The 282,781-nt window shown below is 40.5% G+C and overlaps 5 protein-coding genes and 3 long non-coding RNA genes across 10 annotated transcripts; all 8 read left to right on the forward strand.

Annotated features, from left to right (window-relative positions):
- Window positions 1-55,728: 55,728 nt before the first annotated feature.
- On the forward strand, window positions 55,729-112,845 carry dph6 (diphthamine biosynthesis 6). Of its 2 annotated transcripts, XM_018663688.2 has the most exons (15): window positions 55,729-55,867; window positions 56,172-56,263; window positions 57,183-57,367; window positions 70,518-70,591; window positions 71,571-71,689; window positions 79,099-79,160; window positions 79,572-79,666; window positions 79,800-79,893; window positions 81,838-81,988; window positions 82,442-82,567; window positions 84,013-84,142; window positions 84,294-84,468; window positions 101,730-101,978; window positions 107,045-107,432; window positions 111,435-112,845. In XM_018663688.2, the coding sequence occupies exons 1-15, from the start codon at window positions 55,845-55,847 to the stop codon at window positions 111,551-111,553; spliced, it is 2,082 nt and encodes a 693-aa protein (XP_018519204.1). In that variant the 5' UTR covers window positions 55,729-55,844; the 3' UTR covers window positions 111,554-112,845. The 2 variants fall into 2 exon arrangements, with proteins under 2 accessions (XP_018519204.1, XP_050934121.1); XM_051078164.1 differs by lacking the exon at window positions 56,172-56,263.
- Window positions 112,846-115,356: 2,511 nt separating this feature from the next.
- Window positions 115,357-119,032, forward strand: LOC108875087 (zinc finger protein 770). Its single transcript, XM_018663761.2, has 2 exons — window positions 115,357-115,464; window positions 115,644-119,032. Exon 2 carries the CDS (start codon window positions 115,705-115,707, stop codon window positions 118,273-118,275), a length of 2,571 nt encoding a protein of 856 aa, XP_018519277.1. The 5' UTR covers window positions 115,357-115,464; window positions 115,644-115,704; the 3' UTR covers window positions 118,276-119,032.
- Window positions 119,033-119,534: 502 nt separating this feature from the next.
- Window positions 119,535-170,334, forward strand: aqr (aquarius intron-binding spliceosomal factor). The gene is given in 40 exon segments (XM_018663628.2): window positions 119,535-119,649; window positions 120,081-120,185; window positions 120,390-120,446; window positions 120,661-120,701; window positions 120,828-120,863; window positions 120,965-121,085; window positions 121,272-121,412; window positions 122,261-122,329; window positions 122,484-122,584; window positions 122,694-122,770; window positions 123,717-123,781; window positions 126,101-126,217; window positions 126,327-126,440; window positions 126,593-126,610; window positions 126,612-126,697; window positions 129,470-129,572; window positions 131,600-131,720; window positions 132,248-132,389; window positions 133,155-133,333; window positions 134,354-134,521; window positions 136,395-136,564; window positions 137,614-137,855; window positions 138,031-138,046; window positions 138,048-138,181; window positions 138,917-138,986; window positions 140,358-140,468; window positions 141,040-141,149; window positions 144,331-144,466; window positions 146,262-146,306; window positions 146,309-146,473; window positions 148,800-148,937; window positions 149,034-149,105; window positions 150,031-150,218; window positions 150,362-150,533; window positions 154,176-154,346; window positions 159,709-159,794; window positions 164,086-164,260; window positions 165,615-165,725; window positions 166,348-168,188; window positions 169,696-170,334. Coding segments are annotated over 38 exon segments (4,404 nt in total). The 5' UTR covers window positions 119,535-119,649; window positions 120,081-120,110; the 3' UTR covers window positions 166,609-168,188; window positions 169,696-170,334.
- Window positions 170,335-172,681: 2,347 nt separating this feature from the next.
- Window positions 172,682-192,840, forward strand: LOC127143626 (uncharacterized). Its single transcript, XR_007815199.1, has 5 exons — window positions 172,682-172,949; window positions 173,750-174,195; window positions 174,733-175,178; window positions 175,748-176,193; window positions 192,408-192,840. It is a non-coding gene; the product is annotated as an uncharacterized LOC127143626 (long non-coding RNA).
- On the forward strand, window positions 180,121-180,644 carry LOC127143628 (uncharacterized). Its single transcript, XR_007815201.1, has 2 exons — window positions 180,121-180,397; window positions 180,436-180,644. It is a non-coding gene; the product is annotated as an uncharacterized LOC127143628 (long non-coding RNA).
- LOC127143627 (uncharacterized) lies at window positions 183,630-185,517 on the forward strand. The gene is made up of 2 exons (XR_007815200.1): window positions 183,630-183,764; window positions 185,309-185,517. It is a non-coding gene; the product is annotated as an uncharacterized LOC127143627 (long non-coding RNA).
- Window positions 192,841-202,204: 9,364 nt separating the features above from the next.
- On the forward strand, window positions 202,205-205,568 carry LOC108875000 (actin alpha cardiac muscle 1). 2 transcript variants are annotated; one of them, XM_018663636.2, is made up of 7 exons: window positions 202,205-202,354; window positions 202,851-202,989; window positions 203,262-203,586; window positions 203,669-203,830; window positions 203,948-204,139; window positions 204,963-205,144; window positions 205,226-205,568. In XM_018663636.2, exons 2-7 carry the CDS (start codon window positions 202,861-202,863, stop codon window positions 205,367-205,369), a joined length of 1,134 nt encoding a protein of 377 aa, XP_018519152.1. In that variant the 5' UTR covers window positions 202,205-202,354; window positions 202,851-202,860; the 3' UTR covers window positions 205,370-205,568. The 2 variants fall into 2 exon arrangements, with proteins under 2 accessions (XP_018519152.1, XP_050934216.1); XM_051078259.1 differs by lacking the exon at window positions 202,205-202,354 and adding an exon at window positions 202,442-202,445.
- Window positions 205,569-205,722: 154 nt separating this feature from the next.
- LOC108875001 (gap junction delta-2 protein) lies at window positions 205,723-209,983 on the forward strand. Its single transcript, XM_018663637.2, has 2 exons — window positions 205,723-207,393; window positions 208,134-209,983. The coding sequence occupies exons 1-2, from the start codon at window positions 207,323-207,325 to the stop codon at window positions 208,975-208,977; spliced, it is 915 nt and encodes a 304-aa protein (XP_018519153.1). The 5' UTR covers window positions 205,723-207,322; the 3' UTR covers window positions 208,978-209,983.
- Window positions 209,984-282,781: the final 72,798 nt, after the last annotated feature.

Below are 282,781 nucleotides of genomic sequence, written 5' to 3' on the forward strand. Positions count from 1 at the left end.
TTCCATGCCCCAGTGCTCTGGAGGCCAGAGCCTGATTACTGCGCTGGGATCCAGCCGCAGAGCGTTTTCATTAGGGAGAGGGCCAAGATCATCCAGGAAGGTTCCGGCCCATTAATACATTTGAAACGGCGAATGAAAGGGGGGGCTGTCAGGGGATTTGAAAGGGGGACTGTGGGTTATTTTGAAAGGGGAGAGCCCTGTGGAACGACCATGAGAGCCTTAGTGAATAAATACCCTGTGGATCATCTTAACCTCATTCTACTTTTTTTTCTCTGTCCTCTCCCTAAGATCTGCAGCCAATTTTCCTGCAATTTAGGATAAATTGTTTGTGAAATCCATGTCGATCCTACCACTGGGAATCCATTCACAAAAGATAGAGAAAGGAGGACTTGGCTGGACGGATAACTGCAGTGAGAATGGGAACAATGTATGGAGAATCTGGTTAATCATCTGCTTCCTGCTTGAGACTTATGCTTTTCATACAGACAAATCATAACATGCCGTAGAAACAGATTTTGCATTCACACTCGAAGTAGCTTTGAGTGATCAAAGTAACTTCATTCACGTGATACCTTACAATGTGACACTGACAGATGTTTGCACAAAGCCTTGATACTTTTGATATGTGTTTTGAGGTCTGGGGAGTGGGGTCAGTACAAGCTTACATACGCAGGAACTGAATTTCCCAAGGTTTGTGTTACCTAACATGTTGTCTGCTCACACACCTTCATCTGCCTGTACTAGAAAATACAAGAACAGCAGATTGGTCTAATTATAACGGAGGTTACCTGCTCATCTTCCCTCTCTTTGGTAAACATGATATTACTCCAGCTAGTGGTTGCACCACTGTAGGTGTTTATTACTAATAACCATATCAAGTTGTCACTGCTGGAGGAAAAGAAATCTCTTCAGGTCAGCTTCCAAACTAGTTAATATTTTGTCCTGTGAAATAACTACTATTGATTTTTCATCATCTCTTATTAATGCAGTCTGGTGCCCCAGCAAAAGTTAATCATATATTACACCGCTCTATAATTTCCATGTTAACTTAAAAGTACATCTCAATTCAAGGTCTTCTAAACCTGATGGCTATATTTCAGAGGTCTGCTGTGATGCCTCTCCCAGCTGGGTGTTTAATGTGAGTTGTTTTAGACTTGAAATAAAATTGTAACAGCTCTCACCAACCAGGGAAATTGCAGTCAATGTGTTTCTGCTCTGATTGGGGCTTTTTGATTAATTCGGTATATTAATATGAACAATATGACCTTGTGTGCTCCACTGGCCCAGCACACACCTCAGACAGTGACCCTGCCAAAAACACAAAAGGCAGACTGGGCTCGCCAACCCAGTGCAAAGTGAGCTGTTAAAGCCTGACGTGTGTTTTGTCATTGAAGCACGACAGGGAAGAGGCTGACGGTAAGCACTGAGCAGTGCTCAGGGAGCAGTGGGGGTAAAAAGGCTCTGTGACTTGGCAGCAAGGATTGCAGTCTGTGCCAGCACAGCTGTCCGGCAGGCGTCTCATTCAGCGCTGCTCCCAACGTGAAAGCGACGACCGATCTATCACTACAGCAGCCGGGCACACAAGGACACAAAGGTGTAAACCCAGCCTGCAGAGGAGACGGGCCCAGCAGCACGCTGACAGAGTGCAAGAGCTTTACACATCATAATCTGTCCTCGTAGACTTGCATGTGCTAAAATGATTTTAATTGGCTTGTCTATCCACACAGGAAACTAACAGAATATTTTGACGTCTTCATTATATTCATGGGTCAGTTTTGCAATTACATTGCGATCTTTGGAAGGATTCCCAACAGCGCAGTCATTGTAGCCCTTCCATACAAAGTACGCCTTGTTTACTCAGCCCTTGTAAGGACATCTACACATGCTATCTAACAATGGAAAAGCCAGGGCAAAACTCGAATCACTTAAAGTTTTGAAGTATGTAATTCAGTCAACTGTTAATAACTCACAGGGCGCCAGGCCTTGAGGAATCTCTTTTGTGAGGAAGACAATGGTGAGAGAGGAGGCTTTATGAGCAGGCGTTTCTCTCGTGTGCCAGGTTTTTGTTTACGCTTTCATTATATCTCTACTATATTATCTGATGCCTACATCCTGAGTCCAATCTCGCGGTTGGGTTTTAATCTCCTGACGCACTCAGCTCACTCGCCTCGCTGTCCTGTGCCACACAGGGAATCGGGAGAGGGGTTATATTACAGCACATGAATCAAGGCAAAATGAAATGCACTCCAGACGCTTTCAGATGGTTTTAATTTATGGCAGAGGCCTGCGGATACAAAAAAATGCATTAAATGTAATCTGATCACTTTATTCGATGCTGAATTTATGAGCAGTTGGACTCTGTCTGGCTGAGTGACTGATTTTAAAAATAGACCCTGTGATAGATTACAGATCTTTAACCCTAAAATATGTTGATAATAGTACTTGAAATAATAAGAATTATAATTCTTATTTGTACATAGTCTCTCAAGTAAAAGGGAAAGTATTCCAGAAACAACAATCTATGTAAAAGTAAGAAGAAACTTGACGCAGTAGTTACAGTATTATCTCCAGATAAATGCTTGTGCTTTAAATTAGGTAAAGGATTTCTTTAATTCACTAAGCAAATGTGTGACCTTGCAAAAAATAAGATAAAAGCAGTTCAGAGATACTAACAATCAGTCACTTGAGTAACATGTTTGATTTTTCCAGTGCCAGTTCAGCAGGGATTGACTTTCCCCATCTCTTCTGTTGTGGTCTGTGTTCCATTGATGTCTCAATTGTAAAAATCATCTCTCATTCTGTGTCCTCGGAGATGAAATCAATTTATGAGAGCTGGATATCTGTCGTTGGACCAAATCCATTACGGTCAATCCAACCCGGCAGGGCATTTGGCTTGCACATTAAGAGGTCCACAGGCATTTACAGAGAAGTGAGGAGACGCATCAAGTTTTAATGCTCAAAGCCACAGAAACCAATGAAGGATTAGTCTGACTCATTACTTGACATTAATGCCTTGTGGCATTAAAAGAGAAGAGCAAAATGCTGTCGAACAAATATTTTTTTCTGCAAAATACAAGTGATCTGAGGTTGTTTTTAATCTTTTGCTCTGTTGAGCAGATAATGCATGGCCACAAGCAAGAACATTAGCATACAATCACACCATTTGTTCCAGCTTGTGTGTGTGGATGCAAAGACTTAGGAAGTGCATCCATCAGCAATTTCAGGCCCCCACGCTGAAAAACAAAATTGCCTCTTCCTTCCTTCAACTTTGACCCCTGTGCAACCAGTGACACCTGGTAAGCGAGGAAGTGAACGGAGAAGGATGTGTCTCCTTCAAATGTACTGAGTATATGGGAAACCACAAGACGTGAGCCATCATGGTGTTCTCAGCCTTGGACAGAGTGTCTTTCGTATGGAGAGATGTTGATGCTCTTTCGACAGCAGCTTGTGAACATGTGTGTGAGGAGATTCACCCCCCCCTCCACTGTGAAATCAAGATCAACTTCAAGTTTGGCGCTAATGCAGCTCCCTGCTCTCTCTTTTTGCTCCATGGTTACACTCCATGGTCCATACTGATATATCTCAACAACCATTGAATGGATTGCCATGAAACTTCCCATGAAAGATACCTGCTTGAACGCACCTACATGGCTATAGACTCATGGTCTTGTTTGAGTGCGCTGTCATGTTTTCTCAAAATTTCTTTCCTCCACCCTTAAGATCCACTTTGAGTGAAACTCCATGTAATTCACTGTTCTCAAGAGAAATCACTTCATTTTTCTAACCAGACTTATGATTTGTTAACTGACACAGTTACCATAAGTAGAATATTAGTCAATGCACTCAGCATTTGCAATATGCTGTGGTTCAGTCTATCAGCACTACTGTTTTGTGGTTTGCGTTTCTGATTACAAATCATCAACAAATGACCCTTATTTTGACTATTTTAAAACATTCTAATCTTTTCCTTCATTATATTGCTTGAATGACACTTAACTTTTAACAACCTCCTTCATCTTCACCATAGATCTCAAACTAAAAGTTAGGGCAAAACAACCAAATGAAAAACAGTTCAGCTTTTACGGTTTACATCTGAAACCACAGTGGGGGGAAAAGTGCATATCTGCAAATCTTTCTTCAAAGATGATGCACAAAGACTGAAAATAAAGCCCCAAGAATGAGGCAATAATTGTAAGGGATGCTTGTGATAAATCTTTTCACTCTGTTGTTTCTCCAGCTGTGCAGCACCTATCTCGGAGTAATTGCTACAATTGTACTCTCAAACTGGAATTACAAAAGGCCTGTCTGAATGTAAACAAAATCTTTAGCAAACAGCAGAGCCACAGCAGAGGAAAATCACAGGCAGCCATGTTTTGACAAGTGCATGATGAGTGTCCACACACTTGTGCGCTCGTTTACAATTAGATAAGCTAACTCCTACCCACAATCCCTTTCAGAGCCTGCCACCCTGAGTCTCTTTCTGCCTGACTGCTCACATAAGCTCCTCTTTTAATGTCAAGTTCTGAGCTCAGTTTTGCAAACTTTCTTCACTTAAACAAAGAGAGACTACTATTGTATTCCATCTCTTTGCTTTCTCCACTGCAAGTGTTGAAATAGTTACAAGGACTTGGTGGTTGGTTCTGTAAAGATAGTGTTAAAAAAAAAAAAGACTTTTGGATCTTGAAGAAATTATTCACGGCTGTAGTTCAGAGGAGCGCTCATATGATGGGCTGTGACAAGTGTACCGCTCTAAGCACGTCCCTGCCAGCCTGGAACTCAGTGCTGCATGCCTTCCACAGACACCATTAGTGCTCTGAACTGGGAGAATAGCTCGTCATCACACTCTCACAGAGGAACAGAGGAACCGTGGTAACATTTCTGAGATTTGGCGGCAGTGAAGTTTGTTTTGAAGGCTCGCCAAAGTGAAACATATGATCTGAAATTTGAGGGGTTTTTTTGCTTTTAGTCTGGAGTATCATGTCAAGAGCTTCTCAGTGTTATTCTGCGATTTGTAGCTGAGGGAGCAGATAAACACTTTTCATGTCTGGTGGTTGTTTTGTATCAAGATTACGTCTAACAGTCACATAAATCTTCGTTTTTGTTTTCATTTGAATGAATTGCAATAAATGTTATTTTAATAATAATTCATATACAAAAATGTCAGTCAGTGTGTTGATTCCATAAAGCAATTCTAACTTATTTTTGAGACATATTTAAGAAGGAACTGGAAAAAATAAAAATAGACAGAAAATTCTTTCAAAATGGCTTCAAGACGCTGTGGTGTTTTGTCTGTAATTGCCCTGTCCTCTGTTTTGAGGTCCAGACAAGAAGGGTTTATGCATTCAGAGACAATAACAAAGGAGCTTCGCTTTAGGCCGAGCATGAGGACAATGACATGTCACCCTTGTACACACACATCTGAAGAAAGTGATGGGACTGGGGCCATCCCAGACTACCATAACGACCCCTGCACTTTCCTCTCATGCATGTATTGAGATATGTGAGCCTTTGTACCTTTGGTCTATTATCTGTCTCTGACTAGGCCTCCAGCTAAACAGATGAGCCGGGGAGTCGAAGTTGCGTGCGGCCGCAGACCTAGTGCCGTCTGATGGGGAGAGAGAGGGTTCAAACAAACCAAGCCTGTGAATTAAGGAGTAAAGCTTGCTCAGAGCATTGTATAAATTAGCCTGGTTACATATGCACAGGCCTCCTCGTGCCCGGAGGTCATACACCAACCTAAAGACAATGGTGACATCACTTAGACAACGGAATTATCACAGAAACATAACCATAGAGGATGTGTTTTTATTTATTCATGTGTTACTTATTTTTTATTTTTTATCCAATGTAGTGGAAATTCCCCCAACAACATCTATGTCCGAGTTTTTCTTCTTTTCCTCTCCCGCCTATCTGCTTGCACCTCGTCAGACACAAACTCACCTTTATCACTAAATGAGAGGGAATGGCTGCCTTCTCCTGACAGGTTATTATTGATCCTTTTCAATGTGCTGTCAAAGTTAGATCTGCCAAATTGCGGGGTTGGTCTTAGCATGTTGTCCATCCATCCAAGAGCTGTGAGCTCTGTGAGGCAGGTCACCAGCTGACCAGTCAAACATCTGTCTTAAAGGGCATTTCAATTCTGACAGTGACAGCATTAGACGAGAGCAGCCAGGGTCAGAAACAAAACAAGTCTGTCTGTCAGGACTGTAACAAGAGTGTGGAATCTTGTCTGCCCCTGATTGCTCCCTCAGCAACGCAGAGTTTTTAACCCTGAAAAGATTCCCTGAAAAATTTCTGTGAAAATGATGCACTGCACTGGTTTGTAATAGGTGTCAATCTCTAAATGTCAGCAGTGAGTACTGAAAATCAATAAATGTATGGTTAGTAGCAGAAGCATTGCAATCTATCAGAGGTCTAAACATACTGTAGCCGATGATCATGTTAAAAGAATAGTTTGACATATCCGCCTTCTTGGCAAGAGTACACTCAAACATTTGCAGAAATGCTGATTCAAATTTGTTGTTTTTAAAATGAAGAATATGAGATTAAATTCAGCTGGAGAAAGGAGACGGTTAGCTTAGCTTAGCAGAAAGACAGGAAGCGGGAATATGTTGTTATCCTCAGGGTGCTAAGCAACCAGTGGAGACTGCAGGAAGCCATTGTGCCCATTGTGTCTTTGAGATGACATGTAGGCTTCATGTCTTTCTTTAATTTTAAACATAATGTATGAATTTATAGTGTTAGCACTTTGTCTCACAATATTTTAACAGCTGTCAATAAATTATGTTGCATTTTCCAGATAAATAAATATAAAGATAACCATCAGTGCCATTAGAACTTTATGTACTGTATCATCATTACAATAGCTTTACCATTAGATTAACAGGAAATATTGTACCTTTAGAAAGAGCACTGTAAATAATACAAGCCACACATAGCACAGTACTATGACTTAAATAAGGAGATGTTAATGGTGACGCCTGAAGTGTTCCATGTTTTGGCTGTTGCTGTGCATGTAAGTGTGACCTATTGTTTATGAGAGGGACTTATCAGAAGACGAGTTTCAGACGAGCCTCCTGTGTTGTCTGCCCAGGCAGAACCTAGTGAACCGGTGAACCTGCAAACCTTGAAATGCAGATCTGAGGCCTGCTGAGGAGTGATGACAGCTGTCATAGCTCTGTGATAAAGTCAAACAAAAGAGGGAGGGAGAGGGGGAGAAAAAAGAGAAGAAGCAGCAACTTCAACACTTTTGTGCTGAAGACACAAGAGGATTTTTTTGGTTGTGGGTGGGGGGGGAATAGGGCGCAGAATTTTGCTACTCAGCATAAAATGTGTCGGATTGAGAAATAAATAAAGGCTGTGAGTGACCACTTGAAACACTGCTGCGCTGCAGGGGATTCTGCTTCCTTTGTTTAGATGCTAATATGCTGCTGTGATAGCAATATAGAATGAAGGGGTCCTCCTCTGCCTTTGATACACATTATCCCTCTGCATCTTTTTTTACTAGCCTGGCACAACAAGAATAGTATCCCTTGGAGAGTAAATGAGGGCCTTTTGTTGCAGGCTGACCTGCAGGCACTGAGCAGCCATTAACATAAGCATATGGGTAATATCTAACATTGCTGCCTTCTGCTTTTGTGTACAAGAAATAATGATGCCTCAATAATATGGCTTTGTTGTATGTACAGTATTGTGCACTTCTCTGGGGGATAACAGCATGGCCTTAGATGGTCAAAGAATGTTTCCAATGCAGGTTTCAGTCTCTTCATATATTCATATTTAATGTAATGCTAAGATTATTTTCAGCACATTATCTGCTGCACAGGCTCAGACTGTCTCATAAGTGACCTGGCCGTGTCCTCAGTTTTCTGTGTAAAATGAGCCTGCCTGCCACACACAGGGTCACTGCACTGGATCACTTTGCGAGCTGCTATGTTGAGGGTGTGTGGGCAAACTTAAGTGAGACCCCGAGCAGGAAATGGACAGGAGGGGATCAAAATGAGTGATGGAGAGACAGAGTTCGACTGGGAAAAAAGGAAAACACCAAACTAAGAGCGAGGACCTTCTCAAGTTTCATTTTAATAGCACAGGGCCATTTTTCTCCCTTTACGCTAAGCACAGGCCTGGCCATTAGGGCCTCTCTGTAGAATGTGTAAACCTCCTGCTATTAAAACCACAATTTGCACTGTCAGCTCCTATGAGCCAAATCTATGACCACACTGCAACCCCTCCCCCCTCTGCACGACTCAGACCCCCTTTTTTCCCCTTTTGTAACAACTTTCAGGCCACAATAACCATCATCAGTTAAAGGCGGCGGGTCCATTACACTTCCCCTGTTCACACAGCCTTGCATTAAGCTAATATTATCTATTCCCAGAGTGGCCCAGCCCTTCACACACCCCATCAATTATTAATCTCCCAGCTCACAGCTAATGTTTGGTCTGAATTATTTAAACCTATCTTCATTTATCAATAAACATAAATGTTAAACAAAGAATGCTGATGAGCATGAATTACACTGTAAAAAAGTTTATGAGATTATTTGGATGGGAGGTGATTTATAGATGTGATATTCACCGGTAATGTTTCAGAGGAAGGACAGAGGATTGTAAAGGCAGGGAGAAAGAAAGAGAAAGAGAGGGAGGGAGGTATGAGAAGCATTCTCACACCAGGGCTGGTCATTTTGTTTATGGTCAATACTGTCAGCACTTTAGCAGTCAAAGAGAAAACACCATTTTTAAACCACATTTCAAAATGTAACTTGGTTTTCATCTTGGCTGTTGCTTTTTTTTTAATGAATGGATTCTTTTGCACATAAGTGAATCCAAATCTGTGCCCCAGATATTTGCTGCTGTTGAAAGCTCTTACATATTAGTCCAGTCCTCCCCGGGGTGCCATTACTGGTCAATACCCCTGCAGTGAGAACAAAATGAAGCAGCGCCTCTGAGATGTCCAACCTGTTAAAAGGAGAAATGAGCAGACATGAACACAACTTCTCTGTCGGGTCTTGCTCTGAAAGAGAGGCCCATGCTGCTGCAGCCTTTTTGACTAATGAAGGAAAACAGGCGGACGTCACAGTTCTCCCTAAGCAAACATATTTGGATATTATGGATGACCTGTGGAAGCAGGAATAATACAAGTCCTGAAGGAGTGTGAAGGAACTCAGCTCAGGGCCTGGCTGCCTGGCAGGCGGATGTCACCTAAGACGTCCATGCAACCTTCACTGTGGGATGCTGGGAATTCTTGCCATCGTGCCCCGCAGCGGAGAGGATGGCTTGGAAGATACGAGGGGATAAATAATGCCTTTGCATATGTATCGGTATAGAATTTATGTTAGACAAAGAAAGAGTGGTCCGGGTATACATGTGCTCGGGGAGGATGTTGGTATAGAGTGGGTGGGATTAGTTCACCTCCAAAATACCCAAGACTCTCATATCCAATCCACCTGTTATTATTCAAACAGTCTGAATGAACAGATTACGTTTCACAGAGCACAAAGAATGGCAGTCTGCAATCACAGAGATATGGGAAAGAGCAGCCACACATTTATAGTGACACCCAGGGGTATATTTCTTCATGTGATTTTAGATCACTCGCTGACATTTTCCTACCGTCGTAGTCCAAATGCGATGCCCCCCGCACAGAGCCTCACCACACCACCTAAATCCCCACCCTCCCCACCTCCATGCCGCCGTCTCCTGTGTTGGGTAAACAAGGCGGAACCCTCGTCAGCGTGGTTAAGCTGGCGGCTCGTGACAGAACGCTGAATGAGTGATTTAAGGTTTCAAGTGAGCAGCTTTCACAGTTAATTAACCTGCTGATGGCTGTGCATGTGTGGAGAGGAGCGAGGGATACAGGGGAGGAAACCGTCTTCAGTTGCTTTGCCGTTTCAGGTTGAGACAGCCATGAGCATTACTGTGACACGAGGGCCAGAGTCTTCCAGCGGAGCGCTCGCTCATTTGTTTCGGCAGAAGCTGCTGGTTCTGCAGGTTTGGCCTCGTCCTCTTTCCTCACCTTCAAACATTAGAGAGGGGTTTGAGCAGGAACACGGCTCTCAACTCTAAGCCTTTAGGGTATGGATGGGAGAGGAAAAATGATATGTGTACACGATTCTCAAACCACTGCACTGTTTGGCCTGCTGGAATGGTGGACCGCTTGCTAAAGTTTGAAGACATTTCAAGTTAAATCCCATGCTTGATTATTATTCAGCATTTTTACATTTGGATATGATTTCACCATTTTCACCTTAAAGTCTCGCTTAAAGACGCTCAGGCCAGGAGAAATTTCCAAGTCCTAAATCGGTAATTACGGAAGCCCTTAGCAGCTCACTCAGGAAGACGTGCTACCACTGGGATGGCTAAATACCAGCGACTACTTCACCCCTGTGAAATTTTCAGGAAGTTGGCTGTTAAGCTGCATTTAAATATGAGCTAATCACTCCCACTGTAAATTTCCTAAACACTTGCCATTCACACTGGGAGGTCAGGGACTTTGGGGGTATATGTGTGCTTGATTTGCTCTAGGCCAATTGGAGAAAAACACACACACACATTTTGAACGTGGAACATTAACAGTCATCAATGCTCTTGCACTCTCACCAGGTTTCTTCAGAAACTTGATATCTGGCACGCTGAAAGCTGTGTCTTCACCTGTTAGCAGAACACCCACCCATCTCCGGGGTCACTGTGTGTTTTTCTCTGGTTTGCCACCCAGGCAGGAATGCATAGCAATGGGAGGATAGTATGTGTGTGTGTGTGATTCATATCCTGATAATTACAGTGTGTGTCCTCTCATTTTTAGCAGCTGACTATTCAAACAGATGCTGTGGAGATATGCCCTGACAGAAATGTACTTGTTTCTTTAGATGTCCTATGCAATTTAACCGAGGCATACATTTTAGAGAAGATGAGTGCAATATTTTAATTGCATTTTACGACACAATGCTTGTAAATTTAATCTTTATTTCCATCAACAATTTATTTTAAATTTCACTATAGCCAATTAATCTGAATGTAAATGGATACTGCACCAACAATCTACATAAATGGAGTAATTGTCCTCCAAGATGGAGCTTTCGCATATTCATCTGTGTGGCAGTAATGTAAAATCTTGGCTAATTTACATCATCCTTGAGGCAGTGCAGCAAAACAATTTCCCAGTGAGGGCAAAAGCATTGACAAAACCAAATAAGAACATGTAAGTCATTATTGACTCTTAGCCTTTTTTAACTACTCTCATAAGGACACTATAATTGTCTACCCATGTATATGAGTAGCTCCAGGTTGTTTCAGATTGCTCTTTGATGAGTTCATGTATGTAGCCTCAGTAAATTGTACAATCATAGTTTGTGTTGATATGGATTGTAGGGTAATCAGGAGAGCATTTAACAACTGATTTGTCCTTTCTATTTCCTTGTTTAAGGTTTTTTTTTAAAAATCAGTTAAGTCTACTAAGTGATTTAACAAAGTGAAAATCAGACATTTTACATGAATAGGAGTAAAACAATATCAAGTTCAAACTTAAAACCACAGAATTTTTTAAAATCACAGTTATGTATCCAAGCTTATAGAACTAATTCTGTGCATCTGTGCGTTTGAAAAGTATCACTGTTGTATTACCCTCATTGTATAAATGACTATAAAACAAAATATTATACTTATTTATAATATACTGTGCATATAATATTGTTACTATGTTCTTGGGCTCACAATGAAAGTCATGACATTTACAAATTCAGCATTCTCTTGTAATATTCATTTCTGAACTCAGAATAACACACTTCTTAAAGTGCTGAAATGCTGAGTGAATAATATGTGTATGCATCCAAGTATGCTTTTTTCTTTTCTAAAGGGAAATGGGAATGTAGAGTCGAATGCTACACCACTGATCTATGGGACTCAGTGATGCAGCCCTCTCCCAAGGCACTCTGGGATGCATTTAGGACATGCATGGAGAAAACAATGGCGGGTGTATTACCAGAAAAGATAAATCTATCTCATTAATCCCTTATTCTCCCAGGCTGGGAGGCACATCTAAGGGAACATGCAGAAGCAGTATTGTACACTAGGATCTTTCACACAGATGGGCAGAGAAGAGGAAAGGAAGGGAGGAGGGGCCACAGTGTCAATCTGTGCATCATTAGACAGTGCAGCGATGGCGAGAGGAAGAGAGGGATTACCGAGATGTGGCTTTCACAACAAAATGATCAATGATGCCTCTGTCTTGTCATATAAAACACACTGTATGCCTTTTTCCATGAAGTCATGCAGTAAAATTAATTCACTTTTTTAGAACCAAAAATTGAAACAACAAATATTTTTAATAATAGTTTGCGGTGATTTAGTTATTTTAACATCCTTGCCATTTTACATACTATGTATTCAATCTAAAGTTCAGGTATAGTATTTATTGACGTGTTGGAAATCTCCCTGTCAGTGGTTTTCTAGCCCACAATTCCCTTGTACCCTTACTCCACTGCATGTTCAAATTACCACCAGTAAATTCGATTGATTCCAGTCAAAAATGACATTGATTTTTGCCCATGTGAAATGGCCAGGGAGTCCATAAAACAGATAAAGAGGTCATAACCATTTTACCAGCCTGTAGAATCCCACAGAAAGATTTAAGGGGTCATGAAGGTCTGATGGTTAAAAATGAGACTTGTAGAGCATCCCACAAAAGGACAACGAAATGTACCAAGAATGCTGCATCACAGAAAGCTCCATCTATAAATTAGTAAGTGTTGATTACTGATGGCTTTGAAACCAGATGTTTATAGAGGGTATTTGCCTTTTGTGTAGAAAGGCCTTGAATTTATACCAAGACCATAAAGTTGCATTTGAAGATTTACATGGCCACATTTATTTCTTTTAATGATGTTACAAAGAACACAAATGGAAGTAGACTTGCCAAGCTGAAACCTAAGTTGATTGCAAATTCAATTAGGCAAATTCCTTTGCTAATTTCAGAGGTGGGTTGATATCTGATACACCTGAAGCTGGGAGATTTTCCTATGGATAAGAACTCTAAATGAAAAGCCTTCGGTTTGAATGGTAGTGTGTGATTGAATAGCTCCACTGTGCAGCCAACTGACGTTTTCCATAGTTACTAGAACCAATGTTTTGTAGGAAGAATATGAGCTATTTGCGTATAAATATATATACCAATCAATATCTTTCCAAGTTTCATTACACTCATATAACTGCTTAACAATTTGCAAAGTGTATATTGTAGTGTGTATATTCAGTCAGTTGTTTCCATTCACTTTGCCACACTATGAAAATCAACTTGTAGACTTTAAACCTGCAAGGGGAAAACTGGTAATATATATTGTTTTATTCTTGTCAAAGTGACTGTATTGCTGAGCAGTAATTTAATTAATAGTGTGTAGACATTTGAAGTCTACCACTGACCTTGGTGCCTTGCTCCAGGGCACTTCAGTGGCGGCTAACAGGAGACCAGCAAATATTATTGATTGACTTCCTGTCCAACTTTATTTTGCCTGTATAGGGATTACACTCCCATGTTTTTTGAGTGCATCGCTAACTTTCAGACTTTAGATGAATGTGTTTGAGCTCTGTGAACACACCAGTGGGTTGATAGCCAGTGCCTTTATTGCTGACAGGTAAAGCAGTATTACTAATTTATCTCTCACCTTTCCCTAGTCTGGACTAAGAGCTGAAGAGGCCATGTCTGGGGGGCCAAGCTAGATTTCAGTCCTGTCAACCTTTCATTTCACCTGTCAGAGCAGTGACGGACGCACAAGTGCTTGTTTGCCCTTCCTGACGTCTTCAGCCACATTGGCCGTGACAGGCTGCATGGAGGAAATAGACGGAGTCCACCTTTCAAGGACCCCTCATGTCTTCATGGTATAGCTGTTCTTTATGTGAGATTTGAGGAAGCAAGCAAGCCCCTCTTCCTTGTCTTCTTCCTCCTGAGACATAATTTACTCCTATAAAGAAGAAGGGGAGAGAAAGTGTGACGGGTGGAGATGGTTTTGAGAGCTTAGGATGGGCATTGTGGGCTTTAAGGTCAAATCATGAAAACACCCATCCATCAAAAGAAAGATGAGATGTTCAATCCAAGTCAGGCAAACAGAAAACCAAATCCAAAAACTGCACTCAACGCCATTTTCATACAACCCTCCAAATCAGTAAATGATAGTTGGTGTTCTGGTGAGAATGTTGAGTGCTTTTTGTCAATCCTCCAGATCACCCAGACCCTTCAGGAAGTAGCATATGGTCTCCTGAAATAAGTGAAATCTAATCCTGTAACAAATTTGTTCATTGCAAAATGTAGACTGAAATATATGATTATCACTTGGACATTACTGGTGCTCACAGATACAGACGCCTTAAAAAAAAAAAAAAAAAAGCTTGTGTCTTTTTCGGTGCTGATTTCAAAACTACAACCATTCCACTCAGATGTAGACGTTCAGCTCAGCCAAATCCACATAACGACATCAGATTATACCTCTCAAACCCATGAAAATAAATATGTCTTTCTGCAGCCTTGGCTTTGAGGTTTGTGAGGCTGGAGGGCCGCTGCTTTTTGGACATGCATGAAAGGTTTTGTCTTTATTTCACTGATCTATCTGGAAGTAGTGAGACTTCCTCTCTGTAAACCACTGAGGTTTTAATGATAGATTTGTAGAACACGGAGAAGACAGCTCAGCTGGACTCATGGCAACACAGTTACAGTCCCATGTGGTGAGCTCTGAAACAGAGTTCTAATCTTAAGCTAAGTGGACACCAACATCACCGGATCAGCTCCAAATAAAGACCCTTTAAATGTATTTGATTCATGCAGTCAGTGTCTCCCAGTGGTAACCAGTAACTAAGTCCTCCAAGAAACTAAGTACATTTATTCAAGTGCTGTACTTAAGTACAATTTTGGGATAGTACATGATAATTAGTGATGTCATATAAGAGATGCTGTATCCCTTTTCTTTTGCAGCCATGCATTACATTTAATTAACCTGAAAAGTACATAAATAAATGTAGTTAACTACTAATTTGGTCCCTCTGACTGATATATTATTATATGTGACATCATGAGATGATTAATACTGAAGCATAAGTGTTTGAGCAGCATGTTACTGTTGTGGCTGCTGGAGGTGGAGCTGGTTTGAACTACTTTATGTAAAGTCTTATTTACAGGGACACCAGATAAATCTGAGGGATTGTGAAATGATTAATGGAAGAGGAAAGAAGGATAAACAAAGTTCTGGTACACAAATCTGTTTTCAGTTTTCAGACTTTTTTCTCTAATCTTTGAATTTTGGTGAGATATTTGATCATTTGAACATTTATTGAAATGAAACCATGTGAGAGGTTTAGAGGGAGAATTCACTGTTTAGGAGCTGTTAGCAACTCTCAGACATCTGAAATGTGACCCTAACAGCACACTGCTTTTTGTAAGACGTCAGAGGCCAAAAAGGCTGGAAACCACTGGTTTAATCTTAAACAGTGTGTTGGCTGTTATATTATCCATTGTGTAAAATCTTCATCTTCAAAATAACTTGTGACTAAAGCTGTCAAATAAATGCAGTGAAGAATAAAGTTCAATAGTTCCATCTGAAATGTAGTGGAGTGAAAGTACAAAGTAGCATAAAAGGAAAAGTAAAGTACCTCCAAACTGTGCTTAAGTTCAGTATTTGAGTAAATGTACTTAGTTACTTTCCACTACCACATCTTGGTGCAAACTAACTGAATACATTTGCTGAAGTTCTTCCACGTTAGTTTATTCTACTACATGTGTCTGATAGCCTAGTTACTATTTACTTTGCTGGCTCTTGTTACATAGAAACATGGTGCATTTTCTATATGCGAAACTATTCAGTCAGGATGCAGCAGTTTTACTTGTAACAGAGTATTTTTACACTTTGATATCACTGTTTTTACAAAAGTAAAGGATTTAAGAAGTTCTTCCCACTATTGTCTAAACTGCCATGTGTCATCCAAAAAATTGTACTTTTATGAAGAGAATGTACCTGACAAGATGAACTTAATCTACATTATCTTAAAGAGCATTGAATTATCCATGCATACGTTGAATCTGATGTTGAATATTCTTTGTATGTAAAATATAGAGATGAATCAAATGACAGGGGATCGTTTGTTGCCTGTGATGTGTCCATTGGCAGAAATGAGCGCTGGCTGAGGGGTGGAGTCCATGTCTCTCCCTCTCTGTCAGCCGGTGAGGAACCCTGCACCAGCGAACTTTAGAATGAGCCTTTGTTTTGGTCGACTTCTCCTCCTCTTGCTCCCCTGTCATCCTTTGATCATGCCAGGCTTCGTGCTCTCTTCCTCACTCTCTGTCTACCCTCATGGGTCTGGGTGGGAGAGAAGACGCGTTCGGGGCCGCGCCAGGAGAGAGACAAAAGGATCCCATTCACTTCGTCCGTTTTCCCCCCGCAGGGCCATTCCTACCCTCGCCACCCCCCACCCCCCCTCAAGATCCTCAGTCAGGTGACAGTGGGTAAGAAAACACTCCTGGTTTTTCCCAGATACAAGGAGATTAGTCTCCCTCTATGCACTGTCAGTGGTGCTCCTCTAACCAAGACTAAGGGTCAGCACCTGTGGATATCACGCCATGCAGCTGTAGAGGGATGTCAAAATATGCCAATCCAGCTATCTAGATTTAGCCATTTTTGGAATGAAGAAAATTTCTAGGGTGTTATTGTTGCATTTAGAGGTCCTTAGCCCATAATCACTGACAGCTAAACCACCCAGCTGCCTGTCATGTCTGTATTGTGTGAATAATTCACTTAAACAGTGGCTCAAATGTTATGGCATGGATGATTTTTAACCACTGCAAACCTGTTTAAAAAGTTAGCGTTTCTACTCATCCAAGTAAACTCCACACCCCTACTCCATGTCTTTCTTTTACTCGTCTTTTTTTATTTTAGGCGGCTTATTGATTTTTGTATTTGCCCTGGTCATGTCCATACATCTTTTCCTCTCTCGTCATCTCCTCCCAGGCCTTCTGTAATACCTCGGTCCAAACACAGGAAGTGTCACTTCTCTGCTATGCATTTGGTGCTGCTGCCCAGCTTTAAATGCCCCCAAACTCTGTCAATAATATTGATGTAATCCACAGGCATTTTTGAGTGATCCCGCTGTCACTGGGACATAATGACAGGCAGTGGAGGCCTGATTGGATCTGCACTACAGCGAGGTCGGCCGGCGCGCAGCCAACACAGCCAGGCATTGATAAAGTGTCACAGACTTCAGTGCTTTGATTAGCCCTTCGACTAATGCCATGCTAAGCAGAAACATTACTCTGCCCCCGCTAGCTATACAGCTAGAGGAGGGGAGGGCTGGCTGAGGGAAAGGGAGAAAATATACTCTACAGGGAAATTAACCAATGCGGATGAAATGGTGTACCAAGGAAATTCTTGGATAAATTAACAACGCAATTACATTACATGACACACTGCAAGATGGATGAGGAAAACTTGGCTGGTATTATGTTCTGTTTTCCAAATTGCAATTTATTTGAGGGCTCTAATGGATGCCGTATTAAAACATCTTGGGCTGCGGTCAGATTTCATTGTGTGTCACCCAGACGTGATTGATGACCCTCTCTTCCACGCCCCTCGACCCCCCCATCCCCATCCCCACCACCACCACCCCCACCCCCACCCATGTCCTCTCCTGCAACCCTTCACTTCACCCTCCTACGTTTTCCCTCTCCATTGCTGCATTCTCTGCACATTTGCCAGGAAATTTAAACATTAGCAACATTTATATGGATCCAGGAGTATGCAATTGATTTTCTTATCACTTAATTTCCTTGCTTGCTCCTGCAACAGGACGATAAATTCTGTGCTACTTGCTCCAATGAGAACCGTAGTCCATCTCCTCTCTCGATCTCTCCCTTTCTCTTGTCCCATAGTAAAATTCTATCAATAATGCCATTTCCCTGGAATCCCTACCCTCTCATCATCTCCCTCTGATCTTCCTCTGCCTTTTCATGTGCTTTTGTTCCAGTTGCAATGATAGCTCCAGCTATTCTTGAAATGAAAATATAATCGAAAGTATTTTTATTGCTGTAGCAAATGCATTAGGGTGTAAGGGACATCTGGAAATCATCCACAGCGAGCTTGCTCAGTTATGGCAATATCATAGTGACTTTATTTTACCATTCATAATTACTCACAGGACAGTGAAAGACCACATGCTATCTGCTTTGAACTTGGGTGGAACAGGGTTTGCCCAGATTGACCCGAACAAACGTGAAGCAACCCGATCCTTGATACACTTTTCCCCTTTCAATCATGCACCCCCCCACACACCCCGACCCCTCCTCCCTTACCTTTCTCTCTCCCTCTGAGGTGAGTGGAGTCCTTCCGGGAAGGGAAAGGTTAATAACATTCAGAATAAATCAGCGAGCAGCACATCCCCTGGATGACATCAGCGAGTGCTCCTCCAACCCACAGGGCCATAAACAGCTTTGTTTTTTTTTCAGGTTTGTTTCAGATGTGAGCAAACGGATAAATAATGAATGAGCCGCACTGACGGGACACATATTTCACTTAGCGGAAATGGCTTTAATGCAGTCGGCCTGTATTACACTCCCAATCACTGAGAAGCCGAGAAGCTGCATGGGGGGAAAAGGATGTTCAAACAAAATTCAAAGAGCGTTGAAGTCAGGTGCATCTCCAATGTAAATGACCTAGTTTTCAACAAAACTCCTGAACCAGCTCCTCACCTGCTGTAGCCTGTGCAAAAATATGTCGCATAGAGAGATCTGGAGTTGGAAATTTGTACACATTAATTTGGAGTGATTAGTTGTTTTCATGCAACATAATCTTAGAAAAACAAGGAAATGCAAATGATATTCTGATTTAAGAAAACCATCTGGCAAATGACATAATATTGACTGCTTTTTTCATTTTTCCGTTTCTCTTACTCTTTCCTGTCAAATCATTTCCCATACCACAAAGCCCTATGGCTTATACATTCCCAGCATATAAATTAAATGATTATTTTTACTTTTCGAGAGGGACATAATATTGTATGCAGCCCCATGAATTTCCACTTAATGGACTTTGATTTCTGGTATGCAAAATGTCTGAGACGTAACTGCACAATCTTATACTAATTCACTATTTATTTACGTATTCCCAACTGAAGTATTTGCTTTGTGGTTTTGGGGAAATTCAGCGTGACTTTCCCTTTTCCCAGGTCTTGCTGGTTAAAAACAAAAGTGAGCCTGAAGAGTTTTTTTCTTTTTCTTTTTGGCCATCGCTTGGCTTTTAGAGGGTTTGTCTAAACAAAGTTTGGGGTTTGTAAATAGCAAAGGTTATCTGGCCATCGAGGCCTCCAGATGGCGGCTGAGCCAGACCACCTGCTATGGAAATGCCTTTGCTGTGAGGACTGGGTGGAAATATTCAGACCCTCTCTCCCTGTGTCTCTCTCCCATACATACACACACATACACACACACACACATACACACACACCTTTATGGTTAACATGGTCGGAGCAACGCTGAGAAGAAGCCCTCTGCTCATGTTCCCCCTCTGAGCGCCGCTGCTCTCAACTCCCTCTCTCATGCCCCCTCCCTCTCCTGACCCCCCATCACTCTCCCCAGACTTTACCCTCAGAACAAAACAGCTGGACAGGGGAGGGCTTTCCTGCAGGTCCAGACCTATCATGTAAAAAGATGACATATCTTTTGAAGAAACTGGGCAAAAGGGAGAAGAGGCAGTTTCTGGAGAGAAAACATAAACAAAGGTGTTTTAATATGATGGTCGCCAGTGGCACACAAAGACGAGTGGAGGAGGGCAAAAGAAAAATTGCTTACAATACAAACCCTTTGAATGACAGCCTGGAGACCTAAAGCGTGAAACATAAACCTTGTTTTTTGAGTCTGAATGCAGAAGAATGGATTTTGTGTTTGTCTCATTTTTTCTCTGCTGGAGCCACGATCCAAGTGAACACATGTTTACTTTTTTGTTTCTTTAAATGGTATTTTTAATACTATATAATCCAGTTAAGGTCTCTTTGTTTCATAGCTGAACATCTTCAGTAAATAAGTAGAAAATATTTGGTGCGGTGTGTATCTTTGTGTGTCTCTCATATACATAGCCCCTTCCTCATTGTTTTAAGGAGAACACTCCTCTGATACCATATCACCCAACTGTCTGTTCTGACACTCGACTTTGATCGATAGAGATTCAGCATTGTGGTTGAACACACGCCCCCTTCCCCACAACCAGTTAAGAGGTCATGAAAAGCACCATTGTACATCAAAACAACCAACACACTCGCTGCCACATCATCCAACATGACACATGTGAGTCAACACTGACCACAACAATGGCTCAACCCCTTTGATCGTAAAATGCCTGAGTGTTTATTTACATCGGGGGAAACCTCCTCGCCTGTCCGTCAGTTGTGTGCAGCGCGTCGGGATCTTTGAAGTCATCCGGGGGCACAGCGGCAATGCAGCATCCTGCCCTGGGGTGCTTGAGAGAGGCGGCCATATTGGCAGCACTTGTTGTTGGAGACACATGGGCAAAATCAGACGCAGAGTGTTTGATCAGGAAGAGTTTTTCGGGCCTTAATGGCAGAGGAGCAGATGAGCATGCAGCTGCGCTGTGGTTTTTTTTTTTTTTTTTTGATTGGTCTGCTGCAAAGTGCGGTACAGAGATATTTGAATTCAAAGTGTTTCAGATCAGAACCATCCTTTGCCTGTCATAAAGATGCGAGTTAATCCACAGTATTGTTGACTTTATTAGTGATAATAGGCCGAGACTGGAAAATGCAGGAAATGTGGGGGAAAGATGCGTGCACGCTTTGCTGACAGCCATTTTCTCATGAACAAAAGGGCAAAAAAACACAATTACACCTCATGGACACCCACATAGACACACACACACATGCACTTTTTGCATTGCAAACTCTTCCACAGATATGCATATAGGCGCCAACCCCACACCCTCCAACCCCAGCCCCCTGCTTTATCCCACAGTGTTAATTAAAGCTGAAAGGTTACAAAAGGTGGGAGCCAATAACAAGGCTACATATTACATTTAAGTTGCTTCTTTTCCTTACACCCTCTCAATAATTCATGCTATCAGAGTGTCTACAAGGAAGTGAGGCTTCTCTTCCTCCCAGGAAGCCTCAGACAAGGATCATCTGTCTGCTGGACTCATTGTAAGTAAGGAAGTGTGGGCAACAATACATACCAAGCCAGCCCCAGCCTCATAAATAAATATGGTGATTGTTAATGGGGTTTAAAATTACTCTTCCTCTGCTCCCCAGCCGACTACTAGTGTGACCACTGTGGCATACAAGCGCGTGGAGGCTACATGTCCCTCCAGATAGAATGTCTGGCACCATTGATACCACAAAATGGCCACAATGCCTCCACTTCCACTTCGCCCTTGTCGTCTTTCTTATCTCCAGACGCATCGTCCTCCTCACCTATCCCTTGTTTCAAGGTGGACGTTTTTTTTTCCCCCACACCTTTTCTCTAGTTTCAAGGTGGCGGTTTTACACCAATGGATAACAATTTTTTTTTTTCCCCATACTTTCAATGTTTGCTTGTATCCAGAGCTGCTTTTCATTTTTATGCTCCTGAGTGTTTACTGATTTCTATCAGTGTTTGAATGTCATTACACCTGCGGCCACCGAGGCTATCGTTCTTGAGGTGTATTTTGTTTATCTCCTTACTGAATTGATTTCACTCTGTTCAAGCATATGCATTCAGCAGACTGATAGCCCTACTTGACTCGTGTAAGGAAATACTGCTCAGGCATGTAAAGATATAGAATTATCCTGTGTGTTGACTCCGTACCTTTTAAAAATATCCCACTCTTGTAGATGCTGTTATGACTTTTATAGAAATGTTTTTATAATTGAAATATAATACAAGCACAGCCTTCCATTTCCACCCACTTGCACTTGAAAATATATTTTTCTTCTAATACTGAGAGAGTGCAGAACATGCTCTCTAATAGAAATGTAAACTGTCTGCGGTCCATGTTTATACTAGCATTGATAAACATCATGAATTCAGGCAGCATCTGGTCTTAAGGACAGTGTTTATTTTTCTACTGTATAAGAGAGATGATATATTTTCTCCAGATTCCTTTGGATCTGTTTTTCTTTATTTCTGCTTGTTCATGTTCATTTCCCGATCTAATGAATCGTTTGGATCATACACTAAAAATTTACTGAGCAGGTTTTGTGAATTGTTACATTAATGGTTTATTATTGTCATTATTATTATTATTATCATTATTATTATTATTACATGTATATCTCAGTTTTACTGAGGTGAAGATCTTGTTTCTGCTGTTTCTTCCACCATAGTGTGGTGTAGTGTTTCTTGGTGCTCCAGCTCGATTGCATGCCTGTATCTCCCCCTCCAGGACAACTCGCATTATGGTCCCATTCTCCCTCAGCATTAAGACAGAAGAAAGCAGCAGTTGGGAGAGCACCACATCTCCATCTCCACCCTCAGATTCTGAAATCTGTCATTCAAATCACCAGAGGAAAAAAATAAAATAAAATAAAATATCCAGCAGCCAAATGATGCTCTGTTCTGTGACAAAATAGTTCTAGGAGGGACTCAGGCAATTTGCCTGAATTCTGTTATTCCCAGCCCCATTCTCATCTGTGTTCCCTACTCCCCAGCGCCAGCCTGAGCTGATAACAAGTGAGTGCACTCCCTAGAATGATGGATGGGCCTTAGCCACGGGCTTGTCAGGAGAGGGTGCAGGGCCATATGGAAGTGGCATATGGAAGCTCATAGTAGAAGATGGGGCAAAAGGAGGGGAGTGACAGAGATATACATTAAAGACACTGCTTTGCTCTTAAAAATGCAAGGTTCATCAGTTTAGTGGGGAATATCAGTCAGTAGCGCTTCCTTCCGTGGGACTAGAGGCAGACAAACACAGGCAGATGCGGGAGGTTGTGCTTTTGTGATTGCAGCAAATTTCCTTTTTGATTCCTCTTTAAGTTATGGCGACAGTAATCATTTGCAGTTGCAGACCAGAAAGCTGTGGGAAGAAATGGAAGATTTTTTTTTTCTTTTTTTTTAAAGAATTCCAGTGGACTTCAGCAGAAAACAACTAATATAAGACTTCTGTTTTATATTCGGAGCATTTTCGTATTGATTCAGTGTTGTGTTGTTGTCAGTCACATTTAATTTCCACTTTAATTCAGAGGGATGCCTGCACACAAGTTCACCCATGCATCCTGTGAACAAGCATTAATTATGTCTTCAGATCAAGCCATGATCAGTCTATTTTTACCTTTCTAGCTTTGTCTGTGTGCATGTGTGCGTGCCTGTGTGCATGTGTATCAGGCAAGGATATGTGTGTATGTGTGTGTGTGTGTCTCTGTCTGTCTGTCTTTCTTAGTGCCCTGTGGAGTGTCTGTGGGCCCTGAGGAACTCTGTTTGATTGTTTAAAGCCCTTCTTAATTGGCGCTTTGTCTGTGCACTCCTAAATGAGGCGGGACACCCACGGTGGGGGTTCCCGTAGAGACCGTGGGCCGTTTGACAGCCCCCACGGTGGGGCCTGTCCCACAACCCCTCAAACTGCCAGCCGCATGACAGCGGCCCATGCTGCACCACCCTGGCCAATTAAAACTCAGCTGTCAGGACCAGACACTGTACCAACACTGGGTGACTGAGTGTGACTGTGAGATAGCAGAAAGAGAGAGAGAGCGAGGGAGTGTGTATGTGTGTGTGTGTGTGTGTGTTGGGGGTGTTCATGTGCTCTTGCAATCATTAGCTGATGAATAGACCCCCTCTCTCCTTTACCATCTCTGCATTAGTTTGTAAACACTACGTATTCACGCCACTGTCATAAGGTGTACATATAAGCTCTGTATGCTTTAAAATATCCACCCCTGGTTAGGATGTCCACATTGTGAGTGTTTATGTGTGTGTGAAAGGTGTGTGGAAGTTTCTGAATTGAAGTGCTCAGCAGATAAGCTGCATTGGGTTACATGCAGACAGATTTGTAATTCGGGAGTAATCACTTAGGACAAGCCCTTACACCATTTTATCTGGTCATGACTCTAGGCCAAAGTCAATACTCATAGTATAGTAATGAGTAGGGGCTAACTGAGCACGTTTTATTAAAGCTCCGAGGAGTGAATCTGATGCCAACCTGCTTCCCCTTGAAAATATCTCATTCTCTTTCTTTCACACATTTTCTTCTCTTTCTGCTCCTCTGTCTCTCTCTCTCTCTCGTTCTCTGTCCACCTGCAGCAGCTATCAGACCTTAGGCCTTCTGTTCATAGGTGGTAACAGCACCTCATCCATTGCTTTTGTTGTCTAACAAACGTAAACAAATCCCTTCCAAACAGGATAAGGGGAATTATTGGCACCAGGTAGGATCTTGCACAAACCGAACGGTTTCTTTCACAAATGCCAAAACATCCAGCGAAATCTCTGCAATGTGTTTGGTTAAAAAAAAGAATGAAAAGAAACAAAACTCATATGTTATGTTGAAGACATAAAATCACTTCAAAACAGGTATTATGTGAGGAGATTATTCTGGAATGACAAAAGTGAGTTAAACCCCCCCCCTTTGGCAGGATCCAGATTTGTAATCCGAGATTCTAGCATTGGGCATAGATTCAGTTTAATCCCTGCTGAAGGCAAAATACAGTTATTGGAAACTTCTCACCTCGTCATAACCATGTTCAAGCATCACATAAAAGCTCACCTCAGCAATATAAAATCCTCAGCATTCTTTTCAACAAAGGGGATCGTCTTACCTTATGGTCTTCTTATTGAATCCTCTGCCTCTCTGTGGTAGATATGCTATATGTAGTGAACAATGTAACATTGTTGAGAAGGTGCACCAGCACTCTACCCTTGGGCTAGTCTGTGAAGGCGTATGATTTGATTGACAGACAGTTTCTATGGGGCTAAGTAATAAAGTCAGAGTCAGAAACAGTGCAGCTGTATATCCACCTTTCACCTGCAGTGTGGCTGAGTAAAAATACAAGATATTCTTTTTCAGTTTTGCTTGTGAGGTAAAAATGCTCCCTTCCTGATGAAAAGTAAAAAGTTAAGTTCTGATAAATAAATACAGATGAAGTAGAGCAGCATTAAAACAGACATGGACCCTTTGCAATTTTTTCTTTTGCAGCCAAAAGGAATAAAACCTTTGAAGTGGTCAAGGTAAAATATGGCAAGTAAAAGTGGACCAATCATAATGTCCACCTGTGGAAAACCTAACCTTTTTACTTCCTTCATTAGAGATATCGACATAGATTGCGCTTGACTACAAACGTGGTAATGACATGCACATGGAAAAATACACACACACACACACACACACACAAAAACACACAGATGCACTCATCTCATCCTCTGTGTCCTGCATCTGGAAGTTGCTCCATGAAAAGTGGCTTCTTCCTGCTCTCACTGGAAACATTTTCCAACCAGTAAAAGGCTTCTTCTGGGAGCTGGCCCACATCCAGGAACACTCAGGCTTCACAGCTGTCTTACAGCGTTTAAATGCAGCATATGGTACACAAGTACCATTGTTTCACCACTAAACACCCTGTTTTTTTCATCAAGGAAGAAAGGCCATTTAATGTCAGTTTCACTTGGAGAGAAGAAAGAAGTTTTGAAAATGAAAACTAGGCTGTGAGAAAGAGTGGTGCAGGTTTTTTTTTAGGTTATTTTCTCAGACCATCACTAATTTTGGCAGTGATGACATTTTGATTCTCAGCCTGTGAGTTTGTGAAACAACACCATCTGTGTGCTTTCCTCTAATTAGGGTAATAGCCACAAATATTACTGCAACAGTTCCTCATGACAAGCTGTTACATGCCAATGTGTGAAGACTTTTCTGGGTTTGATAGGCACAAGTTAGCGATTGCACTGATGTAACTGAACAGCACTGCTGCATTTTAATAACAATCAGGAGACCTCGTATTTATCTCATTTGGCATAGTTCCCGTGTGATACATCACATATTGTGCTTATCTTTTATGTGCGTTTTTCAAACATTATCTGCATATTTATAATTTTCTGTGTTTTCAGTGTGCAGTTTTATAAGGTCACGTCTTATGAAATGGAAAAAGACAGTACATGTTATCATGTTTTCTAAAAACAATAAGACCTTTGTGCTGCATGTGATGAGAGCACGACTGCAATTACCGAGCTTCACCTGCTGTGCAACACGCTTCACATTACCTCAAAAACAATATCATATTCATCATCAAAACCTGACAAAACATGTCATTTTAGGACACACGATACACCACATTATCTTCTCAATCTCCTTACTTCATTTTCTTTGGTACCATTTGAACCCAAAATCTGACATTAACAAATGGAAGTTAATTTGCCTCCCTCAGAACACGTTATAATCAGTCTAAAGGTTAATGTTTCTGCTAATTTATAAATGCAGGATTGCTGTCAGCATGAGGGGGAAATGGTTTTGAAAGGCCTGACATTGTAAATTAAGCCTGTCAGATCGTCTCTCTGTGCCGGCGGATCAGAAGATGCCGCAGTCTATGATGTCAGACAGGCAGGCAAACAGCCCTGGGGGACAGACCTTGCTCCCTCACTTCCAAACACCGGAACGCCGGGAATTATGGGGTTTTGGAAAGGTAGCTTGGCGAACAGGCGGGAAGGCGGGGGGTCCTCACCTTTAGGGCCCGCGCACAGTGGTCGAAACTGCATGTGATGTTGATGGCTGATGAGATTTTAGCTAATTTAGGGAGACTCACAGGGGAGGATCATTGGAATGAAGATGTCATGCTTTGCCAATGCAGTGCATTGTGGGAGCATGGCAGCCAGACTCTCCGACCATGTGTCTGTGATTAAATTTGTACTGTACAGCTATTTTTCCCCTTGTCTTTTTTACCACTCCAAGAGAGAAAGGAAAATAAGCTCCATCTATTGGCATTCTTGCTGTACAGATTAACTGGATAGTTAAAGTTAGTAATGAATGGCATGTGTGGAGTGGAAGTCACTTTCGGTCTTATTCAGACATGGTCAATAATTCTGGGTCAAACCAGCTATTCATAAATCCATTCATAGCTTTGTGTGGAAAGTCCTCTGTGAGTTTTTAACTACTAGCTAGCCTTAGCAAGTAAAGATTTTAATCATGTGTAATGTGTTAGCTTCGCAGCAGTAACACCTGGTGTTTACTGGGTGCAAATGCTGAGTTACAACTAATCACTCTGTAAGAACTAATGTGTGTGGTGTGCTCCATTTAACTTAAGTGACATGAAGTATCTGCTTAGCAAACACACACGTTATAACTAGGCTAAGTTTCAAAGAGCTGGTGCAACTGGAACTGATCAAAGTATAGTTTGTGCTAGATGAGTCGCTCTTCCATTTTCTTCTAGTTTGTCCTTGCTCCCTTTTATATTCCCATAAATGTTGGATTGCTAAATTTGCCTGTAAGGAAGAAAACTCTGCAATGCCAAGTTCACATCAACTATCTTCCCTCTGGAATTGCTCCATTCATGCTAAGTGTTACAGACCCTTGTGGGATGGAAAGAATTACAGCCCTATAGCAGAGCCTATAAGCCAGTCAGACATTGGGGGGTTGTTACAGGGGTACGGGGGGGAAACAGGCAAGCTCTGACAAGCACCAATCTAGTCCTGCTGGTGAGATGATGAGGCCAAGAAGTAAGATAAAGATTATGTCAAACCTGTGGTAGAACCCCCCCACCCCCCTCGAAAAAAAATTTTTTTTGATCCAGGCAAATTTCTTCCTCAGTGGGAGGAAATGGCAACCGACAGATTAGACATCTTCTACTGTAATCTGTATAAAGCTTTGAAATATATGTCGGCTGCAGGCCAAATTTTTTTTCTCTCTCTATCTCCTGCTCTCTGTCATCCCATCACAACCACACACATGCACATGCAGACACACACATACACACAAGTAAAATGACCATAAAAGTTACTATAGCTGCAGATAGAGAGAGACTCCTGGACGTACTGGACTCTTGTCCATCATGAGCATCTGTAGCAGTTGCGTGTGTGCGTGCATGCGTGTGTGTATGTGTGTGTGTGTGGGTGTGTGTGTGTGTGTGTCTCCTGTGCAAAAATGTTCACCCTCTCCTCTACATTGGCCATCATTACTGCAGCCTGTCAGGACCCAGTCTAATGGTGTCTCACCTGACAGCTTCACAACCTTGCACCAAACAAGCAACATAGGGGCAGGAGGGGGAGGGGGTGGTGTGGGGGGGCTGGGAGGATGGAAAATAAGAAACTAGAAGAAAATGCAGTCAATAGAAAACCCATACTATTTTTCAGTGTGACAAAGTTTCATATTTATTGACAAGATGAGATATTTTCAGTAGTTTGTAGGCCAGTGCACTCAACATGTTCTACATATTTTATATCTATATCTATATATGGAATGATATATCTATATATATCTATATCTATAGATATATATATGCAGAAGATTTATTTGATGAGGACAAATATTGCTGAACCATGTGAATAGGGAACAATTCTCCAGGTTTTCCACCGTCTGTGTACCATAGTGTATCTGTCCAGTCTGTACCTTCCCCACTCCTCTGCTCTTGTTCAGAGACAGAGGAGTAGAAGAATGTGCAGGTGTGTTGGATATCTTTTTGCCTCATCATCAATTTTTCTAGTTTCAGTCTGGAAAAAGGAGCATGTTGAGAAATAGGAAATTTGTTTGGTTGGCTAAACTATCAATAACGGCAATCAATGCAGTTGTGTTCACTACAACATGACTTTTTTATTCTAGCAAGGTGTGCTGTGTACGTTAGCAGCAGAAATAGATCTCATTTGGCCCTCTTTCTTTGCCATCATTAGTGGAGGACAGAGTTTTTTTTTCTTTTTTTTCTTTTCCTGGAGCCTGTACATGTCTGGTTATGTCTTTGAGTTGACATTCCACACTGTCTGTATGTCCCTGGGCTGTGATGACCCCATGCTGGGGCTCCAGGGCCCCGCCAGAAGGGCCTGAGGTGCTTCACCAGGGTGACTTATAGCTGCTCTGATGGAACACTCACACACATGCAGACGCACAGAAACACTAATTCACACTAGTACGTCGGGCTCATGTATGCAGACACACACATAAATGCATCCATTTTCCACTCGGCTGAGAAAGCGAGACTATGCATTTTGTTGCTGGAGTATTTAAAAATCATTAAAAAAAAATTTCATATTCTGTTCTGTGAACTATTTTGTTACTGTAAGCACTCCTTTTTTTTAACAAATTGAAAAAGACTTAGATTTCAAACTGTAATCATCACAACCTGAAACAACAGGAGGGACATAAAGTGGCAAGCTCCAGTTCTTAATGGCATACTCCCTTAATAAATCACTCTCCACACAATAGCAAGAACACACTCGTGCATACACACACCTGGCTGCCCCTTTACTCACTATATTCTTGCTGCTCCATAGCCCCACCCAGTGTAGAACATGAAGTGCACGACAGTGCTCTCTTGGACATGAGGATTTAATAGGTGACCCTGGGCTGCATGCTGGGTCCCCCCGCTGCCTGGGCTCATCCAGCCGTAAAATGAGGCACAGGCAGGACCTGGCTGGTAATGAGAACTGGCATTTTGCTCAGGATAACCTCGGGAAAATCGCTTCTATAAATACCTTCTATAAATAAAAGTGTACCTTGGCCCAAGACTGTGTAAGGGGCTTTCTCTGAAAAGGTCATCTATTGCCCCGACTCTGCCACGACTCACTATGTTCTTGTTTTCTTCCTCTCCCATACCTCTCCCTCTGTGTCCTGGACCTCTGCCTCTTTTTTCTTTCTTCCTCTTATTTTATAAGGTCTTTGTGTTTTAACTGCAGAGAATACGGTGCGTTATCATTCATGTCATGTGACCCTTGAAGGGCCCCTTCATTCTTCTCATGTGTATCCTCTCCTCTAATGATTCTGTGTATCCTTGACCTTGGTCGGGCTAGAACATACATCCAGGAGTGAGAGAGAAAAAGAAGGAGAGAGAGACACAGATTCAGCATGTAAAAGAAAAAGTTAGATCAAAAAGTAGTGAATAAACTCAGCAAATTTGCTAACATGTAGGAGGAACAGGTTTTGAGGTTAGATGCATTGGCCCTGCGTTAATTACCCCCTTAAAGGCGTTTGTGCGTGTGTGTGTGTATACGCGTGTGCATGCGTCGACACCATGGCCATGTCTCATTCGTCAGTGCCTCATGTAATCTGTCAGCCTGAAGTGTTCTCTGTTACCCACATAAGAATCTGTGTCACATTCCTCCATATACAAAAGTGCTGTGTGTATAATCTGCTAAATAGAGACTGTCCTCCTGAGAAAAAGACTGAATCAGTTGTTTCAGCAATGTTATGTTCAATGTTGGTCATTCGTTATGTTCTGGTGACAAAGTCCTGGAGTGACCGAAGTAATTATGGCGCGAGTTAAGGAAAAAGTGAGGTTATGTTATTATAGAGTGACAAAACCTTCAGGGTCAACAAAATGTCTGACTTTGACATAGTACACCACCTTGTTTCGCATTTCCAGGAGTCAAAGTTGTTGTTTTTTCTTTTAAACCATAACCGTGATTCCCTACCTTTAACCGCATGCTTATTATGGTAACCAAGTATTCATTTTCACCCAAACCATGATGTTTCCTAAAACATAACAGTTATTTTTTATCCTAAACCTCACCAAATCATAACCACAGCACTGTCAAAATTATAAAACAAACTTATTTCTCAATTGTGTAGCAGTTTTCAAGGCACAGACAATTGGTGTTGTCCATCTGGTAATTGATATTAAGTGCGTATGGTTACCGTCCAGTGAATTATGTGTCTCCAAGTTCAGATTAAGTAGTCTTTTATGGGTTGAGAAAATGTTCCTACTTCTGAAACTCAATAAATTGTTAAGGGGCCCATTGAAGTACTTGAAAAATGTATTGTCAGAAAGTTAGAAAACAGCCCAGCTTTTCTCAGATCATGAAAAGTTGATGACTTAAAGATATCGTACGTTGTTTTCACAAGACTGAGACAATATACAGAAATCTATTTTAGTACAGGTGAGACTGAAAATGAAACTGCAGTGTGACAGTCTCAGCGCCTGTTGCAAGAATCCATTAAATGAGCTGACAGATTAAATAAAAGTCCCTTTATTCACTCCTCATCTCCTCCCTCTTTCTCTGTGGGAGTTTTCATGACACAGAAAGGAACCAAGGACTCTCTGCGCAGGCCAGGCCGCTACTTAAACTTCATTTAGCCCCCATTTTTACTGCCTGTGGGCAACTTAAACTGATTAGCCTCGACCCTGCTAGGACTGAATGACCTCCCACCGCATCCAATACCACTTATTGATCAATATTCATATTGATCTGGGCCCCCCATTGCTGGATCAAGGGCGAACGTTTCTATTGATTTGACCAGATTAGAGAAGACAAAAGGTTGCTAAATCAGTTTAGATGCAACCTGCCAACAGGATATGACAGCAAGCTGCATGGGGATTTCCAGCCAGGATTAGATTTGATGAGTGTTAACTGTGGAATTGATATAGCTGCGGGACTGTACCGATCGGTAGCTAATCAAGTAACACAGTATGTTAATGCAGTCATGCTTGCCCTTTAAATGCATGAGGCTATACCAATCGATTTATCTGGCTAACCCTAGCTTTAGATCAAATGCAGATACAGTCATTTATAAGTTACAGCTGGTTTTGATGATGGCACAGAAGGAGGTAACCAGTGCAGTGAAATATTTATTTTAATCCGTTTCAGAAACGTAACCCCAGATACATATCTTTAGCAGCTGTGGCTCGGGTTGTCCACTAATCTCAGGGATGGCAGCGCTACCTCTGGCTCTTCCCATGTCAAAGTGTCCTTGAGCACGATACCTGATGGTTAGGCCGACTGTCTTATGCGTTAGTATGCTGCCATCAATGTGTGTGTGTGAATGGGCGAATGAGAGGCATATTGTAAAGTGCTTTGGATAAATGTGCTAAATGAATTCTCCCTCTATACACAGTGCACGGGTCACTTTTCATACACGACATCAATACCTCATTAATTCCAAATCAAAATGAATAAACCCTCATTTTACAGTAGTTTGAGTTGAGTATAAATTCATTAAATCATTACTATTATTAATCATTATTTACAATGGTCAATATTGTAGTGCTATGATAACAGTAATATTACTTTCAAATATCTCTTCCATGTTTTTCCTTTCCAAGAAACAAAAAGTGAAAACTCTAAATTCCACTTTGGTGACATGAACTGGGTTTATTGGGACATGTGGCATCAGCAGCTAACAACAACTGCCTTAAGTGTGATCTCTGTGTTTATTTACGGTAATTACACTGAGGAATCACAATTTACTTTATAGGATGTAAAAAGCTGCATCTAATGGCAATTAAAATTATTTATAGTAGTTAAGGAGACATTGCCTGTGTCATCCTGTCGGCTGACTGCAGGTCCGGCTCCAAAGACTACACTGACGTTGTTTGTTCTTCACCACAGGAAGAGACAGCAGAGAATACAAGCTGTTACACCACTGCAAACAACACACTCACATATGCATTCACATACTGTGTGTGTGTGTATGTGTGTGTGTGTTGTTGCATGCACACCATATCCTTTATTAAGCCCTGGGAAAACATGCTTCCATCCCTATTAAATATTGATGTCCTGAGTGGAATAAAATGAGTGAATAAGTCATGAAACACTGACAACACAACACTCAAAGAAACAGAGAGCATGTGGACATTTGCAGTGTGTGATGTGTGAATGTTACCACAGAGAGTAAGAGTGAAAAGAAGAGAGAGATACAATGAAGAAGAGGAAGGGATTGTATGGTAACATCAGTGGTGGTCTTTCCAAATGAAAAACGTATTTAGGAAGTGGGAAACCAGAAGTAGAGGTGGCTATTCCATTTAGGGCTTTGAGGATAACTGACACTGAATGGACCCCACTTTGTTCCTTTAAAGTGGTTCAGGAGCACTATATGCTAATGGAAAGCTAGGTTTACTAAAATACAGATGATTTATCCATACCTTTGCCTTGGCTAGCCGTTTGTATGAATTGGCAGCTTCACATTGGACAAATAATCCCTAGTGGACCTTTTCTTTTTGAGAGCTAAACGACAGTAATTGAAGGATCGAGGTTCATTGGCTGGCATTGGCTCTAACAGCTGAAGAAATGGCTACCTCCCTTCCGCTGTCCCCGGTGGTCTCATTTTGCGGACATCACTTTTTTGGGTCAGCGAGTTAATCCCAAAAATATGTCCTGCCAGAACCTTGCCATTTATCTATGTGGGTATTCTGTGTCAAGCTCAGCATGGCTAATTCTCTCTGGGACTCCCCTCTGCTATGGAAGACAGACCTGACTGGCAAACTCGCACATTATCGCCACAGTCATCTGATCCGCCTCTTCTCTTCTACTCCCCTCATTCTTCAACTGGAGAGATCTCTCTGTGTAAAGTGCCAAAGAGACAGCTGGTTAGGCATAAATGACAATGAAGACTTCGTGTGTTCGCAGGACTACAAATATAGCTTAACAAATATAGCTTTAATGTAATTAGAGAAACCATTACACAACCCGGATTGTTGCCTAAGGCCAGACATTGGATCTTCAAGGACCTTTACATGGTATCAGCACTGAAACCATTCCAGTCTTCATCAGTTGGATTAATCATACAGTATGCCATAATGTTTTGGCACCTTCTCACTTGCCCATGACCACTTCCAATTTAACCTTTTTTTTCAACTCTTTTTGACATTGAAAAGAAAACTTACCATCAAGCTGAAATCCATTTAAGTTGTTCATACAAAGTCTAAACACACTTACAGAATGTCCTCCCACGCACCCCCAAACACAACGTGTATTTTTTCACATCAGGCCTTTCAGGACGAAAGAATTCATAGGCCTGTCAAGTGCCATACAGGGGTTGAATGTGGTCATTTATAAGAAGCCAAGCAGAGCACAAAAAATAAAAGCAGCAGCAGAAGCCATTTTGGTGCTGTCAGAGGGTTTTGTGGCTCTAAAAGGCTGTGGTGATGTGCTCTGACACTCGGGGTCTTGTATGGTGCTTTTAAGAGCTCTGCGTGGGCACACTCTGCATCACACACTGCCGAGCAAGACAAAAACATACCTGTCACTAGCAAACACCAGTGCTGCACTTAAAGAGATTCCTGGCTGATTTCATGCCAGCAGAGGTCTTGAGGTGACTTTGTGACATTTTTGTTGTACAGTAAAGATTTTTTTTTCAGCTGCTGGACATTGAAGCTATAGTTCTTCCTAAGTTTGTTTTTATAGTTCCTCTGAAGAAAGAGTGAATTGGACTGGTCACTTTACATTATTGCCTCTGCTAGTGTGAATACTGATTGGTCAAAAATAGTAACCTTTTCTTACTTAGTACATTATTGCCTCTGAAAAATCTTCACTTCTTTTTATTTGGCACAATATCAAATTTTAGTGAAGTTCACTTCTTGCTCAAATGAACTGTCCTTCATTTAAATCCATTGCCTTACAGGAAGGTCACTAGTGTGCAAAACAAACAACATAGAGGACAAAGGAGAGACAATCCTCCATTATGCCCCCCCCTTACTTCCTTTACCCTCCCTTGCTTTCTCTTTCCCTTCATCCCCTGCTACCTTTATTTGCTGCCCTATTAACAACTGTTACTGCAGCTTTAATTACGCCCCTGTGATCTCCAAGAGTGGCGGGCACGTGTCATCTCCTTCCCAGGGGAGCCTGGGTAATTACCAGCATCCATCCAAGGGCCATTGCTCCTGTTCCTCGGTCGCCGTGGCGATAATCACACTGCCGCCGCTAACATCTGTTCCTTGGGCAAGAAGTCCAAGTGGCCTAAGCCTGTCACGCCGTGCCTTCCTGTGTCAGGCTTGACCTCTGACCCCACCCATGGCTCCGCAGGGCTAATTTGTTTACTTTCGGAGACAAGAAGGGACAGACCAAAATCCCACCAGAATGCAAAAGCTTCTAGGTTTGAACATGGATATTCTGTACATGTTAATATACTCTGCTGTGTGTGCTGTATGTCTGATCATTGCTCTCGTTTCTTTGCTATTCCCACTCATATACAGCATAAAGGCTTGGAGTTAATTCTTCTAATCTGCAGTTTTGCCCTGCCCTGTACGAAGTAGCATTTTCACCCTACATATTTTGGCCGTTTAATTCTGAATCAACTTCAGAACTCTCAATTGTCTGCCTCCAAACAAAGACACAGCATGTAATTTGTAAATGTAGCATAGAAAGGTTTATGAATGGAATCAATCACAGAGTTTTTTGTTATCTTGGAGCTCTTATGACCTTTTCTCCTATTTCCTATTTGTTAGTCAATAAGATAAATATAAACCATTCAACAGTATGTAGAATTCTTAGTCAGTAAAAACATTTGTTCCAGTTTGAACTACAGTATATCAATCTCAGCTACTAAATTCAATCTGAAATTTTATTTATACTCCATTGATTGTATCATCTAGGTCTTTGTATGAGTCCCATACAGACTGTAGAGAGGCTGGGTTTATAGCAGATCTGTCTGATGGGAATATTTGCCCAAACAGGACTGAGATTTCACAGCAGAGCAGGAACTTGTCCAGTTCCATATTCCTCTTATAAGCAGCACTCTGCAATTCTTGGCCAAGTTTTCATGGGAATAGAACGGCACGGTTATAGAGCTGGAGTCAGAATTAGGGAGCAATCAGCATACAAATCCTCTGAGACTATAAAGCCATTTCCCTCTTTCTCACTGATGAGACCCAGCAGCGAGTTTTGCCCCACTCGCAAACTTTTCCCATAATGAGAGCACTTAGACGTCTCTGACCACACTTACACACAAGAAAAAGAGAGGGGATTAAGTGCGGGCACGGTAGATGAAGGGATAGGTAGCTGCTCTAAATAAAGATATATTGCATATTTGCAGCAGATGAGGTGGCAGAATATAAAGAAGCGTGGAGGCTTAAATAATGAAAAGCTTTCTGATCAAAGGGACAGGAAAAGAGATGTATTTAAGCAGGTCAGAATCTTTAAAAGCTGTTTTATTTATGCGTTTTTTAAAAGAAAGTCATAGTCAATATTTGGCAGCTGTGACATTAACGAGCAACGTATTATAAGGGAGGGGGATTCATAAATATGCATAAAGATATTAGTGGGGTGTTAACAGTAAGCACCTGTCTACTTAACCGTGACAGGAACTCTGTGAGTGACTTTACAGAGACCCCCCCCCCCTCCTCCTCACGGAGCCACATGTGTCCTTCTTTACTTAACGTCACCTCTCCCTGCCAGTGACAGTACAGCTGACAACCCACACTTGGAAAAAAAAAAGAACATGTTTTCAGAGATGTCAACCTGCGATGGTGAAAGCTCAAGGTTAGAGTTGCTCGTTCACTCGTTGCTGCACATCCGCCAGCCTGCCTGCCTGCCTGCCTGCCTGCCTGCTCTTCCTTTGCGCTCTATGAATATTGGCTATCCACATTGTGAAATTAATAATGCATTTTCATATTTTTTTCTCTCTCCCCCCCCCCCCCCTCCCCATCTCAAGATGTGGAGAATAGCATAGCATCTGTCAAGGCGGCTCCCAAATCCAAACCGCCGAAAGTCAAAGGGTTATGCATCTTTTTTTTCTGTTTTTTTTTTTTGTTTGTTTTGTTTTTTTTCTGTTTTGTCAACGAAAAGTGAGAAGCTGTCAGGGGTATTAAATTTGACAGGGAGTGCTCCTTTACAGTTTGCATGTGCACAATTATGTTGGAAGTTTTATTAGAGCAGGTTAATCATCAGTCTTTGTCCCTTCTAATATAAAATGTGCAGGTTGTTAAATATCATTTCTCCCAGTCAGCTAAAATATAGTAAAACATTTCACATGCAAGTTTCTGCTTTAACACAAAATCATGTTACTGCATCAATTACTACATCAGCAACAAAAAGACAAAGAAAAATCTAATGCAAAATCTGAATTCTTTACAAAATAAAAAACTGAATCTTGCATATTACATAGCATCAGAAAGTGTACTGAATTCTTCATTAGGTCAATCCAGCTTCATCACATCCCACACCTGGTTTTTATACTGATGTTTTCCAACTCTTGTATACTGTGTGTCAGTGTGTCTTAGATTTAGATTTTAATCTGAACTCTTAATCACATTGTCATTACACTCTGCTCATCATTATCTTTACACTGATTCAATGCATATTAAAAGGTAAAGTATCTAATTAGCTGTCTAGCTATACAGTACATGCCAGTCACTGTGTAGTCAACCCAATTGTTCTTTCTCCATTCCTCAAAGTCACACCAGAGTGGCTGCGTCCTCTGTTGACGGAGGAGGAAAAGCAATAGAATGACGAGAGAGTGAGAAAAAAGAGGGTGAAAGAGAGACAGAGACAAGGAGAGAGGAGGAAAAAGTGATGGCCATCTGGGATGACTCGACATCTATGTCTGGGATTGCTGAGTGTACGGCGTGCATCTCTAACTGTCACACGCCGTAGGATGCCAGGCTCAGACAGATGCAGGACAAAAGGTGCTGTTGTTTACTGCTATGTTCCTTCTCTCCTGCCTTCCCTTCATCCTCCCATCCTCTGTTTGCCTCTACGGGAGACAGGCCCCCCTCCCTGCTTCAGTCGGGCAGGGCGCTGCGTGGCTGATCATAATGTGATGGCAGAGGAAAGAAATAAATAAATAAAAGAGGGCGGGTGGAATTGTAGAGATTGAGGGCTGTGGTGGGTCAGAACCCAACAAGCTGTGCTGGGAGGCTGTGCTCTCCCTTTCTCCTCTCTCTTCTACTTTTTCTCCCAGCACCAGGTGGTGCATTGCCTGTTTCCACCTGCTCACCTGAAATGCCACTCTGCCTCTCTGACATCACAGCATGTCATGCAGAATACTTACCAATGCAGGGCAAAGATGCAGAGTGTGTGGAGGACAAAGAGGTTGGTAAACAGGCATCTTAACTGCCACCTGCCCTTGTTGCCCACAGTTGACTTCTGCTCCCTCTGTGCCTTTAAAATATCTTTGATGACTTCAATTGCAGTTACGGACTCTGTACATGATAGTAAACCCTATAAATTACCTTTGATTTTCAGCATACAGTGTTATATTTATTTCTTAATTTTGTGCTTTTCTCTGGCCTTTTATAACAAGGGCTCTTCTCCACATGGTTCATCAAAATACATACCCTCAGCCTTACTGAGACTGTACTTGTTCTCCCCTTCCTCTCTCCCATCCGCTATGTTTAGTTCTTTCCTGTGTTTTGTGCTCTTAAAGACAGAGAGAGTTGGGCCTCCCGACGCCACGTGGGACCTCAGAGAGCCAACCTTCTCAGACTTCTGGCTAACCTTCATGTTCGATCAATAACTCTCTATAGAGGCTCCATCTTTGGAGTTTGTTTGTTTCTGTTCTCCTGCTTGCCATACTGCTTACATCACAGCTAAAGATGATGAAATTGATCAAGCCTGATGCTTTTAACCCCTACATGAACTAGAGAATTTCAAAAAGGGGAGCAGATGAGACTGCTGGTTTTGAACTGGTGAAAAAAAGAAAAGCATTTCATTGTCTTCCTTCAGCTAAACGTGGCTGTTAACTGTGTGTGTTTTTACTACAGCAAACTATTAACAATCACAGCCATGCTATATTTTCCCTCTCATAAAATCTTGAATAATGTGTCTTCAGTTGTGTTGCCTGGAGTTCTAATTAACTCTTAATGCAAGTAGGAAGGTTCTCCCCTCGCCGCCAGCTATTTGATACCCAACAAAAAAATACCTCGAGCCTGGAAGATGGATGGGCCTTGCTGCTCTGTCAGAGGTCAATGATTTCCCTTCCCATGTCAGCTGAGAAGTAAACACCAGGACACAGGCAGCTATTTCAGCTCAATGTCTGGGCCCGTGAGTTCTGCTGTGAAGCTCAAGATCCCTATCTCTGAGAGAAGAAAGAACGCCTGCCTTCCTCCTGCTCTCTACGCCTCCACCCCTCTCCTCCCCTCCCCAGCCCACACCACCCCGTCCTCTGTCCTCTTACCTTCATTACGCATTTTTTGTTTATGCTTGGGCGCAACTGTGGCTGCTCCTGATGGTTTGAGGTCAGGCGTGACTGGCCACGGGTTACTCTAAATAAATACACACGGACTAGCCAGGAAAGAGCGGGTAGGCTGTGCTTGCCGCCAAATCACCCTTGATTAATCAGCTGGCAGATTCGGGGTGACTTTTCGTGTACACTCCCCACCACTGACCCCCCCCCCCCCCAAAACCCCACGGAAGGTGATGGAATCGGGGCGGCACAGACGGGGCAACCCAGGCAGCTAAGCAGATGGAGCATTTGCCACACAGTCTTGCCTCTGCAACAAACATAACATATCTAACAAACACTCACATATACAGACTTAAAGACATGAACAGATGCACAAATATGATTGCTCACAGAGCCTTCCCACAGTCCCTCTGACCAACTTACTTCAGCTTGTGGTCTCATACTAAAGTGACAGCAAGTCCTGTTTTCGAGACTGCAGCAGAGGAACACATGGCCTGTTGTCACACACTGTGGAGCCAGCTAAGTGAATAAAAACAGCATAATTACTGTGTGGATGGTAAAAAAAAATAGTAATAATGATAGCACTTTTCAAAACTCAAGTTGCTTCACACAGGGCAGCAAATTAAATACAATATCAAGTTACATCGTGCCACAAGACAGCAGCAAAATAAACCAAAATCATGACATAAAAGACAAAACATAGACCTACTTCAGTGATGTAAAGTAGAAGAAATGATAAAATCAGGATTTAAACTGAATACGAAGACAAATAAAATAAAATAAACTCAACTGCAAAAGGTCTGTCCCCTTTAGTTTTCAACTCAATGTCTCCATAACAGATATAAGACCTCTGCCTGAGGATCTCAAATTACATACTTGCACATATCATATGGTACTAAAGGTCATTAATGTAACTGGAAGAAAGGCTTTGAAGAGCCTTAAAGTAATCAATGACATCTTAAAATCAGAAGTGGCAGAATATGAATTACTTGCCTCTCAGCATTTAGTCCCCAAGTACAAGTTTTGCCTATCACATGCATTTTTGTGAGGTTGAATTTGAGATGGATAATTATGTGGTGGTTCCACTACAGCACAATAGCTGCGCTGCAGACACAGCTTGGCTGAGGCCTCCAGTTAATCTTTGATTTGAACCATCAGTATAAACAAAAGCTTTAGACACAGCAGGCTATAGAGGCTGATTCCATCACTCTCCATAGCTCTGTGTCCACCTCTTATTTTGTCTCCTCACACTTCACCCCTTCTACCCATCCCATCAAATTTGCCTCACAGTGCAAGAGCGCACCCCAACCAGCACCAACATCTCCCCCCAACCCCTACCTTGGCTGCCATCATTAGGGGTGGTGCTGTTCCCTCACCTGTCAGCTCCACTCGACCATGGATCAGTAGAGCCTCAGCTGGACCATGCAGACCCCTGTCACTAACCCTGACCCTTCCCTCTCTTCCCGGCTCCATATCACCCCTCTAGGCGCCCCCTTCTGCGTGCCCCGGCCTTGAGGCTCATGCAGCCGCTGACCCAGCATCTAGCCCGTTTTCCCCCCTGCTCCTGCTGCAGTTCAAGCTCTCAGCCCTGACTCTAGACCTAGCCCCCTGGCCCCTGTGCCTCTGTTGCCCCCGGCATGGATGGACCTATCCTCGGGCAAGGTGTGGCCCCATGTGGCACGCCTGTCCAGAATACAGGTTATCAGCTCTGATCGCCGCAATAGACTTCTACCCAAACCTGCTGCCCTGAGGGGATGGAGAGATGGAGAAACATAGAGAAGAAGAGAGAGAGAGTGAGAGTAGATTGAGCAAAAGAGGGAGTTGATGAGTGAGGGGAGGAGGAGTATAGAAAAAGAGAAAAAGAAAGGAGGTAGGGATGAGGATGGAGTTTAGCCTGGAGGCAGGGATGAGGCAATGAGTACCCCTCAAAAACAAGCAGGCAGTTGGAGACCACCACAGGCACTTCTACAGAGGGAGAACATGGGGCTTTCAGGTGTGTGTCAAACACTAAGCAGCATGCTCTCTGTTCTCTGGTTCCTCTCCACAGCGACAGGCTTTAGCCACCCCGTGGACATCCTCTGGAAAACACAAACCAGACAGCTGAACTGCTGTTGTGATGGCTGTTTGATTCTGTAAGCTCCTCTTTGTCTTTATCTTATTTTCATTTTTTCTTTTCTTATCCCTGTCACTTTTCTTGTCTTCTTTTTATCCCTCTGTCATCTTTTCTTAGTGTTTTCAGTTTGTTTTTCCAGTTATTCTAAATTAACTTGAATGGATCTCTTTATGTGGTGCCATATCGCTCCCAGTCCAACAGATTTCATATCTGTTGCTGGACACAGAGTAAAACCAAACCATATGCCACCAATTGCTGCAAATTAGCCTGGATCCAGATTATCAGCACTAAAAAACCTGTCCGAGTTTGAAGCGTCATTAATTCTCCAGCCGTTTTGTTTTCGCAATGAGATTGCCAAGCACTCAGTGAGGGTTGGTTTGTTATTGTGGTTGCAGACATTGTAATCAGGCCTCAATAATCACACTTCCAGAAGCGGAATGCCGCCTGGGGCCCACGCCAACAGGCTCTAATGTGGGGCGCTGTGGGCCGCTAGCCTGCAGACACACAGGGCTGGCAGATGGAGGCTGCCATTAAACATGGACAATCAGAGAACACAATCATTGAGCAATACGTTGTGCACAGAGAGGAAGACAGTAGAAGATTTACAGGCTTATTGTAGATTTAGTGTCATTACAGTAACCTTCATGATCCTTGATTGTGGTTGATGGCATTTATGAGACTGAACATATGCAAGTTAGTAATGAAAGGACTTAATGGTACAAATAAGTTTTAATAGGTGATTTTCAAGGATGACAGTGATCCAGCCTGTCTCAACTCCTAATGCAGTGAATCAGATTCAAATGTCGGGGGTTTGGCAGTAAAATCTTTGTCCCAGACTTTCAAACTGGCAGAGGATCAAAGGTGCTCTGGCCAAAAAAGTCAGCAGTGTCTCCATAAAATGATTACTAGTAGGATGTTGCAGGATAAGATCTGGATCTTTTGTGATCTGTGCAGCATTTTAAGTAAACAATTTTTTTTAAAAAAAACCAAAAAACTAATTTTTAAATACAGCCATGATGTTGTCTCTTAAAGGCCAACATACTCTGGAATTTATCTTGAATTCATTGAAGTCTGGACTTAGCATAAGCACAGAAAGTTTTCTGGCAAGCTTCATTGTAGTTTCATTGTATACTGACTGTACATTATTCAAATAAAGTTGGTTTAAACTGACAGATATAACTGGGTGTCATCTGCATAGCAATGGAAGGTAATAGCATGTTGGGAGATAGGGCAGCCACTTAACTGTATTTGCAGTGACAATTAGAATATATAAAAATCTGAGAAATTTGTTTAGTGGAACACCTCCACACCCTCTCTTGTTTTCTCTGTTCCCCTTTCCTTGTCTCTGTGTCTCCATCCGTCATTTTCTCTCACTCTTCCCTTTAGCTCTCTCTCTCCCTATCTTCAGTCATATATCCTCTCTCTGTGTTCCAGGACTCCTCGTTCCAGGAGTCCTGGAACATGACTACAAGTGTTTCCTGTTTTACTTCCTGTCTGAAGAGGTGTTGGTGGTGGCGGGGGTAGTAATATAAGACACTCTGTACTGAGAAAGCTCTGCCATCACGCCATATATCTCACTGTGACTCATTTATTACATCTGCCTATGCTAATGGAAGAAACACCACAGTGAACAAACAAAGAGGACATGTCAGTCACAGCACAGGGCCGTGGAACCAGAGAGGATGTAATGAGGCCACCAGTTAAGTGACACCTGAGTGAACCTGACATTGTATGTACAACCTCTACTGGATCAGACCATCAGCACTTTCTAATCAGACTTTCAATTTCAAAAAGAGCACCTCTGTAAACTGTAAATCTTTCTCAGGGGAGCTCCAGGCTTTTGTGTTTCCTTTTCTCTAATTGTCCTGTGTCTCTGGATCATAAATCTCTCAGGGAAGAGCCATTAGCAAAAATGGCTGGCAGGGACTCAGGCCACAGGGACATTGCAGGTCTGCTCACTCCGAGAGGATGTCCAGATACTGACTCGAGACACAAGTGCATGCAGTTGCAGTCCACTCACCAGGGTCAGATGACAGCATGTCTGGTTTGGCAGCCTCGCTTTTCATGTCAGTGACTAACCTGCCCATGTTTGGGATTTCTGTGGTTAGAATGGTTTCCTTCCCAATTCTCAGAAGAATTGAATTTTCACATAATATGCTTCCTGAATGTCATTGTGTTTGGTGTTGTATGCTAACTGCTGCAAATAGTTTATGATGTGATCTGTTTCCTGAGCTCATTTTCTTGACGCAGTGTGTCTCAACACAGTAGGTACCACACATGACAGTACAATGCAGACAAAAACAATGACATCAAACAAGGTCTGACTGAAGTCTCTAATGACTAGCAGGTCTTTATAATTTTTTTTTTTTTTTTTTTTTTTTTTGCCATGTAAGCAGTGCTGTGAGTTGCGTATTTCATGTGTTTAGGGCTTAACCCAGGGTGACGGTCAGTTCTGGGAAAACAACACGGAAAAGACTTCTCACAATCAAATATCCTGTTTTAAGTGTTTGGGGGGAGTTTGTGTAAATAGGACTCAGTCAGGGCAACAGTAAAATGATTTCCTGTTACAAGCACAGTGGTTTGCTGACGAACATCAAGAGCGACACGGCAGGAATTGGCATCACGTAACACAGACATGGAAGCAACATGGAAGAAATTGCAAGGCATTTTTGAGCACACCACATGTGACAAATTTGCATTATTCCCATGTGGTAGGATTTTTGTCTCTGTGGTGCTGTACAGCATGTGTCATTCTCTGAAGAGGAAAAAATTATCTACTTTAAAGAAATGTCTTTCTCTAAATTTTCCCATGCCTTTAAATAGATATGAGTGATTCCCTTCCATCTCTGAAGTGGACAGTAACATTATCTTTAATATGGTAATCAGTGCTGAAAAACCATCTTTGTGCCTTGACTTTAAGACTGTAGAATAAGTGTGGGGAATTTATGACTAATCTATATAAGCATACCTTATTATTACTATAAATCATCTGAGAGCCGAGGAATGGAGGTATAAATGACCTTAACCATTTCATTAAATCTAATTAAATTGAATTGACATTAAAAGTCATCATTTCTGGCTCTTTTTTCATAAGTACAGATTGGATATGAGCCATGCTGGATCTCCTCTGTGTTAAACACATACTGAGTACAGTATTACAGAGTTAATGGGACAGATAATTGACAGTGAACCATAGGAGGTTAATAATAGATGCTTAATTGACTCCTATCAATTTGTTACACTGAACATCACTGTCTAAGATCTCATTCATCCAGAGAGCAGGCATATTCCCAGCAATGGCCATATTTCCTGTTTTACGATCAGCACTTTTGGGATACACAAAGACAATGAAGTGCTGTGTGAACGAGAACAGTGCAAGAAAAAACAACTCAACACAGATAAGAAGGAAAAGAAAACAATACACACACTAAATTAATAAAGGACAAATGCATTTTCCATGCTATAAAATATATAGTCACCTCACAAATAAACACATTGAGATTTAGATATGAACTTTGTATCTCTTCAACTTCACTAATGTATCAACCATTTAAAATATATATTTAAAAAATGTTGTCACATGTACAAGTTATAGACTTTAAATTTGAATGTGAAATGTTTGTGTTTGTGTCTTACTTATTTTTTGCCACTTCCAGACATTACACTATATGTTATGTACTTGATAGTTTACCCTTGTTGTCATAAAAACAACACACACTGTACAAGTATGTTGTCTAAAAAGAAGAGATCATAGGTATAAGGTTGTTGGAAATCTGTAGGTAAATTGCTGCAATCACATAAGACAAAGTGCTTAAACATTGTGTAGTCAGAGGCTTTTAATTAGCAAAATTCTTAAAATAAATTATTATTAGAAATATTTTTGATATAAGGCTGCATAGTTGTATTTATTGTATTTGACATACTTGAGGCATTCATTTGGACTGGCTACAGTTCATTTAGCAAAGCACAGCTCACAATAATCTACCGTGTACTCTACTGTATTATCTGTTCTGTTAGTGCATACAAGATGTACTCTGGACAAGCTGACATGTTCAAAGCAAGTATGTACGAGAAGTGTTTCCCACTGGAGCATGAATTTGTCCATCAACACTGAGGAAGTGAGAGTTTATTTTTTCTGACGCCACTCGACAGAATATGGTGGACCTGGCTCTTCAGTGTGAATGGTGAATATGACAGGTCAGCTACTGTCCCAGGCCCTCTAAGCCTCTCCTGACTCTCTGGAAGACCTCCGCTGTTTATACATATCTGTTTCACCTTTTTCCTCCTAAACAATTAGCGCGCAGGCCGAGAGGAAACCCGTCCTGTGAGAGTTCCACATTCCAGCCAGTGCAGGCCAGCTGTAGGACATTATGGACATGTGCATGGGCAGGGTAAATGTGGATAAACACTTTTCTAGCAATACAGTGTATAACACATCCTCACTCATTAATAGTGAAAACTGTTTGGAAAAGAAGACAACACAATAATATCTGATGAATTTTCCTCTGTTGCACAATGAAGTTGAAACAATTAAATAGTAAATATTCTGGTCTTCTCCCTCTTTCTGTCACTTTAACTCATGGTAATTTTATGCACTGGAGACTCATCGACTCATAATTTGAATGAATGTAAATAGTGTGCATTGGAACACAGGGTTGGCAGTGTGCCATGCATCACTCAGAGGACTTAAACAGTTTGAGAGCAGACTGATAGATGAACCTCGCTGGAGATATGTGGCTGGATGGAGAAGGGAAGGTGCTGGAAGGTTGAGAATATTAATCATGGCAATTATTGAAAGTGTTTTTCGCTGACATCATCTTGCAGACCCATATATCAGCCAGGAGCAGCGTGCTTATGACTTAGTGATACAGGCTGAGTGGAGGACATTGAGCTGTAAAAATTAGCAAGTTACACAGAGTGAAAAATGAAGCCATCAGAGAGCCATAAGCAGCCAACATTTGTTATTCCAAAGAATTCATTTCAGGAAGTAGGCTTTGTGGATGTTATTGTTTGTATCGTCGTTGTCTTTACAGTGAAATGCATTCCTTAACAGATTTACATCTATTGTGTTGGTATACTGTGAAATCGTAGCTGTGTAGGAAATAACTGGGAATAACAGAAGAAACAACGTCTGAATACTATTTCATTTCCACAGGAAACAAAAGAAGTACTTACATAAATTGATCATGTCAAAGATTCACACGCAAGTAATCTAAAAATGTTACAAGTGTGTGTGTGTGTGTGTAGACATTGGTATTCTCTTTGTTCTGCAGCAGGAAGAGGCCGATACCAGGCTCTTGAATCAGTGCTTTCAGGGCCGGAAGAGACTTCCTTACGTGGAAGTGAGCCACAGTACAGTGTTCACAGGCTTCCATGGCTCATAGCTGTTTTCTGTAAAACATTTTATCTTTTACTTCTGCGTCTTTTATTATGTGTTCATCACTGAGTTTCATTACAATGTCATAAGATCTAAAGAAAGATCTTATGACATTGTAATGAAAGTTAGTATCTGAAAACGAGAACCTCTTTAAAAAAGGGGGCGGGGGGTTGAGTCCCTGAGCGACATCAAAGAAAGCATTAATGTGCATTTCATTCTTCTATCTGTCTTCATTCAGCTGTTTGACTGCAATGAAAGAATCACACACTTCTTTTTATGTGACACTTATTTATACACTGTACCACTCTTTCGTCATGCTCTGTGTAAGCTTGTGTGGCACTCCTTCCCTCCCTAAATTTAAGATGTTGTAAACACACCGCAGCCTCTCCCCTCTTTTGGGTCCTTGGGTCTCTTACGTCTCTCCTGCTGCTCACAGCTGCATCAGCTCCTCTGGGCAACCGCCCAATTGGCTGGGAGTCTGCTGCCCTGACCCTGAACCCTGAATATGAGGGGTTAGCCAAGGGCCAGTGCAGAGGCTGAGGGGTGGGTGTGGTGGCGGAGGTCAGGAATGGGGGGTGGGGGGTGGGGGAGGTGGAGAGGGGGGCGGTAGAGACAGCTATTAAACACAACAGAGGAAGGCCCATCAGGATGTGTCTTTTATAGCTGGCTGGTACTTGAAGGCATCAAACCCCACTCCCACAGATGAGAGGCAGGCTAGCAGATGAATCCTGTAAGGCTGGAAATGATGGGGTCAGGGTTTTTACAAGGTCAGGATGAGGTTAGTGGAAGGTCAGGGACTCAGTAATCTCCTTTTCAGTCTGGGACATTGGAAGTGTGTTAACTCACACCAGTCTGTCACACCAGTGCACTCACACAGGAGGTCTTAACACAACTTAAAGCCCTAGATGATTTTTCACTCTCTTGCTGAGAGTTTGAAGTAAGACACTGATACCATTTTCATGTCTATATGGTAAATATAAAGCCACATCCAAATGCCAGTTAGCTTAGCTTAGCATAAAGACTGGAAAGAGGGTAACAGATTGGCTCTGTCCTCCTACCAGCACTTTGGTTTTTGTGCAGATTAAACAAATGCTAGTTAGTGAGCTTTAGGGGTGCTTAGGCTTAGGCTGCCAAGAAGCACTGATTCCATGAGCTTTATTGTCAGAAAATCAGACCTAACATACAAACTATAAACAAACAAGGAAGTTGTGAAAAGGAACATGTAATTTTGGTCATTTTTTAGTAAAAGAATTGTTGGTTGGCAGCTGATGTTCAAGCTGGAGCTGTCATTTACACACCATCTGGGAAAGTCTTCAAAACAGTCCCTGCTCACAGTTGCAATGTCATATAATGATGATATGTTGACTGAGACTGTTGATTTTCATACCACAGTGAAATGTATGGAGCTAAATGGCTGACTGCAGGCATGCATTAAAAATGATTGGTTCTAAAGGAAATTTTGGAACTCATGGACTATTTTTTTGGTTGTTTTTTTTTTTTTTTAAAGTAACCAACATTTTGTGTTCTCATACAGCTGAAAATCAGAATCCATGCATCGCTATCATCATCTACATCACCCTCCATATGACCCCGTCCCGCTGACACCTCCTGCCCCCCTCATAGCCCTCCGACCCTCCAGCCCTCCAACCTCTCCAGCCTAACACCGTCTCGTTCCTTGTTTCATTTTCATTACAGCCCTCCTGCGGGGACTTGAACTTGTCGCCCTGCCTGAACTGGGGTGACAGCTCACTAAATCACTGCCTTTTAGTGGTGCTGCCCCCTTTTTTATACACTTTAATCACCAGACTCCAGTAACCAGGAATATTGGGCCCAGTGTATGGAATTCTCCTCATAAAAGAAAAGGCAGAGGCCACTGATGTGCTTCTCATGGCAGAATCGCTGCTAGAATTCATCTTGGTCTTGCGGAGACAGTGGTGGTGGGGAATTGATGGAGGCGGAGGGGGGGCTCCTTCTTAAGGGTGACAATCAATCGCTCAGGATCAACAGGTTTTAGGCTATAAACTTGAGGTCATCTCCCATCTAGCCGACAGTTTCTCATCTGGCGATGCCGGCGTTAATGCTGGTGGGAGGCCTTGGATTTTGTTTGTTATTTATGGTTAGTCACAGGTTTAGAAATGGTTCTGAATGATCTGAGGCTATCTTTCACACAGGGCCTGTCACTGCTTTAAAATGGTTAACCCCCTGTGTACACACTATGGCTGGGAAGTGTAGAGAAAAAGAGGCAATACAAACTGGTAAGGTGGAAAGAAATAGGTTTTGTTTTAAGGAACTTTTGTAAACAGAGACATTTTAATGTATAAATTGGTCCGGTCTCGAATGCTTATTTCCTCTATGCCTCTGCTTGTCATCTACACATATAGAATATCTGCCTTGATCAATCCCTTTTTCTCAATGCTCATCCCTCCACTGTCCTCCTCCTCCTCCTCCTCTCCCTGTATTTCATCTCCAACCCAGCATTAATCCTTATCCTCCCTAAGGAAACCCACTTCGTGCAGCAGCGAGGGTATTTAGAGCCAGTGTTGACATTGGACAGCACGTTAGACAAATATCCCCAACTCAAAACCACAAGACAAATGGCAGACCCAAGTTCGCTGTATTCTGGCAGTGAGTTTGCTGGTCTGGCTTAGCCGCGGCCAGCTATTCAGCACAGGTGACGTCTTACTGCGAGGAAAAAAAAAAGCTGACCGCTAAGGAGGGTAGGTGGACAGATGAAAGAAAACATGGGGGCAGATGAAAAAAAGGGAGAGATGGATAGAAAATGGAAGGAGAGAAGAAAGACATGATTAATGTTGAAAATGATGGAAACTCAACTGTAGTCAAAAATGGGTTTTAGGATGGTGTTATCACATAATAAGTGAAAAAAGCACTAACTGCGTAGCATTAATACTTTATCTGTGGTACAAATTATTTGGTAATGATTATATCTGATCTTCAAATGTAAGGGAAAAAAGTCTCCAGAGACTATAATATGTGGATGGTTTCGGAAAACCAGCAACTCCCACAGACAACCAGGTGGTGGCTTTGATTATGGGTACACATTACATCATCCCAAGGTGGAAACAAACACATGTACCCACACACAGACAGCACTCTCATGCAGACAGGGCCCTGTGACCGTGACAAGCTATTCGCAGACACTCAACACATAACCACACACATACACACAGACAGCACACTGCACCACACACACACACACACACACACACACACACACACACACACACACACACACACACATACTCTTCAGAGATATGGGGCCCGTTTTGACAACCGCCAAGTTGACTTGGCATTGGTCGGACTGGAGTGATCCAAGAAAAGCAAAGCGGACCCACGAGAGGGCTGGGGCTTTTGTGTTTGTGGAGTGTCACACTTCATCACGAGGGAAACCCATAACAGGCCCAGGAAGACCTTTGAAGCTATGGGAGGGGTGTGTGGGAATCGCCTCTGTGGCTACCTCTGATGTCAACTCCAATATTCTGATTGCAGGCTATTTCCTGGATTAGGATTGTGTTTGTCGGCTGAGAGGGAAACTGTCTGAGGATTGTATATCAGAGAGCAGATGAGCTAATTACAACATCCCACCAGACAATTTACAGATTAAAATGTATTTCACCAACGCTGGTCACTGTAATACTTAGTCAGCTCAGTTACTTTATTTATTTACCAGTCACTACCAGCAAAGCCAAAATTTAGAGGGAAATAATAGTGTTTGCTTTATATATTAGTCTGAGGATTTTATTTAAGAAATATACGCATAGGTTTAAGGCTTGTAATGATGGTTTGACCAAAGAAGGTATATGAATGATTTTCTTTTTTTAGTTTTTATTATTGGATTTGGGCTGCATTTTTGCAACAAGGCAAAAATGTCCAGCGGTTTGGATTACTGAGAGCAAAGTGTCTCTGTAAACCATTAGGCTAAAGATCCTGTATGTAGAACAGTGTTTGGCAGTTGGGTCAGGTGATAGCAGTGCGTGCAGTTTGCTTTGGCTGCTTCGTAATGAGTGGAATGGTGGCGTACTTTAATGGACCACATCCTTTTGGCTGGAGCTTCACAGGGCTCAACCACTGAAGCCATAATTTGATTCTAGGATGCTAGAAGCAGGGCAAGACAATTTCAAATCAAGGAGAAATATTCAGGAAATTACATTTGTACTTAAGGATGGTTAGCTGGTTTGTGCGTTGGAAAGTTCTTTTTCCTGTAGTGCTGGAAAGGTCAGAGAGTGATTTTTTATTCATTCTGAAATGCTGATTCATGCAAAAAGATCCTCTTCTGAGACAGATCAACAATGATTAAATGTAGAGCTTTAATGTGGAGGTCAGTCCACAGTTTAGGATGATACACAATATAGGATTCATGATTTAATATATTTACAGTATTTTTACATTATTTAATTTGAATGTAAGCAAACTATTACCGTAAAAATAACTTCTACTTTAATCACTGTTGAGCCATAAAAAGATGTGTTTTCAAGGTCATCACTTTGTAGTCATGCTAGCAGCATGGCTCTATGGATAGCAGTGTTTGCCTGTCAGTGTGTGTCTGGTGGTAGGTTGGTCTACCACTTCTTCTGGTCCAGACTGAAATATCTTAACAACTACAGGATACATTGCCATGAAATTATGTACAGACATTCATGGCCTCCAGAGGATGAATCCTCCTGACACTGGTGACTTTCCCTCCAGATCCACCAGCAGGTTGACATTTCTGGCTTTTAGTGAGTTGTCTTGACAACTATTGGATGGATTCAGGATGAATTAAAGTAATTTTCCTCCTGGCTTTTGATCTAGTGCCACCATTAGGAAAAAAAATTGTCCTATACTTTAGTTTATGTCCAAATACCTGTAAAATTAATGACATTTTGCTGACATTAGCAGTTAGCTCTAAACACTAATATGCCCCAAGTACAGGTTCACAGAGGTGTTGGCATAGTTAGACTTGGTTTGATACCAGTTTTTCACAAATCCCAATTTATTGCTTTTAAATTATTGTGAGCTAAAACAATGCAGATGCTCCAGAGGCACAATTTATTGTTTGGTTTAGTTGAAATTTTATCATACATTTTTTAAATTTTATTTTTCATTATGCATATCGTCATATTTTAGTGACATGAAATATTGTAACACTTAATTAAATGCATGCCAAATCAATTCAGGTTGGATCAGAATATGAGATTGTAAATACAATTAGCACTGAATCAGCAGCACTCTGAAATGAATCTGAAAGGCACTTCTCTGAGCAGAGATATTTATTATTTTGAAGACCAAATAATAGTTATCAGCAAAATGATCTCAGGGCTTTTACAAAAGAGCAGCAGCTTATGAGGCAAAACATTTTTCATCCATTTTAATGCTTTATGTAGTTTAGAAGCCAAATGGAAACGGGGTAAAAGCCAGATTTTCATCGAGGGATTTAGACAGAAAAAAAACAAAAAAAAAACTCAATTACTGTTTGCAGACTGGGGCTGTTGTTAAGGACGGTGCCATGATCAAACACAATTTGGATCAAACCACGACTTTATTTCACATTCTCTCACATTTCCAATCAAGGAGCGATTAACCTCAGACATTAATGAGCCTACTAATCCATTTGGGCCCCTCGTGATAACAGTTAATTGTCTGTAAAAATGTGTACAGATCCCCGTTTGGGTTGTTTACTAACTGATTTGGATGTGGTTAGGCCCTAAAGAGGTATCATTATGTTGATAGTTCTTTGGAAAATGAGCCCCTGATGGAGGCAACACCAGAGTGGAGTAGAGTTAAGAATACACAGGACTGCTTTAAACCGTGGCTCACTTGAGTGCAAATTTATCACTATCTTAAGATAACATTTGGCTGTCATCTGCCCTCATTAAACTTCATTTATAATTAGAGTATTCTGTTTTGCTCAGTGCACCATTTTTTGCATAAACCTCAGACATTTGGATAGACTTTGATTCACACTGTAAGGTCCAGGAAAAAAAAAAGTGTGGAAACAGGGCGACAGGATGTTCCAGGCAAACGGCTTAATTTGGCACTGCGTCCTCGGCGTCCTCTGCTTCATGTTTGTGGCTTAGTTGAAATTTAAATCCAAATTACAGTAAAATTCAAATCCAATTTGTGTTCTGCATAAAGTCAGAATAAGAGCTGTATATTGGCTTGAGTTGTAGCAGAAAGTTCTTTCTGACAGCAGTTACTAATGTTCAGTTAAATGAGAGGAAATTGGTGTTACTGTGACAAGGTTTGCTGCTTATGTTCTTCTGAATTTTATGTCATTGCAGGGCGCTCACAGAATTAAATCTTATGATATTGTGTGCCTAAATTAATATTATTCAGCCTCTATCTAATGGAAAATCAATCCCAAGTATGTTCAGACAGAATTGTTGTAGTTTGAGTAAGTTTGCAACTGTCTGTCATTATATGGTTTTGGACAATTTAAAACCAGGTGTGGGGCTGTAATATATCATTGTGAAGGACAGACTATGACATTTGTATGTACCATTATAGTGAATATGTTTCGTAGATAAAATACTTTTTAAACTTCACGTGATGCATGTAATAAGTTTGAACTACATGTCAATTTTACATCAAATGTTGCACTATGAAAAGATAACTACAGTATAACACAATAGAATAATACCCAGTATTAATGAGTGATAACTTGTTATTAAAACACCCAATTGCTGTACTCAGAACTCAAAACTCTACTGACAAACTGTACAACCTACCTCTCATTAAGTTGAACATTTATTGGCGAGATTATTTCACCATCTGTGCCATTACACATTCAAACATTACAACATTTTCAACCGACAAAATATTCTTTAAATTATGCCTGCCTACTGTGGCATGTCTAATCAATAAAAGGAAGTAAGGCTTTTATTCTTATTGATATATTTATTCTGGACATGTTACCAGGAGATGTTTTACAGAGCCACAATCCACCACTCCTGCTCAGGATGAAGTATACATGATACACTGTGCTATAGTGCAGCATATGTACTTGCTTTGTCATGTTGTTGAAGGGACCAGAAGTGTGTATGTGTGTTTGTATTCTGGCCACTCAGCGTGCAACCTTGGCTGGCCCACTTTGACACTCAATTTATCGTCTTGTGATTTGAGGCCTTAGTTTCTCATTACACCCAAAGTTTTTGTGTCCTTGTGCGACAAAAATTAGTTTGTGTGTCTGTGTAAATCACCTGTCATATGCACATGCTCCTTTAAGAAAAGGCCAAGGGTGTCATTTGATTCCTGCTGCCTTGCTTTCATATTTATGCGTCTCATATTCACGTCCATTGGCTGTGTCTCAGTTGGGCTATCCATCAACACTTTTTATCCCCATCGTACCAACAATATGGACATAAAACGCTCTTTTACGTCAGCAAAATGCTGCCACAAATAAAACCGGAACAACACACCTCTTTATTTGTCAGGGTAATAAACTACATAAATTAAAACTGATAAGTGACAAAAATTTGCATTAGTCATATCCTATGGGCCAGGCTTTAATGGAAATTACCAGAGGCAGTGAAGCTGTATTATAAAGTATTACCCACAAAATTGGAAAAACATAGGTGATACATTAATGAGTTTACAAAACTGAAGGACAACCAGACCCAGGGGGATGTGTCCTGCTCTCACCAAGACTAAGCCATTTTTCAAACCTACATGTCAAAGAAACATTTTTGAAAACTGTATCACTCATCTTGTCAAATGAAATGTCCAACATGTTGTGAAATATTCATTTTACAAATTTATTTGTAGTTGTTGTTCATCGTCATGCTGCTTGTATTGTATTTTAGTTCACCTGCCCAGGGACTGAGGATGAATATTACCTGTCAAGTTATATCTCAATAAAATACATCAGCCTTCGACGTAAATTTATATTTTTATTGTAGCCACATTAAATAATAATAGAATAATTGTTCATGTTAAATAAACAAGAGTAGAATACTGTAAGTGGCGAAAGAAGGAAACAATCAAGCAAAGGAACAAGGAAAGAAAATAAATACACTAAACTCAAAACATCACATTGTTTATTTACTAATCTTTTTGTAAAAATTTGTAATAATATGCACTAAATCAAGAGCACACTCACACATTAGTGAATATAATCTATGTTCTCAGTCTGTACTGCCTGTATCACCACAGAAATTATGTTCATCTGCAGGTTGTAGATTTTGTAATATATTCAGGAAGTATAAAACAAAAACAAAACCAAAAACAAAAAAGGGAATGTAGTTAAAAGCAACGGGATGAAGAGACGTCTCTCTCAATTTTGTACTCTCAAACAAAATCAGTTGCCTTTGGCCTGCTTAGGGGTAGAAGGTGAGGGAAGCACACAAAAGCTGTGCAATTATTCTGCTCTGGCACAACAACAGAGAGCAAAAGGAGCATCAAAGGCTTTCCTCTGAGCAAAATAGGGCTCCCTCAGAGGAAAAGTGCAACCTGTGTGTGAATACCACTGCATGGACTTTTGGTCCTCTCTTGAGACACAAGAGGCAAAGGATGTGTGTCAGTGTCAGTTTTAGAGTTACTGTGCGTATAGCCACTTTAATTATATTACAGTAAAGTATACATCAGCAAAACTGTAGACAGTATTTTTCAAGATTTACTTTTCTTTAAATATGGTGAGTTTATGAAAGCAATGTGAATGAATGCGAAACTCCTGTTTTGACCATTAAATTTGCCATTAAATTTAGGAAGTGTCCAAAAACCACATATAACTTTTTAAAAAATTTAAAAAATCATCACATAGGAAATAGAGGCTTTCACATGTGATGTGTTCACATCTAACATGTAAAATAATTCCCACATGTAATTAACGTGAAATTTGTTTCATATGTGATAAAAATTTACATGGCTTTTTTTTTTGTAGAAATAAAAAATGATTTCCCCACATGTCAACTGGGCCTGCCTGCATAGTTGTTTGTGTGTTCTGCTGAGAGAAACATTTTATTCATTTATTTTTGCTATTATTATTACTTATTGTTATTTATTTACTTATTTTAAATTATGTATATTTTTCAATTATTTGTTTTACACACTCTTTCATAGCACATCCTACAATAAAGTAATGTCAACATCATATATTGTCTTTTTTATTTAAATATTTTGAATCATCTTAGTTACATTGTTAACTCTGAACAAACTGCACGATCAGCTACTGTCCTTAATTATGACCATACCTTGTTAGGCCAAACCTAGATTTGGATTGGAACTGATTTTCTGTCAGGCATATTCGAGGGCGTCTTGGTGGAGAGAAAGGGTCCTTTAGCAACCCGGAAGCGCAGCTCTCACATGTTGTTGTATACATGCACCTGGCTGCTAAGTTACCCCATTGTGCACTATTGTAACTAATTCTTTTGGTGTCATTAGACTCTTGAGCCAAAAATAAGAAGATGAAAGTGGTCGCGTTGATCAGGTAAACGCGCTTCTTTGCTGTAAATGTCTCACAGATCTGTCACTGGTGTTTTTTGTTAGCATAGCAGTTATTGAATCTCAGATGTGTTGCTGTGAACAAACGCTAGATAACTTGTTCCTGTTAGAATAGAACACCTTTATCCTACTGGTGCAGCTACAGACAGATCCTTCATCGCTGAATATTAATGCTGCTGCGCCGCATCCCCAGATCGCTGCCTGTAGACCCCCTGATAACATATAGCTCTGCATCTTAATGATTCAAAACACAGCTTTACCCATTGCCTATTTCTCATGCTGTGTTCCAGTGGGGGCAAAGACAGCTGCTACAACATGATGCAGTGTGTTGCTGCTGGGCACCGGATCGTAGCTCTGGCCAACCTGCGTCCTGCTCACACAGGTGAGGAAGATGCGCTGCTGGGGTTTAGCTGTGTTCTGCAGGGGTTGGTTGGGCTATATGGGCCAGCCAGCTGCACTTCTGCAGACCAAGAGACAAAGAGCTGTGCATGATAAAGACACTGCGGAAAATGTATGTGTTTTATGTATGAACTGTAGGAAGCATGCTAGATATGCAGGCATGCTACAAGACTTCAGCTGGGCTGAAAAATAAATTAAAAACCCAAGATATCTGTTTTTCATGATGTTCCTGTATACACTGAATAAAAATATCCATATAATTAAATATGTAAAAATACACTGGCATTTTAAAAACTTTTATATATGAGATAAGTTTCACTTTGAACTATTTTTCTATGCAGGAAAAGCCTGTTCACACTCACACACTTGATGGTGTTCACACCCAGAAGCTGCCTCTTACAACCCCAGGGTCATCTATTGGCCACTGAGCAGCTCCACCGAATTAGGGTTTAAGGGTCTTGCTCAGGGGTGTCGCAAGTGGTGGTAATGAGGAAGGGGCAAGTGCTGCTCATTCACTTTACCCACCCAGATTTATTCTACCAGTCTAAGGGACTGGACCAGTTACTTCAGAGTTACTAGTCACTATCGCTAAAATAGTGAATGTTATACTTCTGTTCATCTATGGCTCTAGCCTAATGTCGTCTAGACAGTTTTCCCATTGTATTGCAACCACATCTAATGAGTAATCAATTTATCAAGAAAATTTTCTTCAGATTGAACAGTAATGAACATAATCAGCTGTTGTAGCTCTAATCTAATATGAACCTGTGGATGTTTTAACCTTAATTAAAGCATTCCAACATTACATCATGTGAATTTCAGTAAACTTATCATCTCTTTTTTTCAGACATGATTAAAGCCTCGTCATCAGACACTTAAATGTCTTTTCTTCTGTGCTGCAGATGAGTTGGACAGTTACATGTACCAGACAGTGGGCCACCAGGCCATAGAGCTGTATGCTGAAGCCATGGATCTGCCTTTGTACAGACGGACCATCCAGGGCTCCAGCCTGGACACCAGCAGAAACTACAGTAAGACAGAAGGGGATGAGGTGGAGGACCTGTATGAGCTGCTGTGCCTTGTCAAGGTAGGGCCTCACTGTCCCCACCATTAGTGAGAGATACAGTAAATGATGTTATTATCCCAGCAGTGTGTCTGTCAGCAGAGTATATGCTGCCTGGCATTTGGGTTTCAAAAACTGTTGATAAGTGTAGCTCAGCTTTGTAACAGTTGATTAACCTTATTTGTATGTTACACACAGAAGTAACAAAGCAGCAGGAGCACTGTTGTCCTGATTTCTGCCACCTGTTAAACTGAAGCCCAGTATTTACTTGTGCTTTAGCCTTGGTTCACTTTAATGGCTCTTTAGAGAAATATCTCTCTCTCTCTGTATCCATAAAAAGCCTATATAAAAACTAGACCTATCAAAATTTATCTCTTAAGATGTAATGTATCAGTGACTGTGTTCAAGTGTCTTCACCCACTATTTATTTACCTGGCTCTTTGCCATTTTGTCATGGGTTGATACAGAACAATCAGGCTGAATGATGCATCTCTAAATTATGTGTCACAAACAAACACAATATGTTCTTTAAACTGGATAATTTGTAGGAATATCTTAGTTTCTCATTCCACCAGAAACACTGCATTCAGTAAACTGAATTAGATATTTCTAAATTTTGAATATTTCTTTGACATGCATACCCTATATAACTGATATTTTATATCTGAAGGGATAGATTTTGAGTGGGCTATTTTTATTTTATTTTATGTTTTTTTTCTACAGCAACTTAAAAGATATGCACATCAATATTCAATTATATAAGTATAAGTATAAGTATAATAAGTACAAACCTACATACAAATATGTACCTCTCAGAAAAACTCAGAGAGACATGAACAAATGACATTAATTACCTTCTAGAATTAAAAAAAATACTTATTTTAAATGTCATATTAGAAGCATGATATGTTATTAATAAAATACTGCGTATTTGGAGTAGTATTGCAATACAGCATAATTATGTGAGCTCACTACTGCAATGCTTCATTGAGCGCATACAAAAGTAGCCATCGTTTTGACTCCTGGCCACCACTGACATATGCTTGACTGCTTTTTAGTGAACAAGCTCTCAGAGCACTACTAAACTTCTCATCTCGGCTAAGGTTCATGACATATGTCACACTGTTGAGATGTTTTACAAGTCATTCTCTATGGATTCATAGTCACTTAGTAGCCCATCAACACTGTCTCAAAGAGGCTCTGCTTGTCTGGCTTCATCTGGCCTGCTTTACACTAACAGTCCTTAGCACCTATTTTAAAGTGCAACCAAGCTGCTCGGGAGATTAAAAAGCCATGTTAGTGCTTTTAGTCTGTCTTATTTAGTATGTCTTCATTCCACTTTCAAAGTGGAGTAAGTTTTCTTTTTTATCTTACTCTGGGAAAATAGTGTGCCCGTTGTATCAGTTTATCAAAGTTTTATGTGTGAAGTTGGATTGAGGTGCCCTTCAACAACTGGCTTCACAGGAAAAATTATATTCTTTTTTTTATCTCACTTGACAGAAGATCAGATGCAAAAATTAATCACCAAATGAATATTTAATCAAATACCACTTTTGCCAGGACACTGCGAAAATATTCATTTGATGCCAAATTATGTATGAGACCTTGGTGGTCTGATGTGGTGCAGGGTGGCTGACTGACAGGTTTGAGACAACTGCGTATATGTTTAACACACCGCTGGCACTGCCTGCCTACCTGACCGCCTGCAGCCATGAGCAATCTACCTGGACGCGCACTTTAACAGCAGCAACAGCTCTCCCTGCTGTCAGTGCAAACAGGGTGTGGGGATTGATCTGTGTAACAATTTTTTCCCCTTCTGCACAATCTCTCATTTTAGCTTGCAGCATCAAAATTTTAGGGCTTCTTATGGGATGTTGGATGGGAGTTTGTTGTTGAGGTGGGAGTTAGGCTTGATGTGGTGCGTGGTTCTTCCTGTAGGTCTGTGTGAAGACATGTTCATCCGGAGCAGAGGGCTGCTCCAGGGTCCCTGCGTGTCTGCACACCGCTTCAGTGGCCAGTCAGCCTGCCTCGGGGCATTTCGCGCCCTCTGCCTGACTTTCTTTGTTGTCTTCTTTATAAATCGCCAGCTTTACACAAGCAGCTACATGAGACGGCTCTTGTTTGCGTGTTTTCTTGTGAGTACGAGTGTTTCGAAGGGTCCAATTTATGGTTTTGGGACTCTCATAAGTATTCACAGTCAAATAGCGGACGTGTCTCTGGTACGTGATGCAATATGCCATCTCTGCCTGTGGTCAGGGCTCTAATTGCAAAGGGCTGCTAATTTCCCATTTCCAGGGCTTCTCTGGTCTGACCTCACCAGTCAGACGGGCCATAGATCATGGCAGTTGTACTCCCATGGGGCCCTCTCGGGCTAGCAGACCTCCAGTCGTTTACCCTTCTCACCGTCATCAACAGACCTGCACCATAAACAACGGGCTTCCTCTCTCGCTCACTAAGTGATGTCAACCATAGGAATAAAACTTTCTTATCTCAAATTTCAAGTTGCTACTCTCTGTTTTTTTTTTTCCAGCATTCTCACTAATCTATAGGTTCACTGTCTGACTGAAGGGTAGTAAACTCACTGAAATCAATGAAGTCCCTGTATTTAGAAAGTCACACAATCCACACAATCAACCATCATCAGAAAATCACAGGATCTCAAATCTCCTCTTAAAATGTCACAGATCATCGGCACATTCAGTTATGTTCATCAGATGTGCCTACTTTATTATTTTATGTTTATATTAAAATGTTTTTTTCTCACCATAAAGTTTGTGGTGTTGTTGATTAGTGAAGAAAATGATAGAGGGGGGAGAAAGGGAGAAAAACACTTCTTTTGATAATGAGCTGTTAAATCACCCTCACTGAAAAAGAACAGTTTTTGCATGAAAAAATGTGTTCTGTTTGGAAAGTGTGATATTTTGAAAGATTCTTTCTAGCAGTTTGAATTAATTAGAAGTTACAAGATTATATTTGGCAAATGACACTTGAGCATAGATGAAAGATTTTTTTTTCTCAGATCCGGAGTTGATGAGTTTTAAGTGGAATATTCTTCCCTCTTCCTCCTCCTCCTCCTCTTTTGCAACGCTGGCAACACACTCATAGCATGAGCCAACAGTGCCATCTACAGACCATGCCCAGAAGCTGAAATAAACCAAAGATACTCTCCACACTTTGGCTCTTCAAGAATGAATGTTTGGAGCCATTCAGAAGAATCAAAGGAAGAGATCATATTCTTCAGAACCATTGTTAATAGAGGGGGGAAAAAACCCAATTATAATAGAAAAAATGAGCCGTCCATCCCCAGGTAGTAGGGATAATGGCAGAATGACAATGTGGCCCTATCCTCGGCCCCTTTGCTCTCATCACTGGCTGTGTATGGCAGTGTGTCTTTGAAGTGTGTAACCTGATAGACATGCAAGTCATAGCATCCCATCCTGCTAGGTGCTGATCTTTGAACCCGCTCTTTGAGTGGGAGAAATAACAGTCAGCGGTGGGGGGGAATCTTTCAGTTTTGAACATCTATGGCTGTGAGGGTATATTTTCATAGAATAGATGATGTTGTTGCGTCCTCTGCCAGGCTTTGAAGGGAAAGTTAAAAAAAAATGCAGATTGTGGTAGGTAAATATACTCTCTTTCTAATATCTTTCCCCCTGTTCTACACATACTGTAGGTTTTTTGTCCATATTTCATGTGTGTAGTTAGTCTGCTCTCCTCTGCTGTGATCTGCTCTGATGTGTGATACAGATCAGCAGTGTCAGTCACCCCTGGCTGTAACGCCAGTCCCCCCGAAGGCCTGCAAAACTCCTCATATTAGTCATATCACATCCCTCAAGTCCTTTATCCTCTTCTCTGTGCTCTGTGACCTGACACAGTGGCTCTTTATGCCCCGTGACCCTGCTTGTGTGTGTGTGCGTGCGCATGCACGCTTGTGTGTTCAAGGTCAGGTCAAACCGGGCCTCTGTTACATGATAACAGGTCTATCGCTGTTCTCCTTACACACCTCTGCCTCACCTCTTTCTTTTTTGACCCAGTTCGCCTTCTTTCAACACTTTACGGTGGGGAAAAGTGCTCTCACCGCTCTCATCTGTACACTCTTTTCCTATCTGCCAAACCCACTGTATACTGCTATTTTCTAAGATGGTTTTTGGCAGATAGAGCATTTTACAACACAAAGATGTTGGACCTTGAAAGCAGCACAACCTATATGAATGGTGGTGAGTTTTAGAAAGCTGCAACTGGAGCTTCAATTGCTTGATGTAGTAATAAATACAATGTAAAAAGATAGTGACTCTATTCCTGCAACTCTGCAACCTTTGAGCTGATGAATAAAGACAAAGACATTTAAGCTCATTAGAGTGATGAGGAACAATAGATGATATCTATGCACACGTTCCTTTCTGCCAGCTCTAATTAGCAGCACTGTGACATCTCTGTCGTACTCAGACCCAGCTCTCAGAACGATGGAAATGTTACTTTCAAATCTAATTTCCTATCTTGTAATGCAATCGACTTTGCAGAAACACTGTTTTTTTTTGTTTTTTTTTTTTTTTTGATAGCTGATACCGTGGGTCAGTTAACACCCAAATTCCTCCCTCCTTCCCTCTCTCTTTTTTTTTTTTTTATCAAACCAGTATTCTTTTTTTTTTTTTCCTGGAGTTGTCTGGGACAGTCTTGGAGGAGTGCACTGAGACCTTTGGCCTTTGTAGATGAAACATTCTTTTCTGTTGGTGTGTGTTAAAACACCTTGTTTTTAGTGAGATAATCCTTCTTAAATGTACACATGCCCCCCTCCTGACGTTTATTGCACATACACATACACACACTCCCTCCGCAATCATCCTCAGTCTCTACGGCCGCTCTACTATCGACATCAGCAGACAAGAGTGGGGCCCTGTGAGATCGCGGATCCAGCCTGTCCACAAGTCCAAACATTCTTTTTTTTAATTCTTCCCTCTCCCTTGCTTGCTCCTTCTATCTTTCTTCTTGCTGGTATCTTTGTCTCCATTGTGTTGTTGTCGCACTTTCATCCGGACCCTTCAGAAGCCTGGCACTGCGTTGTTGCGAGTTGCCCTGATGGAGGTGTATCCTGCTGCGAGGAAAGGAGGGAGAGGGACTGAGGGAGAGGAGAAAGAAAGGAGCAGAGAGGAGGAGGAGGAGGAGGACGGCAGGCTGACTGGCTGGCTGGCTGGTAGGCAGGCAGAGGAATCTTCAGTCGAACCAGGAGCTCTGTGGTATTGATTAGGGAGCTGAGGTGTTGTGAGACAAGTCGTTGAGGAGGGGTGCGAACTATGAAGGAAAGGAGAGGAAGGGTGGGGGGGGGGGGTCAAAATCAAACACGCAGCCCTTCTCTGATTACCGGCATGGTGCTGCATTAGGCTTACATCGGGGGCTCAACAGGAAAATGGATTTCTTTAAAAAGCTGCTTAATACATAAATCATGACCTCTGGGGTCACAGCAAGGGTTTAGGAGATCCGATCAATAACAAAGCTAATGCAAGCTTGTTGTAGCTGGTTTGTGGTGCAGAGAGACCTCTAAATGGTGTTATTGGAAGTAGCTTACAAGCAGTCTAAGACCGATGGATAATCACTTTGTAGAAAGTTTGTTTTATTATATTTTCAGCCTGAGTTCAGAGTGCCTGACTTAAATATATATTTCAGCATGAGCTAGTATAGATTCCTTCATACAGCTGTCTCTCTGTGTCGCCTCTCTATGTGATAGCCATTGTTATCTTTTCCTTTGGTCTGAGACTGCTTGTATTTATGTTGGTCGACACAGTGGCAGTGGGGTTGAGATTGCAGGCTTGTTTTGCACATGAGGAAGGATAGCATTAGTGCTGAGATAATGGCGCTCTGTATTGTTCGCTGGCCGTGTGGAAGTGGTGGGACAGGATCTATTAGACGCAGGCCCATTTCCCTCCAACTGACTCTAACAGTCCCCGCAAACATTAGATAAAGAGCCTAGCCTCAAGCCTTTGTAATTTGTTTGTATTTTTCTGCTTAATGTACTTTGCTCAATCTTGTTTAGCGATGATGGAAGCTGATAGCCTTATCTCGCCTTGCCAAGGGCATGAGCCACTACCACTGCTTGGTTGAACATTGTTCCAATGAAGAACGTGTATGTGTTTATGGTCTATTTTTCGGATTTTATTTTGATACTGGATGAACTGCAGATGTATCTAGAGGTTATTTGCATTTGAGCTATTGGTTAATATGTTCTATTATGCACTGATGTAAATAAACCGTTATGGTTTGTTTCTCTCTTTTGTTTTATTGTTCATATTAAAAATTAAGACAAATCTGTGATCATGTTCTAGCCCTGGCTGACCAAATGTGATTTGTTTTCTCATTTTTGTCATTGTGTGTTTTGTCATTTTTTCCAAATGCATTTGGATTTCATTTTCAAAACAGCTGCTACTTTTGATCATCAGAGATCAGTTTTTACTTGTTCACTGTCACCCTCAATGAAAATATCTTTTTTTCAGCCTGTTTCTTTCTCTTTTTTTCACAAAAAAAGCCACATTTTAAATTAATCTGAAAATGTTTAATACTTACTTGCTTCAGTTCTCCATTTGGATTCTAGCCAGTTATTTTTTTTTTAAACTCTGCAGCCATGTAAAAGTGTGAAGGATGATCGAGCCATTTAAGGAAAACAAAAGTCAAGGAGGGGGTTGGTCTCGTAATAAAACCTTTTAAACTCAAAAGTATCAACAGCTAGTCAGACCCAATACTGTCTGCCTCGGAGCAGACAGCTGAGGAATACTGCGAAGTCTTTCAACTCCCTGCCATTCATCTACTCCAAAATTAAGAGGGCTTTTATGTTTTGTTTTGTGAACCATTCCCCACAAGAAATATTTGTGGCAGGCCTCATCACCTCCCGCAGCTAAAGTCATAACCAGCCGTAGAAAAACACTGTCTGGAGTCTGGAGAGTGGGTTAAACCAGCATCACTGCTATATTTTCTTCTGGTGTGTCTCAAGGGAGGGAAAAGGGGGTGTGTGATGTGTGTGTGTGTGTGTGTGTGTGGGGGGGGGGGGGGGGGGTGACCATGATGTCTGTTGGAGCTATGGAGGATAGAGGACAGGAGAGCCAAGATGCCAAGAGCCTGGAACCTGACCTCACCAGAAAAACATTTACATTTTGGAGTGTGTGTGTGTGTGTGTGTTTGTGAGCCACTGCACAACTATGTGCATGTGTATCCATGGACATTCGTACATGTGCACGCTGTACACCCTGTGGACTAGGTGGTTGTTACGGACCATGAAAAGCAACTGACATAGTTTACCTCTCTGTGGCATGAGACTCCCTCTTTGATTCTGTCCTTTTCGCTTTTTGGAAGCAGTTTCCTGTCTCAGACACTCAAACACTCTTACTTCAGCCAAGTGGGAATGTTTTCTGTGACAGAGCTGGGATTATGACTTTGTTTTATGCCCTACAGAAAGCTGTTACAGATGCTTATTTATTGGAACACCTTATCCTTTTTAACGGCGAGAGGCGAGGAGACCTTGAGTGTTTGGAGGAAGTTACATGATTTCCTGTCATCCAAAAAAAATTTTTTTAATCCCAAAACAGTTTGTTGTCTGAGAGTAGACGCACAGAGTGACAATTTGTTTAATGTAGAAACAACCATTAAAATATTGAATTTTTTAAGAGCCAGTAATAACTAAACTTGTTCGCTTGAATTACAAGTATTCATGGACATACAGTACATCGATAAATGACCTTATGTCTCCCTGCTGCTTCCCAGCATTTAGTTTTCCATGCGTGTTGATATGGAAAGCCTCCTTGTCCTTGGCCTGCTGAAACTAGGGCTTTGTGCTTGCTTTGGCCAAGGCCCTCTCCCTCCCTGCCTGACGACTGGCTGGGCCTGTGTTTACGTAACCATATATATCTGAGAGGAAACTCGTGAAACGTTAATCTCTCTACTTTTTAACCCTGATGAATTTCTACATTTTCCAGCTGTGCGGCATGGCATATTTATGCTCAGGCTCTATCGCTGAAAACAGCTCTGTCATTGTAAATGAATCACTATCCAAGACTAAAGAGTATGTGTGTGTGTGTGTGTGTGTGTGTGTGTGTGTGTGTGTGTGTGTGTGTGTGTAAACTTCAGGCTAGGAAACTGTACAAATACAAACCCAGCCATGAAAAGCTGCACCAGTGCCTTCGTGGATAGAGTCTGCAGCTTCTTTTTCATTCCTCTCTGGACTCGAATCGGCACATGCACGAGCCTGTCACTTGTCACATTTCTCTGGGTTGACGAGCGCCGCTCACTCATCGCGTTGATGAGACAATGTCCCATGTCACATCCTCTGTTGGCTCGGTCACACCTGCATCGTGGCCTCAGCTGAGGGCAATAATTTCCCCTATTCTGCTTCCTCCCTGCCCTTCTTGTAACTCCGGCACGCATCATCTCTGGAACCGGGTCGGGGGCATTTAGGTTTATGAGCAGCTGGCTTTGTGAGTAGTTTGTTTTTCTTATTCCTCCGCTCCTGTATGGTTGAAGACTGACACGTGGTGAGTCATCTCGCCTGCCCATCCACAAGCACAAAGGAAGAGCCCGTCTTTCAACAGCTGCTTCAAACAGACAGCCCCACCAATTTACCAAGGGGAATGTCTCTGAAAGCCTTTTAGAAAGAGGTTTTGGCCGATGTTTGTTTTACAAAGACATTCGCTAAGCCTACATGTCCATTTGTTGCTTTATTTTGATGGATCAGACATTGTACATAGTGTTTTGGCGTCAGTGTACATATAAGCAGTATATAATCTTGTAAGAATTGGGTGTAACTTATAACTTTATAATTGGTGTGTACCCTGTAGCTTGTGCACACCTCTTCCACATCCTATCACTCCTTTACCAACTCTGGGAGTCACCTTGGAGTATAACTGTCTCTACAGAATGATAATGAGAATGCTGATTTAAAACAAATAAGCAGTGTCTCCTCCTACTAAGCTCATACTAAGCTTCCTGTCAGTTTGGCATGTCTGAGTTGTCAGAACAGCCCAACATGCCCCAGGACTGTGTCTGCATTACATTAAACACAATCACTTGACCCTAGCTGGCCCTATCCCGTGTACCACATCTACTTGAGCTGCTTCAACAAGGTCCAACCCGCCCCCTCTGTGTTCCCACCATGTAGAGAAACAGGGGAGAACAATCCCATTACATTACAACAGGGCCCAGAGCTGATCTAATGGAGAGAACATTAAAACCATGTCGCGTCCAGTCACTTACTTGATGGAAGTGAGGGATCATGAGGAGGAGAGATGGAGAGGAGGAAGGACTGTTGGAGAGAAGGGGGAAGGAGTAGGAGGCTGCGGGGTTAGAAGTAGTGTCACTATGACGGTGCGGATGCAGCGATGGAGAGTATGCTGATGGTACTCCGATGCCCTTGAGCAAACTGTCATTCAAGCCACTTAAATTAATTTCTCCACCTTGTCTTCTTCCCCGCCTCCCCACCATCACACACAAGCATACGACACGCAGGAGGCTGTAACATAATAGAACGCACACGTCAACAACTTTGGACTCGATAAAAAGAGGATTTTGTGATGGAAATAAGTGGCCTTGTGTCTTTAATAGTCAAGATCTGCCAGCTCTGGCTTCCGAGTTGTCAGAAAAGGCTGAAGCAGGCATTTTGGAAACCCACCATTTTGCAAAATGGTGCTTTGTATTGTTAGGGTGTATAATTAAGATCTCATTGTGACAGCCATTGAGGGAGCTAATGAGGGTTCTGATGTATTCCATATGAATATGAATATTGAATTTTTAATATTTTATGGTTTTCTAATTGCCTTGGTTGCTGTTAATGGCTTTGACTGTTGAATATTACCCAGACTGAATGTGTGGCATGCGTAAGTACCTTTTCAAGCTGAGAGCTGATAAAATAGCTGCATTCTTATGCAGAATTTTTTGCTTTATGATTGTCGTGTATTGTATGTGTCTTTGGGGCAGATACATATCTTGACTGAAGGCATGTCTGTGACTGTGAATACATTTGAACCACTCTTTTACTCCCTTACCAAGATGAATGTATATATAATTACAAAGTATATCACATACACTACCTTGATATAGAGTTTAATGGCCGTGTCGTTTTTTTGTAGAGCATGTCTGCTGGCCTTAATCTTCCCCACAGCTGACATCTTAATAACTCAGCCCTCTCCATCCATTTCCACAGGAGACATCCGGATGTGGGGGAAGGATTAGTTTAATGAATTTGACAATTAGTAACAGAAGTTAATGACTGCATGGGGCTAAGTACCCTGATGGACATGGCTGGGGGGACTGAGGGCTTCCATTGCTCTGGGCCATAGATCCTCATTAATAGCTTTTCTGCCTGCAGGAGAGGACAGGGGAAGCCAGGCCAGGCCTTTGTTTAGTCTGCTTCTGACGGGGCTACAAGGGAGTTGCACTGTTGCACAACGCCACGCCAGAATTAGTCCCGCTCTGGGCATGAGTTAATACAGGGCCTGAGGTCCTGGATAAGGTGAAGGTTCCTTTAATGAACTAGGGTCATTAAATGTTGAAAAAAGAAAAGTGACGCAGAATCAGGACAGGGAGGGAGCTCGGATCTTGTGCCAACAGTCATGAAGAAAGAAAAGTGGTTTGTGGGTCACAGGAGTCCAGATGACCTCTGCCTTGATTTATCATTATGTTAGCTTCTTACCCGGATCCCACCTCTAATGTAGTCAAAACATCGTTTAGCCAGATAGCTCTCATAAAGATTTTATTATTATTTATTATTATACTGTGCTTCATGAGCTACCTTGTCGCTTTGTCAGGTATTCCCACCATAAACCATTTTGATAAATTTTTCAGCTACCATAAAATCAAAGTTTGTATTTTTTATGGCATCATGAATACACATGGAACAATTCCCATAATATCCGTCAATTCAGATTTATACATACATATACCCATGCTTCACAATAATTCATCCTACCTTTCCCACAGAGGATGAGAAAGTATGTCTAGAATTTGTAAAATCACATCCAGAGCAGCATTAGCTGCCCCCTCATTCCTGCCTGTCTCATGGTGATAGCTATAATAGCGACAAAAACATAACTGCATCCAAAAATAATCATTTTCCAAAGCTATTTGCCAAAAGGTCTCATAGCTAGAGCCTCCACTGAAAACAAGAAGATGTGTGAGAAATTCTGTGTTGTGTTGTGTTATCGTTAGTGGCGAGCATGCCTGGGTAGTATACGGCTGCATGACGTCATGTAATGAGAGTCAGTGGAAGGAGAAGCCATTTAATTGGCTGAGACTGAATTGAACCTCACAGGCCCAAGTACCTACGACAGCCTGCCTCCGGAGAGAGAGGAGGCAGAGGGAGACGGAGAGACAAAAACACAAGACGAGGATGTTTTTCGCTGTTGCTCTGACGCTCTCTGATTCTGTCAGGCTAAGTCTGGTCCTGTCAAGTTTAAAGCCAAGGGACCAAATTGGTGTTGATGTAGCACACTCCTCCAACACTCTCATTCCTATCTCTATTTCTCTTTCTCTCTGTCTTTCCTTATCCCAGTCTTTACCCCCTAATTTGCCTCTTTAGGAAGTGACAATTGTATTTAGGGAAAAGGTTATCATTGTATTAGAATAGAGTGCTGGCCCTGAGGCTTACCTAGAATTACATGACACTGCCTGCAGCCCCCTTCGGTCTGCGCTGGGCTGAAATGTTATCAGTCTGACTTAATTACTGTCACTGGGCAGCGGAATTGACTGTAATGTATATTCCACTGTTGGACATGTTGGAGAGATATTTAAACTTGAGTACTGAATCCCAAGTTCTTAGGATCTCTTTGGTATTTAACTTTAGGTCAAAGGGTTAAATTCTAGCTGCGTATTTGTCTCTGTGTGTTTAGCTTTATACTTCACATCCTTTGCTGCACCGTAAACACCACACACATACATGCACGCAGCCACACACACAGAGAGCACATCCTTTATCTGATTAGCTGGCACGCCTATGTAGAGCTCTGTGTGTGTGTGTGTGTGTGTGTGTGGTGTGTGTGTGTGTGTGTGGGGCACAGCGCGTCGCAGCTCAGCGTCAGGCCCCAGGCAGGGCATGGATTTCATTTAGGAAAGTATCAAAGGTTTACACGCTGTTCGCTTTAATCAGCATGTTTATCAGGCAGAGAAAAATTGCAGGAAGGGACCACAGGGAGAAGGAGGGGTGGGGGGTGGGGGGTGGGGGGTTATCTTAAGGACCAGTAGCCAGGGAAATTGATAATGGCTACAAGGTAATTTACTGGAGACTTGTGCATCCCTCCACTGCTTCTACCCTTGCCTCTCATTCTAATTACAGCCCATGTAATGTTCTAATGAATCTGCAGGTGTGTGTCTGTAGGGGAGGGGCATGGAGGTGGAGGGGAGGCTTATGTATGCATGTGGGTGAGTGTACATCTTATGCTTGCACGTGCGCGCGTGCGTGTGTGTTTGTTTGTGTGTGTGTCACTCTGGATCAAGCCTGTTTTCGTGAGAGAAGATTGAACACATCTCAAGGCTGTGTCAGTATCTCTCGAGTGCATAGTTGTCTCACTGTTTCTGAAATATGAATATGATATGAAAAGCAATTAGATTAGCCCTCAGCAATATTAAAGATACATGCCACTCACAGGCACAATGCTCCGCTGATACTTCAAGTTGTCACCGCGCTTTTCCCCCATCTTCCCCCTCGCTGGGCGTGGAGAGGATGGAAGCCACGGCCAGACGCACTCATCTCCCCTGCTCACGCTAGACTGCTGATAAGGTCCAGGAACCGACTTTAGTGGTGCCGGTGCCTCCAGTCACACACACACACACAGACACACACACTTGCATGTATGCATAAACACTCACGTTCACTCACAGAGCCATGTACGCAAATGTCCAGGGGATATGGGTTGGACCATGAAGGCCTTGATACGACCAGAGTGTAAACATCCCCACAGGACTGTGATCCAATGAAAGGAAGAGCCGCCAGGAATCTGCTTTCTTTGTCTGATTCAGTTTGTGTATGTTAACATGGTGGTTTTGTTCAGATAACACTTTGGGTTACCACTGCAGGTTGAGCAAGGAGTATTTGCCCCCACGGGACAGTGACATCATATTACCATTACAATGAAAGTTGCACATACTGTATAACGGAAAAGGCAAGAAATCTCTGAGGTTAAGTTTCCTCCATTCCCCCCGACAGGAAAAGGAGGGTGTCGAGGCAGTGTCTGTAGGGGCCATTCTCTCAGATTACCAGAGGGTCCGTGTGGAAAATGTGTAAGTCAAACACACGCGCACATTTACGATCTAGAACACACTTTCTATCTTAAAGTGCACACACACTTGCTGCATCTAGGGTGCAGAACACGCACACTCTGTGGTCCACTGAAGGGAAAGAGTACATCCTCTGTAGTCTACCTCGTTGTGTGTTCCAAACTTGGACCGAGTTTTGTTTAAACACATACACACGCACATATACACACTGAGTTTTGTTTATGCCATTTTATTTAGACTAGCTTTGATTTTTATGGTGTGGCTCTGTTTTTATGTAGCAATGATTTCAAGAAAAAGGAATGAAACTGATTGGTTTCATAATTGGCACAATTGTGTTAATATATATAAGAAAAACACACTTTCCCGTTAGGGGTAAAACACAACAGTCTTATTCACAGTAATATGAGATGGTTTCCTTGTGACACAGATACCCATATGTCTTCCTTGTTGTTGGTCTTGTTTTATTCTTTCCCTCATTGTTGTTTTGGCTCTCTCTCCTCTCTCTTTGTTCTCTCTTGTTCTAAATTTACACAAACTGGACACATGGCCCCACAAAAGCTCCCTTCTTATTAACAAATCCTGCTGTCAGTCAACTATTGTTTCCCCTTATACACGCTAGATCCATACACATAAACATCTCAGGCATTTCTTGAGTAGTAGACATTTGTGTGTAGACATTTTGGCTCCAGTTACCTGCTGTGGATGTGTGTGCAAGTTTATGCGACAGACAAGCCCCAGCTTAAGATGGAGTTTTTTTTGTGTTTGTCTCCTCCTTGAATAAAGCCACTGGCAGTGGTGGCAGGTGGGAACATGTGCTGTGGGCCTATCAGGGTGGCAGCCTTCCTGCAAGTGGAGAAGGTGCCCGGCCTAGTTGGCTTTGAAGTTCTTCTGGAGCTGGCAGAAGTTCAATATTAACCACTTTGCATCTCCTTCTGTTTCTACAACCTACCGCTCTCCCTTTTCCCTTTCACCTGTTCCCCAGATGTTTGCGGCTAGGTTTGCAGCCCCTGGCCTACCTGTGGCGCCGAGACCAAGAGTCCCTGCTCTCCGAGATGATATCATCTGACCTCCATGCTATCCTCATCAAAGTCGCCGCCTTCGGTGAGTTTGTGTCTCACTCTTTTGTGTCTTGGCCAGCTGGTGAGCAGTCTGATGTTCCCTCCCTTCTGTTCACCCTTTGTTTTTACTCTCTTTTTACTATTTCTGAAGGTGCCATGTTGGTTAAGTAGCATTTGGCACACGGATTGAAAGGACAGAACTGGGAATAGGAGGAGGAGAGAGGGAGGTGGAACCAGAGAGAAAAAGAGAGACAAGCAGAGTAATGCCCTAATCATTAATCTGTGGCTTAGCAGCGGTGTTGAGACTTGTGCCAGCGGCGAAGGTATTGAAGCAGAGAACAATATGAAAAGATAAGAAGCGCAGAGGGAGGAGGTGTGAGGGAAGTGCGCAGTGGTATTGGGTAGGTGGGTGGAGGGAGGGAGGAGGGAGAGTTGGCAGTTGAGGAATAATCACAGGTGATTGCCCCTCACATTAATGCAACCTGTCAATAAGTGACGCATGTCGCCATTGTGTGTGAGAAACACTGCATTCTCTGCTTATGCATAGCTCAGAATACATGGTCCGTGAAGTGAAGATTAAAATCTGGTATCTCTCATTTACGTTTTTTCAACTGCTTCAGCATTGAGGGAAGAGGTTAATGTGGTGTCACCTGCTCTCTGCCTGCCTGTTTTGGAGCCTGAGGATAGGAAGATCGGATTACTGCATAACAGCAGAGACTAAAAAAAGTTTTCTTTTTTTTTTCCTCTGGTACATGATGTTAAGATCCCTACCTGTATCTACTTGACAGTGCAGCCCGATCTCCTTTGACGGTGCCAGTGATAAATGATAATTACGGCTACAAATGGTTCTTTTTACTCTCAAACTATTCATGGTGATAGATCATCACATAGACATTGTTTACGTGCTGTTAAGTGCTTGTTGTCACCTTTGGTAGCAATCAATCGAAAAGGGGTCCACGGCTGACTGATGACCCGCAGAGCTGAGCAGTGCGTTCAGGATAATTCTGCATATCTTTCAACACTGCTCAAATAACCTCTCATGGAATGCACTTGTCAAGCCATTTATCTTTCGTACTTTATTTGCCGGACCCATTGCTCATTTTTAATGACCTCATGATAGAGGACTTTTTGGTAATAAATAATATGACTTGTCACATGCCCGTCAGGGAGAGCTGATGTCAGAATCCATGTTTCCCGTATTTTTTTCTTCCTCTGTGGGATTATAATTACTGTTTACTAGTTAAAATTTATTTTTATTTCCATCTGTAACCAGTCTGCATTTAATATTAATTGATCAATCATAATGCCAAATTACTCCTCTGGAATAACACACTTGTCGAGAAAACACCACACCTTAAAGACCTCAGTCACCCTATAGCCTCCGTCAAGCTTTCTACTCTAAACACAACTTTGTCCAAAAGCAAATTCTCAGCATTTTTTGGAAGATTATAATTAGAAAGGAAAATCACCTCAGGTGCCTTTGAGTGTGTGCCTTGGCCTTCCCCTCTGTAGATGTTTGTGCGAGTATGTGTGCATGTGTGTGTTTTGGCTACAGGTAAAAAGAAAAGATCTTATCAGCCCTGACTCCTCACCTGTCCCAAGGCAGTGGTAATTAGAAAGGAGAGAGCTGAATAGGGGTGCAAGCGCCCAAGGCATTTTAGACAGCACTCATATAATTGCAGCTTTGGTGGAAGCAGTTCTGAGCAGTGAGGTGTGCTGTTTAGGGCAGATTGGGTGACAGAAGGGCGTACCTGGTGGCCTTTGGTGTTGTGTGTATATATATGTGTGTGTGTGAGAGAGAGAGAGTATGTGTGAGAGTATAAGAAAGAGATTTAAAGGGATTTACTTGTGCAGACCTCATGCAGAGAAAAAAAAAACAACTTTCATAGGGGCAAAGGTTAAGTCCGCATCCGATTTGACAGGCAAAACAGCTTATGATATTCTGCGGTAGTATAAAATGGGTTTTGGTGGGCTGTGAATAGAAGGAAGTCATTCAAGATTAATTTTCCTTCATTAGGTACTCAGAAAGACAGGTGGAAATTAGCGGTGAATGGATAAAGAAAAAAAAAACTTTCTTTCTTAAGGGGGGATATATTCCTTGATGACAAATCCCTGTAAGTGAAAAGACAGCTGTCCAAATGCGGGATGATCCTCTAAGTGAATTCTCTGCAAGTGTTCATTTGCGTGCTGATGGCAGACTAAAACCACAAAAGAGAGAAAGAAGATTTTTAGTCTTTGAAGATGCCAAATTGCATGTAGTGAAGTTAGTTCAACTATATGAGTCAAAGCCTATGAATGTCAGAAAAAACCTTTAATTAGCCAAAAACAAAAAAGCATTTCTCTCAAAAGGGAAATGCATGTTTTTGTTGGGGAGCTGTCTCCTTATAATGCAACATCTCTTGAGCTAACCATGATAATTGGCAATTCCACAAGATAGAATTAAATATTCATGTAATTAGTTAATTGATTGATTAGTGCAGGTGTATATGAGGGCACAGGTTCAGCAGTTAATTGGTCCTCAGCTCCAGAGATAATTGGCATGTGTGAAATCAAGGTCTGTACACCGGAAAACCTTTTATCACTGCATGATCTTTTACCCTTCATACGAGCACAGCCTTTGTGCTGTGAGGAAGGGGAATTTATGTCATAAATTTGCTTTCACTGATCACCTCAACCACTTAAAGACATTGAATATAATTTAATACATACTCAAAGGACAATTAATGTTAAAGACATTGTATAAATTTTACTCACAATTGTTTCAGTGTGGAGGGCAGTGAATGGGCCATTCAGATAGAATTTTTTCTCTGTGTTATCATAAAGACACTAAAGAAATGCAACATACAACCTGCGTTTTTTCAATTGCTTATCATATATTAAGGAAAATTTGAGCTGTAGTACCAATCCATATTGATATGGCAAATGTTTTTAAAGAAATTATACGAGGCAACAATACAAGAAGACATGTTTACAAGATTAGAGCATGATGCACAGGATTCAGACTCTATCAGACACTGTATTATCTGTACCTGCAAAAACACTAGATACAATTTGCTCCTGGAATTAAGTGCACTGTCCTCAAACCCAGGCCAAATTAAGTTTTAGTCATTTCAGTTACTCAGTTCATATTATCTATTGTTGACTTCGTACTGTACCACAGTAAAGCACTGAAGCGTCACTTACACATTTAAACACTGCTAACAGTCAACCTCAGTTGCTTTCTGCTCAGTCAGTTCAGAAACTTGTAAAAGGCAAATAATATTACAGTCAGGTTGTCAAACAAAGAAAAACTTAATTTAATCCTTCAGTCAGTTGGAGGTATGTTTGCTTGATTAAAAAAATATTGAAAAATCACAATTGATTTTGTCTAAAATCCAAATATATTCAGTTTATTATCGCATACTATAAAGAAAAGCTGTCGGTGCTCACAATGGTGAAGCTGTGGCTTGAAAAAAGATTAGATTACTCACTAATCAAAACAGATGCCAATTTATTTCTGTCAGTCAACTGATTAATAGATCAATAGTTTTAGCTATGATGTCACTGAATCCATTGTTCTCTCAGTACTTTTTTTATTACTTAATTTCTTGAAGACACTTTTGGCCTTTATGATGACTTGAAATGAGGAAACAGAGAGAGGAGGAGAGGATGACCTACAACAAAACTGCAATTACATGGTCAGTACTTTAAAAGCCTCATTGCTCTTACCGCTCGCTTTTTTAATGAAAGTTAATAACATTTGCGGTCCCACAGTAAGAAAACATACACAAAAGGACACCTCATGAAGTTAAGTAGACAACAATTTAACCTATGTTTTAGTATGATGGCCAGCAGTTGTTTGTTTTTTTTAAAAAACACCTGCCACACATCAGACCTTTGTGTAAATTCACCAAAACTGATTGAGGTAAATTTTGTCCAGTTTAATGTGGTTGCAAGAACCTTCAGTTTCTTCCTTTTGATTTGTTGGACTGAAAAGATTTCATCTTGATGTGATCGTTACACAATTCACACTGCCTATTATTCTGTTCACAGACACTGAATTTCAGATAAGAGCCTGACAAATTTCATATATAACCTTAATCTTATCATCCTTTGTACGGTGCCGCCTCCCTCTCCCTCTTTCTTCCTCTCCGTCCTGTATTTCTCTGTCTCTCTCCTCTGAAGATTAGGTGATAGTGAACAGCCATTGTTTTGGCGCGGGGGTCTTTGAGAGCGTTGTTTAAAGGCTGATGCAGCTCACCTACTAGGGAGGAGATGCTTATTTCATCCATTTAAAGGCTAAAATGTTACACATCATGAATCCAATTTTCTCTGCCTTTTCTCTCTGAAGGCAGGGATTAAAGCCGAGCTGTCAGCTGGCACGCCAGATCTTAAGACAACCCGCGGATGTCTGCGATACTGCGCTCAGCTCAGCTCAGACAGTATCTACAATCTCCTGGCTTTTAATTTAGCATTAGACTCAGTAAGCAAAAATCACAAGTGGTTTCAATTAAATAGGTAACTCAGTGCTGTGGGTTTGCATGAATCAACCTCTTCAAGGTGGGAAAAGGCCAATCATGATCGTTAAAAAGAATTAGTGCAAAAGTGTGCTCTGGAAATAATTGCCATTGACTTCTTTCAGGGTAGAAGTGAGAGTAGCATTTTCTGAGAGAGAGGAGAGAGAGAATATGTTTTTTTTTTTTTTTTATCTGAGAACTTTGCCTTTTGGTCCAAGAAGTGAATTTAAAAAGTGAATTTTTAAGCACAATCAAAGGGTTTCCCAGATTTCACTTGTTATTGCAAACTTTCTGCTATATGGTTAACTTGTATTGTGTCGTATAATGCTGTGCATTTTTCTAAGGATAACTTTTTACAGTTTTTCATACCTCAGTATAAAACTAACTTGATTGTCCAAATGGCTCCTGGTTTCTTAGTAAACTTTTTATTCCTCACTAATTTCAGCCCCTTAAATGTCGACAAGGTTTTTTAAAAAAATGCTCTCCCTCATTACTGGACTCCCTGGTTTTAAAGTTCACTGAATTTAATTGGAGTTTTATAGGATAATACGAGGTAAAAAGCCCTCTTAAAGGAGAGCCATTCCTCTCAGTCTCTCTTAGGGAAGCTCCTCTCTCTCCAAAGAGCGGTCTTGCTGTCTCTGTCGGTAGACTAATGGCAGCTTCTAGTGGGCTTATTTGGGTTTAATGTGGCATAATGAGGTTAGGTAATTGGGTTTAGGTCAAGTTGTAAAACAGGTTCAGAGGAGACAGAGATGTGAAGATCATGTAAATGAGTGGTGTTAGATCGCTGAAGGCTCACACCGGTGGCTACTCAAAAGACTTCTCAAAGTGCGTATTCTACAAACGCAAGCTCACTCCACCTATCCTCATTTCCAAATGGTTCCAGTAACCTTAAGTCAGTCAGGAACATCAATTAAGAAAACACTCATACAAGTGCTAAGTGGTCTTGGGAGGAATGCGTCCACATTAATGCCATCTTGGTATCATATTATCACTCACTCCTGTCTTCCTCAATTTCCATCGTCCTCTTCCCTCCTTGTAAATATCAAATCATGTATCATATATTATTTAAGAGCAGGGAAGTTAATGAACATATTAAAAAACGTGGCATCCCCTCAGCAATTTGGAGCCAATTATTAAAATTTGTTAAAAGGCATGACTAATTAAAGAGGATATTTAAATGGGATTGAATTTTAATGCTCTTTTTTCCTCCCTCCTTATTACCTTTGTGGCAGGGTTAAGATGAGAGGATGTTGAGATTAGATATTCTCACACTAATTAAGACCACAGATCCCCTGGGTAGAGAATAAGGGCCTGCCTCATTCTCTCCCCTCCTACACTCCCCTCCCTTCCTCCACCGTGGCCCTTCGTCTCTCTTCCCCCAGTAGCGCCGGACCGCCAGGGCCCGGAGGAGAGACACAGCTGGGATTAAGATGAACTCAGGATGGGATGCGACGTCCTTCCTTCACGTCTCCTCTCCCTTCCCCTCTCGTCTCCCATCCGTTGCTCCCCATGGGGCCCCACGGATGACACATTAACCTTTGAGGCTGTCAGGCCATGAGAAAAGAGAGATTCTCACATTACGATTAACTTTGTTCCTTTAATTAAACACATGCACGTGCCGATGAACAGGATCATGCGATGCCTCGGAACAGAGGAGCTATATTAGATTTTCTGAGAAATTATTAGGGACAATTCAACAAATTTTTTTTTATTGCGATGGCATTACTGTCACAACTACACATCACTCTGTATAGGTCATCAGTAACTTGTTAATGATCATGTCAAATAATTAATAGACAGTCACAGAAAGAGAAAATGGAAAATGTTGAAGAATAGAGCAATCCACTGCCAGTGACCATTAAGATGTACTTCTTACTTTTAAGAGTCACGTCTTTTACAATAAATATGGTGGAAGGAACATATAACTACATGGTTTGGAACTTCCTAAAATTTAGCATTTTACATTCATGTCCTGTTATGTTATTATTGTTCCATTCATTGTAGAAAGCACCTGGTACTCTGGCCTTTTTTTTTTTTTTTCCTTTTGTAAAGAATGTACAGTAGGAAAACGTAGGCTGCACTTTCTTTGTGAGAGGAGTTGTTTACAGGGTGAGATGGAGTTCAGCGCAGTGCCATCAGGAACAGGTGCCTGGCAGACAAAATCAGGGTTTAGTGTCACAGAAGTAAAATCCTCAGACGCTCAATAAGCTCAGTAAAGTGTTCACTGTTTAAGTGCACCCATTATTCCTGATAATATGTATATAATCCCAAATAAGACTGATCAAAGTTGTAATCTTTCATTGAGGCTTTGGTATAGATTTGGATATCTTGTTAAAAGGGCAGGGGGTTATGGCGTAAGTCTGTTTTTATTTTTTCTCAGAGTGTGTTTGTTTGGTTGGTTACTTGTCTGGGGAGTGAGTGCCTGTGAGCTCGTGTTTTAGGAGTGTGCCACCACTGGGTAGGCATACAAAGCTCTCCTCCATCCTTCTCTTCCCCTCCTTCTTTTCTCTCCCATGCCTGTGAGTCACTTCCATGCACCATTTCAGGGGAAGGGGAGGGAAAAGGCAAATAAACAAGATCTCTTTCCAGAGTTTATGTTCTCAAAGGGGGAACTAGATGAAGGGGGCGGCGGGCGAGCGGGGGGTGTGTGGGGGGTCTGCGGCCAGCAATTGAAAACTGTTGCCCTTACCCGGAGAGATCTGTGTACACTACTTGCAAAGTCAAACAAATAGATCCAGGGTGCAGGTTTACGTGTGTGTTTGTGCGACTGCCCGTAAACCTCCCCGCCTGTCATCTTTAATCACTGTTCTCTGTTCCTGATCAGACCTCTCTCTCTCTCTCTTTCTCTCTCTCTCTCTCTCTCTCTCTCTCTGTTTCCATACGTGTGTCTGTGTGCGATGGTGTTTTGTGTGTGTATTTCTGTCTTTGTGCATATTTCTCACGTTGGTGCCAGGCCTGGATCCAGAGAAGCACTTAGGAAAACCTCTGGCTGACATGGAGCCCTATCTGAAACAGGTCACTCTGCCGCCTTGTTAAACTCTTGACTGCAGCACTTCCATGCATTTCTGTGTGTGTATCATTTGCATACTGTCAGGTTACCTTATGTTCATGTTCAAAGTCGTCCAAAGTCTTAAAACATCTTGAAGTGCTTAATCTAAATTCAAAGCTCAATACTACAGTGAAATATATTTTCTTTCACTTTAATTTTTAGTTTCAGAATGACTGTATCCTCAGTGTGCTACTTTTAGTGATTTATTGTAAGAAAATCACAGTCAACCACATTCTGGCTTTACCACAGTGTTGCAATTGGATTTGGTATTTTTCTCTTGAACTGGAGTCAGAAAGGTCTAATTGACTTGACTTGACTTTATTGTGTTTGAATGAAAAGCATGAATTTGAATAAATTGTTCTGTTTTCATCGATTAGCTCTCCCAGAAATATGGAGTCCATATTTGTGGAGAAGGAGGTGAATATGAAACCTTCACCCTCGATTGTCCTCTCTTCAAAAAGAAGATTGTTATGTGAGTAATGCACTGGAAACTCACAAGTATTTGTCTTAGTTACACTTTTTTTACGTGGCTGCATTGACTTTGGAAAGGTTTTTTTTTTTTTTTTGCCATCAATAACATGAACGTTTTTTGTGTGTTGGTGCAGTGATGCAGCAGAGACAGTGATCCACTCAGCAGATGCCTTTGCTCCAGTTGGTTACTTGCGCTTCACCAAGATGCACACCGAGAACAAAGACAACGTGAGTCAAACTTCTGAAAGAATCCACGAGTGCAACTTGTTTCACAAATAAGATCGATGCCGTTCAATGCGGAATCAATAATCTCACAACAAAAGTTTGAGTCGCTCTCGGGTTGATTACTTTAAAACCACTCTAAGGGCAAAACAAATACAAGAACAAAACCCTTTGGTGTTTGATAACTTTGTCGAGGAGGAGAGAAACACAGCACTGTAGGGCAGGGTTCAGATCAACCTCCAGAGGGCCAATCTCTCTCTCCCCGCACTCTCTCGCTCTCGGTCTCTCCCTTCATCCCTCGCACTCTCTCCTCTAGCCCCACATGGCCTACTTTGACGTCTGCAATATTCACTGCAGCCCGAAACTAGGCCCAGCTTAATAAACATGTCTGCTCACATTAAGGCGCTTTGCATTCAGGTAGCTTGCTTAGCGGACACAGGCGGGGGGGCTGCAGAGAGGCGGTAGGAAATGGCTTTTGGTATATTAGAAGGAGCTGAATGAGGCTTCACAGACTGGAGGGGTGACACTTTGAAACATTTTACTTTCCTTGCAAAAGCAGAAAACTTGACCATGGCTAAATCATTAAAAATGCTGTTACGGATTGACATTGACCTCATTTATTTATGTGTACTTTTAATTACTCTTGTTCAAATTGTCTGGTTTAATAAGACACCTACTGGCTGATGAATGTTCCTGGCAACAGGAAGTGCTGCTCGTGTGCTGCTGTATTTGTTGCAGCAAGTTTAAGGGGTTGCACTGAGGGATGGCGCTTGCCTGTAGATCAACATGTCCTCCGGGGTAAAGCGTGTGATTTGCACGTGTGTTTCTTTGCACATCGCACGATAATGTGTTTCATATTTGTATATGTGCAAGAGAGTGTGTGTTCCTGTTTGTAGCCTCGTTTGTGTGTATGTGTGCGTCTGCATGTTGGGTGGGGGCTGGTACTGTTGTGGACAAAAAAACATACCCCCATCCCACAACCTCCGTGACCCTGCAGCCTCACTCCCTACAGCTATATATTTTTTCTTCTTCACTCCCCACGCTGCCGCTCCCACCCCCATTGTACAAACACACACACACACACACACACATGCTCCCACAGCCCCCCCTAGGTTTCTGGGGGAAGAGCAGGGAGATCCAGGGTCTGCAAGGGGTGGGGAAGGCAGGGGCTGGGAGGTGGGGGGTGGGGGTGGCGGGGTGCAGGCAACCAGGGGAGAACCTGCCCTGGTTCAGCCTTCTGAAGCTCTTCTCGTCAGGGTGACAGATCTGCGGTGACACCAGCACTAGAGGAAACTGCACCGTGCTCAGGGGGTGGGGATGGACCACCATCATTTGCCCTCCGTTAATGCTAGTCAAGCTATTTTTCATGCTGGCCAGGAGAGAGGGGCTGAAGTATAATTAATTTGATTATCATATGGCCTAATGCAGTTGACAGCAGATGAGGGGGTGAATGAGTGTTGGGTGGGTGGGGGAGTGGGGGGGGTTGTTGAGAAAATATGAAATATGTATTTAAATGTGTGATGCCCCAGCAGGATTTGGCAGGTAATATGTGTGCCTTAGAGAATGGTAATGATTTGTTATTTAAAGAAGTAGCAGAGTGTAGTATAAGTAGGAAGAAGAAAAAAAAAACCTGGTGAAATCCAAAACATGTCTCACCCATCCAGTCATGAGTTTTGACTGACAGCCAGCGTGATTGAATCTACAGTATCAGAAAACACCACTCCCTGTTCGCCTGAACCACGAATATGTTAGCATGTTGTTTCATATTCATTCACCTTGAAGTTATGTGTGCCTGGGCCCTTGTCATGAAAGACTGACACGCGCAGCCCGCTTGGTGGGGTATTTGAAAAGGTTGGCTAATTATACAGCGTTTTGTCTGTCTATGCAAAAGGCTCAGTGCTCTTTGGTGGGCGTTTGGCCTGATGTATTCCCTGTGGTGCTTTATTGCAGGATGTGGTGGCGGGAGCTTTGCCCCATGGTAGTTGTCCTTGCCAGAGCGCCATTGACAAGATGACTGAGGAGGTGGAATATGCTGATCAAGCTGAAGACAACCAGCAAGAATTTACATCAAATTGTGACCTTAGTTGTCAGCAGGGCCACGGTGAGATTCATTTATTGTGAGACATGCGTGCATGAGCTTGTGTTTTGTGTGTGTGTGTGTGCGTGTGCACGTGCACGTGCGCACAAGCACATATGGGTGTGTCAGATGATATCTGTGTGTGGCTAGCGCTCCCTGAATCTGTGTCATGCGGCCAGCATCATGATGCTGGTGTTTTTGAGTGACTGTTTGACAAGAGCTGTCATTTCAGAAGTGTATTTGTGACAGTCTCTGAATTCGTTTCTCCTTTGATATAAACCACCTATGCATGAGTTCCCCCTCATACAGTATCCGTCCTGGTTATAAATGAAGGCAGATATGGTATGACATACTTATTTTATATGTCCTGAAATCAAGCATTATAAATGTTGGACTAGCCATTTGTGGTGCTGACTGCGTGTAATTCTAAACCTGTTAACCCTCTTCCTCATCATTTTATCGCATCTCCTCTTGCAGATCTCCATCCATCCTGCTCACCTAGGAGCTCTAGAGGCTATCAGTGGATCTCTGGCATCAGCGGCCTTCAGAGCCAGGACCCTGGAATCCAGGGCCAGACTTCGGCAGCTTTCGTACAACTGCAAAGTAAGGGAAAGTGCGAGACAGAGAAAGCACAAGAGAGTGAAGACTTATGAAGAACACGGTGTACTAGAACTGTGGACAGACTTTTAGATATCTACATTCAGGAAAAAACACAAGGATCTACTAGAAAATTCTTTTTTGCCTGTCATAAATCGCAGAAGCAAAAGGCACACAGAACGGCACACACAAATAAACTAACCTTTAATATGTCATGTTTTCTTTGATGAAATAAAAATTCCATCTTTGATATGATCAAGGGGAGATGATACAGAATTTCTTTGTCCAGGGGTGATTTAAGCAGCTCAGTATAACAGACTCTGCAGGGCTGTAGTGTACTACTTTAGCCCTAAAAAAAACAATGGAGAGAATCATATGGGGAAAACTTCTTTGTCCCTTGGGTGCCTTTCTTTCTCCTTGCTGTGTTAGCTAAACGCACACACGGAGGTGTAGCAGAGCTTGAAAAGTCGTTGCCTATTCAAAAGTGCTTGTCAACCCAGCAGGCAAAAACCCTGTGTGTCAGAGGCTCCATCCGTCATGAGAATGGGATAGTGAGTCGGCCACCAAACAAGGACAGGCATTTTAAATTAACTCAAACCAGGCCTCTCTTTAAACACACACGCAATGAAGTCATGTTGGGTGGGTTATCGTTTTTGCCCTGCAGAAGTTTAAAAGTGCACGCTTTTACAGTGTATCTCAGTCTTTTTTTTCCCCTCTCTTTCTCCTTTTTGATGGAGAAAGAGGAGCAAAAGATGAAAAGCATATTTAATGTTTATCGTGGTGCTCGGCTGAACAGCCTTCACAGTGCAGAGACAATATTAAACAAGTTAATATTTAATGAACAACCTCTTTGTATGGGGGCGAAGTAGTCTGAGACGCTGGTGTTGGCAAAGGAAAAACAAACTTGAAGCTCTTTCAGATGATTGTAGGGAGAACAGCTTTGCTTTGAGCCCTTGCGCCTGCGTTCGCATCCAAAGCCTACGATGTGCACACATACTGTGTCAGACTGTTCTTTATAAGAAGGGACAAACACCATTATCACTTTAAAGTGAATTTCAGTGTCAGAAAGAAAAACATCCATTAAACTATCCACCACTTAACTACAATGGTGATAACGTACAAATGGCTGTTTGAACTGATTTGCTATATTTGTAGGTACAGCAGCCTGGCAGCTTCAACTGAACTCTGACAACATGGTCCCAAATTGCTACTGAATATACACCTTAAAGCATATATCTGTCCACGAACTTAGACTGGAGTATTTGTTCAATGGCAACCTTATGAATTATAGTGGAAGTGGATAAAGGTTGCTGTTTTGTCAAAATAAGAGGTACAAAAAGAGAACTTTGGTTTTAGGTCAAACATCTATGTAAATGCAGGTATGGTTATATTATTGTAATTAATGGTATATTGTATGCTGTATTCATATATAATGTGTTGCCTGTGTCCAGGTGAGTTGGACAGCAGGGCCTGGAAGATGAAGGACATTATCTTGGTTCACCTGTATGTGAGCAGTATGGAAGACTTTGGTCCACTCAACACTGTGTATAAGAAACACTTTGGCATAAACCCTCCCGCCAGGTAAAGGTGTAAACACACATTTAGGCTTTTCTCTGTGTCTGTCTCCTCTGTTACAGAAAGGCTTAAAAGTATTTGCTTTGACAGGATTTTTATTCTTAATTTGAGTCATTATTACAGCTTTCATTCCACATTCGCCCTCTTTTTCTTGTAGGGTGTGCGTCCAGGCTCCTCTGCCTGCTGGTCAGCGGCTGCAGATGGACTGTCTGCTCCATGACTGGTCTGAGCCCCTGAAGGAAGGCTGCTTCCACCAGAAGGAAGCCCTGCATGTCCAGAGTCTGTCCCACTGGGCCCCAGCCAACATCGGGCCCTACAGCCAGGCCCTCAGGGTAAGACTCTTAAGTACCACAACAAGGAGAGGTGGTGGGTATGGTGTTGACAGGTTGAATTTGATGGCAGCCAGAAAGGAAAATATCATGCTTAAACAAGCCTAATTTTTCACGTAGAGCTGCAACTAACAATAATCTCCATCATCAGTTAATCTGTCAGTTGGTTTTGGGGTTAACTGATCCATGCTTTAGTCTATACAATGGTTTAATAGTAATTTTCTGTTGACAATCAATCATTCAGTTGACTAGTCAGCTCAGCTTTGCTGTCTTGTTAAAGAATATCCTTTTAAATTATGTGAATTCTCAGTAGTTTAATATATTGTTATCAGTTTATTCTAATCCTCATGTACCTGCTTTGGCTACTGATTGTAAAAGATAGTGAAACATCTTCTAATCTCTTGATCCTTGTCTGAGTGGGGCAAAGCAGAAAAACAAGGAAGATTATTTTCTTTTGTGTCATTGTAAAGAAAGCAAAGTATCACCCTGGGAGGGCAAATAATGGATTAATGGAGGAATACTGAGGATTAATATGATGAATGATAAATCTCTGGTGATTCTTATGACACTTTGTTGTGCTTGACTCTCACAAAGCAACTGAACTATCCCAGATTATGTGCCTTGTGCGTGTCTCATTTTTTGCATAGATGCATGCATGCAGATGCATGTGATTGTTGTTTTGTGCAATTGTTTGTTCTCATTACTACTTTTATGTGTACATGTAAATATGTATCCCCATTACGGTGGGCAGTATGTATCCATTTTTGCACTTGTTTGTAAAGCTACGAATCGAACTTCTTTCATATTGTTTCAAAACCAGAAAGAATGTTGAATTCAAAGGCAGAGCAGAGGAAGTGTGGGCCGTGGTTGCACGGTTGGCTTGGTGTTTTGTTTACCCAGTGTGTATTATATGGGATTACACTTGTCAAGGTACTGTCAACAAGGATAGTGTCCATCTCCTCCACGCTGTCCTTGATCCTGCAGCCAAATCCGTCTATGAGTGAGAACATGTGTGGATTAGCCATTCGTTTTGAGCCTGACGGCATATCTCACCAGTGTGTCACTGAAGCTCAGAGGAGCTTGTGCAGTTTGGATTCCTAAGATGTAACCTACAGAGTCAGGTTTGCTTTTAACATGCCAGCAGTGTTTGATTTCCTCAATGGAGTCTCATTGAGACATGAAATTGAAGTCAGCTGTGGGCATGTGCTATTGCATCTGGAACACGGTCTAATCTCTCATCCCCCTAATGATCTTTCATATCCAAAGCAGTTTGAGAAAACAATGAGAGGAGTTTGCTTGCTCAGAGCTTCATATGACCCCTGCGTCGTCTCTCAGTGTGTCTGCTCCTCCTCCACGCTACGATGACTTAATTTGATCAAAAATGTATTAACAACTCTTCAGTACAGCTAGAGATTTTTACATATTGATACAATTACCCCCTTGCTGTGAGCAAGCACGCAGCACCACCCCTCCTCTCACCAGCACCACGTTGACTCCATCTTAATGACAATTTTCCCTGGTGACTGTTGCCGTGTGACACCATGGCGACAGGGCTCTGGCAACAACAGAGACTGAAAAGCTGCCGTCTGAGACCAAATAACCTGAAGCCCTCCACATTGCTGTCTGTGGAAAAGAATTAGTAATTAGAAGAAGGATCCAGCTATACGCGGGTGTTAGAAAGGGGGGGGTTGAACTTGAAACGATTAAAGGATGAATTTTTGTTCTTAATTATGTTCAGATAATATAATCATTTTTGTGCAGCAGAGGTGTTTTTGTGATGAGGCATTGAGTAACGACTTAATGCAGGAAGTAAATATCAAATGATAGTGCCCTTTGATTGTTATTCTGGTTAATTGTTTACTCTCTTTTTTGTTAATCAGACAAAACCTAGTTCTTCTTTGGTACACGCATGGTTAATATGGCTATAAATCAATCAATGTCCAGCTCTGTTGAGACCAGTATATTCATTTTGACGAGTATCCAGTGGTTTGAGAGAGAGCACATGGCTACTGACAGAACATGGCACTCTGGCCCTGCAGGATTCGACCACAGTAGGATCTCCACAATGAAGGGTAGTACTGGTGGATGGTAGAGAGGAATGGCATTACGGACTGGCATGTGATGGATGCTGGATCTTCAGACTCCATCCATCTCTTCATCGTCTGTCCGGCTTGTCATGTCTCTCAGCTTCAGCTCTCGGGAATGGCAAGCTGACTGAATGTCGACTTGGCCTGGCAGACTGACAGATTCAGATCTGACTTGATTTAAAGAATTAGTTAACCTTTATAGTGTCAAAGCAGGGGGCCTCTTGGTGTATTTTATGTTAATGCATAATATAGTGGTCGTTTAGGTAAAAGCCGCAAGCTATAAAGACAAAAGCAGTGATTTAATTTACGCTTTGTTGTTACATCGTTTCATATCATTCCATATCTGATTGACATGTGTTCAGAAGCTGCATTCACCATAGTATGAATTCCTTGTCGTGTAATAAGTTGTTGTTGAGTCTGGTACTATCAAAGTTCCTGCCACTAATTGTCTTGTTTTGCTGTCTTATTTCTCAGAGATCTAATGTAAATTCAGCTTTCATTTGTTTTAGACACAATTTGCATAATCTAATTAAGATATAAGAAATGTCACTCTTTTATTACATCAATCAATTCATTAAAAACAAAAGATGCTCTCAGACATCTCATTTTTGTTTCAGAAATATCAAAACAAATTCTCCCATTACAACAAAAGCCAAGTAATGGTGTGCTTTTAAAAGAAATAAAAGTTATTACTGCGTTTTCTGTCAGATGGAGCTTTTAAACAATTCTGTTGCATTAGCATAATAGCAAGGGGGAAAAAAGAGCATGGGCCTGTTTCTATAGCCAGCAATGTTCCACTTTTATACACAGAAATCCATTTGTACTAATAACAGACGATTACACTTATGAGTCGCCAGATGGAAAAAATTGACCTATCATCTACTGAAGTCAGAGTTAACAACCAGAGTCTCAAACTTTTTTCCCACATCTATTTAAATGAATGCTGCCTGTTCTTTCACATTCCCTTTGGATCTGCATTTACAGACACAAACACAATAACCAAACCAGGTTTGAATAGAGAGACAGATCAGTTGAATGGCTGTTAAACATCTCCTCTTTCTTGTTAAGGTAAGTGGCTCACCCCTGGGATATTTGCTGGGAAATTATACTCACTGATCAGATTCTGTGGGCTGTGTTTGGGGAGCTGCCTGCGCTAGCCTCAGGTTGCTGGTGAACACTAACCCCTTGCCTCATTCCCCTAATTGTGAGTGACAGTCAATATTGCGGAAAGACCATCTTGCACAAGCCCGGCGATAGGATTTGCATTGGATTTTGAAAATTGTCAAAGTGGACTGTGAGGCATCAGGAGGGAAGTGGATCTGACGTTGCCAATTAACGTCAAAGGGAGGAGTGTACTGAGGCGGGTGTGAGAATTTGAATAATCTCCTTATAGGAGTCTAAATGTCTAAAAACAATGAGTTGAACTTTGTCTGACCCTCTTGATGAAGAGCACAGAGGTCAGGGTGAGACATAGTAAAGCTGGGCCACCCATGTAACGCTGAAGAGAGGGAAGTTTCTTCCGCTCATTTGAAGCCTCTTTTTGATTTGGTTTATTTCAACGAACAGGGTATATACATTATCAAAGATTATTTTTGAGGCATTTGCAATCCAAAAATCCCCTAGCTAAATTGAAACATAAAAGTTGTAGTCACACTGTATGCACCTTAGACTGCTATAACAGGCAGTAACAACCAACAAAATATATGTGTTTGAAAGCATCATCCTTCATCTATATTTTAAAATCTACATTCAGATATATCACAGTATTTTCCATTAGAAATGTTGTGGGAGAACAAATAGCACATGATGAGTTTATGAAGATAGCAGGCTGACCAGTATGGCTCTTTATGGTGAATAATCAAAGGGTTGACAGCTAAATACGAGCTAGCTTGGCGGGTGAGAAAGCAAAAAATTTTAGTGATGAATAGCAGAAATTAAGCTAAGTGCTTTAGTTTTATGGTTTGTTGTTCTCACCCAGAATGTTTCACTACTATAAAAGAGCCAACTTGCACAATTCAGCATCCCCCACCCCAAACCACATCAAACACCCCCCCTTTCACCTCCCTAAACTTCCTCAACCTACATCTAGAGAATACATCTACCTCAATTACCACAGAAGAGTAATTAGCCAAAAAAGTGTGTGTGTGTGTGTGTGTGCATCTGCGTTCGGGGAGGTATTCATGCAGCACGAACAGATTAATTAGGACATTTAACTTCATTTCTAATACAACAAAATTAATCCCATAAAATATGAGGGATCTCGGAGGAGGTGCCTGTCAGCATCTGACGCCTCTCCCCTGTTTGCCATAATCTATTAAAACCTTGCTTTTATCTCACCTCTCCCCTGTCATACTTTATGGATTTTTTCATAAACACGGCCCATACTTCATAAATGTCTCAATTTTCTAGTCTATTAACATTACTTCAAAAGCGCTTGATAAAAGAGGAGGGCATGCGTGAAATAATGCACCAATAATACGAAACGCTGTAGGCTAGAACAGTAGGGGCGGCTCTCTAGCGTGCACACTCAGACAATGCAAGGGATGTTATCAAGTTTAATAAAAGAACAAATGATCACTTCCAACCAAGGAGGAAGGGGAGATGAGGCACCGAGGAAGGGGTGGGGCCAGGAGGAGAACGGTTGTTGAGTAATTGAGTCGATGAAAAATGAGGTCTTGAAGGCTCAGTGGTTTGAGCAGTCATGAGATTGAAGGCTACTCAAAACTATCATGTTCTTCAGCACGTGTAGTTACTTGCTCCTAGTTGCAGTGGAGGATGTTAACACGGATTTGTTTTTAGAATAGGCTGGCTGTTTCCTCTCCTGAATGCCTGAATTCTGTGCAATGAGTCGAACCTTTTGTCTGGTGAGAGTCAGAAAGGTTTTGACTGACAGTCAAGCTTCACCTCAGAGCTTTTCCCCAGCAAGCATTGATTCAGTTCCTGTCTCCAAAGATCACCCGGAGTCTGTCTCTGTAGGCTTTACTCATCCTACCCAAACACTGGGGTCAACTGTCTTTACTTGAACTGGACACATACGAAACACGCTGATCAAGCCCAGTAAGACCTTACCACAATGGCATGTCGGCTGTATGCCCCGAGGCCAGGTCTTACACACACAGACACACACATACACCTGTGTGCTCTTTGTGATGGGCCCTGGCTGTATGACAAGGTAAACTGGTTGGGTCATTAAAATGAGTCATAGGTGACTCACTATAACACACTCATGAGTGACAGGACAGGTATATAGCATTCAAAGCACAGTCAGTGACATGCAAATAGATAAAGATGTATGCAAAGACAAACAAAATAGGCAGTTGAGTGCACTCATTATCTCACACCAGTAGATTTATATTTAAACGTTTGTTGACACATATTTGCTTGAGTGCAGGCCTGTGTGCTCATGACATGTATGCATACACATCAATACAGTTTTATATGCAAATATGAGAACAAGACATCCCTCCATCTCCTATAATACACCTCCACATGTCTGCATTGATACATGGTCATAGCTTTGTCCTGAGACAGTGCTAGAGCTATTGGACAGGGGCAGGGCACTTATGCCTCATGTATGTGAAGGGGCAAATCAGACCACCTTTTTAATCTGATGAGGGGGCAGTTTTATGGGAAGTGGTAGATGGCAGCAGAGGTAATTATCCTCCCTGATCCCACGCGCCCCACTTCCCCCCTTTCTCTCCTGCCATGACCGCACACACAAGGCTGACCTGCCACGGCAGTAGTCATTTTCAGGAGTCAGTGCGTTCTTTGTTACATTATCCTGCACTGCCACCGCCACTGTTGCTGCTGCTGCTTGTGCAGCACCACGTGGGCACAGGCTGGTATCAGCTTGTACCAGGCGAGGACAGGGGAAGGACTGGATCTGTCAGACTACATCGGCTCTCAGGCGGTCGCCTACGCCGGCGCTGCGCCTCTGCCCCGGCCCCTGCCACACTCCCACTCATTAATGGGCCTGGCCCTGACAACTGATCCTAATTGCCTTTGAACAGCTCTTCATGTATTATTGGTGCCTGACTGCCTTGGTTCATGTCAACAAGCAATAGGAAGCAGAGACAGGATAGCCACAGCCATCATCCCACATTCACATACATGCACAAAATGTACACATAGACATACTGAATAATGTGGAGACATACATATATGAGGAATGTATATACTTTAAATATATACATGTCATGTGTGTACTTGTACACATAGTGGACATGTGCCAATTAGCCATCCTTAAACATCAGGAAAGCTTCAAGGGACACCAGTGATTGGTCAGCATCTTCATTGTACAAGTCTTTCACCTCTGCAGATACAAATGGATTGCCTCCACTCTGTGAAAGGCAATACAGTATATAATTGTTTCTGTGACTATATGGATAGAATGAACAAGAACATTAATGTAATGTAGATGAATGTAATCAGTAATAATGTATGAATATGATTTTATTTGATAAATGGTAGATAGAGCTTTTTAATTTGAGAGAACCACATGCTACATGTGTGTGTGTGTGTGTGTGTGTGTGTGTGTGTGTGTGTGTGTGTGTGCTTGTTTGCTTCTCACTTTGTCACTGCTGATGAGTTGTGGAGGGGTGAATGGTTCAGAGACATCAAGAAGGCATCTGAAAAGCATCATGTAAAGATCCCACCACCGCAGATATCTGCCAAGACACTCGCGCTATTACAATTGCAATCACAAACACTCAGTCAAAACACATCAATTATTTGTAGTCCCATGTGTGAATTATTACCCCATATCCAACTATTTACTTCCCATTTCACCCCTCTATTTGAATTCTGAGAAAGAGAGAGGTGGGCTGGTTTGGCTTTTTATTTACGGAATGAAATAACTGAATACCAAATGCATAGATAAAAAGCATAGCGCCGTGTCCTGTCCACTCCCATCACTGTCTGGGAGAGGAGAGACGTATGACCATCCCATTACTATGGTAACTAGCCACTATATTCAGAGCTGCCTGGGTGTGTTTCTTCCCCCTGCAGTGACGAGAGGGCATAGCTGACAGGGCCTACACACACTCGCGCTCACACAATACACAGCAGAGATGCACACAGAAACACACAGATAGGGAGGGTCTGGAAGTTGCAGCTTGTGAAATATACACGTGTGGCAAATACAGACAGAACAATACAGGGGTGAGCGCCCACACATACTAGTGACATATAGAAACTAATACGGAACAGCAAGAGGAAATGTAACCCCCTACTTTTGCAACATTCGACTGTTACACAGAATCCAAAAGAGTAGACACACAGACATCAGAGGAATCTAGCAAAAAGAAAATGATTAAACTTAGGGAAATAGCGAACAAAAATAAATTATGCTTTCAAATTTTTGGTGTAAATCCATCAGCCAAATTGAACTGAACAAAATAGTTTACAATTTTGTCAATATGATATTAGAATATTATATAAGGGAGGGTAGACATGAGTGAGATGTTAGCAACACAGCTTAACACTTATTGTCACCAACCCAGGCTGAGAGGCTTGTTACTGCAGCAGATTCACCTACTGACTGTACTGCACAGCACTGTGCTGCAGATTGTGCATTTTAGGAAACTGCTATTATAGATGATTTCTATAATTATTATGCTCTCCTATGTTTCCACGATTCCATAAGTTGCACACATTAAAAGTGGCAGTCGTTGCCTCTGGTTAGAAATGGTTATTACATCCACATGCAACAGTGTGCTAGCGTTGCCATTTTGTCTTCATTTATTAAGGAGATTTTTCTCCCTAGCAGGACTACAGATGACTCAGAAAAGGAGTTAGCGTTTACATTCCATTTACTTTTGGCCACTCGCTTCATCATAAATTTCACATGGAGCAATTCTTCTGAGTAGTAACTTTTAACCCAGGTCATCCATTTTTCAAATGCCATTGTCATCAAAGCACGTTTTACTGAGGTAAAAACTGCTGCAGATGAATAATATACAGCCTCCTGTTTTTTTCTTCTGTGGACATATCAGCGTGTTCACTTTTAATATATATTTATTATTGATATTATAGATTTATTATGTAAGGGAATGTCAGGCCCCGCGAGTCTAAGTAATGTAATGAAGTTGAGATGTACAGGGTAAGAGTTCATCCAGTATAATATAGAGTACACAATATTTTCCACATGTCAAAATTTATTGAGTTGAATTTTATGCACTGACAAAAAATGTCAATGTCAAATTTGCTGTATTTTTCAGTAGGGATTCAGTACATTTGCTGCGTATTGTATTTTATCAGTCTCCTACAAAGAGAGTATTATTACCTCTGGTGCATATTTTTTGTAAAATAACACTTTTAATAATTCCAAAGTAGATATAAACAAGCATCTCTTGGATAACCTTTTCAAATATTTTGTTTTTTACTATCAGTCCTTTCATTGACACTTTCCAGGTGCATTGGATTTTTCAATATTCATTGATAAAAATAAATACAGAACAACACTTGTGTAGATGTTGCAATGAAATCCCCAAACAGTTTGTTATACATGCTTTTATAATTGATTCCTAATTTTTCATCCGCACTTCTCCATTTCAGTGGTGGAATTTTCATGTAAGCATTTTCTGTTTGCCAGAAAAAAAAAAGGAAAAAAAGGGGGAAAAATAAAATCCAGGGAGACTACGATGCTGTCTAGCCAGCCTGTCCATGAATTGAGTGGACTTTGAATGTGCTGGATTGCTGATACCACAGCTGCCCTTTTTAATGCAACCATACTGCCACCTGTTGAGATGAGAGGGAACTGCATGGCTTTTTTCTCTGCATTTTCTGCACTGTCTTGTTCACTCCTTCTTTCAGTTACTGTTTGTCTGTTCTTCATTTTTTATTTGTGAATATTGAACTACATGTTCTGTCCTTTACAAGCAAAGCAACAGGGCAGGGATGAGAGGGTGCACAAGTGTGTTTAACTGGAAGTTTTGGATGTGAACACAGAGTACTCCTCTCTCTGGATCAGCAACTTCATGTGGCTGGGTCACAGGCTGATTTGTTTTAGACATTCACTCTGTCTTATCCAGGGTAGACATTTTACACTGTTGTCCCATCCTTCATATCACACACAGACTTACTTAACTTCACCACATCTGACAGTTACACTGCAATGGTTGTGCCACAGCACTTTTTGTTGACATAATTCTTTTGTGCCCAGGTTAAGTTAGTGTTCTATTACCAGCCAGGCAAAGAGATATAGCTTCAAATAAAAGAAAAATATGAAAAGACAGAAGAGATGAGATGGTCACAGCTGGGAAGGGAGAAAGAACGGGGGTTGAGTGTTGCAGTTTCAGCATCATTCAATCAGACAACATGCCCCTCAGCTGAAACAGCGAGACCCTCCCCGATTCTCTCGAATTAGGGAGATTAGCAGGAAAGCGCATAATGCAGGATGATGGAATTTGTCATAATTTGCATTGTCCTGGAAAGATTCGGTTTGATAGAGCGATGCATGGAGGGGCTTGTCATGTCCCACGGGCAGGTCATAGAGGAAGCTTGGCAGAAATGATTTTTGCGATATGTGCATCAGTCGTAAAAGCCTCACAACCAATTTGTCAAAAAATGTGAGGTCGGGACAGTTGAAGGCAGCAGGGCATTTTGCCTAACGCAATGAAAAACCATGCCCCTCCATCACTCTTCATCCACAGCCCAGCTCTGGTATGGCACAGCACTCCAGAGCAGCAGACAATTTTATTACATCAGCTTAGAGTGTTTGTTATTTTTATATGATCTTATTTCTTCATTTTAACACTATTATAGCAAGAGTAAATTTATACAAGTACAAAAAACAAACAACCATACCAAATATTATCAAAAATAACTTTATGATGTAAAAATCTTTTTTTAATGACGGTGGAAAGATGTATTTATTCATTCATTTTTTGTGCCTGTTGGCATTCAGATGTGTCCCTGAGCATCCAGCAGTCAGGCTCCCCTGACCTTGGTTATGGTACTGAGCGGCAGCTCCTGACCAGCATAAAGTTGACCAGAGCTGACATGACAGTGTTACTCTTCCACACGGTTCAGTGTCTATGGAATGGGCATGTCGAGGGCAGACATACAGGCACAATAGAAAAATACACTTAAGCTTAGAGAAGGTGGGGGTTGGGGAAAGGCCAGTGTCCCTGGCTCAGACTGACCACACTTTGCCTCAACAATGGCTCATTATAGTTGTGTAATTTTGAATATTCTTCTAAATTTGTCAGTGTAATAACCATGTGTTTCGAGCATATGCTTATGGTTTGTTTTCTGAATAAATGTGCAGTTTTAGACCTGAGAGAATGCATTCAGAAATGCCCTATACTTGCCTTTCTTTGTGCACTTCATACAGCTATTTATGTCGCCGTTTAAGTAACACTGATTTTGTGTGACAGTTGAGCATACAGGGGTTAGGCTCAAACTGGAGCACAAACAGGAAGAAAAAAATAGAGATAGTAAAAAAAAGAGGAGGGAATAAAAAAAGGCAAATATCTCCCTCCCCCTTCCCATGAAGCCTTAAATGAGAAGCCTAACATGGGGAGAGATTCTGTAGAGGGGAGAGAGGTTGTGGTTCTCCTGAAAGGTTTGTATTTGTAGAAATGAGGTGTCAGAAGAGGCAGGATTTCCTCAGGGCGCAGCACAACATGAGCCCATCTCTTATCATTTCCCACTCCCAGACGTGATCTGCTTTGAATGCACTAATGCTGAAAGAGCCCCACAGACTTGAAGCCAGTTCAAGATGAAATCACAGCACACATCCCTGACAAACTGCCATCCACCACACAAGGATTAAACAGTCGCCGCACATCAAATCCCCAACAAAACGCAGAAATAATATATGCACTTAAATACATTCAACAAAACTTCAACCTCAGTTTTTTTTATCCCTACATTTTGAACTATTTGAGCTATTTGCCATGCCTAAAGTATTCAAGAAAAGAAGAAAATTGCTAAAGAGGGAAAAAAGAGTCAAGACAGAAATTTGGAAATTTGTCACATATATTAAGAATGTTCCATAAGGGATTAAAAGTGAAAGAAATGTGTCCCATTTAAGTACAGTTTATGTATCAAATTAAATTTTACATTGCATATACAGTGTAAAAGTAGCACCCTAGGTTTGAATCTGATCTAGTCACACACACCATGCTCCCTTAGCATTTTGCCTTCATTCACTATTGACTACAACTTCCACAAATAATCTTTAAAAAGTTTTAGCTATAAGTTTGAAATTCTTTCCCAAGTGCTCTCGGTATATTCAGGGCACTCCCCTCTCCATGGTGTGGCTGTAACAGCTCTCCAAAAATGTACACTAAAAGATTTTCCCATTTGAAAATGGTAAAGAACTGGCAGCAGGATTTCCAGCAAGTTACTGTAAAATTAACAGTGTGTTCTTGCTGCTGAAATGTACAGCATAATGCTGTTAGTTTCTACTTTTACAGTAAAATAATGATGAATGGATGTTTATCACTCACTGGTGATATGCTCTTTTTCATTTGTACTGTAAACTACATGCTACTGTATCAGCATTTGATATTCTGAAAATATTTTTTCTAAATCATATCATTTGATAATTAACTTCTTGGTTCCCATACTATAAAAAACTGTGAATAAACATGGCCTTTGAAATAGGTGCCTCTCCCAGGATTTATCCTGATGAACAGCCTGAAAAACAAGTATGTTTGTTCAGAATTGCTGTGAGATCATTTTCAATTTGTATCCTTGTGTCAATAGCACTGTCATTTATTACCTTGGGTGTAGGAGTAGAAGGAGTTACAAATTGTCACCTGTAATTCCATACTATGTATGAATTCAATGATAACTTACCCAAAAACATTGAACAGAAAAAGAAGTACTTTGTGTCACTCTGTTAAGTGTAAGCTCCAGCAATGAAATGTCATGGGCAGCTTGTATGTGAGCTGTTATCGCAAGTTCCTCAGAATACTCACAGCTGCTGTGAGCATACAGTAACAGCTGAAGGATGTGAGCATCTAACCTCTGAATGAATTCCAGGGTGTATGCAGCACTATGTTGGTGCTGAAGATTGAAGGTGTAGTAAGTTGACATGACTGCATCAAGCCCCGACAGAAAAGCTGACTGAGTGATGTGCCCCTCAAGGCTGATCATCCAGCTGTGATTACAGCTTCCTGGTGTTTCACCTGAAACATGACAAAGGAAAATTCATTTCAGAACTGACATAATGATGTATTATGTATCGCCATTGTGACATTGTAAACAATGTAATGCAAGGGAAATTGAAATCTGTTTACCCATTCCCAAATGAGCCCTGTTCTATGTGCTCTTTGGACCTAGCATTTGGCACTAAATGCATGTTAGTTCTATCTGAACGACATATATGTAATCTAGGCTACATCACAAGCTCCTTGTGATGTCTGTAGAGATGTACTACTTCTACACAGACAGCAGTTAAATGTTATCTTAATGAAATTAGTAGCTTTGTTTGGAGACAGACACTTGACAGATGTTCACTTAAAACTAAGTGAAACGAAACTCACCCTGTAGTCTGGAGGATCAGAATCAGTCCAGCTCTGCTGTATCACACTTTGACTTGCCACTGAAACTCGTGTGAAAACTGGTGTGTTTGTGTGCTATGATTTCTAAAGTTTGAGACGCAAAGCTTACGTAAGCAACTGTCCAGAAGTAGCTAACTGGTGTGCACTGACTACTTAGTCTGTGTGTGTTGCCTATGGTTCAGACTCTGAAAACTGACTTGACTCAAGTACAGTGCCCTCTACATTCAGTCTGAATACAGTTCCTGTAAAGAAAACAATTTTTAGCAAAATAATACTTGTCATAAATATTGGTTAATAAGTCAGAAAGAACCTCAAAGAATAGATCTTGGGCTTAAAGCCAGAGATATATAATGTTACAGGTAATATAAGTTGACATTTTGATGTAAATTAATTATTTGTAACATCTCCAAGAAAGGACACATCACAAATATTAATTACATTTTTCATGTAATTACCCACCCTGTAGCTGATACTGTAGTACCATTACCCCTTTAGCTTGGTTACATGTGTCCTTGCATAAGGGAAAAGTTACACCATATTAATCTAACCTATTTTACACATTTTGTATTATCATTTTCCTGGTTAAATTATGCATGAGGTCTCAATGGGGAGAAATGTGACCATTAGCATATCTGATAGGAGCGGTGGAGCAGTTTTCCACCTCTCTCTGTCCTTGGAACCAGGCAGAAAAACCTGACTGTTCGTCAATACTAGGTCATTTTATCCAGGCTCAGCCCAGTTCATCTGTACCGTTCTGAAGCTCTGCTAATGACACTTGGAGACGTCCTCAACACGATGGGGGCCCAGAGGGCTCCAACACCAATGTGAATATAGTCTAGCACTGTCTGGTCATCTCTGGGAGCTCTTTGACAAAAACTGCAATTAGAAACACCTCAGACACACCAGCCTGAAACGAGACACCGTTAAGGGGATGGAAGCAGACACAGGCAGGCGCTTCCTGAGTACATTTACATATATGTTACTGTCTGCACCTCACAGAAATGGAGAGAGAATGTCTTTGAGGTTGGTGACCTTTTGGCATGTCATTGGGTTTATTAGAAAAATGATGGTGTTTTAGCCATGAAATAAAGGTCGATAAAGTAATAGAGCCAAAACACAGCTTAGTTAATTTAAAAATAGAAAGCGTGTGCTGTGAATGTCCTTTGTTGTTAAGCTAATTGGAACCTTGTTTGGCTTAGAGACTGTTGAAAAATTATTTTGAAGTTTCTGTCAAAGTCGATTTTTATTACTAGGACTGGGTGAAAACTCAATATTCTTGTTTATTGGTTTATTGTGTCTCCATCATGATGCATATCATGAAGAATTTCTTAGAACGAGATATTATTGTTCACAGTTTTTATGTTTAAAGTAATGATAAGTTTTAGTATGAAATATGAAATATGAAACATGAAACCTGACACGTGAAACAAGATGAAAACAAACAAACTTTGGACTAATTGACCTATCTTAAATCATATTGAGAACGTAACTCAAATATCACCAAATATTGATATTGAAATATAGCTTTGATAATCATCGCAATCACACACCCACTGTCAGTTTATAAAAGGTGAAATACCTGAAAATCTTTTGAATTATGGCAGCAGGTATCAAACATTATTAAGAAACACAAGAACGGACATAAACCAGCATGGACATGTAGTATTGATTCACTGTGAACACTTTAAGACAGTGCATCTTCTCTTTTCTCGGTGGGCCATTTAGACCACTAAGGCTAGCATTTGAAAAATACTTACCTTGTTATAGAAAGTTTAATGTCATATGCAATTGTTTGACCCTTATGAATATTAAAGGATCCCATCTCCAGCCTATTAAAAATGCATGTGGCATTGTGGTTGTTGATCACGTTTAGAACGCCCATGCAAATTGGACTGTCTTCCCTGTCAAGGCCTAAGATGAATAATGTAGTTGTGTTGTATATTCAGGGACACACCATTGACAGTCAATTAACAAGTTTGATTGGTGTGTGAACTCATTCTTTTGAACTGTTAATTTTATGTAAATAGTATTCGCTCTCCCTTCTCCACTGTCTCTCCCCCATCCAGGTTCACTACAGAAAGATGTGCCCCCTCTGCCGCAAACCCCCAAATCCCCAATTCCACCTCCCACTAAGAGTAACCAGAGTGGGATCCTTAATAATTGATCATCACACACCTGCTTGGTAGAAGCTATGGGAGTCTGCCTTTAACAGTCAAGGGGCCCCCATGCTATCCCCCTTTTGATATTCAAATTGACAAATGGTAGCCGGCCTTTATGAATTCAAAATGGAGCTAGCTCTTTTCATGGGGACAAGCTTGTTAAAAGATTCTGGCCATCCGTCCAACCTGATGGAGCTTTTCTTTGTCAGAGTGGATATGATGGCATTTGATGGCTCATAAATGGAATGCCAATGACAATTTGTTGTTGATGTGTGGGAATCTGGCTTTCATGTGAGGCAGACATAGTAACGCAAGCTCCTGGGCAGATCATGCTTGCAGGTAAATGATCCGGTGATTGATCCGACTGGTTGAAAGCAGCGAGGGCCTTATCTCCTCCCTTTCTTCCCCCTCACTCACTCATGCCCCTCTTTCTCGACTTCTCTCCATCTCTTGTCTCCCGCACTGTCCCAGTAATTTGGAGCAGCAGAGACGGAAGATGAAGATTTATCACAGCTGACAAGTGAACCTAGGAGCTGGGGATCATGGAAAACCCATCTGATTATGGAAATAGCTTCGACCATGTCCACCCTCTAGCTAAATCATTGTGTGGTTAGCTTCTTGTTCTGCAACTGTCCCATCAAAGACAGATTTAATACACTTCAGAAAGTGTAAATATTCTGTATTCAGTTCCTCCTTTGAACAAGATGTGTCATGGCCGACCACCATCTGTGTAGGCCTCAGTGAGACAACCAAGTGAGGGAAACAAAGAGTTTGTTTGAAATGAGTAGGAGAAGAAGTTTTGTTTAGGGGATATTAAGTCTTAACTAATACCTATGGTCCATTTTCTCACTGCGCAACACGATACCTCTTTGCTAATCAGCAAACTATCTTGTCTCGGGCCATGTATCAATTGATTCAGGCCTCCTTGATCCCCCTGGACACCTACATGTGCTCCAGGGTCCCTGCATAGGCCAGCAATTATCAACATGTCACCAGCATCTATTTGCATTGACCAGCAGCCAGTGTCCAGCACTAATGCCATCCAACCTCAAACACTGGCGAACTACAGGGTCTCTAAAGACCTGACCTCCTTAATGCTGCTCCTCATCCCTACTCGTCCCTCTGCATTAATCAGATAGATTTTTTTCAGGTTTCATTATACAAGAAGCTTGAGGTATTTAACAGAGAATTGAGCTTATTATCACATGGTTAATTATGCTCATAAATAACATTGGTGGTGCCACAGAGATACATTGGCAGGCTTCTCACAGAATATCTACTCGTTTTAGAGCTGTGAAACGAAAATTGTTGGTGATAAGATGCTAGAAAATGGGAGAGGTGGAACTGTTAATTAATGCTCTGCTGCTCAAAACATACGCTTATAATTAATGTTAATTTGATTATTGCACCTCGCTGATGAATATTGTACTTTATTTTTTAATAAAACTCATTGCGAAGTTTGATGACTTGTTTCTTGCATCTAGTTTTCAGATTGAATATCAACTCAGTTTATAATTGCCTAATTAAACATTCCTTTTTTTTTCCTTTTTTTTTTTTTTTACCTTATTAGTTAATACATATTCTGGTGCAATTTGTTGAAATTGAATGAATAAGTTATCTGATCTTGATAATATAATGGAAAAATTAGACAGTTGTAACTTTTGTCCTACAAAAACAAAAGTTTTCATGACAGTTGCTCAGGTTTTTGAAATCTATAAATATTTGTATAAATGTTACCAAATGCTAATGTTTTATTGACTTCACTTTTCTTTGGATCTGAATGTCACTTTTTCCCTTAGAAATAAGCTTGTATTCCTTTTATTCAGTGTAGTGTCGAAAAGTTCTTCAAAATGCTGCAATTAAGCATCAAGCAATAGATTAACTCGTAAAGAGATTTATGCCTTTACCTTGTCAACTCAAAACTGCAGCCTTTTCTTGTTTTTAGTCACTCTGGGCTCTGGGGATAGCAGTATTGGTCTATCCACCACTATGTTGCAGACTGAAATATTCCAACAACTATGAGATAGAAGGCCACAACATTCATGGTCCCCAGATGATGTATACTAGCGGTTTGGATGATCTGATTTTTTATCCAGCACTACTAGCGCTGGCCAAAAAAATATGTAGAAATCGTTTTCTTGAAATATCTCAACATTTACATAATAGATTGGCACAAAATTTATTTCAGATTTATTACATTCAGGGTTTTACGGAGGATATAATATAATGAGTTTGGTCATTGACTTTTCATCTAGCAGCACCATGAGGTAGGCATTTGTGGTTTTGAGTGAAATGTCTAAACAACAATGGATGAACAATGGCATAAAATTTGTTACAGACATTCAGATCCCCTCAGGATGAATTGAAAGCATTTAGCTCAAAGACCACTGTGCCTAAGTACAGCCTCACTGCGCCACTGGTTTGACTCAGGACTTAGTCTTGTTTTTACCATAACAAAAACAACAGTCTTACTTATGCTATGTTTTCCTTCTATGTTTCTCCAGGTAGATGAGTCAGTTTTCTGTGCAGGCCAAATCGCTTTGGTCCCGTGTACCATGCAGCTGGTGAAGGCTGGCACCAGGACGCAGGCCCACTTGTCCTTCAACCACATGAAGAAGGTTCTGGATGCTGTGATCAGCAGCTTGACTCTGGCTCATGTTGTCCAGGCTCACTGCTACACCACAAGACATCAAGACATCCCCATCATCAGAGCCGTCTGGGATGGCATGCTGAGGGCCACAGAGGAAGAGAAGGTCAGCCACTGTGGAATGAGATTTTCGTTTCTGAAGTATATGCCAGTTGTTAAAGAGAAGAACTATGTCTGGCTGTTTTATTATAGATGCAGAGGAAATATTGATCATACTTACAATACGATATTACACCCACATAGGATGAACACATGTTTAATGAATGAAAAGACAGTGGGAGAATAAGTAAAAGAAGAGAAACTTCATATGGTATCCAAGTTTTTCAGAGAGGCCTTTCAGATTTGGGTTGTTGTGAAATAAGGGAAAGTTCCTCACCCCTCTCTTCCCCCATGAGGCCCAAGCCGCTGCGACTGATATTTACCAGTGAGTGCGCTCATGAAAAGTTGATGATGTGGGAAACGCTGGTGTCTTTGATAATGTGGAGCTTGGCACAGAAGCAGATGTCTTCCTCAGAGCCTCCCTAATCCTTTGCCCCCACACACCATTTTGGAGCTCAGTTCAACTCTCAGAGCAGCTTATCCCCCTCTCCACCCCTCTTTCCTGCCACCTCCCTCCATCCTTCCCCTCCATTCCACCGCCCCAGCTTACAACCCCTGCTTCCATACGTCTAACAGGGGCACCAGTCTCCCCTGGCAGCCTTTCTCCTCCCACAGTAATCTGTCTAGCCATGGGAATAGGGCCTAAGGGAAAGAGGCAGGAGCCCACCTCCAACATGTGGCTCTGTTCAGTAGTGAACGGTGTTAAAGACTGCAGAGTGGATGTCAACTTTGTGTCACTTCCTTAAAAGTATAACAGTATATGAAATTCAGAATGTGTAAAATTGATGCCAGCAGTCATATTCTCAAAGCTTTCAAATGTTAGATATTCATTTCAGAATTTCATTTAAATACATATACTACAGTTCACTACAGTTCAGCATATCTCTGTCAGCAGCCGGTGTCTATTTGTGAATTTATTTGACACATTTAGCCTTATTGTAACTCACAGTGGGGTAGAAATCTCAAAAGCGCTGACAGAATAGTATCAACTTAACATATACATGTAAAATATATAACGGGGATAACTAATAAGGACAAAGCTTTTTGGGGAAAGGGGGGGGGTTGACAAGACTAGGCTTGTGTCAAAGGTCACTGAAGATGGACAACATCGCCCATCTGTTGTGCCTCCATGTGGTGTGTCAGAAAAATCAAAAACCTTAATTTAGGTGACCCAGGATTTCTAGCAGGAGACAATGTTTTATTTTCAGCTGACTCCCAAATTGAGCAGCTTTTAATTGACAGCTCAGGGCGGTTACCTGTAAACAGGTGAGCTCTCCCTTTAAGAATAGAGCTGGTTTAGATGCTGGGTGACCTACCCAACCTTGCACGCTATGTTTGCCCGTGAGACCGATTGTCTTGGTATGGCCTCCCTGCTTGCCCCTTTATCCTACTTCAAGTGCAGATATATAAAGTGCAGCAGAAGATGGATAATGAGAGCAGCTGTGGTGGGGGCTACTGTTTTATCCAAAACTTGGTGAAATGCTCTCTCCCTGGGGTGGGGATTATACAAAGCACTGGTGCTCATTTGAACTGACTGTAATTACAGTGTTTAACTCAGGTCAAACAGTGATAACATAACTCCCACAGAGAACTGCAATAACTTCACCATCTTCAAACATATAGCCAATTCAAATTTGCAAAACTGTGATAACTTGTGATAACTTATATTTTGTCACACAACAATCTGTTATGTGTTATATAATGTATGAACACTCGTGGTGTTTAATTTTGGCATTCTGATTTATTAAACTGAACAAATAACTCTATAATTTTTTAAAAATTGCCATCTTTAAAATTTAAATGACAATGTTATACCTATTACTTGTTTTATTAAATCTTTGACTTAACCAAAAAAAGTCAGTATTTGGATTCAGGTATAGTATAGCTGTATAATTATCACAGAAGATTTACACTTATTCTTTCTTGTTCCATCTTTTGCTCCAAAATGTGTCTGTTACAATGAATCCTGATAGGATTTGGGCTTTTAAAGAAACCATGAGCACAACATTTAATATCTGCGTCAGTTATAGACACCAAATGAAATCCAAATGTTGCATTATGTAGCCTTACATACAGTACCTTTCAGTGTATTCTCAGACACCAGACCTGTGAAGTGCATGTTTATGACGGAAACATCGGCGCTTAGCGTGTCTCTCTGTGAAGCCACGGGGCCATGTTGTTGTTGTGCGTTGATAATTTATCTAATCAGGTGGATGAAGAAGCTTGCAGGGTTAATTGGGAGCATACTGGAGTCTCTACAAGTGTGAAATTGTATTTACGGTGCATTAAACCACAAAGAGCCTGTTTGTCTTTGTGCGTGCAAGTGTGTGTTGATGAACGGGGAGACGTTGATGTGATAAGTCAATAAATGTTAAACAGATGTCCTTATGTGTTGCAATAACAGGTTCTGAAAACATGTCAAAAAGTAAAAAAGAATTATTAAACAAGCTAATATATATATATATATATATATATATAAATTTAGTTGGGCTAAAAGTTATTTTGATAATGTAGAAAACATTTTTAAATAAATTATTGATATTTTTTACATTTTGATAAACTGAAATTAATAGTGACGAATTTGCAGTGTGGATTGTCTCTTCCTTATATACCATAGTAAACCCTCTCTGCATTATTTCTCTCCTGCTTACTCAGGACTTTTGAAGCAACTCTGGCCTCTGCCATGGTTTATTTAATGGCCTCATTCTTAAACTTTTCTTCACCCTTGTGTGTTTCATTTACACACACACAGTCTGACGAGCTTCAGAGTGGAATCTTAAGAAAAGAGAGTGAATGAGGGAGTGAATGGGAAGGGATATTATAGCAGACTGACAGCACTACAGTAAGTGCTGAGACATAGAGCCACATGCTGAAGGCGTCCCGCTGGGCAGGAAATGTAGGGGAACTGGCTAAGCAGTGCAGTCCCATCAGCTCCCCGCTGTTCCCTGCCTTTACACCACTTCCTTATTACCGTGTTTACCGTTCGGCTTTCACGCCTCTCGGCCCTCCAACCCGCCGCACGCTCCAGGCGCACGGACTCGAGTTAGAGGGAGGAAAGTGGGGAGAGAGAAAACAAACATAAGGAGAGGCAGGTCACACCCCATCAGTGGAGAGAGCTGAGCCCAGCAGATCTAGACTTCATGCGTTTACCTGCTGCCTACAGAGTGAGAAAGCACTAGGGGAATGGCTGCATGCCCTGAAACTGAAGTGGGATGAAGTAATGAGATGGATTGTGTTAAGTGGTTGGTGTGGAGCGGAACGGAGCCCTCTACATGCACATGCACACACACATTGCCACCCGCCTGCCTTCCCAACTTGCCACTCCAGCACTCAGCTCCACCATATATCAAAGTTTGTGTTTTATTGGGTTAATTTAATAAATGATCTCTGGGCAGGTAGGGATGTCAGCGAATGTTTCCCCTCTCACTCTTCTGGCAGGGAAACACACCGTAATGGAGCTCCGGCCACAGTCAAGTCTGAAACATGCACGAGCACATACAGAAAAGCACACACACAATAATGCACCTTTAGCACATTTAGCTCCACAGAACTGCTGAACACACTTCCCACCCAATGTAACATTTTGGTAGAGACATTAATAAAGAAAAAAACAAAGACTGATGTAACCTCGTCCGACAGCATTGACAAAAAGTCAGCAACTGTGCCGTGACAATAAAGTCCTGCCAGAGGCTGGAGCAGAGTGCTGAAGTCCCCTGATCCCCTTGCAGACGGTCGGTTGGGTATAGTACCTCAGCACCCAAAGGCCTGCAGGATGGCCTTTAAGCCTGGCTGAGCAAGACCCCCTGTCCTGTCACTTGTCTCCCCAGTTCCCACTCTCTGCTCCATGTTCAATCACTATTGACAAGCGCACGAGCCATTCCCTCTAGGAGAACACCTAGCCTGTGCCAGAAGTGCTAATATAACATTTATCAAAGCATAGGACACGTATGTGTGCTGTCACTTTGTCTGACATGCTAAGAGGTCCGCACTGACACGGCCATTGTTCTCTGCTCTTGTGATTGTTATTGTTGATCACTGCGAGCTCGGCTCTCTCGAAAATCAGCAGAGTGAATAAATCTTAACCTAGCCCCACATACGCATTGAGGACACTTGCTTTTTCCATTTTTTTCACTCTCCAAGGCGAGAGGTTAGCTGCTGATACACAATTAAGCGTTTGCTCAGGTTTAATCTGAAGGTAAGTGCTGCTTCAGTGAATCTGGCAGACTGGGTCATGACGGGCCGTCTGTTAAAGGGACAAAGAGGCCATCGTCTGCTCTTGTCAATGATTTCTCCTTTTTTTTTTTTTTTTTTTTTTTTGGAGAGTGAATATCAAAATAAAATGTAAGTAACCTGTTATTATTCTGCACTTACGAAGTGGGGTGTAAGTGGATGAAAATTGATCCAGCAAATTGAAAAGGGGGTTAAGTGTTTTTGCCCTATCGACTCCAACTGAAACGATGGTTATATAAAACACTCATTTCTCTCCCATTAGCAGATGAAGCCACAGCCAAGTATTATTAGAGGGCCACATTGTAGCACTGCTCCAAGACATTTTCTTGCTGCTAATGGCCCTCAGTCCGGAGGAGAGAAAAAATAAAGAGATTTTGGCTCTGTGGATAAAATTGAGGCAGTTTTCCACTAAATGTATGTGGTGAAACTGCTATAACATGTTGTGAATGATCTTCCTAGAAAGGTGAGAAGTCATCGTGGATAGGACCTGTCATGTTAGTGAATGCAGCTCAAAGTGAATGCATTTGTGTCCGTGGTGGCTGCAAGCATTATGGATTCTTTCTGAATTGTTTGTACACTATCATTACCAACGGTCACCTCACAATCTCACATTAATTGATAGCCTGTCAATCTGTCAAGTAAAAAGCCAGTCTTAGTGCTGTGTGGTAGAATTTTTATGATGTGCTTTGCAATAATGTTTAATGCTGATGGAGTAGTGCTTGTGGTCAGAGAACGCAGCATGCATCTCAGCAGGAGGGCCATACGTTTGATTGTAGTGTGTGGCACAACACAGTATATAATTTGCCAGCCAGTTCATTTGAATACCATCTGTCTGCATTGCAGGACTTGTTGTTGGAGCCTGAGACCAATCCTCATCCACTGCTGGTCATCGTGGTACCTGCCTTACCCAAGGGTGCAGATGTCGAGCTTCATGTATCTGCAATTCAGGATGATCCCACCAAAAGGCTCACCTGTCACATGACCACAAAGGCAGCATGCGTGTCCATAGAGTGCCACACTGTAATGTCTGCTGATGGGTGTAGTGCTTCGCTTTCCCTTTCCCTGGCTTTGCCCGGTGATAACCTGGAGGTCACTGATGATATGGATGTAACAGAAACAGTTGCTGTTACATTCAAGAAAGCCATGAAGAAGATGGATGCTGAGCTGGTGCCACTGTGTGCCCGGGTGTTTTACAAGAGTGGCCACTCACTGGCACAGCAGATTATTAAAGGTATGTCACCTTATCTCACTCAAGACACTACACACAAGCTATAAAATGATCAAATATTTACACTTATTAAGAGGATTTATCCCAAATAAGCTCTGTTAGAGGCAATACTTCTGAGATACACTGCTCTTGCAAGTTAAGCTTCACATCACTGTATTAATGAAAACAAAGTGACAGCCTGTCTCTCTCTGCACTCTCTTTTCAAAGAAAGTTTGAGCTGACACTGGTTAAGTAAACTCCATAAAGTATTCTAGGAAGCAGTCTCTCCAGAGGATCTCCACTCCTTCCTGTGTTTAATTATTGTAAGTCATTTGTTGTGTCTGCACTGTGTACAGTAACCCAAGCAGCTGGCACAGTCTTTTGTCATCATTACACTTTTATACGCCACCATCTAGTGCTCTCAGGATTCTAGGTTCTCGTCAAGGCAAATGCGGGAGCGGGTATTTGTTTTATCCTGAGAGATGTTCTCTCGGAGGGAAAAGGGCGATGAGCACATCGATCACACGGGCTCAGTTGTCAAGTCATCGCTGAAGCAGTCAATTAACATTTTTGAATCCGTGCCAAACCAGCCATCTTACTGTCATTTTTAGCTTTGACATAACTCATCTTCTGGAGGACAAGAAATTATGGTTACCAGTGATGAATGGGAAAAAGGTTGATCTGTTTAGAATATGCAGTGATATGCATGACAGACGAACAGTGCTATTTGTTTTGTTACCTAATTATATAATTGTTATTCAGCATTGTTTCATGATATACGATGCATGTCATTTATTTCTTCTGTCATTATCCACATAGAAGAGTTAGAGGATTTAGCAGTGAGGAGGAATATTAATAAAATGTCTCAAATATGAATTTTATATAAAAAATTCTAAGGCTATGATACAGTAGATATCAAAGCTATTGCTATTTAAGCTTTTTTAAGCTATGTAAAATATTACTTTAAATGCTAGAAACCATTAATTGTTTCAAAGAGTAACTGGAGCTAAATCAACCTAGTTCTTTACCCTTGACATGTATGTGTCTTTGATTATGGACTGCACAGACTGCTTCCCTAAAACCATTTACTGACTCATCAATGAGCTGGAATCTGTTACCTTACCCTGCACGCACAGCCAAGCCCTGGAAGCCTACCCACAGGCTTTTTTATGGGTCACAGCCTATGCTCATTGGGTGATGAATCCAAAAAGTCAAAGGAGGAAAAGTAACACCCCTGGCGCTAGCAGTCACAGCCTGGCAACTGCTGCTGTCAGCAAGCAGACAGACAACAACACTGGAGCAAAAAGTGACTGCACACCCCCTCCTTCGGTTACTTGCGTTAGGATTCACAGCTGAAAGACATGACATATGCTCCAAATGAAACCTTTAAACATCTTGTCTCAACTTGTTACTTACGATAGAAAGGTTCTCTCAAAGATAGGTCCTCACAGCTCAACCAAAACCTTGATTTTAGAGAAGGACCTAAATAATGTTATTAAGAAGCCATTATTTTACACAGAATGTATAAATAGAATAAGTTTTGATCTCTTTGCTTCTAAATAGTCAAAAAATAAATATTTTGGCCACAGAGGGGCAGCCTGTCTCTGCTGCCAAACAAGTTTTCACATTTTAAAATGATATGCCAAACTTGGTAGCAACAGTTTTACACAGTCGGCAGATATAGAGCAACATTCGTGCTAGTGAGGGAATTATCAGGCAAAAGCTAAATGTTCCAGTGTGATCATTTGCTAGTTGGGAATTATTTGCTACCTGCTGCTTTATAGAAAAGTGAGTAAGTCTTTTGTTTCTCTGTGGCTTCACTGTACACACCCAGCCCCTCATCTTCTTTGTTCATTCTCCTTGGACTGAAAGAACAATTTTCATGAGCCAACACTTGCTAATTACCACCTCGTTTACCGGTTAATTTGACCAGTTTGGAAGTCAGTGTAGCACAACTAAAAACCACTGGCTCTGGGCCTTGGCCACTGCTTAAAAGCCCCATAAGCCCAGCAGGCATCAGTCATGCCACACAGGAACCCCCTTTTTCTCTCCTTTTTACCACAGCCTTTATTGACACCCCTTCTTCTATTCGCTTAGGCTTACAATATTTATATATTAATCATTTCAAACAAAAAATAGCTGGTGATGTTTAACATAAAAGGGTCTTGTGGGCATTCGTAATGGTTTGGTTTTGAAAACACAGAGATTTAACAGCAGCCTTTTCAGCTCCCTGTGTGTTCGCTGTGAAGCAGAATAATGGCCGGTCCTCTTGGGTAGATGGTTTAGTTCCATCCCATTGCTAATGTGATGGCTTTTGAATCTCACAGCCTCTGTCCACTGGGCCTCTCAATGGGGCTCCCCATGTAGCCCAAAGGGGGGCTAGGAGACCAGGGGGGGGACGGGGATTGGGTGTGTGATGGGAAGTGCTCATGGGATTTTGTGTGATTTTACAGAAGAATTTATAGGGATTGGAGCGAAGCGGCCTGTGTCATTACTCGCTTTTAACTCGCAAAGACAAAAAAAAAAAAAAAACCCACAAAATTGCATGGTCACTCAAGTCACCTTCACCCCCCCTCGTGTCTCTCATCCATGCATAAGCAGGCACGCCTGTGTACACTGCCACTGAAAGTGACTCTCAAAGAGAAAACGCAATTATTTCCCTATCTGTTAGTACAAAGATTAAAACATCCTGACATAAAACAGGCTCAGTGCGCAAGGTGTGATGAAGGGTGTGTTTCTTCTCTTAATAAAACCATCCCGTCTGTGATTTCCCTAGCTTGTTCAGTTGTCAGCTAGCCATCTCCAGAGGATTCTGCTTCCCAGGGTGCACCACATGCTCTGATAACACATATTTAGGCTTTTAATGCCCTCTAAAAAAGGCCTGTGTTCAGTGGGGGCATTTTTTTTAGCTAATTAGGGTGTGTGGGCTCTTTGTAAGGATGTTTGGCATGCTGCGGGTGCTTAAAATGAAAGAGAATGAGGCTTATTAAATAGCGCTGAACTGCACTTGAAACCTCTCTGTCCTGATTTCTCTTTCTACAAGTTCACATAAATGTCAGACAGCTCTACTGCAGCACTCGCAGGTGTTATTAAAAGAGCACTTGTTTATGTTTGTCCACTGAGACTCAAGATAACTGTCAGGAATTACATTTTGACAGACATCACATTAGACAGATGTTGTTAGGAATGTAAAGAGATGGACATTTCTAGTAGTGATGGTGCAATTGGGACACGGTATGCTTTCCCAGATGTTTAACTCCATTATGACCGTGCCAAATCACAGTGACCACACCCAAGCCTCATCCAGCATTCTGTTAAATCAGAAGGAATAAGGCAGGACAGTCAACCATGAGACAGGAACACTTGTGACCAATTAGTGCACAGAGCAGAAGAGGGAAGAGGCAACATCCCAGCGGGCCGCTGCTAAATAGACAGGCTGTCATCAAGACCGAGCTCTGAGACGCTCAATGAACTCTCACATGTCCACTGTCCGTCTGTAGTCCGGCCACACACACCCACACATACACATGCACTAACAACATCTCTCAGCTCCAGTAAAGCTGAGCAGCAGTCCCAACACAGCTTCCTAACATCCCAGCGCAACAGGAGCAGAGGATCCATTCCACTAGATCCCCCAACAAGCTGCTCAACTGTCCAAAAGGGCATGGCAGAGTTACCTCGCCACCCCCATTCTCCCTTCCCTCTGAGTTAGTGTGTGTTTGCTTGTACATGGCTCTGTGTAAGTTCGGGAGGGGTAGTTTAGAGTTTAGTCCTCGTTGACCATATGTCTGCACTGCAGGGAGTTGAATGAAGGGGTTGCAATCTGCCAAGGATTTGAGAATGCCAATAATTTGTAAATAGGCCCATGTTCCCCGGTCGAAGGGTTAAGTGCTGCCTCTGTCCTGAGACGGCCCCAGTGGGACAGCTATATGAGAACTCAGTGTCCAGCTCCACATAAAGTTCTCATGAAACTAACGCCTTGCTCCCGGCCCCACCGTTATCTCCCTCCTAATCTGTATCCACTAGGACTTGAAGAAAGTTTAAGAAGGTCTCTAGAAGAGTCCAGTCCGTCCGTGGCCCCGGTTCCAGTCCTGGACTTGCCTGACTCCCAGATCCTCCACCTGTCCTGCTGGCTCAGTTTGTAGAAACACAGCCAGAGTCAACAACCGGACTCCAGTCATCCACAGCACTGGAATTCAGTGGGGCTTTTCTGGAGGAGCGACTCTGACAGCCCCACCACCTAATGACTTACAACAGGACATCAGTGAATGTGGAAAAGAAAAAACGTAACTGCTCATTAATGTTGAATGTTTATCACTGCTGATTGTTGAAATGCAAAGCTGTGTCTGTCTCCAAGTGGTTTTGACGGTGTGAGATTTTGAGGATGTGTTTATTCCCCTTTGTACCCCAGAATTTAGGCCAATAATCCACTGTGTCCTACGCTGGAGTTGTAGACTGCAGCAGCTGTTACTCTGCCTCGGAGAGGAGTCCTATGGAACTTGTATAACCTAAAGCTGCATACCAGAAGACTAGAGACCATAGTCTACAAAAGGAGACAGTAGCAGTGTCTCATTCCACGAGGCGATAAACTGTATCCCCTGAATCCTGCTATTTCTGGCGGAATTTCTCTTAGCACGCTAGCTAACACCCCTCATAAAGGTCTTGCGCCACCGCTGACACCATCTGTTCAGTTGTAAACCTATAGATTTACTGTGTGACTGGTTTGTGGCTGTGTGTAATGTGTGCGGATGAGGTGACTGTGTTTCTCCCTCTCATGGTCCATGGGATTCAAGGTGTGTTATTATTGTGTAATAGGCAATCAGCACCAAGCACCTGAAAAGATTAAGCCTCTTTATGTTTTCTATTGATTCTAAGACAGCCTGGTTAATAGGAGAGGGACACTAGCACACACAGCTGCAGGGCAGGTGTGTTTTCTGTGCATGTTTTTTATGTGTATGTGTGTGGGGGGGTATCAGTGTAACGATGTGGGAAGAAAATAACACTATTAACCATTGCTCCTGGAACATTTCTTTTCTCAAAGATCATGAACCGTATTGATGATCTGAGTTGGAATGCATCTTCACTCCGGCTATTCTCTTCATCACGCTTGTGATGGCAGAAGGGTGGGGTGGGCTATTGATCTTCACCCACCGCAATGTTGTTTTGATTGTTGTTATCAAAAATTGAACAATAGAGGCAGCCAATAGAGCCTGAAGATTTTTATTGAGGGTTGAAAAACACAAACAAGCAATTATTTATGAGAGCGAGCAAGCCAATGCCCCATAAATATACTGTGTGTGTTAATTTTCACCTGTTTGGCTTTAAAGGGCCCCACCAGGGTGAGATTCAGAATTTTTGAATGTTGCAGCTGTCAAATCAGCACTAAGATATGGGTATTTTTAATAAAGTATGTTGATTATGTATTTCTGCACCTCAATCAAGTGAAGACTCATACATTTAATTCACAAAAAAATGTTTGTATTGCAGTATTTTTAATAAATGTAGCTATTTGACAGCCACAGATTTAGCAATGACACACATATTCCTCTAGAAATGTTTTCTTTGTCAGTTTCCTTGGTTCAGAAAGTGTGTAACAGACAAGACTGCGCTGAGCAAATGTGCATGTTCAGCAGTCTTCCCTGATAAACAGTGGTTTACAAAGAAGATTGCAAGATGGTTTTGTTCAAATTGAAAGTAATGAAGACTAAGAAAAAACACACATCAGCCCATTTTTCCATAGTGGAACAACAGTTAAATAAATTTATAAGTAACAATACCAAAAAAAAAACAAAAACAAAACAAGACGCAGCATTTCAGTGAGCCAGAGGAGCTCTGCCACTAAAATGCAGCGCATGGCAACCACTTGTCGATCACATTGTAAACATTACGTGCTGTCTTTCAGTGGGCATGTTTTCATACAAAACCACAAGTGTATCATCACACCCTCATCATAGCCAATGTGATGGCCTTTGGCAGACACATTTCTTTGTGTCCTTACCACTGTGCCTCCTCACAAAATGAAAAAAGACAGGGTGACATTTGGTTTTCTCATGTGTTTTGTCAAATGTACATTTTCTACCAAGCTGACCTGCAACCACTCTGCAAACAAACTGGCTGTGGTGGCTAACATTGTCCTTTGTGTGCAGTGTACCAGCCTGCGGCCCTTGTCATTGTGGCCTTGCACATGGACTTTAACTGTGTGTTGCTTCCTTCAGGCTAACCAGGCTGATGTGTCTGATTCTCTTTCCCCATAGCAGTGGGCTACAGTAGAGGAGCCGAGCTCAGGAGCAGCCTTGCTGCCTCTTGACATTGTGGTTTGTTTGCCTCAGTGACTGTGGTTTTGTTTGTTTTTACATTTGAATCATTTTTGTTTCATAATGTATTGTTATATCCTCCTGACGGCTCGTGAAAGCATGTCTTTATGGTCACAGCACTGACTTAATGAAACTTGTTCTATCTTCTGGACTGGCATGCGATCACATGTTATTGAGTGGTGTCTGCTGCCATCTCCTGGCCAACATAAATAGTGCAATTTAAAAGCGTCAAGGCTTTTGATTCAACTTGTACTGTATTTTTACTCATATTTTGATTTGAATGATTTATAGATTAAACCAATCAGCATCAGAACTAGAGTTATTTTACACTGACTCTGATTTAATATATCTTTTTTTTTAAATGTTCAAATGTTCATTTAGAGATAAGATGCCAAAATACTGATATATATTTTGCTACCCACATATCTCTCCATTTTCTGTGTAATGTTAATAGGAGGAAATGCACAGTGCAACTTGAGATGTAACTAACATTTACATATCCATGCAGCTGTGCCAGTGTGTCAGATGCAACTGATCAGCATAGGTAATGATCATTTTTTTTGTTGCTCATCAATTGTGTTTCTACTTGACTAGTCAAATTGTTTAACAGTATGAAATGCTTTGTGGTTATCCTGGACTCTGCTGTATCCTCGAAAGAAAGAGGAGGAGTCAAAGGTACGTAGAAATATGTATATTGTTCACAGAAAACCCACATACACCATCCACTAGCTATGGGAACATTAAATGTCCTGAATATCATGAAACTGTGAGGCTAAATGCACAGAAAAAGAACAGAATGGAATCACATGTCATCTCTCTGTTACTCCTGGTAGGTACTACAGAATTCATGTTAAACATAGTATTCTTATCTTGTTCAAACCCACCAAAACACAGGGATAGTGTATTAACATGGGCATTAACTAAACAACACAAATATCTGGCACAGCATAAAGGAGCTGACTTCAGACTCAAACCATCTAAGCACATAAACTGTGTGCATTTTACACTGTACTACTACACCATTCTGTATAGACTATGCAGTGGTGTGATGATTTGGTAAAATAAATTGAGGCTAGAATGGGAATGCGAATGGGATATCAACCTAAAATCAAATGCAATTTAATTATTTTGCTATTTAATGAATGCCATATGGCTGTGACTGGGTGAGGCCCAGCTCTTTAAATGTTTAAGGCAGCAGTTGGTTGAGTTGCAATATTATATATTATTATAATATTTTGGATATTTGGAGTCCAAAATAACAGCGCTTTGCATTACATTGGGTATAATGCAGAGTGTTTCAAGTATTTTGGCTTCACAAAGTCACCAATTTCTGCACACTGAGATTTGATATAGGCTAGGCACCCATTGTGTACCTGTATGTGTATGTGTGTGTGTGTATATATATATATATATATATATATATATATATATATATATATATATATACTATATATATATATACATACATACATACATACATACATATCTTTTGTGCTGAGTCTGTTTTGACCAAAGAATGAAAATAAAAATAGCCGTTTTCTGTTGGCATGACGTCTCCTCACATTTCTACCATGGACAGGAACCAAAGATTTTTGTTTCTCGTCGTACATTTTGAGGGACGTACACGTCTGTTGCCAGGTTGACGTCAGATGTTGTTGCATCGCTAGCTAGAGAGCTAACACGGCATGCACAGCCAACGATTAATGAATACATTAGTCGTTATAGGACTTTAACCGTGCATAGTAAGTGCTTTCGACTTTTACGCTAGCAATGAAGGGATTGTTAGCTTTTAATTATTAACTTTATTATAGTGAGGTCAGGAGTATTAATGCAGTAATGTTTGCCATTGTAAATTGTCTGTTGCAATGTTTGGAGTTCCTCCCGTCTTGATTTGATTTTTATGCTATATGCTTTGCCTTAGGTCTGGTAAGAGGATCATCCACTGAGGAAGAGTTACTGGATTGAAAGTCAGTGATTTGAAAATGCATCAGTGCCCCATTTGTCCGAAGTCTTTCCCATCGCCGTATAAACTTCAGAGACATCATGTTATCCATACAGGCCAGAAACCCTTCACCTGTAAAATCTGTGGAAAAGCCTTCACGCAGTCTGAGCATTTAAAAACACACTTGGAGAAAGTCCACCACTCACGGCTTCCAAGGGGCAGTCTGCTGGATGGCATTTTAACAAATAACCAACAACCAAACTGTGTTGAACAAGTTGCAGGGGTGAGCAATCATGGCAGTGGGGATTATTCTATGATGCCATCAGCTGTGGCTTCCTCTGTGGCTTCCCAACCAGGACGTAAAAGGGGAGCTGTAACATGCAAATCTTTTCTTCCTTTGTCTGAGACTGGAAATACCCCAAAAAATATGCCACATATGAATGATGGCCGGGCGACCCAGAGCAATATCTCATATGATATGGATCCAGTACACCAAGATGAAGTTGATTCTGCAAATGTGGACAAATCTGTACGTACTTCCCACAATGGATACACCTGCAAAGTCTGTTTGAAGACATTCAGTTCATCTCTTCAGCTTTGGATTCACTTACCAACTCACAACAAACCAAAACCATTTAAGAAGGGCCAAACTTTTTCTAAGATGGCCCATTCAAAGGTGCATTTGCAGTCACAAGAATTGAGCTGCAGTAGCAAAATGGCTCAGAAACACCAGTGTCCTAAATGCCTTAAAACCTTTTGTTCACCATCCAAATTACAACGACATTTTCTTATTCATACGGGTCAGAAACCGTACTCATGTACAATCTGCAGGAAAGCCTTTAGACAAAAGGCTCACTTGAAATCTCATTTAAGCAAATCACATAAATGTTCCCTTTCTTCAGTCAATGCAAGGAAAAGACAGAGGCTTTGTAATGACAGTCAACCTCCAGTTCTGCAGCCTCAGTCATCACTTCAACGATCCACCAGTCATAACACTCCTGTGAAATCATCAGTGGAACTTGAGCTGCAGTGTAAAATTAGTTTAAATACTGTGCAGGACTTGAACAAGACTGAAATCAAGTTGGATGCAGTCGTAAAACCAGAACAACCATTAAATACTACCAGTCGGTGTGAGGGTGTTTGCTCTAAGTCAGGCGAACAAGAGCCACAATACTTGACAAAAAAAGATGTGAAGCCATTTCAGTGTATGTTCTGCACCAGGTCATTTTGGTTGGAAATTAATTTGATACGTCATCATAGAATTCATAGGAACCAAAAACAATTGGGAAGTGCTATTCCTGTGCAAAACAGTAATAATGTGAAAATGTGCGATTCTGAAGCAATAAAACATTTACCTGAACCTAGTCATACAGACCCCACTGACATGAACATCAGTGTTAATCCAGAAAAATGGGGTGAAAATTGCAGTGACTCTTTTCCTCAGGAGCCTGCATTAATTGCATCAGCAGGACAGCATAGGGAAAGCCGCCATGCCACCAGCAAGCCTCAGCGAATTAGTACTTTACATCAGTGCCATACATGTTCAAAATGTTTTCCATCTAGATCAAAACTTCGGAGGCATGTGATGACTCATACTGGACAAAGGCCCTTTGGCTGTGAGATTTGTGGTAAGAGATTTCGGCAAAAAACTCACTTGAGGGTCCATTCTCGCATTCACCTATGGTCCAGATATCAGAAACAGAGATCGCTGTACATCAATCGGCCGCCTTCGCGCATAGGTGGGTTTAACACAAGGACTGCACCAGACCTCCTGATCCAAAAAATGTTAGTAGATAAAGAGGATGTTGAGACACTCGTTGGTAGTGATGTAATGTCTGTGAAACAACTGGATCAGACCCCTTCCTTAGTAACAGTTCAGAATAAAGCCAGGCAAGAATCTGAGAACAAATTGTTGCCACGTACCTCCAAGAAAAATGAAGTTTTGCACTCAAAGGTTTCTGAAGTGAATGTGAAAAGGACATATGCTGCTAAATCAACACAAAATCCAGGCAACATACGCCACAAATGCTCCCAGTGTTTAAAGTGTTTTCCAAGTGCCTCCAAATTACAAAGGCATGAGATGATACACACAGACTTGAAACCATTTCAGTGTCCTATGTGTGGGAAAGCTTTTAGACAAGCCCCACATCTGAAAACCCATGAAAAGAGACACTGCAAGAGGAAACCATCCAAACCAGTCAATCAACAGGTGAACATCAGAAACCTGAAAACAAATAGTCAACAGCAGCTTTACCCAAGGATCACTGTTCGTATCCCACCACAGAAAAAGTTTGTGAACACAAACACTACGCATTCAGTCTTTGATGGTGCTGTAAGTGAAGGAGAAAGTGCACTGCTCTGTACCAGGCGTGAAATACCTGTCTCAAAAGTGAGCCGTCTTTTTAAGACAAACACTAAAAGTAATACTTGTAGAAAAAAGACACTTAACATGTGCAGAATATGCGGTAAGAACTTTGCTTCTCCATGCAAGCTCTCAAGGCACTTGGTCACTCACTCTGGGATAAGGCCATTTGAATGCATTTTGTGCAGCAAAACTTTCACACAGCGTGGTCATCTAAAAGTTCATGAGCACAGATGCAGACAGGGATAACAGGATCTCAGGTCTCCAGGATAAATGCATGGAAAACCTTGCTGATTGTACAGATTTTAATTTGGATGCAACAAGAGAGCAGACAGAGGTACATCACACTAGTGATGGTCATTGCTCATTTACTGATGGAGATTTGTCTTATTGCACAGAGGCAATACACACTGAGTGGCTGGCAGTACCAGAAGTAGACTTACAAGAGGAGAATAATGAATCAGAGAAAAAACAGAGAGAAAACCACAGTCAAGCTACAGACAGTCATGATCAGACTTATAGTTATTCATTTCCCTCTGAGCTTGCCTTTGAAATAAATAAGCTTGTCCAAAATCAAAACATGGCAACTCCATGTTTGTCACATCAGTATGAGGGTAATGCACATGATGTAGAAATACCATGTCAGCAGTTGTCAGGAGTTACAGCTATTTCAGATAGCAACAAACCAGACAGTGATGACCTTGTTAGTTCTGTGGATGAGAATCAAATCCAGGCAGATTTTCCAGACTATTACTGGTGTGAACCGGTGACTGTGTTTGAATGTGACAAGTGCACTGCAAATTTTCAGAATGAAAATGATCTTAAGCAACATCTTTGTTCGACTGATGTTCAGCTTAAGATGACAGAGTCAGTCCAGAAGAATCGTTGTGACATTTGCCTCAAAGAATTTGTCTCTCCCTCTAAACTGAGTAGGCATTATCTTATCCACACAGGTCAGAGGCCATTCAGGTGTGATGTTTGTGGCAAAACTTTCAGACAGTCAGTACATGTCAGAAAACACAAACTGACTCATTGATAATCTTGATAATCAAATGTTGGTGTCATATTTGTTTCTTGTGTAAAATGGTCTTTATGATGATTATGATTCATCATCTTTGTAATGTTTGTATATATTAATGTAAAATGTGGACTTAAAAATAATGTATCATATTTTTCATGTTTCAGAAAAGACATTTTAAAATTTGTTTTATTTTCTGTTTTGGAGTGCATCTTGTCATATATATTGTGTACATTAAAGCAGTTCTCAAAAATAATACTTGTGGCACTTCACCCAAGTCCAGTATTTTGTTATATTTTCCATGATTTATTTCACAACTTAGACTATTATTTCATATTTTCAATTTGTTTCTTGTTCCTTTTTTATTATATTATATTCAATAAACATTTTTCCAACCATTTCCACACACAACCGTTAAGAGTTGTCATATTTTGTTCTGAGAAATATTAAACGGGGACGGAACAGAAGACATGCACTTTGTACCTGGGGACGATTTTTAGGGACGTACCCATTCAGGAAGTTGGTCGCAGGCAGCGCGTTTTGGTTGTGTACATGCTTAACGAGCCATCTAACGGCGCTTCATATATGCTGAAAAATAAATAAAGGTTAGTGAGCTTACTTTTTTATATACTTGTGTGCGCCATGAGACAGTGTGTACCGATATCATCAAACAGCGTTTGAGCCAGCTGTATCTTAGAACCATTTGCTAATTAGCTTAGCTCATCACCTGACATTGAGAATCAGTCTATAAATGTAATTGTACATCGCTACTTTAATATTATGTTGTAGTGGCATGAAACAGCGATCAGCAACCACCACAATGTTTAGAATTACACACGGCACTATTCTTAACCTAGCTTATTAACTTTTTAAACTATGTAGCTAACTTTCTTGGCACTATGCTGCCTTACAGCTCAGCTGCCCCACAATTTAAAAGCCAGATGTTCTTTTACAAATAGTCACGATCATTTCTTGATGGATAGCTATAGCAGCTTTCAATCAATATATTACTGTGTTTGTACTCTTTTCTTCTCAGTCGCCATTGTAGCTGCTTTAGACGGCCACCATGGAGAAAGAAACCCCCGCTAAAAAGGCTGCAGCGCCTTCTGTGTCTCAGATTAACGCAGAATATGTCACACAGGTAATTTACATTGCACATGTAAACTACACATGTGGCGGGCGCTGACGATGAGGTCAAATCGGAGGAGTGTACTTGTGACAGCACTTGAAGATTTGTGTGTAGATCATACAATAGTCAGTCTAGAAAATAACCCCATCTAAACTGGGATTGTCTATGTTCATGCTGCCATGTTTACTACCATTGATTTCTCATTTCTTGTTTCAGTTGGCTAATAAATATTGGGCTCCTCATGCAAAGAATAAACTACCGTTTGATACTAAGGTGAGGTATATCCAAGTTCAGACCAAAATTACTAAAGTGTCTACTAAAGTGTCCTTTAATCATTTAGTGCCACACAATAAAATGGTAAAGAGATGTAAAGTGCTGCTTTTATCAGTCAGTGAAGTCAAATGTTTCACGTTCATAACACTGAGGTGAACGACCTCAGTGTTTGCCTAATCACCAAAAATTGTAACATTCTTTGCTGGTTGTTTAGGTGATGGAAGATGTTTATGAAAAAGAGATTCTCAAGTCCAAGTAAGTGACTATATATTGCATCTTTGACTTGAACTACTTTTTAACCCTATTATTTACATCATATACAGACATTATACTTGTTCTGTTGTAACTTGTTCTGTTGTCGTCTTTCCTGTATGTTTTCAGATTTGCCATCAGAAAAATTATGCTGCTTGAGTTCAGGTGAGGTATTTCACTTTGTCTAACCCCCCCCCCCCCTTTTTTTTAAATAAAGCACCAAAATACAATGAATATTCATTATTTATTATTTTCTCATCTTTCAGCCAGTACCTTGAGAATTATCTTTGGGTGAACTACACCCCTGAGGTGTCCAGCAATGCCTACCTGATGTCCATTTGTTGCATTGTCAATGAGAAGTTCAGAGAGAATGTTCCAGCCTGGGAGGTAAAAAAAAATCTAGTACTTATCAAAGTTTAGACTAATTGTCTAATTGTCCTTGTGTAGTGACCCCAGCCTCTGAGAGCGTATTTATACAATTTACTTGGACACCACATTTACCACCTCTGCAGCTTCCATTCAAACAGACGGCTTTCTACAACATTATCTCCTCTGTTGTTTGATGTTCAACAGGTATTCAAGAAGGAGCCCAACCACTTCCCTTTCTTCTTCAAATGTGTGATGGAAGCTGTGTTGGCAGGCGAGGAGGCTGGCCTAACTCTGAAGGAACAAACTGTGCTGCTGGTCTTCCTGGACCACTGCTTCAACAGTCTGGTGAGTACCGCTACAATGATAATTCAATGCCTTGACTTACCCACTGGAGAAATGGGTAGCTTTGGGATTGTTTGGGTATTATTCTTCTGCTAGCAAGATAAATGAGTGTGTTTGTGTTCATGCCAGTGCCTAGATTATTAGGAGTCATCATCTTAAATTCTGATTACAATATTTACAAGGTTTAGTTAACATGTTTTTTCTTATAAAACTGGGTAATATAGAGTTGTTTTGAAAATTCAGTTTCACAACAACATGAAAACAAAGAGCAACTGTTGTAATATGAACCACACAACTGTGCATTTTCTCTCAAATTTTTACATTTCTCATTTATTAATCATATAAATCTAGGTTGCTAGACTTGGCAAAAGTATTAATTAGGTTACCTTTGGATAACAAGATGATTGTTGTTGTTTTCACTCTAAATATGACCTGAAATAATTATATCACAGTTTAGATAATCAGGATTTTGCTTATTAATGGTAGCAATGCCAAAATGCTTTGATGCTGAAGATATGGTGCATTCGGAAATTTAAGGTAATTGTTTGTAATATCCACTAGGTGGCAGTAGTGGACTAAGCAGTAGATCTTGGGGTCAACTCACACCCATCTGTATCCTCCACAGCTGCATTAAACCACTGGGAAGCACTGCAGATGTCTCTCTTTAAAATCTGCTGTGATAGCCTGCTGCACTTTGATTGTATCATATAAAGGCCTCTAAATATTTTAGTCGCAGACTTTTATTATGGGCTGAAGTGTAATAAAAATATGTCATACGCAGTACATTCTGACAACTCACTCCCTCTGCCTCTTCCTCTCCCTCTTTTTCTCTCTGTGCGCCTCCCTCCCAGGAGGTAGATTTGATCAGAGAACAGGTGCAGCAGCTCATCTCCCTGCCTATGTGGATGTGCCTCATACCAGTAAGATGTCAACCTATTACCCTAATTAAGTTTTTCTGGTGGTTATTGGCACACACAAAGTAATTACTTTGTTTGATAATTTAATTGGGAAGAATTGCGTCCTTGCTATGACACTAATCCTTAGTCTACTGATTGGTTTCTGTTATGTTTGCAGTCCAGACTCCAACACGAACTAAAGAAAGTTCCAAAGTTGCAGAAGTTCTGGAATCTAATAAAGAAGAAATTCGATAAGATGGATGCTGACGCAGCTGAGCAGTAATTTTATTTTCTTTGCTTGCGTGTTCAGATTTATACAGACTAAGATATTTTGTGTTGTACTGAGTTTTTAAGCTCTTTTTGGTTTTCTTTTTTGTGTCTTCCTCAGGGCAAAAAAAGAGAGAGTCTTCCTCTCGTCTCTCATTAAAAAATTTCTTGGAGTCCTCGTGTCAATTCCACCATCAGGTAAACAGGAAAAATATATGTTTATTTCCGTTGAGATCTCATATTGCTATTGTGTACAACTACTTAACATGGAATTCCTTCACTAAAAAGAATGGCCACTAGATCTTGGCTGTCTTTTAATAAAAAACTGCATACCTTGGTTTGATTTCTTCCTCCAAATACTGATTAAAATTAATGATTCTTCCTGTGACTTTGATCCCAAAATGCACCTCTGCACATGCTTGTGCTACCTTTACTAGCATGATTAATGTACTTAGGCTTCTCTAGAGCTGGCTCAGTGTCAGAGAGCACATTTCTCTAAACCAGGGATGTATTGCTATTATGAAACACAATATTACTCCTTTTCATCAGTATTTCAGTCTTACCTCTCCCTCATTTCTTTCTGAGTCGTGCAGCCGCAGAAGGAGCATGTGCTCCAGCTGCCGCAGAGCCACTGGCACTGACTACTATGTTGTAATGCAGGGCGACACAGAGGCCCCCCACCTGAATGCTAAAAACAGAACATGTGTATTTGTATGTTTAGGTAGAATTCAAACCTGACAGAGTAGATTATAGTCTGAAGCCCAGCAGGAGTCACATCACTCTAATGCTTGCTGCATGCCCCAGCTTTAAGTATGCGCACACACATGCACGCCAACATGCTTAATGAGGGCTGAGGTCCCAGCATGCTGCTGTGCTGGCAATGCTAGTATCTCATAGTGAGGCTCACACACCCAGCATGGCACCTTGGTGTTGTCCACATGCGTTTGCTGTCCTCATGTCCTAGGTGATAACTACACATCCTCCTTTCCACTGCTTCATCTTACAGATCCCTGTCTTTTTTTGGCCCTGTATGTTCACATCGTGGTGTCTGTGTGTCTGTCAGACTGCGTTTGTCATCGACAGTGTGCTTTCCTTGATCTAAAGTGAATTGCTAACCTCGACGATCTTCCTTCCTTTTCCACAGAGACTGTATCCATGGACAAAGTCCATTATTGTGAGAGATTCATTGAGCTCATGATTGATTTGGAGGTAAGACAGCCTCCCATTCCATAACCTTATTCAGTGAATATGAAGTTGTGTCATTTGAACGTGCTCGTGCTCAAAATGATTACAGTGAAATATGATGCTCTCAGTCTTAACACAGACTAGACAGAAATTAAATTTCTCTCTGTATGTACATAATAAAAGTATAGGTCCACAGTATATTTGCTTAATCATGGTTTCCTGATGAAGGAAGTGGTGTAGACATCCGTTTCAGCAATGCTCATTTGCCTTTTGTCCTTCACGTTTATAGCTAACTCAGGTCAACAGACAGTGGATAAATGTCCAGTCTCAGCTCCAACCCTGTGCGTCTCTGTCATTGCTGTCTGCAAAGCTATGCAGGATTTGAAACAGTAGTCTTTGATCGTAGTATGAGAAAGGTTATTTTCAGACTCATGGCTTTTGACGTGCAGTATAAGGTGTAGAGTTATGTGCAGTGTCTGCTTGATGCTAAGTTTAGATAATCCTTGTGCTCGAAGGAGTGACAGGTCAAAGTATTGCTGCTCTGTATGATGCTATTATCACTTTTGAATTAACAACACCATCAAATGTCTCACCCTCGATTCATTTGTGCGCTGTTGCCTGCAAATTGCAGTTCTGCTGTAGTGAAGTTTATGAATGTCTTGTAGGTGGAATGCACTAGAAGTGATGCAGTTTTTTTAAGGACAGATTTAAGCTGTATTTTGCTATGATGATATCATATCTGTATTTGTTCTGTTAAAAAAAATCCATCAATTTGAATGAAGAGCTGAGATGATGCAATTTCACAGTTCTCACCTTTTCTTTTCGTTGTTCTGTTTTTTGTATTTGGATGGGGATCGATCTGCAGCTCGACTCTAATGTGCAAACATTGTCCTTTTGCCCATATAGATCTGCCACAATCGCTGGTTTAACCTGTGTCACTGTGTTGGTCTGAAATGGGCTTGGGTTACAAGATAAATGCTTCTTTTATCATTTAGACCAGGACTGCACACATGCCAGTTTTGTTGCATATGTCAGTTACATCAGTTACAGTGTCGAAGATTTGGCATTTTTATGGTGATGAAATAGCTCATCAAGATGAAGCGTGTTTATGAACTGTTATTATTGGTTTATTTAAAATAAATAATTCTGGAAGATAGATTTTGACACAGTTTTTCAAGGAGGAAATCTTGCCAGTGTGGTTGAGTATCTTGAGTGAAAACACAATGTCACATAAGATTGTTGCTCCTGCTGCCTGTGCAAATCTCCTGTTACTACCAAGGGAGCTCAATAGATTTCATCTGGCTGTCTGCTGACAGGCCGGCCTTGCTGTTCCTGGCAGCGGCTAGTGGCCGGCCAGCTGACTGTCTCCAGAGACATCTCCTGTCCTTCAGCGCTATCCTTTTACAAAGCCTCAGTTGCCTGAAATCCATACTTCCCCTCTCTGATGACGGCCTGAAAATTAATGCAGGGAAAAAAGATCCCCATTTTCATGCCTGTTTTATGCTGGCTGTCAGGGCTGTATTGAGATCAAAGATGGCTGTTGGATATAAAAGTATCTGTTCTCTCGGTGTTAAGGTATCACTTGCGGCACCTGCTGCCTTTTGAAGAGCAGTTTTCAATGAATAGAATCATAGATATTTTGTTTTGTTGGTGTTTTGCATTTCAGTATTCTATTTAATATTTAAGCTTTTTTTTCATCTTGGCAGTTCTTCTCTTTCAGCCTTTACAATGTGATAGATGGAGCGCCTTTTTTGTTCCGTGTGCACCAGTCACCCTCTCACTCAACACGTTCAGTGTTTCTTCGTTATATTCCTACCAAAGCACCTCTGTTATCTCGTTTTGACAGGTTTCCTCTGTTTTTCATGTCATGTCATGTTACTGCACTACAACGAGCAAATAAATCATGGCTATAGAAGTAGCTGAGCCAGTTTTTCCCCTGTCATCTTCACATTTCACTGTCACTTTGCTGTATTGTTTGCCTCTCTATCATATGTTTCAAAACAACCTCAAGACGGGAAAAGACCATGGATCAATAAGATGTATGGATAATTATGGTCCTCATTCTGGGAACTGTTGTTGTTGTTGGATGAATTGATTCTTTTGACCCCTAAGAGGTGTCATTTTATACACCACCACGCTCCATTTGTCCCTGGTGGAGGGACAGACCATTTTTGCTTCAAATCTATTTTCAGTTGTTTTGTTCCTCAGTATGAAAGTAGTATTTTTCTCCTCCTACATTTGTTTACAAAATACCATTGTACAGACAGTTGTGATCATTTTAAGGTCAGTTATGTTAGCTACAAATGTAGTCCCATACTTAAACATAGTGTCCTGTGTGTCCAGGCCCTGCTCCCCACCAGGCGTTGGTTTAATACAGTGTTGGATGACTCTCACTTGGTGGTCAGCTGCCACTTGTCCAGCCTCGTGAAGAGAGAGAAGGAGGGACACCTCTTCTGTCAGGTACAACACACGCAGAAGACACATATACATGCATATTGAGATCAAAATCACCCCCTGTTCTTATTTTCATGTGTTAGAAGTAACTCATGCCATTGTTTCATGTCTGTAGTTGTTGGACATGCTGAAGTTCTACACAGGCTTCGAGATCAGTGACCAGACAGGAAACGCCCTGACGGAGAAAGAGATGACAACCCTGCACTACGACAGAATCACCTCCCTGCAGGTAAAGATGGGTAAAAGCGTACAGACAGACATGCCGTGGCATATTTGAGCTGCTGTCTCTGTCATACTTGCCTTATTCCTGCTGTTTTTTGTGTATAGTTATTTTTGTGTATTTAGACATCACTTTTTGGCTCTTTGTTTTCTGTCTTTCAGAGGGCAGCTTTCGCTCATTTTCCCAGAGTTGCACGACTTTGCTTTGTCAAACGTAGCAGCAGTAGACACCCGAGAATCCTTGACCAAACACTTTGGGCATCTCAGGTAAATCAAAACATCCAGTGTGAATCAGTGCACAGATGGAGAGATGTGGTGGGAGGTTATGCATCATTGGACTGAGTAAAATTACAGTGATCTGTTCATAATAAAACTGCTTTAGCAAGAGTGTTGTTTTAGCTGCCAGAGCTTTTTAGTCGGAGGTAGCTCACCTTTGTTTGCTTTATACCATTCTGCCTCATGTGCAAAGATTTATTCTGTTTATTTCATATGGGACCCTTGGGGTTCAGCATGGTATTAAGAGAAAATACCATCATTTCTAAAAGCACTGTCCTTGGCCAAAAGAGTTTCACAGAAACAAACCCTACAGCAACCCAGTAGAGAAGGAGATACACTGATCTGACCTATGACTTATAAAAGTTCCTCTGACCAAAACATGAAAGCCTCAGTTAAAGTACAGGTGCACATGCAAATATAAACCCATCTTGGTCCTCTGTCGCAGTACAGCATCAGCATCAGCACCAGCACCAGCGTTGCCGCCTGACTCCCCTGCTAAATGGCAGCTAGTGAGCCCTTGAACAGGCAGCTGGTACCAGCCAGAGAGAGAGGCACGCCTCATTAATTTAATCGATTTGCAGTGGCTTGAGAATAAACTCTTTGAACAGCTGTGTTTGTCAGATCATATTAGCTTGCCAAAGAACCAAAAAGCACCCTCGCTTTGTACTGGGTGGTGTGTGTGTGTGTTTTTTTTAACTTGTTCACATGCGTGAAGGAGAGTGTGATTTATTGGTCATTTGTAATTACTTCAGGGTTGCTAACCTTTCTTGGCATTTGATATCATAATGAAATTTTTAAACTACTGACACATGCTTTTGTTCCGGCTGTACAACACACTTAGTGAGTGACTGATTACATTGTTTCTTGCATTATACGATGTCTTTGTTGGAACAACACAAATTTCCTCTTTGCAGTTGATGTGTCTATATCCATCACCTCTTCTTAACTTCTGTAGTGGATTATAAATGCTTAAACCCCACACTAAGTTTCTTTGAGTCCGGCAGAGGGTTATGAGCCGAGCTGAGCTGAATCAGGTAAAGTCTTAGCTGAACCGTTTCATATATATTTCTAGAAGCTCTGCTCCTCTTTCCAGAATTAGGGTTTTGAATATAGCAAGAATTGCATTGTTCCCTGCTCCGCAACTGTCACCAAAGAAGCTCCTGGGTAACTCCAAATATGCCGATCAGATTTAACGAGGCACTTCTCATCCAAACAACTCATGCTAATGCCAGTTTATTCCAGTTGTGCTCCCCATGGGCTTAGCTCCCAGTCACCCGCCGCTCTGAATTTATCCGCTAAGTCCCTCAAACACACAAACACAGCATTATTGCACAGCCTGCCCACACATATACAAACCCATTCTCTAGCATATACACAGATACACACACACACACACACACACACACACACACTCTTGCAGTTACATAAAACGGTGTCATTTCAGGTCCAAAAAGAATGAACACCTGATCAGAGAGTGTGCATCGTTTTGAGAAGTGCTAGAAACAATTAGAGAGAATCATCACTACTTGATTCCATTTTTCCTTGAATCCTGGTTCATATTCTGAGGATATTATGTTTAAGAAAAGAAAATCAGGTGAAAGCAGAAACCAGTTTAATTTTCAGCAGCTTATTCTGCCACAAAAGCCAGTTTTAATACTTTTTTCTTTTGTTTAATTAAAAAAGAGGCTTGTTGGGTTTGTGATGTTGTCACACATTGTGGGTGCATGCACACAAGTGTTTAGCTAGTTGAATAACCACTTTTAGCTGACTAGGTAGTGTCTTAAAACATTACATAGCGAGTTACCAAAATAAAGTTTCTGTTTAAATGCTTATTTAAAATCTAAGGGTCTAGACAGCCTTCAGGCTATAGAGTAAACTTACTGTGGACCAGTTTCTAATATGTCCACATCCTTACCTTACCCTGCCAGTGGCTCAGCTGTCAGTCATGACCTGGTCCAGTCATCCCCATTACTCAGAGTGAGTTGTTGTGTTGCTGTTATTTTGTTGCTAAGGGAAGGAATGTCCACATGACCTATGCCAGGTCATCCACTGGGCCACCAAACTGCAACACTGGCAGAATTGCCACCCCACTGGCCAAGCGTGGCATCGCAAGTAGCAGAATGCATGCAGATACACGGATATAGTGGGTCAGTGCCACGTGTGGCTGTCCAGGCCTGTCACAGTGTGTCCAGGCCCTGTCCTTCGTTGTGTACCAGACCCTGCCTGTGTCACAGTGTGTCAGCCTGATTAAAACAGGTCTGTATGCGGAGAGCCACGCCTCAGCTTTCCGAGACGGAGATGGGCTTTGATTTTCATAATCCTGTCGCATCAGTGCGCCCCGGCCCCTTAACACACACGCTGACAGAGCAGGAGTGCAGAGTCAAAGCAAACAGGAGAATTGCTTTGTGTCGCAGTGCTAACAGGCACTAAGAATTTGATCAGGCTGTGTATATTCACGCTGTTTCAAAAATCTTTCTCAGAGGAAGAGATAGTGTCCCAAAAATCACCTACGTGTTTTCTCATTGTATAAATATGTTTCAAAGTAATGATATATGTATGTATGGAGTGAGAATGTTTGTGTCATTATCATGTAGTGTTAGTGGAGTCATCTTCACCACTTCAGTCATCACCAAATCATTCTCTTTGGACAGAATTAGTTATCATCTGATTTATTTTCATCCCTGCTTTGATTCAGTGTCAGCAAAATGTCTTATTTGCAAATGCTATTCTTCCTGCTGACTACTCACCTGCTTTTCTCCGTAGTCCCAATACTCTCCACCAGGTGGCCTCGTACCTATGTCTGCTACCAGAACTACCTGAAGGGCAGGACACCACCTATGAGAAGGAGGTTCTTCTTGAGCTTTTAGTAAGTGTGGTCTTAGGCTTTAACTATGTTGCCTATGCTGGCATTTGAGTTTTCAAACCACAGTGGCAAAGATGTGTTTTTTGGTCTGTGGTATTTGGAGTTGTCATGTAAATACCTTGCTACGTGTCTTTCATACCATGCAAATCTGAGGCTTCGCAGTGGAATGTATTGGATAATAAACAATCTCATATTATATAGTTTAATCTTGATGTAGAAAGGGGGCGTAAGTCAATGGTCCAGACCCTTATGCAACTATGAACTTGTACTTTCATAAATGAGTCCAGAGCGGTTGCTTTTTCTTCTATACGTTATCCCGTTAGTTTATCTGTGACTCAAATATTAACATGTTTATGCCAGGAAATCTTTAATGCCTCTGACCTTTTAAATTGACTATCAAGAGTTTCTTTAGTTGTATAAGGCAATGAAGCAATACTTCATGTACTGTGTGCTTGTCAAATGGCAATATAAAAGATGTATAATTGGTATTGGTGCATCTCATCAAATTATGTTGGTGAACAGTTATTTTCCAGTATAATAACCGGCCAGTCAGCGCTACGGCATAATAGGTTTTGTGTTTCTCATTTTAAAGTCATTAATTTAAGCTCTTGACCTTGGAATACATATAGTATCCCCTCTTCACTTCCCATCCCTCTTGAATTTGCCTTCTAATCCAATTACTGCTTTATGTGGGCATTTGTGTGACGCAGGGTAAATTGTAGACAGTGCTGATGAGATGATAGAGAGCCATTTTTTTCTTTTTTTTTCAGTTTTTTTCAAAAAATATCTCTTGAAAGGCTGGAGCTAGTTTGATTGTGCTCTCTGCTGCCCCCCCCAAATCCCTCGCTCTCCCAATTTTCATTTTTAAAACCCCTCCAGGAATCTGTTGGACCCTTGTACCGTTAGTCTCCCCAATACACACTCACACATGCGCTGCAGACCTCTTCATCAAAGTGGGTGTTTCAAGGCTGTCCTGCGGTTATTCGTAATTACCCACTCAGACCCTCCCAAGCTCCTTTCCGAGAACCGATGGAGAAGAGCTGTTTCATAATTATCTGATTAGATTGTTGTAGCAGACAATGTCAGGGGACTCATTTGTGTGCGCCTGAGGTTGCCCCCGACAACCAACATCTCTGACCGGGTGGGTTTAATAGGAAGGGGCCACAGGACTAGAACTCAGCCACACGGTAGCAAAACAGTCATGCATGCTGCAGAGAACATAGTCATGAATATGCGTAAGGAGGAAGAACCATTCTCTGTGAGAGGTAGTTCTGTTTTTACACCAGAGCCAGTATGAGGCTAGTAAAGATGAGCTGGTTTGTATTCAGCAGCACATATCATTATTTACAAAGTAAATAATTCATGTAATGTGCGTCTTTTTTCCCAGAAGAGTAAAGATACAATAGAAAAGATGATTGTGTGCACAACCACAAAATCTCAGTTGGGCAGGTACTAAGGTCAAAGGCTAACACAATAAAATGGAAAGATACTTTGCGCAGTAGAAGAGAAGCTCCCTTTTATATCAGCAATGTTCCACCGAACTGTTTCCTTCAGATAAATGCCCACATAGAGGAAAAGACTAGAATACATACAACAAATTAACCGGTGATATCATAACTGCTGAATAACATCCATGTATCAAACATCTTTATCTAAAGTTCAATAAAACATTTTATAATTGAATGTACAAAAATTATTTACAGATAATAACAGGAGGGATCCTGTTACTTTTGACTTAATTCCTTTTCATATCCTTTGACATGGCTACCAGTGCATCTAGACCTAAACACATGTAAACCAGTGTTAGTTGCTGGTATGATGAGCCAAAATATATGTAAATATTTAACCTTTAAAGTAGCCTTTACAATTATGCCAGTTTCTTTTTTCTTTATTCAGTGGTCTGTCTTCTAGTAAGAGAGATGACAAAGATCTTAGATGGTCAGAGGAACATTTGTTCATTAACCTAATCTCTCTCCGTGTCTCCTCTCTCTCTCTCTCACTGTTTGCCACACACACACACACACACACAGGTATCACGTCATGAGCGCAGAATCTCTCAGATTGAGCAACTTAACCAGATGCCCCTTTATCCAACAGAGAAGATAATCTGGGATGAGAACATTGTCCCGACGGAGTACTACTCGGGCGAAGGTGTGTGTTGTATGTGTGAATTGTGATTGTGTTAGCATGTTTGTGTGTGTGTGTGTGTGAGTAATTTAATGTGCACTAAAGACCACATGCAAATTTCAGTGTCTAGTCAGTGGCTCACACTCTCAAGGATACACCTACACCTTGTGTTATCCCTTATCCTAAGGGCACTCGTGGGACTGAACTGGCACCTCTCTCTTAGGGAATCCTCTTTAGTTGGCAAGGACACCTTCAGCAACTCACACATTACTGGCAATTCAAGCACATCCTCATTTGCTGTAACATGACGACATGCAGTACTTTGTATAGAAGCAAAGATTTACAGTGCTACATATAACTGGCCATTCATCCTCCTTTTTTTGTAATTGTGTAGAAAAAGATGATGGCTTTGATTGATGTGATAATGAAGTATATGTGTGTGTGTGTGTGTGTGGTGTGTGTGTGTGTGTGTGTGTGTGATTAGTCACATAATTAGCTTATTATTCACTCTGTGTGTCTGTGTCGATTCACTTGCCTCTCTTTCCTCTCAGGCTGCCTGGCACTGCCTAAGCTGAATCTCCAGTTCCTGACCCTCCATGACTACCTGTTGAGGAACTTCAACCTCTTTCGTCTGGAGTCCACCTATGAGATCAGACAGGATATAGAGGATGTGGTGTGGCGTATGAAACCATGGTGAGATGTCTTCAATTCTGTAAAGCTGCAGGAAACTTGATCCAGGATTTCTTTTTGTTTTCTTGGTATAAAAATCGAAATTTCTCCTACTTTTTGAAACTTGTGGTTTAAGGTGTTCATGTCCATGTCACATAGACATACAGCTCTTTGAAACGTCAAAGGTCTGGAGAAATTATTGTTAGCAAGCACATAATAAAAAGCTCTTCCTTCTAAATTTCCCAAACTTCTATTTTTAAAATATGCAGTAAAATGTGGGGTGACATACTCAAGAGAAGGTGATAAAAGCCTCATCTGCAACAATAATAATCAGAATAAGAGTAAAAAAAAAGTTATCACCATGTAGAGCTTACAAGACCTGAGTTTGAGATAAGAGTGTTGCGCACACACTGATAAGTATCTCGTTTTTTTCTGTGAAAGTAGAACAAATTTCCACCATTAACTCAGCTATAGAACACTTTGTCTTACTTCTTACTTCTATGCACAGAGATTCTTATCCTCCGTCTACCTCTCAGACTGTGGCATGGCGCAATGATAATATTTTATTAAAAGACTGTGACATTTGGTACACCACATTTGGAAACCCATTGCTTAACATAATAAGTGCTCCCATTATGTCAAGTGATGTAGCAACTTGCTTGTTGTTCCTGCAAAAGTAAATAAGTAAGCAGTGGTGCCATGCGCTGCCCTAAATCCAAGTGATTTTCAATCTTGACAACAGCCCACAGTGCTTGTCTAACTTCTTGTTGTGTCTGTCCCTCTACACAGGCAATCAGAATATGGCGGAGTGGTGTTCGGGGGCTGGGCCAGGATGGCTCAGACGATCACCTCCTTTTCCATAGTAGAGGTTGCCAAGCCCAACATCGGAGAGAGCTGGCCTGCTCGTGTCCGAGCTGATGTCACTGTTAACCTCAATGTGCAGGATCATATCAAGCATGAGTGGGAAGGTACCGATATATCTGTTGTTTGAAGGTTCATTTTTGTCAGTACTTTGAATCTGTTTTCATAACTTTTTTATGTTGAATTGTTTGTTTACCTTTTATCGAACATACATATGTCAGTCAAGCAAAATAGAGGAAATAGCTTCAGACTTACCAAAAAAATACCTTTATACATTTTAGGACTATGATACATTATTACCCTTCCCTTACATATTGCATTGCCACACCTTTATTTTTCTTATTTCTTCTCTTATTGTGTCTCCTAGCAGTCCTCCTAGTAAGCAGTTTATAACCTCCATCAAGTTTTCCCTTACCACTCTCTTCCAACCCACTGGACCTTGACTCATGACCCCTGCCCACCTCCTGTCTCTGTGAAGACATGCTATTTCTGTGTAGCTGCTATCACTGAGCCTCTTTGTTTTATTTCCTGATCATTTTTTCCCTCTGTCTCTCTGTGTGTTTGATAGGGGCACTGTAGATAATGTTAACAGGAGCTTGTCAGCTTTGAAAGACATTGATTCACTGGGAACATAGAAATTACAATGAAGCCTTCAGCAGGCTGTCTGCTAAAGCTCTACAAAGATAGATGTAGGATGTGTTCACACGCCAGTGTTTCTTTCAGTGGGCAAGCACCATAGATAATTAAGTGATCACTGACTTTAAAAAAATAAGACTAATGTATCCCTTATTGATGTCTTCACTTTCTTTATATCCAGTTTTATGGTTTTACTTTCTGTCTTGTAATTCAGTCCAAGTATGAAGTATTACTTCCTTCCATCCAGTAGCCCTTTCCCTATTGTATAATTAGAGCCTGATGTTTTAAAGATCAGGCGAGTGCTGACAGAGCGGTTTCTCTTGCATCTCCAAACTCTCCCCACACTAAAACTCTGTCTTACTAACACTCCCCCATCAACTCTTTCTCCGTCTTTGTGCCCTTTTCACTCCCTTTCTAACTCCTTTTTCCTTCCTTCTGTCGCTTTCTTTCCTTCTTTTTCTAACTGCTCTCTCTATCCGCTCTCCCTTCAGGGCTGCGGAAGCACGACGTTTGCTTTCTGATCACGGTGCGGCCCAACCTGCCCTATGGCACGCGCTTCGACCGGCGCCAGCCCTTTGTGGAGCAGACTGGCCTGGTGTATGTGAGAGGCTGCGAGGTGCAGGGCATGCTGGATGACAAGGGACGCGTCATTGAGGAAGGTATGCTCGCATGTGCCCTCACCTGCAAATTCACACACACACACACACACACACACACACACACCCCGATGACACATGACATCCATCCTCCCGTCAGACCTCTTCTACACAAGCATCCACCGACTGGTCCTCAGGAGGGGGTCAGGCTGGTGTTGTCATGGTGACAGTCACTGTGAGACCTGACCTGTTCACATTAACATTCCATTAACCTGAGGTCGACAGTAACACCTGAGAGCTTTGGGCCTTGCCCCCTGCTTTATTTATTGGATTTAACTGAAGGGCTGCATTAGCTATATCTGGGTAGATGTACTACTGTAGGAGGACACTGAATATGCTTGTTCTGCAGTAATGTGTCATATGGAAAACATTCAACTCTATCTCTGAAACACAGTACTGCCAGAAACAATGTATTCTACCATTAGGAAACTGAATTGAGCACAGCATGAATTTTACCTGTAGGCTACCGTATTTCTCAGATAAAAGCCTTAAAATTTGAAAGACTTAAAGAATCTGTTTTGTGTGTGTCCACACAGAAGGATTTTCGTCAAACCAAATCCAAACATCTGGTCTTTCCTGGAAAGTAAAATATATTTATACAGTAACATGATCTCCATTTACCATGTTGTGCTCTTCTCCAGAGCCGAAAGCAGTTCCTCTGAGTGGTTGGTTCACCTCAGTTAGCCTTGTAGCCCTGCTATTCTAAGTGTTTGCCTTCTCCCCTCTCGGAACATGTGTCCATGCACGGAGGCACCTTTTCCCCTATCCGCTCTCATCTGTTTGGATTAAATATGCAGAGGGCAGGGTTTTCTAAATAGACATCCTGCCAGGGAACATGCCCTGCTGGTGTTGGCTTGGTTAAACTTTTAGATCCCCAACTGGGATAAGTGGTTCTCTGGCTAATGGGGTGGTGGGGCGATGTCACATAAATAATGGTGCTTGGTTAGGGTTAGGGTTTGGGGGGGTAGGTTGAGAGGTGCATTTTGAGATGTTAATAACTGGTTCTCAAATACTGTCCTATTAAAAGTGTAATGCTCAAAGACAGAACATTTCGGTAAGATATGTTACCCATGTATAACGTCTATGTTCGTCAATCAAACAATGCAGTGCATCTCCCTTTAAATCATGTATTGATATAATCCCAGCTTTTAATAACTGACGGTTCAATACAATGGCACATACTTGTTTTAACTACTCACACACTTTGGCCCAGCTGCCCGCATTGTTATCCCATGGTGTTGAGGGTGTAGCTTCCAATCTTAAGCTATCACCACACTCATTTTAGTAAGGGGGATTTGAGGATCCCCGCATAGCTATATGTACATGTGAACACAGACATACGTGGGCACACACATCAGAGGCCAAAGGGATTGAATTTCACTCTCCTGCTCTGTGCCCTGCAGCCCCATACAAGAATCTATTTAGACATCTATGAAAGCTACATTTGCTGCACTGCACACGCTCCCGATGGGAGTAAGCCTAAAGCCAGTAGCCTGTCACTCAAGCATCTATATGTAATTCCCCTTCCTGAGGAGTCATTGTACTGTAGCAAGGCAAGCCAGGGTGAGCTCCTTTTAAAGGCGTTTATTTTTTCATGTAGGGATAGGATGGAAATTATATTGAAGTCCTGGTTTTTCCTCTGAGAATTAGCTGATTTAGATGCAGTTTTAATATTGACCTTTGTCCTTCTGCAGCATTTTCTGTTTTCTATTTTACAGTCCTGGTCTATTTGTAGGTTTTTATTTTGATTGTACACTTGGTAACAGTGTTTTGAAAAAGGCCATACAAACTTGGATTTATTACCTCTATATTTATCACTTAAGGTTAATATGACCTCCTTGCTCTAACAAGTATTCTCCCTGCCACTCTGTTCCAGGACCTGAACCAAAGCCCAAGCTGCGAGGAGACGTGAGAACATTCCGTGTATGGCTGGACCCGAACCAGTACCAACAGGACATGACCAGCAGTATTCAGAGCGGCACTGAAGACCCGTATGAGACTTTCAACATCATCATGAGACGCAAACCCAAGGAGAATAATTTCAAGGTTTGGACCACTTGCGGAAATACACAGATCACCTCTCACTGCACAATGCATTTGAGTGCTTTATCTGCAGACCTTGAGCTCTGGTCCTACCAACACCACCTCTTGAGTGATGTATCACACATATTATACTCTCAGGGGAATTGTGGCTATAAGGTTGGGGCCAGGGCAGCTCTGAGATTACCACCCACTCAAGGCCCTCTCAATGATCCCAATGAGAGACACTTCTCACTGGGTATTCATGTCATATGCACTGCCACCTCTCTCACCTTTAAGAATCCCCTTGTGGCAGCAAGCCAACATTGTATAGTGTACTCTCTGTAGGAAAGCAAAAGCATGTTATATTGTCAGTATAACACACAGGTGTTCCCAGTAGAGTCCTGCTGTTAAAGGTTAACATTGATATTTTCACAGAATCAAGTTTTTCGGCAGGTCAAAGAAGTTATCCATGCGATTATGTGAAACTTTTGTTAACAATCCCATCTGTCTTATCTTGTTTTGCCCCATTTTGTTCAACATTTTTTTGGAATGTTAAGCATGTATAAAACCCTTTGGTTTTTATCACATCCTTTTATTTGAGAGCTTCTCATTACGGCTTTGTCAAATCTGCTTTTTCTAATTCCGCACACCCATTTCTGTCTTTCACAGCCGGGGCAATGACAGATGTTTTTGAAGTGTTTCCTTTTTTTTTTTTCTTCCCCTTCTTGAATTTGAAAAGCACAGGAACTAATGGGTATTCAAAAAACATCTTCTCCATCTTTGATGTGTGACACAGATAAAAGTAAACACAATTCCCCACACATTGTTTGATGCACAGGGTATTAGACAGTTTGCAGCTCATTAAAATATAATTGACAGACATACAAATTACCTGCTGTTCCACCAGCCCACTATAAAGCTATTCTTATCCTGCTAAACCACCTCTTGTGGGATGGCTGTCTGTTGTTTGATGTGCCTCACACAGTCAGATTTTTTCTCCTTCAAGTTCTCAGTTTTTGAACTTTACAGTCTATTGGTTTGATATCTGTCACACATTTCTTTCTCTGTTTCAGGCAGTGCTAGAGACCATCAGAAACCTGATGAACACAGAGTGTGTTGTCCCAGACTGGCTTCATGACATTATCCTAGGCTACGGAGACCCAGGCAGTGCCCACTATTCCAAAATGCCCAATCAGATCTCCACATTGGACTTCAATGACACCTTCCTGTCCCTGGACCATTTGCGTTCATGTTTCCCTGGTCACACCATAAAAGTCACAGAGGAGAATCCCGAACTGCAAGTCCCCCCTTTCAGGTGAAAGCCAAAGATCCAATTATCAAATGAAAATGAGAAAGGCCATAGTTGTTTACCTTAATCAAAGTAAATTTTTAGACGTAAAATTTTACTTTTTTTTTTTTTTAACCTACTGTATCCTATCGTGTTATGGCCACAATAATCCCTCTCTTCCCTCCTGCTTTTGCTTTTCCAGAATCAAGTTCCCCATCTTGAACTAAAACAGACAAAGGGAAGAAGAGGAAGGCTGATGAGGAAGTGGAGGACAAAGAGGAAGACTTGACTTTGGTCGTTGAGCCCTATGTCACCCCCAACCGTGGGCCATATCCCTACAACCAGCCCAAACGGTGAGAGGTCCAAGCCAAGATTCAGGCCTTCCCATTAGGGGTCAAAAAGTTGTTCAGTGTTTGTTTACACCTTGACATCTCTCTGAAGTCAGAACACTGACCTATTTAAAGATGGTCACACCTTAACTAGAACTTCAGCCCACAGCATAAAGTATGATAGCAGTCATTCCAGCCAAGTGTGTATTACATTGTAGCATACCATGAGTACTTACCCTCTATCTAAAACATCATCTTAGTATGGAACAGTACAGAGGTTCAAGTCAAATGCTTATTGTTGGTACCCTACTCTGGGCCTCACTATTTTGATTTGTTTGCCTGTGCTTGTCTCCATGGTATCTCTTCTGGCTTGTTTGCCATGTAATGTGGTGGCTATTTTGGTTGTTGTTGTGCCTACAGTAATAGATGGAAATTTTTATGCAATTAAAGGTGAATGGAAAATGCTTTAATATCCCTGCACTCATTATAACACCAGAAAATAATTGCCTTTCATCAAAATTTAAGATCTGGTGGTGTTTTAGGATTTCCAGTTTGCACTTTGATATTTAAATCTTCTTAGCAACAACATGTCTCTGGGGTAATCTTTCAAGATGGTCCCAAAAAACTTGCAGCATTAAGCATCTCTTAAAAAAACAAATGAAAACATTTGAAAACAAATGTGTTTATGCTGTCAAGGCCCTTCAGTATTTTCAGCTAATTACATGTTATATTAATATCTGCAATGTAAATTTCCTACAGGAATACAATTCAGTTCACGCCGACTCAGATTGAAGCCATTCGAGCTGGGATGCAGCCTGGACTCACCATGGTAAGGATTTTGTACTTAGTGTTTAATTGTAAGTTTTATGGTTGAATATCTGGATTCAGCTGAAAAAGTGTGTCTCAGAAGATAGGGGACTTAATTAGGAGGACAAACTATATTTTAAATCCAGCCATATAAAGTTATCATGCATATCCTTGAGTGAGCGTGATGCTGTCTGGGCGAAGCTTCTTGTCGGTCCAGTGAGTGCTGATACTGCAGGTGCACACCGTTCCAGCTCACTGTTATGAAGCCAAAGATTTGCAGTCATTAATCTTTGTGAGGTATACCGAGGGAATTCCCTCAACAGTAAATATGCTGTTGTTTGATGTCCCTGTCTCCATCACTCATGCAGAGCGATGACAAATTTCCCTGAAACCCCACTCTGTAATTTTGGCATTGCCTGTGAAATGTTCAGCCACACATAAAATGAAGCAGGATTACTATGCATACACGCAGTTCATATGCATATCAACTGCAGTGTCATTCCAGCCTGCTGTTATATCTGTAGTGTAGTGTAACATACACTGTTTTGACAAAAGTGCCATTCCACTGTGGTGACTGGAAGCTGGCAGTGAGGTCTGAGTTATTTATTGTGCAGCCAGCTGAGGTAAATGTGGCAAGCAGGCTATCAGCAGAGTCATAAAACAACTCTGCATGCGTACCCTCTTCTGCTCCTCTCCTTACTCCCTCTAACCTTCCTTCTTGGCATGTGTGACAGTCATTAGCAGCCATAACCAACACACACACACACACACACTACCTCCCAGCCTGCCTACCATGGCTTTCATGTAGTGAAACCAAGGCGCTGATTATGAACTGATTTATGCAGGAATATCTAATTGTGCTTACTATTTTTAGCAGAAATTACTCACCTGAGAGACCCACACTAAGACCAGCCCGTTTCATGAATATTTATTTAATGAATTAGATGTAATGCCCCCCCCCACAGCTAAGTAAATATGAGGCTTGTTATCATGGTAACTTGTATACAGTGATGAAGTGTTACTAGCATTCAGATAATAGTACAAAAGTACAAAAGAGAGGCTTGAAAGATACTTACACCTCCTATAGCAGCAGCAGCTCTGTTTCCTCGCCCATCTGTGCAGTCAACAGGACTGTCTTGGCATGCCAGGCGACACCACATTGCACTGGGTCCATCTGAGCATGGCTAACGATAGGGCACTAGCGTAGCCCGTTCTGACATGCCCACGGCCTAGCTGTCACAACCACTAGATTATCTACAGGGGAAGCGCCTTTGCACTGTAACCTAACTTCTGATTGTGCTCATCCTCATTCTGCTGTTTCTTTTCTGTTAAAAAAAAAAAAAAAACATGTGTCTTTCTTTCCACCCATTCTTCACCTCTGTCTTGTCTCCAGGTTGTCGGACCACCAGGTACTGGAAAGACAGATGTTGCTGTTCAGATCATCTCAAACCTCTACCACAACTTTCCTGAGCAGAGGACCCTCATAGTCACACATTCAAACCAGGTTAACCCATACACACACACACACACACACACACACACACACACACACACACACACACAGTACATCTACACACAAAGCCAGTTCTGATATCTGAAAAGTTTCTAGAACACTCTCCTCAAAAACAGTGAAGCTGTCAGGAGAATTTACAGCTTTTGCTCAGAGCTGCCCATTAATCAGGCGATAGTCATAATCAAACCTTGGAGGAAAAATTAAAATCTAAGCTCCCTTGTGCCCCGGTCTTCCCCCCTCAGTATTTAATCATAAAGTAATCTGCTGTTGTTTTACACCAGTGGAAGCTTGCCAAAAGGAACCTTACCCACAAGAAGTATAGTTGGGTATAATGATGAAGCATAGCCAGCTAAATACCTCAAATAACACATTGACAACAGCACTGCATCAAGACTTGAACCAAATTCATAGGGATTCAAAATGGAAAGTCAAAACAAGTTTATATGTACATGTACTGTTGATGGATGACATTATATACACACACACACACACACACACACATATCAAAGAAAGAGTTTTCCTTGTTTGATCATACTTGTCATCATGCTTCACTCTACACCAGGCTCTGAACCAGCTGTTTGAAAAGATCATGGCTCTTGACATCGACGAGCGTCACCTCCTGCGTCTGGGCCATGGAGAGGAGGAGCTGGAGACCGAGAAGGACTTCAGCAGGTGAGAACAGCAAGGGACAGGTGGAGAGAGAACACACACACAGATAGATGCACCTAAACAAACAGAGATGCACATGTGAAAATTGAGACAACTTGAATTCACACATGCAAGTGTGAAAGTGCATTCAACAAATTGTAGACTTAGTGTGCATATGCACCACAGAGGCAACCCTCACAGTTTGATCACAGCCAGCACCACATATACACACATACACACGTACACAAGCATACATGTATTAAAGCAGCCCAGCTGCCCGCATACATAATTAGTCTGAGCCAACACAGTGACAGGGCTACTCGATACTCCCATATGCCAGGCCAGGAACCTGTTTTATCTTCATTAGGCATCATTGGCCTCTTAGGCCTTCCCACCAGTGTAAGGGATCTCTCCCTGCAGCCCTGCATTCAGAGGCAATGTCTGTCTGGTTAACCCTCTCATCGCTATTCTGGACCACAAGAACTAACCTTGTACGTGCTTGTACTAGTCAGTCAGAGAATAATTTTCAAGTAGAGGTAGGTGGCAAACAGCCAAGTTGAGAGAGATGCATAGATGCACCACAGACATGGAAAATCTTGAAATGCCAAGGATTGCTTGAAATGTTTACAGAGCTGGCAAAAAGTCATAAATAATGAGTCATTCTAGATGTTTTGAAAACTTATTTTAGTAAACAATGTTAATCCAAATTACCCCAGTTCCAAAATATGTCTTTATCATGTCAAATTTGTAGTTGTAGTTGTGGCTGACCAAAATAAGAAAAACAAATTCTGGCAAATATTTATACAATGTAGTGTAGTGTGTACAAATAAGTTAAATTACAAAATGTTTAAGAACTTTTGTGAAATCTGGGAAGGAGCTGTAGTAATGTTGTCATCTTCTGACCTCCTACATAAAACCATTTAGTTAATAATTCATTTACAACAATATGATGGAATAATTAAATGTTTAAATGCATGAATAAATTACAAATTACATGAATAAATACATTTAATTTCAGATTTTAAAGACTTTTAGAATGCTAATTTAACTCAGCTCAGGAAAGAGCCCCTCTTAAATCTGTGCTGGGTAACATTACCTGACTGTAATTTGATGAAGCCAACATACAGCCAACACTAGTTGTTTTAGAACTTTCTTTGTCTACACCCTAATGGGCACATAAAACACAGAGTACTGCTGTTCCTTATACTGCACTGGTGGCAGAGAACAGAACAAATAGCCTCAGACAAGAATCACTAGAGTCCTTTTAAGGAAGCTCCAGTAGTTCCCAGCTCTCTCTCACCCACGTCTTTTTTGTAAGCTCCACTCTGCATGTGTGTGTGTGTCTGTGTTTGTGTGTGTAATGCCTTGAAGGATAGTGACTCAGTCCTCACTACTGAGACATGGTGAGATGGGGAAGGAGAAGGAGGGGAGTGCACTTTAAGCACTCATGACATACTTGAGAAAAAGAGATTATCTCACGATACCCAAAACATTTACAGTTCTATCATGACCGCTGCTTATTTAACAGCATTATTAGATGAATAAGCCAGAACCTTCTCTTTTTTACTAGCCTGCCTTTGAATATATATAGCTCACTGTTATTGAATTTTATTAAGTTTTAATGCTGCTACTATTTAAAGTTCTCTTATAGCCTACATTGTTAATTACCACCTTATCCATCTGTGGCACTGAGCAAATTGTACCCTATAGCTCTTAGCAACAGTTCCAGAGGAGGGAGGGGTTATGCATGTCGCTATGTGAGACGACTGCTCAGTGTGAGTATGTGACTTAAGTATGAATAGTGTTGTGTGGAAGTGAGCTCTGCACATGGAAGCAGTCTATTACATTCTTAAATTATGCAGCAACAAAGAAGAGAAAGAGCTCTGGCTAGCAGCATTTAATATGTTCCCGCCTGCCTGGCTGCCTCATAACAACATGCAGACTCCACACTCCTTCCACCCCACTGACACCAGCAAGAGGAAAGAGCCGGAGAGTTTTAATTAACACTGTATATGAGATGAAAAATGGAAGGCAGTGCTCCTCCGAATGCCTAACAAAGGGAAAGCTACAGCACTATCAATTAACAATGCCTCCCTGCATTTCATGATGAATTTTGTACAGTTTTAATGAGATTTTTAGAGTGAAAAATAGGGGAGATCACATTTAGCTGTTGACAGTATTTATTTGCACCCTAGATTCTTGGTTAAAAAAAAAAAAAACTAATTTCTGTAAATGAAATGTCATGATGCCCCTTCTGCTCAAGGTGGAAATTAAAATCAGTGTCCTCATCCAGGTCCGAGTACAGTTGCTGCTGTTGTGTGCAAGTTTTACATATATTTGATTAAAAGATAAATAAATAAATAACGCTAAAAGCATGTTAATAAATGCAGACTGTTGTTCACACCTGTGTTTCTATTTTGGGCTTCTGTCTCAGAGCATAGCTGAATGCATTACAAGTCTGTCATCCTGGGAATCAAGGTCACTCCCCATTTTTATTTAAGTTTATTCAGGTCAAACAGGAAAATCAGTGTGATCGTCTTTGAGTCATCCGCTGACTGAGGATCTTTGCACATGGTCTAAAAATAGAGTTCACCTCTACTATTACCCTGTGACCCCTCCTACTTCCTGTGTGTGCGTGCTGCTTGTCTTGCTGCCACCTGCTAATTGCTTTTAAGCTGTATTGTTCAGCTGCACAATAGGATGCATGATAGAAACTAAACAAACCTTGTGTGTGCAGTCAGTGACAGTCATTGCCCTCCTTAACCTCTTTTATCAAGGGTCATATTTACAATCTGTAAAACACTATATGTCCTCAGGTGACCAGAAGTTGAGCACCTGCGAGCTCTGAGCCAAGGGCAGAAACACAATCAGGGCAATTACTACCAAAATTCCACACAATCAACTCAACAACCTTCAGATTAAGATCAACTCTGCTCTGTTAATCAGTTCATGGACAATAAACAATCTGATGCTGGGATGTGAAGTGACCCCAGATCAGATCAGAGGCTCAATCCACAATTAGAGGAACCATTATGTTAACTGTTTGTTACATGCATCTCTGTGTGGGTTGCTACACCAGCATGTCACAACATCAATTTTGTGACATCTTCATTGCCCCATATGATTGTAACTGTGTGTTTATCTGTATATAAAAAGTAAACTGTTTGGATTGTTGGCCAACTATACTGTACTGTCTTTTTTCCAGATATGGCAGAGTAAACTATGTACTAGCCAGAAGGCTGGAGCTCCTCAGAGAGGTGGGGAGGTTACAGGAGAGCTTGGATGTCCCAGGAGATGTGTCTTACACCTGTGAGACTGCTGGACACTTCTACCTCTACCAGGTAAGACTGTTACTAGGTGTGTATGTGTTTTTGTTACATAGCAGAGAAAAGAAAAGAGAAAAAAACTGTGACTGTTGAGTCATGAGTCATCGTTGCATAGGACTATGCTTCTGATTTTGCACTTTGCATAAAGATTCAGCAAAACCAGCCGCACCTCTCCATCCTACTATTAAGCCACTAAACATCCTTGAAATTTGTGTTTGGATATTAATATTGATTTATAGCGAGCGAGCGAGAGGGAGGGAGTTAGGGGGATCCAGGAGACATTTTGCAGAATGAATTAGAATAGATTTCTGTATTGTCTGTCCTCTTCCTCAGACATATTCATGCCAATCAGATCCAGACATTATTGAAGTTTCCATTCCCCAGACTTGACTCGCTGCTTTTTTTTTTTTTTTTTTGCCTAGACTGCAAATACCTCGAAACAATCTCAGCCCTCGCTGTTTATTCCTGTCACCTAATTATCGCTGTCCTCCCGGGCTGCGGGAAAAAATGCCACTGCAGACAATTACTTACTTGCATTCTCATGCTTCACTAGGAGGGCTCTAAAATAGACATTTGTAACATGAAGAAGTGCAGGGTATAACTGTCATATTCAGTGTCACAGGGAGCTCAATTTAATATCCAACCCTTTTTTTTTTTTTTTTACTGAAGAAGAAAAAAACAAGCAACTGTCAGCAGTTGAAGCATCACATCACATCATAACAGTAACGTGAGACATTTAGAAACAGTGCAAAGATGCCAGTGACATAGTTTTTAGAGATGGTCATTGCTCAAACTAAATCTTATTGCAGATAGTTGATGAGTCAAAGCCATAACAGATACCATGGCTGTTAACTGAGCCTCAGTGTCAGTTTATAATGGTGTTCGTGCTGCCATTTTTGCACCTTGCCAGCAGCCTGTAAGTGGTCTCTCCCTCCCTCGCACACACACACACACACACACACACACACACACAGACAGCACTGTGGTTCCTTATTAATGTGATGCTGCATGGAGATTCAGTTCTCAACCCACACTTCATTTAAGCTGAGTTCTTGTATTTATTTTAGCTCTTAAAACTGGCCATCAGTGTAGGTCTGTGACATTTGAAAATGCAGAGGTCATGAAGTTGTTAGTGTGGTGAATCTGTGACCACAAGCACACTTCTCCATCAGCAATCTATGATAATGATGTATATGTGGATGTACTTAAGGTTTCGATGGTGGTCTTAACAGTCCGTACAGACAGATACTTAACACATAATTAAGCGGAGTCCTCCAGCAGACTCATTAATGTTATCCTTAAAGTTGTTGTTTTTTCCACAAGGGTATTTATAGATCTAGGCTATCCTGCTGTTTGGTTGAAGCTGGTTGATTAGGTGCTCAGCAGGGCCACCTCTGTAAGAGTGAGGCTATCTGTTCTCATTTTGTTAATTTATGTGTAATGTGCTTTTAGCTATGGTCAAATAATTATAAAGAAAATACAGCAAGCATCATTTAGGCTGGGCAGAGCCAGGCAAAACCCCATGTGTGCTCATACAGCATTTTGTTAAACATTAAACCCCCATCAACTAATGCAGGTTTTTTTTGTGATTTTCTAAATTTAAGCACAACTGTGGTACCATGGTGCTTTAGTGTTAATTTGTCAGTTAATATATTTTCAGTTGCAGCAGTCATGCATATCAATTCACCCCATCTTTCAAGAACTTACTTATTTGGAAGTGTGATACTCTGCAGTTGATGCTTAACACAGAATCTACCTGGCTCAGACTATTCAGAAGGTGCTATATGTCTCCTCTCTGTGCCCATTACAGGTGATATCTCGCTGGGAAGAGTACATGAGCAAGGTCAGGCCTAAACAGGGCAAGGAAAGTGGCAGCGGACGGCTGTGGCTGCACACTTCCCCTTCCACAAGTACTTCTCCAACGCCCCCCAGCCTGTCTTCAAGGGTCGGTCGTATGAAGAGGACATGGACATTGCAGAGGGCTGCTACCGCCACATCAAGAAAATATTTACCCAGCTGGAAGTAAGGAGGCCACAGACACACACACACACACACAGGCACAAGTACCCACACACACAGTATACACATTCACCCACTGCTGAACAACACCCAGTGGGATGTAAAGAGGTTACTTGAGTGCAATAAGGCGAGGCGTTTTATTATAGAGCACCTGTCATTATAGTTCAATTCGATGTGTTTTACATTAAAATGCACAGGAGCAAATAACGCATACAGAAGCACACAACACACAGTCTCCAAGAAATCAGAGGTAAACACGTCCTTCTCTGACTCAAACACAGACACACACACACAGACTATGTCAGCTGTATTTGATGTTGCAGACTGTTAACCAGCTGTGTGTCCAGGTGTTGAACAGTCCCACATGCACAAGTAACCGTGCCTTACCGGCCACCATGGTGACAGGTTGTTGTAGATTAACAGTAATTGGTCAGACACTGACTGTCTCTTTGTGGATGTGTCTGCTTATGAGTAGCTCCTCTGCCACTTTTGCATCTCAGATTTTTAGTCATCACCTGTCTCTTTGCTTCAGTTGACAGAGTGAATCATTATATAAGATACTTAGCAGTACTTGTGTACCTGTAGATATGTCTGCTGACCCTTTGGAAAAGATAAGCAACACAAAGAAACGATGACGGCTATTACTGCTTATCTTTTTTACTCCCTCTGTCACTCTTTTTCACACTCCTTCAAACTCACAAACACGCAGCTGAAGATGTGTTATCATTCCTCCTCAGCCCATCGAGTATTTCTATAGGCATAACAATAACATTTCAGATTTATGGGAACACCAAGAAGGTCTCAGAAAAGCAATAAAGAAGTTATTGGCTGGAGGTAATATCCCAACATGTGTGGTGACCTTGATTTATCCGGCTGGCCTCTGTATCACTGCATCACAGCACCTCCTCCCTCCTCCCTTAGCCTCACCCATGCTGCAGTGAAATCTGTACACCCATTAAGAGGTATTGCTGTCTGTGGTGCAGGGTAGGGAAAGCAACATCCTGCTGAATTTGCGTATCTGTCTGCCTTTTCAAATGTAAAAGCAGTTTGGAATAAGCTGTCATAGGAATATCCTAAGAATTTATTGCTAGACAGACAGGTAGACAGGGACAATGTGTGCCTCCTGAGATTCTTCTCAATAGACATCTCCTGTTTCCTCCTCTGCAGTCCCACCACATCTTTACTGCTGTTTACTTCTTTTTTTCCTCTCTCTTTCTCTTCCCCCTCAATGTCCCTGAATCTTTACCATCTTGATTTCACCCTTGGCCAGCACTGGAACCAAGAGGGTTAAAAATAGATCTCATCAATACTGCATGTTTTGATTGGTTTAATATTAATGTTAAAATAGTAACACATCAAATATTTATACCCCAATGCTGTCCGAGTCTGTTTCTCCCATCCTCATTCCCTCTGTCCCTTTGCTGCCCCTACACAGCCAGTGTGGCAACCTGAAAATAGCATGCCCGTTTACCCATATTCCCCCGCCAACAGTGTGGTTTTCACACTGCCATGATATTGGCTTTCTGAAGTGAACCGACTCATGTATTGGATAAAAAACTGCCTAAATTTTCCATCACGGTATAAGCCGTATAAGAAAATCTGTGTTAAAGTGCTCGTCAAGCTGCTGTTATTGAACAGCAAACTTCACCAAGTATACTCTCTGCAGAGCAGCATGCGGCTGGTCTCTTTATCACCGTATCATGGGAAAAGAGGAGAATGTCTCTCCTCATGAGAATAGAAAGCAGAAGGATTATGTTAATGATATGTTTCATTAAAAGGCACGGTAGGTTGCCAGACACTTAATCATCTTTTGTGACTGTCTTGTAGTTTGAAATTAGAGGACATCTCCAAGGAATCAAAGTAGCAGCAGTTGGTTGGAGCTATTAAAGTGCTAGGGCTCAAGTTTTCCAGACACCTACTTCTATTGAATGTGGGTAGATACAATAATGTATCCGGTGTGTTTCAGAATATTGAACTCACCTTCACCTTAGATAATCATCTTATCCATCTTCTTTCAAAGTAATCATCCATCATTTTGTCACTATTGCTAAACTAGCTACTAAAGTTTCTGCTCACAACCCCAGGGTGAGAAAATGAGAAAACAAAACATAACTGCATTTACAAATAGATGAGTACATAATAGGTATCTAACTCTGAGATAAGTTTTCACAGAGATCTTAGACAAATAGTTTTCAGTTGCTTATGGGAGGCTGTGGTCTCTCTTAACTTATTTCTGCTATGTGCTCTGAATCACACCTGTTTATTAACTGTTTTCTGTGTGCAGTGACTTACACCTGAGACTCACCTTTTCTCTTGTCTACCCTTGAAGGAGTTCAGGGCCTTTGAGCTACTAAGGAGTGGACTGGACCGCTCCAAGTATCTGCTGGTGAAGGAGGCCAAAATCATCGCCATGACCTGTACACACGCTGCACTCAAACGTCATGACCTGGTGGAGCTGGGATTCAAGGTAGACTCTTACTAGTCAACACAAAGACTCAATAACCTGGTTAAACTTGTGTTTACTATCTTTACGTTGTGTTAAATTTCTGATTCTCTTTTTCAGTATGACAACATCCTGATGGAAGAGGCTGCTCAGATTCTGGAGATTGAGACCTTCATCCCTCTATTGCTGCAGGTAACTCTGTCCTGCCTAAGTGCTAAAACTTTATGTGCATTGTTAATGAATAAGACTAAGATAGACACCTATTCCCTGCCTGAAAATTCACTGCCAGGCCCTAGGCACTGCTGTAAGTTTCCACAGAAAGTGCAGTTTAATCGTTAACTCAGAACACAGTCTTCTGCTACCTGACTTTTCTCTGTTAAGGTCTGACTGATGGGCTCCAAACACAGTGCTTGTCTTTGGTAGTTGTGCCTAATTGTCCGAGATAGTGCTGATGTCTGTTTACAGATGAGATCATTAAGCTCATCAGCTCATCCAACAACTTCGCCAGAGCTCCTCTCTTTATCTCTCTTCTCTAGTGAGCCATAGCCAGAGCCTCCTGCCAGGTATACGTCATAGTTAAACTATTTATTCACCCTCCTCCCCTTTCCTTTCATTATCCAGCCATTCATCTCTTATTAGTTATTTCAGTGATTAAATCATCTCTTGACTTACAAAGCTGGGTATATCCGATTTGTCTGAGGTCAAGACCCAAATAAGTCACATCTGGCTGCATGACGTAGACATGAGTAAAATGTGGCCTATTCTGGCCCCTCGTGCTTCACTGCCTTTCTTGACTTAAATGTTGTTGTTCACTACATCATATTGTCAAGTCATTAGACAGAGATTAAATTGAATCAAGGTGGACAACATGGGGTAGTTGTAGTTGGGAATATACATGTTGACATAGGTTAGACTTTAAAGATTAGATTTCAATTCATACAGCTAATATGGCTACGTTTAAGGGTAAGTTATCATATTTGTTTTGATAACTATATTCAAAGAAAAATCTAATTAACTGTTCAAACTGTATTGTGCACAATGGAAAAGATAATATTCTATAGTCTCATACGGACAGGTGTTCTTACCACTTATGTTTTCTGTCTTCCTCTCTCTGCAGAACCCAGAGGATGGCTACAGCAGGCTGAAACGTTGGATCATGATTGGAGACCACCACCAACTGCCCCCTGTTATCAAGAACATGGCCTTCCAGAAGTACTCCAACATGGAGCAGTCTCTCTTCACCCGGTTTGTGCGCCTGGGAGTGCCCACCATAGATCTGGATGCGCAGGGCCGTGCACGTGCGAGGTGGGTCACCCTGGCAGAGCATAATAATAGAGCCAGTTCTTACTTTACAAAGGATGCAGTGTGATAGTGGTTGGTGTTGTCCTCTCACTTTAAGGGCATACACTAACAGCAGTGTCTTGTGCTTCTGTCTCCCTGTTCCACAGCCTGTGTAATCTCTACAACTGGCGCTACAAACACCTGGGGAACCTACCTCATGTCCAGCAACTGCCTGAGTTCCAGGTACCCAACCCTGGCATAACCTTTGACTTCCAGCTAATTAATGTGGAAGACTTCAATGGGGTGGGAGAATCTGAGCCCAACCCTTACTTCTATCAGGTCAGTAGTGCACTCTGCACCACATAAAACATGCACAGAACAACTGTTGTCTGTCTGCCTACCAGAGATACTACATATTCATACCTATTTCTACTTTTAGAAATCCACAACAAAAGTAAAATCATTAGTTTTTCAAAACCGACTATATCAACTAAATGAGTAATTTTCAGAAAATGAAAAACATTAATGTATCGTAAAAGCTGACTAAAACAAAACTGAGATTGAAGACTAAAATGTTTTCAATGTGAGTTCATGCAATAGGCAGCATGAACCAAATATGTGTGCATTACTTCAGTTTGGATAACTGTGAACACCCAATATGTAACACCAGTGCTCAGTGCATCTGTAGCACAGGTGTTCACAAGCACAATTTATTCACTCCTTTACACAGATACACACTCATGCACACTTAGTTCCATCAGAGCGGAGAGCCACATTCCTCCCCAACCTCCATTTCCTCTGAATTGGTTGTTGTAGAGCAGTTCATTCATTTTTAAAATTTAATGGTCTAGTTACCAGTCTGTATGATATATTCATAACCCTGCTTGGTCTGCAGCAAACACTGGCTGCCCAGCAAAGACCAGTGGGTTTGTCCTTCACACCAGGAACCAGATTGTGTTTCATCATGACATTGCTGAGACACTCAAGACTGTGTGTGGGCTGGGGGCGGGGACTACAGGGGCATGTTTACTTTGGCACCACACCAACACAGGAAGCCAAATGTTGCTGTCAAATATAGCAGCAAAACTACCAAATGTCAACAGTGAAAACTGGTTACTTAAACTGGATTGTTCAGTGGTATTTAGTGATTCTGGAAAACCATTGTTTTCAATAAAGGAAGGAAGCTAAAACCAGAGTAGTTATTAGAGATATAATCATTTTTACCACACACACACAACACAACTTGTAGTCATAAAAATCTGCAGCAATTGATTTGAAGTAAAAGTTAATTTGTCTAATTATTGAAATATAAATATATATACCTATTATATATAAATAGGTGTTAAATAAAAAATAAATCAATTGAGAGACTGGTTTATTTAGAAGCTACATGGCCAACTAACATATCACAGTGCTTCATCTTAGTGCAGCACTGAACATTGTCCATGCTCGTGCGCGTGAATCTTCTTATTCAATTCAATTCATTTATTTATATAGCGCATATCACAACAACAGTCATCTCAAGCACTTTCATATAGAGCAGGTCTAGACGTACTCTTAAAATAGTATTTACAGAGAGAGACCAACAAATCCACCATGAGCAAGCACTAGAACTTATTGTTCTAATTCAGATCATGTGCACTTCTCGAGGCACCAGGTCACATGAACCTCAACTCCATTTGCCTGTTGCCATTTTCTGGCTCCTCAAGGGACTTCCCAGTAAAGCTCAGCTCACTATGCCTGACACACACACACACACACACACACACACACACACACACCACACCCCTCCTTCTCTCTCTCTCTTTCCTAGGAACCAGAAAGGATAAATTGGACACTAGAGAAGCGATTGTATCCAGTGCATGCCGAATGCCTGTCACAGCTGAACAAACACTGCACAAACCGTGCTTCACACTTAGACAGGAACTGTGCTCATTATACGCACAAACACATGTGCGTGCACAGAGACACTCCACAGTCCAAAGATTTGCTCCCGCTTATTCGGCTCATTTGCTAAAGCACTTTCTATATTGAATCTCAGCCCGTTGATAGTGCTTCCAAAGTTGTCAAATGGCTCGTACAGGGTAGATGCTTATCTAAATCCACATCTTCTTTTGTTAGAAAAAGGCTTTACTCAGCCACTAGGGCTTGCTACTGTAGTTTTTTCTGCTTCGCTGGCTACATTTTAAATTGCATAAGAGCAAATGGCATGGCAGGCTTTACTCTTTATGGCCAGGCTGAATACTGAATACATAGGTAGTCTAGATTTATACCTCCTATTATCTCTTATGTGTTTGCACCTACACTACAAGCCTCTCTTACCTTCTGTCTTATATTTATCTCTGTTCCTGTTTCATCTCTCCATCCTCCACAGTCCTCGTGTAGCCTCGGGCCACTGGCTCAAACTCCAATGGGTTGGGTCTGACCCTGTTGTTATGGTTACCAAGTTCTCTGAGGTGTTAGGGCATTAGATCACATTTATGTTAAACATGCACATGAGGTGGAGAGAACTGAAAATGCCAGCCAGATGTCTACTTCGATATTACTCCTTGCATGTGTGTGAAACTCTTGTATATGTTAATGGTCCTCATGATTTTTTTTTTTTTTTTTTTTTTGCAACCAAACTGTAAAATATCCTCATCAGTATTTTAATGCAGTCAGATGCTCAACTGTAAATTTGGCTTTGCAGAAACAACATTGATCTTAAATCTCGAATGACATGATGTCTTTACTACCTTAATACTGTGTACTTAAGTTTTTGGTGAAACGTGATGTTGGAATAGGAGATCACAGCCAGACTGAATACTCATACAGTAATGTTGAAACACCATTGTAATTTTCGTTTTGGATCTAATTTTAAATATGATCACAAAAAAACCAGCAGCTCATACCTGAGGTTCACTTCCAACCTTGAATAAAATATTCATAGAAACAGGGTGTAAAGATACGAATTTGTGCCATTTGGAGACAAGTAATAGGGTAAAAAGAACAAAGGCTGTTACTGTTTTTGATGTGTTGACTCCAGTGCAGCTGGACCAGAAACTGTTGATGAGGCTGCATAAATTATTATCAAAGATGTGAGGTTGCAGTCCAGGCTTAATTGAAACTGGATGAATAATGCATACTGTTGCCTTTTTTTGGTCACATTTGAAGGGCAGAGTGTAGCCTTGGAGCGAGGATGCACATGAACGCGCGGAAGAATTTGTTGATTGTAAAGTAGGTGAATGATGTATGCAGTATTGGCCTTAACATTTAGTTGCATTTGGAGGACAAACTCTTGTGATGTTGTGAGTCCCGGGAGCCTGGAGATTTAGAATTGGAAATGAGAGATAAGTAATTGTGTGTTTGCATGTTTACATGTTTAGGAGAGTGTTGTTCCCTTGCTCCTGTAATAGTCATTTTTGTATGAAATCTAGAAACGACCTACAGCAGAAAGCAAGAAAATCTTGTCTTTCACAGTACAAATGAAAATGCTGTTATATTGGTAGTGCATTATGATAACATTCTGCCATGAGACTGAGTAATGAAACTTTTGATGCAGCCTTTTGTCACACTTCTGAGAACACAATTAGCTATTTCCCACTTAATGAATATCAAAGCCAGAGTAAAAAATACAATATTCACCCTCTTCACTTTTATGTAGGGGATCCTAGAATGGGACATTTTGTCCCAGCCTGACTAGTGATGGTGTTGGAGCTCTGTCTGAGGCAATTAATTCCAGCCCAAATCAGATGGCTACTCATGCATGAATGAGTGGGCTTTTATCTGGCTGGAAAGTTAAACACTTGACAGGCGAGAAAGGGCTACAGCGAGATGTTACAAGAGAATTAGGGGAAAAAGGTGTCAAACACAAAAGATGGGTTTTTTGAGGTTAGTTTCCCAAACATCAGTTTTGTCCTTAACTCACTACTTATACTACTATATCATATAGCTAAAATATAATAATGTTAATCTTACCCTCTCCTTTTCCTCCTGTTGAAGAACCTGGCGGAGGCAGAATATTCTGTGGCTCTGTTCATGTACATGCGTCTTTTGGGCTACCCTGCTGACCGCATCAGCATCCTCACCACCTACAATGGGCAGAAACACCTGATCAGAGACGTCATCAACCAACGCTGCGCTGGCAATCCCTTCTTCGGACAGCCAAATAAGGTATGGACATACATGCGCCACTTGACAAGTACACACAGTTGAATGCAATAAGTAGAATGAAACCGAGTGTCTCTTTGTGAAAGGCTACAGGATCTTTTTTGAAAGGAAGCATGGGTGTACATAAAACCACTAAATCAAAACGGTGCATTTAAATTACCATGCTTGGCAGTATTTAGTCCTGTTCTGTGTAATCCCTGTACTTAATGAGAGTATTTTTTTTACCAAGAAATAGCCTTCAGTACACCTGAAAATCCATATAAAGGACATGTACACATTTCACAAATCATGTAGCACTGAAACACACCCGATTCCACATGCATGAACAGCACATGCACCTAATATCACTTGAGGGTGACACATTGCTTCTCTCCTGTGAGGAAGGAATCCACAGTCCTAGCAGACATGTTTTCACCTCATATATATGTGTAGAACTCTAGCCTAGTTTAGTAGGAACATACTTAACACACATGACATGCACATGAACACGGTTTCTTCACACCTCCAGATGTCAGATGCTGTCAATTCACCAACCTCTTGAGAGAGAAATTCACAGCTCTCAATCCTCACAAGGCTTTTGCAAGGTTTCTGCGTACTGTTATCACAAACACACTTACTGTTCCCTTCTTTCCTGTGCAATTTAAGTGGATTTGTATGTTCTAACTACAAATTTTCCCAAATACTGGATAGAAGATTAATGAGTGGCTCATGGTTGTTCTTGATTCTCTTTACACACAGTTTTAGGCAAAGCAAAAAAAGAGGTATTTTTTCATCACGGCATTCATTGTCCAGCTCAATCAAATCATGAGACCGTTAAGACTGCTGCAGGTCATAAGACCCAAATAGAGCAGGACACTGCTGTTCCCTCTGTCCGCAACAGTGTACATACCAGCCAACTGCATACCTCTGTAAATCAAACTCAGTGAGGAGGTTGCAAGTTTGTGTGTGTTTCAGGAAATTATGTAAAATGACTGTGGGAGCTTAGAGAGTGGGTGTAAACTCTGTGCTGTGTTCATCCCCAAAGGATCCCTGTTGGGCTGTCTTCATCCAGCCCACATTATTCCCTTGAACTCTTCTTCCTTTCCTTCCTTTACACTGTGTTAAGTCAGCAACCCGCTGGCACAGTTTCCCATCCCTGTTCTGTTTGTACTGCTAAATGCTTTTACCCGCTAGCCTCAGGTTATGCTTTCCTCTCTCTTCATTCTTTTTCCCTCCTCACTTTCTCTCACCTTTCTTTTGGCCTTTGTTCTTCGGGCCTTTCACACACTTAACAATGTTACAGACTATTTAGGCATTCCAGAGAATGTCACAAGATGGGAGCGGAAATGGAATATCATCCATCATTTGGATTGTCATTGTGCCTTAGTGACAGAGGGTCAGCATGTGTTCAATAATACTGGAACTTCTTCAGACATGTTGCATATTTTTACTGTTTCTCAAGTAGTTTTAGTGATACAGCAACTTTTTGGAAATTTTATGGAAAAGTTCATGCTGGTGTCATTCTATATTTTTCTTATTGTAAACGACTATCATGAAAAGACCAAAACTGACAATGCATCAGTCCGTTTGTGACTGTGACAGTTAGTTGTAAGCCCATTCATTACTACTGAAGACATAAATCTTTAAAATGGGTTGCAGATATGTACTCTGAATTTTTTTTTTTTTTAAAGCTAAATAATTTGCTAAAACATCAGGATTCTGCAGTTTTTAGCAGACTTGCAGGGGACTATTTTCAGGTTTAGATGAGTACAAATTTACTGAGTTTGAGTTGTATGTTGGTTAAACTCAAACTAAAGTACCATATCTGACAAATTGGAGGTTTATGGCATAGAGGAATGGGGTGTATCAGGATTTACCAGTAGGATCAGTTCATTGTTGGTTTTGGTCTTTTCATGGGATTTGTTGACAATATGAAAAATATAGCACATCACCCAGATAATCTTTTAATGTACAAAGGTACTAACATAAATTGCAGCTAGTTGCTGTTCATTAAGAATCTATTAAAAAGGTAGGAAGAGGATCTTTCTAAGTAATTTGTGTAGTTTAACTTAATGGTACATTCTACCACCTGCGGGGTTGGAGTGGGTAATGATGCCCTGTTGTTGTGTCTGAATTTTGTGCTGTGCCACCCCACCTTGTTGCTTCGTCAAGTATATTCCCTGTTCTGACAGCTAGCCAGAAATTGTGCTTGGTCATGTTAAATGTCCTGCAATGTTAAGACACAAAGCATTATTCCGCATGCTCATGGCCTTAGTCAGTATGCATGCCCAGTAATAAAGTGACAGGGGTGACAGGCTGTTAGATGTGCTGAGAAGAAAGATAGCCAGAGAGGGAGAGAGATGAAAAAGAGAAAGGGGCTCTTGTGGGAAAATGCTGAGCAGCTGAAAGGTCATGGCGCTGAGCATTGGGTCCACAGTGTGTCTGACAATGTGTCACAGTGGCTAAAACCAAGCAAATGTCAACAGCCAGCACACTTTACTGTCATGCCTTTAATTAGACAGAAAAGGAGAGGAAGGCCAGTTAGCACCAGTCACAGTCTCAAACTCAAATAAACTCACTAGCCAAGGCTGTCTTCTGAATCCCAAACACAACAGTTGGCATACATATGCATGCATTTATGCATTTTTAATTATGTTTGTTTTTTAGTTTACTCTGTGAACTTTATGTATAAAGTCAATTTGAGTTCTTTTCTTTAGGTGCTGTATTTTAAACCCAGGTCATCGACCAAAACTGTAAATAGATTCAGAGTCATTACATCTGCTGTTCCCACCTAAGTCTCAGCCCAGTCCTTACAAGAGGCAGTTGAAGAGAGAAAAGTCTGCCTGTTGATGCTTTGAGTTCACCTTCTGCATCCTTCCCTTCAGTAAGACACATGGCTTGACACATACACACGTTCTCCCATCCCTTCTGTGGAATTCCTTCATTCTCTGAGAGCAGGAACTTTCATAACATCAGAAAATTAAGTTCTGCTGAGTTGAACTAAAGTGTGTTTTAACAACATGTTGACATAGAAAGGAAACACGTCTTCTTAAGATTTCCCAGCATGCCTTTTGTGACAGATATGAAATCCTAAGACACATGTGGATTTGAAGCAACTAAAATTAAGGAATTACGCTGTCATCCCCGAGAGTCTGTTGTGAAAGATTTAATAATCCCGGAGTCTGCCCGGAGTGTACATTCCAGAGCGTAATTGGCATGAATAAGACATAGCAGGGTGGTTAGAATGAGAAACAAAGGCAGAACGAGAGGAGCGATTCACAGTTAACCATCAGCTGAGAGACAGTGTGTCATTGGCTCTTAATGGAAAAAAAAAAAAACTCAAATAGCTTCTATTAGCAAAAACCTGTATTTGTGCGTGCACAGATATGTGGTACACAGCACAGCCTGCGTGTGTGTGTTTGTGTGCTTCATCGTATCCACAGACATGCATGTGCCACAATGACATGACCTCTGTAATTCACTCCCTGGAAGATTTCTCATAAATAACTAAACACCATGCAAAATGCTACGCCTTGGGGAGATTCTCTATCTGGGCTTCATTGTCACTGTCTGTGGGCTAAGAATAACTCCCTCTCTTAAGCACCCCTTCTCTGCAAAACAAGTTGCACTGCCTCACTTTAAACCATGCTGTTATAGCCCCATAGTTACAGCCTACTTCAACAAAGGGTCTGCTAGAGTTTGTCTGTATATGCCACAATTGTGTGGACATGTGCATGCATGCATATCACAGCTGTTTGACTCGAACATTAAACATTTGACTTCCATATATACTTGCAACATACAGCCCTCGACGCCTCATGCTATTGTAGAACCGACATATTGTTGCCTCTGGTGCTGCACCTGTTCTACATGGCAACAGAGAGACCTAAATAAATATTGGTGTACTACCTCATTAGCCCCATTGCACTCTGTTTTACACATTCACACACACTCTCCCCACATTGCCTGCCTGTTACCCAAAAGGCGTTTTTAAAGGGACTCAGCAAAAGGAGTTTCAGGATCACTGAAAGTTGGAAGGGTGGTAACTGCTACCACAGGATGATTTATTTAGCATGGGTGGTTCACAGGTTGGTTGCTGTCGTCCTGGGCCTATGTGGCTTCTCAGTGGCAGCTGATGTCCTATTGATCCACTCTAAAGTACTGATCTATAGAGGAAAAGCCAGCCTCTTTCTGCTTGGCTTTGGGTTTCACCGCATGTAGCCTATATCACCACATAGCAGTATTTTCTGTGCAACAGCAGAGGACTTGGGAGTTATTTTCATGTAGTCTTACTTTAAGTGTGTTAAAGCTAACAGCATTCCTTCAAACTTGGTTGTCATTGCCTTTACTAAGAAGGAGGAGATGCAGGTTCTCAGGAGAGTTTCATATCAAGCCAAGGTGTGGAAACACTCCAGCTGTGAGTCATGTGAATCACATGCATTCTCAGTGGGGAAAAATTAATTGAGCTTTAATGTCTGGAACCAGATGTGTCCGAAGTAGCTCCTCTAACTTGGCCACACAAAAATGGACAAGAAGTCCAGGCCAAATGCATGTAAGAATTAAAAATAGATTTTTTTGACAGTAAGACAGAAGTCATACTCAATCAATACACAATGATGCCATGGTTTGTGACAAGTTGCAGGAGAAGCACCATGGCATAAAGAGCTTGTATTACATAGAGTGTAGTAGCACTCTATTATGAGTTCAGTTTTCACTGGGTTGCATCTCAAGCTTTTCCGGGCTTTGTATCAAGTTCCAAGTGCAAGTGCAAGTATGTTGTCTTTATTATGTAAGGTGTGACAGCACTGACAAAGTCAAAACACAGCTCTGTTCTTCATGTACGGGAATAAGTACGCTTCTCAGCAAGACAGGATTACCAGGGTATAAAAGCAAATTGGCTGACACAAATTTCCTTTTGCTTTGAAAAAAAAAATCCCACAGAGAGCCACTTCTACTCCATTCTCTGTCTCCCTGAAATAATCTCTGATCCAGTCAAGCAGCGCTGCCCCTAGCACCTTGGCCCTGAGTCTCACAGGCCCAGGTAAGAGGCTAGTGGTTAGCAAATGCCCTCTAAGCCGCATTAGCCCTGCTGGCTGCCCATGTGGCCCACAGCGATAACAGCAATAACAAGAAAACACAGGCACCGTCGCTCAACCCCCTTCTTCAAAAATACGTAAAAAAGAAAAGAAAGAGAATTTAAGATGGAAAGCAGTCTCGCTCATGTTTCTAAACATTTCAGCTAAATCCCTGCACCTACCTAAAATGCAAGCACTCATTTACTCTGCAAAATACATCAGCTGCCATTGCTAAGTTAGCATATCTTTGATATTTATGTGTATTTGTGTGTTTTGTGTTCAATAACAAATATGTTCATGTATCTGTCCAGGTGACAACAGTGGACAGGTTCCAGGGTCAGCAGAATGACTACATCATCCTCTCACTGGTTCGGACCAAAGCCGTAGGACACCTGAGGTAATTACTTCAATGCATGCCAAGCAGAAAAAAAACCTACCTAACCCAAAATAGACACCTTAAGCAGCTATTCTACTACAATATACTTGTGTACTAAGAACTCCACCTAAGATACACATCCTGCAGGGAAACAGCAGAAATGCGGGCCCTTAACTCACTTGCGACAGCTGCTCTCAGGAGGTGTCCTCTCTTTGTGATGTGTAACTACTGAATGCAGTTTGCTAAAGGACAAAAAACAATAACACTGTGACTGTCTTGAAGTATGTATGAGCTTCATTTAAGGCAGGGACTTGAAAGGGTGCTTCAGGACAGGAGAATGTCTGTGGAGCTGACAGTACCTTTTGTCCTGGTTAAGAGAAGCTATTGTGCCATGATGATTGGGGTTGAGAATATCAAACAAAGAGCTTTGTTCTGATCAAAGGCAAACCTTATAACAGTGATTAAGAGGCATGATGGTTAACTAAACTGCAGTGGTAGGTTTTATGTCTTTCCAGCCCACGTCCCATTGCTCTCCGCTTAACTATACTCCCTTGCCGGCCTCTCTTCTTCAACTCGTTCTCCTTATCTCTCTGCTCCCTCTTCTCCTCACTGCCGCCTCCCTCCTCATTTCCCTGAATTGATTTGTAGTGAAATGGCCTTTCACTCCTCGGCTGCCGTGAGATCCACATATGAGCTCTTCACACTTAATACTCTGCATGTTTTAATACCAGACAATTGAGGCTGAACTCTTCCACAGTGCTTAAGCTTGCCATGCTAGCCTCTGGCAGTGATGTACAGTAGCCGCTGTTGGAATTGCGCCGCTCACAGCTTTATCAAAGCTGTGCTGCCAGTGCATTCATCCGTCCTCACATTGGACAGTCTGCAAATTGGAACCCCAGTGTGAATAATAACTCATTCCTTTTGTAGCTAAATACATGTCCCCCTCCTCTGCACTCCACCCTTGAGCATGGTCAGTTTTAGCTGACAGAGAAAACACTTAAAACTCTATTTTGTTCTTTCCCCATCTCGTAGATAAAGCAATGAATTGATGCTGCTGGGAATGAGAAGTGCAGCAGGCCACAGAAAGTGGTAGTTTATCTTGCTTGCAGGCCTGTTCTCCTCTCAGCATCACTCATTTGATCTTGTCTTACACTAGATATTACACCCTGCCTTGTGCACATTCTCAGCTCCACACCATGTGGGCTGCCTGTCAGATGCATCCCTGTAACAATGTGTGTTACAGTTGCAGCTATTCAGTGAAGGGAGATAAAATAGTGCTGGAGTTGAAATTAAATTTTATCATACATACCTGCATCCCTTTTGCTACAGGATATAAACAAAGAAGCAGGGAGATGAGCTGGATTTTGCTTATTTTACAAAAATCTTCTAAATTGGCCTGGTCAAAATCATTGGTACCTGTAAATAAGTGATAAACAAGTGGATTGTAATGATATTTCAAGCAGACTGTTGTCTTCAGTTGCTATCACAATTCTCCACAAGACCATCTCCAAGCAGCTTGATTCAGATTGAACACAAGGATGGTTCAAATGGTGGACAGTGAACCAAGTACAAGCTGACCTCCAAGATCATAGTACAACAGTGTCTGGTTACACCATACTTACTATTGCTTTTTGAATGACAGTGGGTGCTGTGGAAGAAGACTCAGGAGGACCCCAGTTTTGAGAGAGGAACATAAAAAAAGACTAGATTTTTCTAAATTGCATGCTGACAAGCTGCAATGCTTTTGGGAGAAAGTTATTTGGACAGATGTAACAAAATTGGAGCTTTTTTTGTGAAGTCACCTCGATTCTATGTTCACAGAAGAAAAAAACAGCTTTCAGAGATCAGAACACCATCCCTACTGTGAAGCACGGAGGAGGCTCAGTTATATTATTGGGTTGCTTTTTGCTGTGTTTGGTACAGGGTCCCTTCAGTCTGTGCAGGGAACAAGGAAATCACAAGATTATCAATGAATTCTGGAGTGAAACATACTGACCAGTGTCGGAGAGCTCTGTCTCAGTCACAGGTCATTGCTCCACCAACAGGAAAATAACCCAAACATACATCTAAAAGCAGCCAAGAATGGATGAGAGGAAAACATTGAACTGTTCTGAAGTGATCTGCTATGAGTACTGATCTTAAACCAGCGGCACATAGAAGAGCTGAATCTTGCAGTTTGAAGAAGGCAACCCATTAAACTTGAGAGAAGTGAAGCAGCAAGAGTGGACCAGACTACCAGCTGAGAAGTTTAAAAGTCTAATTAATATCTACAAAAAGTGCTTGATTGAAGTGATTGTCTGAATGTCAGCATTCCTATACCCTGTCAAAACACAAAGCTCTATACACTTAAATGTGTAAAATCAGCCCGCTTCACCTTAAAAAGCAGAGCAATTAAAATACCAGAAAATATCCTATGAATCCAGTTTTTCATAGTTATGCTTTTACTTAATATTCATTCATATTTTGGTGTCCCCAACACTTCTGAATGAGCGGTTGAGTGGTTGGAAAAGGAAATTCTTGTGCTGTCTATTGTGTTTCTCTACATACTGGGATCACTGTGGTATACCGCTGACTTCTACCTCACAATCCTCCTCCTCCTCCCGAACTCTCCCTTCTTCCTGCGTCTCTCCTCATGGCAATCTGCTGCCGTGACAACCACGGGGGACACAGCTGACCATATGATGAGCTGACCCTTGCTTTGACAGGGGAAGCATTCCTGCTGATACACGCTGGCACGCTCACATGTAGGAGCACACTCTTTGACAGGGAAGCACAGATCGAGACACACTCTGACACACACACACACACACACACACACACACACACACACACAAGCGGTACTCGTCCACTTTGCCTTGACATGTCACAGCACAGCCCAGGTGGGCGTCTCTCAGTTGTGCCATGTCCACAGGCTATCATGCTTTGCGATTGGTTCATCTCTTCTGGAGCTCGGTGCTCATTGGTTGTAGGCTGTTGTAGTTTGTCTCTGTGGAAATGTTGTGCTTTCAAGTTTCATTTTGTACCATGCAGCCTCTCTCTCCCAGTGTGCGGCAATTTTCACACAAATCTATAGGCTGCACACGTGAACTCGCTCATAAACACGGCACAATGGTTTCCATAAGCCTTTTTTTTCCTTCTGCATATTCATGGAACTCATCATGCATATTGCAAGGATTAATCCTCTTAATCTCATGAAGTGCTAGGGTGGACTCCATATTCCACTTTTTTGGCTGCGTGTCAGTGTGTGTACTGTATGTGTTAATGTGTATTTGTAGGTGTGCAAATGTGATTGTGTGCCAGATTCTTCTATATCAAACCTAAGACTGTTTTCAGTATCATCAGAGCTGCTTGAGTAAGCCAAAGACTTGCTCCCCCTCAAATGCTCAGCCATCTTCCATACTCTGTGGTTCTCAATTTTCCAAGATGCTGTTGTCTAACAGTGTAGATTTATGGGCAATCTAAATTGCCATATTTTGCGCAGCTCCATTAGGTTGCCTATACAAACACTTAAAACACACAATATGAAGATAATATGAAGATTTATTACATATTGGTTGACAGGGTGACAGGTACCCCCTCCTTTTTTTTTTTTTTTATTGATTCACTTTGTGAAACAACAGATTTTTGTGGCTTTTAGAAGCTACCCAAAGCTTTCTGCCTCTCTTCCTACGCGTGAGTCATATATAACTTTAACATAATACAGCACAATTGGTGTACGTGCAGATTGCTTACGCAGCAGATTGATGTTTAACTTTGGGCTTACCATTTGTTCAAAATCAGAGTTTGCTGTGTCTACTTGGATATAGAGACATTTGGTGGCATTTCTCTAGAGCAGGGCAGATAAACAACCACTTTGGGTATTACAGCAAGCCAAGCAGGATTCCTTCATTCTCTGGGAAATGACTCCTCTGTCTCTAATCTCTTAATTCGACTGGATGGCAAGAAAAAGTAACCTATCAGCCCTCTACTACACTCTCCCACCTCTCCCTCTCTTTGTCTGCTGTTTATCCCTGCCCTTTGCCTCCTTTTCCTTTATTTCTCTCTTAGCTTCTATCCTTGTCCTCCTCACCTCTCTCTGCTTATCCCTCACTAAACCTCTCTCCTCCTACACTACACTGCCTTTTTCCTACCCTTACAATCTTTACTTGATCCTTCCGATTTGATCCCTTTACTTCAGTTTTTGTTTTTGCCTCTACACATGATTTCTTCTCCTCTTACAATTTCACACGTTCCTCCCCCACCTGACACTTCTCTTTGTTTTTTTTCCCCCTTGTATCGAACCAATTTTCAACTTTTTTTTTTTCCCCCACAGGGATGTGAGACGTCTGGTTGTGGCCATGTCAAGAGCCAGACTGGGCCTGTACATCTTTGCCCGGGTGTCACTGTTCCAAAACTGCTTCGAGCTGACTCCTGCCTTCAACCAGCTCACTGCCAGACCTCTGCAGCTGCATATCAGACCGAACGAGTACTACAGCCAGGAACAGCCTGTATGTAAACACACATGCATGTGACTCATGCCAGTTTCTTGAAGCACAATAATCTTCTACTCCACTGAATTTGGATGATTATGAGATTGTCAGATTTGTAGATAAAAACTGAGCTCACTTTCCCACATGTTCCACACCAGTCGCCATTCCCGCTAAAACTATTGCCATCTCCAGCATCCCACCACGTCACTGCTGCCATAGCACCCTGACTCTGTCTAATCCTGCCTCTATATTCTGAAAGGCATCTTCATTTCCCTTGGTTCTCACTGGTCCCAAGTCTTACTGCAGCTTTACCAATAGGCCCTGGTCCGTTAACAGCATTCTGCAAGGGCCATCTGTAAGCATGGGAAACACAGGCCTGGCTATAATTAACCCCAAAAGGTCAGAAGGCAAAACCACTCTCCCAAATCCCGCCAGGCCAGCATGAGACGACCGTTGTCTGGTCACTGTGTCTCACTGACTGGCGTGTGTGGCAACAGGGGTGTCTAAAATACCCCATAGCCTGTGACACTTCCTCTGACTCTAGAGTGTTCATCCCCATGGGGGACAGCTCTTTTGGGCACACACATGTGGCCCCTGCTTAGCCCGTCTATCTAGAGTAAGTAAACCCCTGCTGTTACACGCAGATGCAGATTAAAAGTCAGAATTTGTCTGGCAACACTCATCCAGAACTGTCACAGACTACTTAACAGTGCTGATTCCGAGGCAGTTAAAATAAAGGATAAGGCTGCTGCTTAATGCTCCATATGGATATATACATATTTACAGCACTATTAGACAATACTGGACAGACAGTAAAACATGATGTCTAATCACACTCAGTCACTTAGAAACACATTAACACAGTGATGTTTTTACTGACAGTTTTACAGCAATAAAAATCACACACAGTCAAGTTTTATAGTACTGAATCCTTTACTGCATTCACTCTGACGTGATGCCCAAAGGGCCTATGTGAGCATCACCCCTGTATTTAGGTGGTAACAGCCCAGCAGACTGAATATTCTGCTCGCCTAACTCCTCATTTTAGCCTGTAAGACGTCTGTCTGCATACTAATTTAACCAAATTACAAACTCTGCATCCTCAACTCCTTGTGATAGTACGTGAGCAGTGGTCGCTGGAGGCAGCAAGTTAGAAATTTGCTTTCAAATAACAAGCGGGTAGTGGTGGGCAGGTGAATTCTAATTTCCCTGCACATTTTGCTTTAGATCAATAGTTCACCAGATGGTGCTTGAAAGAGTGAATGCTAAGTCAGATATAATTTGTCTTATCATTCCTTCCACGTAACAACATGGATTGAAAACAATCTTTCTCTTACTGATTAATTATTTTTCTTTTCTTTTTTTTCCCCAGAGAGATGCTTCTGGACAACCAGACCAAATTGTGAAGAACATGCCAGAGATGGCCAACCTGGTGTATAATATGTACATGCACATGATCCAGACCTCCCAGAAGTACAGACAGGTAAACGTCTTTGATAAATAGAATAATGAATGGTGCCGAAGACAAGATATACTACTGCATCATTCAAAACAACCAGCAGTGCAACATTGTTGCTTTCTCATGGCAATATCAGCTTCTCTTTGACAAAACACCTGTAAAATATGTCAGTATTTAACTAACTATAACTCTTGTTACATTAAACTAAAGTATCCTTAAAGGCTGTCGCGCTCTCTCTCTGGTCGCTGTCTTATATGTGTTTTTTTTAACCTTTACACTTAAATGGAACAGAGTAAATGGGTCAGATGTAAGAGAACTTGTGGTTGTGTGTGTTGAAAAGAGAATTATAACAGGCCATAAGCCAGGCTTATCAAGTGTGGAGCTTGAGTGATTTTTTTAAAACTGTATATTCAGTGTCACGTATTGTCTCCTGTGCCCACTTAAAGAGGATTATGGCATGATAAAGGGGGAGAAAGGCAAAAAAAAGACTATCAGGAGAGAGAGCCCATTTGGTATGATGGTATCTAAACTGAATTGCCCTCAACATAGAATATATCCCAGTAGAATGCTGATGGTGAATGATTTGATATTTTGTTCTGCTATATTAAAAATAAATATTTCACATTTTCCCTTCCTTCCCTCTTAGCAGCAACAGCAGAGCCTGGCTCTGCCTCCGCAACAAACCAAGACAGATGCTGTGGTCGAAAAAGTGCCAGTTAGCTCTGGGGACCCGCAGGAAGAAACCCCCATGGAGCAGGAAAACCCAGAAGGAGAGGCAAGCTCAGAGCCAAACACTGAGGACACCAGTGAGAAGGAAGAAAATCAGGATACAGCAGGCCACGATAAGATGCCAGAGCATCCTGGGAGAGACAGCGACAGCGATGGAGAGGACAGCGGGGAGGAGTGAGAGCAATAGAGCATCAGATGGGACTTCTGTCTAATTAAAGGCCTCAGATATTGAGGGGACCAAGTATTGTCCCTCAAGAAAAGATTAGTGTGGAGTCAGTGAATCTGAATTTGTTTTCTACTGAAAGGAGATCCTGATAATGTTTCATTTTTCTAGAACATTTGTTTTTGTAACCATCAGTACTTTTATATTAAAAAATGGAAACCCTCCATTGTCTCTGGCGTTTATACCCACAAGAGCTTATAATTCTCTTTAAGAGACTCTAATCTATAGATCTCTCCCACACGCACACACTGACAAATACAGCGTACAGTCAACATGTTTAAGCCTTGTCAAAATCTCTGTCATGATACTTCATATCCATTCATCAGTTTCCCTCCTCTGCTTTAAGCACAACTCCAATCTGATTGGCTCAGCCTATACCAGCTACACAAGCTGCGACTAAGCTGTATTTGTAGGTCAGTCACTTCACCCAAGGGCCAATGTGCATGCTGGGGGATTTCAACTTGCCCTCTGGATGTACACAGTCACTCAACCAACAAGCCTTAAATCCTCTGCCATTCATAACTTTGTGTGGAGTAGTAACAGGAAAGTGCTCTGCAGAATAGTTCATAACAGCTGGATCAGTGTTTGGGTTTAGGTTTGACAACTAAATTTGAGAAAATTAAAAAAAAAAAGAAAAAACATTTGAAAGCCCAATTCCAACCAGGACTAGACTATGTCATTTAAATATAAACCCAGTCAAAATGGAGAGGTTAATAGGGTCCACAGCCCTGCAGACAAAAACACAGACCGGAAATTCATTCATTATCATGCACCAGAGGTTGGTTGTTACATCACACCTCAGGCAAACTGAGCGAACAGGTCAGCTGCACAGCTGCTCTTGCCCGGGCCAGTCTAAAAGACCTGATGGAGAACCATGTGTTGATGGATGTGGAGAGACACATTTCCTGCATTCAGTCAAGTGTGGAGCCTTGTAAAAGTGTATTTTTCTGTCTTCTGACAGCAGGGCACTCTGGGTCGAGGTTCACATGAGTGTTTTGGAGTAGTAGGCTATGACTCTGTTGGCTGAGGAAAGGATTAGAAAGAGAGGTTAGATAAAGGAGATTATCTCTGTCAGCTGAGGCTGCACCTATGAATTACTGACAAAAGTTCTGGCACACAGCCCACAAGACTGTGACTAGTGTACTGTGTCACATGATGCCTAAATATTTCTACATTTTTACTGTTTGAATGCACATTACCACAACAGACTAAATGCAGCCATAGCACAAATGTACATGGTTTTCTATCATATGACACCAAGCATGCTTTTCTTGAGTCATGAATGTCTGTATTGTGTAATATCCTCCCTCTGTCAAGCCTTGCAATAACTAACTTTTCTCCCCACTGACCTCTTGAGAATTCAGTTGCCAGTGGTACCTTGTTGCAGTAAATTAGAGCTAACTGGTGGGAAGTGGCTACTGCTCACACACAAAACGTCTCTGGAAGTCTCACACAGGATCTGGGAGACTGGAAGGAATAGCTACAAACAAGGAGATTGGGAGCTGTCTCACTTCAGAACCTTTCCTCTGCTGAAGGTGAACATGTCTTTTATACTCACACGACAGGTATCCATTAGGTTATTAGCTACTTTGCAAAGCTCTCATTTCTAACTTCTGCTGTGGGTTGATGTGTCAGGGACTAACTGCATGCAGAATAACTGTATTAATTGTAATGCACATGAACGTAGATGGTATGTTACTGTTTAACACGTGCTGGCTTATTACAACATAAAAATGTCTTGTGCTACAGATAAAATAATTTCTAACATTTTTTTTATTTTCAATGCTATCTTTTATAAAAGCATGGACTGGTTATTAGTCATTAAAGGGGGCTTGCAACAAATTTAACAGAACAAAAGCCAGAAATATGCAGTGCAAGAGGAAGAATGTTGGGGAAGTAGAGAGAGCTGAGGTTAGGTCTGAGTAAACAGCATAAGTCAAAAGTCCAGTTACAGTTATGTAAATGTTATTCTGCATTAAAGTGTTTGCAGTTTAGTGGCTCACATTTTTATTGTTTTCTTTTTTTACTCTTTTTAATGTGAGGGTGTTTCCCAAAAGCACGGGATCCACCATGGGACACACTCGTGTTGAATGTGTAATTTATTGCCCAACCCTACGTGACAGTAATGTCACAACAGGAAACTAAACAGTCAAGACAGTAATGCTTGGAGGGGGCAAAAATTTGACCATTGTGTCTTAAAATTAAAGCAGGCTCAGGGAAATCAGTCTGACAGCACACAACACTTTCACACTCCTAAAACTACCAGTTGTATAATCTCAACTTCCAAGGCTGAGTCTGTGGGCTGATTTTTCTGGTGGATTTCAAATAACTTAACATTGCATTTCTTGGAAAAGTAAAATATCACTGTGGCAAAAGTCTCCACACATGTTTGCATCTATACTTTGCATAACACATTAGGTAGGGAGGATTCACACATTTCATTCTACTTAGCAGTTTTTAATCACAAATAATACAACAGGCATTTACTTGCTGCTCAAAATCATACATCATACTCCTCACCGCTGTTTCTTATCAGCGTTGACAGATAAAGTAATGCTCATTACCAAAGTTATGCATGATCTCTGCTGATCTGCTATTAGTGGGTGACTAATGTGCCAGCACTAGTCTTCAACACCGTGTAAGAGGGCGGCCTGGTGACCTCAACAGGCAGACAGGCCTGGTGGTTATTGCTTGAGGTTGCCAGCTTATCGTGCTTTGTCAAGGCCACTGCCTAATCCTGACAAGTACATCCAGATCATCAACGGGGCACGTTTCAATCTGATAAACTCCCGTCATCCCTGAGGAGGCACTGCCGCTCACAGGAACACACTCTGACGTTATTGTAGTTACTGCCATGTTGTCAGTCACCACCTCTCTCCTCTTTTGCCAGAAGTCCTCACAAATTCCAACTCTGATAGTTTTCAGTCACCACCATATGTTTACTTAACTCAAGTAGAAGCATTTGGCTTTGCAAATTGTCATGTCGGTATTTACTTTGAGTAAAAATATCCAACAACTCTCAACTTCCTCTGTCTCTCCTAGACTAGGATGGCCACTTGTGGGTCATGTTTCTGGTGCCTCATCTGGCTGGTGGTTCTGCTGTGCATTGGCTGGCCCCTCAGCATCACCTTAGGCGGTCTCTACGGCCTCATCAGCCCCCTCACCACCTGCCTCGGCCTGGACCGACTCTCTGATCTGCTCCTCGAGGGGGCCAACCTGGGCCGAACCTGTGCCAACAACATGAGGCACAGCAAGCCTTTGTGCTGATCTCTGTCCTGAGTGACCAGGACCAGACTACACAGGTATCAAGAATGATGCTTTTCTACAGAGGAAAGCCTTCACTTTGCGGAGAACTGTTAATGTCTGTTTTATGTGGAGACATCCTGAGATGATCGGTGCACAGTACAGTGAGAAACTTGATGTAACAAAAAGGTCCGGAAGGTCTGGAAAATGGATTCCACTCATTCTGTTAACATGTAATTAACCATGGATTTCTAAGTTGTATGGGTTTGTTAGGACGGAAATAGGCTTTGTGTTCACGGTCTGTGTTTGCTGTTTAATTCACGATGACACTGCGTGGAGAAGATAAGAATGAAAATGGCAACTTAACAATGGAAATGCTTAGACTTGTAAATGACTGTATGGAAACTTATAATGCGATTAAAACTGCTTTGAACTTGCCCTCTGTGTTTGTTGACTGATTTATTGTATACAGTATTTGGTGGAAAATCCATGTTGTGAAATTTTAAGGTGAAGGTAAATAGAGAACTATGTAGAGAGCTGGAGATATGAACAGACAAATTTCAAGTTTTATTTAATTATTTTGTTTGCCTGCTTATTCCTATTCAGGGTCACAGGGGGTTGGAGCTTATTTCAACATGAATTAGGCAGAAGGCAGGGAGACGATTTGAAACAAAACAAAGAGTTGGCAACAATGTAAAGGTGAGTAAAATGGCGCAATTGGATGATGATTTTCTATGAGTTTGGTACTACATTACACATGGTTATTTATTCTATTGTTAATGTAAAAATAATGATTAGTTCAGCTTTTAAGTCACCGGTCCCCTTATACAGCATGTCTTTAGTCAGTTAATAGAAACACATGCAGACAGGTAGACAGTTTCCAGCATTCATATTCACTGTTTTGGCTCTGGTTGCAAAATGATTTATGTTATATATAATCTGATTAAATGTAAGTAATTAATATTATTACTTTTTGATTGTAATGTCAACAGACATGGTTTTAAAACTAATGTTTTCTCCTTTTTTTCTTTTTTAATCTGAAATGTTGCTGTGTTTTCTGAAAACTTTTTGTTCTGTGACATGTCACTGTGCCTTGACCTTCAGGGCCACTGTATTTTAGAGTTTTAGTCACAAGCCTCAGTCTAACTATCTTCGGTCCAGCAATGATGGAAAATTTCCAAAGATTTTCAGATAACAAGCTCAAAACTGAACTGTCCAAACTAAGATAAAAAAAAGTTGCACAAAGTTGCTGAGTGCTTCTGTCAGTAGTAAGCAAAATATTTAAAAGCACTCAGAAAATAAGTGGAAACGTAACATGACTTAATGGCTGAAAGTGTGAGACAGTTGTTAACCCTGGCAGGCAGACTGAGAAAATATGTAAGGCCAACATTTCTTGCAAAAACTATAAAACTTTGAGATTTTGTCTAAAGTGGTGTGACAAAGTGGCTCAAAGACCTTCAAAGACACTTGTTTTTCACTCATTGATTCTAATGATGAGAGTCTAATGAAGTTGTTTGAGACTACAGCTGGCAACGGGGCTAAAACAAGTAAACTTGTTATGAAAGTTTCGAGGTTCTGGATTCAAAGTTTAGGCCTCTTTTTCCACCCCGAGCTTGGAACCTTTGAAAGCAAACATCTTACATAGAGATTGGAAAGTTTTGACAAAAAATGCTCTGAAGAAGTATGATCCAGTGGTTCAAAGTGCTGGATGGTTGCACTGAAGTTTTGACATTGTGGGTTCATGCCTGAGTAACTTATTGAATTTTGAAAGCCAACACCCAGAGGAAAGGGTGAAAAGTTCTCAGCGAGGAGCTTTGAATGTGAGGGGGAACTGGGTCTGTGTACTAAGTATAAATCATCTGAGACACTTCATCTGGTATACTGGATAATGTGCCTTTTGTGCTTTTTTGGGTGCTGCTTTCACATTCACAAGAGCTAGTTCATTTCACAGTGGTTGGTCATAAGAATGCAAAAGGCACACGATCCAATGTACTTAAAAGATCAACTTTCTCAGATAAATTATACTTTGTACATGGGTAGAACTGATGAGTGATGATACTAGCAACACAGATATGTCTGAAATGCTATTAATCATACATTTGAAATGTTATTAATTCAAGTAGATGACAGTTGAAAGGAAGGGCATACTCTCTGATGTCCATTTATGGCTCACATAAATTCTCCTATTTAGGTCAAATAATGTATTTAAACACAAACTGAATTATCTGATGTACATATTGCTGCACAGCTGAAAGCATGGTTGATTTTTGAAGTTCATGAGTTGCCAATTTGTAAGGTTTCAAAGGACTGTGACTGTGATGATTTATAAAAACACAACTGCAGTTAGAGTGGTAACAGAACCTACATGTTTTTAACCTTATCACATGTGCTAATACTGAGCTGCAAATATTGCTTGTTGTCTCCATACTGTTGCTTAATTTGCTATTTCTTGTAGAGTGGAATTTGTTTATTCATTACTGGTGTCGCAACATAGAATTTGTGTTCACTAAATTCACGAGTGAATGAAAAAAAAAAAAAATAAATAAATAAATAAAGATATTAGTATCATCCAATCCACATTCCCTGTTGTTTCATAATTACACCAGGGGCAAATCCGAGGCCGGCTCTAAGCAGGCAAGATGGGGCAGCGCCACCCTAAACAAATATCTTGCCCCGTCAAATCAAAAATTCAGAAGTTAATAATACACATTTTAATAGATTATCCAAACAAAGAATATGCTAAAAAGTTACGCAATTGATCGCAGTAGTTTAACGTCCGACGAAAGAGAGTTCTACATCTCAACTGGAGTTTTTTCTGCCATTGTTGGCTTACGTCATCATTAGCTATGGCATTCTGGGAGAAACGCAGAGAGGCGGAGAAACGAAGTTGGAAAACAGATTTAAACAAACGTTTGAGCCGTTGTCTTGGTTTGTCAGTACTGTGAGAACACTTAGTTACCGAAGAGGCCTGGATGCTAGAACAAGCTTTGAAGCTATTTTTTTTTAATCGAACACGAGTGAGACTGGACGCTGAACACACCTGCAGCGCGAAGGTAAGGCTAAGGCGCTAACTAGCCAGCGGCTAGCGTTAGCATTTGCATTAGTGGCGAGCGTTAGCATTAGCCTTCCCTTTTAACGTTTTTATCGCGTGGGTGAAAGTATGTCTTTGTTTCCGTGACTGAGGCGTCCCTGGAAAGAGCTCTTGATAGTCTATTTAAATCCCTGTTGTAATTGTTTACAGTCACTTTACCGAGATCTCACATCTCTTTGTAATTTTGTGTTCCATACTGGTCATTTATAGCGGTCTGTCACGTCCTTGTCATCGTTTTGTGTCTGTTGTGGTCATTTTGTGTTACATTGAGTCTGTACCTGGCTGCTTTATACCTGGATGTCAGCGTTAACAACAGCAAATTTGAGGTGGCTCCATGGCCACGCACTTTGATAAAAACTCGAGCTTAATCACAAAGGCGTCAGTTTGAAGTCGATATGATTAAATCTCAAGGAGGAGTTTGTTTAAATACAATGACCCCAAATGGCGAAAAATGAGCAAAATTAGTATATTAAAGTCAAAATGGCTGACTTCTTGTTGGTTTGAGGTAGTAGTATAGTCAGGCGTGAAAATGGTCAAAAAAGTCATAGTAAAGTAAGGCGTAAAAATTGGTCAGAAAATGTCATAGTATGGTAAGGTGCCAAAAACTCTCAAAAAATGTCATAGTATCGTAAGGCGTCAAAAATCAGGTTCAGGTTTAATGTTGAATATTTATTTGTGTTTTCATGGTTAAACTATTGATGAGGAATAGGTAGTAGTGTATTGATCATTTTTCTTTATATGTTTCTCTTTGATTTCCTCCAGGTGTCACCACTTCGTCCACAACATCGTCCACAACCGCAGAGACATGGTCCATGATCGGAGAGACATTGTTGAGGATGAGGGAGACATAGTCCACGATCAGATACATTGTCCATGATCGCAGAGACCTTGTCAAAGATGAGAGAGGCGTTGTCCATGATCAGAGATATTGTCCCATGCTTCGTAGAGACCTTGCGATAGAATCGGCGGAGACGGGGGTCACCGATTTGACGGCATTGCCCGCGATCAGGGACATTGTCGATGATCACAGAGACACCGTCTATGATCTCAGAGACATCGTCCACGATCACAAAGACATAGTCCATGATCACAGAGACTTTGTCCATAATCTCAGAGACACTGTCCGCGATCACAGAGACGTAGTCCACGATTGCAGAGAGTCTTCATACAATGAAGAACTTCTTTGGGACCAGGACAGAAGCCTCCAGGTAATTCACAAACAGCTTTACATCAACTGTCCAACACAGAGCACTGAGATAAAACTGTTTATGTTCAGTATTCAGTATATCAGAAAAGTGTAATAATAGACGTGATCTGCTATATATTGTATAAGTAATTTGTATTAATAAGTAATGTAAAATTAATTAACAATATCAGAAGTAAGATGTAAAAGGTATGTAATAGGTAATGGTGAAAGTAATTTAATATTAGAGATAACAGTAAAAGTAATATGTAATAAAAGAAATACAGAAGTAACAGTAATCCAAAATAGAAGTAAAAATGTCATGTTATAGGGGGACATTGAAAATGTCAAAAAACGCCACAGTATAGTAAGATGTCATAAAATGTAGTAAAATGTAGAAAAATGTCATAGTATAGTAAGGCATCAAAGTGTTTTGTTAAATGTTGTGGTTCAGCTGTAATGTTGGATATTTCTCTGTGTTTTCATGGTTAAACTGTTGATGAGGAATAGGTAGTAGTGTATTGATCATTTTCCTTTGCATATTTCTCTTGACTTTGTCCAGGTCTCACCACTTCGTCCATGACATCGTCCACGATCGCAGAGACGTGGTCCATGATCGGAGAGACATTGTTGAGGATGAGGGAGACATAGTCCACGATCAGATACATTGTCCATGATCGCAGAGACCTTGTCAAAGATGAGAGAGGCGTTGTCCATGATCAGAGATATTGTCCCATGCTTCGTAGAGACCTTGCGATAGAATCGGCGGAGACGGGGGTCACCGATTTGACGGCATTGCCCGCGATCATGGAGACATTGTCGATGATCACAGAGACACCGTCTATGATCTCAGAGACATCGTCCACGATCATAAAGACATAGTCCATGATCACAGAGACTTTGTCCATAATCTCAGAGACACTGTCCGCGATCACAGAGACGTAGTCCACGATGGCAGAGTCTTCATACAATGAAGAACTTCTTTGAGACCATGAAATAAGCCTCCAGGTAATTCACAAACACATATACTATAGTAAGCTGACAAAAACCATCATAAAATTTCATAGTATAGTATGATATCAAAAACCATCAAAAAATAGTCTAGTAAGGCATGAAAAATGGTCAAAAAATGTCATAAAAAGTCATAGTATAGTAAGGCATCAAAAAAACAATCAAAAAATGTCATAGTATAGTAAGTTGTCAAAAATGTTCAAAAATGTCATAGTATAGTAAGGTGTCAGAAACCCTCAAAAAATGTCATAGTATAGTAAGGCATGAAAAATGGTCAAAAAATGTCATAAAAAGTCATAGTATAGTAAGGCATCAAAAAAACAATCAAAAAATGTCATAGTATAGTAAGTTGTCAAAAATGTTCAAAAATGTCATAGTATAGTAAGGTGTCAGAAACCCTCAAAAAATGTCATAGTATAGTAAGGCATCAAAGTGTTTTGTTAAATGTTGTGGTTCAGCTGTAATGTTGAATATTTCTCTGTGTTTTCATGGTTAAACTGTTGATGAGGAATAGGTGGTAGTGTATTGATCATTTTCCTTTGCATATTTCTCTTGACTTTGTCCAGGTCTCATCACTTCGTCCATGACATCGTCCACGATCGCAGAGACGTGGTCCATGATCGGAGAGACATTGTTGAGGATGAGGGAGACATAGTCCACGATCAGATACATTGTCCATGATCGCAGAGACCTTGTCAAAGATGAGAGAGGCGTTGTCCATGATCAGAGATATTGTCCCATGCTTCGTAGAGACCTTGCGATAGAATCGGCGGAGACGGGGGTCACCGATTTGACGGCATTGCCCGCGATCATGGAGACACTGTCGATGATCACAGAGACACCGTCTATGATCTCAGAGACATCGTCCACGATCATAAAGACATAGTCCATGATCACAGAGACTTTGTCCATAATCTCAGAGACACTGTCCGCGATCACAGAGACGTAGTCCACGATGGCAGAGTCTTCATACAATGAAGAACTTCTTTGAGACCATGAAAGAAGCCTCCAGGTAATTCACAAACACATATACTATAGTAAGCCGACAAAAACCATCATAAAATTTCATAGTATAGTATGATATCAAAAACCATCAAAAAATAGTCTAGTAAGGCATGAAAAATGGTCAAAAAATGTCATAAAAAGTCATAGTATAGTAAGGCATCAAAAAAACAATCAAAAAATGTCATAGTATAGTAAGTTGTCAAAAATGTTCAAAAATGTCATAGTATAGTAAGGTGTCAGAAACCCTCAAAAAATGTCATGGTATAGTAAGGCATGAAAAATGGTCAAAAAATGTCATATACTATAGTAAGGCATCAAAAAAACAATCAAAAAAATGTCATAGTATAGGAAGGGGTCGAAAATGGTTAAAAAATGTCATAGTATAGTAAGGGGTCAAAAACGGTCATAGTATAGCATGACGTCAAAAACGGTCAAAAATGTTATAGTAAGGCATGATAAATGGTCAAAAAATGTCATACTATAGTAAGGCATCAAAAACCATCAAAAAAAATGTCATAGTATAGGAAGGGGTTGAAAATGGTGAAAAAATGTCACAGTATAGTAAGGCATGAAAAATGGTCAAAAAATGTAAAAGTATAGTAATGGGTCAAAAACTGTCAAAAATGTTATAGTATAGTGAGGCTTGATAAATGTTTAAAAAATGTCATTGTATAGTAAGGTGTCAAAAACCCTCAAAAAATGTCATAGTATAGTAATATGTCAAAAAATGTCAGAGCACAGTAAGGCATGATAAATGGTCCAAAAATGTTATAGAATAGTAAGGTGTCAAAAACCATCAGAAAATGTCATAGTAGGGTGTCAAAAACCATCAAAAAATGTCATAGTAGGGTGTCAAAAATGGTCACAAAATGTAAGATGTCAAAAACTGTAAAAAAAAAAAAAAAAAATGTCATAGTATAGTAAAGTGTCAAAAAATGGTCAAAAAATGTAAGGTGTCAAAAACTGTCAAAAAATGTCATGGTAGTAAGGCATGATAAATGGTCAAAAAATGTCATAGTATAATAAGGTGTCAGAAATGGTCAAAAACCATCCAAAAATGTCATAGTATAGTAAGGCGTCAAAAACCATCAAAAAATGTCATAGTATAGTAAAGTGTCAAAAATGGTCAAAAAATGTCATAGTATAGTAAGGCAGCAGAAACCCTCAAAAAATGTCAAAAAATGTCATAGTATAGCAAGGAATGAAAAATGGTCACAAAATGTTATAGAATAGTAAGGCGTCAAAAACCATCAAAAAATGTCATAGTATAGTATGATGTCAGAAACCATCAAAAAATGTCATAGTAGGGTGTCAAAAATGGTCACAAAATGTAAGGTGTCAAAAACCATCAAAAAAATGTCATAGTATAGTATGATGTCAAAAATTGTCAAAAAATGTCATAGTATAGTAAGGCGTCAAAATCCATCAAAAATTGTCATAGTATAGTATGATGTCAGAAACCATCAAAAAATGTCATAGTAGGGTGTCAAAAATGGTCACAAAATGTCATAGTATAGTAAGGCATGAAAAATGGTCAAAAAATGTTATAGAATAGTAAGGCGTCAAAAACCATCAAAAAATGTCATAGTATAGTATGATGTCAGAAACCATCAAAAAATGTCATTGTATAGTAAGGCGTCAAAAACCATCAAAAAATGTTATAGTATAGTATGATGTCAAAAACTGTCAAAAAAATGCCATAGTATAGTAAAGTGTCAAAAATGGTCAAAAAATGTAAGGTGTCAAAAACTGTCAAAAAAATGCCATAGTATAGTTAAGTGTCAAAAATGGTCAAAAAATGTAAGGTGTCAAAAACTGTCAAAAAATGTCATAGTAAAGTAAGGTGTCTGAAACCCTCAAAAAATGTCAAAGTATAGTAAGGCGTCAGAAACCCTCAAAAAATATAATGGTAGTAAGGCATGAAAAATGGTCCAAAAAATGTTATAGAATAGTAAGGCGTCAAAAACCATCGAAAAATGTCATAGTAGGGTGTCAAAAATGGTCACAAAATGTCATAGTATAATAAGGTGTCCGAAATGGTCAAAACCATCCACAAATGTCATAGTATAGTAATATGTCAAAAAATGTCAGAGCATAGTAAGGCATGATAAATGGTCCAAAAATGTTATAGAATAGTAAGGTGTCAAAAACCATCAAAAAATGTCATAGTATAGTAAGGCATGAAAAATGGTCCAAAAATGTTATAGAATAGTAAGGCGTCAAAAACCATCGAAAAATGTCATAGTATAGTAAGGTGTCAAAAACCATCAAAAAATGTCATAGTATAGTAAGGCATGAAAAATGGTCAAAAAATGTTATAGAATAGTATGATGTCAGAAACCAAAAAATGTCATAGTAGGGTGTCAAAAATGGTCACAAAATGTAAGGTGTCAAAACCTGTCAAAAAAAATGTCATAGTATAGTAAGGCATGAAAAATGGTCAAAAAATGTTATAGAATAGTAAGGTGTCAAAAACCATCAAAAAATGTCATAGTATAGTAAAGTGTCAAAAATGGTCACAAAATGTAAGGTGTCAAAAACTGTCAAAAAAATGTCATAGTATAGTAAGGTGTCAAAAATTGTCAAAAAATGTCATAGTATAGTAAGGCATGATAATTACTCAAAAAATGTCATAGTATAGTAAAGTGTCAAAAATGGTCACAAAATGTAAGGTGTCAAAAACTGTCAAAAAAATGTCATAGTATAGTAAGGTGTCAAAAATTGTCAAAAATTGTCATAGTATAGTAAGGCATGATAATTACTCAAAAAATGTCATAGTATAGTAAAGTGTCAAAAATGGTCAAAAAATGTAAGGTGTCAAAAACTCTCAAAAAATGTCATAGTATAGTAAGGCAGCAGAAACCCTCAAAAAATGTCAAAAAATGCCATAGTATAGTAAGGAATGAAAAATGGTCAAAAAATGTTATAGAATAGTAAGGCGTCAAAAACCATCAAAAAATGTCATAGTATAGTATGATGTCAGAAACCATCAAAAAATGTCATAGTAGGGTGTCAAAAATGGTCACAAAATGTAAGGTGTCAAAACCTGTCAAAAAAAAAATGTCATAGTATAGTAAGGCATGAAAAATGGTCAAAAAATGTCATAGTATAGTAAGGCGTCAAAAACCATCAAAAATTGTCATAGTATAGTATGATGTCAGAAACCATCAAAAAAATGTCATAGTATAGTAAGGCGTCAAAAACCATCAAAAAATGTTATAGTATAGTATGATGTCAAAAACCATCAAAAAAATGTCATAGTATAGTAAAGTGTCAAAAATTGTCAAAAAATGTCATAGTATAGTAAGGCGTCAAAAACCCTCAAAAAATGTCATGGTAGTAAGGCATGAAAAATGGTCCAAAAAATGTTATAGAATAGTAAGGCGTCAAAAACCATCGAAAAATGTCATAGTAGGGTGTCAAAAATGGTCACAAAATGTCATAGTAAAGTGTCAAAAATGGTCAAAAAATGTCATAGTATAATAAGGTGTCCGAAATGGTCAAAACCATCGAAAAATGTCATAGTATAGTATGATGTCAAAAAATGTCAGAGCATAGTAAGGCATGATAAATGGTCAAAAAATGTTATAGAATAGTAAGGCGTCAAAAACCATCAAAAAATGTCATAGTAGGGTGTCAAAAATGGTCACAAAATGTAAGGTGTCAAAACCTGTCAAAAAAAATGTCATAGTATAGTAAGGTGTCAAAAATTGTCAAAAAATGTCATAGTATAGTATGATGTCAGAAACCATCAAAAAATGTCATAGTAGGGTGTCAAAAATGGTCACAAAATGTCATAGTAAAGTGTCAAAAATGGTCAAAAAATGTCATAGTATAATAAGGTGTCAGAAATGGTCAAAAACCATCAAAAAATGTCATAGTATAGTATGATGTCAGAAACCCTCAAAAAATGTCATAGTATAGTAAGGCGTCAGAAACCATCAAAAAATGTCATAGTATAGTAAGGCATGAAAAATGGTCAAAAAATGTCATAGTATAGTAAGGTGTCAAAAATTGTCAAAAAATGTCATAGTATAGTAAGGCAGCAGAAACCCTCAAAAAATGTCATAGTATAGCAAGGCATGAAAAATGGTCACAAAATGTAAGGTGTCAAAAACTGTCAAAAAAATGCCATAGTATAGTTAAGTGTCAAAAATGGTCAAAAAATGTAAGGTGTCAAAAACTGTTAAAAAATGTCATAGTATAGTAAGGTGTCTGAAACCCTCAAAAAATGTCAAAGTATAGTAAGGCGTCAGAAACCCTCAAAAAATGTCATGGTAGTAAGGCATGAAAAATGGTCCAAAAAATGTTATAGAATAGTAAGGCGTCAAAAACCATCGAAAAATGTCATAGTAGGGTGTCAAAAATGGTCAAAAAATGTCATAGTATAATAAGGTGTCCGAAATGGTCAAAACCATCGAAAAATGTCATAGTATAGTAATATGTCAAAAAATGTCAGAGCATAGTAAGGCATGATAAATGGTCCAAAAATGTTATAGAATAGTAAGGCGTCAAAAACCATCAAAAAATGTCATAGTATAGTAAGGTGTCAAAAACCATCAAAAAATGTCATAGTATAGTAAGGCATGAAAAATGGTCAAAAAATGTTATAGAATAGTAAGGTGTCAAAAACCATCAAAAAAATGTCATAGTATAGTAAAGTGTCAAAAATGGTCAAAAAATGTAAGGTGTCAAAAACTGTCAAAAAATGTCATAGTATAGTAAGGTGTCTGAAACCCTCAAAAAATGTCAAAGTATAGTAAGGCGTCAGAAACCCTCAAAAAATATAATGGTAGTAAGGCATGAAAAATGGTCCAAAAAATGTTATAGAATAGTAAGGCGTCAAAAACCATCGAAAAATGTCATAGTAGGGTGTCAAAAATGGTCACAAAATGTCATAGTATAATAAGGTGTCCGAAATGGTCAAAACCATCCACAAATGTCATAGTATAGTAATATGTCAAAAAATGTCAGAGCATAGTAAGGCATGATAAATGGTCCAAAAATGTTATAGAATAGTAAGGCGTCAAAAACCATCAAAAAATGTCATAGTATAGTAAGGTGTCAAAAACCATCAAAAAATGTCATAGTATAGTAAGGCATGAAAAATGGTCAAAAAATGTTATAGAATAGTAAGGTGTCAAAAACCATCAAAAAAATGTCATAGTATAGTAAAGTGTCAAAAATGGTCAAAAAATGTAAGGTGTCAAAAACTGTCAAAAAATGTCATAGTATAGTAAGGTGTCTGAAACCCTCAAAAAATGTCAAAGTATAGTAAGGCGTCAGAAACCCTCAAAAAATATAATGGTAGTAAGGCATGAAAAATGGTCCAAAAAATGTTATAGAATAGTAAGGCGTCAAAAACCATCGAAAAATGTCATAGTAGGGTGTCAAAAATGGTCACAAAATGTCATAGTATAATAAGGTGTCCGAAATGGTCAAAACCATCCACAAATGTCATAGTATAGTAATATGTCAAAAAATGTCAGAGCATAGTAAGGCATGATAAATGGTCCAAAAATGTTATAGAATAGTAAGGTGTCAAAAACCATCAAAAAATGTCATAGTATAGTAAGGCATGAAAAATGGTCCAAAAATGTTATAGAATAGTAAGGCGTCAAAAACCATCGAAAAATGTCATAGTATAGTAAGGTGTCAAAAACCATCAAAAAATGTCATAGTATAGTAAGGCATGAAAAATGGTCAAAAAATGTTATAGAATAGTAAGGTGTCAAAAACCATCAAAAAATGTCATAGTAGGGTGTCAAAAATGGTCACAAAATGTAAGGTGTCAAAACCTGTCAAAAAAAATGTCATAGTATAGTAAGGCATGAAAAATGGTCAAAAAATGTTATAAAATAGTAAGGTGTCAAAAACCATCAAAAAATGTCATAGTATAGTAAAGTGTCAAAAATGGTCACAAAATGTAAGGTGTCAAAACCTGTCAAAAAAAATGTCATAGTATAGTAAGGTGTCAAAAATTGTCAAAAAATGTCATAGTATAGTATGATGTCAGAAACCATCAAAAAATGTCATAGTAGGGTGTCAAAAATGGTCACAAAATGTCATAGTAAAGTGTCAAAAATGGTCAAAAAATGTCATAGTATAATAAGGTGTCAGAAATGGTCAAAAACCATCAAAAAATGTCATAGTATAGTATGATGTCAGAAACCCTCAAAAAATGTCATAGTATAGTAAGGCGTCAGAAACCATCAAAAAATGTCATAGTATAGTAAGGCATGAAAAATGGTCAAAAAATGTCATAGTATAGTAAGGTGTCAAAAATTGTCAAAAAATGTCATAGTATAGTAAGGCATGATAATTACTCAAAAAATGTCATAGTATAGTAAAGTGTCAAAAATGGTCACAAAATGTAAGGTGTCAAAAACTGTCAAAAAAATGTCATAGTATAGTAAGGTGTCAAAAATTGTCAAAAATGTCATAGTATAGTAAGGCATGATAATTACTCAAAAAATGTCATAGTATAGTAAAGTGTCAAAAATGGTCAAAAAATGTAAGGTGTCAAAAAATGTCAGAGTATAGTAAGGCGTCAAAAACCATCAAAAATTGTCATAGTATAGTATGATGTCAGAAACCATCAAAAAATGTCATAGTATAGTAAGGCGTCAAAAACCATCAAAAAATGTTATAGCATAGTATGATGTCAAAAACCATCAAAAAAATGTCATAGTATAGTAAAGTGTCAAAAATTGTCAAAAAATGTCATAGTATAGTAAGGCGTCAAAAACCCCTCAAAAAATGTCATGGTAGTAAGGCATGAAAAATGGTCCAAAAAATGTTATAGAATAGTAAGGCGTCAAAAACCATCGAAAAATGTCATAGTACGGTGTCAAAAATGGTCAAAAAATGTCATAGTATAATAAGGTGTCCGAAATGGTCAAAACCATCGAAAAATGTCATAGTATAGTATGATGTCAAAAAATGTCAGAGCATAGTAAGGCATGATAAATGGTCAAAAATGTTATAGAATAGTAAGGCGTCAAAAACCATCAAAAATGTCATAGTAGGGTGTCAAAAATGGTCACAAAATGTAAGGTGTCAAAACCTGTCAAAAAAAATGTCATAGTATAGTAAGGTGTCAAAATTGTCAAAAAATGTCATAGTATAGTATGATGTCAGAAACCATCAAAAAATGTCATAGTAGGGTGTCAAAAATGGTCACAAAATGTCATAGTAAAGTGTCAAAATGGTCAAAAAATGTCATAGTATAATAAGGTGTCAGAAATGGTCAAAAACCATCAAAATGTCATAGTATAGTATGATGTCAAAAAAAATGTCGTCAGAAACTCAAAAAATGTCATAGTATAGTAAGGCATGAAAAATGGTCAAAAAATGTCATAGTATAGTAAGGTGTCAAAAATTGTCAAAAAATGTCATAGTATAGTAAGGCAGCAGAAACCCTCAAAAAATGTCATAGTATAGCAAGGCATGAAAAATGGTCACAAAATGTAAGGTGTCAAAAACTGTCAAAAAAATGCCATAGTATAGTTAAGTGTCAAAAATGGTCAAAAAATGTAAGGTGTCAAAAACTGTTAAAAAATGTCATAGTATAGTAAGGTGTCTGAAACCCTCAAAAAATGTCAAAGTATAGTAAGGCGTCAGAAACCTCAAAAAATGTCATGGTAGTAAGGCATGAAAAATGGTCCAAAAAATGTTATAGAATAGTAAGGCGTCAAAAACCATCGAAAAATGTCATAGTAGGGTGTCAAAAATGGTCAAAAAATGTCATAGTATAATAAGGTGTCCGAAATGGTCAAAACCATCGAAAAATGTCATAGTATAGTAATATGTCAAAAAATGTCAGAGCATAGTAAGGCATGATAAATGGTCCAAAATTGTTATAGAATAGTAAGGCGTCAAAAACCATCAAAAAATGTCATAGTATAGTAAGGTGTCAAAAACCATCAAAAAATGTCATAGTATAGTAAGGCATGAAAAATGGTCCAAAAATGTTATAGAATAGTAAGGCGTCAAAAACCATCGAAAAATGTCATAGTATAGTAATGGTAGGTCAAAAACCATCAAAAAATGTCATAGTATAGTAAGGCATGAAAAATGGTCAAAAAATGTTATAGAATAGTAAGGTGTCAAAAACCATCAAAAAATGTCATAGTATAGTATGATGTCAGAAACCATCAAAAAATGTCATAGTAGGGTGTCAAAAATGGTCACAAAATGTAAGGTGTCAAAACCTGTCAAAAAAAATGTCATAGTATAGTAAGGCATGAAAAATGGTCAAAAAATGTTATAGAATAGTAAGGTGTCAAAAACCATCAAAAAATGTCATAGTATAGTAAAGTGTCAAAAATGGTCACAAAATGTAAGGTGTCAAAAACTGTCAAAAAAATGTCATAGTATAGTAAGGTGTCAAAAATTGTCAAAAAATGTCATAGTATAGTAAGGCATGATAATTACTCAAAAAATGTCATAGTATAGTAAAGTGTCAAAAATGGTCACAAAATGTAAGGTGTCAAAAACTGTCAAAAAAATGTCATAGTATAGTAAGGTGTCAAAAATTGTCAAAAAATGTCATAGTATAGTAAGGCATGATAATTACTCAAAAAATGTCATAGTATAGTAAAGTGTCAAAAATGGTCAAAAAATGTAAGGTGTCAAAAACTGTCAAAAAATGTCATAGTATAGTAAGGCAGCAGAAACCCTCAAAAAATGTCAAAAAATGCCATAGTATAGTAAGGAATGAAAAATGGTCAAAAAATGTTATAGAATAGTAAGGCGTCAAAAACCATCAAAAAATGTCATAGTATAGTATGATGTCAGAAACCATCAAAAAATGTCATAGTAGGGTGTCAAAAATGGTCACAAAATGTAAGGTGTCAAAACCTGTCAAAAAAAAATGTCATAGTATAGTAAGGCATGAAAAATGGTCAAAAAATGTCATAGTATAGTAAGGCGTCAAAAACCATCAAAAATTGTCATAGTATAGTATGATGTCAGAAACCATCAAAAAATGTCATAGTATAGTAAGGCGTCAAAAACCATCAAAAAATGTTATAGTATAGTATGATGTCAAAAACCATCAAAAAAATGTCATAGTATAGTAAGGTGTCTGAAACCCTCAAAAAATGTCAAAGTATAGTAAGGCGTCAGAAACCCTCAAAAAATGTCATGGTAGTAAGGCATGAAAAATGGTCCAAAAAATGTTATAGAATAGTAAGGCGTCAAAAACCATCGAAAAATGTCATAGTAGGGTGTCAAAAATGGTCAAAAAATGTCATAGTATAATAAGGTGTCCGAAATGGTCAAAACCATCGAAAAATGTCATAGTATAGTAATATGTCAAAAAATGTCAGAGCATAGTAAGGCATGATAAATGGTCCAAAAATGTTATAGAATAGTAAGGCGTCAAAAACCATCAAAAAATGTCATAGTATAGTAAGGTGTCAAAAACCATCAAAAAATGTCATAGTATAGTAAGGCATGAAAAATGGTCCAAAAATGTTATAGAATAGTAAGGCGTCAAAAACCATCGAAAAATGTCATAGTATAGTAAGGCATGAAAAATGGTCAAAAAATGTTATAGAATAGTAAGGTGTCAAAAACCATCAAAAAATGTCATAGTATAGTATGATGTCAGAAACCATCAAAAAATGTCATAGTAGGGTGTCAAAAATGGTCACAAAATGTAAGGTGTCAAAACCTGTCAAAAAAAATGTCATAGTATAGTAAGGCATGAAAAATGGTCAAAAAATGTTATAGAATAGTAAGGTGTCAAAAACCATCAAAAAATGTCATAGTATAGTAAAGTGTCAAAAATGGTCACAAAATGTAAGGTGTCAAAAACTGTCAAAAAAATGTCATAGTATAGTAAGGTGTCAAAAATTGTCAAAAAATGTCATAGTATATAAGGCATGATAATTACTCAAAAAATGTCATAGTATAGTAAAGTGTCAAAAATGGTCACAAAATGTAAGGTGTCAAAAACTGTCAAAAAAATGTCATAGTATAGTAAGGTGTCAAAAATTGTCAAAAAATGTCATAGTATAGTAAGGCATGATAATTACTCAAAAAATGTCATAGTATAGTAAAGTGTCAAAAATGGTCAAAAAATGTAAGGTGTCAAAAACTGTCAAAAAATGTCATAGTATAGTAAGGCAGCAGAAACCCTCAAAAAATGTCAAAAAATGCCATAGTATAGTAAGGAATGAAAAATGGTCAAAAAATGTTATAGAATAGTAAGGCGTCAAAAACCATCAAAAAATGTCATAGTATAGTATGATGTCAGAAACCATCAAAAAATGTCATAGTAGGGTGTCAAAAATGGTCACAAAATGTAAGGTGTCAAAACCTGTCAAAAAAAAATGTCATAGTATAGTAAGGCATGAAAAATGGTCAAAAAATGTCATAGTATAGTAAGGCGTCAAAAACCATCAAAAATTGTCATAGTATAGTATGATGTCAGAAACCATCAAAAAATGTCATAGTATAGTAAGGCGTCAAAAACCATCAAAAAATGTTATAGTATAGTATGATGTCAAAAACCATCAAAAAAATGTCATAGTATAGTAAAGTGTCAAAAATTGTCAAAAAATGTCATAGTATAGTAAGGCGTCAAAAACCCTCAAAAAATGTCATGGTAGTAAGGCATGAAAAATGGTCCAAAAAATGTTATAGAATAGTAAGGCGTCAAAAACCATCGAAAAATGTCATAGTAGGATGTCAAAAATGGTCACAAAATGTCATAGTAAAGTGTCAAAAATGGTCAAAAAATGTCATAGTATAATAAGGTGTCCGAAATGGTCAAAACCATCCAAAAATGTCATAGTATAGTATGATGTCAAAAAATGTCAGAGCATAGTAAGGCATGATAAATGGTCAAAAAATGTTATAGAATAGTAAGGCGTCAAAAACCATCAAAAAATGTCATAGTAGGGTGTCAAAAATGGTCACAAAATGTAAGGTGTCAAAACCTGTCAAAAAAAATGTCATAGTATAGTAAGGTGTCAAAAATTGTCAAAAAATGTCATAGTATAGTATGATGTCAGAAACCATCAAAAAATGTCATAGTAGGGTGTCAAAAATGGTCACAAAATGTCATAGTAAAGTGTCAAAAATGGTCAAAAAATGTCATAGTATAATAAGATGTCAGAAATGGTCAAAAACCAAAAAAATGTCATAGTATAGGATGTCAGAAACCATCAAAAAATGTCATAGTATAGTAAGGCGTCAGAAACCATCAAAAAATGTCATAGTATAGTAAGGTGAAAATGGTCAAAAATGTCATAGTATAGTAAGGTGTCAAAAATTGTCAAAAATGTCATAGTATAGCAGGCATGAAAAATGGTCAAAAAATGTAAGGTGTCAAAACTGTTAAAAAATGTCATAGTATAGTAAGGTGTCTGAAACCCTCAAAAATGTCAAAGTATAGTAAGGCCAGAAACCCTCAAAAAATGTCATGGTAGTAAGGCATGAAAAATGGTCCAAAAAATGTTATAGAATAGTAAGGCGTCAAAAACCATCGAAAAATGTCATAGTAGGGTGTCAAAAATGGTCAAAAAATGTCATAGTATAATAAGGTGTCCGAAATGGTCAAAACCATCGAAAAATGTCATAGTATAGTAATATGTCAAAAAATGTCAGAGCATAGTAAGGCATGATAAATGGTCCAAAAATGTTATAGAATAGTAAGGCGTCAAAAACCATCAAAAAATGTCATAGTATAGTAAGGTGTCAAAAACCATCAAAAAATGTCATAGTATAGTAAGGCATGAAAAATGGTCCAAAAATGTTATAGAATAGTAAGGCGTCAAAAACCATCGAAAAATGTCATAGTATAGTAAGGTGTCAAAAACCATCAAAAAATGTCATAGTATAGTAAGGCATGAAAAATGGTCAAAAAATGTTATAGAATAGTAAGGTGTCAAAAACCATCAAAAAATGTCATAGTATAGTATGATGTCAGAAACCATCAAAAATGTCATAGTAGGGTGTCAAAAATGGTCACAAAATGTGTCAAAACCTGTCAAAAAAAATGTCATAGTATAGTAAGGCATGAAAAATGGTCAAAAAATGTTATAGAATAGTAAGGTGTCAAAAACCATCAAAAAAATGTCATAGTATAGTAAAGTGTCAAAAATGGTCAAAAAATGTAAGGTGTCAAAAACTGTCAAAAAATGTCATAGTATAGTAAGGTGTCTGAAACCCTCAAAAAATGTCAAAGTATAGTAAGGCGTCAGAAACCCTCAAAAAATATAATGGTAGTAAGGCATGAAAAATGGTCCAAAAAATGTTATAGAATAGTAAGGCGTCAAAAACCATCGAAAAATGTCATAGTAGGGTGTCAAAAATGGTCACAAAATGTCATAGTATAATAAGGTGTCCGAAATGGTCAAAACCATCCACAAATGTCATAGTATAGTAATATGTCAAAAAATGTCAGAGCATAGTAAGGCATGATAAATGGTCCAAAAATGTTATAGAATAGTAAGGCGTCAAAAACCATCAAAAAATGTCATAGTATAGTAAGGTGTCAAAAAACCATCAAAAAATGTCATAGTATAGTAAAGTGTCAAAAATGGTCAAAAAATGTAAGGTGTCAAAAAATGACAAAAAATGTCATAGTATAGTAAGGCATGAAAAATGGTCAAAAAATGTTATAGAATAGTAAGTCAAAAACCATCAAAAAATGTCATAGTAGGGTGTCAAAAATGGTCACAAAATGTAAGGTGTCAAAAACCCTCAAAAAATGTCATGGTAGTAAGGCATGATAAATGGTCAAAAAAATGTCAAAGTATAGTAAGGCGTCAGAAACCCTCAAAAAATTTCATAGTATATATAAGGCATGAAAAATGGTCAAAAAATGTCATAGTATAGTAAGGTGTCAAAAATGGTCAAAAATGTCATAGTATAATAAGGTGTCCGAAATGGTCAAAACCATCCAAAAATGTCATAGTATAGTATGATGTCAAAAAATGTCAGAGCATAGTAAGGCATGATAAATGGTCAAAAATGTAAGGTGTCAAAAACTGTCAAAAAAATGCCATAGTATAGTTAAGTGTCAAAAATGGTCAAAAAATGTAAGGTGTCAAAAACTGTTAAAAAATGTCATAGTATAGTAAGGTGTCTGAAACCCTCAAAAAATGTCATGGTAGTAAGGCATGAAAAATGGTCCAAAAAATGTTATAGAATAGTAAGGCGTCAAAAACCATCGAAAAATGTCATAGTAGGGTGTCAAAAATGGTCACAAAATGTCATAGTATAATAAGGTGTCCGAAATGGTCAAAACCATCGAAAAATGTCATAGTATAGTAATATGTCAAAAAATGTCAGAGCATAGTAAGGCATAATAAATGGTCCAAAAATGTTATAGAATAGTAAGGCGTCAAAAACCATCAAAAAATGTCATAGTATAGTAAGGTGTCAAAAACCATCAAAAAATGTCATAGTATAGTAAGGCATGAAAAATGGTCAAAAAATGTTATAGAATAGTAAGGTGTCAAAAACCATCAAAAAAATGTCATAGTATAGTAAAGTGTCAAAAATGGTCAAAAAATGTAAGGTGTCAAAAACTGTCAAAAAATGTCATAGTATAGTAAAGTGTCAAAAATTGTCAAAAAATGTCATAGTAGGGTGTCAAAAATGGTCACAAAATGTAAGGTGTCAAAAACCATCAAAAAAATGTCATAGTATAGTAAAGTGTCAAAAATGGTCACAAAATGTAAGGTGTCAGAAACCCTCAAAAAATGTCATAGTATAGTAAGGCATGAAAAATGGTCAAAAAATGTCATAGTATAGTAAGGTGTCAAAAATTGTCAAAAAATGTCATAGTATAGTAAGGGGTCAAAAACCATCAAAAAAATGTCATAGTATAGTAAAGTGTCAAAAATGGTCACAAAATGTAAGGTGTCAGAAACCCTCAAAAAATGTCATAGTATAGTAAGGCATGAAAAATGGTCAAAAAATGTCATAGTATAGTAAAGTGTCAAAAACTGTCAAAAAATGTCATAGTAGGGTGTCAAAAATGGTCACAAAATGTAAGGTGTCAAAACCTGTCAAAAAAAATGTCATAGTATAGTAAGGTGTCAAAAATTGTCAAAAAATGTCATAGTATAGTATGATGTCAGAAACCATCAAAAAATGTCATAGTAGGGTGTCAAAAATGGTCACAAAATGTCATAGTATAATAAGGTGTCAGAAATGGTCAAAAACCATCAAAAAATGTCATAGTATAGTATGATGTCAGAAACCATCAAAAAATGTCATAGTATAGTAAAGTGTCAAAAATGGTCAAAAAATGTAAGGTGTCAGAAACCCTCAAAAAATGTCATAGTATAGTAAGGTGTCAAAAATGGTCACAAAATGTCATAGTATAGTAAAGTGTCAAAAACTGTCAAAAAATGTCATAGTATAGCAAGGCATGAAAAATGGTCACAAAATGTAAGGTGTCAAAAACTGTCAAAAAAATGCCATAGTATAGTTAAGTGTCAAAAACTGTCAAAAAATGTCATAGTATAATAAGGTGTCAGAAATGGTCAAAAACCATCAAAAAATGTCACAGTATAATAAGGCGTCAGAAACCATCAAAAAATGTCATAGTATAGTAAAGTGTCAAAAATGGTCAAAAAATGTAAGGTGTCAGAAACCCTCAAAAAATGTCACAGTATAATAAGGCGTCAAAAACCATCGAAAAATGTCATAGTAGGGTGTCAAAAATGGTCACAAAATGTAAGGTGTCAAAAATGGTCAAAACCATCCACAAATGTCATAGTATAGTAATATGTCAAAAAATGTCAGAGCATAGTAAGGCATGAAAAATGTTTAAAAAATGTTATGGAATAGTAAGGCGTCAGAAACCCTCAAAAAATTTCATAGTAGGGTGTCAAAAATGGTCACAAAATGTAAGGTGTCAGAAATGGTCAGAAACCATCAAAAAATGTCATAGTATAGTAAGGCTAAAAGCTGTGACCCTAACCCTAACCTCTAGCTACAAGTGGCCTCTGGCTAAAAATATTAACTTTCATACAATATTAAATAGATTGGCAGAATATTTAATGTTCAGAAGTATTTATTCAAGAGTAAGATAATCCTTTATTAGGGCCACAGTGGGGAAATTCAGTGTTATAGCAGCAAAAATATAAAAAGACATGATATAAGCAAGGCAAGATATAAAACAACATAACAATATATACAAATTATAAACAATATGAACAGGACTATGTACAAAGTAATAGATTGGATTTGAGTACTGATATTGCACTGTTTGAAATAGCAAAATACCAAAATGAAATGACAAAAACAAAATCCAACTTTCCCACAAACACTATGTAGAGGTGTGAGTGTGTCTATGGCAAACAAAGACTGCTGCAAAGATAGTTCCTATGTCTTAAGCCCAATGCCATAGTATAGTAAGCCATCCAAAATATGTAGAAATTTCACAGTATAGTAATGGTAAAAGTAATCTGTAATATAAAAGCAATGCAAAGTAATAACCCAAAATAGAAGTAAAAATGTCACGTTACAGTGAGCTGTCAAAAATGTCATAGTACGTAAGGCATAAAAATGGTCAGTGTTGTAAGGCAACAAGAACCATGAAAAAAATGTCATAGTACAACTTTTGAGTTTTTCTTTTTTTTTTTCAAATTAATATCACAAAGTGATTTTGTAATGCAGAAGTGCCAAATATTCAATACTTGCAGGTTGCGATTAAAATGTATAACAGAGGCTAAAAAGTCTAATCTCTGGCTAAAAGCCCTAACCCTAACTCTAACCTCCAGCTAAAAATATTCACTTTCACACAGTATTAAACAAAATATCCAGTGTTCAGAAGTATTTATTTGCGTAAGAATCCTTAATCAGTCCCACAACAGGGAAATTCAGTGTTGCAACAGCAAAAATATAAAAAGGCATTTTTTATATATATATATATATATATATATATACACACACACAATATCAAAAAATAATTAACAGAACTGTGTGCACAGTAATAGATTGGATTTGAGTACTGATAATGCACAAATACCAAAATGAAAATCTTAACCTAACCCATCAACTGTGTAGAAGTGTGTGTCTGTGGAAGACAAAGGTAAGATGGCTACTTTGAGAGTTCTTTTGTCTTAAGCTGCAGGTCATAGTACAGTAAGATGTCAAAAACCGACAAAAAATTGTCAGAATAGTATGTTGTAAGCATATTTAGATTTACTGATCAGTTTCTGTGATTAACACATGTTCTTGTCTCTGCAGGAGGAGAAGACGACAGCAGCTGAAGACCTGAAGTGGATGAAAGAAAACAAAAATGTTACAAAGCTGTAATTAGATTAAAAAATAAAAATAAAAAAAACTCCATCTGTAAACAGTGCTGGTGTCCTGTTATTTTAGTGAAAACACTTCTACCATCTATAATGGAGTCATGGGCACATTTTCCAAAGACTTATGTCTTTATTAAACACCTGTGAGAGCATTCAACTGCTTATGATACAATTATTTAATTAATAATTGTATCAAAAGCAGTTAAATGATCACAAAGATGCTTAGTAGACATGTTCCGCTTTGGAAAATGTGCTCATAACTACATTAACCCTAACTAGCTCTGTTTCCTTGTGGTCAAATGTCTGTCATTATATTTTTCCGTGATTTGTTATATGTTGTCTGGAATAAAATCATTAAAAGTGTCTTCTTAAACTATTTATTTTACATTTATTTTTTATGGTTTTACACTCATTGTTCAGACATTTAAGGTTAATTAAGGTTTTTAATATATAAAATTTTAAAAGCTGTGTTTTATAAAGGATTTACATTAACTTTTAGACATATCTTTAAAGGTTCTATACTTATTTTACACCTATTTATTAAAAGTGTTTCTAGATTATTTATTTTAAATTTATTTTATTTTGTTTGCTTTATTTATATGTATTTTGTTATACATATTTTTAGACTTATTTTTTGCAGCTACATTGTTGAAAAATACTAGCTATTTGTTCCAGACAAGGTTTTAGGTTTTAAAGTGTCAAACTACAGCTGAGATAATGACAGTGTGTGACTGAAAATAATAAACTAACACTGACCTTCTGGAAATGTCTTCTCTCTGTGCTTTAATGGTTGAAGTTTGAATCCTGTGGAGAAAAACACAACAAACATTGATATAAAGACACATCACAATAAAAGCACAGAGTGTTTCTGGGTATTGAACTTCGAACTGTCAAAAGATAGAGAAGTAAAAGACACTAAATCTACAAACCACAGTGTGGACTAACTGGTTTTAAACTAATAAGAACTAGTCCAAGAGTTAAATTTGCTTTATACACAAAGACAGAAGAAGCTGCTCTAGAGAACTGACTCCACCAGCTCCAACAGTGGAGAGAGAGAAAAAGCACGAGAGCCGGGGTGGCCTGACAAAATGATAGTTTGTGTGTAAAGCAGGGTACACACCAAGCCATAATCTAGCTGATTATCAGCCCAATTTTTGTGACAAATCAAACTATTCAGACTTCAGATCAATTACTCAAGATATATAATTTAATGTGCTCTGTGTGCAGTTTGTGTCATTTGTGAATTACCTTGAGGACTCAGTCCTGGTTTCAAAGAACTTCTTCATTGTACGAAGACTCTCTGTGATCATGGACGAAGTGGTGACACCTGGAGGAAAGAAAAAGAGAAGATACCAAGGAAAATGATCAATACACAACAACCTATTCCTCATCAACAGTTTAATATGTTCCAAACATTAGAGGAGTGTCTCAGAAAATGGGCTGTTTACTGTCACATATGACAAGAAAAAGCATCACATCAATAACAATAAATATTTGGGGGAAAATAAGTAAAAATGATTATCTTAAATTTCTATATTGTCTGTCAACTAATCAGTGGAGGAATCATGTATTTTACTGTGAACTGCATAATAAAAACTTTTACTTAGGTAAATTTTTGAAAGCAGGGTTTTAACTTTTGGTATTCATAAATATACTTCAGTCCAAAATTAACTGATAACTATTTTGCGTTTTTAAAAAATATTATAACTAGTACTATTTTCTGTCAATTTATAGACATGATTAATCAGTCATTATTATATTAAATACTAAACCCATTAAATATCAAGGATTTAAACAGTAACATTGTTACTAACATTAATAATTCAGCTCACCAACACATTTTTTCAGGCTGGGTAAATGTTTAGGATACATACCTGTTTGGTTTATAATGTGAGAGTTGGTGCTTCTGTCCAGGCTGCAGCAGCTGAACGAGTAAACCTGGAAAACACAAGTACAACACTTGAAAAACAAATAACCTAATTATAGAGAATAGTTCACCTCCAAAACCTCAACAGTGTAGAAGAATACAACACTCAATTTTGAGGTGAATAAATTAATTATGTTACTAAAATATGACTTCGTTGACCTCAGAGAGAAAAGCAATTTTTAAAATAGTTCTAATAATTTCTAACAGTAATCTCAGCTCATACATTGTGACCTACTCTTGAGGCTTAAAACTTGTGGAGGAGCACAGAGTTAAAATCTAGTTTTCAAGCTTGTATTTAACTCAAAACTGAGCTCAATAAAGTTTCAAGTCACCACAGACAAATTTCTCAAATCAATAATATACATAACAGGGGATAATGGATGGCCATAGACAGATTACTATCACAAAGACACACAAATGACAAAGAGGCAAAAAACGATTCGCAAAACGAGCACAATGAGATGCTTAACTGCCACACTAAAACACAAAATGGCCACAAAGAAACGTTAAATGGCCTGGAATAGACACAAACCTACAAGGACACAATATGATGCAAAGCTGATCATAAGTAGATGTAAAACAACCAGTTTATAGACAGAGAATGATAACATTGACATGATAATCTGCCATACACTGACTTAAAATATCAAGCTGGAGCACAAAAACACTTTAACCAACGCAAAGAAAAACGACAACAAAAAGCCCCAAAGACCTCATTTAACAATAAGGCTAATGCTAATGCCCACAGCGTAAAACAGGGAGGTAGAGGTAGATATAGAATCACCACAAATGGCCATAAACTGATGATAACGACACAATAAACCACCATAAACTGATCTAAAATGACCAGAATGAAACACAAAATAAAGAGCCCAAAATGTCGGTAGAGTGAAAACAAACACAAACAGGGATTTACACAGATCACCACGAGGCCATTCATCCCTTCATGTTAGGTGCCCACAGCTCGTGTCAGGGACACCTCTGTAACAAAAACACAAACACACTCTCACCCACGCGATGTAAACGAGTGATAATAGAATTAAACATATCATTACAAGATAATGCTAATGCTAACGCTCCCCGATAAGACTAATGCTAACGCTAGCCGCTAACTGTTGGCCTTATCTTTGTGCCGCAGGTGTGTTCAGCGTCCAGTCTTATCCGTGTTCAACAAAAAGCAGCTCCAGAGTTTGTTTTAGCATCCAGACCTCTTCATTAACGACAAAAAGCAGCTCCAGAGTTTGTTTTAGCATCCAGGCTTCTTCTGTAACGACGTTTTCTCACAGTACTAGCAAACAGAAGCAGTGCCTCAAACTTGGTTTAAATCTATTTCCTGACTTCGTTTCTCCGCCTCCCTGCACTCCTCCCACAAGGCCGTAGCCAATGACGAGACACGTCGTGACCAATGACGGCATAGCGTCAGAGGAGAAGATGATCGACATCCCCAGGGATCTTCAGGTGGAGGTACTGCCGGTCCATCTTTACCACACTGAGACGGTAAAAGCCTTGAATGAATAAATAAATGTGAACGGATGAGAGTTGTAATGAACTTAAGTCACTATAGACTGTATTTAAAAAGGTAAGGCACTGCACAGATCACATAGAGTATACTTACTAATACTTTTGAATTTAAATTACCTTGAAGAAAAGTGGTGGGAGTTATGAAAAATTGCCTACAGTATCATATCAATTAATCCTTACGAGGCGAATATATTAATAAAAAAATAAATAAATAGAGATGCATGCGCATAGAGTGTCAGATTTCAGTGAGCAGGAGGCGGCACAACACAGTTAAGTTTAACGGTAAGACCTGGAGGAAGCAGCGAGGCACCGTCAGATTCGTCATAGCGAGGCAATTAACAATAATTAACAACAACAAACAAAAGTAAATGAAACATATATCTATCTATATATGTTCAACTGGGAAACAGCCTGACTGGCAGTTCTGCTCTTCTCCCAGTGCCTGTTGGAGTGGAGTGTGTCTCAGCCACAGAAGCGCAGAGGTGTTATACATTACTTTGAGTATAAGTTTGAGAAAAGGCTTATTTAGGCTCATCCAATTGAGAAACTGTATGTTATGGTGTTAATTGTTAAAATCTGGAGGATCTTTTATGTTATTTTATTTTTCATCTTTATTTTTCAGTTTTCCCCCTGAGGGGTTGTCACCTTATCATGCTCAGGGGGGTTTGCGTGCCTCACTGACCCTAGGAGCTATTCCAGCAGAAGTTTAGTCTTCAGGTGGGACACCCAAGCTGGACAGGTCACAGGGTGGAGGCCTGACAAAGTGCAATTCACTTCTCCAGGTTGCAGGTTGGATACATAGCTAATAACCCAATTCCATGGAGAAAACACTGTCATAGGTAAAAATGCCCTCCCTTCTGACTGCCCCCTCATATATGCCTGCCTAGACCAGCCTGGGCAAAACTGATTTAGTGATTCAGTGTCTTTAAAGAAAGTGTTCAAGATTTTGAAGTAAGATGAGAAGACTGACACCACTCTTGTGTCTGTATGCTAAATGTAAAACTAGAGCCAGCAGCTGGTTAGCTTAGTTCAGCATTAAGAGGCATTTTAATTCATGTATTATTAATAATTAAACAGATGCATATTCTCATATTTCTTTCTTGTCTTTTGTAAATCAACTACCATGAAAGATTTATTTATTTATTTATTTATTTTTACCTTAAGTCAAGTTAGGTCCATGTTGTTATACCATGCAGTGTCTCAGAGGGACATTAGGCTATGTTTAATTCTAGTTGTTAGCTTTGTTAGCTTTAACCCCTGTGACTCAACCCAGTGTGCTCTGAGCTATCATGACAAACAGGGGAGGGATCGCTTGTGCTTGACCAAACATTTTAGAGGAATATCATGGTAAATTACCATTTTCATCTGGCACATACTAATTTAGTGACCTTAAGTCACCTTTCACTGCATCGCTGCTGTTGGGGTCAGTTTGGTTTGCTTCAGTAGAGCTTTGTTGAGCTCTAGGCCCGCGGTAATGTTGCTCATGGGAGTTGATCTTTTATGAAAAAAATGTTGCCACCAAAGCTTTTTCTCCTGTTATTTGTCTGCTTTTTATTTCTTACAGTAGCTGGTGCAGTATCAAGGAAAATAATCTTTATGTAGCAATGGTGCTGGAGATCAAGTGGAAGTAATCGTAGTCCACTTAAGCCTCATTGTATACAGGGGGACGGCCATGACTCAACACTGTAACAGTATTTTAGGCTCAATTAAACAGTATGAATATATGCAAGACTATCAGAAAGCAAAAGCCTGTTTAGCTCAACTTCTTCAAGGCAAGGTGTTTGGGTACTTTCCTATCAGTTTTGAGCAGTATGATGTGTTCTCAGCTACCACCAAAATAGCTCAGGATTCAATACTTAAGGACCCCTATAAAGACTTACCAAAATACTCTTGCTGAGCAGCCTACCTACAAATCTGGGTAGCTGTCTATTTTGTAGCTTATTCAAATTTGATTCATGAATATTTCATTTTCAATCCAAAGCGCTTTTTAACCTCATTTTCTACCCCTCACTGTCGACTGATGTGCACAGTGACAAAAACCTCACTCATTCTTTAAGATGCAGGTTTTAATCTGAGACAAATTACTTTTTTTAAAAAATGAGGTGCCCAGTGCCCAAATGTGTATTGCAATATTTATGTGAGTGTCATATGAGACCTAGTTAGATTGCTTTTTTGTCTGCCCAGTTCTGCTCCCAAACATCCTGAGGATAGGGGCCACTTGCCAAAAAAAATCGCCCAATTTTAATTCAACTTTCTCTGTTTTTCCTCCCAGAAGTCTTGGCAGAGGATACGGCAGGCAATAGGCCTTGAAGCCAAGCTGACAGTGCCGTACTGAGAGGCTACAAAAGAAGAGAGAGAGAGAGAGAGAGAGAGAGGGGGGAGAGAGAGGGGCAAGCTGGTGAATTTTTCAGTGGGGTCTGAGACTATCTATGGAAAAAGCCTGCTCCTACTGGCTGCAAGCAGACCTGGGAGGCAGAGAGGGAGGGAGAGAGAGAGAGAGAGAGAGAGGGGATAAGTATAGGCCTCCCCATTCAATTAACCACATACTGCTCTGTAATTTCACCCTCACACACGTGCGCATACATGCATCCACACACAAGCACACATGGTGAAGTGGGAACACTGGTAAATGGCTATGTGAGGAAATGTCTGTTTGCCAGGCCTCAAAGTGGGCCACTTCTCCTGTCCACAAGAGGAAGAGCTTTTCCAGGTTTCTAGTTTCCTAATGAGGAACTTTAGGGAGTTTGGACAGTTTCATAGTCTCAGTTACAGTTTAATGAGGTAAGCGATGGACAGGGTTGAAGCCACCACTGAGGACACTGAGGTCATGTCCCCTGGATATGTGGGCTTTAGCAAAGGTGAATCTACATTCTACAACTATGAACTTACACACAGTAGGCATTTCACAAGCTGGTTTCAATGTGTTTAGACTTTATATACTTAAATATCATGTAGAGCGCTAGGACTGAGGTTTCAATATTCATACTTATACAATACTGTACTTTGAAGTAGGTAAACATGGTTGGGACTTTTTTGAAATAAAAGAGAATGGCCAATTCATCAGACAAATAAATGTAGTGAAAAACTTCTTGATTTCCATCAGGAAATATCTGATCAAAGAGTAAGTAAACAAGCCTAAAGATCTCATCAAACACTGCTTTATCCTTGGCGCTCTGGCACTCATTGCTATGGACACATCACATACCCTTCCCAAAAAAGGACAGAATTATATCCCTCTATAAGTGAAGTTTTGAATCAGCATGTAGACCTTCTTTGTGGAAAAAAGGTGTACATAAAATAGTTACCTGGATAACTAAAATATGAAAAATCCAAATAATAAGATGCATGCAAAATTAATCTAATTTTGGTTTGAAAAGATCTATGTAATATGATGCCTGCAAGGATTTCTTTTAAAGCTTTTAAAGCTTGGACAGTTTTTGAACAAAAAAAAGGCTTAATTTTTTTAGACTAAACAACTAATAAAAAATAATGAATTAGCTAATTAAATATTTAACTAGATTGTCTGAAAAACATTTGGTATAAATTCATAATATATGATATTTTCCAACTTTGATCATTTTGTGTACATCAATATTAATGCTGTTGCATTTTGTTTTGATTAATTTCATCATGTTGCAGTCAGTTAATCAACACAAACTTTCACTTTTTGATGTGCAACAGTTCATCAATCTATAACTCTCTTTTCCAAAATCAGAATTCATTTTCTGAGTGTCTTAATTATCATAGTTCAAAGAATTTAAACCGTGCATTTTAAGAAAGTGAGACTTACTGCGTATCAGTGACAATGAATGAGAATATGTTTGTTGTATAACTGCAGCCAGAGTGATGGTGATTTGAGCTCTGTGCTCCTTTGAGGTACCCCAGCAGAAGACTTTAACATAAGCCAACAGCTTGTCACTCAGTATTCAGCGCACGGGCCAAAAAGAGGACACCCAATTTTCACTGAGCAATATGTTTCATGTCTTCTCTCTGCTGTGACCTTTAAATGGCCCCTGACGCTCCACACAGATAAATGCACCATGTTGGAAAGAACAAAGTCCTTTCAGACCATTTGTATTGAGCGAGCTTTTGATGAACAGCTCAAATGCTACGATCCAGTGCAGGGACATTCCTATATATGTGCACATTATTGATTTAGGTACAAAACCTTGCTGGGATCAGGCAAATGACTTCCCCTCAGGGTTCTTTAAAAGGGTTTGTACTCTGTTTATGATGTGAAATTCCCATAGAAAATCAATATGTTTTTTGTTCTGGACAGTTTTGTCCTTATTATCTCATCTCTGCTGCTGAGTAATGAGGCCGATCTCCTGAGGGGTCGTGAGTAGGAGGAGAATGATCGTGCCACAATGATTTAATCTCAGTAGCAACAGCTAAAGTGAAAGTCACACTACAGGACTATTTGAGCAGCCTCCAAGTGTCTCCACGTCTAATCCAGGCACTGGCATGAGCCGTTCACACCCGCGGGTGCCCTGAGAACGAGCACAACAAATATTACACAGTATAATAATATCATTATGTACATCCTGAGCCTTTTGCTTAACAGTGATAGTACCTGAACACATAGTGAAAAAAGACAACTGAGGATAAATGCTGAAATAATACTGTGGCACAAGGGCAAACTCCTTTTCCTGTTGATCTTAACATTTCTGTTCTCCAAAGGCAGACTTAACTAAACTCTGGTCATAAAATGTTAGCATTATTTGAATGCAGGGGCAAAAGGATGTTTAAAGCAGACCACAGCCTACCATTCATTACATAAGGCCTAAACAAAGAGTCACACAGTGAAGGGTTATGGCTTGGGGTCGGGTGACAGCAGCATATGATTCATGGCTTGCTGTGCCCTTTTGTCTTGTCCTCCTTGTGGTGGGACCATCCACTGCTCTTAGCCAATGTTATTTTACAGCCTTCAGAGCTCGCTCTCTGTCTGTTTCAAGCAAACCGGCAATGTCATTTCCTATGTCTAGTTCTTTCCTCAGTGCAGGAATAAAGAAAGAATATGGCACATGTCACAACAGGAGATGTTCCTTTTTCTTCATTGTTTTGATGTTGGGAACAACAAATGATAACAACATTGTTTTTGATTTATCTGTAAAGGTTTCTCACACAAAGGAATACATTACCTTGACTTTTATTACATAAAAAGATAATCATTAGTTCAGTGGCTGGTGTTTAAGGTGCTAGTATGTGTTCAGACAGTGGACGAGAAATATGCCAAGGAGAATAAAATCACTGCACCGGATAACCTTTGATATTACACTTAGGCCAAAGCATTTCTCTCTGTTTTTGAGTGTGCACTGTGTGTTCCAGTTTAAATTATTCTACTGAAGGCGCTGAAAATGTTTTACTATACTGTATATCCACTTTGTATTAAGATTTCTGTCTAACAGGTCAATAAAAGTAAAATATGCAAGCCAAGAGAGCATGAATTTTAATAATTTCAAAATGTTTCATATGCGGACACAGCATGCTGCATGACCACCACATCAATAACTTCAAAGCAGCTCATTATAATAATGAAAACTCATTGATTTTATGTAAATTAGATATATGAAGGCATCTGCAAAAATATCCTCTCATTTGCCATATGGTGGGTCTAGCAGCATGCTGTCATTTACGAATGTTATGTGCAGGCTTTACATGAAGTCTGACAAAATTGTTTTGACTGGGGACACACAAACTAAAATAGGAATGTTTGGTCTGCAGCAGTGGCTTCCCCCTGTTTGTTGAGACAAATCTCAAATGTGGGGTTTGGAGCTTCTAAGAGAGTCAAACAGCTGCTGACACCAGCTGTGTGGCACAAGTGGTCTCTCCATTTGGGTCTGTGGGAATGCATGTGTCCTGCCAGTCTGATCTGATCTTTCCAGAAATACAGACACAAAACAAATGGAATAAACAGAATTATTTAGAATATCAAAACAACAAAAACAAACAACAACAATAACAAAAAACTATTACTACTGATTAAGGCTTGTGCCCTTCAATGAGATGTCAGTGTGCCTTGGCTAAAACACTAATATTAAAGGAATATTCTACTGACATTATGTAAAAAAAAATTGTCATACTACATGTATCATTCACTAGAGTATACCTACCACAGTTATTAGTCTTATTACAGTGATTTATGGGCAAAGGGAAAAGATCAGAAGAAAGCCTGCCATTGTCTCTCTGCCCTCTCTGCCCTCTCCTCCATACATGGGCTGCAGACACTGATGTCCGCGCGGGAGTTCCCGCTCCTTGTCATGCCATTCATGGAGTGGCTGTTGTCAATGGGGCAATGGGCTACCAAATATGGAGAAGGGGTCGCGCTGCTCGGCCCAGTCTCGCGGACACTTGTCAGGGTATAAATTGGCCCAGCGCGACATTTCGGCACCCCTGGTTTACGCACTCAAGACTCAGCGCCTGGTGCTGACCTGGTGAGTATCCACACACGCTGACCGGAGGAAGACCTAAATAAGGCCGAGCAAATGGATTTATCACAGGGGGATGGATACGGGATTTTAACACGTATGACAGTGACTTCCATCTTTGACTAACAAAATGTCATCACATCGTCCCGTGCTCCATCATCTTTTGCGGACAAAGGATTACTTTGCTTAGCTTTTGTGAAATACTAAGACACTAACTTTCACTGCGCTAATGTCAGTGACTCAGCGAAGAAGATCAGAAACACTAACCCAGTCCTACAACATGCACGACTAGCAAATAATATAAGCAGAGATCACTATAAGCTATAAGTAATCACTATTCCCGTGCTTGTTTGTCCACAAAAAATGACCTTATCTCTGTTGTTTGTGTATGAAGACAAATCAGTAACTTCAATCATCCAATTCAAAAAGACAGGGAATTCCATCACTGAAGCTAACAGTGCCGTGGCGTGCGTGTGCGCGCGCGCTTCCGTGTGTGTTACAGAGCTGACACTATGTGCGACGACGAAGAGACTACCGCCCTGGTGTGCGATAACGGCTCCGGCCTGGTGAAGGCTGGGTTCGCCGGCGATGACGCACCTCGCGCCGTGTTTCCTTCAATCGTTGGTCGCCCCCGTCACCAGGTAAGAAAAACTTGCTAAACTGCACCTACATATTAAGAGGAAGAGTGTCAGATAAAAATAATAATAATAATAATAATAAACTATTTATAGCTTTGGATGAGGGTCAGATCATCCGTGCGTAATTGCGCGCCAAAATTACGCATCTATATTTCAACGTATAACTGTTTTTTTCCCCTTGAAAACGCATTTTAATAGTGCATGTAGTGGTAGTTGTGATGATTAGTTGTAGTTCTGCCACCACATCACTAATTCCTGGTTCTGGCTGTTATCAGGGCGTCATGGTTGGTATGGGTCAGAAGGACTCATACGTCGGCGACGAGGCCCAGAGCAAAAGGGGTATCCTGACCCTGAAATACCCCATCGAGCACGGCATCATCACCAATTGGGACGACATGGAGAAGATCTGGCACCACAGTTTCTACAACGAGCTGCGCGTTGCTCCAGAAGAGCACCCCACCCTGCTGACAGAGGCTCCCCTCAATCCAAAGGCCAACAGAGAGAAGATGACCCAGATCATGTTCGAGACTTTCAATGTCCCCGCAATGTACGTGGCCATCCAGGCCGTGCTGTCCCTGTACGCTTCTGGACGTACCACAGGTATGACACGTTCCTCAGGTGTGAAAGAGATTTTGCTCAGTGAGTTAAAATGTGGATGAAATCTTTACGTGTTTATCGTTAGGTATCGTCCTGGACTCCGGTGATGGTGTGACCCACAACGTGCCCATCTATGAGGGTTATGCTCTTCCTCACGCCATCATGCGTTTGGATTTGGCCGGTCGTGACCTCACAGATTACCTCATGAAGATCCTGACTGAACGTGGATACTCTTTTGTCACAACCGGTGAGAAAGTCTACTTATGTGGACTACTAACAAACCATTACCTTCATTTGAACACTCTCTCCAATCGTTTAAGGCACATTTGACTAACTTCACCTTCTACAAATCGGATCCCTCCAGCTGAGCGTGAGATCGTGCGTGACATCAAGGAGAAGCTGTGCTACGTCGCTCTGGACTTTGAGAATGAGATGGCTACCGCCGCCTCCTCCTCCTCCCTGGAGAAGAGCTACGAGTTGCCCGACGGTCAGGTCATCACCATCGGCAACGAGCGTTTCCGCTGCCCAGAGACCCTGTTCCAGCCCTCATTCATTGGTGCGTAAACGCGAGCGCACACATCCAAACATAGCCTACTTGAATACGATTTTGAAGTACTTACTTTACTTGAGTACTCCCATTCCATACTACTTCTACTTCACTACATTTTTTTTCAGTGGGAAATACTATACTTTATATTCTATTACATTTATGTGACAGGTACTTTAGGTACTAGTAAGAGAGATTTACATTCAAAGCGTGTGATTAAACAATGTAACAGTGAAGCACCAGCTTCAACATTAAAGTCGTTCCATCAGTAATTAATAGCATAATATATACATAGTAATAATTAGACACTTTGAAATGGGCCAGTCTTGAGTACTTTTACTTACTTTTACCTTTGTAAGTACATTTTGATGATAATACTTTTGTACTTTACCTAAGTAAGATTTTGAAGGCAGAATTTAAATTGTGGCATTACTATTTTTACTTCTTTTGCTTGTAAATCTGATTAAAATTCTCAGCAGATATGCAATTGTATCAGAATAAACTTATGAATGGATAATTTTCTGAAAATAGATGTGTTTATCGTTCATATTAGTGCTTGGCTGCCAAATTGGGATCACCGACTGGAGGTCACAGTTTATCCACTGTAGATTTACCACTTCATGACCGATAAATAGACATGAGTGATCTAAAGCAGGGGCTTATTGTTCACATTTACACCGCAGAGTGTTCAGCTGTTGGCGGAGCTGTCCAGTTCAGCACCTGTTAGGACAGCTGACGGCGGTGTCAGATGTGCTCTCTCTGCTGCTGGGGGGGGGGGGTGTTTAAAAAAAACCCCAAAAAACCCACTAACTTGGCTGCTGTGTTTGCACAGGCATGGAATCTGCTGGCATTCACGAAACCACGTACAACAGCATCATGAAGTGCGACATTGACATCCGTAAGGACCTGTACGCCAACAATGTCATGTCTGGCGGCACCACCATGTACCCTGGTATCGCTGACCGCATGCAGAAGGAGATCACTGCTCTGGCCCCCAGCACCATGAAGATTAAGGTAACTTTGGCTCACTGTTGCATCACAGTAGCATTTCTAGGAGCAGAGTCCCAGATTAACAAAAGTGTTTTGTGTGTTTAGATCATCGCCCCCCCTGAGAGGAAGTACTCCGTATGGATTGGCGGCTCCATCCTCGCCTCTCTGTCCACCTTCCAGCAGATGTGGATCAGCAAGCAGGAGTATGATGAGGCTGGACCCTCCATCGTCCACAGGAAGTGCTTCTAGGCACCAGACTGATACCCGCCCCCCATCCCTTTCCTCACCTTCCTTACCCTGCTACTTCCCCTCTTCTGTGCCAAAAGCCTAATTTATGGCTCAAAAGCAGGAATTCGTATGTTGTCGTCAAATTCTTTGTTTACAGTGCAATTTACATGTGGATATGTATAGCTTTATAAATAAACGAGAACCGGGACTTCCAACAGAAGACTCTGATTTTTCAGGATCTGTAACCCCCCCCTCTCCTTCTCTCTCTCTCACACACCCACACACACTGTCTCTTGAAAGCAGCGAGGCTCTGTCCTCCTGTCACGTGATGGATGAGTAAAGGTTAATAAAGATTTGAATTAGAAAAGATTACAGTGAGCGGAGGGGATAAGCCACCTCATGAGAAATTAACCTCCCAAAGTTTCATTGACTGAAAACACCGTTCACGTGATCTGTAATCCCCGGTTTCCCAGGTTGGACACAAAGCTCACACTGCCTACCTGGGAACCTACTGCATACAAGTAACTAACAACAACAATAATAATAACAACAAATACATTACTTGGGAAGACACAAAAATGCCAGGTGATAATAAGTTCATAATGAAGTAACGAGTGTGTGAATTCACAATGAAGCCATGCATTCTAGTCTTAAAGGACAATCACATAATAAATAACTATGACTTCAAATTGTGTCAAACCACACAATAGCCATATTGCAACACCATAAGTTGATCAAATCTCAGAGCATTATGCATATGCAGGGCGGGGTCACATATTTTGTTTCTATTTTTAAACATACACAGAGAGACAGAGAGAGAGAGAGAGAGAGAGAGAGAGAGAGAGAGAGAGAGAGAGAGAGAGAGAGTCTGCAGTCTGCCTTGTAAAGCGATTAGCAACTCGGATGGTACTTTCACTCTGTCACTGTATCCAGAGCATCATCTTTGCCCCAGGGTGGAAACAACAGCTCTACCAGCCGGGCCAGCAGCCGGCGACATGGTGAGGGATACCTCTGGGCACGTGAGGCTATCCGCTCCAAGAAAGGGAGATTATGACCTTTTATAAAGCCGTATGGTGCATATAGGCTTTGGTTAGATGCACTGAAAACATGGTAATATCCTGCATATATGAGTCTAAGTGAATCTCTGAATATTACTCAGAATTTAAAAACACAGGGAAGTCACCTTGACCCTTGTGCCCTGGACACGGTGCAGCCACAACCCCTGTCCTGAAAGGATGGATACTGTTATATGTTGTGCACATGTGGTTCTGAAGCTCAGTAAGTTGAGTATGAGAAGAATACAGTCAGGGTTAGGGGTCTGATTCTCACGTGGAGCCACTCATGCTAAGATGTATAAACTAAAGGTACTATAGGCTGTAACTCTCTGGACACATTCGTCCACAGGCAGTGTCCACTGAACGGCGCACGGTGTATACAAAACTGAAATATTGAAAATCAGAAGCCCTGGTACTCCTGGCTGCGCTCCACCGACCTGTCTGCGCGTATGTGACGCATGGGAGGAGGGGGGGAGACTACTTAAAGGCGGATTAACGCTGGCAAGACATTAAATCCAACCTCCCTCCATCCAGACGCAGCGCGCAGCCCATCAACCTGATCTGAAGATCGAAAATAGGAGGGCTTATAGTAATCAGCCCTTCAGACTCCCATGACAAGGAAAAGTGTGGCAACGTCGCGGGAGCGCTCGGCAAATACACAGCAGGACGTTCGCTGGCGCTGCGCGCTCAGCACATAACCAACCAGATAGCGCGCAGAGACACGGACAGAAGCGGGGACGACGGCGGCGGCAGCAGCAGCATCCCTGTGACGGATGCATTTTTTAGCTAAATTCGGACGTTTTGGAGACTGACAACAACGAGACAGAGAGAGAAGCGGGAAGGGGAATAACGCGCTTTTTTTTTTGGAGGGATTTGAACAGAGTGCCGCTGTGCCCTAGTCTTCTCCGGATGCTCAGAAATGGGGGAATGGACTATACTAGAGAGGCTCCTGGAGGCTGCTGTCCAGCAGCACTCTACTATGATAGGAAGGTAAGATGATCAACAGAAACCAAGAACAACCGAAGAATCGCAGCAGCCTCCAGGATCGTCTTTAGCATGGTCCCCAGTCCCCCGTTTCTGTGTTGTGCCTCAAGGATCGTCTTTAGCATGGTGCCCAGTCCTCCGTGTCTGTGTTGTGGATTTTTCTGTCTTGTTTCACAGATTTCCCTTTTTGTCCTCCTCCTAAGCGAAGACAGCTAAGTAAAACGAGTTGACAGCTGTCTTTTCAGAACCTGGGATGGTGCTGCAAAGTACAAACAACCTAAAAAGAAAGAAAGAAAGAATTCACGAGTCATTTCATGTGTTCACATTCACCCACTTATCCATCTTGATGTTTGTTGGTGAGTTTGAGTGGTGGTTGTGCACTCAGAGGGTGGCAGAAAGAGATTGAGCGAGAGTCGGCGTTGTCACCTCTTTTTTTTCCATTAACAAGCTCACACAGGTACAGTCAAAGCAACGCCGATTGCTTACGCGTCATTACAGCCATTAAATCACAAAAAACACAACGCAAAATCACTGAGACACGTAATAAAAAGCGCATTCTGTAGAAAGGATCACCACAGCATCTTCAAGAGCGTCCTGTTTCAGAACTGGACAGCTCCCTAAATCCAACACACCACAATTGGATTCTGAGCGCTCCAGCCACCGAGGCAGCGCACAACCCAACCACATTTGTGATCACATATTTCCACTTATTTTCACATTTGTTTGTTTGTGTCCTTGCTTTTTAGGATCCTACTAACAGTGGTGGTCATCTTCCGGATTCTAATCGTAGCAATAGTTGGAGAGACTGTCTATGATGACGAGCAAACCATGTTTGTTTGTAACACCTTACAACCGGGCTGCAACCAGGCATGCTACGACAAGGCATTCCCCATTTCACACATTAGATATTGGGTTTTTCAGATCATCATGGTGTGCACCCCGAGTCTTTGTTTCATCACGTACTCGGTGCATCAGTCGGCCAAGCAGAAGGAGCGGCGCTACTCAACGGTCTATCTGACACTAGATAAGGATCAAGATTCACTGAAGCGAGACGAGAGCAAAAAGATAAAGAACACCATTGTTAATGGAGTACTTCAAAACACTGAGAACTCCACCAAAGAAGCCGAGCCGGACTGTTTAGAAGTCAAAGAGATCCCTAATTCGGCCATGAGAACTACAAAGTCCAAAATGAGGCGGCAGGAGGGCATCTCCAGGTTTTACATCATCCAGGTGGTTTTCAGAAACGCGCTGGAGATTGGCTTTTTGGTGGGTCAGTATTTCTTGTACGGATTCAACGTCCCGTCGGTGTACGAATGTGATCGCTACCCCTGCATCAAAGATGTCGAGTGCTACGTCTCCAGACCCACGGAGAAGACAGTGTTCCTGGTCTTCATGTTCGCGGTCAGCGGGTTCTGCGTGGTGCTGAACCTGGCCGAACTCAATCACTTGGGCTGGAGGAAAATCAAAACGGCCGTGCGAGGCGTGCAGGCTCGGCGGAAGTCCATTTATGAGATCAGAAATAAGGACTTGCCGAGGATGAGTGTGCCTAATTTCGGTCGCACTCAGTCCAGTGACTCTGCTTATGTGTAACACCGAGTGGAGGAGGGTGTGAAAATATGTAAAAAACAACAACAAACAAAAAACAAAAAAAACAAAAACAAAAAAAACAAAACAAAACAAAAAACAACAACAACAATAAATAAATAAAAAGAAACCATGATGGACATGATGGACAGCTCCGCACGCCTAAATTCGTGTCATGACTTTAAAGAGTGGGCAGATTTTTTTGATTTGTTGGTCTTTTAAGGGACTTCATGGCAAGCGTGGATTACACGTTTGTTTACTTATTTATTATTGCACTGATGCAACTTTTTAGTAACGTTTATACTCTGTAAGATGCTAAATGGAGACCATGTTAACGTGTTCACATATTTACTCTTTGTGGGCTGTTCTGCTGTACTTGAAGGGAGTAAATGCAAAGATTTGCACTAAGAGGTGAACACTGGAGAGCCTGACCTTATCCAAAATGTGCTACTGACCTGACGGTGTTTTTAAGACATTTACTTTCCACCTGTTTTTGGCACCAACCTAATTAAATGGCACCATACACAGTGGTTAAAGGAAAAAAGAATCTATCATCCAGATTTATATATGCATAGATATATAAATCCTTACTGACTATCGGTTCGACCTAGTTGAAATACATCAGCGTAATTCATGTTTTCTTTTTTCTCTCTCTTTTTTGTTGCCTGTGTTGCACCACTGACCTTAACATATGTAACCATTCCATTGCTTTATAGCTGACTTGCAAAACAGTATCTGGTGAATTTGCTGCAAACGCTAACGTCTGTGACTTCCTTAATTTATAACACACCAAAGCGCCCACTGCTTTTATTTGTGAAGTGTTTTCTCTTGCTTTTGTGTAATCAAGTGCCATACTTGTATATAAACATAATATATATGTATACATATAAATATATAAATATATAATAATCATCATGAGAAGCTGATTCCCTGCTTGGATTATGCTAAATGCCGCCCAATTTTTTTATTTGCTTTAAATGTATTTGTTGTGATTTAAATGAAAAAAAAAGAAACTAAAAAAAGAAGATATACAGTTTTCTCTGTTTTATTTTGCAAATGACTGGAAAAAGAAATGAAGTGCTAGTCTTTTTTTATATACAAGAAGGAAATGTCTCTCCCCCAATCAAAGCTAATCAAAACTGAAAAATAGCACAAATTGATATTTTTATCAAAGAATGGGCAATAGAAATCTGCTCTGGTGCTACAGTTTTTCATAGAATGGTTTTAAATGTAACCGAAACAGACCAGAAAAAAAAATAACAAACATCTTTTTTTTCTGTGGAAAATAAAAGTGGGATTCATGTACACCAGAAATGTGTGAGGTGCAGTACTTTTTGTCTGCTGCTCCAGCTTGTGTTGACTGACCTATCACACAGATATATATATAAATATATCTAGTGGAGGTTTTGCCTTGGTGCAGTGAAGATAGTTAGCCACACCCACTCTGTATTTTAAAAAAAAAAAACCTACTGCAGGACACACCTTGTGCAGGGTCTCATCACTCTGCAATGTGTTGCAATACTGATACTGCTTCCACGACACATCAATAGTTATGCTCCACAACAGATTGGCCTGGGGGAACTTTTAGTCTATATGGAATGCATCAAATCAGACACAGCCTACAGCCCTTACAGTGAGATTTACATTCACACGGCTTCACTATGGACTTAGTTTGTAACTTTCCTTGTACTCTGCAGGAATAACAAAAAGCTGATCATGATTCTGAATACCGAGGGAGCTGCCCTTTCTTGTGCCCCGCTCATTCCTTCTTCACGCATTTGAGAAAAGATGTAAGAAAGCAGCTTGAATTGAGAGTAAAGTTGTGTACTCCTCTTGAAGGTCAGAGTGAAAACACAAGATGGGGAGAGAGAGGAAAAAAAGGAGAAGGCGCACAATAATATGCCCACACAAGGAGGAGAGAGAAAGATATAAAGATACAGAGAGATAAAAAAAATGAAATATTTCCAGCTGACCGTTGCAGGTGATCTGGGAAGGGCTGGTTTCTTCATGATTCCCTTGCCAGGATGACTCTGCAAAGCCGAGAGAAATCGAAGAGCGGCGGCACCAGCACATCCATCTCCAACTCAGGAGGGACCCAAGATTTCTCCCTAAGTCATGAACTTGAAAAAAAAGGAAAACAGAAGAAAGAAGAACCGTTTGTCAACTTCACTCTGATGCAATGCGGTGCCTGCCTTTATGCATCTTTGTCTCCCTCTCTTTTCTCTCTTCATCTGTATCTTTTTCAGGGATTCAGTTGCTCCTTATACAAAACCTTTTAACTATTAGGTTTGACTATTCACTTCAAACATCACAGAAATGATAAATCAACCTTTAAAAACAAGAAAAAAAAGAAATATAACAGTCCATTTGAAGTGCCTACTGTACATGTACAGTACAGTGTTCAAATGCAAACATCATAATTTTGGTGCTTTGTTAGTTTTATTTTCCTGCAACAATCAACCTGGTTTCAAACTCCAGCAAAAAGGCAAAATTATTGGGGTATGTTCCAATGCAATTATGCATGCTGTCATGCATTTACATCATGTGAGTGTTGCAGGGCTCAGCAGATATTACACCGTACCTGTGTATCTGCATTTTTGGTAGTCATGACAGCCAGGTTACAGGTTGCTATAGTAAACATTTGGCTGGCAGGGTAAAAAATGTACATGGCAATTCACTTGGTTCAGATTTACACATTTAAGACAATGCTGACTTATTGTATATAGAGATCAAGTTATCTCAAGGACTTGTGCATTCATCTGCTGGCCTCCTGACAACTGCAGCAGAACACACCAAGGCTGCACGCAAGCTATTTTAAGACTACAAGGCAGAAAACACTGCAGGGACACCTCCAATTTCAAGTGATTGCAGGTGCTCAGGGTGAAGGCAGGGATTTTCAAAGAGCCCTCCTCCCCTTAATGCAAGTCATCGACAAAGGAACACCCATATACTAAAGGAGAAGTCTTCTCTCTGGACATGTACTGTGGGAGAGGAAGGCACTCAGCTCATAAACAATGAGCAGTGTGGGCTTCTTCATCATAACACTGTCCACCTTCATCCAACACAGGAAAGTCTCCTTAAGGATCATGTGCTACACACATCCATATGTAGTGGAATGTGGTGTGAAGGTGCAATTATTAATTTATTTTGAATTAAATTCTCCACTTCCACAAACAAAACATAAAAAGTGGAAATGCAAATATTCATCTACTATTTCAATTATCTAGACAGATAATTCACCATAAATATCAGACAGAACATCAATATAACAACATGAATATTCAGTATTTACGTGTATGTACTAACAAGAAAGGTCAGTGTGATATAATATCCTTAGGTCAGCAGGCAGGCTGTACCAGTTGAGCAAAAACTCAACCCTATATGCGTTAATGTCTCTGTTTTCACTGCTGTATACAATGTTAATGTCACCAGTATCATCTAATGAACATTTATTATGAGCCAAAGTCTGACTGGTGTGGGTTCAAAATGGTTGAAGTGGCTAAAATTGCAGCATTGATATTGTGTTTTGCAGTACAGGATTTTTATGTCATATTACCTGAAACTTTGGGCCTTTACCTTCAGCCACAATTGTAAAGATTTTGTCCAAAGGCACCTGACATGATGGGAAATTTTGCTGTTTGGTACAGAACTATAAAATGTTTATGCTGTAGTGGAGGAAAGCTACCATTAAAAAGGCCTTTCATTGTAGATTAACCTAAAACGCAGTATTGAAAAGAGACCAGTCAAAATAAGGTTGATATGGTGTTATATATGGGTCTGTGTTTATTAGTCAAAGATGCTCTCTACTTATACATTTACCATTTAGATTTTCTGTTAAACATTATGCAGGATTTACACCAGCAAATACAGCATTACACATTTAGCTCCATAATAGCTTTGCTCTGTCCCAAAGAGCCAGGGTAGATCTCACAAGTAGTTTGTGAGATCCACTTGTTTCTTGGTTATTTCCTCATGAGAAGGACAAGAAAAAGTATGTTTGGTAGTTTGGAATTGCAGATGTGATATACAGTATCCTGACCAGAGAGTGTTTTTATTTGAGGGACAAGGCCAGACTGGCAGAGGTGAGTGATGGAGCTGGAACACTGACATCTTTATTAACAATCATGGCAGCCACCTTACATCATGCTGACAACTTCCCTGGAATAAGGTGTTAGACGAGGACAGTTGAAAGGACTCCAAGATACAACCAAATCAATCACAACAGGAACTCCAAAATGTGAAACTTTTCATAAGATATATTGTCTATGCATTTGTGTTTATGCACCGTTTTCCTTGGCACATGTGTATCATTTGTAACTTTTATTATCTTTTTTTTAAAATATATATTTAATAAAGAGTATAAACCTGAATAAAAAGATTTAAAAAAATACTTAACGTATTGATAACATACCAAAGAGGGGAGGAAATACCTACAGTACACACCCTTGTTTTCTTGCAGTGTAGTCCACTCTGTGTGGCCTTTCAGTAAATGTGACAGATTAAACCAGAACCTTCACCTGAGAGTGACTCCTGCAATCTCTCTAACCCAAAACAAGCATGTCCTCCCAATTTCCCCTCTTTCACCAATCTAAAAAGAGAGAGCTGGCTCCGGGGGAGCGCTGCTTTAATTCTGTCTTTTGCGCAGATTACTGCATGAAAGGGGGAGAGCAAACAGAAGAAAAACAGTGAATGCGGGTCTTTTTGATCCACTCAGCCAGAAGCAATGAAATTAGCCTGGTTACCGCAGCACATATGCACGGCATAGCATGGCATAGGCAGATATGGCAGACACTGAAACAAAACACACTTGATGTTTGCATCCATGCGAGGGAGGAGGCAGTAACGCATTTGCACACTGTGACCAAGTTTTCTAACTTTCTGTCTGCCAGGGGAGCACAGGCATCCGCTGTGTTCTGGCTGTAAAGTAGTTTTCTCTGTCTCCAGCCACAATAGTTTCTCTCTCTCCCCACCACTCCATTTTATAGCTGTTTAAAGAAGCAGAACAGTAAAGTTTTGTTCTATGATCTGCGCTTTGGGTGTTTTGTCTTTAAAAGTTCACCACTTTTAATGAAATCTTCACAATACAAGGACAAAAGGACAGAGAACATTTGAAAGAGTCTGCACAGAGGGATTTGGCTGGCTGGTTCGGTTGGTGGTGGGGCCATATTGGCCCATACAGAAGGATTTGGTTGAAAATAAGCGCTGGCACTGACAAAATATACCTGACAGACCTGATAGAAGATTAATTTCTCATCCATTTTTTAATGTGACCCCTGGATTAAGAACATTAGCGGATTATACACAGATTTGTCAACCAGAGGTTCACAGTGGGACAGCCAGCACCTGTATGAGGACACAATGCACCAAAACCCCAAAAACCGATGTGGTGATTCGCCAGGTAGGTCAGGTTAAGATAGAGTTAGTTGGGGTGAAGCTATTAAAATTTCGAGAAAGAGACCACTGTCCTTGTTTGTATTTCACTATTTATTCCCTTAAATTCAGCATTTTTTGTTTTGAGGATCCAGCATTTATAAGCAGCAACCTAAAGAATACTACAGCTTTTTGCCATAGTGCACCAACTTCCTCTGGTAAAGTACTTTGTCATTAATGCAAAGCAGACAGCACCAGGCCACACTGCAGCAAAAACAAACCCTAAACAATTTCCTGCTTGTGACATCTTTAATTTCCCTCCAGGTGACAGTTCATTCTGACACCTACTGCTTGTTCTAACTTTCTAACACCCACTCGCCTCCTCCGTACTCCCTAATAGCTTGTACTACACACAGCCCATCGACCCTGATAAATGTTTAGGTTCTGCACCATTACACAGCCAATAAAAATCAGTGGCTGGCAACTCTTAATCGGACACAGAAGCGTTCGCCAGCCAATTGGACTTGCACCGATATAGGAGGCACAGAATAGCAGAGTGCTTAGGAAGATGGAAGAGACAGAGATAGAGGTATAGAGATATTTAATTTACAGCTACCCACACTGAAATGCAATCACACACAGAGAAGAATATGAATCACTACTGTGTATTATAAAAGCGCACAGGGACAGAGGATAATACCCATCTTGTGTAAGATTTGCAGATGCAGAATGAAAGACCACCTTTAAACTTGTCTTTTTTGCAGCTAGATGAGGAAGCTGCTGCAAAATAAACAAAGAAATCAGGTAATAAAATGCAAAAAAGTGTGAGAGAGAAACAGAGCAATTATCCAAATATGACTACTTTGATGGTGAATTCAGATGTTTCTAAATCCCAGTGGAAGTGTAAGGTTACAAAATGTGGGTTGGTCTCACTGACTGTGCTGCTGCTGCTTGGTTTGTTGATCATCTTCTCTGGGGTTTACCTTTGGACTCTGTATGAACCGCACACACTGCCGTTTGCCTTTTCTCAGCTGATTTTCTGCGAACATCTCTATTGCCTGCTCCTTTCTTCAATCCTCTCTCATCTTTTTCAGTCTCTCCCCTTAGCGTGTTTCTGTTCTCTCTCCCCTCCCACTCTTTCACCCATCCCCCCCATCGCTCTGATTCTAATGTGATGCCAGGTTGCCGTGAATCACACGGTTGTCATTTTACTGAGCTCCAAAGAAAGGTATGAGATCACACTTAAAGTTAGCTGCTTTCTGTGTTTTCTTGATGGAGCACCTTTTAGAAACACCACTGCTGTGCTTTGAACCAAAGCTTAGAAATAATACAGATGGAGGATTGAAGCTACATCTGGACAGTTTGCTGTTACAGCAAATGCGTTAAAACATTTTGAAAAAGGAGGCAGGATTAATAAAAGTGAATTCTGTAACATGGACCTATAAACTGTCAAACAGAAACCAAACTGTTAACCACTAACCTAAACTATGACAGTCAACTAACCTCTACCTCTGGTTTTGTATTACAGGACCGTTGTACTGGAATGCACTACAACGTACAGCTCCTTTTTTCTGGTCTGCTGTGTAGTATTTTGTAACACTTCTTGGAATCCTGTGTTCTGAAAGAGGATTTTAAAGCTTAAGTGCAAAAAACTATCTTGTGGAAAAAGTGTTCAAGAGCACTCAGCCAGTTACTGCAACATTCAGAAAAAAAATGTGTCTCCTCTTGTAGAGTTCCTAAATGTTAGCACTCATTTAACACTCACCCAGGACAGTAAAGTGGATTATCTGTAGTAACACATCTCACCCATCTCATCCAGCAATATATAGCAAAATTGCTCCAAAGTATCCCATCTCATAAAGACAGGGTTTGTTTGTTTACAATTTTTGACCAAGCCTTTTCATCTGACACTGCCTGTGCATGTGAGGATGACTCAAAGTTTAAACCCATCACATATTCATCATCAAAACTCGCAGAGATACCAGCATCCTACATCTGTCTGTTTGCCTCAAAACTTCATATTGAAATCTCTGATTATTGTGCATCTTGGTGAGTCTTAGCCTGTGAGCTACACACCACAGACACTCCCAATAGTGTGTCAGAATGCAGCATTTGCCCAAGATGACCTATGATAAGCCACACACAGACTAACACACACACACACACACGCTGTACCCACATTTCCCATAAGCCTTTGAGCACACATGCTGAGCTGCTCCTTTCTCAGTGTTTCAAATGAAAACAGGGCTGCTGGGAAATTTGTGTAAGAACGTATGGCGCTGTTGTTGTTGTTGAGGCGTTAATTAGACTGAGAAATCTTGACTTAGACCCTCCTTCCAAGCCGTCCAGTTACACACACACACACACACACACACGCAAAACACCTCCCCCCACGCACCAGAAATCCGACTCTGTGTGCCAAAAGACGTCTTAGCTGTAAGCCACTTGAAATGTGTGCATGAAATTCCAGTTGATCAGGGAGAGATCAATCGTAATCTGACTGTCATTAATTTCTCTGACGAAGGTGGTGTACATTTGTGAGTTGGATCACAGCAGCCAGGCTTTGGCGTACAGCAAGTGTTGATTGTGCTAATGATTCTCTGCTTTCTCATGCCAACTTGTCTTTATAGCCAAAGGTAACTGCCATGATTTCATATCATAATTAACAAGCTGTTATTAGGTGCTGAAAGAACAAGCATAGTGTAGATGGGATTTAAATAAAAAAGAAGGCATAAATATTACATAATAAAAGCATAGCTCTTGCTAACAGAGACCAATAGATGACAAATTAAAGCAACTGAATTCAAGAAAATGGTTATAAAGATGAGATGATGATAATGAAACCACACCGAATTGACCACTGTTGGAACAGCTATGAAGGGTGTGGCAAGTCAAGAATCATTACAGTGGTGGTAAGACCAATGGGGACCTGGATAAGGCTGGTAGGGGCAAAGGAAGGTACTGTAGCTCCAGGGAGCTGATGCAGTGGAATCCTTTAAGAAATGGCTTAATGGTATTCTGGGATCAATACACCAGCAGCTAACAGATGGGCCCTACCTGCCGAAGATCAGTTTCTCCTGACTTCAGCTGATTTAAATTCTCACACTGCAAAAAAATGTCTGTCATTTAGTCTTAAACCCCTATTTTCTGTCCTCTACAGGTTCAGTCGTCCCAGAAATGTATGTTATGTTATCTTGAGACATAACTTAACTACACAAGTGTCTTGAATCTTAACAGCCTCATGCTAATTTGTACTGGAAATAACGCCATCCTTCTTTTAAGACAATAACAGACGTAGTATCCAACTGAATAATAAAGCCTTGTGTTTTGTAATGCGACTGTACAAATAGAAATAAAAAGTATCAGCTTCTTTCAGCAGTTCATCAGGCACTCAGGCATAAATCTGGCCAGACGTGTAATGGTTAGCTTGGTAACAACAGTAAACACAGTTCAATTGGTTGTAGAAATGACACATTGCTGATATCAAAATCACAACCTACTGTGCTGTATATCACATTTTGAAAGTAATATATGGCATGTAATGGAGGACAGACAATGTAAAAAAAATTGCAGTACAAAAATCTGGATGAAAGTCTGACAATAAAAATATATACTACACACACTTTGTGAGGGAAATGCTCTGTTCTTAAACCATTTATTGTTTGTTTTTTCTACTGAGTTTCAGGGAATCTGGTAATAATCAAAAGCTCATTTGTGTTTTCCTCACATTTTTCTCTTCACTTTCTATTAAGTCAACCATTGTCTGAGCTTTGCTCCTCTAAAAAAAGTCCTTGTTTACTGTAAACTGCAAAAAACACAATGTTTAAATCTGATGGGGCGTTTTTTGCTTGTTTTTTTCCCTTTCCTTAACAATTTTCTTTAATCCTTAATTTTTTTTATCATGATTCCACTTAAGTATGCATGATGTAAGTCTCTGAATGAGTGGGTAACATTTTAATAAGGTGGATTCTGCCTCCACACAACAGCCACTTACTAGATGTCTGTGGTTTATTGCACGCCCAGCCTTGACATTCAATTTTCCTAGCAAGTGCTCTCTCATGCACTCTGTTGATGTGTGTCTTCTTTATACATTCAGGTGACGCTAACAAAGACAGTGGCAGGGTGTTATGGTCATGTAGCAAAAAACAGTTACACGATCACTAGGAGCAGCTTTAGTCATTCATGGATGCTGATGGAAGGCACTAGTTTGAGAAGCTTTTGGCAACTGATTTATATTTAATTCAATCATATTTTAATAATGTAAGGTATGACCTAACTGTGATCCAACGGTGACACAATAAGCTTTAGGTAATCACATGACCTCATGCCAACGTCATTTATCATTTATCAGTACTGATTTTAAATCTACATCACCTGTATTTGTACACCTAGCTGCCAGGTTGTTAGGTACACCAAGCTAAAACTAATGCAGTCTAATAGGACATTAGGCTGTATTTTGATGTGCTGTTTAATGGCTTTGTCTTACGCTGACTGTTTCTATTATTTTGTCCAACCCATTTATATCAGTAAGGGTAGGCTAAATAACAGAAACACCTCTCTGTGTAGTGCACAGTATAACCCTCATGAAGGGAGGATTTATTATCATTATTATTGAAGGTAACATTAGACCCAATAAACTGGAAACTGAGTTTGAATGCATTGAATCATGATGAGTAATGCATTAGTCATGCATTTACATACCTTAGTTACCAGTGGATTTATTTATATTTGTACTGCATTTTACTGCCTGACAGCCTGAGTGTCTTCTATTTAACATCAGCTTTCAGACAACCAAACACGTAAGCTGACTAAAAACCTATTCCCAGTTGTATTGAGGTGTTGTGCCTCTCCAGTGAGAGCTGCTCAGGCTCAGGCTGGTCTGGGAGCTCTCCCATGGCCTTAGGAGGCACAACTGGAGACAAGCTGGTCTCCCTCCAAACAGAGATTCGGGTTCACATGACCTGAGCGAGCAGCTGTCCCCCACAGTCCTCCCCTGCAGCACCACACACTGCAAAATGGGAATGTCCTCGGCACAGAAGCTCTGCTCATGTGCAAGCCATGATTTAAGCAGAGCCAAGAGTTATTCTCTCTCTCTTACACACTTACACACACACACACACACACACACACACACACACACACACACATAGTAAAAGTGTGCCCAGCCATCATGGAGAGAACGCTGTGTACTCCCCATGTTGACATATAGGACTATAGAATCGCCTCATGAATATCAAGTGCTGGTGTGTAGCTTGCCAAGTCATTACTGAGATTGCAGTGGAAGCTTTTTAAATAGCCAGAAGGCATACAAACCTAAACCATTTGTATTAAATAATATTTTATATAGTAATCTTTTCTGCTTGGGTGAAAATTTTCAGGGCAAACACACCCCCCAAAAAATTAGACGTTGTTTTCAACGAGTTCAAAACCTTTAAGTATTAGTTGAATTCTGAATATTTGTAACTACAGTTAAATGTGGAAGAAAGAAAATATTCAGAGTTATCATAAGTGTAATGCTCAGCTTCATCAACAGTGTTGGTTGTGGTATGATCATATCAGACTGACAGGGGCGTCTCCCAGGCACATAAATATTAAATTCTGAGATAGAATCTCAACAAAATGCAGTATGTTTACAATTTTGGTTCAGTAGATGATAGTTGTGTTCATGTACGGTCCCTTCACTAAGAGTAAGAAGGTAATTATGAATATTTACAGGCTCTTTAAAGTTTTTAAAATGGTTTACGCTGAACATTTTTTAAATCTGGCGCAGTGGAACAACTTTACTCTGGTAAAGTTGCCACACAAGACCAGTTCTAGTCCTGCAGCTGCTTGCGTTCATTCCCTTATTTCTCCCCTGGCACTACTGTTCTCCCCTTTTCCCCACACTTTTTAACCTCTTGTCCACATACAGGATATTAACCATACAATATATTTGAGCCGATCCGTGCTCCATGATTGTCTGCAACCACTGACCAAGCATGCCACATATGGAGTGCAGCCTACCGTACTCATGGGAGGGCTTCCACTGTCAACACCTATAACATACCAACAGTCCATGGATATTGTATAGGGATAAAATCATCGCCCTCCATAACCTCTAAATCCCACTAAACAGCTGATTCATGTGACAATCAAAACTTCAGCTGTCATCCCGCCTCCTAACGCCACACAGGAGAAATTGATGCTGTCTGCATCTGAGAGACAGGAGTCATCAATTGTGCTCTCTGTGTGCATGTCATCTCAGCTAAAGGCATGTTGTGCATGTGTGCGTATGTGTGCGGTGTTTGTAAGAGAAGGGGAGCTAGAATTGGTTATCAATCAAAGCTGTCTCTCCCTTCTCTCTCTCTCTCTCTCTCTCTCTCTCTCTTTCCCTCTGTTTGATTGCCTGGGCATGAGGGAAGGTTTTAATTATGTTTTCTTTTATTCAAACGATTAATCCTGAAGCACAGTGCACCAGGGTTCCCCCCTCGGGAGACGTCACACATCTGGCAAAGACTGTGCTATTATCATCACTCTCTCTCTGGGTTACTGGAGCTCTATTCTTTTTCTCTGCTTCCATCCAGAGGTGTCCAAGAAGACACAGAAATACACACTACCACACACAGTCAAATTATGGTCGACTGTATTCCTTGATACTAATTTTCTTAAACCTTTCTTTTCTCCTGCTCTCCGCATCTATTTCTTTTCATTTATATATTCAGCAGCATCAACAATCACTTTCATTATTTATCATCATCATATTTCTTAATTCATTTTTTAGTGTGGAAAATTTCAGAACATTGAATAATAATTTCATTGAGCCAAAAGTGGCATTTTTAAATCGACTGTTTGTCTGATCAAAAGTTGAAAACCCAAAGACATTCAATTTGCAGTAATATAAAATGTAGAAAGATTGTGGAAAAAAATATTTAAAATAATATAATATCTCATTTTTTAAATGAGAGATGACTTTAGCGATGTATGCAATTATTAAAATGTTTTGGTGACTAAATAATAGATTCACCAACTTATCATTTCAGCACTAAACACATTATAATTAGTCAATATTTGCAAACTTTTGCAAAAGGCTGCAAATGCTTCCAAATATGAGCCTTAATGTATCTGAGGTTGTTTGAAGTCTAGTTTTACTTTGCACTCCACAGTATTTTCTCAGATCTACAACTTTTCTTTCACTGTAGTGAAGAAGCACAGGACAAGACCACACACACACACACACACACACACACACACACACACACACACACACACACACAGAGTTTATGAAAAAGCTCAGTCAATCCCCACCTCGCACTGGCCGCTCACATGACTGAAATAGAGTGTGAAATTTCTGCTCAAAAATTCATGAGTGCAGACCTGTATTACATCACCTCTGTACCTCATCATGGGTGCTTTGAATCAGAATGAGGCTAGAATGAAGGAAGGGGAAATGGGAAATAAAGCCTGGAATGGGAAACAAAGAAAAAAGAAAAAGAATGGATAAGAGATATAGAGAGAGGAGGAGGAAAGAGAGAAAATGGGAAGTCGATGGAGAACCGGATGAGGCCATATGCGTGTTTCTCTTAAGACTGTTGTCTCCTCCAGCTAGCCAGACATGACTTCACCACAGTTTCCTTGTTTGCAGATATGACCTCACTCATGCAGACAGAGTCCGTGCCATCCAGCATTAGCTCGAAGCAGCTGAATACTCTTTATGCAAGTTGCTCCCCTCCTCTGTGGGAACCTGCAGCAGTCATACAAGCTGTTTCTACCCTTTGATAAATCATGCAGTGTTTACTACTACACAGGCTACAGAGGAGAAACCCACATCCCCAAAAAACGTTTGGGATGATCCTGAACTGCATAATTCATCAACACATCAGTGCAACTGTGCTCCAGCATGAAGATGTCTGGCTGAAGATATCTATCTTTACACTTTCAGAGCTGAGCCCTGTGTTCATTTACGGCATTGTGGTATTTAGGCCATGTTTTACATAGTTCGAAAGAACTCTCTGAAAAAAATAGTCATCAAATTGTGTTATAACCATTCCTTTCAGGTTCTAGTCTTGTCCTGTCACCTTCAAACCTGAAGGATAATTCTAGATTATGATGATCCAGGTCTTATCTTCATGGTTCAGGGCATCATTTTTATTCACTGCAACAATTCACTGCATTTTAACTACTGAGCCAACTGCTGAGATCTGGAAACAGAGACACTGTTGTCCAACAGGGAAATTAACACAAGCAGTCAGATGATCAGACAGGTTGCAAACCAGACTAGACAGTGAGTGTCAGTGATAATCCTTCCTTACAAAGCAAATTATTACAATTATTATTATATTATTACAGTTGTGTGCACACTGAACTATGACTAGTGCGATAAGTCAAATCTTAACTAGGATGTTGGTATGAAAACTGTTTGAATTGCAGTCTTGTCTTCTCTCTCTGTCTCTCTTCAGAAATGACCTTTTATTGAGTGTACTATACAACAAAAATTGTCATAAACTCACATCTTGCACATCTACCACTAGCTTTCACATAACGTTTAATAAACTAAACATCTCTGTGTATCTTAATGCAAATGTTTAATCCACACATTCCATATGGGCCGTATCACTCTCATAACCTAATGTCTACCTCACCTCAAAAGCCCTTTTGCCCCTTTATAGTTTTGATGGTGACACAGTTTGCATGACCTTGTTTGTTGTCCTCATTCTGGCATGTCTTTTGCCATCCTGGCCCTCTCCACTCACCCACCTCTGGGTGCCCCATGTCTGCCAGCCAAGCAAACACTCACTGTCAGTCATTTTTTCTGTCAAAAGGCCGAGAGCACTCCCCCAGGACCGGTGGCTGTAATCAGCCAAACAGTTTCCCCTCTCTCCTGCCCGATGTCCCAGTGCACATGTCCCACTTCGGCCTCTCAAGCGACAGGAAACAACGGAGGGGCAGAGAGAGTTTGTGATAAAAACTGAAGTTGCTTGGTGATGCTGACAGACAGCTGGTGATGCAGGATGCCCTGATGTCCATCTCCAGAGAGATAGACTCAGGAAAGACTGAATGATGATAATTATATAATCCAAAAACAAACAAACACACACACACACACACACACACACACCGCACATGCACACAGCTTGGCCTCATAAATGATGATTCAGGGATGTCTTCAAATCAGAGACTCATGGGAGTCACTCCTGAGTCATTCCACTGCTCACCTGAGAGTCTGCACCTCCACTTTACTAGTGACATACTTTCTATTCATTTCTTTTCTGATTTATATTGGAGCCTAAGGGAAAGTAATTTAGAGAAAAATGGACACTTTTGAGCAATATTTCCAGGGCACAGCCACAGCAACTTCTTTAAATATTTAATTTGAATACTCTCTACTAGAGGGGTCAGGCATGACTGCAGCACTGCTGGATAAAGAGAATTTAATGTGTCTGGCTCAAAGGCCAAAGGTCTGTGACTTTCCTCTTTACCTACTATAGGGTCTATCTGGGGAAGTTTTTTTTATTTAATTTGTGAAGCATCAGTAGGGAATAAGGAATACAGTTCTACCTCCACTACAATGTCTCACTGCATTTCTTCCAGACATCTTCACCTTCATTGCACAGCCACTGTAAATAACCAGCACCTATCCTGGTCTATTTTTATGCCTGTTAATACCACATAGCTGATGGCATGAAACACGAAGACCATCAAATGTCACCACGATTTTTTTTTACCTGACAGTCTAACATGCACAGTGTGTGTACCTGCAGACATCGGCAGCTGTATGTGCAGCTCTGTCAGCTCATTCCAAAGGCTTTTAGCACCTATTGCGTCATTCAGTGCCCAACACATCTGAGTGAGAACGAGTAACACGTGTCATGCTGAACTATGATGGACCTCAAACTGCACCAGCTCAGCTTGTTGTTGTTTGTATGATGAGGCTACAGTGCCATGCAGTGACCAAGCTGCCAGGGAAACCAGAGACTGCTGGCCTGCTTCCTCACACTCCATTAACTGACTCAAGATGAAGAGTCAAAGATCTTCTTTTGCTCTATTTTGCCACCATGGTAACATTAGAAGTGCAGGAGCACAAACACTCACATCGAGCCTGACAGCTGTCCAGTAAAACCATCATGCCCGTCAGCCACCGCAGTCAGAATCGTAAGTGGTATAAACCAACTGATGCAGTGCTGCGAAAACGCCACAGATTACTCCCTCCTTCTATCCTTCGTTAGTTCCTTCCTATCACAAATCTGCAGCGTCTCCTCTTCTTCATGTCTCTTTGATTACTTGTTTGCTCATCAGTGCCAGAGCTCAGCTGTGGCCAATGTGCCATCCTCATCTCCCGGCCGCCGACTCTGTTTCTGAGAGCTGCCAGAGGCGATTCAGACTGCAAACATACTACACTACACAAACATGCAAGCATTCAGCATACACACAAAGACATTCAAATGTTGTTATGGGCACTTATGGCTGAAATACAGTGGGCAGACAATCTTTGTCCAGTTCTGTGGTGTGCATTGAATGAACACAGCTCAATGAAGTAAATTAACACTACTGTCTATGTCCATAACCATCAAGGCTAGTCAACACTTTTTTGAAATAGTCTGTACAACAGCTAATCATTAAAAGCATCACAAAGAGAGTTAAGTATTTATTCATAACCCTGCAGGTTAAACTCAGTTTTTTCCCACTTGAGTGGGAAGCAGCTTCAAACACAGCACTCACATACAGTATTATTGCCTTTTAAGTTAATATGGTGAACATGAAAATGGTCTGTATGTGTGTTACTACAAGCAACCTCTTTTACATTACTCATGTCATTTCATCCAATTTTATAACAAGAATATTGTTTAGAGCAGTCACAAATATTGATAATTTTCCTTATTGAAGAACGAAGAAGGTACAAAATTTTAGTATATGATGTAGTGATTTAGCTCAAAGGCTTTTTACTGATTTCAGATGACAAAAGAGACCGGACTGTAAAATACAAAGGTGGGCAATTTAGAAATGATAATAAATGAGGGGGCCCATACTGAGTCACAGGTAAGAAAAAAAATGAAAATCCACAATGACTAATGACAGAGTTATTATAAATGGCTCTGGTGAATTACATTGATAAAACTAAACTGCTGCTCATTAATGGAACTGTGTGTGATTGAGTGGTTGCCAGTTTAGCTGTATTATGTAATGGGCAGTCACCTTTTACCTGCAGGAAAGTTGCCATGGTTTCCATTTTGTAAAGTGCTCTTTCCACGTAACCTTTGTTTCCTACTTCCTCATCTCTGTTTTCCGTTTGTGCACCTGCTGAAGATTAAAGCGTGGTCGACGGTCCGGAGCTCTTTTGAATGTGGCAGGGCCGAGGAGCAGCCGGTTTCCATTAGCAAACATGAATGTGTGTGTTCAGGACTCTGTGTTCCCTGCCTCTTTCAGTTTTTCTTCCCTTTTTAACCCCCAACCTCTCCACTGCTCTACAGGCCTGAGTAATGTATGTATGTAAACTAAAACCTGAGCACCTTCCCAGGTACAAATACTTTCAAATGTTGTTTGTTTCTTGAACCACTTTTCCATACTTAAATTTCATTCCTTTTGATCTCTTTTCGAACACATTCTGCAGTGTCCTGCTTTGTCCTTTCCTGCCCTTACATCCTAATACAGTAGTTGGTATTCTACACAGTGCGGCTCATATTCGGTGTAATACAGAAATGTCATTCAGCTTCACGCCTCTTTCTCAAACATTACCATACAAATAAAGGCAGGAGAACAAAAGGATCAGAATTTATGTTCTGCATAAATCTAAATAACAGCTCGAGTGAGCTTCATGCATCACAACCCTGGTAATGATAATAATAAAACTCATAAAAAGCTGTCCATTACTAACATGCGAGATATGGATTGGGCTAAATTGACCTAATAAATAATTCTCTTTCATTGGTAAGCACATTCAGTGAGGGAATTAAATATACATATTGCATCACTGCATGGACTATATTTTTGCAGGCTATGTTTACATTGCAGGTTCAAAAGTTCAGTTCAGTTGGGAATTTATTACTGTATGAAACAATAACACATTTTACAAACACATGCAATGGTCTGTATATTCTTCTAATTTATAATTTGAATTTTAAAACATAAAAATATACACACACACACACACACACACACACACACACACACACACACACACAGGCCTATACAACATATTGTATATGTTCAACATACAACCAGGAGGTCATAGAGATGTCAAGTCAACTTCAAAGAGCCATGAAAAGATGTGTTACTCAAACTGGACTACCTTGATTGTATCCAATTGTATTAATCTCCACCGGTGCCTGAAACAACACCTCCCCACGACTGCAGCCATTGTTTTATCGAAGGGCTGTTTCTTCTCTCTAAGGCAGAATTTGAACTTCTCTGCACCACTTTCATCACTTTTCACAAGCACACCCGAGTGCAACATCATGAACACCTTCGAGGACAGACTGTCTGTTTATCCCCATACAATTCAACACACCTTGCCCCTCTCTACAACACATTACATGACTTGATTAATTTCAAGCACACTGAGACCTAAACACTTAGGCAAACACAGTAATGTTGCCTCTTTACATTGATTTCTATTCTTCATTATTAAAAATGACTACACAAATAATATTCATGAGATGTGTAGTTTTGATTATGGCAACACAATGGCCGAGATAATGCCACTGAAACTAAGTCAGCTGCTGCAGAAATGTCTTTACTTCTTTATATTTGGCAGTTTTCTGTATTTTCTTACTAGAGACTACCAATGTGCAGATTAAGCTAAAATACAGTACCCAGCTGTTAAAAAAGAGCTTGGCTTCTTTTCCCATTGATGTTTGAGATCAGTACTTCATGAGGATTATTTTTGTCCAAAGTGCTAAATTCCATCATCTCCAAAAGAAGTCAGCACAATAGGCAGAGAATTTGCAGCTGTTGAGACTTTAAAGAGCTGTAAAATTTTGGGATTCAACACAAAAACGTTTGATCCACACTATCTCCCTCTCCTCATTTGGAGCATGGCTTAACTGAGCCGAATGAAAAGCAACACTATCTCATTGTTTCAAAAGCAGATTATCTGTGACTTCAAAACCCCCACTTTAGGCAATGCAACACATTGCCACGCTGTATCCCAGCCACCAATCTGCTTCACGCCATAAAAGATTCTGAAAGAAGCGGAGTGTTAATCTCTTTCCCGATGCAAACCCACTGGAGGAAGGTGGAATCCGCCTGTTTTGTTTTGGAGAATACAGACTCCCTGTATCCATCTCCATCCGTGCATACATTAAATGGTATCGGTAGGTGAGTCACACATGTGTTTGTGTGAACAAGCATGAATGTGTCTGAGTCGAAGTGTGTCCGCCAAAAGGATTCACACAGTGACTGACTGCTACCTTGTCATTCTCACGGTGTCAGGGGATGAGTGGGTAAAGCGTATTGTCACGGGAGTGTGAATGCATGTTTGTATACGGGAGTGGGTGTGTATCATGCATGACACATGGGATGCAGAATGGTACCTTAGACACAATTGTTCTCTGTGATTCCTTTCAGGCCTCTGCGGTAATTCTTACTTTGAACTTTTTCATCCTCATCTAAAGTCTTGTTTCTCTTATAAAGTCTCTCCCCTCTTCTCTGCCCTGCTCCCATTTTCCCTGTCCTCCTACATGAAATTGAGGATTTAGTGTCCTCATTGCAAAAGTTGTTAACTCCTTTAGAGCCTCTGCTTTCCATCATGACAAACTTTTCTACCAAAGGAAACAAAACTTAGACAACTCATATATGTATGTATATATACACACACACACACACAACACACACACATATATATATATATATAATATATAATATATATATGCTTCACAAATAAGTTTGCAAGTATTATACTACTACTCTATACCTCTGTGTGTGTTTTCTTGTCACTGTACTAACCTTAATTCATTTTTACACCACCTTTAGTAATTTTTGTTTATAGTATCTCATTGTTTGATCTGTAATCACATTTTTTATTTGTAATCACTACCATTTCATCTTCACTACTGTTTTCCACTACTTCAAGTTAACTCTTAGAAGTGTGTTTAGCTCACAGCACAGCTGTGAACCTATGTGCATGGCGAGGGCAGAAAATTTTGTAACACCCCCCTTCTTTTGCCAATTATCTTGAAATATGGTAACAATTTGCACCACATTTGACACAGCATATACGGTAGTAGTGTTTTCTTTCATTAGAGAAGCACTAACAAACGGCAGTATTAGCATAGTATTGTTACAATGAGAGTTTCCATTAATGGCACTATTCTGGGTAGCAACATTAGTTGGATTTCAAATCATGATATGTTTCCACTTGAAATAACAATAGGCCCAAGTTTTAGATTATACACCTTATATATTTCATACAGCTAACCCTTTTACCCTATATGCATTATTATCTGCCTTATTATTCTATCAGCATCTACAGCATTCCCATGATAAAACGTTATTTTTCCTTGATTTCATCATATATTATCTGATAAAATGCTGCAGAGTTTTGCTGTGTCACTCTGTCTCGCTGCCTCAGGGCCGCAGCCTCCTCCCAGCCTTGGTAACAGATATATCTTTATTCAGAACTGGCCCTGCACAGGGGCAGGACATCAATCCGCTTTGTGTCTGCAGCCTCAGCCTCGCTGTGCCTCACCGTTCTGCTCCTTGCCTCTCCGGGTGGGGCGTGGTTATTGAATTGTCTGTGGCTTTGTTTTGCCTGGCAATCTCTCCTCTTTTTTTTCCTCTCTGCTCCAAAATCATGGCCCATTTATTCTAACCCAATTATTATTGAAGCCTGGCTGAGCAGAGTGATAGATGGTACTTTGTTAGGGACGGCTATTGCTGACACACATACTGCTCCTACTGCTTCTGTTGTAGAGGCACCGATTAGGCACGCACACGCGCAGAGTCCAGAAATTATCCTAATTTATGAGGGATGACAATTTTATTAATTAACATGGCAGTGTAAGGCAATAAAAAAGATGTGAACATGAACGGCCTGACTAATTGGGCAGTGAGTGTGAGGGAGGGTTTGTGTTTTATTGTGTGCGCTTTGTTTCGACACGGCTCATAAGTCACAACACCAAAGAGAACAAAAGACAAGGTTTAACTGAGGAGAATTTATGTGTAAAAGTAAAAACGGAGAAGGCAGCGAACTCCTGCCCCTAATCTGAGATATTTATAGAGGAAAGCCTCCTACATAACCTGTCCAACCTCTGAAAGGTACCTTCAATCAGTCAGTTTCTCTGAACTGCTCACTGCACATGTTTAAGAGATTGCTGGGCTGTAGCTGCTAATCCCATTGGATGATCCTGTCTGCTTGTTATACTCAAACAGACTGAAATCACACCACAGTGACCTTCTCCTTACCTGCTATGCTAACTAGCTCAGTGTTATGCTGTCGCTCCTAATGAGGACATCACCTAGGCTACTATGTTTGCAGCTGTCCCTTTATAAGTATGGTTTATATCTTCTTATTATTTTATGTATGTACTGTTATTTCTTCATTATAGAGAGCATTGTTATCACAGTGTTCAAAAGCTCCAGAACAAGTAGGTAAGTGGACCTTGAGCTGAGCAGTTGTGTTCAAGGTCAAGAGTGAATATTCAAGCTCCACTTTTAAGCTAACATGGTTGAGAAGGCCTAAAAGTGCACAGAATAATGAGAGGTTTTAACATACTATTGTATTGTATGACTAAGCCAAGTTCATCTGCTTATGAAGATATGAAGTTGCAATTAAAAGCTCCAGAGCAAGCAGGTAAGTGGCCCTTGAGTTACGAAAAATGAATCATTGTCTTCCATAATTGCTGTGCTATACACATGGTTGGATGTGTGTATCCCAGAATGGCAACATGGAATAAGTTTGGAAAGGATAGTTGAAACACACTGTATGTAAATGGGGAGCAGGGTGGATATAAATCTAAATGGCTAGCCCAAAGGCTAACTGGCTAGATGAATGGGTGATGTGGCTGGAGGTATGGAAGGATTGACGCAACAGAATAATTATTGGATGAAAAAACTAAACAGATACGCTCCACTGTGCACAAGAACAAATATCCAATTAAATGAAGGAGGCAGCTTTTTACTTGGATCTCATATTCAGTGGCTTTTCATGCCAGAGTCAGCTTTATTCATCTTTATCCAACATCTCCAACTACTAAAAGGTCTGTTACACTCGATTGTGGTGTGTTAATCGTAAGCCTAATATTATCCTCTCCAAGGGCAGAGAGGGGTGATAGGAAGTCATGGTGTAATGAACATATGGCCATCATAGTTTGTGAGCTGTCTCCCAGCTCGCTCCGGAGTGAAGCTTACTCTCCTGGACTGGAGGAGAAGCGCTGCCTGCATGTCAATGAGCCCTGTTCCCTGCTAACCAACTGAGCGCACAGGGTCTCTTGTCTCGCACACACTGGCTGCCATCTGCACCCTGAATGGGCTGCTCTGAGGGTGTGTGTGTGTGTGTGTGTATGTGTGTGTGAGGGTGGAGGTGGGGGGTGGTGAGAAAGAGAGAGCTCTTCAGAGGATGGGCTGTAGTTAACCCCATGCACATGCCTGTCTTACAGCCTGCTGCTTCAAGAAGCAGAGAGATCATTGAGAAAAAGATCTATTTTTAGACATGAAATAGGGAGGGGATAAGCATGAGCGATGAAAGTGTGTGTCTGTGTGTGTGTGTGTGTAAAGCAGTTTGATTCTATGGGTGAGCATGATGCGTAGTGATAGTCTTTTCCAAAACAACGTTGCAGAAGAGGCACAAGCTATCTTACACTTCACACACAATCATATAAGCCACACATGAGTCCTGGAGAAAGAAAACACACACATGCGTGTGCGCGCACACACACACACACACACACAAATCTGGATATCTTCCTATTGTGCCTGCAGCTAGGCCTGACAGTGGTGTTGGACTTACATCACACACTCACAGATATACACACACATACACAACCTCCCTAGCAACGGGACACGTGATGCTAGTATTGTATGCCCAACCTTTTCAGCGTTCTCTCTCTCTCTGTCTCTAATCCATGTCTTTCATCCTGACAGGTGCCAGCGGCTGGTGAACCAGGCTGCAGATTGATGATTAGAGTGGGCAGAATGGACACATGGACTGGTACCAATCTGAGGTCATGTGAAAGTCTGTGTGTCTGCTGGGGAGTGAGATTTTAGTAATCGCAAACTTAGGTTAAAAGTTCATCTTTTCGCTCAGAGGCTGGAAGGTAATCAGCACAGTGCACACTGTATAATTGAGGCTTTTCGTATATAATCTTATAGAAAAACATGAACATTTGTTGCGAAAGAGGATTTCTACTGCCTGGGATAGAAATGTGTTTCCTAACCTGGAGGGGCAGGAAAACCCCAAGGTGTTGCAAGTTGAAAACATTTATGCAACACAATATTTTTTATTGTTTTTTCAGATCTCCCTCTACTCTTTCGTTGCTCAATTGATTAGACCCCTCCCCCCGCACAGTAATTGTCAAATCAGGGCTTACTGTAGCAAGCTAGCTCAGTACTTATAGCCAAAGTAATCCAACATTCATTCCAAGCTACCTAATCATTAGTTAACTACTTTATTTTTAGGAATTCCAGGTATCTACTCCATTTAGGACTAGATACTATTTTATCAGAATTAAGAGCAACAGTTGGTTGCTTTTATTCCATGACAGCCAGCAAGAAACGAGAAGCCTGCTTTTGGCTGCTTCTGTGTGAAACTGACAACCCACTGTTTGTATGAAAATATAGTTGTAGTTGGACTGTTGTCATAGTAAACTGCATACACATACACATATACATATGTTGTTGGAAATGGGGCAAGTGGTGCAAAGTTTTCAGGTCTCTAAAAATTATTCAAACAAAACATGGGAAATTGTTATGGATAGTTGACTTAGTCATAAACAAACAAGACATACAGTATGGAACCAGTGACAATGAGTCACAAGTAATTATTGCTCTGTTTTAAGGAGTCAGGAGCCAAAAACATTAGAGCATTAAATTTGTTTAAGTTCACCTTTCTCTATATGTGCAATCTATAAGTCAAAAGAGGCAAAAAAAAAAAAATAAATAAATAAATAAAATAAATTGTATTGTTTTGAAAGAATTAATGAAAAAGTACTATTCATATTTATATATATTTAGGGATATAAGAACAGATGTTATGGCTCAGGTGAAGTGAATTATTAGTGGTCTCTGCACCCACACTGGGGTATGTAAGTCACAGCAGCAAGTGAGAACCATGTTTCAGTCTTCTACTTAGCCTAAAAACATCAAAGCTAATACAGAGTTTAATCTCCTACAACACACTGGTTGCTGCTCGGTAGCCAAAGAAACAAGACTGGCAACACAGGCAATCATACATGCGTAGACTTCCAGTCACTCACATTACCATATTTTGATTTGCATGCATTCACTAAGTGCTCATCACAGAAATAACCCTTCCCGCCAGCATCTTTATAGTTTCCTTCATGTAAAGACGCATGTAAACAATAATGCTTTTAAATGGAGAGCCGTCTCTCTGAGTCTGTAATCTGACATAGTCTTAGACACAGCATATTTTCTCAGAGACAGAACAAAGACAGACACGCTGGTGATGTTACAGCAGAAACCCAAAGTCTTTTCAACCTCCCTCTCAGTCATGATCGATTTCTCAGTCCAATCACCCAAACTAAGATATCAATCCTTTTTTGTAATAACTCCACAGACACATCCGCCCTCTCTAAATCCATTTCATCTCATTCTCAATCCCTGTCCAGTGTTGCGCCCCCTCCCCCTCTGTCACCCAATCCCAACACCACACCTCTCTTTCATCTTAGCACCGCGGCACCCGCTTGTTTTCATTCCCTGCCCCCTTCATAACAGTGTCCCCGATCTCGACCTTTCCTACTGATTGTGCGCTGACCCTGCAAAAAAGCAAAGGCGTTCTTTCGGTTTTAATTATTCATGTGTGATGAGAGGCTCCGGCTTCTCTCCACTGCAAGCCAAGAAAAAAAGTGCTCCTACAGTAAATGTATGTGTGTGTACACGTACTCTACCTGCTGAACCTTTTTGTGTCAGTGTTCCTGTTTTTATTTATAGCATAAATCTGATTTTTCCTAACTTAGATCTTAGCTTTGACGACCATTACTAGCTAAAATTATATGTTATTAAGTTAATTACTGAGCTCTAGTAATGCAGAAACATTGCTAAAAAGAAGTCAGGGAATAAAACAGGGGCAGTAGGACAATCATACAGGTTTTAACCAAATCCCCATGTTAGCAAAACTCAATTTGGAGAGGAAACACGGGCAAAAAATCTATCACCCAAAAAGGTGTAAACATCCAAAACACATCACAGACCAACTTCCAGGTTTAGCTTTAACCTACCATACTTAGCTGTTCATATACATGGTTTTCCTGAGCAACAAGATTACACTGACATCTCAGGAGGCTTCACTTTTAGCTTTACTTAAAAATAAAGTCTATGGCTGAGATTAACCTATAGGGGGGTTTGCTAATTAATACATGCATTCTAGTGCATTTGATTCACACTATGTGTATCATTAATATACAGTATACTGAAACATAGCCTCGCTGAATGTTACATCATCTATTAAACCACCCTAACTTGTCCAAGTTTAAAGTGATTATTTTTCACACCAAGCGGCAAACTCACTTCTTCCCCCGGTGACACCCCAGACAACTCCGCATGACATCTCCAGGAGAAGCATGAATTTAAACTCCTTACAAATTTCACCATTAGGCTGACAAATGAAATGCAGACTTTAAGTCGGCAGAGTGAGGCTCAAAAGCTGGTATGGAGTGGATGGAAGGAGATTATATGGGGGCCTCATCTCACCGATACAGGGCAGAAATCGCTGACAGTCAAGGCGATGCGGAGCGTCACGCTTCTGATGCATAAAGTCTGGAAGTTCATTACCCCTCATATCATCACTGAGCACACTGAGGACCCCGGAGCTCTCTGCATTTTCCTCTCGCTTCTGTCTCCTCTCTCTCTTTCTCTCTCTCTTGTTTTTACACCCTCTCACTCTCACTGTCTCTCGCTCATTCTCCCTCTCCGCTGCTGAGGATGATGAAAGACTGGGGAGCACACAGTCATCATTATACACCTCAAACCCCTAAATGTATCATGGTTGGGCCTGTCAAGCAGAATAATGGCCACTTACTCAGACTGCTAACGCCATGTTGCGGTGCAGTAATATGGAGAGGAGGAGAAGTGAAGCCACGCTGGAAATATATTGATCTGATTTGGTTAAAACTGTTGTTTAAGTGCAACCACAGGTTTTCTGAAAAGGTAATCCCTCACACTAATAGTTTACAATGTAAATAATGTACCTATAGCTGCATCTGCAAGCATGTATGAACTGTAAAACTAAATTAAGGTGTTTAATCCCCCTCCAAAAAACACCTGCATGACACCATGACTCAGACCCCTTCGCCTCCGCATCTCCATGGTGACACCACTCCTCTCGCCAGGCGCCAGGGTCACCCACTCAGGCGAGCTCATTAGGGCTGTTGTCACGTCGGCCATGCTGCCCCTGGGTGCCTTTGAAGATGACACTGCGTGTGTGTGTGGTGTGTGTGTCACTGTGTGTACATTGCATGTGCTCCTGTGTGTGTATTTCATAAGGTGTGTGTGTGTGTGTGTGTGTGCGAGGATAATCAGATATAGTGGGACAGCAGTAGCAGTAGCTTGTTGTCGCATCTTGATGTTCAATCCCACATCTTTCATAAACAAGCACAAATATTGGAGTTGTAGAGGGTGAGGTTATCTCAGTACCATCCTCCTCTCTCTCTCTCTCCTCTCTCTCCTCTCACACCCACATGTACACACACAACACCCAGCCCTTCCCCATAGGACACACAAAGAGACACTTCAGAGGAAAGTTAAGTGAGATTGATTGGTTAGGATGATTTGAGAGCAGTTCTCGCCAAAGGGCAGCAGTGATAGTAATACTGAGATGCTGACAAATTAAACAAATGAAAGCCAGAACTCAAGAGAAAGAAAAGTTTTAGTTTGAAAGATTTAATTCTGTTTGTAATGAATTTATTTCTTTGTCATTTGCTCAGGGATTGTCTCAACCTCTGGGGTCTTCTCTTTACTTATTAATCAGCTGCGACTTTGTCAGAGTGTGGCAGAGTGCTCAATAATAGATTGGGAGGGAAGTCATGTGACCGTCTCTCTCTCTCTCTTTCTCTCTCTCTCTCACTCACTCACTCACACACACACACACACACACACACAAATACAAATGTACATACAATCAAGCCAGCTGTTCAATACAGAAAAGAATAAAGGGAATGGAGACAGCCACCCAGTTTCTTCCCTCACCGCCATGAGATGAAATTACATAAAGGCTCCTGGGAGCTGCTCTTGTTCTAACCTGTCCCCTGGCTCAGTCAACTGAGGTAATCTAGCAATCTGCAGAGTGAGACTGAGTGAGCAATACCTCACCTTACCTATCAATCATCCTCCTGTGTTTTATTTCTTTAGCATTGTGCCCAACCAGTTTGGACATTACTTGTCAGAGTTGGTACGACATCTGACATCTGGCATTGCTACTTTCACTTGTTATTACAATCATGTAATCAATCACATGCCTATTTAATTATGAAAATACAATATAATGAAAGCGCAAAAATGCTTAGAGCCTTTCCATTCAGGCCATGACTGTGCATATTATCTCCTGGTAAGACAACCAATCACATAAGATCATATAAGAAAAAAACTAAATTAACATGGCTCTTTATATTAGAGGAGTGAAGTTGCTAAGTAACTGACCACTAAGCCCCACCCTTGTTAAGTAGCTAAGCTTTCTGTTCCAGTCTAAAGGTGGCAGATTTTTTATTTGAATATCTTTTTGATTAATTTTTGAAACAGTGCATCTTTGATTTCAGACAGAGGTAGACAAAAGCAGAATTCACATTTCTAGATTTTGAATTTGCTGGCTGAAATATCTCACTAACAGACTTTATCTATTCTACGTAGCTATCTACTTAGGCTAATGTTAGCTCTGTGAGTCTGTTGAAAACACTGACCATGGCTGACATTTAAAAACTTGAGAATCTTGTAAAAGATCCCTGTAAAACAGAATGGCTTCACTTTTAATGTGGCAAGAAGAAGACTTCTGGGACAAGGACTAACCGGTTTGTCGATGAACTAAAAGCTATCTTGATCAATGTTGTGAAGATGACTGTGACTCCTGGTGTGTAAACTTTCACAAATCCAATAAAGAGCAGGACAGAGCTGCCAATGTTACCCTAAAGTCTGGAATACAACACAATGGATATGCAAGTCTTCCTTTTTTTTTTTTTGCAAACTTGCAAGCCCACATAATGTAGAGCACAAGTCATGATGTGCCCCTTGGCCTTGGAAGTAATACTCGGTTATTACTTTAGGTAGTAAGGCAGTTAGCCAGACATGCTAACAATATGTTAGAACAAACAAAGACACTATTTAATGAATTCCTCACACATTCTTTTGTTTTTGGTTTTGGAACGGCTAAAACTAAATACCCTCCACACTCTTTAAATGCTGAGTATCATTCTCACTACTTACTAAATGGTCAGTTGAAGGTTATCTATGGGGTCCTTAAATGAAATAGTTGCAGCTTACCATTTGTACAAACTGGATGGTCAAAGTTTATATTATTTCCATCTCTTGTATTCTCTCATACAACGTTTCGAATGTCATTACAGCTTTCTGTCTTTTTTTTTTTTTTTTTTTACACATTGCAGATGCACAAACTAGAACTCCTATGGTTTGTTTCCTGTGTGTTCTCTGAAAGAGGCAGACTAAGCTGGCCAGCCTCCAGAGTGGATTCGCTGTGACACTGTCTCTTCGAGGGCCTCATGAAGGGAGGCTCGGCTCCCCTCAGAATGGCCTGGGAGCTTGTCAGTGGGCTGCCTGTCAGCACACAGCCAGGCTGGGGACATCTGATGTACTGCATGAGGATGAGAGGACAGATTGGAGGAAGGGAAGAGGGATGGAAAGGGAGGTAAGAACAGGTGAAAATAACACATGCTCCACGGGAGGGCAAGTGTGGGTAGAACCATTACAGAGTTTATTATTCCCTTTACACTCAAGATTTTTATGCATGTTGAATTATCAGAGGAATTAATACTGTGACCAGTAGACACTGCTTCACAGTATATAGCAAGACAAGCAGGCAGAAGAGGGATTGCTAATTAGACAAGTATTGACTTGGATCAACGTTTGCTGCATAACCTTGGGGGTAGAAAGCCGGAAAAGGGAAAGATTTTCCAATTCAAGCCTGACAATGTCACGAACTGCAGACAATGGGGATATAGACAATCCCGCAAACTTTAATAAGGTCGTCTTTCAAGCCAGGCTTTGTGATCACAAAAAAGCACAGCAGACAGATTCCACTGGGTGCCAGAAAACTGTCATATTACACTATATAATGGTATTACTACTTGGATTTTAAGTGCACCCTGAGAGTGACCAGGGAAACTGTAATTAAACATTGCTATGTAGTAAAACTGCAACATACTCAAACTCTAATCATGACCTACATTTGAAATTAATTTTTGAAAATGGAGCAAAGCTTTTTCTCTTCACTGCTCTTGTCTTGATTCTTCTCAGACAGAGTATTGCTGTTTCAATTACATGAAGGAAAGAGAAAAATAATGGTCTTTTGGCATTTAAAAATGGCTGCATTCTTGGTGTCCTCATTAAATGTACATAAATAGTCTGACTCACACAGCTGTATTCCCCATTATCACTTACAGCACATGGACTGTCACATCTACACCCTGTTGTGAATCTCTTTATAATGGGCATTCCTCTGTTGGCTCATTCATTCAGAGTGCCTTCCATCCTAAAACAGTGATAAGCCAATCATACCATATGTGAGAACAAGCAGGATATATTTTTTTTGTAAAGTTGAAAATTGCTTAAACTGCATCTACTTGTCACATTAGACACATCAGCACATGCATGTAGGTGATGTATTCAGCAGACACTACAGCAGTATCATGAAGTGGAATCATTATCCATGTTTGCCGCAGTCCAGCACATAATCAGCTAACATAGGGAGTGCAGGTGACTGGCCTCCGATCTCTGGTGCTTTGGGAGCAGCTCCAGCCACACTGGAGGCACTGCACCATTTGTTGCCCTAATTAAGAATTCATTGGCCACTAACGATGAGTTCTGACCTCCATTTCCTGCACCTTTGTCTCCCCCACAGTGGGGTAAATCAGCCTAGAGTGATAGGCCAGACAGACATACACACAGACAGGATGATTGGTACACTGTGGGCATGCAGCAGAAAGAGGAGGAGTGAGGAAAGGAGAAGGAAAAAGAAAAGGCAGGAGGGAGGAGTAGGGGCAGAGAGAGGAAGGAGAGGAAGAAAAAGGAAGAAGGGAGGATGAGGGAGGAGATCAGGTTGAGAGGAGAGAAAGGGGATGAGAGGAAGGAGGAGAAATGAGTTGGCCAGTCTCCAAAGCACGCCATATAAAGATGCAGAGTAAGGCTGGCATTAATGTGGAGCCTTGGGGAACGCCTCTGGTACTGATAAACACATCCAACTGTCTGTCTGAGCTCTGTTATCTGTTGCACGGTGCTGTATACACCACTGTTATCCCTGTGGGAGACAGGAACACCACTAATCTCCCCCTGAGGTGACACTTGCACCTCGGCATTCCCCAGATGTTGGAATGCTGATCCCTGTTATTATTATTTTCATCACTGCACACACTATGATAGAGCTACTGGAGTTGTGATCTATGGAGCTGCCTCATGCTCATGCAAACTATCACTGTTCATTTTCTATCGCCATTTTTCTGAGGCAAAGAACTTTAATTTTGCACTCTTGAAGCTGTTACACAATTACGGTCAGTTGAGTCATCCTGTGGCGCAGTTTGATTGACAGATGGCAATTAGAAGACCCAAAGAATGAGAGGAATTTAATTCTGCTATTTTTCAACTTGGATAAACTTGGAAATTAACCTAAGTTCCAAGGCAGAATTTTGGGGAAATGTGTATAACAACCTGCAAACAATCTTAAAACAGAGACAACTGTAAAAGTTGAGGTTTGAATATTTAACTTAACGCTTAGCATCATATAACTTCACTGACACTACCATATAATCTGGAAATGGTTTTTATCCCGAATTAAAGTTGTGGAAAATCAAAACTTTAACAGGTGTCTAAAACAATTTGTTTTGGTTTTACAGGGGGTCACATGCTGGGCTGTTTCACATCTCAGGTGTTTTTACATCGTGGCTTTTGCACAGCGAGATGTAACATGTTCATTACTGAGCTTTAGAGGAGCTAGTAGGCATTTTTTAAAATCTTTCGGACAGGGCCAGGTTAGCCGTTTTCCCCCCATTTCCACCCTTTACTGGCTGCTGCTTCATATTTATGGTACAGACTGAAGATTGGTATCAATCCCCTCACTGAACTCTTAGACAGATAATACCAAACTATTCCTTTAAGTGATGACTTATTTTGCATGTATTACCAGACAACATTAACTGCATGAGAAGTCTTTTATCCAATCAAGCTTTATTATGTAATCTCTCATACCTCCCCTCTTAGATACATTGCAGGACAAAAAGATGCAGTGCACATTTCAGAGAGAACCTTGTCACTTTATCGATGTCATCACTAATGTATTATTGCTAAAAACAGTTATTGCCATCTTTACACTGTTTTTACTGTTAGATACTAGTATTATTGTGGCACTGACGGCTCCTCACACCGTGTAGTCTGAACCTGGATTGGCGTCTTTCAGAGATACTGCTAGTCTTGTGGCTGCAGATGGCAGAAAACAAACAGATATATTCTTAGCATAAGCACTTCCTACTGCCAGAACAATGTCAACTGATTTAAACTGCCACAGCTTTCCTGTCACCACAGGCAGGGTTGGGGCCAGGGCTGGGTATGCTTGGCTGAATATGAGCAGGACAGATTGCTCATTCACGCAACACAACGACAAAGACAGATCCTTCAAAGTCCCTCACTTTCACGCGCACATCCAAATGCACCAACTGACACGCAAACAAGCATCCTTCAACACCGACACACACACACAAACACATTGCTTGGCACGATAGATGGGACAAGACACAAAGGTCAGCAGTCAGCAGGGCTTCACTTAGACAGGACTCGGGTTCTTTTACATCACCTTGACTTAAGAGATGGAGCTGACCCAAACTGATCTTTTCTACAGTCGTTGCACTGTAATATACAGTGGAGGTCAGCAACTGTTTTAAAGGGCTAGAGCGCTAAACAGTTTCCAGTATCCCCTCTGCTATTTAAACCTGCGTTGTGCCTTCCACTGTCACAACCCGACTGTTTCTCATTTCCTGTCCTCTGGCATGTGAAGAAGAGATCCCATGTGGTTATGAATGACACGTGCATTTATCTTGTCCCCGTTTGCAGATCAGCACTCCCGTCAGTGTGATGGTATATCTCCCTGAAAAGCTACCCTCCAGGGGAAGTGATATACAGAACATATCATTCACATACACATACACATACACATACACACACACACACACACACACACACACACACACACACGATTACACAACTTGTCACAGAGATGGTGAGGTGACTGGTTGTCACACCCTCTGCCTTCACTGTGCTGTAACCAGATAACAATGCATGAGAATTAATGCATAAAAGGCACTGAAATGACCATATATGAAAGCTCCTCTTTGTACGCTTTTACTATATCACAATTTACCCAAATGTCTCACATAATGAAGATTTTGAAAATAATCATAAAACCTTGCCATTACCAGATATTGTATTATTATTGTGGTTAGGTTAAGGTTATTGGGAGACCTCAGTGTGGATCCACACTGAACCTGTTGCAGGGCAGATTGTGGTTAAGCTCCTCTTAAATAACTTTGTTTCCTCAAACACAACCACACATAGATACACATGGCCAGGACCTAATTAAAGCTCCTTTAATTGGCCCGACCTTGGCATGAAGGACCAGGGGTCAGGGACTGGGGAAAGTGTAGGAAGTCAACATGACAACCAGAAGACACTGATGACCTTAGTGTGGGAACTGTCAATAGGATTAGAAGGTAAAATAAGAATGGACTGTTGTTGAGTCCCACATAACTAAATCGTCCATTGTCCACAGAAGTTCTCCTGATCCTTATCTGACAGGAAATTCTGTACCTGATATGTGTAAGAAATGAGGACTGTGTGGATTCAGCTACCACATGTTTACATTAAAGCCACCGTAATTAATATTTTTATATTAAAATGTGAAAAATTCTGTGTAATACAAAGATGTGATGATGATATCAATGTTGTACTTTCAGCTAGTTGTATTCATAATTTGTGCAGTTTTAATGTACATAAAACCATTACCAAAACTTTCACTTTAGCCAAACATGATTACAATAATATTTAGACAACAACATAAAAAATTTATCCATAACTATCCAAATCCATTATTTAGTTGTGTGACAAGAATAAAAATTAAACCACTGATACAAGATCTGGGGCAGTAATTTTTCATAAGACAAGAAACATAAATGTGGGTTTTCAAAGGATGAACTGGAGTTAACGGCCATGAAAATGTGTTGTTCTACTTTATACAAGCGCATAATGAACCCCTGATCAAAGCTCATATTTTGGTGGCATTGTTTCAGTAAACAAAAATGTCTTTTTTTGCTTAAATGGGCCAAGGCACATTCACTCAGTGTATGCACTCAGTGTGGGTTGTAATCAGTTTTTTTTCTCCCAAGCCACTTTCCACTGAATAAAGCACTATAAAAACACTATGGTTACTTGTCTTTTGAAAACATGGGTTCACTGGAAAGCAAACTAACATTATTTTTGCTTTGGTGCTTTGTCCCTAAGCTCTTATCCTTGTAATGGCAATGGATGGGATAGCAACCCTCATGAGTGACCTCAAAAGTGACCGCAATCACATTGGCATGTCTCTCGAGGTATGGTTCCTTCTAGGACACACAGTGTGGACTACAAGTCTAATGGGCAATAAGCTTGGCCACCTGCAGCCTCGGGTTGGAAAAGAAGGCTTTAAGTAACAGGATTGGGGAGTTTACCATCTGAAGAAGGGATAGTAAAGTGGATTACAGTGTAAATGATTCAAGATCTTTTTACCAGCTGTGGTGCTACCTTGTGTCTCATCAGACATCTGCAGCTTGATGCTCATTTAGCAGTGTTATGCAACATGGAAAAAACACACTGTTTGCATGTGAATTGACAGCATGACGGCTCGTGCTTGTTGGATTTCAGCCTTGCAGCATTCACATTAAACATACCACACAGGACACTACATCAAATCAAATCATCTACAGTATCTATACTGCACAAGCATCTCAATGCATGTCATTCAGCAGAATTACATTAACGGATGCTTTGTTGTGGTCTGAGAATTCCCATCAGCTGTTACATGCTGCTATATGTCAACTTAAACTCATCAGTTGGCGGCGAATATTCACTCAAGTGTTGTTTGCCCAGCTGTGGATTAGCAAACAAGGGAGATCTTCTTGGCCATGGCTGTCGCTATGGTGAGATAGACGGTGTAATTAGCGCTTAGTGCCAGCATCCAGGGCAGATCCACTGACTGGTGGGAGCCCACTGGGAGGGAAAGGAAGATGCTTGCTAAAGGGCCAGAGGCTGACTGACAGAGGAGAGGATGGGAGAGGCAGGGAAAACAGAGGGAGAAAGAGAGAGGGAGGCCAGCAATAATGAGTTGCAGCTCTGGGCTTCCGAGTTTTGAGAGCCATGGGCCTCCAGTGTTGTGATGCCCCTTTTAGTATGTATATGTGTCTGTTTTGACTACATGGAGAAGCAGAGGGGACTGCCACTTAGAAATGCACATTACAGTAACACTCATTTTTTTCATGTATTATGTATGGTCAGCCAGCATATTCATTGCAGATAATGGAAATGCTGTAAAAATCTGTTTTGCGTGTGCAGTCAGTGCAGTTTAAGAGATTATCTGAAGCATGCTCATATGAAGACAAGCTACAAATGATTCTAAATATAATAATAATAATAATAATCTAATAAATAACAACCAAGAGAATATAAGTTTTTATCTTTCATGACAATGATTTAACATGTCATGTACAGGCAACCAATTAGACACATGCACTGCGCACCAACACAGGTAGACATTCTGGAGATACAAGTGAAAATGTAAAGATAATGATCGATTTGAAAATAAAGCTAACAAAACTCTCTATTTCACATGTTTAAAGTTATTATATATAGTGCCCTTATAGTGACACAGTAATGTTACAAGGTGAGGTGTACATAACATCCTACTTTATGTGTAGCTCCCCCATGAGAGTGGACACTGACTGACATGCTAATTCAGCATAATGAAAGGTCAGTGTGACAGAGACCCTCCCTCTCTCCTGGGAACCATGTGACAAGCAGTATAGGCTACTGCGTGCTGTGTGCTTGTGATATGATGTACTGCTGTGCCATTAGTTGCACTCACATGTAGTGTGTTTATGTGTGTGTGAATGCGTGTGTTCATAACAAGGATGCAAGGTACGGGGTGTGTGTGTGTGTGTGTGTGTGTGTGTGTGTGTGTGTGTGTGTGTGTGTGTGACAGAGGTGTGTGGGTGTTTTTAGGTGTGTTCCTGTTGGTGCTAGGCTGCTTAAACAGCACATCATGATTAACCGGCAGGTCAGTCTGGTGGTATTAAGGCCATCACTCCAATCCTCACATATCCATCACAGGCTTCGGGGCCTGGATTTACAATGCTAGCCCCAACCTGACAGGTTAAGGCTGTACCTCCACTGGGCAACAAGCCCCTGTTTTTGGCTCTAACTTATAGCTTGTGTTGCTATTTGGTGTAAGATTCATGACCCTCCTCTGTGCAATACTTCAGTACTTAAGACTGATGAAAATCTGCGATCAATAAGCAAATAGGAACTGAAAGGGCAGTCGGGATCTTAATTTATTGGCATGAGAGACTGGGATGAGCCGTGATGTGATGGGACTCTGGGTATAGGTGTTTTCAATCAATCCTGTGGCTGGACACCAGCCGACCTGCTCCCATTTGGACAGAAAACCATGGTGCGGAAGGCCTTTAACACCCAATCACTGTTTATTACATCTCACTTAGAACCTATTTGGCCAGACATCTCAGTTACTGTTAACATGATAGTTTGTCTGTACAGTTAAGTGTTATGTATTCAAACCATCACGAAGGTGATATAAAAACTACAATACAACTACAATATTTACAGCACTTATATGTTATAAAGCAAAGTGGGGAAAATGCAGAAAGTATAAAAAATATAGAGGAAAAAAAACTAACTGCAAAAAAATGATATTGGAAGTGTAAATTACATTATATTTAGAAGCCTAAGAAATTACTTTTAAAACTGAGAAAATTACTGAGATGTTTAGATTAGAGCTATGGAAACATATCAAGAGGGGAACCCCCACTGCACAGGGATGCTGAATATGAAACAGCTCAAATCTGCCTGTTTGTCTACGAGGGGAAGATTGATGAAATGAACAAATCACAGCTGTCAGAGGACTGCAGGAGTCATGGTTACTAAATCAGAGCAGTAGAAGATTCATAACCAGGCTACCATCTAATTTGTCACTGGAAATCACACACTCCTCTGACACAGAACTGTGCCAAAGGTCTTGAGGAAAAGGGGACAAAATATGAGATAATACTATGTGGTTAAGGGATAGAAAATAAAGCATTAATCTTATCATTTGTGCAAAAAGTATGTATGTGTAAAAAGCACAAAAAACAAATGATCTTTTAGATAAAATGAGAATGTTTTGAAATTAGTTTTCAGGATATATATTTTTAAAAATTGCAGGACACTACACTACATAGCCACCATAGCATCAACAGCTGTTTACTTACCAATCTAGAGGAAACAATGTGAGTTCAGCATCAAACTTCATTCCTTTCCTCTCCAGTGGTGGAAAGCAACTCTTGTTTTTCTTCTATTTTATCACTTCTTTTCCTCTACCACAGTTAGCATGCTAACCCGCTAGTCCTGGCTTGTCCCATTATGTAATACCACTTTGCAATAGTGAGTCACTGTAGTGTCCTGTCTGCCCTCAGTCCAACATGAAAGGATGAAGAAGTAGCGCTGCCCAGAGGGTGTATTCTAACCTCTTGTCTTGTAAACACAACAATGGCTGAAGCTCTTGGTAAGTAAACAGCTGTTAATGCTAACCTTGGCTATGTAGCAATGGCAAAAACTTACATATGGCACCTTTAAATCCTACTCTGGAAGCTGAAATTTGCATACATGTCCCTGATCACATCACACGTACAGTCAGACATCAATGTCTGCATAAATTATGTGGCTTTACAAACATTTGGCATAAAATTGTTAATGTCTAAACTAAATACAGTCTTTCAAAAATACTGTATTTACCTGACAACAACTCCACCTTGAGAATCAGAGCACATTTTATTACTCCGGAAAGAAGACTGACTGAAAAACTGACACCTGCATAGAGGTGATAAAAATCCTTTTTTGTGTCCTCCGTGACATGTTATGATTCTGAGGCAAAATAAGGCTAAGATGGATGGATATCTAATTATCTGCTTCACAGCAGACAAGGCATTCAAAGAAACATCACCTGTCTTTACCATAACTATTCTGATGTGACAGAATGATGTCCATAATCTCTGTCCTGGCTTGCAGCACCAATTTCTTCATCAAAGAGGAGGGTAAAAAGAGGACAAGGTGTATTTTGTGTTTACTCAATCATATACCCACAATTCTTTAATCCATAGTTGTGAAATTACAAACTGGCAAAGGATAAGAAAGAGGGATTTAGACTTTGGACAGCACAGAGCTTTCTATAAGTGCAGAAGTGCAGCCATTTCAGTCTGAAAACTAAAAGGGGCAAATGTTTTGAGTTTGTGCACAATACTATTCATGTTCGCAAATCTATTGAGCACTGCTTGCATCAATAGCCAAAAAATGGTCTAAATGTGGATTTCCAACAACCAGAAGCTCCAGTTAAGTCTTATTTGCATAGAGTAGGAAATTAATTACAGCTAAAACAAACAGTGACAGGATCAAATCCCTCAACACGTGACCGATGGCTACAGGGGGAATTTGTGCTCTCCCTCTCTGCTTGTTATGGCCATAATTAATTAGCTTCTTCTGGAGATTGCCACAAATACAGTTAGTGAAATTAATCTTTCTTTCTTTGTGTCTTTCCTCAAGGATAAAGCACATCTCTCTCAGGTAATTCCGCTCATTTGACCTTTTGTTACTGCACCAAAAAATAAAAAGTTAATAAGAGTGCACTGGAGTTCACTTTAATAGCTGCAGGACAGTTTCTGCATCAGCTCTCAGTAACAATTCCACTACTATCGCATCTATCTGAAAGCTCAGGAATCTCTATTTTAATGTGGAGAGAGAGGCCTCAGAACGACATTAAGCTCTTCACATCAAAGAAAAAGAGGAAATGGTTTTCTGAGGGCTTTTCTCCGTGGAAAGGAAGGAGAGGAGGCTGATAAAGCATGGCAGAACTGCATCGCAGACTCTGAGATTGAGATATCGACCTAATAATGTACAAAGGGCCCCTTGATGTACAATCTCTCTTGGTCTGCCCCTATCTCATTCTTTTTTGTCTCTCTTTTCACTTCCGATTCCATCTGATTCTTTTCTGCCTTCTCCCTCTCTTCTTTAAGGCCTGATTTTGCACCTCCCAAGAGGCTGGAGAAACTTCTGAAAGTACATCCATTTATCCCAATGAGTGGCTTTCAAACTTAGCTCATCCTTCAGGGACTGACAGGATTCCAGAGACCAAGGAGAAGGAAGGAGAGAGATAGATGGAGGGAAGGGAGTGTATAGAATAAGGAAGAAAAAAGACTGATAGGGTATCAGAGGTATGAGAGAGAGAGAGAGAGAGCACAAAGGCGATCTGAGAGCTAGAGAGTAGAATGTGACTCAACTAACTCAGCAGGAGAGCAAAGGAAGGACGAGCAGGTGATAAATACAGCAGGATGTCATCCCAGTGCCCTGGAAAGTGTTCTTGTGCATTTCCTCTCATTTCTGCAGAGCTGCATGCACCATGGAAACAATAGACTGGTCCCGTAAAGCCAGTTTACAGTTTACCTATTGTGCACCCTTGTGCGGAGTAATAAATTAAGAAAGAGGAGAGCATTTTTACTTGTCTACACTAAGTCTAATCTCTCAGTGCACTTGTGTTCTTACTAGCCAAAACTAGTTAGTCAACAGTAGAAGTTATGTTTGTTCTACAAGTTTTTTAAGGTAAGAATTCATCAAGAGAAGTAGCAATGTCTAGGTCTGCTGCAGCATTGAAACATTGCAGAGGTCTAACGTGTTACAAAGCCCAGAGTATGCTTAAAGGCCAGAGTATGCTTAAAAGCCAGAGTATGCTTGAAAAGTAGCCTGCTTTGTCTGTTTCAATATGAGTGCTACAACTTAATCATTAAGCATCTTTTTGACATTCAATAACAATGACTGAGATACACAATGATGTTAGTCTACAGATGCATGTGATGAATTTGCCACTAAGCTGCCAATTCTGCCACTAAGCATTGTGCGTAAAGACACCTCGCCACTGTGACACAATCAGTAAAAATGGTACTTTCAGGCAAGATGTTTGACTGTCTGATAAGCACTTAATTTGAAGCATAGTGACTCTTTTACACCAGTAGCAGTGTGTTCTCAAAACTAAGAAGGTTGGGTCCATAGCGTAATGGCTTCAAGGCAATATCCAATGGCCAATGAGCAGCAGGCAGCTAGGTGTTTGATAGTACTTTGTTGTCTTAGTTTATCCATTTTAAGATTTAATGATCCGAAGCACTATTCTGGATATTTCTGTTGTACAGAAACTGTTGACCCTGCCTTCAAACTAGGGCTCACATCACATTAATCATTAAACAGTGCATATACTCTCTCTAGATATGCACATCCATGGCATTGTGGAAACATTAAATATATCACCTACACAACAGAGCATGGCAATCATGTGTGACTTAATTAGCAATTGGTTATTCCTGTTGTCTACTACAGACAGCCACAGCTAATGAGCTTCCCACCCTCACACCAGGAGTCATTCGGGGAAAGATCAAAGCTCTTACACAAGCCCACACAACCACACACAGACACACACACACACACACACACACACACAAACACAAGGATTCACACAAGACGGATATGCAGAGTAGACAAAAAGAGGAGTGAGAGGATGGGTGGCAATTAGAGTGCTGCAGACCACCTTGAAACACCTGCTCAGAATCAATGTTAGTATTAAGTTGCCAATGTACTACAAATGAAGCTGAAATTGGTGTGGTCTCACAGGAAATATGGTGTGTGAACCACAGGTCAGAACTGGTTGAGATTTCCTGCCTTACAGTGCGCTTGTGATACCAAGATGAATAAATTCCTGGCAACTCTGTAAGAAATCCATCCCATGAGTCAGGTTCCTGAAAGTAAACGGCCAATTCTTGCACACAGCACATCATGTAACAAAAGAAATAAGTAAATATTATTAAACATGTTATTTTTTATTATTATTTTAAACATGACAGATGGAAGGGGGAAGAGTTTGTTTTAGTTAAAAATGTACTTTGTTGTAATGTAATGTGTAATGTGTAAAAATAATATTTAAAAGGAAGGAAACCTGATCAAGAAGGCACACGAAGACAGCCAATCTGAATAATAGATAATTAGTTACAGTCCAAACTGCAGTCAACCTCAAAAGACCCTAATAAAGAGAGAGCAACACTGTTGACAGCACCATGATGTGCCAAAAATTAATAAGCTTACATGGTAGAGTAGCCTGCTTCATTATTAGCTCTAACTTCACCACAGCCATTACTGCCACAGTCAATTGTCTTTGTTTTTGTCATTAGTATAGTGCAGTGAAATTTCCTTCAGTATACTGGCATTGATACCTCAGTCTGTATTCAAAAGCCTTTGAAAACAAACCCCTTTGAGTACTGTAGGCCACAGCATCCAGTTCCAACACATCAGCATAAAGCCCAATCTGGAAGTGGCACAGTTTTGAGGGAAATTAATTATACATTTGTTTTCATGGAATAATAATCTCTCTTTTGGTGTGGTGTTTCTGGAAATGGACGGTGGGATTTGTTGACTGTGTCCTGCCCCTGAAAGTACAGGTCAGGTCAGCGTCTACCCATGTGGGATGACATGTTACCCTGCTGATGTCGGCCTTTTTTAGAGGTTAGAGCACGACAGGACTGAAAAGATTTTCTGCATCCGCCCGTTGACATGAAATATCTGCCGTGACATCCCATTGAGAGGGGGGAGATTCCATAAAAAATTCTGCTGACACCAGCAGATGTCGACTTCTATTACGCGGCAGACATCAGCAAAGTCATTTTCATCGGATAGTCTTCCAGTGTCACCTGTTTAGTCTGCTCTACTTGGTTCACTTTCCTTCTCCCTCCTTCCTTTCTTTAGTTGGAGGTGTGACACTCTCAAGTCTAAAATATGCATACATTCAAAAATAAAGGTATTTCCATACCTTAGCTTGTCATTCCATTGCTTTCCATTGCATTCACTGCCTGTATAAATCTCAAATTCTTTCTGGCTCTTGTTTTAATGAGGATATTTTCTGATTTTTCCTTTGTTCTCACTGTATTGCCTGACATTTAGTGGACATGGGTCACAACATTTAGTGTTTAGACAGCAAATCCACCGGTTTACAATAAAAAAAAACAAACAAAAAAAAAACAGTAGCGTCAGGCAGTTTTCTGTCAAGAGGAGTGCTTTTCCAGGATGCTCTTTAATCAGCATAAATCTGACAATGGTTTGCCTGCTAGTTCAGACTAATCATTTATATACATGAATCAAGTTCATGAATTGAACCTTATAATACTTCCATAGCTCTCAGGGCACAATTATGCTCCACCTAAAGTGGGTCTCTCGTTTATGGCACCCGAATTGGAGAGGTCTGGCGTTGGACGATATGAGTAACAGATACCAGATGTAATAGATTCATCCTCTTCAACATTGGTGATCTTCAACATCTTCAAGTTTTCCCACTCCATTCACTTCTGTGTTAACGACACTGGCTCCCTGTTGAAGTTCACATCTAGTTTAACACTCAGGTGGTAGCCTACAGGGCAGTGAATGGAACTGTCTGGCTCCATGCAGGTCAAATCCTACACTCAATCAAACTTGTTAGCACTTACTAACGTCTAATTTCCATTGATAAACAATGATCTTATTGTAAATCACTTTGATCAAAAGAATCTGCTAAATTAATGATATGTAAGGTCTGAAATTTGCAGTCCCTTCATTGTAAATCTCCAAAAACATACAACAATTAATTGACATTTACAGAGTGGTGCATCACTATTCAATAGAGAAAAATTCTATTCGGTCTGTTTGACTATTACACATCTTACTCTAAATGATGCCAGCAAATACAGCAACATTTTCAGTTTATTTAAGCCTCTTGTGCTTATTTTCTTGGTCTTTTATCTAAGTACATCAAAGAGCTGTAATATAATAATTTCCCTCAAGGCCATTAAATGTCAAAATGATTAATACTTATGAGTACATGGCCATGAATCAATAAATTAAATGACATTCATGACCTTTCAAACTAACAAGCATTCCTTCAAGAACATCTTATTTGCTTGAGTAATTTAAATGACAAATAAAAAGACTGATATTTACATGAAATTTTGAACAGTTTAGTATTCAGATGGGTATGCTGTTATTGTCTTCACACTTTGGTTGCACAATATACACAAAAAGGCTTATCCCCTACTACTAATCTACAGTCAGTGGCAACCTTGCTGAGACTGATCCTTTACTCTAGCGGCTTTACAAGGAATTTACAGATGCTGGACTTCTGGTTCTTGGCTGCTCAGACAAATCACACTGTAGAGTGGGGGGGGCCTGGACCAAGCTGAACACAGGAAACTGGATCCAGGGGGACCTTGTTGGTCCATACTGGACCTCAAAGATCCTCCAGTTTATTTCTGAACAGTGTAACCTAACCTCAGGAAGGGGATATGTAGAAGAAAGAAGGCAAATGGCTTGAGGAATATACAAGGGATGTATACATAGTAAACAAATGTGCAGGTCTGAATAATTCAAAGCAAGTATACTGTAGTATACAGGATGTCTTATGTATGTTTTTGCCTTTTTGGAATGTCTGAAGGTTTCCAGATGTCTTCACTTCTTATGAGTTTCCTATGTCTGAGTTAGCCCTTGGGGTTTATGTTTAGGATAAGGGTTAAGAATGTGACCCCTAGATTAGTAGAGGTTAAAGGTGAGGGTTTCCTCTTATCCATCATCTTCCTCTTTACAATGAAGGCATTGAATGAAGGTCCAGATGTTTCTCATGAACCATGTAAACAACCAATGTATATATACTGGTGTTCAGAGCTGTGAGAGAGAGAGATCCATATTGGCTCGGATCCTCTCACAGGCTACTGCAGTGCTTGTCCGATGCTGAACTACTTTGTAATAAACTTCTATATACAAGTAAGTCAGTGTCAGCGGAGATCTTCTCTTCATCATCTTCACATCGACATCACCACCTAATATACCACAAGAATTTGGCGTCACGAACTTCGGACGTGTTGTGGCCTGCGGCGTTCCTGGCAACTTCAGCGCACCTACTCCCGCACCGAGCCTGCAGGATATGGTGAGCATTTCTCACTTATGGGGCGCTGGTTCGTTTGTTGAGGTTGTGTGTGTTTGCTGTTTGGTCGCACCGGAAAGAATTGTGCTGTGTTGATGTTTGGAGTGCTGCTCCGTTCTAAATTTGATTTTATTGCGCTGTGGACAGCGCATAAAAAGGGGGGAGAGTGACAGAGAAGTGAAGTAAATAAGAAGTTTGAAGAAGTGAAGAAAATAAGAGTTTGAAGTAAAAAGTGTAGAATAGCTGAATTAGTAACGATAAGGTGAGCTAGATAAAACCATGCAAGATTAATGAAGATTGGGCCCTTATCTTCTTAACGGTAAGACATGTGTACATCAGTCACTGCGTGAAAGTCGGCTTTGAGAAATAGTTAGATTAGAGAAGAAAGAGGAATAGAGAGATAAAGGAAAAAAGCCGCAGATTCGGTTAAAAACCCTCTGGGAGGTGGTTTTAGACGGGCCAAAAATCCTGGAAAATCACTAGGTGAATTTCAGGTCAGTTCAAGGAACTGGGGGTGTAGAGTGCAAAATTCAATTGTAAGTTCCCACTCGAACACTAGTTGACGAACAGTGTCTGAAGCAGCCTCTCATTGAATATCTACACCTCATAAGGTAGCATAAATTTAGAAGGAAGATAAGAGAAAAGGAGCGGCAGAAAAGCATGCTATAGGATAAAGTATGAATGAGTAGATTTTTGAGAATTTAGGATTGGATGTTGTTTGTGTTTTGGAATGAAGTTGACTCTGCTGTGTGTTTTGAGAATCCTTTTTGTGTCCCTGTTGAGTGAGTAGTGTCTGTGTGTGTGTGTGTGTGGAGCAGTGTCTCAGCTGTGTGTGAAAGGCTGCAGCATGGGATGGTTTATGGGGTTTATGTTAAGGTGACAGACTTTATATTGAACAGACACATATAGGTTGTGGTTGAAAATAGGAGATATAGTAATGTATAAGGGAAGATATTTTGTCTGATATGGATAAGATTTATGAGTTTTTGAGAGAGGACGTTTTTATGATTAAAACCTATGAGCTTCTTTTTAAGAAGACGTTCTTTTATTGATAAAGTGTATGAGCCTCTTTCAAAAAGATGTTTTTGTTATTGTTAAAATATATGAGCCTCTTACGAGGGGACTTTTGATATTGTTAAAAGTGTATGAGCCTTTTTTGGGGGACAGTTTGAATAAAAACTATGAGCCTTTTTTAAGGACGTTTTTGGGAAAAAGAGAGAGAAGAGGGAGAACTTATGAGCCCCCAAAAAGGACATAGAAAGAATAGTAGGATGTTTTGTGTGGGTATAAAAAAACTTAAAGAGAAATAAAAGAATAGTAGGAGATATAGTTTATGGATGATAATGTATTAATGGAGGAATTAAGATGTTAGAGTGACCTGTGTGTTGGTAGGTAATGTGTCTAATGTGTGAGAGTTGGGGAGAAGGAAAAAAGGAGGTGGAGTGCTCCAGGATGCAGAAGGATGGCAGCTGGCCAAGGTGTCATGTGGATTGAGGTTTGCTGACAATAGTGTGTGCAGCTTCTGAATCCAGTCTGCTCAAGGCCAGTGTAGTTTTATCCACAAACTCTTTTCTACAAATACCTGCATTTTAAACATATGTGTTATATAGGTATAACATATCATATGTTGTAGTTGTTTAAAGGAGAAGCTTGGCAATGGACTGACTTGTTAATGCATTTAATCAATAGAATAGAATTATTTGGGTCAAATGCTGTTAAGAGCAGAGTGGCAAATGTGAGTTTTATTGTCTGTGGTGATTTGAGTGGTGTTGAGGATTGAACACACTTGGTGATAGTTGGTCCCTTGTAGGAGCAGGTGATCTTTTGAGCCTTATATAGGATTGGACTTTTGTTGAAGAAATATTTGTGGAAACTTTACACATAATTTGGAGGATTAATTGTGTGCTTGGTAGATATTATATGTGGGCTTGGTGTTGTGAATTTATTGGTATATTGATTGAGTTTTTGGTTCTTTTGGAGTTGGTAAATTTATTGATTATGGTAAAATAGTGATTTAAAATAAAATAAAATAGATAAATAAAATAGGGAGAAGTAGGTTAAGTATTTAGAAGTAGTTTTAGTAATCAGTTTAAATTTACAATGAAGGGAGTTATTACAATGTCAGAGACGGATATTAAAATTCAGAGAGTAATTACCCCTGTTGATGTAGTACAGAAGAATAATCCTTTAGTCAAAGGTATTGCGAAGATATCGGAGAAATGGCATAAGCGTTGGCCTGAAATTGACCAACCATGGCCAGTGGTAGGGACTCTTAACCCAGATGTAATTAAAATAATGCATGTGCTTGTGTCTACATATAAGGCGGAACAAAAGAAAGGCAAGAAAGGGGAAAAACGGAAAGAAAAGAGACAAGTGGAGCTTGGTGTTCTTCAGTTGTTTGAAAATGAGGGACAGAAATTGATAAAATCTGCAAAAGAAAAGAGAGACAGAGGTGTAGAGGAAATAAGAAAGAATGTAAAGGAAACAGAAAAATTAATGGCAGAGATTAATGCACCCTTCTCACACGTGGATCCAGCGAAGAAACCCCCACTTTATGAGAAGAAGGTGAAGTTTGAGGAAGTTTATCCCCAGCTCCCAGTGATCACTCAGGGGGGTAATTATCAGATTAAAGATGAGAATGATCAGGTAATAGAAGTGGGACAAGCAGAAACGACTATAACGATGTATCCAAGTTCTGACAGTAAGAGGAGGACAATAAGTGTGGGAGCTAAGGATGATCAGAGTGATTTGGGAGACATTGTGGGTAGATATGATCCTGAAGTCAGGAGGATGTTGGCTAGAGCGGAAAGAAGAGGAGAAACATGGACGACGGAGGACTCAGAAGATGATAGCTCTAGTGAAAGTGAGAATGGAGGCAGTGATTGGGAGGAGCAGATTCCTTCGCCTTCAAGAGGTTTTTTCCCTGCGGCAACTAGCACTGGAATGGAAGAGGCCTTACAAGAGGTTGAGAAAAGTATAAATCAATGCCTTTCGCATCTCTATGAGTCGTTTAGACCACAGGATCAGAAAGTATGGGAGAATCAATTAAAGTGGTTAAAGACACAGAGGAAAACCTTGCGGAAGAAGATTTCCCAAAGATTAGGTAAGAGATATTCACTGCGCCCAAGAAAAGGGAAAATGTGTCCAGTGGTTGTTCGAGGAGAGAATTTGGAGTACAAGCCTTGGCAGAATACAGATATGTCAGACATACTTGAGAAGTTACCTACTCTTCAAGATGGAGCACATCCTTGGATTTCAAAGTTGGAAGAGATTATGGTGGGAACACAAGCTGCCATGGGAGATGTTAAGAGACTCTTGGCTAGTCTCCTAGGGGTTCCAGCTATGGAAGAGATTCTACAGAAAGCGGGACTTGACCGATATATAGGTACTGCTGTGAATGATTCGGAGCTGTTTGCAGCAAGTAGAGGTCGAGTGTGGAGAGTGTTGAAAGATACTTTTCCTACTAATGTACATCCTGATAATATCTTTATTGAGCCGTTGGGACAGGAAGAAAACCCGAGGGCCTATGTGTCAAGAGCCCATCAGGTGTGGAGAAATGTCACAGGAAATGATCCGGATTTGAATCGAATGGAGCAGTCAATTTTGCGGGCTAAAATACAGAAGGGGCTGCCCTTACCAGTGAGGAGCAAATTGGCAGAGGTGGTTGGTCTTGGAAGTATGACAAAGAATGTCTATGCGGATCATATAGCCCATCAAGTGGAGCTATATAGGAAAAAGAAACATGATCAGAAAGAGCAGGATCGAGAGATCCTTAGGAAACTTAATCAAATAGAGGTTAGCGGAAGGTAAGCAAGTGATGAGATATACATAGATTCCGCATATGCACATAATGAATGTCATTTGTGTGGATCAGTGTGGAAGAGCTGAGAGTTTAAGAAAATAGATGGTTCTCCATTGCAGTATTATGCTCAAATAATGAAACTGTTGCATGTGATGATAAACCAGTTGAAGGTCAGAGATACATGTTTAGGTTTTTGTGTAGAGAGCTCATAAGCAGGTGGGGACTTCCAGGTTGGATACTCTCAGATAAAGGGAAAGAGTTTATGGATAAAATGGTGAAATTGATTTAGTAAAATTGGGAATTAGATGGTTTGGAGTAATTTATCATCCACGAAGCTAAAGGATAGAGAGAGAGGAGTGAGATATGCAAAGAAGATTTTGATGTGAAGGTTGTGTGTATATTGAATTTTGAAGGATTGTGGTATGTGAGTTGTTTGAAAGAGAGTTGAAGCAAGTTTTATGAAAGAGAAGGGAAGTGATATAGATGGAGATGAAAGAGTATTGATAGAAGGTGGACTGTTGGAGACATATCCGTTTTGAATATTCATATCTCTCATTATGGTTTTGATATTTCTTATTGTTTTATCCTTTCACTCTATAGAGTGAGATGATAAAAGGGGGGAAATGGAAAATGTGATTTATAATCTGAAATGATATGATATTGTGAATTTTACATTTACTTATAGGATTATGATCTGCATTTGATGTTTTCATTTACATCTGTTGTTTGGTACAAGATACTGGTTGGTGTTTTCTTTCTTCCAGAACAGTATTGGGGGAAAGGATCACTATGGGACAATAAGAATGGACTGGAGGACTCTGAACAAGGATACTGTGATGCAATATTCGGAGTCAACACTTCATCGACACAACAGTGACAGTCGACGTTGCTGAGGAGCTGTTGTGGGATGTTTGATTTAGTTTTTGATTTTCTGTATTGTATGAGTAATACTTAAATTGTGTGACATTTTCTTAGGTTGAAATTGTTGAAGGAAGATGTCTTCTGTTGTGGGGTAAATGCATTGGGACCTCAGATGTTTTTTTCTTTTTCTGATGCCTAGGGAAATTGGGGCTAGGCAGGGAAAGGTCCATTGGAAGGTGCGATGGGTCGACCAGCCTGAAAGTGGACATTGTTTGGATTTTATTTTCTGAGGGTTCCATATGTACTTGCTTGAAGTTATATCCTTGCATTAATGATGAAATTTCTCCTTCTAATTGGTTTGGAGTACTATAAAGTGGTCGCCTGGGGCAGAGGGGCCGTGAGAGAATTTTCCTGTCTAGATTGTTTGATGGAAATTTCAGGAAAGATAGCTGCTTGACAGGTTTTTCGCTCTCACACTCCATAAAGTTATGTTTATGTTTTGGGAAGCATATGTAGGTAAACATGTATGTTTTATTCTTTATTTTTCGAGGCTAGGTAGCCTCGAAGGGGGGAAATATGTAGTATACAGGATGTCTTATGTATGTTTTTGCCTTTTTGGAATGTCTGAAGGTTTCCAGATGTCTTCACTTCTTATGAGTTTCCTATGTCTGAGTTAGCCCTTGGGGTTTATGTTTAGGATAAGGGTTAAGAATGTGACCCCTAGATTAGTAGAGGTTAAAGGTGAGGGTTTCCTCTTATCCATCATCTTCCTCTTTACAATGAAGGCATTGAATGAAGGTCCAGATGTTTCTCATGAACCATGTAAACAACCAATGTATATATACTGGTGTTCAGAGCTGTGAGAGAGAGAGATCCATATTGGCTCGGATCCTCTCACAGGCTACTGCAGTGCTTGTCCGATGCTGAACTACTTTGTAATAAACTTCTATATACAAGTAAGTCAGTGTCAGCGGAGATCTTCTCTTCATCATCTTCACATCGACATCACCACCTAATATACCACAATACAATAAATTTTGACCCCTTCCAAGCATAAATATACACATAAAAGTGTAAGTTTGTGCTTGTATGTGTGAGTGTCCGTGTGTATGGTCATATGATTTAATGCCATATGGTTTGAGGTTTCATACTTCATACCACAAGCATTCATTAATTCAACCTTAAGGGCTAATAAAATCAGTAAAACAGAGGCTATTAAGAGTGCTCAAAATGGCGTGCACATGATAGCTGCGGGGCCAAGCTAATACTCTAATACAGCCTTTTCATATCTAGATGTGGTTCATTTATCTTTTCACACTCTGACCCCACTCTAAAATCTAACATTAAACCATCCTTTGCCTTTTTAAATGCCTCTGACTTTAGTCTGGAGGTCAACAAGCTATTATTTGTGTATCTCTTCTCCTACAAGACAAAGATGAATTCCCATCTGCTCGCCCACCCCACTCCAAGCTCCAGGTCAGCTCCACATCACGTAGCTGCCTTGCTGCCACTCCACAAGATAGAATAATTTATGTACAGTATTAAATGTGACTATTTAGAGTTGCTACTCTTAGAATCCAGAGCAAATTTTTAGAATACCAATGACAGGATGGTGTTACCTAACTAGACCTCTGTTTTGATGCCTCCGCTAAGTGTCAGAAGGTTGAAGGGCACAAGGTTAGTTGGGGTGACAAATACTCTGTTGACAGACAGCTAAATGCCTGCAGAAGCCATTTCACTTACACTCAGACACCATGTGCTATTCCCCTAGCCACTGATCCCTCCTTCCACACTTATTTTTTGCTTTCCTGACCATACAAGTCGAGTCTTAGATCTACTTTTTATCACCTCTCTACACAGGAGAAACCATCATCCAGCTGTCTGTCTGTCTCTGGCAATGAGTGCTATCAGTGCCCCAACCCATTTACTTTCCCCCAACTAAGCTTTTAGAAAGTGTTTGCATATAACAGCATTTTCTGTCTCTCTGTTTTGCTCACAGCTCTGATTTTAATCAAGCCATGTCAAAAATATGAGGATTATGAGATTTGCATTGTTTACAGATGAAGCAGACAGGAGGGGGGCTCTAGTTTTTAGATGTGACAAAGTGATCACAAATAACATGCATGCACATGCATATTTAAAGCCAAACATGCACACACATACTGTACAGACTTAGGGGTTTTAAATACAAGCCAATGCCCACACTGGGATTTAAGAGGGGAAGATCCCAGCAGCAGCAGCAGCAGCAGGCTCTCAGCTTTGTCCAGCTCAGCTCTCTCAGCACACATCATTAATAACCTCAGAGAAGAGGAGAGAGGAACAACTGTTACTCCTTTTGATTTATGGCAGGGTCTCTGTATTTAAGAACAGATTTCAGAGTTTCACAACACAGGGGCGAACCAGCGGTGAGTAAACCCCCAGTCCCTGGTGTACAAAGGTCAAGGTTTGTTTTCAGAGGGGTCATCTTGTTCTGGATTAGGAGATGGAGAGAGACACAAACACAGAGAGAGAGAGAGTAGGGGAAGGGCTGTGTGGTTTCCAGACTGACATAATATCTTGCTGTTTTCCATTCAGCTCCTGGAAGGTATTTGTCCCTCCAGCGACACTCTGTGCCTCTGTCAGTGCTATTTCAAGAGCAGCATGCCTACAGTGAGATCAATACATACCCAGAGCAAACAGTGAGTACTGAGCATATACCCTTCCTGCTGCAGTGCAGAGAGGGGTGGGGGATGAAAGGTGTGCTAACTCCACAGTGTTCTGGGACATGCTGTTCGAAACTGCTCTCCCTTGCAGAGCAGTTTCCAAATTTTGGGGAGACAGAGAGGGCCGAGTCACGTATAGGCTTTAATGTTAAATAAACAGAATGAGAGTTCTGTTCGTTCTTTCCCCCTGTACAAACTTAATTCAATCTCAGTGACTGAAGGTTCCAGAGAAGTGACACTGAAAGATTCCCAAACTTGGGGATCTTAAAGCACAACGGGTTTCCTGAGGAAGAACTAAAGATGATGGAGAGGTTTCTTTTTTTGACAGAGCAGGCAGGCACGACGTGTTCTCAACTGCAGCATCAGTTTGGCTTCGGCACCAACATGCACACGGCAGCAAGAACAGAGGATGTCTGTCATGCTCTTGCCGAGAACCTGGCTGGGCCTGTCAGCTATCTTCCCCTTATAGGCTTCTGAGGCTTAGAGTCGGAAAAACGAGAGAGCAAGTGAGAGGGACAGAGAGGGCAAAAGACAGAGAGACAAAGGAGAAGACAGTGACTGAAGGGTATGAGCAGAGGGAAGAAAAAAAAAGAAATATAAAATAATGCAGAAAAGCTCTGAGTCATGAGACCGGGTAGATAAAGCCAGTGAATGTACAAGCATCAGCACAAGTACAAAGTTAAGAATTTTTGTTGCAGCAGCAGTTAATAAGCACTATCTCTTTAGGCATGTGTAGGAGGAAAAGATAACTCCTGATCATGTCAAGTTTTTGGTGGTTCTGGTGGATTTGAAAACTCTGCAAAGGAACTGATTGAATCCTCTCATCAAACCTTATCATTAATTGACACATCAAATTGAAGTGTGCCTGATATTTTCTCTGTACTTAATGAAAAGTGCTCTGAATCTGGCTTGGAGAAGCTGTTGTTTTCTATCTGCAGCAGTTTTATATATTTTTTCCATCATATCCTGGGGGGAGTAAACACTCGTATTTAATTAGATTTTTTGGTATTATCCTGACTCCTTCAGGGGAAACACCTGTGAGCTAGATACCAGTTTATAATGCAGCTAAAGAGATATACAGATATAATGAGTTTAACAATTAACAAGCATATAATTAGGCTAGGTGAAAATAACACCCCTCGGTTGCTATTAAGCTACAGGCACTTGATGAAGCCAATACAGGATGTAATAGGGCAGTATTGATCTTAGAACATTACATAGATTCATGCTAATTTGAATTATTTGTAATATTTAACAGTTTGATTGTATTGTTTATTTACAATCATCAAAACAAGGCTATTTTTTTGCTGTTATTACTATTACTTTACTGTATTTAGTTTTATACTGCCTCCTATAATAAACAAATGAACAATACACATTAAATTAGTATATGCCAAATATACAGTATGTTAACAAATCATTGTGGAAATGCTTTTGTATCAAAATGACTTTTCTCTTTCTGTTAAGTGTGACAGTATTTTTTAGGACTCATTTTAAAGGTGGGGGTGTGTTTATTAATTCAAATGTGATTTGGGGCAACAACCTAACCTAACTCATCATATAAAACTGCACTTGACTTCATCACAGTAAGTGTGTTTGGAACTTTGTTTACATTTCCAAAATAGTGTGGCTGAGGCCCTGTTTCATTTTTCTCTCGTCCTTCTCCCCCTTATCTAACAACACGATGAGGGCAGAGTGAGTGGAGGTCATCAGCCCTCTATGCTATACATCCCGTATTCACTTTTAGATCACTTTGGAGTGATCTAATCAAACTGGAAGGATTACACTCCAAATTATGTCACACTACAGAGGACAAAAATGTTCTAACCTCAATTTCACTGTGACTTTAAGTAGGTGCAATGTACTGTACTTCATTAAGTAACAGTATTTGAACAGAGGACTGCTTGTCCTCAGCCTTATGACCGTTACGTGGCTTTTAAAGAAAGCAGAGCTTTAAATTGGACTAAGGTGAGCAACTCTAAAATTGTATGTAACCCTCATGACAGAAACGAGGCTGTGGGGATTATGGGTGGAATGATGGCCTTTTTTTGCAGGTCACCTCAAAGGTCAGGTTGCTAAATACACCCCTGAATCAAGGAATATCCCCCTTACCAGAATACACAAATCTCAGATTCCCCTGGTATAAACAGAATGATAGGTACTTTGTCAGCACTTTTGTCACACCATACTTTATTACAAGGTTAGTCGAAATGTCAGCTGCTCTCCCTGTCGTGGCATTCAGTTTTATGGCTACATTGTAGCTTGCACAGAAAATGTCTCAAGCCCAGAAACAGACTTAACTCAGTATTTTATTGTCATGAACAGGAGCGGAGAGATAGCACCACAGATCAGTAACATACCTGATAAATCAAATGTGATATAAATCAAAAAATATATATAATTTAGCTCTATGTTCATTGCAGATTATATTAATCAAATAAATGTCTCGGGTCTATAGGGATATTTTAATGTTTAACTTAAATGATTAAATCATGCAAGGTTAGCATGAGCAGCAAAACCTGCAGCTAAACAAAGAGAATATGCTGTAACATCTTTTCTCCCTTAAGATGGCTGTCACCTAGAAGTCATTAAAAAATCTAAGGTTTCTAAAGAAAGCTCAGAGGATGCTCATGAGTGGATCTTGAGCTAAGCATTTTATCTAAGTCAGATTCAGTGTTTTGTTTCTAAATGACTTTAGGCCGTTGAGAAAAACAATTATTGCATAATTGGTGGCTGATATATTAGGGTGTACAGCGTGGCATGCTTTAAGCACCATTAACCCTCTATATAGATCCACAGCTCACTTTATGGGTCTTGTTGGCAGAATGCTTTCTATGAGGGCAATTTTTCAAAGGCCCTATCAATATCCAATGGCAGCATAAGCTCTGAGGGCAGAGTAGTGAGTGATGAGCGCAGCGCTGTCATCATGCGGGGCAGGCTAATGAGAAAACAGTTCCAGCGCCTGCTCCTGCATTGCACATATGATTACAGATATGCGGTGGGATAAAAGAGGTTGTGTTAAATGATAGCTGATGACAAGAATATGAATTCTCAGGCTCCGAGGCATAGTATCAGCACTATAAATACTGTAATCTGCAGCTTGGTAGATTTTCATGGAGCTGTAAAAGGCAGGATTGAGTTACAGTGACCTGCCTGTTTCCTCGATGCGGCCTACAGTGTGTGGGTGGATGGGATGGTGGGTGGGGGAAGACGAGTGTGTATGAGGTTGAAGGAGTCAAGGTTCCCCAGAGGGGGGGCGGGATGGTAATGTGGAAACAGGCGTAATTAATCTCCAGATGGGTGAGGGGGCGCTGGGCAGCCGAGTGTCTGTGTCGTGCCTCTCTGTGCTGGGGTGTTTCGTGATGGCCCCCGCGCCTTCCTCGCCCTGGGCCCCTGGGGCCATCCTTCATTCTTATTTATGAGCTTCTACACGGCCACTCGGCTCTGCTGTACCACCTCTGCATCGATTCCTCAAGGTCGACAAGGAGGTAAGCTGCTGCCGGTGAGCTGTACGCACGGACAGCTATAAGAAGAGGGGTTAGCGAGTGTGTGTGTGTATAGGTGAAGACAGGTCCGTCAGTACTTCTGTCTGTCCCGTTCAGGAGGGGGGGTATACCTTTGAGCAGCCATGCAGCAAAACCCCAGGATGCCACACCCAGTCTTGCTGCAGAACCACATCAGGACAAGGTCTCCTTATAAGAAACAGAGACACGCCCTGCTAAACAGTACACAGGATTCTTAAAAGCCTCCTGGAGAGGTGCTGCTGCTTGGAAACCTGTTACAACCATGTCTTACTGCTCTGTGGGAAAGGGGAGGAAAGGGAAGACATGAAAACCAAGTAATTCTTAGCAAAGGGAATTGAGATAAAAGTATCTGATAGTCTTTAATGAATAATCTTCATCTTGCTGAATGGTAATGTGGTTGTTGCTACACTGCTGTAAGTGCAAATTCCAGTAGATAAGCTGCATGCACTTAAGATAATGCAGTATTTCAACAAACAGATTACAATTACTTGAATCAGAGGATGGTGGAATAGTTATGGTAGAAAATTACAGTGTGGACAGCCTAATGACCTTCCCCCCTCCCAGCTCAAGCCTTTCCTACTTCTTACAAATCAGTTTTTCATATGTCAGAGCTACAGCAGCCTTGAGCCTGTCATATCCTTCTGTAACTCCAATGACTAATCTTCCAAAACTCAGTGCTTCTCAGCGTCTGCCACACATGCCCGCCCGGTACACATTGTGACTTAGGCAGCAAAGTTTTCAATCGAGCTGTGAGCAAAAGTCTGCAGCGTCATCCCCTTCTCTAATGGAACTTTGTGACCTTTGTGCACAACTGAGCTGCTCAAGGTCAGAGGTTAGCAGGGAGGGCAGCGGGATTCAAGTCGACGAGGGGAAAGGATGTCATTGCTGTATCCAGGCAGGGAGATTCAAGCTCTGGGTAAGGGACTTCCTGCTCTCCCCTGAGGGAGCGGAGGGGTGGACAGGCACTCGGTCGGTGAGTGACGCAGAGCTCATAAAACCCCCCGCGGATTGAGGCGCTACATTTCACAATCTTACTCATGTTGCTCTGGAGCATCTCCTGTGACTGTCAATCTGTGAGTCACACCTGGCTTCCGGTTTCCTGCAAAGAGCGTTTCCATTTGTCTTGGACTTTGACTTTCATAAAGAGAGATGATCATCTGTTGGCTCTCATGGGACCTTCATTTAAATGGGGAAACCTATCACTGCGATAACCATATCTTATAGTAAAACAGTTTAGGGTTGTTGTCAGTAAAATGAAGATGCTCAGTTACACAGGCAACAAATACCCTCGACTTTCCTCACCAAATAGAAATATAACAACTTCACGCTTCACATACACATGTCCTTCTTTATATCACGTAGGGTACCGGTCTATTTCCTGTACATGCTGTGGCCATTTTTCAGTATTTTCATTATGTTACCCACCTTTGTGATTTATGACACATCTAAACTGGTATTGATAGTTCAATAGAAAACCACACATTTGGTCATTACTCTTGAACATGGCTGTGCGGAACAAAATTTTATTGCATGCTGTACAGGATCTGTACAGTTTCTAATATTTTACTGTCTTTGAAAGCTGGTTGGAGCAGCTGCACAAACATACTGATCATTTATGGTATGTATCTCCCCTTGCAAAATGTCCCCCAGTGTGCGTTTAGACTCGATATAGCTACACTGTGGAGGGGGGACATCACACTGTGGCAGAATAGGACCCAATCTCTTGTGTATTGCTCCTACTGTGCTATATCTGATTTTTAGAACAAAAAACAAACATTTATGGAGTAAACACCAGCATGTTATTTTTTTACTCAAGTTCTTGTTTAGTAAGACTACTTGACATGTATGAAAAAAGAACACCTACATAAATATACAGTAAGATGCAGACAATGGACGCTCTTTATTGCCTCACATCAGTTTTTTTTGAATAATTCATAATCTACTGTGCATTTTCCCTTTACATACAACCGCAGCTGTCCTCAGATGTACAAACATGACATGTCATAAAGGGTTTTAAAAAACGATTGTGCTGCTCTGATATGGTTGTCATAGTGAAGCTAATCAAAGTTGGCTAATTTAAGTCATTCCACAAAATTGCATTATTGTCCTGGTTTACAATATACGAGGCAGATGAAAAATGCATGACAAAAACATGTGAGGGGAAATCATCACCCTTGATGCCACCCCCATTCTTCAGCCATAGACCACAGTGCCAATGGGCCATGAAGATGCCTCACCATCACTTATTAACTTCAGTGGCACGCTAATGATGTGGCCATTGCTTTAATTCCATTTGCATCGGGAAAACTATCTAGCAGGCACGCAAGCATGAATACCATTAGGGTGCAATTCACGAAACACAAGCATGAGGGGCACTTCACTATAGAATGAATTTGGCAAATGAGAAGCGTTCGCAATTTCTCAATGTAGAACACAACTGTATGATGTATTAGCTCGATGTGATTCACATTTTTGTGTGTCTCATTTTGTTAGCAGAACCTCTGGAGACCATACATTTCCAGTCTGCAATTTAAAAATGGCTAAAATATGAGATAGTTTGACAACAACTTGGGCAGAAAAACAGAAAGAGGTATGAAAACTAGAGGTGACAGAGGATTCATAGTCAGAACCCGAAGCTATGGAACGAGCTGCTTGAGGGAATCAGGTCAGCAGAGTCAGTGACCTCTTTTAGAGCTCTTCTAAAACAGACTTCCATCTGAGAGCTTTTCCTGATTTTATTTGATTTTTATTGACTGCCATTTTGCTGCTGACACTTCTTCATTTTATTTGTGTCATTCACATATTATTGTATCAGAAATTGCTTTTATGACCTACTTGTTTTGAAGTTGTTGCCTTGTGTAAAACACTTTGTAAAGCAGGTTTAGAAAAGAGCTCTATAAACATTATTGTCACAGTGGGTAGCTGTTTGAAGTTTAATGTGAGAAAAAAATTACATGACACCTCTTCCAAATTTGGCTGTTGTAGGGCATGCGAATGGCTAAAGGCAAACAGGCAAGGAAATCTACAGCCCTGACAGACAATGCAATTTTATCTCATCATGAAAAAACTAAAGTCATAAAGAAAAACTGACTTTTGAGATCAAATATTTTGAATTAAAAATTCTATTTAATGATTGTGTTTGTTCATCTTTTTGGTTTTGTAATTTATTTGATGATGTTAAATTTATTCTCTGCCATAAGTTAAACTATCAGTTCCTTTATAATTTATTTAATGACAAATCAAATGGAGCTTCACAGATGGTAAATATTCCCTGGACTACCTCCTGCATGGTTGAGTGCTCTTTGTCTATAGCTGACAAATTAAGACCTTCAGGGGACACATTGTGAAATACATGACTCCATCCTGTCCATTCATACATAATACTGTCCATGCATGCAGGTATTCAGTTACACCAATATCTGCCATCAGCACTATCTGACCAGATCACAACATAATGGCGACCAAAATTGGCTTATGGAACCAATATGGCCGACACATTGTATAGAGAAAAGGCAGAGCGGAACTTGAAAAGAGCTTTGTGGGGGAAATTGAAGAATGCTGAGAATAAATGTTTGCTCTATAGGATGTGCCGGCCACAGTGTGCTGTGTTGGTGAATAAATGATGAAGAGGAAGAAGGCCCTGTCCTGCTGAGCTTGTCAGCTTTGGATATGTGTGTATGTGTGCGCCTGTGTGGGTGTGTGTGTGTGTGTATGCAGAGCTGACAGGATAGCTGGCCCAGTTGGATTTATATGTAGGCATGTTTCAATGTCAACATTTCATGGTGACTGAAATAATTTTTCCACACATTTGCAAAGATTTTATACTGAGAGCAGATTCTCCTTTTCCCTTTTACAAGAAAACAATGATGTCAGCCACAAGCATCCTATTACATTTCCTGAATTACTGGACCATCCACAAAGCAGGGTTGTTGCACATCACCTGTAGAGCACACAGACTATCTTTACACTTGTGCATGAACACAGCTTTTCAAGTGTTTAGTATTATTAATAAAATGTTGTTCTACTTTGTAAGTAAAAATCAAAAAACAAAAAGTTAACTTCTCCACTGGGATACTGGCATCATAGCACAGTTCAGTAATGAGATTCAAAGAGGCTAACCAGTCATCCATTCTGTGTGCTTAAGTCTTTTTAAATCTTAATTTGCTTTGTATGAAGCATGAACTGTATGAACTGCATGAAACTAAAATGTATGGCTCCAAAGAAATCGATTGTTCCAGTGCCAGAGTTTGAGAGGAATTTTTAGTAAATCTACACTCATTACAACAACGCCTCAATCTATCTATTATTCCCTCTAGGATTTCATTACTGAAAGCTGCATAAGACCCTTTCCTGCTGACTGTGTGCACATGCAAGTATAGGCAAGTCCATATGTTAGACACACATGCAGCATTTGTCGATAGTCTAGCAGCACAACTAATGCAGCATGGAAACTGAAGAACTTCTCAACTACCTGTCAAGAGATGTCTCTCTGGTTTGTAGCCACTTAGGACACACAATTTATAGATATTGAGTCTCTAGATGCTCTTTACTGTTTGCTCATGATACTTATGAAAGACTCTCCAGAAGGACTCTAAGCGACAATGCGTCAGACAGTTACAGCAGACACATGATGGTATGTCACCAATCCATCAGGGATTTAGTCTGTTGCTCCCTCTGCAGCACATAAAGCAAAGATGCCACAAAGTCAAGGACAACAACTCCGTAGTCTAAGGGATGATGCTGATGCTGATTTTCTATGGCATCACTGAGATGATGTCAGAGATGCAAAGCTGACATGCACCAACCCATAAAGAAGTTCTGACGTCCTTGTGAACAAAAACAGACAGATCTTCAAGGACATTCATGTTGAGTTCTTTGTCACAGGAAAAATGTGTGTGGGTTTTTGAAGATGCCTAAGACATGAGGCGTTTGCACCTGCAAGGACATCCAAAAACACTCAAAACTTGTGGTGTGAATGTGTGTGTGTGTGTTTGCATACGTGCAGTATTAGGATGAGCCATGGAGGCGTCACCTGCTACTGCATGTGGCAGCATTCCTGTGCAGTGTTGACAAGGAGAGGGGGGTTGTGGGATAGGAGCGTCTTTGAGACTGCAGCAGGTGCTGTCAGCCCATTGTGTTCCCTCTGTCTCTCCCTTCATCTTTCTGTCTTTCTTGCTCCTGTTTCATTTTCCCAATCCTCTGCTGTGCATGCCTCACTGGTTTCTCTAAAAATTCCAGTCTCTCCACCAACATGCAATACTAATTCACATTCACATCGTGAAATCATTGGATTAACTTAACTGGATTCACATTAGTAAAGATACCATCCTTATGAAGTTTCCTCAAATATTAGTAAATAACTTATTAAAAAAAGCACACACGAATCACACTAAAGTTGAAGTCATGTAGGTTATTAAGCCACAGTTGTATAATGTTATTTCAAGTCCAGCTAGACAGCTTTAGATTTATAGGATCATGACTTCTAATCAAGCACTGGCATTTTCCATGAAGGCCTAACAGATGGAATGCCAGCCTGACCACATGTAACATGTTTAATATCATCAGATAAATGAACAAACATACCTAAGCCTGATTAATCTGCGTCACGCATTTCAGTAAATAAAACATACAGGATGGATAATCAGTTCTACACAGTACTTATGTAAATACATAGTATATACACAACATATATGCTCACGAGAATGGGGTGTGATTTGTGGTGAAACAACTGTATAGGGAACGATAGTGAACAGAAGATATTAAGCTGACAGCTGTCAGTCAGTGTTTTATGCTCCACAAAGGATTAGTCTGTGCATTAACAAACACCTAATTACCCTCAACTGCTTTTCATTCAGATTCTATGAATATTTAATGGCACGCAGTAATGAAATTGTGTAGAAGTAAATTTAGCAGCATGGGGCTAAACAACTATGGTGGGTAAAACTGTAATTATTAAACCACGCAGGCCATTTCAGCATGACACCTTTTTAATGCAAGAGTAATTAAAAATTGGCAAAATTATTGACAGCAGTAACAGTGCAATAACACTCACTCACAGCTGAGGGATTTAAAATATGATGTGGATGCAGTTCTTATCATAAATTTGTTTTGTAATTACATTCCTAAACCACGGAGTAAACACCAATAAAGACTGAAACAACAAAGCTAATGGAAAACACATCATTTATATGCTAAAACCCTGTGCTGGTCAGACAAAAAGCTCTTGGTTAGCAACCATGCTAACTATTAAATGCAATAGTGTATTTTTCTATTGAAAACAGGAAGCTGATGCTAGACGATGGTCTCAGTGCGAGCCACCAATTAGTGTCCCTTTCTTGAGAAACCAACAAAAAAAAAGACATCAAAGCGCTTGTTCTCTGAGTTTCAGCTGTGTGTTCACATGCATTGTCCTGGACAGGTATTGATCTACTGAGAAATGAAGAGGAAGAAAAATCAATAGCTTTTACATGAATGCACAACAAGCAGTTTTAATATGTGTATGTGTGTGTGTGTGTGTGTGTGTGTGTGTGTGTGTGTGTGTGTGGGATGAGGGCAGAAAGGGTAAAAAGCACAACAGCGTGTGGGGCTAAATGCACCCTGGCAAATACTTTAAGTGTATACCCACATGACCACGAGCCTTGATATATAATAAAACACTGTCTTAGACGTTTATATAGCAAAACAATAACAGCAGTGGTTGATAGGGGCAGAACCTGTAACTTGCTCCACCAGCCATTACCTCTGTGAGGGTGAGAAAGTTGGGGCAAGCTGGCCGCACTCCACTGGAGACATTTAAGAGGTCTCAGGATTAAAGCCAGGGATTTCATTTCTCTAGAGAATCAGGGCTGACAGTGGCTTAGGTTCCTAGTGATACACACATTAAAACCATCAAAATGCATCTCTCAGTCCCTGTATAACACACTCTGTTTTCCCCCCTCACTGTCTTCTTTCTACCTTCCTTCCCATCATCTCTCTCTCTCCTCTTAGTGAATTGAGAGACATGCAGAGCAGTCATAGTTGTGACAAATTAGGTCTAAATGACCTGTCATTATATTTGACCAATGGCCAATCAGACCAGATAGAGACAGACAGACAGGCAGACAGGCAGGCGCCTGTTTGGATCTAAATCTACAAGTCAATGTGCCGCCATGGCAGCATCAACAGATCACCCAAACCACCAATCAGCCACAGGTCCTGACCGTCATTATTCTTCATCACAGATCTTAAATCTTGCTCATGTGCTGTATCTGGCATGAGGGTCAACAGCTACAATTACGTAGGTTTAGAAAGAATCCGCCTGATTACGATTACAACTCATAACTAAAGGAGTTTTCTAAACAAGGATTACACCAGACACATGCGTGACAAAGGATTTGTCAAGACAACAGTTGGAATCATCAGTCTACCTCAAGGTTACTTTCCATACACTGTTTTCCTCATTTCTGCATTTTGATAAATTTTGGGCTAAACCACCTAATTGAGAGCAATTTTCCAGGGTGTATTTTCAGGAACGATAACCCTTTTCAGACTAAAGCCCTCATCACCAGTATTTAAAAGAGATAAACTGAGCAGTGAAGTCAGTTCAGTCCAGTAGAATTCCCCCCAATTAGTAGATTAGTTTGCAGGGGGCAAGCACATTTGTGTGAAAATCAGTTCAACTGAGCTATGTAGAGTCCAAAACACAAGAAACTAACAAAGCTTATTAGCTGTGTCTCACCATGCTCTTTGTTTAACCCTCCATCAGATTATAACTGCTCCACATAAGAGAAATGGTTTGCAGACGGTTACTAGCCAGGAGTTGAAGGTACAAATATGTCTTTTGAATGAACTATTTGAATTAAACGTCCTGTTGATGACTGATGGAGTAACAGTCACTAACAGGACATTACCACCTCAGTTTCTCTTTTTTTGAATGAAACAACCCAACACTTCTGAAAACAAAATGCTGGTGTGCAGAACAGAGACAACAGAGAGAGGCTTGAAGAGTTAGAAGAGCTGGATTAGCGCTAGAGTGTTAGCATCCACAGTAGTTTACCAACAAGCCTTACAAGTAGTCAGTGTTACCAAGCTTACAGATGCACATATATTAGCAAAGATGTGCAAATGAATTTCACTTTGACATTTTCTGCTATGACCAGTCTTTAAAACACTCTTGCACATTTGTGCAAGAGTTGTGTATTCAGGGAGCATTTTGTTTGCATGCTTTTTATTGCATGTTTGCATGTGGTGTGTAGTACTAACTCAAACTTATGTTGAAGACATGAGCACAGCCAACAAAGTGACACATCAAAAGCTCCTCTGAGTTACAGTAATCAGGAGAAAGCCTCAAATCTGCCAGAGCAAGGCAGTGAGTAATTAAGCCTTGCTGGCATTACAAATGGGTGGACAAACGTTTGATTTGCACTAATTCCCCCTCTCTTTGTCAGTGTAAACTTGTCAAAGTACATGGTGTGTGTGTGTGTGTGTGTGTATGTGTATATGTGCATTCACATGTCCTCTCTCTCTTGTAGTATGTGGCTTTTTAATAGTATAAATGTTTAATCGTCGTGTGTGTTTGAGTGTGGACTTGTCATATTCAACACACATGCGCGCACACACACACACACACACCACACACACACACACAAGCATATACACAGAGCTGTCAGTGTTGGGTGTCTTGCAGCTGGAACAGAGGCTGTCACAGGGACCCAATGTCAAAGCAGAGCAGAAGTCACGGTTAAACCTGGGGGCACAACCAAAGTCCCTATCAATTTTCCTTCCTCTCTGCTCTCTATCTCTTCAAACAGAATAAAGCTTGGCTCAGACTTGTATTTATATTCAGTTCTATCTGTTTTAAATTCCAGATCATGATAGATGGGTGCCAGTGTCTTTTTAAATCACCATTTTAAGAAGCAGTTGGTCTGATAAAGGAAGCGACAGTAAGGACCAGCAGTAAATGTTTGAGGGGGGATTGGAGTCTTTTCCTTGTATGACACGTGTCTGGAAACCCATGACCCCCACAGCTCAGTGCTTACAGGCACATTAGTCACTATAGACACATATAAAGCCTGTCTTGCCTCTGCTTTGTCAGCTTGGGGAGTTGGATTACATCATATCTGAATCAGATTATTCTTCTCTGACCTTCTTCATCAAAATCAAATGAACAAGAGGCACTCAAATACAGTAGGTATAGACCTAAAAAAAAAAAAAAAAAGAAGAGCCACTTAATGACACATACATTCTTTTAACCTGCTTTTGATCTGTTTTTGAGGTACTGAGCAAAAATACAGTCTCTTTTATTCATCTTAAAATATGTGTTCTTTCCTAGCAAGGATATGGCTCCAGTTTGAATTTTGAATGTTAAGTTTTGCAGAATTGATTCATTTTGGGATAAATTTTGCAAGAACAGAAAGCTCAAATCTCCACATTCTGAGATATAGGAACAATGCATATTACTGGAAACTATTGAAAAAACATTTGTCCTTCTTTACTATTTTGTTCTACAGTGAAACAAATAACATCAGTTGATAGGATGAGTAGAACTTCCAATTAAATGTCCTGTCTCATCACTTTCAAACCTTTATTCACCTAATACATATTGTTAGTGATCATTAACGAATGGTGGATTTGGATGATTTACGGTAAATCAAAGTACTGACTGATTTAGCACAATATTGAAATATTGAACAATATTTTCAAATGTGAATTTACAGAGGTCTACAGAAGCAATATAAGGGAAGCAACTGGCAAAAGGGAACTGATTCTTCTTGTCTGTAGGGTAACTCCATTGGTTTCGCTCCAATAAATAGCTGTAACTCCCTCCAGCTTCCCAGTATACTGTAGACCCCAAAACAGCTTGTCTTGCTACTGAAAAATGAAAACAGAGAGGATGAAAGAATAAGAGTGTTCAGACCAGGCTCATCTATTTCAGAGAGAGAGAAATAGAGAAAACAATGTCGCAGACCTGAACAGAGAATAGACCTATAATGCAGAAGGAATGAAAGTTCGAACATTTTCTTGTGGACACTGAATTGACTGCTTTGGGGTTAATAATTACATTCCCAAATTACTTTAGTATATTGTAGCTAATTCGATACCTTTCTGCCACTTTGGGGGCCTCTATCCAGCCCTCCCTGAATACGATAGCTCTCATACAAGCATGTCACACACACATGCACATACAGTAACTACAGATGTTTGTCTGTGTAGCCAAATGTAGAGGCTGCGCATAAAATACACAATGAGCCACTTAATTAGATGAGACATGCTTGGAAATGAAAAACTGAAATGAAATGTTATGTTGGTAAGAAGTTAAGAGGACTTGATCTAGGTTTGCAGACTTCGTTTAAAATAGAATTATGAAACTAGTTTTTGAAAATCATCATTCTCTAGCAATACAGTTTTTCTACTATTTCATTCAGAAATGTTGGCCCAGATACACTGCAGCTGTAGAATGAGACATGTTAGATTAAGCGCCCCAGTCAAGGCACGACAGTGGTTGCAGTTAAGGCAGTCTGTTTCTCTTACTGTACCAAGAACGTGCTGACTTAGAGGCAAAGAGATTTACATTAGAATAGAGGAATAATTGAGTGAAGATAATTATTCACCACTGAATCACTGTTGCTTAATTGAGCCTTGACGTCATCCCTCCCACACCCACACAAACACATCAAAGCAGGTGTGAGAGGGTAGGGGCAGTGGATGATCAGAGGGGTGAGTGAACCCTGCAACTGTTGCCACACTAAAATTTAAAGTAGAAAGCAGGAAGTAGAAGGTCAGAGAGTCCTTGAACAGGTTTACAATCCTGATCTAATCCACACATCTAATGAGAAACAATCAGCTTATACTCTAAAAGCAAGCTAACACTACCCGGGCCTGCGTAGACACAACTTGTCTAAGCAAAGATACGCAATTGAACTGAACTACAGGAACATTAGCAAAGCTAGAAAAGCATTGATCAGAGTCTCTAAAAGATCAACAGGGCGTGAGTGTTTATGAATACATTTTATGGTGCACATACATAACCTACTGTATCAAGTCCCAGTCACAGTAAGAGTGTTTACATGAGATAGGAAGGAACTGTTTCAACACACTCTTTTGTTTCTCTCTGTCACGACCACTTTGGTGCCTGCTCTGCTCTTCAAGTGAGGATGTGGACACTGGCCAGCAGGAGCAATGATAACGTCCTTGGACAACTTCCATAATGAAGCACTAGCCAGTGACAATGACATGAGAATACTCCCAGAGACAGCAGTTTCACCTGCTGGCCTCACAATATAACTGAATATATCTGCCTCTGTCTGGTAAATGGGCTTCTGAGAAGAAGACAACCTCAGCTCTCCTCTCCTCTGCTCTTGTTTTTGGGTCCTACCCAAAACAGTCTCTTTGCACTTTTTCCGTCTTGGTCACTTTATCCATCTTTCTCTGCTTGTCCCTCCCTCCCTCCCTCTCTGCTCCTGACCGCCATCAAATCAATCATGACTCCTTAGCAGTGTGAAGCTTCTCACTTCACCACACCTGCTGTAATGATTAAACAGACATGGGACACTCTTGTGTGACCTATCCATCATGCATGTCTCACACTGGATGTGTGTGGTTGGACTGGGGTGCTGGATATACCACATGAATGGATGGTGATCTGATGTGTGGTTCGGCATTTAGAATTTAAAATGCTGAATGTACAGACATGATATCATTTATCATTTTTTGTAGGTTTGAATGTGCATGTGTAGTACTTTAATTTGTGTGGCTGTTTAAAGGTGCATTATGTAAGTTTTTGCTACAAAGCCAAAATTAACATTAACAACGGTTTACTTACCAAGCAATTCAGCCATCATTGCATTTACAAGACAAGAGGTTAGAATACACCCTCTGGCCAGTGATATGTTCTTCATGCTCTCATGTTGGACTGAAAACAGACTGGACGCTACAGTGACTCACTATCACAAAGTGGTATTATGAGACGGGACGAGACCGTGTCTAGCTAGTTAGCCTACTAACTTCAGTAGAAGAAGAGTAATAGAAACAGAAGCAAAACAAGAGCTGACATTGGTGTTGTATTCCATCACTGGAGAAAGCTCTTGGCAAGTAAAAGAATGAAGTTTAATGCAGAACTCCCAATGTTTCTTCTAGACTGGTAATTAAACAGCTGTTATTGCTAATGTTGGCTACATAGCAAAAAACTTACATAAAGCACCTTTAAGTGGGAATGGGCATATTTTTTAATGCTTATTCAGCTACATGCACATGCCCTTTGTGTGTCAGGCACTTGAAGTCTCTATGTGACATAACTCAATGTGTGTAGATATGACATGGCAAGTTGCCCCCACCATAAGATCTTATACTTCACCTCTGGTGCTACATCTCAGTGTGTATATTTAGGTGCCTGAAAAAGCCAGTATATTGCATTCTCATCTCTTTATCAGCTTTCTTAGTTAGACATGCAATATGTATCATAGCATGAGAGTCTGGATGTCTCATGAATAAATGCACTTTCAGTGAGGAAGTTTCTGTCTGCATTCTGTGTGAGAATCGGACAGAAATAAATCTGTAATTCCCACTCCCCTTGCCTGCTGTGTCTGTCTCAGTGCAAGTCTCCCCGCAAGTCTCCCCATCTGGCTAGCTGCTTCATTTTCATTCTTTTTTAATTTAGTTTTCTATCCCCCTTAGTCTTGTTTTTTCTCCATTTCCTCCTTTGAATCCCTTTGCCTCGCTCACCTTGAGAGGTGTCCTCTCATCACCTCCTCCCCCACTTCTTCCCATGTGAGAGAGTATCTGTTTCAAAGCCAGGAACTCATAGAAATGCAGCTAGTGGACAGAACTGAAACATTCACCACCACCACTGCCCCCCCCCCCCCATTTCCCTCCATGCCCCCCCCCCCCCCCCTCTTCACAGGGATCCATGCTGTCTAGATAGATGTGAATGAAGGTCATCTTGTAGCTGACTAAGAGCCAAACACATTGCTAGTCCTCTTCAGCAATTCAAATACTGGAGCAGTGCTCTGTTTTCTCTGCTTAAGCTATGTATACAGCTGTGTGGACAAATGGTACTGACTGAATGTGTGCATGTGTACGTGCACACCTGTATCTGTTTGCAACACGCAGTCATCTGTGTTTGTCTGTACGGTTTATATGTAAATTACATAGACCTGTGGTTAAGTAACAGCTTAATGGCTGATGCAGACCAATCGAAAGTGTGCCTGTGGCTACAGGATTGCACTTCCGTTATTGATCCTCAGCAGGTAACATTCAACACCGGCATGTGAAGTGCATGTTTAAATGTCAGATACAAGTGCCATAGACAAAAACAAAAAAGAAAACAACTGCAAAGTGAACAAAATTTTAGTGGAAGTAAAACAGTGTTAGTGCTGCAAAGCTCTTATTTCCCATTCAGCAGTGACCATATTATGACTACAAAAAGTAAATCCCTAAGCCTTAGCACATTGATGCCCTGAATTTCTATGCATTAGTTAGCTTTCTATATGACCACGCTCCCTCTCCACTGAGGCTGTTGGACATCTCTGCCTTGCCTAATAGGAAAAAAAATTAACAGGGCAAATCGGTCTTAATGAGTCTAAATCCGCTAATAAAGAAAATGAGCCCTCAATCAGTCAACGAGGCAGTTTTTATTTCACCTCTCTCTCTCCCCCAAACGCTCTGAAGTAATGTAAGAGAGGACCTCGGGGAGGACTTAGCAGATATAGTGCTTACAGTATGTGTTCATTCACTCTCATAATCCTTCTGTATTTCATACATTTCCAAAGAGCCATCAAATAGTACATGTGCTCTCTGCAGGATGTACTGTAACGCTGTCATTTTCTACATGTTCCCAGTCTTCTCCCAAAGGCCTGCAGAAGTAAGGGTTTGCTGAGTGAATTTAACCATCACAGTATGAAAATCTGATATCATAGATAGCAGTCTTTTTTTTTCTTCATCGTTTTTTGGGTTCACAAAATGAGCATCTGCTGACACATCAAATGGCATCATGTACAGAGAGCTACAACCAAGCAGTGAGCAAGAGGAGCAAGTTATAGGCTTAAAAATGAATTAAAAAATATAAGATTTAATGGCAGTTATAACCTACTACTCTTTAGACTGACTTCTGCCTTCACAAGTGAGGACTCTTTCACACTTGATTAAATCATTACATGATAATAACAAGGTTGTGTATTGATCTGCATTTTGGCAACAGGGCCATATATTGATCTGCCTTTGATTATCATGAGGGTCATTTATTGACGTCTTCCAACCCAGATCAATCTGCGCCCTTTAGACAGTTCAATAGTATGCTGCCACTGCCTCAACCTCCTGCACCTCTTCATCTTAGTTACTGTACTAAAAACAAAAGGGGGAGAGGAGCATTTGGACAAATGGGTATTGGTATGATTGGATATCTAATCAATGTTTTTTTCAATCTCTACAATTTGGAGAGAAAAGTTGTCATTTGGATCAGGAACAATATGATCAAATAAAAAGTAAACAAGACTAAGAGTCTCAGCAAGCATTCAATAACATGTTTAGATATAGTCTATAGACACGTTTTGGTCAGTACTTAAAAAATTACTGAGGTTCAATATCCAAGCCTCAATAAGATGGGAAGGAGTTGTTGAATATACACATCAATACAAGTAAATACTGTGCAGTCAATGTACAGAAATGATACTTACCACTTAGAATTTAATATCTATGTGTGTGTGCGTGTGTGTGTACGTCTGTACTGTATGTCTGCAGTGCAGCCTCAGCACCCAGATGAAGTGTCCCTAATAGGATCCCTGTGGGATTCCTCAGCAGCTTTCTACAGTGAACCTGCATATTGTCAGCAGTCAGCACTGACAGAGCCTGAGTCTAAAACTAAAGATGGGACATACCACTCTCCCCCCTCTCTCTCCCCTCTCTCTCTCCCCACACTCACACACACTCTTACTTTCAGTATACACCAACACACAACCATCAGTCATCAAAATGCATCTGTCAGCCTCCAGTAGAGTGTTTTGGTGTCTTGAGATGAGTCAGGCATTCATAATTATTGTAGCTTGCCAAAATGTTTACACCCTCGTCTACCTTCCAGAATAATTGGATGCGCCTTCCCTTCCCGTTTCACCAAACCTGTGCTCCAGTTGTCTTATTTTCCATCTGACGCAAACATGAAAAACGGACAGCTACTTAACAAGCTCCCTAATACAGAGCTGCTTGTGTGTGTTTCCTTGACAGGTGAGACACTGTCAGAAGTAGTTAGATTTTCAAAGCCACTAATTGGCACCAAATAAAGGCAGCTACGAGGAAAATAGAAAGCACATAAATGGGTTAATGTTTAACTTGTACATGTACAGTATGTATAATAATACCCTGCATATGTTTAACCACTTACTTTAAACTGATCTGTGGCCCATTAATGTGTCTAAAAGTAGAATATGAAGTGAAATAAAATGGGTCCAGACAGAGCTGTTCTTGTGGGCTGTACAGGGGATGTAGAAACATTAGCTGACAGAATCACCCTCCCAGTGCAACATAACATATCTCAGAGCCTGAAGGACTGGCTGGTGAACATTATAAAAAGTAATTAACCAGCTCCTCTCTTTAGCTAATTGGAGATTGGAAGTGTGATAGTCATTAGCAGCTCCCATTTCCTTGTCTTGCCTGCACAGCACAAAAATAAGAGACAATTTGTGAAAGCATATGCAATTCAACTGGAAATTTCTGAAAGCTGACAGAAGACATGAATATAAAAAGACAAATAAAGAGGACACAATACAAATATGTTTTTCCCCATTGAGTCCCTCTTGCCAGTTATTGCCCTATCTCTGCCAGCTGGTTGTCAGCGTCGCTTGCCCTCCATTGTACATCTGATGTAGTCAAGACATCCAGAATAAAAGACCAATTTAGCAAATCGATGTCTTTCAATGATCGATTGAGTGGAAGATAAGGGGAAAAATCATGTCAACACATCTGTGTGACTGGACAGCAGCCAAGAAAAGGAGATTCTCTCTTAAAGTAGGTATCATCACAGTTAACAAAGCAGAAACAGTTCAGAGGGTGGTTCATAGAGTGCTGATAACATACAGTATCAACACATGGTCTGACACTCGTCTTTTGTAATGTTTGTGAATCAGGAGCCTTAATTATTTTGTTCTCTTTTTGCAAGCGGGGAATGTTCCTGGGCCTGTTCAGAAGTCTTTTTGTCCCTCTGTGTGGTGAGTATTAAAACATAGGACTCACAGCTCAGAGAATCAACAGCTCCAAAAGGTACAGATAAAGGACACATCATCCTGCTAAAAATGACTTGGCATAAGATCAATGCCGCCCAGCTAAAATAAGCTGCCGCCATGCCTGGGATGATTTCAATATGGTACAAATGTTCTACTTAAGGAAGGCTGAAGCAGCCTGGAAGTAAAGTGAAGTTAAACCGTGCCTTCTGTTGCTGTCTTTCTGTCTTTCTGCTCGCTCACTCTCTTTGGTGCTGTCATGAGAGTTTGTCCAGAAACTTTTAACTACCAAATCAGCAGGGTATAAAAAATAAAACCTCCAAAACACAAAAGATACGTATCAGAGCTTTGCTGCCTACCCAGGCACCCAATTTAAGGATTTTCAGTTCAGTCTATTGTCTCATGATTATTTCATTGAGCGTGGAATTTTACAGCAGCGTTGGACTTGTTTTACTGTTGCATTGTTTTTAAGCATCTTTGCAAGCATGATCATTTTAATATTATGCAAAAATATTCTGTTCTATAAGAACTATTGACTTTTATTATCATTATTTGATTTATGTTGTTATTATAATTAAGAAAGTAATTTCACATAAAATGCCTTAAAACCTAATTTCTAAAGTTTTAATTTAATACCCATTTCCTTCAATTTCTTCAAGTCAACAGCCCCCAGTTTCACTGTATACAACATTTAGCTCATATCAGTCCCATAAGCGTCAAATAAGGGCGTGGATTTGCCTTTAATTTACAATATATATTAGAAACTTGAGAACATTTTCTCCCATGAAAGTGAACTGCAAAACAAATCTGCAAAAACCAATGCACATGACTATCGAAATACAGATCTACAGAAATGTGACATTATCATAGAAAAGCTCACAAGGCCTTTACAAGAATACAAATCAACACACTTAAGACATGTAACACATGCAATACAGGTAGGAGGGCAAGATATGTTTTTAAAAAGCTTGGAAAGCAACCACATTACAGGGAGCATTTGTGAGCTCTCTAAACTATATTGTGTACAGGCTCACACATGCATACATTAAAATGGAATAAAAAATATATAGCTTAAGACATGTAAGAATACACAGATACTTTCATAGACATTTATGGTGCACACACCAAAACACTATACAGAGAGCAGTGCTTATGGGAAAAGATTACAGGTCTCTCTAGCTTGATACACATATACTATCAGAAGCTGTTACCTTTGTAGGCTGGGTGTTGTAACATTAAACTAATCTGTATGCTCAGTTGAGCTACGAATTTAAGCTCATTATGTATTCAATATGTACTGTTGTACTGTACTGTTGTAAAAAAAATTTGAATGTAATGTGTTCATGTCTCTGTGCTGACTGACCAGCTGCATCTGAGAGTCTGACTGTCTGTCTCTGGCTGTTTACATCAGATGACTCCTTGATGACAGAATTACTCCTCAGCACCTTCCATCTTTATTTGGTGACATCCCAGGTCCTTCAGTTCTCTGACTGTGTGCCTGTTTGTGTGTTTACAGCCCAAGGACATCCATGCGACAAATGCACTGCTTGTCATATGCCTGCATGTATGTGAGTGTGTTAGTGAGTGCGCAAGCATATGTGGTAGGAATGTGTGTGTGTGTGCACCCGTGTGTGCGGTTTGTGACATCCTACCGCTCCTCCCAGCATCAGACACATATCCTCAAGGTCACAAATCAGGCCAGGTGGCCATTCAGAAAGATTAAGGACATGTTCCTAAAAAAGAGACACCTTTGATTTATCATATCATGCCAGTAGCCATGGTGATCTCTGCTATAGAAGGGCAGCAGTAAGAGGTTATGGAGCCGGACTTTCAGCAGACACCCAAGAGGTTTCCAGGCTAGACTCTCAATCTCTCCTAAACCCTTCTACATGTTACACCCCAAAATGATGGCGGTGAGAGTGAAGGAGGTGATATGAGGAGGAGAAGTGGGAAAGGGAAAGAGACGGGTGGAGGAAGAAAAAGCCAAAGTGTAAGTGAGGCACAGACATTAAACCCCCACTAGTCCCCTCTGACAGATGCTAGCTAGGGCGGCATGCCAGGGAGGCGCAGTCTTAAGGTGACAGGCTCTGCCATAGTGAACAAAATTGATATTGCCATATGGCTGGAGGAGTGCGGCTGCAAATTCCAGTCACGAAGCCACGAACCAGGAATAATCCTCCTGCTGCTGTTGTAGGACATGGCTTTACTGCCCTGTAAAGACTGTGGGGGGGGCAGGAATGGTAGAAGATGGAGGAGATGGAAGGAGGAGGGGTGTGCTGCAGGAAAGGCTGGACTGATGACCCACCCTCCCCCTCCTCCTCCTCCTCTTGTTGGGTGCATCCCTTTCGCTGAACAGAAAAATACTCCTATCCTCTAACTCTGGAAGATTCCTAGATAGTTACACAAGAGCTGACATAACTATTCCTTGTGCTACTAAAATCTGATAAAGAGCGTGCTTGCAGTTTATACAAAGAGGAAGGCAGGTGGCACTGAGCATCCCTTTTGCATACACACATACTGCAGGGGAGGGATTGTGTATAGTCATAATTTACACAGAAGCTCTATAGAGATGGGAATTGTGCAAAATGCAGACTCACTGTTACCTTTTCCCCCAGGTTCACAGAGGGGCCTGAGCAGCCAAGGGGAGGTGTTGGACCTATTCTGTGGCGAGAAGCAATTAATTTGGAGCGTGCGGCACCAGGAGCTGGGAGGTTAGACGTAAATGGAGCAGAGCAAGCTACAGAGACTAGGCTTAATTGTTTGATTGATTGGCTGCGACTGTGAGGCATATTTCTGAAACCCCTCTGCGCCGATCAATGAGTCAATGAGCGCCTCGCCAAACCTTGCAGCTTCCCGGCCTCTCAATTCAATTAATGTGGAGGCCTTGGTGGCCGCTGCCTGCGATCGTGTTACAGCCCTGGAGACGAGCCTCTACTTGCTCCCCCTCTTTCTTTCTCGCTGGACTGGGAGCTTATTGCGGCAGATACAGGCTGGGGAGGAGGGGGGCAGGATACGTTAAGAGGGGAGGGGCTGAGAGGAGGAAGCAAAACTGGGGGAGGGTTGGCTTTATTAGATTGGTAACAGACACTACATACTGTATCGGACACAAATCGAGTTGCCCTCCTAATCTGTCATTTAAACAAATTATCTCGGGTGGTGATGCATCAGCAGTATCGCTCCTCTCCAGGGGGTTGAGGGTAAGGGGGGGAGGGATGGAGGAATGGGGGGAGTGAAGGGAAGTGATGGAGGGCTGAGGCTAATAGAGACACATGAGAGACTGACACTTTGTCAGGAAAGAAATGGAGGGAGGAAGAGACGGTGAAGGGTGACTGGGGGCAACACTTAAGAATTCAAGATACAAGATACAAGCTAAGGTCATTTTCAGACTATCTATAGTCACCTCAGTCCTGATCATGAATATCCCTGTAAGCAGGCACAACATCCTCAATACTAAGGCTACCAGCATCGTAATAGTGATACAGTATGCACTACTGGCATGTGACTAAACTGAATATTCAATAATCCAAAAATGGGCTAAAGAAAGGGGAACAGATTTTGAAGTGCAGTGCAACAGCTGTTTGTTTTTTTTTTTTTTCCAAAGCAGCTGAGTGCTAAGGTGAATTGGAAGCCATGAGTGCTCTCTTTTAAAATGGCAGACAGCTCTGACATGGCGTTTGGTCCATGTCAGGGTCGAGACTGAACCCTCCATTACTGAAGACTGACAGGTTCATTGAGTGGAA

The sequence above is a fragment of the Lates calcarifer genome, linkage group LG19 (assembly GCF_001640805.2).
Source record: "Lates calcarifer isolate ASB-BC8 linkage group LG19, TLL_Latcal_v3, whole genome shotgun sequence".
Taxonomy (NCBI): domain Eukaryota; kingdom Metazoa; phylum Chordata; class Actinopteri; family Centropomidae; genus Lates; species Lates calcarifer.

Excerpts from the sequence above, each read along its gene's own strand:
- LOC108875000 (XM_018663636.2), top strand. The coding sequence starts at position 202,861 with ATGTGCGACGACGAAGAGACTACCGCCCTGGTGTGCGATAACGGCTCC. Across the intron at positions 204,140-204,962 it reads GTTCCAGCCCTCATTCATTG|GCATGGAATCTGCTGGCATT; the intron begins GTGCGTAAACGC and ends GTGTTTGCACAG. Across the intron at positions 205,145-205,225 it reads CCAGCACCATGAAGATTAAG|ATCATCGCCCCCCCTGAGAG; the intron begins GTAACTTTGGCT and ends TTGTGTGTTTAG.
- dph6 (XM_018663688.2), top strand. The coding sequence starts at position 55,845 with ATGAAAGTGGTCGCGTTGATCAG. Across the intron at positions 55,868-56,171 it reads AAAGTGGTCGCGTTGATCAG|TGGGGGCAAAGACAGCTGCT; the intron begins GTAAACGCGCTT and ends GCTGTGTTCCAG. Across the intron at positions 84,143-84,293 it reads GGCATAAACCCTCCCGCCAG|GGTGTGCGTCCAGGCTCCTC; the intron begins GTAAAGGTGTAA and ends TTTTTCTTGTAG.
- LOC108875087 (XM_018663761.2), top strand. The coding sequence starts at position 115,705 with ATGCATCAGTGCCCCATTTGTCCGAAGTCTTTCCCATCGCCGTATAAA.
- LOC108875001 (XM_018663637.2), top strand. The coding sequence starts at position 207,323 with ATGGGGGAATGGACTATACTAGAGAGGCTCCTGGAGGCTGCTGTCCAG. Across the intron at positions 207,394-208,133 it reads CACTCTACTATGATAGGAAG|GATCCTACTAACAGTGGTGG; the intron begins GTAAGATGATCA and ends CTTGCTTTTTAG.